This window comes from Dermacentor albipictus, chromosome 6 (genome assembly GCF_038994185.2).
Source record: "Dermacentor albipictus isolate Rhodes 1998 colony chromosome 6, USDA_Dalb.pri_finalv2, whole genome shotgun sequence".
NCBI classification, from domain to species: Eukaryota; Metazoa; Arthropoda; class Arachnida; order Ixodida; family Ixodidae; genus Dermacentor; species Dermacentor albipictus.
In genome coordinates, this window is record NC_091826.1 from 57,372,128 (window position 1) to 57,660,485 (window position 288,358).

At 45.2% G+C, this 288,358-nt stretch overlaps 6 protein-coding genes across 7 annotated transcripts in view; 2 read left to right on the top strand and 4 right to left on the bottom strand.

Moving 5' to 3' along the window:
• Nucleotides 1-8,095: 8,095 nt before the first annotated feature.
• Nucleotides 8,096-27,684, bottom strand: LOC135896126 (regulator of chromosome condensation-like). 2 transcript variants are annotated; one of them, XM_065424475.1, is made up of 8 exons: nucleotides 27,489-27,684; nucleotides 25,725-25,821; nucleotides 20,756-20,946; nucleotides 16,658-16,921; nucleotides 14,211-14,388; nucleotides 12,063-12,255; nucleotides 11,596-11,813; nucleotides 8,096-8,479 (listed from the first exon to the last, which is right to left on the bottom strand). In XM_065424475.1, exons 1-8 carry the CDS (start codon nucleotides 27,507-27,509, stop codon nucleotides 8,322-8,324), a joined length of 1,320 nt encoding a protein of 439 aa, XP_065280547.1. In that variant the 5' UTR covers nucleotides 27,510-27,684; the 3' UTR covers nucleotides 8,096-8,321. The 2 variants fall into 2 exon arrangements, with proteins under 2 accessions (XP_065280547.1, XP_065280546.1); XM_065424474.2 differs by lacking the exon at nucleotides 27,489-27,684 and adding an exon at nucleotides 27,302-27,366.
• A 3,077-nt stretch (nucleotides 27,685-30,761) lies between these two features.
• On the bottom strand, nucleotides 30,762-45,990 carry LOC135896138 (glutathione S-transferase Mu 5-like). Its single transcript, XM_065424497.1, has 7 exons — nucleotides 45,831-45,990; nucleotides 41,892-42,032; nucleotides 40,960-41,041; nucleotides 37,189-37,289; nucleotides 35,924-36,019; nucleotides 31,914-32,024; nucleotides 30,762-30,935 (listed from the first exon to the last, which is right to left on the bottom strand). The coding sequence occupies exons 1-7, from the start codon at nucleotides 45,864-45,866 to the stop codon at nucleotides 30,831-30,833; spliced, it is 672 nt and encodes a 223-aa protein (XP_065280569.1). The 5' UTR covers nucleotides 45,867-45,990; the 3' UTR covers nucleotides 30,762-30,830.
• Nucleotides 45,991-48,203: 2,213 nt separating this feature from the next.
• LOC135896117 (uncharacterized) lies at nucleotides 48,204-83,653 on the bottom strand. Its single transcript, XM_065424458.1, has 9 exons — nucleotides 83,310-83,653; nucleotides 81,936-82,175; nucleotides 81,194-81,267; nucleotides 78,460-78,684; nucleotides 76,097-76,228; nucleotides 72,795-73,062; nucleotides 71,928-72,114; nucleotides 69,904-70,088; nucleotides 48,204-55,672 (listed from the first exon to the last, which is right to left on the bottom strand). The coding sequence occupies exons 1-9, from the start codon at nucleotides 83,506-83,508 to the stop codon at nucleotides 55,371-55,373; spliced, it is 1,812 nt and encodes a 603-aa protein (XP_065280530.1). The 5' UTR covers nucleotides 83,509-83,653; the 3' UTR covers nucleotides 48,204-55,370.
• Nucleotides 83,654-83,793: 140 nt separating this feature from the next.
• caly (ubiquitin carboxyl-terminal hydrolase calypso) lies at nucleotides 83,794-93,278 on the top strand. Its single transcript, XM_065424489.1, has 9 exons — nucleotides 83,794-83,987; nucleotides 84,081-84,165; nucleotides 84,272-84,401; nucleotides 84,489-84,608; nucleotides 85,142-85,390; nucleotides 86,518-86,658; nucleotides 87,064-87,251; nucleotides 89,114-89,270; nucleotides 91,787-93,278. The coding sequence occupies exons 1-9, from the start codon at nucleotides 83,930-83,932 to the stop codon at nucleotides 91,967-91,969; spliced, it is 1,311 nt and encodes a 436-aa protein (XP_065280561.1). The 5' UTR covers nucleotides 83,794-83,929; the 3' UTR covers nucleotides 91,970-93,278.
• Nucleotides 93,279-96,608: 3,330 nt separating this feature from the next.
• stan (Protocadherin-like wing polarity protein stan) lies at nucleotides 96,609-169,082 on the bottom strand. Its single transcript, XM_065424488.1, has 33 exons — nucleotides 165,246-169,082; nucleotides 161,316-161,541; nucleotides 160,182-160,381; nucleotides 159,214-159,357; nucleotides 155,278-155,452; nucleotides 153,239-153,364; nucleotides 148,715-148,886; nucleotides 147,122-147,326; nucleotides 145,691-145,800; nucleotides 144,898-145,062; nucleotides 139,773-139,927; nucleotides 138,134-138,300; nucleotides 135,927-136,073; nucleotides 134,011-134,112; nucleotides 132,220-132,382; nucleotides 128,929-129,191; nucleotides 126,943-127,126; nucleotides 125,244-125,345; nucleotides 123,953-124,456; nucleotides 121,749-121,928; nucleotides 119,558-119,657; nucleotides 117,588-117,755; nucleotides 115,628-115,748; nucleotides 114,208-114,426; nucleotides 112,106-112,326; nucleotides 110,326-110,392; nucleotides 110,157-110,236; nucleotides 108,519-108,687; nucleotides 107,907-108,002; nucleotides 105,758-105,917; nucleotides 102,947-103,117; nucleotides 101,119-101,548; nucleotides 96,609-97,872 (listed from the first exon to the last, which is right to left on the bottom strand). Exons 1-33 carry the CDS (start codon nucleotides 168,486-168,488, stop codon nucleotides 97,848-97,850), a joined length of 8,760 nt encoding a protein of 2,919 aa, XP_065280560.1. The 5' UTR covers nucleotides 168,489-169,082; the 3' UTR covers nucleotides 96,609-97,847.
• Nucleotides 169,083-193,970: 24,888 nt separating this feature from the next.
• The window catches only part of LOC135896118 (protein tyrosine phosphatase domain-containing protein 1-like), a 117,857-nt gene continuing 23,469 nt past the window's right edge, over nucleotides 193,971-288,358 (top strand). The window contains exons 1-5 of the mRNA XM_070520963.1: nucleotides 193,971-194,170; nucleotides 257,372-257,518; nucleotides 259,316-259,396; nucleotides 268,911-269,026; nucleotides 273,120-273,141. Of these exons, the coding sequence (XP_070377064.1) occupies nucleotides 194,085-194,170; nucleotides 257,372-257,518; nucleotides 259,316-259,396; nucleotides 268,911-269,026; nucleotides 273,120-273,141 (452 nt within the window). The 5' untranslated portion in view covers nucleotides 193,971-194,084. The remainder of the gene's footprint in view (nucleotides 194,171-257,371; nucleotides 257,519-259,315; nucleotides 259,397-268,910; nucleotides 269,027-273,119; nucleotides 273,142-288,358) is intronic.

Consider the following 288,358-nt stretch of genomic DNA (forward strand, 5'->3'; position numbering starts at 1 on the left):
GCAGTTCGTCACAACACAACAGCCACCGTACTAATTACAACGCCGCACCAGTAACCGTAGAGTAGCAGAAGAAGAGGTTATAAAAGCGACACCAACGGCCAGTGGTTGAACGAGAGTGGGCGCAAGTGGCTTCATAGTCTGGAACGTGGTCGTCTAGAGTTCCAGCAGGTCGTGCTATTGAGAATGCAAAACCAAAGCCGAAACAAGCCAAGCCAAGCCGACACGCTCATTTTAAAATGGCGGCGACCATGGCAGCTGCGGACCCGCAAGCCGAACAGATAAAACAGTTCAAAGACTTTCTTGTCTCCTACAACAAGCTCTCGGAGCTTTGCTTCTCCGACTGCGTGCACGACTTCACGGTGCGACACGTGAGGGACAAGGAGGACAAGTGCGCCATGAACTGTATGGAGAAGTACATGAAGATGAACCAGCGCATATCGCAGCGCTTCCAAGAGTTCCAGATTCAGACCAACGAGGCGGCGATGGCAGCTGCGCAAAAGGGACTGCACTAGCCGTCCTCACGACTCGGGGCAAAGGGACGCGGCGAGCGAGTGCCATTCGTGACCGTGCGCCGCGCGTCCACCTGTGGATCGTGCTGTTCTCACGGTGTTCCTTCGCTGTGTTCCCAGCACGTGAGCCCGGCTTCGGAACAAGATGCGCGAGGAACGTCTGCCAAGTTCCTTGATTTCACGGTTCTCCGACATCATGTGTCATCTTTCGGCATAGGTTACTCGCTGTGGTAGTTTGTAATAAAACGTGAAGGATCGTTTCGCGGAGACGTCGTCTTTCGTTGCCGCACGTGAGATCATGCTGCTAACCACCATTTTAAGGCGCCGGCCGCTCAGCAATGTTGGATTTGCAGAGCTCATTCATTCGTCCTTGGCGGCAGGGATCTTGAAGGCTTTCGAAAAACGCGGAGGAGGAAAGACGGCCAGTGCAGATGTCCTGCGGGCAACTTCTAATCGGGGCCACACGAAATGTCCCCGAGAATGGCGTGTAGAGTTAATCCTAAACTGAAATACTTGCCCGATCGACATTCCGTCCAACTCAGCTGACAAGACGGGTAACCTAGGGGACCACACAATGATGGCATTGAGTCCTCAAGAATTGTTACTTCCTTAGGTAATTTTTAATAGCATTTACCATTTGCGATTTAATTTCGGCCAGATGCTTCATCACACCAAAACGTTAGTCTCATCAAACATCCGTACATTGAGTAAGAACTCGAAACGGCCAACACATACTATATAACCAGGCCAGTTAATCATTGATGGAGAATAGTTCTGGACAGCTTCGCTTTCAAAATACTATGGGCAAATCTTGCGATAATGTGTGCAGTGTGTGCTGTATTCCAGTTAATAATTGACGGAGAATAGTTCTGGACAGCTTTGCTTTCAAAATACTATGGGCAAATCTTGTGATAATGTTTGCAGTGTGTGCTGTATTCAGGATAGAAACATCTTACCTCTGGCAACAACCTTCCAATTTGCTATATTAAGCTTCCTCGAATAAATTTTTCATTCCACATGCTTTACATGGCAATGATACAGCTTGCCAAGCCTCTAACTTTACCGTTTGACCCTTTTAGGAATACATCTCAGAAGTGTAAAATTTGACTGCCCATGCGTACCCACACTGAACCACAAACACACACAAAAGTGTTGACACCTTTTTGCATACTGGAAATTGATACAATGAAGTCGTAAACATAACACAGTGAGACCCTGTAAAGATATATAGCAAGTCCAGGGCACAACACAACTGAACTAAAAATGTATTTGACTATGGTCGTGTGTGTATCATTTCCTTCTTTCTAGTGTCCTCGGCCATAACACGCTATGTAATCTAGCAATGACACACCAGCAGGCCCAAACAGCAATCTTGAACTAGAAGCATAAAATAAGTTGCAAGGTGCCTTTGGCAATGAGGCTGTGCCAGAGCCTATAAAAATCTAGGTACCACAATGCCAGATTTCTTGTAATTTTATTGTGAAAATTCACAAATGAAGACAACCACATCTTCTCCCACTACTTTGTTCTGTTTGAAAGTGTCATTCAAAATTATGCCTTCAAGAGCATGTTTTATGGTAAACATCCTGCACAAGAAGTTACATTGCAGTCCTTATGTTTTTTACATTCTTGTTGAATGTAGACCAGTTTTTCCTGTTGGGTGTCTGACCATTTTCGTGAGCTGATCCCAAAGGCAGTGCAATCTAACAACATCTCGGTGACCTAGGATTGCATTTGGAGTGCACAGCTGTTATCAAATGTCCAGATAGTGGTCAATGTCTGCAGACCAGGTAAAGCACCAATGAAACAATATGCAATCACTTATCGCTTGGTACGTCCACGCCCAATTCTAGGCACAGTGCACTTGGGTTCTTCTGTAACCACTTACGCATTGATATTGGCAATGACGCACATTTGGCTTGCTTCGCCCCAACTGGTGAACCTACCAGTGATGTCACCACTCAAAACACGGTCAGAACCACAATCAGTGAACCGATGGACATTCGATGGATGATCAAGATCCCAACATGCAAGTGTACATGTTTGGCTGCTGGTCTAATCTGCTCACAATTTTTTCCACAGTTGCTCACATGCTGAAAAAGCTTTTATTATTATTGGGCGACATGGAGCAAAATCTGGGCCCCCTGTCGCCTGCGCAAGAAAAACAGACGTACAATGTTATGATACCGTTTATACAGGACCAACAAGCTCTTGAACAAAAAGTAACAAATGCAAACCACAGATCAATGCTTGTGGAAGAAGCATGTCGGGTATTCTTTAATTTAAAATGGAATGCGAGCTAATGGCCAATCTGAGACACCTGTTACTACGTGAAAGAAATTCGAGACTGTTGCGATGACCTGGATAAGTGCTCTCATCGCAAGAACCTGATCTTTTGTCTCAAAAAGAAACATGGGCAGAATTCAAGGGAACTGATTTTTTTTATTCAGCTCACCTGTATAGTGCCATTGAATCTTCAGCTTTACTGCAAGCTTGCAGACTTTGCATATTCGCCTAAATGAAAACCCATCCTGTGATTGCTAAATTTCTGTCATTCAGAGATAAAGAATGTGTGCTCAAGAATGCCACGAAACTTGAACATGTGCATTTCAGTATAAGCAAAGATTACTAACCAAAAGTGTGACTTGAAATGAAACTAATATAAGTATGCTCAAGAAGAGAGAGAAAACTTGAAGTTGCATTTCACATCAGTCTCACATCAGTTGCTCACATCAGTCGTGGTTAACTGCCGAAGCTTAGAAAAGAAGAACTCACAATTCGCCTCATTATTAGGAACACCTGACCCGCATATCATTTTTGACACTGAATTGTGGGTTGAAAACACTAAAGGCAATCACGAATTTTACCAACTGACCTATTTAGTGTACTGGAAGAACCGGACGACACATGGCAGCGGTATTTTTTTCTTGTGCGCAATAGTCTCAGCAGCGTGTACATGAACACTAAGAACAATTCATGTGAGACTATGGTACAAGATTATATTGGAGAATGACGCTACTATGGCTGTTGGCTCTTTTTACAGGCCACCAGCTGGAAGCAGTACACCATTACTGCTCTTCGAATTAAATAACATTTTGCCAATTCTCAATGCAACTCGAGTGACTGTCGCGGGTGATTTCAACCTGCCCGACATTAAGCGAGCTTCCTTGAGACCAACATGCCATAGTGCATCATTGGCCCATTCTGCCCTTCAAGAAACAATGAACACCCGCAATTTGCCTGCGTTTGCGACTGCTCCTACGAGGGTAGCCTGCATTAGTGTAAACATTTTGGACCTGTTTGTTTCTGACAGCCGCAACTTTGTCAGTGCTTACAGTGCCAGCCACTAGTGAACATGTTGTTCTGTGCTGCGGCATCATGCTTCAGAACCCCACGGTTTTTATTACGAAAGAAGGGACTATAGTTACATTTCAAGCGAGCTTGATGCATACCTCTCAGAATCCTAATCGATAGATCTGTCTTCAGATGTGAACATATTGTGGGTTGTTCTTAAAATAAAACCTCTAACTTGAACTTTCATCCCATTGCAAGTCTTATCAATGAAATGCTGAGAAAGTAAACACCAGCAAAATAAAGAACTTCAAGAAAAAAATAAAAACCAACTGCTTATGCACTGTTGTTTGCTAGATGCTGACGTGCACCATAATATGAAGGAACTGAGAAAAAGAATAAAAAAAGATACGTGTGAAGTGTGAGACGTGTATTTGTGCAACCTAGGTAAACAGGTTAAAACAAACCCAGAGGTTGTACTAAAATAACTCCTGTGCCTTCGAATTAGCATTTTTTCGAATAATACAATAGTGGGACTGCTCGCGACCGTACCAGATCTGTTCTCCAGGCTTCTGTAGAAGTTCATTTTTCAATATCAATTAATTTGTTCTCATTACCAACTCTGTTTACAGCTGTATTTTGTCGCATGCTAATCTGACTTCCGTATTTGTACTTTTTTTTATATTTGCTTATTGTTGCAGTAAAACATGCCCTCTACACACAATGTTAAACCAGCCTATTTTCAGTGCCTATAATTAGTGACGAATGTCATGCGTTTGCATACCTCTGTATGACCTGTGTGAAACTATGCCGTGGACTCAGTAAAATTATTTTCCCCTACAATAATGCACTCCACAGGCAATGTAGGATACTTGCGTGTATGTATGTGCGTGTGCGTGCATATATAAGGTCAAAACTGAATTGGCTCTGTGTCTCCAGTACCTACCTGTGGTGCAATAAGTGCCAGCAACCACGTGCCCAGAGTACCACATTTCAATCGTTGAGCACTGTATGCATACGAGAATATGTACAATTATACTACCGTGCTCATTATGGACTACAATGCAAAAGCACCTGGCAAAGCAGTTATGTTGCAGCTCATACTGAGCGCAGTAGTACATACTCTAACAGTGTAAAATTGTACATAATCACTGTCATCCAACAATGCAATGCCATATGAACATTTCATCTGCACAACTTCTGATGTACATTTCAATTCAGAAAATTATCACAGTTCGCAAGTGCTCTTCTACTACCAAACAACAATGCTTCACATTTGGTAGCGCTCAAATGGAGCTGTGGCTGCCAAATTCTTTGAAGGATACTTCCACTATGGTCGTGGAATGTCAGTGTGGGGTACCTAGATGGTAAGAGCGAGATGCAGAAGTTGGGTTTCTCTGTCGTTGTGACGGTGACGGGACTACCTCCTTCCTTGCTCAAAAACCCACCCGAGTGATACCCACACAGGCATCGGGATCCATCTTGGCAGCGGCGACCATGTAATTGTGGTTTTTATTTGGGCAGTTTTTACCCAGTCCAAGCAGGCTATATGGTAAATTCCTAACACTGCAGCCATCAGTACCCATGCAGCACTTACAAGCACTTAGATGAAGTACTTGCCATAGATGTCCTATTCACTGGTGACGAAAGCAGTAGAGACTTGCCTGTACGCGCAATAGCATTTGTTCGAAACATCCTAGACACGTATGCTCTCCAGACTGAATATGCTGACCCAAATCTACACCCGAGCTGCAGAAAGCATGAGGAATAGTGGATGCAAATGCCTTGCAAGCACAGGAAGGATCTTGGTCCACCCAGAAAATACACACTTACAAATAGCAATGTTGCACTTGACGTACAGGCACCGCAGCTTCAAAGTGAGATTTGAGAGAGAAAAGTTTGGCACCTATTTTCTTCAATAATAATCTACCTTATCTCCAACAAACGTAACAAACAGTTTTCACAGATGAGTTTTTCTAGTCCAAACCAATTTAGTTGTCTATTGACCCCTTAAGAGCTTAGTGACAGTGAATTTTTTGTTACTGCTTCACTGGACAGCCGTCAACACAGTGAATATGCTGTGGAATGCCGGTTCTCCAAGAGCACAACAAATTACATGCAACCAGGTCAAAATGGATGCGAAGTGCAGCAGGCTTCTGACCTGGCACAGGAGACTCGCATCACCGAAACTTGTTGCGCTGATGAGGCAATCTCGTCGTACCGCCGCCGCTGATGCATACACACAAAATATGGATGAGCTGCCGTAAGCCAACTCCATTCGCAACATGACGTGACAAAAGGGATCAGTACGTCCTGCATTTCCATGAAACACGAACATTTGGGAGGGCGAACACGGTAGCTTTCAGCGACACTGTCATTGCATGGCCTTTAACCACCAGGCTGACTGGCAGGCTCTTAAATTGTTCGCAATATTTACGATACCACAGGGCAGCAACTTCCACTTTCGGTGATCTGAAGAATCTCTCACGTCCAGAGCCGTGCTGCACAGTTTCGAATGGGTTATATAAAGGACACTATATATTTAAACCCTTTTCACAGTCTGCCAAACGCACATCTCCGCCCTGCACATTTGCTCAACTAATGGCAGCACCGGCCATTGTTTGAATGAACACAGAGTGCTAGCTAGGTACACATGATGGTGCTTGCTTCTTGTGCATGGTTTCATCACTAGAGCCACATCTACAATTTCCAAGCCATATTACAAACTGAGCTTGTCAAGGTTGCAAAAATGGCAATGCCACCGTAAATTGGGCAAAGTGCCTCGCTGGAAGGCTAGCTTTACTATTATGAAAACAGTCTAATGAGCTGTTCACATAATTGGGGCTCCATAGCATAATTACAGTGAACTACCCCAAAAAAGTGCATGACAATATATTTGCCTCAGTATCCCTTCAAGTGTGAAAACAAACTAAATTCATCCACACAATTGCATCATTTTTAATGAAACAGCGTACTTTACTTTTTTTTTCAAGAATTGTGAAATCATTCCAATGGGTTTGCTGTTCAACGCAGCATTGAAAGCTATGTGTGGCCCAGGTACTGCTCATACGTGGTTCTCGAGTATTTCCATACAAGAGTTCCGAATCTAGTGAGCGGGAGTCGCAATAATTCAAATCGTGTTACGACAAAACTGCGTCCTACACAAATACCTTCATTACACTCCTATTAGCTGTAAGCATATATGTATTCATTACATGCCAATATTGGCGAGATACATTGTAGCTTCATTTCATTTCATGAAATAATTACGGAGGCCTGACCTGGGTTTCGAAACTGCAATACATTTTCTATCCAGGCACACACGGGGGCAAAAATAGCATTTTATGTACTCTGCCCGTTTTCCACCTTCGAAGGTGGCTCGTGCTACCACTACGGCTAGAAGCTAAAACAATGCCGAGCATATCTATCCACTTCAGGCACAGTGCGCATCAAGAGAAAAAGCACTCAAGAAAATATTTAAAACTAGTTTCAAGTGCCTTAAAACATTCCGGATTAGATCTGCACATCAAGATTCAATAATACGTGTAAAGCGTTCTAGAAAAAAAGTTGGTAGAAATCTGGGTGTTTGCTCTTCGTATCACAGCTATGTTCAACTTGACAGCAATTGAACAATTTTTTTTTCTCTGGTGTTTTCACGTTTTACACGCAGCAACATTTGAAGTAGCTGTATGAATATTTTCCAGGTGTACCATTCATGAAAGACTATGTTCCGATATCTGGCGTTCCTGTAGACCGCCAGTTCCCGAAGCCGGGTTCAACGAACGGCTTTTGGGTTCTGTGAGCAGCCTAAACGGAACCAACTCCACCCCCCCCCCCTCCCCCCCTTGGGTGGATACTTACATTAGTTCGAATTGAACAATTACAACCACCACTTCCGCACTTGGACAAAAGAAAGATTTGTTACAACAATCGTCACAAGCCCGTGGGATAAGCGCATCATTTAGAAAGTAGCAAGTGTGTGTATGGGAGGGGGGTGGAGAGGGTCCCGCCGCGGCACTCTGGTAAGGCAGGCAAGGTTCCCCAGGGCCAGAAAGCTTTGGAACCCCTGCTGTAGAGATTTCTCGCATGAAGTACACAATCTTTAAGCTCGACAAACCTTGTGGAACAATTATTAATCCTAGAAAAGATAGGGTGTCGTTGCAATATTCACCTGAATAATGTCAAGGAGCCAGATCTACCCTTCGAGCTTACTACATTGCCTAGCATCTCCTTCACCAAGAATAGAGCCCACAACCTTGTGCCGAGTAACAGAACACCACCACAGACACCAAGAAAATGGTAATCAAACAGATTTATTAAAATGTCACCACCATCCTAAAAGCACAAGCATTAACAATTTATGCAATAAAAATAACTTTAAAATGTTTAAAACTATCAATGTTGCGCTGTGTACCGTATAAAAAAACAAAAAACAATGTCAATGTGGTGTCATGTCACCTTAGAGACTCAACAAAACAATGCAATGATGAAAGAAGAAAAACATTTAGGAAACTGCGTGTATCATGTGGCGAGGATGACAGCATGTTGGCCACCTCCGGAGACGACCAGCGTCTTTTTTCCTGCGAGCTTCCCTGCGACAACCTTCGGCTCAAACAAATCGTCGTCGCCTCCATGGCCCAGTTGGCCATTTGTGCCAAAGCCCCAGGAGTGCAAGCGTCCTGCAAATTTGTACACCATCAAGAAAGCGAGAGAGTTGTGTTACAATTCTGAAGCCTCAGTATAACTGTACACTCCATTTCACATATATGGGGTGATTATATTTAAGTTTTCTGGAATTCTTAAAATTCGCCTTTGCAAATGCAGCAAAACCATGGTGACACGATCACGGCTGGTGCAAATTTCAGTGCAATATAAATTTCTAACATTCCCTGTCCGAAATACATTGCTTACAATACGAAAAACATAGGCTGTTCCAAACGCGTTGCCGCACTGCTGCAGATAATACGAACACATGGGGAACAGCAGCGGCGACCAAGCCAGCTTAGTGGCCGGCACAGACAAGCCAGCACAGCGGGATCTGGGCGGGATCCATAGTCTCCAAGCAACCGGCTACATCAAGCAGCTGCGCAATCTCTCATTAGTCCGCCGTTGAGTGGACTGGGCCATATCACAGCCCGATGTTTTGACCAGCAAGGAAAAAAGGACCACTGCAGCAACGACGACCGCCGCCGCAACCACGACAGCCAAAACGCTCCTTGCACTCTACGTGCCGAGGCGTTCAGTGGCGTGTGAGAACATTTACAAGGTCACATGCATGCACTTTTACACCTTCTAGAAGGCAACCATTGATTTGGGCAAGAAGAAAACGCACACGGATAGTAGAACCTCGTTCGTACACGTCCTTCAAAGGCCCTCAAGAAAAAAAAAAAAATGTGAGAGCCAGGAACACGTAACTGTGAGGAAGGCCACCAATCGACACAGCTTTTTTTTCTTCTTTATATCTTGGAAAACTTAAAAATTATCCCCTATATCAGGTTTCACATACAGTATATAAAAGGCAACTTTATATAAGGTCAGAGAAACCAAAGCTAGCACTGCGCTATGTACGAAAGCTTATGTGCCATGCAGTAAAGCCTGTTTTCAAGGCCTAGTGCATTAGACATACTCATAACAGAAAGTTAACCAAAATAAAGCCCTTAGTCTATTAATGAGTCTGACAAATACCGTTAGACTCGTGCAAAAGCCACTTTTTTTTTACGATTTCAATGAGGTGCAGCCGTCACATGGCACCGAACCTTTTGGTCAAAGTGGTGCCAAGCCAGCCTTTGACTTGTGCATACCCTGGCTCTTGCCATCTAGTAGCAGGCTGCCGAAGTACGCAGAGCGTAAGAATTCGTTGATGCTTGCGCGTGGCATCAGGCAACAAACGCAATTGCTTCTCCATTCAAATTCTTTTTTCTCCCCAGATTTTGGGCTGCCAAGTTGGAGGTGTGGCCCTCATTCGAGTTTATACGGTAGATAGGGAATAAAAAAAATCACGCAGGAAACGAGTTTATATTTGGGGGGTTTTAACGTGCCAAAATGACGAACTGGTGAGGAGGCATGCTTTAGCGGAGGGGCACCCGAAATAATTTTGACCACCCAGGTTTTTTTTTTTTAATCGTGCCCCTAATGCACAGTACACGAGCGTTCTTGCATCCCACCGCCATCAAAATGTGGCCTCTATAACCAGGACCAACAATCACAAGCTCAGCAGTGCAAGGCCACAACCACTTAATCACAATGCACATTATTCTGAAGACACCACCACGATAGGAATGTGAAAGCGATTAAGGCTTATCACTGCCATATGGCAAATTCTAAATGACTAGAGGTTAAAATAGAGATCTCCCAAGAAACTTCTGAGGAGTAACATTTTGCCACGAAAGGGACAGAGGGGTTGCACTTTATGTGAGAGGGATAGATGCAATCATTCCACTAGTTTGAACAACAGTACATACATTCAACAATTTTGCATTCGGGATGCACTAGGGCTCAAAGCTGATCACAATGTGTAACTGCAATTCAAATCGGCGTCGTCCAAAAGGGGTGCTTCCTATGCATGTGTGCCAGCAGTAACGAATCGTGGCACCAGTTTTTGCTCTTTTCACTCACTTCTATTTTTCATTTTTTTTGCATGGCAAAACAGGATGCCGAGGCTACTTGAATGTCTACATTACGGGGTTTTACAGGCCAAAACCACAATTTGATTATGAGGCACGCCGTAGTTGGGGGGGAGGGGGGTTCCTGAATAATTGGTACCGCTTGTAGTTCCTTTAACGTGCACCTAAACCTAAGTAAACAGGTGTTTTCACATTTTGACTCTAGTGAAATGCGGCCGCTGTGGCCAGGATTCAATCCTGCGATTTCGTGCTTAACAGCCCAACACCATAGCCACTAAGCAAGCACGGTGGGCAACCCACTTTCAGACACCTGTTTTATCGGAAAGAAAGTGCCTGTTAGATTTGCAAAAATACAGTACATCGCCAAATGATAGAACTTGTAGCGCTGCTTCGCTCAAATTTCATGTCAGGGAGCACTGCAATTGTCAATAAATTTCTTTTTTTCATTTGTCCTGACGGCACAGAAGCCATTTCATATTACGGAATGACCGGACGAGCTCATGTAGAAGCAGATCAAGCCTAGCACACCAAGCAACAAACACTAGAACAGCGAGACTCAAATGAAGCAGTTCACCAGGCCTAGCTCAAGAAAACTGACAACGCAAAGACGTGAATGCCGAGCACCAACTTCAAAGCTCAGTGGCTTGGCTTGCGGTTTGGCCATGGTAGATAGTCGATACTAGAGTGGCTAAATCGAAAACACTGCGACCGTCACATGCCACTAACAAAACATAGCCTTTGAGATCGGCTACTGTAACTTGGAGGCAACCATTGCTGCTGTGTGGATTTTGACACTACCTATTCAGCCATAGCCTTTCAGTGCTGGCAACCTAGCAAAATATAAACACCGATGTCAGCTTGTCATGTTCGATGTCGCACCTGATCAGGCAGGCGGAGACCGAAAAATTGAACAGTGTGCTGTAGGGCATGTGAACCATCGGTCATGATTATACATTACTTCAATTGGACGAGTTGCGGTGCCGTGAAGGTACCCATATTTTCAGCATCCAAATGAATGGTCGGTGACCGTATACCCATACCAGATACACAGTTGCACCCTGGCACACAGTGATACTAACGCCAGATTTCGCTTCAGAAGTTCAAGTATGAAACAGAGAGAAAAAAAAAACAAAACATTAAAACATCATGAAAAAAAAAACTAACAGACCAACCTTCGCCATCAATGGCAAATGAAACTGCCTCTCCACACGAGACCTCCACGCAGCCAGAGAGGCCAGGCACTGGGGCAGGGGTGCCCTGGTCTTCATTACCGGCAGGCATGGAGGCCCCGAGTCCAAGCCGGCCGTAGTCCTTGCGGCCGAGGGTGAAGACAGAGCCTTCCTCACTCAAGAGGAGCGTGTGGTGCTGGCCTCCGCTGACCAGTTGCCACCTGGGACAACAGAAGCACATCACATCAGGTTCGTTTGATTCACCTGCGCCATTGTAAACTGGTTCGCAGTGTCACGTGGTAGTGACTGAAGAAAGCAGCCAAACTGAGAAAGACGAAACTAGCGTTTTATTGGGCGAACTTGTGCCCTCAAAAACAGGCGACACTCAAAGAACGGAGACAGCGGCGAACCCAGTATAATAAGCTTATTCATTGTAACAATGCTTTACTGTACAGAAACAAATAACCTACCTATGCTCTTGACAGGAGGTCAGTGGTCGAGGCACAGAAATAATTTGGCCACCCTCGTTCGACCTGTGTGCCTGCACGCCCAACTGGTGGTAGTTGTTTAGACCGAACCCGTACAGCTTGCCAGTTTCACGCAGCCGTGCATATGTAGCATATGCTCCGGCCCATATCCTGTCGAAGGCTTGTGTCTTGCAACCTGGACATGATGCAACAATGAATACCAGTGGTAAACAAACACAAATGATCTAAGGGGAGAGAAAAAAAACAAAGGTTAAGAGCTCTGCTGGTGGCTAATTTATTTATTTATTTGTTTTACCTTCAACACTGCCAGTGTCTTGCAAGACATATGTCACATGTGCACAAAGAAATGATCAGTGCAAACAGAATGGAAAAGAACAGAAGAAAATTTGATGCCACTGGAGATAAAAAATGGCATACGACCTTGCATACACCATTGAAAGACTAAACACAACAATACACATGTACTTGAATAATTTGTTTCTGCTGCGAGTTTACTGTTAATATGCTCGGCACTTTTCTTGTTTTTAATATTTGCATTAGATGGCTTCGTGTGATGACAGTATTGACTTTCATTTTGTTTTACAATCATTTTGGCTTGCATAATGACTGTTATAGCTTACAATACTTTGAACATGTTTTTTTTTTTCATTTCTCCTGCTGCAATCGTACAGATATATGTGCCTTAACTAGCTTCGGCTATTGGCCCAACATATTTCTGTGCAATGGATACGTACATGAAGGAAATTATTGAAATTAAATATCAGGGCAATTAAATATAATTCAGTTCTGAATTGAATGTAATTCTGGGGTTTATGTGCCAGAACTATGATTTGATTATGAGGCACGCCATAGTAGGGGACTGGATTAATTTTCACCAAGGGATCTTTAACATGCCACCAATGCATGGAACAGGGGCATTTTTACATTTTCATCATCATCATCAGCCTGGTTACGCCCACTGCAGGGCAAAGGCCTCTCCCATACCTCAACTACCACGGTCATGTACTAATTGTGGCCATGTTGTCCCTGCAAACTTCTTAATCTCATCCACCTACCTAACTTTCTGCCAACCCCTGCTACACTTTCCTTCTCTTGGAATCCAGTCCGTAACCCTTAATGACCGAGTAACACAGGTGCCGAGTAACTTCAGATTCCAAATGCCTCACACCGTAGTCAACGGCAGATCCCTGTCGCGTGCCAGCACCAACTTCTTCGGGCCACGTTCAATAGCACGAACGACATCGAATTTTTCTTCCGTGCCGAGTACCTGGTGTTTTTTATCCAAGCTTCCGCATGACGCGAGTCCCTGCTTGCATGACATCGAAATGATGTTGACAATGTAGCTTCACGCGCAAACGAACAGGACGCTTGGAGGCCACTGTTCCGATCTCCGAGGCTTGTTCTGACGGGTCGCCCGATGGGGACGATGCACCACCGTGATTACACGATGAAAAGTGGAAACGCTATGTGTTAACCAATACATAAGCAATAAGCTGGTATGGTTTATGCGGATACAAAACGCATTATGTTAAAAGGCGGCCGAGTTGGGGATCTTACTTTAGTACTTTTAAAATGAAACTACTGTTCAAGTGGGTACGGTAGAATGAGGTTTTACGGTAGTACTTTTTGGCTTCGTACGCATTACCTTTTAGTGGAGTATTTGCGTGTAGAACAAGAGCACTGTTGAGCTTTTGCACGAGAACAGTTTATGGTGTTTTCCCTATAAACATTAGGTTACGCAAACAACCAAACCTGTTGAAACTGGTTTGAAACTTTTTTTTTAGTTTGCAGTTGAAATATAACAGCCATTTCTTTCTTTAATAGGAATGAAAAGGATATTTGGCAAAGTAATGGACATAAAGTAAGTTCAGCTCGGGTGTCTACTTACCGCTGGGTTTCGTTATGGAGACGGTGGGTGTGAGCAGCTCTAGTGAAGGTGTGCATGCTCTGTTTTCCTTATAAACATTAGGCTACGCAAACAACCAAACCTGTTGAAATCGGTTTGAAACTTTTTTTTTTAGTTTCGAGTTGAAATATAACAGCCATTTCTTTCTTGAATAGGAATGAAAAAAGAAAGATATTTGGCAAAGTAATGGACATAAAGTAAGTTCAGCTCGGGTGTCTACTTACCGCTGGGTTTCGGTATGGAGACCTTGGTGGGCGTGAGCAGCTCTAGTGAAGGCGTGCATGCTCTGCGCGAGGAGGTCCGCACAGGCACTCGTCCCAGCTGTCCCTGCTCTCCGCATCCCATAGTCAGCACATCACCCTTAGCCGTCAGCATCACCACGTGATCGCTGCCGGAGGCAATCTGCGTTCACGCAAGCAACGAATGCTTCAGATCGAGCACACAAATAACATGCTGCCTCATTCCAGTTCTACCAGTGTCACGCAAGCTTTTTCAAAAGCCTTTGAAAAAAGAATTTGGCGACTCGGCAGCGTAGTGTATGCTGATACACTGGTAGCTAGAAAAGCTGACTATCCTCTACCAATATTTCAAAGGACTTCAAACAGTGGGCACCCTTGTCGTTACCTTGTTTACACAAGAAAGTAGAGTTGATTTCTGTTAAAGGGGCCCTGAAACCCTTTAACTAATCACAGAATGACATCACTATTGCATTATGTCACCTCAAGAATCTCCTGCTGCAAAAACTTGCGAATCCTTCAAACACAAGTGAAGTCAGACGTAGTTACTGGACCAATCAGTGGCTTTCAGTCTCGTTTCATTTCCACTAACGACTAGCACGCTGAAAGCTACACAGGGGAAATGGCAAGGAGGTGCAAGGAACCAATGCCCTACTGCACCCCCCCCCCCCCCCAAAAAAAAGTTGGGTGCGAGACTGCTTATGGAGACACCCCATGACAGTCGCAGTATTTATGCTGCGCTTCTTGTCTCGGAGACCATGCACAGCAGATGTAGCAACATGCAACTGTCTTTATACCGGCAGTACGAAGACGAAATGGTTATTCTGTCAGAGATAACAGACATATATATATATGTTCCATTTATTGAACTCAAATGAGCAATAAGCATACTACTGAGCACATTCTCACAATCAAGAAATCAGCCAATAGCTGTTGTGGGTCCAGCCGCTTGCAACAGTGCTGCATGATGAGATTGCAGAAGCGAGAGCAAGGCATATTTCGTCTCTTTTGACACAGGACCTTAAAACAAACCCACAGCGTACAGTCCACTAATATTTCATGCACATGTTTACAGTAGCCTCATTAACAGATCGGCAGCCTTTTCCTACTATGTTCAATAAGTGTTTCAGGACTCCTTTAATTCGACTGACGAGACCAACAAAATTGTTCGAATGACTATTCCGGATGTTGAATTAAACAAGATGCAGAAAAACACGCCAAAACAGCACCGATTTATTTGGCAGTAATTACCCGATTCTTCAAAGGTTCTAAAAGAAATCTAACACGCACCGGATTTTTCAGCAAAAATAAGGGAAGCAAGGGTCAAATATTTGTTGCACAATGGCAGCCGGTTTTCTAGAGTCAGCTTCGCCGCACGATTTCAAAATTTAACTTCGCCGCAATACACAAATGTCATGCGGTAAAGCCTACAACCCCCCCGTGAAGGCAATTTTAGGTCCGATTCTCTTTAAAAAAGTGCGCAATAAAATCAGGTAATACCGTAGTGAGACATTGTCACGTACAGTTATCGCTTGCAAGTCTTTCTAAGGCAGCTCAAAAATAAGCATTTTCAACCAGAGATGATGTGTTCAACATATGCACTGCTCCCTAAGCTCTGCCAAGACAGACGTTGCCATAGAAGGCAGCATCTGTCATTGGAGTCAACATGGCATAGAGGTTCGTTATACCCATTGCGAGGAAATTTCAGCTTCGTTAAAACAATGTTTTCCATACATGGGCATCTACTGGAATTTCAAGGCGAATCACGACTGCTTCATTTTATGCATTAGTTTGTTATATCTTGTTTCATTATACCGAGGTTTTACTGTAGTACGGAAACCATAATTATCAAACATCTGCAGCTGCAATCTCAAAGACCTAGCTGGCATTGAAGAGATATGTACCTCCCACTTCTTGGTTGTAGGCATGTACCATTGCACCACCACTTCTCGAATCGAATTAACCGATAAATCTAATCAGACACAGTCGAATTAACAAAAGTGTACAGCAATGTTTTAAAGTGAGCTTGCGCATTGAAAGTGGCATGCCATTGTCAACAACTTGCGCAAGAACTTCTGTTGCAAACTTATATTGCCAATGGCGCTTGCTCAGCCAGCAGCCAATGCTGTGAACATGGTTTTGCTATTAAATCAAATCAAATCGAATATTAACGAAAGTCCACAGTACAACAGTGAGCTTTTGTTGTGAAAATGGCACACCGATGTTGCCAACCGGCAAAAATCTCACCCTGCAGCCATCTTGCAATGACAATGGCAACAACAATAGCTCTTATGCCAATGACATGAATACGATTTTGGTACTGCATTTAAATCAGTATACTGTGAAGTTCAGGCAATTTCCGAACCCTCCGTTTTGTGTAAAATGGGCCGCACTCCAGAAGTGGGTAAATATGGCCCCCGAGAAATAAATCTTGCCTGCACAATGTTGGAGACGACGAGCTTTGGCTCCTGTTCGGCCTTGCCCTCAGTGACAAGCCCCATCTGTCCTCGGGAATCTCTGAAGTTGCCCCACAGGTAGACTTTCCCAGAGACAGTGAGCGCGGCCGAGTGGGAGTCGCCTGCTGTCAGTTGCGCAACTGGCTCTGGGAGTGCCACGGTTCCTGGTGTCGTCTCGGTGCCATCCAGGCTTGATGTCTGGCGTCCTAGGGCGCCCTCATCGTTGCACCCGAACGACCACACCTGCGTCAAATGAGGAAAAAGCCAGTGGTCGCATTATTTAGGGTTTCTTTTCTTGTTAGATATTTCTTGCATTTCCTCACCGACTCGAACGCTGCTCGGATGGCGTGCTTCGAGCGTGCCACCTCAGCATTGACGTGCAAGCCAGAAAGAAGATGTGAAAACAATTCTTACATAATATGGCTCCAGTGTACTGAAAGCTTCCACTTTTCTTCAATTATCATGCATAGTCATCTATTTATTAAACCTTAAAGCTCAATGCATGGAATTTAGTAAGGGGAGGTTCGTGGATTAGTACAAGCAACAGGAGCGAAAAAGTAAGTGAATCCGAAAATTGGGAAGGAAAGGAAACCGACACACGCTAAGGAAACAGTCTCGAGCAATGTCAGAAGACAGTGAGAAGGTTTCAATGCAAGGGTGCCCTTTATTACCGTTTTTACTTGAGCGTCATTCGCAAATGTTCAGACGAGTACTTCTCTTGTGCCTTTTTGTACATTTCTCATCTGCTTTCACCAAGGAACTGCAGAAATGCTATGCATACACGCAGAAAAGGCAACGTACGAGTTTATTTGCAATTTTTTTTCATTTGTGTGTGTATACATTTTTGTTTTTGATTGCTGTCTAATTGAGGCGCCAAGTGCCCGAGTTTCTAACAGCAGCACAGTCTGCGCACGCTGCCTTGCCGGGTCCGAACTGTCGCGGACCTCCACCTCTAGCGCATCCACGTATGGAAGCTAGCTGTTGAATGATTACCAAGTGCCTCGCCAGATTGCACTATGCAAGGAGAAAAGTCGGCCAGGTACAGAAGGGGAGCAGAGGGAGAGAGAGAGGAAGTTGACTATGAATGCCTAGTATCCACATTTGACAAGTTCTGCCAAGCAAATGGTGGAGTTGGCACTACTGTCCATCTTATCCTGTGGTCAGCACACACTAAAGGCAAACATTGACTCAATCTATATTGTTGGTTATAATGTTTGAGGAACCCTGCTATATGTGCATTACGCCAAAAGACAATTTAGCTGCAGATAAAATTTTAACTAATGGCATACATGAAGGAACACTACCAAAGATGATCACATTCAAAAGGCTTCTCTTGCACAAGAGCTTGTCCAGATTTCACAGCACTCTGGGGCCCACTCCCGCTTGACAAGAAATGACGCTAATGAGAGACCACAACAGCACTGACCAATCACGGACATATCTGGTGCAACAGAAGTTTGGATAGTGCAGGCCCTGGTTTCACTAAGGTACATTATGAAATGTGCCACACTCCACACTATGTGCTGGCTACTTGGCAGAGTGTTTTTGGATAGGGCTAGAGAAGATAATATACCTAAGTGCTAACTGGTAAATGTGATGTCTATTCGTAGTGAAAGACTACATATATGCATTCATCACCAAGTGCACAAGAGCATGAAACATTTACACATTACAGTCAAGACAGAGTTAAACCTCGACATAATGAAGCTGGTAAATGCAACATCATTATGCTGAAATTTCATTATACAGTCGAAACATACAATATCGAAATCCTGAGGCAACAAAACATTTTTGAAACCAGCATCAATGATGTCAATGCGTTTGATATCTCATGACAACTAAATTTTGTTCGACAGCAAACCCGCATTAACCAAATCTGAAATGACGGTCCTCATTATCTACTGAACATAACACTAACAAAGTCGAAAAACTTCACAAATGCATTGGTTGTGCCCTTAAATTGCATGAACTACTGGCACAGAGTGCTAGCAGGGCAGCCACCATTTTTGTTTACAAAAAAAAAAAAAAGCAGTGCTGCGGCTGCATCTGGCAACAGCGATGATGGTTCATCCTATGCAACGGGTGCGTACTGTGCACTGTCCCAACTGGAAATGTAATACGATTTTTAAAAATGCAAACAAAGCAAAGCGGAGGTGACCTCGCAGCGGGCCCATTCATATCCTATGTGCCGTCATGGCATGGGCTAATGCAGATTTATAACTGAACCAAATCTGCACCCACACGTGAAGACGCCTATGACACTTTGTTGGGCTTTATGTACAACACACAATCGTGTGTGCAGTTGGTGCTAGGGTGCATCAGCTGCGTGTGTGGAGATCAAACCATCTGCTTTGCCAGCCTGCCAAAATGCCGCCTCCATCCTGTAGCGTCAAAATTTTTTCCGCTTTTGGGCACTACAAGATAAAGCTGCAATTATTGCCAAGGTTGAAAATGGCAGGAAGAAGAGGAGTATCACTGACTGGAATTGCGAAAAACAGGGCCTTCATTCTCGGTGCGCTCGGACATGGTGGAAGTGCAAATAACAAAATGGTGGCGGCTGCAGCGTTCCCAGATGTCGACAAGGCAGCTTTTGGTTTGTTCTGTTAACAACGTGCCAACAAAGTGTAACCATGCGACAGAGTGCTTCAACCGAAGGCGCTGGATGTTGCGTGCAGACTCTGGCATGATATCTTTAAGACAAGGGCTGGCTGTTTGAGCCGTTTCAAGCTCGCCACGACCTAGCAGCCAAAGTCAGTTCCAGGGAAGCAGCAGCCGTCAACCCGGTGACATCATGGCATCTGACCAACAGAAGTGCTGGACCAGTACAAGCCCTCTGGCATCTACAATGCAGACGAGACTGGGTTATTCTAAGAGATTCTTCTATCAAGTTCATCTGTGCGGATGAAGACGCTGTACACAAGGAGATAACTGATGAGGCCATCATAACATGCGTAGAAGCTGACAACGCAGAGGACCACCAAGGACCAAAGCATCAAGACGAACCTGCAAGATGTGCGAGACACCTTCGACACAATTTGTTCAGTTTTTGAGCAAGCACAATGACGACGTGGCAATGAACTACTCTTTGCAGTGTGAAGGCGCAGCTGTCAAGTTGCTGCAAGGTGAAGGTTGGCAAAGTAAGCTTACCGACTTTTGGCAATATATTTGTTTTCCAAGCCCCTTCCATGTCTTTTCTGTGTCATTCACACACGAAGGAAATTCCAGCGAAAGTGAAATTTTTTGCATTCCCCGGCAATATTGTCATTTGGGGTTTTGACTGTATAGAAATTTAACCTCTTATGCAAACAGGTAAAGTCAGACAGATTTTACATGGAAAGGGCAGTAAAATGTTTCAAATTATTAGGCAATAAAAAAAATTTCAATGAGAACAAGATGTTTTGTTGAAACTGAGAGTTGGCAACTAAAGATGGTTTCACGCCTTGTCAACAGTACCTTCACATCAGTGGTACAAGGTGAAGCCTGCGAAGCTTTTGCATCTACTTCATTGCCATGTCTGATAGTGTCGCCTGCAGTGGAACGACACTATCATGAAAGAGTAGGGAGAGTAGAGAAAATGTTTTGTCTGCCTCTCACTTTAATGTGTCTCCGAAATTAGAGATTAGGCGACCTCTAGCATTAAACCTACAGGAAGACAGCACATATGTAGCCTTGGCCATCTTAACCTTGCGTATTACATTCATATTACGTACAAATATAGGTGTGCAGGTCACGTCTGCACTCCTTTGGGCTGACATGCATGTGCCACCATGGCCACACTACGAGAGACGACGTGTGTACTCGCAAGTGTTAATTATGCATCAATGAAGCATCCGTACCTTTGCTAAAGAAAAAAAAAGAAAGAAGAGAGTTTCTGTATCTTGAATGTGATGTGCAAATGTGCCGTGCCCTCGTGCACATGGCGATGACATGTAGCCTCTTGCTACGAATAAACACTATGGTTGCTAGTCTGCACTCATGTAAGTCGCCCGCTCCTGTCCCCTCTAAAAGCGCAGGCTCCTCACCCAAAAAATGCCGTACCTCCACTCACTCCTGCAGCATCATCTGGACAACCCTCACCTTGCCGTCGGCTGTGAGGCACAGGGTGTGCATGCCACCGGCCACGACGTCCACCACGTCCTTCAAGTCGGCGACCAGAGCGGGCCGTGCCAACTCCATGACATCAGGCCCCAAACCGAGCTGGCCGACATCCCCTTGGCCAACGGTGTAGACGCTTCCAGGGCTACTGCGGCGTTCCACAGACAATTCCGCTACAAAAGATTTACACAATTATCTCACAAGGTTCCTGCGGTCCAGCCACAGTTTACGCTCTTAATCTTGTTCTGCATAAGCTCCACCAACCATATGAAACATTTCTGCTAACATGTTCTGCACTTGGTGAAACTTGTGCAGATCAAGCTATATCCTTGACTATGCTCTTCCTCCATTCCGCCAAGTTGAGCACAGTGCCCCCCTTTGGCTGATCAACACCCTAGGCTTCTCAAGAATGATCATGAAAGCTCAGCGACCACTTCTGTCAAGGGGTGATGCTGCTATCTACTTTGTGGAGCCAAGGTGGAGTGCTGAATGAAGGAACGTTCTAGAATACGAGGAGGGAAGCTAGCCTTATTTCTACACGTCAGCAAATACAGATCTGTGCAATGCCGCCAGATAATGACAATGATGGTAGGACTGTCGTTCCGAGGCCAATTTTAGCATAAGATGAAAAATATCTTGGGTTTACCAGCCATTAAACTTTCCAAGTGTCTTACGCATAAGAAGCCCACGGCACAGTTTCTGCAATATTGAAAGTGTGGGTCAGTATTCCTTCAAAAGCAGGTCATATGTATTACGCTTTGATGGGACGAGAAATAAAGCAATGTAAGCGCATGTCGGGAAAAAGTCACTGGCAACTACACTGTCGTAGCAGGCAGATTCACTTTTATAGAAAAGGTGCCCGCATGCACAAATGCATTGGCACATTGGGTGCAGACCACGCAGCTGAAATTGACAAAACGCATACTTATTGTTACACAAAGAATTGATGTTCAGTGCTGCAAAGAGCCACAGGTGCATCGCTGATACAAATGTGTATTTTTTTACATTATATGCATCCATTAACTTGCATGGCAAGGCATCTTTGCCTCTGCCGTATATGTGGTTGTTAGGATGACTTGACGCACATGAAGGAACCATAGTGCAGAAAAGGTATAGCTGTCTTACTCTTGACAGAAAATTCATGCTCCTGTGCCGTCATTAACCCCTTCGGGCACCAATTCTTTCCATGGAAAACTTAACCCTTTCAGGGTTACTGGCATAAATATACGGCGCCACAAACAAGTCCAAAATGGCTGATGCCATATATTTACGGCGCTGTCTGTATGTTTAAGAAGCGCGCCAATTTCGTAACTTTTTCTTTTCTGTCATGTGCTGCCACTATGTGGGAATACAGGGAATTTTTTTTTGCATGGCTCCCTCTCTCGGTTTTCGTTGCACGGTTTGTATTAGAGCTAGTTTGCTCTGGCACGTCTATATACTACCGCTGGCGCAAGGGCGGTTTTGGCTTCTTGCGCTTGCAAAACTGATGGCTGTCCCGTTACTAATCGCTCAAACAGAGACCGCTTGTTTCTCGCTTGTTTCGTGCTCACAGGGGCGCGTATAGGAAGGATGGTACCGTCCACGTCTTTTTTTTTTTTAGTCTTGCAAAAACTAACTGCCTCTGGTTGGCGATAAGATGAAGATTAGCAGAAGTTTGTCACACGTTTTACTTTCTTGACGGGAACAACCACACAGTTTTCTTGAGTGCGAGCACCTTACGCAGTTCTATTACGCTATGGACGTACACGTTAGTGTAAGAGCAGGAACATTTGAGACTTGCGAAATATTTTCCTGTGCGCATTTTCAAAGCCTTGAACTGTGTGTATAACAGTGCATCAAATGTTTAAATAAGTTTATTTCCAATTTTTATTGTTATTCATTAATGAGGAGTACATATATACCAACGTAAAATATTTTTTCTCACTTTATGGTCACCCTAGAAAAATTATGGTAATTTTTTTTTCAAAATAAATCCCCAAGAAGAATTGGAATCTGCAATAAAAAAAAGAGACCGTGGGTGCTCACACATGGCAAAAAAAAAACAATCCTTCTTTGCATTGATTCTTGCATAGTCATAACCACAAAAAGCCCACAGCTTCTGAACAGATTAGGAACCTTAAATTCTTCAGCCATATTTGTTAAGCTTACAGTGCAGGGTGTCTACCAAGTTATCACTTCCAAATTCCCCGAGTTTTGCAGGTTCTCCCCGAGTGCAAAATTCCCCGAGTGACATAGAACTTTTATATCAAGGCGGGCTGACACCATGTCACCCGATGCTGTCACTCTCTAGTAAGCATGCTAAAAAAAATTAACTGCTTAATCCAGTTTCAATGGTAAAGAGCAGCCTTCATTTTATTCAAAAAGAAATCAGGAGGGAGGGGTTAGTAAAATGCACAGCAAGTAAGATATCTTTGAAAAAGAAAAGGTAAAAATGCAAATCGAGTCGAACATTCTCGAATAAGAATAAAATGAGATGCACAAAGAAACAAATATTTTCTAATATCCCATTCAGTCACAAATTATGATCGACTGTCAATACATATGCGAAGCATAGATGGTACTTGAGACTTAACTGAAAGCAAATCAAGGTGGCAGAATGACTGAGCATTTTATGCTGAGTCATCAGAATTAGAATAATTAAACAATTTTTGAACATTGTGAAGTCAGTCGTGCTACATTTCTTTATAAAAAGGATTAAATGCCCCGCTTGAATTCAAGAAAAGGAAAAGTATATTTTAAGGTTGCTATCAACATGTCCCACGTCAAACATCACTTAAAACAAAGTAGTGCCTTCACCAAAGCAGTGCATACCACTCAGAAGTAAGATGGAATTTAGGTTATCAGAATGTTCAATCTACCGAAAGCTTAATGTCTACTCTATTCCTTGCTACCACTGGACAAAAATGGCGAAAATAGGTCGCATACAGAAATGTGGATGCTGTGACTGAAGGGGATATGAGCTGTATTTCTATCAACTGATAGCAAGCTGACTGGTATGAGGCCTGAACATTGTCACAAGCGAGATTCTGTCTCGACCGCTGGTCTGTCAACCTCAACTGTCCCGACATACTCTCAGCCCGCGCACAATGCCTCAAGGTTGCGTTTCACTAATTCAAAGAGTTTATTTTGGTTTGGATGAGGGACACGTGCATCTCGGCATCAGCCAATGCTTTGTTTTTTGAGCTCCAGCTCCTTGGAAAAAGTGACGGCACGGTTCCTATCCCAGTCATTCCGCAATGCGTAGGTGCTTTCTGTTCTCGTCCTCCTTCCACTGTGCATTCACGCCACGGACCATTTAAAGCATCCGCTTGGTCAGTTGTATAGTCAACGTCCGATTTTTCAGACTCCCCAGGGGCCGCAAAAACATCCGAAAAATCGGGCAGTTCGAAAAAAACGAATACATGCCTTTTACCGCCCTCAATGGCTCAAATCGCTGCAGGCACATCCGAAAAGGCCTGCCGGTACACTTATTATGCATATAGGTGCTTGTACTGTGACAGGAGATTGTGGGTGGGCGCGAGTATAATTAAGGAATACATACTGTGTCCCGTGACATTCGCCCCTTCCCACACTTATGCTTCACCATGATACTTTTGCCTATGCTTCACCGCATAATATTGTTGTATTGAGGCGAAGCTGACTTTTGGGAACCAGCATTATGCAATGCATCGTGCTTTCCGAGCTTTGAAGCCAATCGCGAGGACCACAAAGTCGGAGTCGACGTCATTGTTCACAGCGGCAAATTCTTTCAATAAAAACGCAGCGCCGAGCGACAAGAAGCTTAACAGCGAACGTCGAAGCAGCTAGGTTTGACACGTGGTGGCTATGACTGCCAGCAGATCTGCGTGCGAGAGCGCCGGAGGACAAAACGACGGCGGTGGTGGCATTGATTAATGCCGTCTCGGACCTGCAGACAGCAAAAAGTCCGGAAAATCGCACGGCAAAGGGTTCTTGCACCTGAAATTTCAGACGTTTTTATACATTGACTCTACGGGTTAATGTGGTGGTGCCACGAAGCCGTCCGAATTACCGGGCGTCCAGAAGGATGGTCGCTGACTGCACTGGTAACTCCTCCAGCCGACGGCACGGCATCGAAGACTATTCGTTACGATCCCTCTCTGCTGCCCGAGCCCGCATTACCGCGACTTTCATTCCCTTTCAATAAAATTACAGCTAACTTTCCCTGATAGAAGCACAAATTCCCCGAGTTTTCCCTCAATATTTCCAGACTATTCAAGATCTCCGAGTTGGTAGACACCCTCAGTGTGTGAATTCCATGGGATAACTCACTACAGGAACATCAGACATAAGGCAAATTTTGCATGCCTAGCATAGCTGCAAAGTACTTATACAGCTCCTTGAAAAGGATGCCCAATGTAAAACACTGAAAGACGATAAGAGAAGTGAATCCACTACATGAAAGCATAACAACTCCGAGAGCAGACATTCACCAGTTTACCTTCCAATATGCCTTACTAAAATGCTACACACATCCAAATTTGTAGTGCAGGCCCGATCAGAAGTGTTTCAAGATGTATTCGAGATGTTTTAAATTATCAATATTTTCATCAATGCTTTTGCTTTTGATGCAGTATTTTGGCAACACAATTGCGTGCAGAGCACCTTCAGGGATTAAAGCAGTGCCATGTATTGAAAATGTACACCCAACAGCAAGAGAGTGGAGTTTCGTACATGACACCAACACCACAGGCAAAGTTTGGCCTAGGATGTTTCTTCCCACACAGGGTGGCTTTTTCTGTGCTGAAACACATGGGTGCAAGCCAGCCAGCTTTTGCGGAGCAAAGGAAACTTGTACCTTGTACCTGTTATCACCTGGCATCCCATTACACCATATTAAGTAGGAACCAACTAACGCAGCAACACGTAGCAATGAGAGTAGTTCATTGGCCCCATAAGAAAGCAGCACACAAACAAGATTTGAACTTTTCACCTTTCACTTTCTTGATGGGAGGAGCTGAGCTTGTAGTACTTTCCTGGTCGTCTTTTTTCCTCTTGGCAGATGCCGCCTTCTGTGGAGCCCGAGACTCCTAATAAACAAAGCAAGCAAACAATACTCAAGTAAAACCAAGGAACAACCCATGCATAAAACTGAGTAGTCATTGCCTGAACACCCCTTGAAGCTTTAATTTGTTGCCAGCATTTGGGTAAGTGAACATAGGAATGGTCAATCACTTCTGAGGATTTCATGTTCAGCAGATACTACCCTTGCCACAACCAAGGTTTATGCAATTCAGGACCTGGGACATTAGGTTCCTTGATGCCATTATATCTAAAGTCACACCTAAGACTGCATTTTGAATTGTATGCCACAATCATAACTGCAGCAGTGAGTACTTTTTGCCAATTGTAACGTCAAAAAAAATTTGTAGGCGACATTTTAAGAAATGTCCCTAATAAAATTAAGGTTTTTATTCTCACATTACTTATTAGGGGGCCATATTAAGGGGCCTTGACCATATTTAGCGTGTGTCGATACCATCCTGGAGGTACCTTATCCGCCCAAATCTGGCGAGCCCGCAAGTTGGGAAGCTAGACAAGTCACATCTACAATACCGATGAAACAGTTTTTATGACTGCAGTCAAATAATGCACTAACCAAACAAGGTTCAAGGACAACTGACCGTTAACAAAAATGTTCTGTACATGAGCAAGAAATATTGTCCAACCCAAACATGCTTAAGGTGGTTAATTTTGTCGTACACGGTCGACACATGCCTGTCGGAGCTAATGCAAGGAAGAGCCAGCCCTGTGGCAGCGTTGGGTTTTGAACTGTTCCTTCTCTCCCTCTGCGGCAGATGATTATCGTTGTAGGGTAAGGTAAGTATCAAAGGATGCAAGCTTTTTTAAGAGTGCACGCAAAACGCCACGTCCAGCTTGCGTTCTTTTGTACTCATTTCGTGTTATTTCGCAAACCCAACGGCCTCCGTGCCCTAACTTTGCGTACGCAAAATCTAAAACATCTAAAATCTAAATCTAAAATCTAAATTGCAAAAGCGGTGGACGCGTTCGGTTAATGAACAGCGAGCGCGTCTATGCTCTGAACATCAGACGCGAGAGAAAACGCAGGCAAGCAAATGAAAACTAGCGCGCTTATATCAAAACCCGAGCTGTAAGTGACACCGCAATCTCGCATAAAACCGGTAATTCATTTCTGCTCACGAAAACCACGAAACCACCTCACGCTGTCATACACTGAGCCCTGGAGGCCCCCACCTCCCACGCGAAACGCGGGGAACGGCCGCCGTGCAATACCGTGAAGTTAAAAGGTACGCGCTTAGGAAACAGTAATGCTAGCAGAAAAAAAATACTGGGTTTTTACGTGCCAAAACCACGACCTCATGAGGCCCACCGTAGTGCAGACTAGCCAGCAACGTTCATAGTAATAACACCACGCTGTCGAAGCGTGGCAAAAATGTGCGATATCGCCGCGTTCCGGGCAAGACTTGCAAATTCCATTTTCGAACGACGCGCGCAAATTTTTGGACGATTCGAAAAGCAAGAACGTACGACAGCACTAACTCGACGGCCGGTGAAGTACATTTTCACAACGAATAATCCGCTTCTTTTTTGTCTCTGTACTCACAGCACCGAAAACGCTTATGCGACGCTAGCTAGCATAGATGCCGGCGTGACCACGAGAAAGCACACCACGCGCCTTTTCTTTTAGAGCGCATGGTAACAAAAAATCACTTACCGTGGGCTTTCGGCGAGGCATTTCAAAGCTTGGAAATTGAACACGTTACCCCTTATGCTCCACGCCGGTTTGCTTCTCGATATGTGTAGCCACGCAAGCACAGAACAGACACAACTTCAAGCATAGACTTCAAGCAGCTTTAAAATCTAACAGGCGGCGGGTTCCTCCCTGTGCTGGCAGGTCACGTGGCAAGCAGCGCTGACGATGACGATGCAACCATTTAAGGAATGAAAAGTTGCTTCCGATATTCTAGTTCAACTTCCGATCATGAGACCCGCATTTTAACTCTAGATGGCGCCAAGCTATAAGTTGTGGATTTGAACACCCAAAATGTTATGTCTATGAGGTGTTTCCGGCTCCAAAAATCGCTTTCACCGCATTCAACCAACAAAAGAATGGCCTTTAAGATCCGCATTCAAACTCCAGAGGACATATGAAGCATGGGTTTGGAACCTGGTGCTCAATTCACGGCTCATATTTAAAATGCTGGTCTTAAAGGCCATGCTTTTGCTGGCTGAAGATGCCGGAAGCGATTATGGGAGCTGAATACACGTCACAAACGTCGAGTTATGGGCAGCGCCGGAACGTCATAGACGCTTACCGAGAGCGCAGGTGCAGGTCACCTGCGCACACTTTCAGGACGGAGCATTTTGCTCTTGTTAGTATTACGTTAATAATTTGTATTCTTGACCACTTCTCCCCGACACTCCCCGACCTGCAGTAAACACATTCTCGTCGTATTCTAACAGGTGTCGGATGTTCATGCAAGAACGCCCAAACAAATTTAAGTTACATGAGCAAACGCACGGTCACAATTTTATGAGCAGAAATTGTGCACCGTGCTGTTAAGAGTATCTTTTACAATCATGCAGAAATACCACTGAATCCGACAGGGCTGCAAAAATTATCACCATTGAAAAACAACTTATGTGTAACAAATTGAATATATTTCTTGCCACTGAATTTAATACAAGTCTCCTTAAAATTTGACAACCTCATCCTTCACTCAATTACAGCGTCAATATCTAAGCTAGATCCCTTAATGCGCTTCTTTTTATGTAAAATTTCCTTTTGTGTAGGCTTTACGAGTTAGACTAAAGCAGAACAAATATTATCTTCTAGCTCCTCCGAGGATTGTTTGTTACTGCTTCTGTCTTTAGCTCTTCTAATATGGCTGGCCCCACAATGTCCATCATCCTTGAAGATTATCTACATGCTTCAAAGCATTTTTGAAACATTTGTGCGCAAGGTGTTGAGACAATGGTATAACGATAATGGTGTGATGACGTCTAGAGGACGGCGATACTAGAGTGACAATGATATATAATATGGTGAAGATGGTGTGATGGTGGCACATTGGCCACGGTATAATGACGCTCGGGTGACAAAGAGTCTGTGACGTCGATGGCATGACGACAGCGTGATGCCAATGGAACATTGAGTTAAAATTATTACATTGGTATAACGATAACGGCATGAGAAGAATGTTGCAGCTGCTCTTTAGTCTCCTGTGGTGTTGAAATAAACTGATTTGATGGCGACAGTATAACAATATAACAATAGTGGTGTGTCGAGGCATGGCGACAAAGGGATGGCGAAGGTGGAATCACGACGACGGCTTAACGACAGTGGGGTGACAACATTGCAATCCCTATGACAAAATTATGACAATAGAACGAGCACTACGTCATATCGGCAACTTTGTGACGACAACGATCAAACAATGTCGACTGTATGACGATGGCTCGAAGATGACGTGATGGCAATGAAGTGACAGCAACAGAGTAAAAACAGCAAAAATACGACGAGGAGATGACAACGGAAGAATGACCAGTGTCATGAAAACAATGAAACGACAGTATGTTGGTGTTGGAGTTCACATCTGCGCTCATGCGCATTCCCTGCCGCTGCGCGGTTGCCTCAATTTGTAGTGTCTGGTATGGCTTTACGGTCGCATGCGGAATGAAGCATAAAAAGTTTCCGAGTGAACTACGGTCACGCTGGAAAGTTGACTCACCGAATTGTGCTTCTGAGCATTACGTTGACTGTGATTATTCCTTCTTTTATGTGAAAGCATGCTCATTGAGTGAAAAAGCTGGCATCCAGTGTCTGTAGCAGCGAAACGGCACCTAAATTCCTATTGGCTGCAACTCATGTCACAAGCGCACTTCAATGATGTTCCGATTGGCTGCAACACCACGGCACAAGCGTGGTTCAAAGGAGCAGGGTGGGCAAAAGGGAACACCTACTGGTCGTAGTAGCGCACCAGGTGTTGCGCGAGGGGAGTGTTGCCGCGATGCCAAAAGAGAGAGGGAGAGAGAACAATTTAACGATACGAAATGCAGAGGTCAGCCCGAGGTATATTCCTCTAGCTACTCTGCGCTCGGGAAGGGGAAGAGGCGCATTATGGGTGATGAAGACGAGACGCCGATGTCAAACATATAGCAAGCAATTTAGTCTACTCAAAGCCTACAGTCCAGGCCTGTAAATTTAAAAAGTTAAGGCCTGGATGGCCATAAAATTCGATTTAACGTCTGGCAAAGGGCCCAAAATAACGTCTTCCGACAACAGTGGTCTGTCGAGGCATGTATAAGGTCATTGCTCAACTTTTGTCGCTCTTCCCAAAGCACCCTTACTCTCGCAAGCCTGTGTTATCCACATGTTCCCTGTCCATGCAAGCTCTCGCCTATGTTCTAACTGCACCTTGGCAAGGCCAAATCAAAATTAGCGAAGTGTCTTAACGCACTCGCTTGCCCACGAGGAGTTCGCAATTCGAAGGACCACTCAGCGGCATTCAATTGGACGTTGCAAAGTATTCAAACTCCATGTGATGTCACAGGATGCCCACACGGTCTGCACTTGACCAAAAAGCAGCTGCAGCGGCGAATCCACCGCTCTGTCTTGGCTCGGCGCCACCATCTGTCAGGTGCCATTTTACTCACCGACGGCAGCAAAGGGGTAGTGATGGCGTATGCAACATCACCACTCCCCCGGTCGGGTGGTGGGACACTTGAATCTCGAAAAAGCCCTTTGGACTCTTCAGACACAATTTTCTCGCAAACCAAGACCTTTCTTGGTGCAAAACGAGCTTTGCGAAGTGTTACTGCAAACGTTTCGACGTCATTACGACGCCACATTGACAGCGCTGTTCAAACCAAGAGAGATGAGGCACACTAAAAGCTCAAAGCAGCGTGACTAGCAGCGGAAGCACTACGACGAGCATTCAATACAAGATGTTCAACTGTACAGGTGAAAAAATTTAGCAAAGGCATGTAGGAGTAAAACTCGGATGCTTATTTTATTGTGCAAATTTTGTTCGAAACGCAAGAAATGAATGTTTATTCATGGCTTCTTCTGCAGCCTGCTGCCAAAGCTGGCCATGTCACCGTTGAGGGGCCATTTGATGCACTTGTCAGATTTCAGGTAGGCCGCGACGTGAGGAAGAGCCTGTCGGAAAGGAAAGCGGTTCACGAACACATTCTCTACTGCTCCTATCACAGTTCCGTGTTCTTACACTAAATATATAGCAAAAAAACTACCTTAGAGATCTTAACACATAAATGTTGCACAGTGGTCTGCAGGAACATTGTAGTGAAGTGCTATTGGCGCTATAGTTGTGGTTAATAAACTGAAAATATGTTTAGATTCCTTATCTTTAACGTGCAACTAAGTACAGTTGAACCTCAATATAGCAAACACAAATATAATGACGCAAATATAATATTTTCGTGTGCCATAATTTATTTGGCAACTATTACACTGCTTAACTAAACTGAAAATATAGCTACAATGAAGCGAATATTTATTCGCTTGCAGCTCAAAATATGTATTCTGGGAGTAAAAATATCAAACACTCAGCAAGAGCAAAGGACAACAGCGCATTCAAGATGCAATTGTGCATTTTGACCAGCAGCTTGACTCAACGATTGAGAAAAATGATTACAATTTAGTGCTCCTGTGCACACGTATCGGCACAGCAAACCGCTCCACAGGCTATCAAAATTGACAGGAGACTCCTTTCGCTAGCCCACTGGAGGCATCACATTTACATTTTTTTCACATGGATCTGTTTACATTTTTTTTAAACATCAGTGCCAAACAACACTTATGGGTGGCTTGTAACAATTATCAGGCATAATGAAGGTATTTTCGTCTCAGACACGGCTTTGCTATAGCACGGTTTGAATATGACTGCACTGTCCCCCATCAAAATGTGGCCACCACGGCCCCACCCCTGAAACCATTCAGGTCCCATTCCCAGACAGGAAATGGGCAGCTATATAATAGTACCCAGACGCCTTTCGCTGCAAGCGGCATATTTGCAATGCAAAACCACATAGTTGTTCATCTCCCCTGACATGCAAAACAGTCTCAACACATCAGCACTGTTCCACATTCTTTAGTGTTAAAGTCAATGCTTTGTACCTCAACACGATCAACGAAGGCCTTGAGGTTGGCAAAGTCCTTCAGGCAGTCGGGCGCGAAAATGAGGTGCTGGGCAAGCATCTCATAGGCAATGAAGTCAACGTAAGTGAGCTGAAAAAGCAAAAGTGGACACACACACACAGAAGTTGATGTCATCAGCTGAAGTCACTGCACTTCTCACATCCCCTTTCATTGCAATCACCCCCACTATCCGGGTGACCCATGCCCCTTGCTACTGAGAGGCTGGCTTTCCCACAAAGCTTCACTGTCCAGTAACTGAGCCTGCTTTACAGGAAAAAATTCGCCAGCAGCAGGAAATCACAAAATTCAGCACAATATTAGAAGAAACGCTATGAACAGTGCTTGCTGCCCCACAGCCAGCAATATGTTCAATTTGCATTGAATATTCATATCTAATCAAATATTAAAAAATTTTCATATAGCTAGTATTAGAAGCAAATACTAATACAGCAAAAACCTCACTATTTCGACCCTCGTTAATTCAGAAAATCTGGACTTGTCCTTTGTTCGAGACAGGACCCGTGCATTATTTAATGGCATCAAACTCATTAATTACAAGGTATTTGGCCACAGACCGGTTAATTCAAGCGACACTAAGCAAGGTGACTGCAAACAAATGTAAACAAATGTACACCCTCTGGGTCATATCTTGCCACATAATAGTCATCTGTCTTGCTCGTGTTTCCTTGAAATCGCTGCGCTCGCTACTTTCCTGTCGAGAATGCTCCGTCATGCAGATAATGGGCATGCCGTTCGCGACTTCGAACTACCGGGCGCACAGTGTTAAAAAAAAGTAAATGCAGACAGACAGACGACTTAGTGTTGAGTGGCAAGATCCGACCCAAAGGGTGTAAATTTGTTTAAGAGTGTAGCGGCCAATTGAAACAATGCGTCGCCATTCATCAACAGAAACCGTACCGGAATGACAGAAACGCCAAACACTTTGTGTCTATTTGGACATTTATGCGTTTACTACTGCACGTGACACCGCGATGACTGCACATGGCTTCAGAACTTCATAACTGCGGTTTCGTTAGCAGCGGTTATGGCAAAGAGTACCGTTGTTTTGGCCCAGTGCGAATATTGGCCGCATGCCTTCAGAACAGCGTGGTTGCCATTCATGATTGCGTTGACCGCAGTTTTCACTGTGACAGTCGCAACGAGCAGCAGTTGTTTTGAATCGGCGAGTGTGTTGGTCATGTGAATTCGGAAGCGTGCAGTTACCATGCATGATCACACTGATACCGACCGCAGTTTCGGCGAGCAGTAGTACCGTTTTGGCTCAGTGCAATGCACGCGCAAAGTCAGAAACACTTCACCGATTCTACAGAGGCTTCATCGCGATGGATCGTTCATTTGTTGCTGATCAGTTCACGGGCAAAAATATATTCGGGATGTGCACGTGGTGGTTAAAAGCACGTCTAATCAGATGAAGACGCGGGTATTGCACCATGGCCAGACAGGTCACACTGTGAAGGAAATCGTAAGGCCCTCACTGCTGAGAGTGCTATGCTAATCAGTCACGAGATGATGAGAATTGCCGCTTCTGCACTGACTGCATAAAATAAAAGCAAGGGCTGCAAACTTATTCAGTAAATGAAGGCCGATTGGCGCAGCAAGCCTTTATTATTTTCTTGATACCCTCGATAATTTGACATTAGGTTAATTCGGACACTTTCTTCGGTCCTGTGAAATCAGAATTAAGGAGGCTTTACTGTATTATAGGGGCCCTGAACCACCCCTCGAGCTTGGTGAAATAACAGTCCACAGGTAGCATATGCTGCTGTGAACATCTCGGCCAAATTTTGTTGTCGTATGCGGTGCGTGGAGCTCGCAAGCGGATCTTGGCGGTAACTCGGTACGGTAACTTGGCACTGCTAATACTATTGTGAAGACAGTTTTGTTTGTCTCATCTCACCCCACAAGCAATTTTCGGCCCAGTTTTCTCATTAAAGAATAGTGCACATTAGAATCGGGTAAATGCTGTGATCAAACATTGTGAGATATGGTTATTGCTTGAATATTTTCCTAGGGAATCTTGAGGTGCCTTTGACAAGAGATGATGTGTGCTCCACGCATTCAATGTCTCTTAAGCTCTGCTGAGATAGACGCTGCCACTAAAGAAGTCGCCTTCGAAGTCACAGTAGGGGTTAAGGTGTGCGGGTTGTGGTTAAGGTGGAAGGTGTGTAATGTAGATAAACAGATTTTAAACAGGCTCTTTCAATAATATATGCTACTTGTCTTTGGTTTTTTTAAAAGAAATACCATGCACTTTTTCTCTGTGATGTTGAGTAGGCTATTTTCTTGATTGCCAAAATTAGCCCTATCGCCCTGATACGAATACCACACATCGCACCACAGCATAAATGGTGTTGGTTTATAAATGGTTCACAATAAGCAACCGATAAGCAACAGAGCTGACACATAAATAACTATATTATGACGCATTTTCATTAACATAAACACTGCCACTTAGCTTGAAAGCTACAGCACATGCTGAATTTCAATTTTCAGCACAACACAGTGAGTTTCAGCACACACCTCTATCTACTGAAGGTTCCCAGACTTTGAAACAACAAATGGTGGTGCATTACTTATTCGTTTAAGATAATAAGAATTTTAAGGGGCCATGACATCAATATTTCAAACATGGATTTAGCATTGCATGTTAAACTGCACGCATACGACAGCAAGCTGGGAAAACTTTAGTGCATTCGGTGCGATAAAAATTTGTATCTGAATTTTTTTATACTGCAGCAGAACCGTACAGCAATTTGCCGACAATGAGTGGCGACGAATTACAATGGCGCCGCACTTCCTGACACCCCACAATTGCCGTAGTTCATCGAATATCGATTGACCTTTTCTTTTCTTTTTCAGAAATGTTACCCATAATTAGCTATCGATCTATATTCGACCTAAATTTGCAATCAAAGCAAGCAAAAGTAGTGAGCTAACGGAGTTCCAATGTACAACAGAGCCGTCGCCGGAGCCGCGAGGGCCAAGGCTGCAAACCAAGATGCCCTGCCCTGCATGCCAATACCATACGTCGCAGCCGCAGTCACGCAACAAATCACCTTATTAACCGATTCTAACGCACATTGATAGTAATGCGCACCCGTACGGTACGGTACTAACTAAACTAACAAGCAAACATGAACACATCACACTCGATGACCATGAAACTCGCTGTCAAAACCCTGGAGTGAGGAAGCGTGGCAGCAGCTGCCTCTCGCTTCAACGCGAACTATAAGCGGCGAAAACGCAGCACGCAGCGGACTCTGTCCCCGTTACAGATCGCTTTCGAGATAGGGCCGAGGCAATCATATTGCCAAAGTGGATCGTCGCAACATATCCTGCTTCGGTCCACCATGCCGCTTTGCTGGCGAAAACCATCTCCTTCTGTTCATGCTAGTCCCTCACGCAAGTTTCGGGTACTCCGAATGCCTATAATGCGGCCCGATTTCCGTCCCGTCTCCGGACACATGATCACTTTCCTTTGAAATGCGGCATCGTGATGAACTTGGCACTTCATGCTGATAAAGCAAACACAGAAAACGGGAACACAGACGGTGGACTAATGCTTAAGCCCATGTACTACAGCACATGAAGGAAGCTATGGGAGCTAGGCTCGAAGTGTGTATGAGGCAGCCATATTGAAGTGCCAATGACGATATGGTAACGCAGATTTAGGGTTGCACTGAATTCTAACGCGGCGATTCTAATACGTCGACCTATCTTTGAATTTTTTTTTTTTTACCTCTTTGGAGAGTACAATATATAGGGGTCAACCTATGCTCATGCTCGACCTATTTTCTAGTAAATACGGTAATGTGAAAACGGCAGTCGCTAGGAGGGGCTTATAGGCAGCAATTTTATATTGCCCATTTACTCTCAGTTACAATGAATAACCAAGAATTGTTACACAACTGTGTCGGGGTCCCCTTTAAGTTTCTTGAAATGTGCAACACACAATAGACCACACTTACATTGTCGCCAGCAAAGAACTTGTGGCTTCCCAAATAGTCTGAGAAAGCCTTGAGGGACGCCGGCAGGTTCTTCAGGTAGTCGCCTTTCAGCTTTTCCTGAAAGAACATCAAAACCAAAGTTGAAATTAATAGCAAGTAGCAGCAACTGTTAAGTGTGGATTTCATTCGGCTTTCATGGCTTCTATAACAGATACCCTGTCACCATGTTTCTTGACCCACGATGCCGGGACAGACAAAGAAAAGCCAGTCAGTTGTTCCAGAGAATTTGATTTTGGGTCCATGATTTGTGAGCCATCATTCTTATCTTAAGCTTGAAGTGCCTGAAGTAGATAGAGTACCATGAGCACTGACTCCTCTAGGAGGTCCCTCACTTGGGCCATGCTGGTTCGCAACAATGTGGGTTTTGCATCATGACTAGCGAGGTGTAATGTTAAGTTTCGATATCTGGAATGTATTTTTGCAGGCTTGTCACAATGCATTGACTCATTTTTTATTCTGTCAACAATTTCGTCACACTTGGCCTTTGAAATAACACGTGACCACAGAGGAAAAAAAAAAAAAAAAAACTAGACTAAGAGAAAGAAAAAGAACTGGGAAACTTTGGAACACTTGGGAAACTCTTAGTAAGCATAACTGAAATAAAGTATCCTGCAATACACATCTTACACACACATGACTCTTCCACCCATAACTTCTTCCACTCCTTTAGTTCGTTTTGTCGTGGCCTGTGATAGTGGCATTGTAAACAGCACTGTCAGCTTTCTCGGCTGCCCTCTGTCCAGCACTGGAATGTGCATCACGCCCTCCGCTGTCTTGAGGTACTCTGGGCAGCGATTCTGGCGCTTCCAATTGCCGCAGGCAATTCTGACAATTACCACCTATGACTGCATGTTCCCAGCTGCACCGTGCTGCACCCAGCTCCGTGCAAAGTTTAATCATGAAATCTTGGCTATTCTAGTTATGGCCATTAGAAGTAGCACACCTTTAGGCTACGCTACGCCGAGCAGCGTGCAATTTGCAGAAGTCCCATAATTACGACTTGCAGCATTAAAGCTACACACATGCGAAGACGTCCATGAGTACGTAGAAAATGGTCTACTCATTTAATACAACTGTAGTACAACTGTAGCCGCTACTCGAAACCACTCAAACATGTAGGAGTGTGCAAGCCTCGGATGAATGAGATGGACATGTCCTGTAATGCCGGTTACCTAATGGTGCTGCTAAATCTGTGCTAAGGACCAAAACAAAAGCGATATACTCACGAAGTCAGGGTTGTAGCAGAGACGAACCCAGTTCATGCGGAAGTCCGCAAACTGCTGCTCAACAACGTCAACTCGCTGCTTCTCGGCCTCAGTCTTGCCCTCTGCATAACACATCAATGTCAAAATTACTCTAATGAGCTGTTTTCAAAGCTAGCAATAGGCAAGACTACAGTCACATAGTGCTAGTCTGACTCCGAGTTCTATTATGGGCAGTGGGGAAAATGTCGCCTACCACTTTAAGGTGACTGCCCACCTCTTTTAAGGGTAACTAGGCATTTAGAATGGCCAACTTGAGATGCCATTGTACCACAGACTGCGCCGCTTTCTATTAATGCAGTGCCGCCATATTGTTACTGTCAAAAAACCACAGACTTGAATCTGATAGTACTTGATACCATTGTAAAGAGGAGAGATTGATAGCAGCAACACCATATTTTGTCACGCAAAAACAAAAGCGAAAGAAGCAAGAGAAAATAAAAACTAGCGTTACAATTTCATTACTGCTGTTGCATGTGCCCACACAGCCTTCCCATTGGCTGACACAGATTTGAATTAACAGCACATTTCCAAAATGTTTTGTCAGCAACACGCTGTGCATTTCTTTGTCCCATCAACATTTGGCAATCACGGTTGGTCGCATTGCTGCCTTGCACCTTTCTCATTTTTGTGTCCAAAATTCCAAACTGCTTAATGTACCATTTAAGGCAGAATAGGTGTGTAAAAAAGAAAAAGCATTACTTGCGAGTATAACCCCTTTCCTTTTAATTCATCACTTCTGGAAGGTGAAGGAGAAATTAATAGGGGTGTGCAAATACTCTAATACAGTAAAACCTTGTTAAACTGTACCCACTTACACGGTCGTTTCGTTTTAAAAGTAGTAAAGTCAAATCCCCGACTCAGCGGCCTTGAACATAATGTGCTTTGTATACACAAACCGTACCAGCTTATTGCTTATGTATTGGTTAACACGTAGTGTTTCCACTTTTTGTCATGTAAACACGGTGGTGTGTCGTCTCCATTGGGCGGCCCGGCAGAGCAAGCCTCAGAGATCAGAACAATGGCCTCCAAGCGCCCTGTGCATTTGCACGTGAAGCTACTGTATATCAACATCATTTCGGCGCCATGCCAGAGAGCATTCTGGCGTCATGGAAGCGAGAACTTGCGTCATGCCGGAACTGATAAAAAAGACGCCTGGTGCTCAGCATAGAAGAACAATTAGACATTGTTCGTGCTATCGAACGAGACAAAAAGTCGGCGCTCGCACGCGACATGGGTCTACTGTTGAATACGGTGTGTGGCATTTGGAATGCAAAGAAGTTGCTCAGCAGCGCTGCTGCGACAGCAATGAGATGTCGGCTACGAGGTGCAACTTTTCGCCATCATTACCTCTGCTGTTGCCGAAGTGTCGCCTAGCGACAGTGGCAAAAGCTGCGCGTTGCGTCAGCCTCATGAATACAATTGTTGCGACGAGAACAGCACCCCGCAATAAAAAAGGTGCCCTGCGACTTCTGCAATGCTGCCGCGCCTGTACACGGAGAATATGCAACGCCAACAAGGAATCTGCCATGCGAGTGTTTGCCGAGAGGAAAGGGCTGGCTGAAAAGCTGGCTCACAGCTTCAGCAAGTTTGAGGCCGCTGTCGTCGCTGCTAGGCCGCCGCGTCATCTAACGAAAATAACACATTTGCAGCGCGAAGTAAATAAATACTGCATATTTTTTCCCCTTTCATCGCACTCTCTCCGAGTTCTGTTTTTGACAGGTAAGTGGGCGATCTCATGCTATTTCGGTTAAGCAGTACTACCGTTTATTACATACTTTTTCCGAGCTATGAGCAGCTACGGTTTAACGAGGTTTCACTGTATTCGACTTCGAATTGAATAGCAAACATTGAAATAATTCGAATTGGGAGTCAAATATCGGATATTCGATTTTCCGAATATCGGCACCCTCACTGAATGGACTGGTCGTGGCCTGTGCCTTGACAGTGCACAGGGTTCCTATGGCACGCAATTTTCATCGGTACAAGGTTCGACCAGGTCAAACAGACCAATCGAGACAATCAATGCATGCGAACAGAGGGGACAACAAAAGCAGTTACCAAATCAATGCAGCTCTATTCACAGTGATCGCAAACCGCCTCACCAGCGATAGTGAGTGCACGGGATGACAGCTGCATGTTCACAGTCACCATCTTTGCGAAATACTGTACGGTGGCCCCTCGTTCCAAATAAGGTCCCTCCATCCATGCACCAGCGCCGCTTGAAACCGTGTGTAGAGGGGCTTTGGTTCCGAACAGCGTTCATAGGCACACAACAGTCCCTTTTCATAGCTTTGGCAACGAGCACGGTCGACGCGCAGTGCAGACCACCACACGGAGCAGTGCCGAGTGACATGATGCCCATTTCTCACTTTTTCTCTGTCACACAGATTGGCCTAAACGAGTCTACGATAACCCACAGAAACCGCTTGCCATAAAGATGGAAAAACCCTCCAGTTTTCTGGAAGAAAGAGAGGAAGAGAAGAAAACTGGAAAGCAGTACTATTTAAGCAATAAAAGACTGTCATTAAGCAGAGTAAGGTCCATTATTAAACGGAAAAACTCATTGTTATTTAGGACAACTTCACCAGTTAAATTAAATTATGGGGTTTTTTGTGCCAAAACCACCTTCTGATCATGAGGCACGCCATAGTGGGGGACTCCGGAAATTCGTACCACCTGGGGTTCTTTATCGTGGACCTAAATCTAAGTGCACAGGTGTTTTCGCATTTCATCCCCACCGAAATGCGACTGCCGTGGCCGGCATTCGATCCCGCGAGCTTGTGCTTAGCAGCCCAACACTATAGCCACTAAGCAACCACGGCGGGTAACTTTGCCAGTTCTTCAGCTTAAGAGGAAAAAGGCACTTAATTCTATTTGACAGACATTCAATCAATAAAAAACATTTTCCAGACCATATACCGAGTTATCAGTGACGGCACACTAATTTGTTGTTCCCTTTAGTTACAGTAGAACAAACTATGCATATCAATTCATAGGTACCCAAGTTATTGATAGCTAGCAAGTTTTTTGTTAAGTAATGTTATGAGTCTTCTGAGCATGTGCAGTACTAAGCTTTTTGCACAAAACTCAAAAGCTTGTCCAATATTCGATTCAATATTCGATTTGAAATCTAGTATCAGCGTTTGCACACCCCTGGATTTTAAGGTTCAGTTCAATTCTGTGGTTTTAAATGCCCAAACCACGATTTGATTACGAGGCACGCCGTAGTGGGTGACTCCAGTTTAATTTTGACCAGCTGGGGTTATTTAACGTGCACCCAATGCACAATACATGGGCATTCCTGATCCTCATGTCCATCGAAATGCGGTCGCAGTGCATGGGGTTCGAACACATGCCCTCGGCATTAGTTGTGCATTGCCATAGCCACTACACCCCCACAGAGTATTTTAAGGCTTGCACATGCCTGAAGACACCACAAAGCTATAATGCTTGTCATGTAGCTTTATACAGTCCATACAGCTTTGCGCTCTGGGACCTCCTTCTGCCTATTCCATTATATCTACGCCACTGACTAACCTGAACACACTGAAGCTGCAATTAGCTGCTTCAAAATTCAGGTGGAGCGCCGGCCTTCACTCTCATGAACGTTCTCTACGTTGTGAATTTCTGCGGAACTTGCCTTATTCGAACCGGGCAACACATCGGAGTGCTTCGTGGAATAGAAAGAATTTTGCACCAAGCGAGCAAGAAGAAGGGCTTGAGCAGTCTTACCCAAACCATGTTTCCTGGCCAGGTAGCGCAGGATGGCCATGCTCTGGGTGAGCTTGACGTCACCGTCGATGTAATAGGGCAGCTGCAATTGGAGATTGGACACAGTACAGCCTGCTGAGAATGTCGCTTCTGGGATCAAGTTCCTCAGATGCCACGTATAAAGAGACATTTAAACAATTTCGCACCTTCCCCAATTCTTGTGTTTGATACAGGAAGCAAAGACTGCGTGCTCCTGTCAATAATGCTAAGCATGCGTGTGATACCTAGGAGCAAGCACTCTACGTACAGTCTGCCAAAAAACTTACAGAACCCAAGTTTTATGACAAATGTTAATTGCTGCTCTGTCCAGGCTCTTCTAACTGCGGCTCTTCTAACTTAACAAGTCATTGTGTAGTTTGCAAGGGCTATTACACACTGGAACTTAGAATTAAAAGCCATTTGGCCAGGCTGTTTAGGAATCCACCTTTTTCAGATATATCATGTCCTGTAAGCTCTAGTGGCTAGAAGGAGGAAGAGCACACAGTTAAACCTTGATATATGAACACGAAAGAACAAATTACCTGATATAAAAAAGTAAATAAAGTTTGTCGCCGATATCAGAATATATGCGCATAACGAATATTGGATATAATGAATGTAATATCTGCGCGTTGCACGCTACCTTGGTGTAAATGAGGTAGCGACAGTTATGCGACAAAAGTACGCATAAAAAGGAATCAATCTTTTCCCCCCTCAATGTTAAACAAATTCTGAGCTTTCGCGTGTCAAAATCGCAGTCTGATAATGAGGCACACCATAGCGAGGAGACTCCGAATTCTGAATACAACAAGTATCAACATGTAGCTCAACAGTGCAACGCTTTAGCCACTAAGCTACCGCGGTGGGTTTTCCTGTACAATGTGGAACTGGCAACGAGTGAGAAGTCATCATACATTGGGGAACTCGAGGCCGAGCGTGGTCTTCTCCTTGAGCCAGGCGCTGCGGTCGAAGTCCGGCGGGGGTCCGCACGAGTAGCGCTTGTCCTCAACCTTGGAGTCCACATGTGCAAGCAGCAGCCGGATGGGCTGTGCCAACTGCGAAAGCAAAACAAAACAAAATGCTCAAATTACGCTCAACCACCTACATTGAGAGAGACTGCACTCGGCGATAACCCGAGACTTTGGTACAAGCTCTGCCCAGAAAACCACAGTGCAGTGGCCGTTGCCAAATGGCGCTACTACCCATCAGGGACACCGGTCAGCAGTCGAAATAAGCAACAAACTTTAAAGTGTTGGTGGAAAAAAAGCAGGGTAGAGATTAATGCAACTGGTTCTGTTACAGACATAGGTAGCGGCACAAGGTAGATAGAGAAGTTTGGAGGAAGATTAAGGAGATGCATGCAAAAATGCTAGAATGAAAGCATGTATTAGAAGTTATTAGGAGTAGCAAAGAGTTAGCGAGCGATCTGTCACGCCCCAGCCACAATGGCACGATACCTTGACGGTGCTTTGGGTTACTTTTGGTTTTGTTGCTTGGTTTTAGGTGGTGTTTTCATGTCACATGGTTCGCTGAGCATATAAGTAGCCTTCCGAGTCACGAAATAAACCATCAGTTGGAAGTTAGCACCCACCCTGTTCCCCGTTCCTTTTCATTACCCCTTCCACTTTTCTTTTTGCTCGTTCTGAGCTGCGCTAGAAGCCTAAAAAAAAAGACAGCCTCATGTTTCTTTTGATTTCCTACAAATTCTTCATTGACAGTACAGCATTCGGAGCAGTAATTAAAAAATTAGCTCATTCCAATTGTTAAACTGAATGGCATCAACAAAATATTACTGGTGGCTAGTCCACTCAACTGAACAATACACACTTGGTTATCTTCACGTAGAATGGCCAGTCTTTTAAAGAGACACAATGCATGACAGCAGGGACACCTTATTGTTGTGTTAGTACCGTTACATCACTATGTTTACCATGCTGTCTGAGTGTCACGTTAGTAGCGTTGTTTTTTAATATTTAATATTGTATAACACTGGTTTTGTAAATTACGTGACTGGATGGAAAATGCCTTGTGATTAATTCTTTATTATATTATCTTTTGTACTAGTGATACATGAATTAATTATTTCCTTTCCACCTCAGTTGTAGTTATGGTTATGTTATGTAAACTACTACTGTTTTATGCAGCATATAGTCTGTATTTTCTGTTACTGCCCCCCTTACTCAATACTTCAATGTGAGGCCTGTAAGGTGTATTTAAATAAATAAATAAATAAACATATATATATATAGACATACACACCGAGTGCTACAGCACAATTATGCTCCTTGAGCAGGTTTGCCCCAAACAGGCAGACATTATTTAGGAATAGAAATGCATTATCGACAAATTAGCAAAAATGACTAACTAATTAATCACTTTATGGCACATATTGCCATTTACAGATTTTAGCCAGGGATTTCATAAGGTAGATTCAATTGGAATGAGTTCTCACAATGACACCAGTTTCGAGATATTAATTCCCAAACTTGGTGAAGAAATATATTGGCGGTTCAGTTACTTTTTGTGCTTCAAGTACTAAACAGTGTCTTCTTAAAGTTAAGTGGAACAGTGCATCTTTATAGCAAGTTTGATGGTGTGCATATCTCGAAAATGATGCCACCCATAGAATTCCTTGCAAGTGGAAATGCCTTGCACTCTCACAAACTATATATGTCAATTGCAACATGTCACATAAGGTAATTAGTTACAAATTTTAATAGTGAATTTTGTTAATTTTTAGACGATGCATTTAAATTTCTCATGCAAATAATATCTGCCTCTACGAGTAGGCTAGCCAAAGGACTAGAATGGTGCTGTCTACCACGGGCAATATTTAAACATTAGTCATTGCAGAAATAGCTGGTGTGTGTGTGTGTGTATGCGTGTGTGTGTGCGTGTGTGCGCCGCACGAAAACACGGCGGGGATTGTCGATATCGACGCGATATGTCCTTCAGCTTTTATGTATTCCTACGCACACACCGACAGAGGAGGAAATTGGCAGGTGGGCAGATTCGCTCCCTCCCACAAACAAGCGCCTTCCTCCTCTCCCGCGTACATGCAGCCGTTGCCATGGTTACAGGGAGCCGTGATAGAGCAGGCGCGCACGGAGGGCACGCCGCGTTCCTCAAGTTGGAGTTACTGTATATGCTCTACTCCAGGCATAGAGTTTCTAAATAAATGTATGAAACTCTATGACTCCAGGTGCACTCAGTTCCTGAAATAAAAGATGGCCTGAAGTTGGAGTTATTGTATATGCTCTACTTCAGGTGCACTCAGTTCCGGGAATAAAAGATGGCCTGAATAGCAGCTTAAAAACCATGCAAAAGTTAATTAAATGCATATTCGATGCTGCCGAATAAATTATGCGAAGTCAGAGAATTTGGGCAACGCGGGCTAGCAAATTCGACATTTCAAGCACCGACCGGACGCATTCAGCTATTCTAGTAGCCTGCAGGGAATCTACACTCTAGTTCACTATGTATAATCACAGCTGTCGATAATGTGAGCGCGTCGAAGCGGGAAGGTGCACCTCCACGCAAATTTCGCTACAATCGCCTACGCGTCGCAGCTGGAACTGCGCAAACTTCATTACAGAAGCGACGAGGGGGGAGGGAATGTCTAGCAGCTCTTTGTTTCGCGACATTCTAAAAACCTATCGCCCGCTACCTGCAAAACAGCAAAATAAAATAAAAATAAAGACAGCCTTAAATTACACTGAATCGTTGAAAATGAACCGGCGCACGTGTGCAGCATCGTCGTTCGTGCGCTCCTGAAAACCAGCCGCCGGTATTCCCTCGATAGACTATTGCGGTACCAGCGATTTTTATAGAGGAGGCACTGGCGGTACACAATAAAATTACTCCTTCCTCAGTCGTCGTACGAGCTACTCGACAGTTTTATCTTTCCCGCGCGAACATCCTGTCCAGCTCAGTGGAACCCCGTGCCCGCCAGGGCTTATCTCGAAAAAGCGCTGCTCGAGCAAAATAGCCTTTCTCTCTCTCTCGCTATCTTTCTCTCTCGAACTACCACAAAACCGTTACACCTGGGCGCACTCAACCGGACGGCTTTTTGTCGCGATAAAGAAGCCATTTACTTTACAGCGCCCGCAAAGGCAGGCGCTTTTTTGAACTGCGACCTGTTGCTAACGTCCGACGACATGGCGAAGTGTGAATAAGGCAGAGCTTACACTTTTGAGGAGCACGCATGGGTGTGCCGCGTCGGTCGGCCGGCGGGCCGGCCTCCACCGGATATGTGTCCGGCAATGCAACGTCGCGACCCCGCCTTTAAAAACAGCTCGTGACCAGTTTTCTCATTGCCATAGAATTGATGTTTTTTGCTGTATACGTGCATGACGCGCTCACCGAAAGTACGCGGGCTAGGCTGATACAGAACCGCTTGCAGAGCGAGGCTGTCCGCGCTACAGAGATATAATGTAAATTTTATCTGAACGTTCAAACGTGGTTTGGCCGTTTATGCGCGGCACACTTTAATAACAGAAAAATGCCTCAAGATGCCACTAACGATCATCCAAAAGCAAAGCTCAGGCATGAGTAAAGTACAAAGCAAAGCGGCACAAGCGAAACTCCTCAAGGGCAGCAACGACACATAAATGTTGAACCAAGAGTGCAGATGACCCGATTTCGAGCTCCACGGCACTGCCGAGTTGAATAAAAGAAGATGGCGCGCCTCCGGCCGGCGTGCGAAACCGGCCGGCTCTGAACGGGTCTTCGGGAAAGATAAAAAAAAGTAATGACAGAAACACCGCCAAGAAGCCGGCAGACTGAAATGCAAAGGTGATAAAGCATGCACTACTTATAACGAAAGCTGATGGCACCGCGACAGTCTCACTTACCCCGCGAATGTCCCAGTAGCCGAGGACGGGAGCCATGGTTGATCAAGAAGCCACGCACGGAAAATTACCACGTCCGTTCCCAAAGCGCGCCAAGAAGCGAATGTTGCAGACAGACCGATTTTGCCGGTTGTCTGCCGTCCGCTAAAACTGCCTCAAGCCTATTGCGGAAGTTAAACACAAACCATTTGAATCAGCCCTTACGCGGCACTTGCTAAAGACGGCGTAGTTTACGAAGTTGCCGCTCCAAACAAGTTTTGTTTCGGTAACCTAAGATACTGGCGCTACACGCGCACTCCAATAACTGTCTTAAAAGTGGTTGACTTACAGCGCCATTCTTCTGCTTGGCTGAACGTCTTTGCGTGCAGCGGCAAAGTTGGTAACTAACGTAGGCATTAAAAACCTTGGTGAAACTGTGCGCAGGAAACTGCCTTTCCGATTCAGTAGGAACGGGGAGGAGGGCTACCAAAGCGTGCGCTGAAGAAGCCGAGTCTAGCGAGGTAATAGTTGCAAAACTCAACTTCAAAAACTAGCGTATTACAGACCAAACTTATAGGCACTCACTAACTGTCCTGTCCTCCTTAAGCTGTAAAAATAAAGAGATTTTGAAGAACTTTTGCTAAAGAATACGTTAACTAGTTTACTTCACTGTCAATAGATGTCGCAAACATCTGTGTGTACCTAATTGTATACAGTTTTTGTGCAAATGTTTTGGGCTACGTGTACGGCAGTTTGCTACCAGACAAGAAAAAGGCCAGGGAAAGGAGGGTTACGGCCTCGAGTGGAAGTGGGTCGTGTGGACACGAGACTCGACGAAAGAAGCACTGCACAAAAGAAAGCTGTTTCCCCGGCATAATAGCCGGTCTTGGACGGTGGGCAGTGCCGGAAAAGGCAGCTGAATCCCGTCAATGGCACGGCGTCCTTCGTAGCTCTTTGTACGCTGCTTTAATTAGGTGCTGCCTTGAGTGAAGTCTGTGAAGGCTGTCTACAAAGCTTGTCTTGCGCCTTCGTACCCTCCTCTCACTGCGGCGCGGCGGTTACAAAACGCTGGAAGAAGAATAACAATATGTAATTTTGGTCTGCGTAGGTGACTCACGTCCTTGCACGCGCGGTCTGAGCGCAGTGTGTAGACTCTTGTCCTCCGTGCACGCAGTCGTTTTTTTTTTTTTTTTGGCGTGCCGCGCCCCTGTCCGAGCGAAGCATATTAGCATACAGGGACACACGGCACGCGGTCTTTGATTATAAGCTCTGCGGTCCGTATAAGCGTGCGTGCGTCAATAGAGTACATATTCGTACTGTTTCGCTCGCACGTATGTCGGAGTGCGTCGCATCCACCGGCAATTCATGAAACATGGCATGGTACGCATACCTCTGTAGCACTGAACGGAGAGTTTATGTGGCTTCCGAATCATGTACAGTGAATTTTTTCACGCACGTGTCATACGAAAAGACTCATGAACGCGTTAATCAATGCGATGACGTTCAAGCACTAAATCAACTCAGTAAAGTAGAATTTCTTTAAGAGCGCTATCTTCACTTTCTTTCTTATTGTGCCATTGTCTTGCTTTTATTTTCTTACTGAGAAAACTTTTTTTTTTATTTGGCACATAGACGGAGCCGATATGTCAGACTCGCTCGCATAGTAGTGCGCTACTATCGCGTATCACTTTTTTTCTTGCGCATAATAACTTTGCAAAAGTTGACACGTTGGATGAGCTCACTTTTAGACCGTGTACTCCTTTTTTACTGCAGCTAGTACTGGTAAGCAATTGACTTGCGTTATGGCCTCCGAGATTGGAGACACCGCGGAAGCACGTGTTCGCAGCTGGTTTCCAGCAGAACGACCAGGCAGGTCGTTGCTGTAATCTGTGATCGCGGCGTCTTTCAGAGCTGGGAGGGTATCCTCTCAAAGCTCAATTTTTATTCGTTTGCAGGAAAAAAGGTTGATAACCAGCGGATAAACATGAACGCTAAACTTCCTCTTTTTGAACTTCCCGCCGCAAACCCGAAGCCGCTATACGTCAGTGTGACGTCACGAATTTTACAATTTTGCTTGTATGTTTGAACTCTATATCGGCACAGGGAAAATTTTACACACTTGTTAAGGTTGATTCCTTTGTTTCTTTCAAATGAAGTACACCGATAAACGATTAACCAGAACCGTGCAGACGCTGTCAAAGTGCACAATGTCGCAGCAAGCTACAGTAAGCAAGCAGGCCATGGTTGCGGCAAGCTGATGCAGGAAGTTTAGAGAAGCGTCGCCACCTGCCTTTCACTTTTGCATATTTTATGGGTCACCAAGCCTCCTCTCATGGTGGACCTTTGCTATTGCAGAAATGTAATTTAACTTAAACAACAACAAAAAAGTGCCACAACCTGAGCACGCATTACACATCCTTTATTTTTTACAATTCGCAAGTTCCTTGTGCAAGGTGTGTTTGACAAAGGTCTTGGGCCCAATTCCTTTATTTTAGCAAGTTTGAACATATAGCATGTAAATATGATATAGATCTATTGCTCTATAAGAAAGGCGGCCGTGGTATGCTGAAATGCAATTCAGCGCTTGCTTACTTCTCTCTCTCTCACACACACACACGCACATGTATAATTTCGTCTTTATTTATTTCATAGATAGAGTTATCTCCACATGGAGGCTGTTGCAGGACATCAGAACATACATTGCAGAAAAATATGAAATGACAAACTCTGTGTGTGTGTGTGTGTGCATCTGTGTATATATATATACACACCCTTAATCTGCTGTGCAGGTTCGACTACTTTTAATCCACAAGTGACAAGCACTTATACAGCGCGTATCACATACATCCAAATGTGCCCCACAAATAAACATCACAGCTGAGCATGATCCTGCCAACTTAGGAGTATGTATTATACACTTTTTTCCAGCACTGTCCTCTTTCCACAGTGGTGCTCAGACCAAATATCAAGTATAACAATAAATGATTAAAAATCTATAAAAATGTACTGCAAATGAAGAGAAAGATAAAACACAGTCTCATGAAATGAGCAATTGGAACCTAGCTAAATTCTCACATGGAGAGCTTTAGTATAAACACCAATCGTTTCATATCCAATTCAAACCAACAGCATATCCCTTGATTATAGAACAGGATCAAGGTTTACTAAGCACTTCCATTCACATTAACAATGAAAAATTTTCAATTTAAGCTGCATAGATTAACAGTATGGATGGCAAGAGAATATCCAACCACCAAGGAAGCAGACTTAATAACTGCATCCCACAGAATCTGTAGCTAACGCCGAGAGCTTAAGTAATATAACCTGCTTGGCGCTCCAAGAAACTGCATTTCTTTGCAGTTTTGTCATGCAAAGTTTAGCATTTTAAGTTTTCTATCAGTGCTAATGTTTAGATACATTGCAAGTGGAGCTTTAATACTGTGCACAGAAAATGCAATTAGCACATGTTTCGCGACTAGAACGTCATGCTATATGTGCAAAAGCAGATTGGCCTCATTATTGAAGCTGTATCAACACGAAAAAATGGTGCCTCAAGAAGGCACACGGCACAACCAGGTAAGTATATTCAGGCCCAATCCAGAGACTGCAATTTTATTGTAAGGAATATAATGCAAGCTTTTTATGTGTTTACATAATTGCAATGCTGAGAAAGTACCTCAACATTTCTTTCTTCCATCTTTGCACTTTATAAGTGGTAAGCTTAATCATATCGCAAATAATCTCTATTGCTAGTGAACGCAAAAAAAGAACGGAACTATTTAAGGCTTATGATAAGCTTCTCTGGTGAAAATAACAGACTGGACGGTAAAAACAAATTATTGCTCAAATCTGAAAACAGAACTATTTGTATCTTGCTGGTTTAGTTGCAAGCTTTAACTGCCCCACTCCCCCTAAAAAAGAAAAAGAAATGGGGAAATGATCCAGTTAGACAAGTTTACTATTTCCTTTCTCGCAAGTACACCATTGCACTATATAATAAATTACACAGCCAATGTGACAGAGGTTTCATGGCCTCTTTTGCAGTACCATTTTATGACATATGCTAGATATAATGTAGCTAGTATAAAGAACGCCAAAGCAATGGCCTTGACACTTCCGTGCAAAATGAATGCCAACTAAATTCTGATGCACGCGCATTCGGTATATGTACAGATAATCTATCTCACCGAGACATGCTAACACCAGCTATCAACCCACGCATAAAAAACGTCTGCAGTCAGTTTATGTGCCACATGCTCCATCCAGCAACGTGCACAATCGAAGATGACCACCAAATATTTGGAAAACTGTTTACAATATCACACTCGGAGAGATCTAATAGAACCGCACATTCCATACATGACTAAAAAAGAATAGGAAATCGTGAACATCAATTGAAAGTATGCAAAAGTAACCCTCCATTGAACCTATGTAAACATAACACACAAACAATGAAAACTGGCACATGTGTGTGTAAAACTAACACTAACTGTCATTTGCATCACAAAAAAAATGTGCCAGATGGGTTCACCCATGCCATCACCGATAGACTCAATCAATAGGGTTCAACAATTCAAAGTAACAGTAACAGGCTTCTGGATCGATTTTGATCGGCTGGGTGTACCTAAAAAGTGTGCAAGCGTTCCTGCGTCTGGTCCCGGTCAGAACGCGACTGCCGTGACTTGGCATCAAACATGTGTCCTCCTGTGTGGTGTGCAGAACAACAGAGCCATTGGGTTACCACGGCGAGTCTAGACAAACAGCAGAACAGCAGCACACTCCAAAAAGCCCCCAGCAAGCAGTATGCTTTGATCACAGCCGAGTCTCCGAAAGATAGGATTATACGTTAAAGTACAGTACTTTGTGTGCTTTGAAAACAAGCGCAGCAGTTCCACTGTGTGTTCAAAGTCAGTCCTAGTTGAAAAATGGCTCTTGCACTAGATTTCCACTTGCTTGACTGCCTAAGTTATCTGCAAACCTCGTGCACACCATACATTTAGGAACATGAGCCTTCAAAAGGAAGTACATTGAATGGCTTGATTTATAGCCACCACAAAAATATTTCTGGCCAGCACATTTATTAAGAATTGCCATGCCATGATGCCAACAAGCATCAAATTTATTTTTGGACATACGTGCCGTTTACACTACGATCAAGAGCGCATTACACAGAACAATGGACGGCTCCTGCATGGCAGTGTCCTCTATCTTTCCAAAAGGGATTAAGATATACAAAGCAAGACGAAAATAAAGCCATAGATATCAACAATGCTACAACCATGTGCCAAATTCAGGCAATCTAACTGCTGCATTCTAATTGACAGCTCTACACCCTGCTCCCGATTGCTACAGAAAGAATTATAGCACATGAAAATATGAAGAGCTCTTCAAAGTGCAATTTTCGTGTAAATTTTCTTAGAGGACTGTAAACTTGTAACAACATGCACGCTAGATTTAGTTGGCGCTTCACAATAGTGTTCTCGATCACCATGGCTCGGAACATGAACTCTGGTGCCCAGACTGTTCAACTACCATGGAAATGGTGGGTGGTACATAGATAGGTCTCATCTTCAGCTGAAATGTTTAGGCACTTCTGCAGTGTTATTTATTACGCCTTGACTTTCTAAATTTACAGGAAATCGCATTTTTTTAAACACATGAAGGCAAAATGTTTCTGCACCGATGCATTACCTTTGTTAATTGTACCATTTATAGAGCAAATATGTTGTTGAAAATGATCAATTTGCACAGACAGAAAAGTTCGTTGCAAACCAGAAGGACAAAGCTTAGGCAAATCTACCTATAAAACTTGTTCATTTCCATGCTGGCTGAACTACCATACTTGCAGCTCCTGCATATATATATATATATATCTATATGCTTTAAAGGGCCCCTCACCAAGTCACGAAGCAAATTTTGGTTATATGCTGGAAGTTGTTACCTGCCTTCTAAGGAGTGTTCTACCATAAGAATTTTTCAAATCAGTTCATTAATCGCAGAGACAGAAATATCTGAAGCGCCGTGAACCCACAATTTCAGGAGGTGAGCGTCACCGCCAACATAACATAAACTTGCCTCGTCTAGTTTCCGCATGCAAAATTCCTTTTCTGTGTTCTCCTATACCAGACCTGGAGGAATGCATGGCGAATACGCCACGGGCACCGCTTCCTCATTTTCTTTTCACTCTCACACGTTTTTTGCTGAGTGGCACACTTCCGGTGATGGTCTCGCGCGCGAGCTGTTGCATTTGTCTCGTTTCGCACAGCGGATGATTTTGCGCGCTCTGCATGAGAACACTTGATTAGCGGTAAAAGTTAGTGCCACAAACATGAGCCCTGAGGCAGGCATGAAAGGACGAAACAGCACAATCGCGGCGCTGGAACACGGTAAAAAATTACACAGTGCAGTTTTCTGAGCATGCGACAGAACAACATGGGAACGAGCAGACGAAATGGAAATAATCTCTCTTGCTACGGAACTAAGCAAAACAAAAACATGCAGACATTCAGTCTGTATTTGTTTTATTATTGCTCTGAACTTTGTCTCTTGTAGCTACAGATTAAGCAAATAATTGATGTTGCCTTGAATAATTCTCGAAGTCACATGTCACTATTAGGTGACTGGCATCGACTCTCCGGCTGGGTGCCCGGCGGGCACCAGGAGAAGGGCGAGCGGCATTTAGTTTGAAATTTAAGCTCTTTCTGTGGCACGTATGGATGTAACGCTTGACAGATGCAATCGTTAGCACGCATTGTATGCAGTGCAATTGTCGGCTCAAGATGACCAGACCTGGCGAGGGGCCCTTCAAGGCCCTAGAGCCAGTGGGCATAACGGCGTGCATAAATCAATCCTTTGCGATGAAATGGCATTACCATTAGCGATCACGACAGCTGTGGTTACAAAGGAGAAAAAAAATTTGCTGTGGGCAGGCTTTTTTAAAAGCACTGTGTGCTGACAAGAGTAATTAGAAAGGCCATTCCTGTGGTGCCAAACATCAACGCTTCAGACCAGCATCAAAGCACTGAGCAGCAAAGAAATGGGGCGATTCATAAAACTTCATTTAGCGTTCTGCACTAGTATTTCAGACATGACAACTCAATGAATTACATTTGCATAAAGCTTAGGACAAACAGCAAGTGAAAGCATCATGCTCTATTGCAGAACTTAACACTTTCCACAGGTTGCAGCCAACACAAATAATACAGGAGATGGCAAGATGATCAAAGATGCTTGCTGCCCTGCTCCTCTGCTGCCATTACAGAGCAATGGCAAACTAAGTATCCAAACAATATATTTTATTTTCCACAGTCTTAAGCACTGACAATGCTAGAGACAACAGAGCCTCTACAGCAGTTTTGGTAACTTAGTGAGGCAGTCGCGAGTTTTTATTCATCTTAACAACGCTACCTTTTGTGAAAAGCCTCAGCAACTTTGTTATAGTGACATTTAAGGCAAACAGGTCTCTTTGGCTCTTGTGCCCATTTTCATGGTGAGTGAGCGGACTTTGAACCCCACAATACGAAGATGCCGACACGAAGGGTGCGCGTACTTGAGCAATCGAGTTGCAGGGCATGCTAACTATTACAGCTCTTTGCTAACTATCAAATGCTAACTACTACAGCTCTTTGAAATGCACATGCTGTCTACCTATGCTACTGATACAAATGTGCCACTTAACGGCCCTGTTTCCTACGAAATTAGGCAATGGAACTACAAACACTACCTAAACATTCTCAATGCAACAAACATACATCAAGCGCACCATTCTTTTTGGTTTTTGGCTATTCGCATACATTGCAGCATAACAATATAATATATAATAATGATAGCGGCTATTCGCATACATTGGCAATCATCACTGACGGTTTCTGTGCAATTACTTATCTGGGTGACAAGTAGCCAGTAAAAATTGGCCTGGTATAAAATTATTCAAGTGACTTTGGCTAACTTCAATTCCTTGCCAGCCTCATCCTCAAAGGGGATATATATACTTATTACACTTACCTAAGAGCCTATTGGCGAGTCATTTTGGTGCATCAAAGCTGCTTTTCTAGGCAAAGCACAATCTTGAGACTTAACGCCAATTTATAAAATGGACAATTTTACTTTTTCATATTGCAAACAGTGACTCGCCACCTCAGGAGGTAATTTAGAGGTTAACATTTTTTTTTAGGAAATGTGCCCTCAAAGCCAAATTTTTTAAATTGCAGATTTAAGTTCATCTGGGCAACCTATTTCGACAAGTGAGCTAATAATATTAAAATGACGAAAATAGCAATTGAATGCTCTGTAATCTATGTATAGATTTATAAACGGTTAATTGCTGAACACATGAATGAACTAGCATAACTTTTTTAAAAATGTAATAAACTTGACACAACTTATTCTTCTGCTTTAAATATATTTGACACAACTAAGGCCCGTATTTCAGAATGTTCTATTTCACTCTCCACTTTTATCATGCGTCAAGTCGAGGGTGCCATTCCAGCCAAGATGGAAATGCAATGGCCTCCAATCCAAATTTAAAACAATGACGAAGAACCAGAAGAATGCAAAATGAAGTTGATCATTAGAGAATAAGGCCCCAGGAAATGTGCCCATATCAAAAGCGACACATGCCATGTGAGCACCTGCTAGCTATCTCAGTGGTGTGTACTGTCAGAAAAATAAAGCAAGTGAGAAACTTGCAGTTATCAATTGCTAGATCGCTAGATGAGAGTCTAATTTGCAGTTATGAATTGTTAGATTGCTAGACAAGATTCTATCAGTTCTCAAGTGGCTCACAAAAAAGGACGCACGTGCAGCAGTATCGTGGTTTGCGAACGCCCACTTCTAAACTAAGCATAATCGCCCACCTACAGCAAAGCCATGCAGGTGAACATCTCGAGGTAACACCTTGAGTGGCAAGAAACAAGATGCAATAAGCTTTTCTCGATGCCCATAACTCGAAATAAAATGCACAAAAGTACAAATTATAAAGTGCGTAAGCGCAAATGCAAGCACACGGCAGCAAACTATTTAGGTGAAGCAAAGCAAAAAAATGGGGTGTTTTGGGTTGCAACTCAATCACTTTGGTGAGTCGCAGAGGTCCTGCAAACAAGTTGGTCACAAATAGCCGCTTTGATTAAAAAGTGATTGCTACAGGTCAGACGCTTGCCACTTGATTTTTCAGCTCAGCGACTGGAGTCACAAGGCTGCTGAACCAATCAGTGGCATAGGTGTAGCACGGGAACGTGCTGACAGTAGTTTGACAGCGATAACGGTGCGATCACGCGTGAACAACAATAACTGCGAGGCATTCCAATGTGACAACAGGCAGGATGTGCTTGCTGGCGTGAAGATCAGTTCCCATCAGTCTCCCCTTAATTTATAGTCACTGTCGACTGTGTGACCTTCGTCAGTCGCCAGTGCAACTGCACACTTAAGGCTGGCTTCGTGCAATCCTACACAGAAGCATTGTAAATCCTTACAACAAAGCAACAACGTTAAACTATCAGAACAACAATAAAGTCTTTACAGCGAAGCAACAACGTTAAACTATTGGAACACTAACGATATCGAAGATCAGTGCTTGACGTTTTGCCTCAGGGCATCGCTGTGAGCGTCCCGGCCCCACACGGAGGCAAACAGATCATTTTCACGCTGCAATGCCTCCTGGAGGGGCAGGCTTCGGGCGGCCACCATGCCCAGCTTGACTGCTTGCATGATCTCGACTGGACCTTTGGTCTGCTCTCTGAGCCACTCTAGCGCCTCTTCCTTGGCGTCCCGTTCGCCGCTCAGGACATGACTTGCGAAGCCCGTCCGTACTGCTTCGTCGGGGCGCAGTGGCCGCCCCGAGGAAAACAGGTCCAACGTCAGTGTGGGACCTGCAGTGATAAGAGCCAAGGTTAAACTCGACAGCCTCAATGTTCAACAAAGTGTCTCAGCGCCAGTAGTCAGTACAGAAATTGCCAATATGTCATGGCCAAGAACCACATCACATAATATGACCATGAGCGGCAACACTTCTTTTTGCCCCAGTTAACCCTTTTCGTAAGGAGAGCAAGCTCAGCTCATCAAGGGTTTACGTGCAGATAATAGTGAAGGCAAGCCAAGCTTGTCCCAACAATCTTGGCCTCAGAATATAGTCCTGGAGACGGATACGGCTCATCCGTTGCACTGTGTTTGTAGAAAACAACACCAGATGAGGCACAATGTCCAGCAAAGATAAGATTCTTTGAGTGGGGATTTGTTGTTGCACCGGATATTCTCAACTTCAACATGGCAGCCCTCATGGGAAGCATGTGGTGTTGATACAGAAAGATGATGCGTTCTCTCCAAAACTTCATCATCCTTTATGTGGAAGCCATGTCAAAATGGCCTCGAACGACTCTGGCGAGTCATAAGCTCTATGCCCCAGCCCCAGCTCTGATGACAGCGAAGACAACAGTGTGCACGACATAAGCTGCGCATGTGTGAGAACAAAACTTGACGCCACGAAGAGTAATATTTCCTTTCCCTTTCACCTTCCCTTTCTTCCAAAATGAACCGCCAACTTGATAATGAAGCCGTTGTGGTGGGTTACTTCCTTCAAATTTTTAACGAAGAGCCAAATGATGCAAATGATTCTTGTTTGCAGTGGAGCCCACTTTCTGTAGCACCATACTATTATTTATTAAATTAGACTGTCAAATTAGGCAAGTTGGAATTGATCCACTGTTACAAATAAAACTCGGCACGAACACGAAGAACAAAGAAAAATGTTCACAAGTACATGACACTTCTTACTTTGTTCACTTTTTTCTTTTCTTTCTTTCTTCTCTCTCTCTCTCGCTCGTTTCTGTTTGCTTTTGTCTATACATATTCAGGGTAGATCCTGATACAAATCGCAGTTGTGAGACAGTGCTTGTGTCGTGCACATCTTTTTTCATCCCCTGTGTCCATGCGGAGTTTTATTTGTAACAATCTACATATTTCTTTCTCTAATAAAGTACACCCCTTTTTGCACAGATTACAAGCATGAATGTGTGTTTTAGACATATTTAAGTTATTCACACGAATAAAAAGATACCTGATGTTTTTTATGTTTGTTTCGGACTTATTACTGTCTTTAAAGGTTAAGTAGCTAACTTATTCAACTAGTATTAACCATTACACTAAACGACTTGAAAAACGCAGAGCTTTTCATTTGGAAAGCCACAACACTTTAAATCAAAGGCCAAATGAAACTATTTTTAGAGGGATACTGTTTTTCTGACAGTCTTTTTCCTCATTCTAAATGGAACGCATGGAACGCTCGAGATAAACAAGGCCACAGCTGTTCGCCCGCACAGAAACATACAGTAGCTGTAGTTATTTGAAACGCACTGTCGCAGCGACTAGCCACGAAAACTAGGCACTCATCCTCCAATGTTTTTCTTTCTTTAGCTTTAATTTATGTTACCCTCAGGGCCATTATGCATTAAAGAAGGGAGTTATTAAGATCAACAGAACACAAGAGGCACAGCAAGTTGAGGTCAACAATGGCATAAAGATTCTCCTGATTATGTAGGCTAATGCTGAATGAAAAAGTATGTTATTGGTAGTAGCTAAAACAACAAAACGGACTGAAAGAAATACTTTGTACAGCATAAATCGATTCCTCCCTTTTATGCTGATCCAACTTGGTTTGAAGATATGCCTTAGGCTACTTCCTACAATAAATTTCACAACAATAAGAACATACCTGCAAACCTGTAAACCTTAAAATTCGTAAAAATCCTGCGAACTTAATGACATGAGTAAGAAAGGGTTGAGTAGCATGCACTTTTTAAAGATGTTTATTCTGGGCACACAGCTTTTGTGGGCTACATACACACTTCACCAACAATCGTTTACCTTTAAAGGGCCCCTCACCAGGCCCCACAGCAAAGTTTGGATATACGCTGGAAGTTGTTACATGTTCTCAAGGGAGCGTTCTGCCGCAAGAATTTTTCAAATCGGTTCATTAATAGCCGAGATGGAAATATTGCAGTGCCGCGAACCCATGATTTCAGAAGGCGAGCTCCACTGCAAAGCGAGACACTCTCTCCCCTTGCCTCGTCTAGCCTCCGCAAGCGAAATTCCTTCCCTTCATTCTCCCATACTGGACCTTGAGGATGGCGTGATGCATACATCAGGGGCATGATGCATACGTGATGCATATGTGACGCATATGCCTTCATTTTTTTTCTCCTAGTTTTTTTTTGTTTTGTTTTTTAAGGCGCTGCGCGCTTTCTTTGCCGGCATAACGCGCAGGCTGCTGTGATTCTCTCACTTTGTGCAGCGCAACATTTCGCGCGCTGTGTACAAGGCAACATGACTACCGGTATAATTCAGTGCTACACAAATGCTGAGGCAGACACCAGTGGATCTCAGAGCATGATCACGCGCTGGAACACGGTAGAAAATGGCATAGTTTCGGTACCTGTGCACATGTCTGCACGATTGCGGGAACAAGCAGACGAAGCGGAAGTACATCTCGTTTGCTTCGGTGTGAAGTAAAACAAAAGACCATGCAAACATTCCGTTTGTGTGTTTTATTCACTCTCTACACTTAAACTCGTCAATTGAAGCAACAGATCACACAAATAATAGATGCTGCCTCGAATAATCCTCGAAGTCATGTGTCTTAATGAATGACATCACACTGTGGGCACGAGTACGTAGTCGCAGGGACAATGTCACCCTCCGTCTTGGAGCGTGGTCGCCGCGAGGGAAAGGGAAAACGGCGTTCAGATTGAAATTTCGAACCTTTTCCGCAGCACGTAACGATGTAATACTTTGCAAACACAATTGTTAGCGCATATTGTATGCTCTGTGCTTGTCAGCTCAACATGGCCAGACCAAAGGAGGGGCCCTTTAAGCGTAACATACAAGCAGCAGCAAACTTAGGTCATCAGATACTAACAAGCAACACATCGTCTTCAGTTACCTTTTAGCAATGTTTTTTGTTAGCAATCTCCCCTGCTTAAAAACTTTTCTCAATAAGCTTCTTCAAACCAAGTACTCTCTGGCTTACAGGGTGCCTTGTGATGCCACAAAAAAGGCGACACCGTCAAAATGTATTTTTTTTTGCATGAATCTTACAAGAGCTTTAATACACATTCACAAACGAAATTTATTTTTCATAAGACTTGACGCAGCATTCGTAGAATCGTAGAGGTAGCCCAAATTTGTAAACTGTTCGAGAAATTCGGGAAAGTTGGCGGGTATGTAAAAAACCTCTAAAATCTGTGCATGCATGTGGTGCTCAGAGTCATAAACAAATGTAGCCGTTTTTTACAGCTCCTCATCGTGCAATACCAACTACACAATAACAAACAATTGTGTGGCAGGATTGTGCACGAGGTGCAGTGCTCCATTATACCATGATATCATGTAACAGCCATTCCCACTCTGCCCTTTTTACATGCCTTTACAATCGATGTCTGTTACTTCAACCATTACAGACCAAAAAAAAAAAAAAGCACCTGATCGAATTATCTGGTGGGTCGTATGGAATGAGAAGCAGAAAAAATGCCATAACACTCCGCCGAATCATTTGGCAGTATTTGCCCGAATCTAAAAAGTCCCCAAATGCCCACTTCTTGTGTTCAAAGAAAAAATAACAATGTAGACATGACATTAAAGTTCCTAAAGAAAGCAGAAATCTAATGAGCACATGATTTTTTTAGCAAGGAAAATAGGCAAAGGCCTAATATGGGTCGCACCAATAGTGGCCAGTTCCTTAAAGGGACTCCTAAGGGCAAATATTAAGTCAAGCTAAAGTGACAGACTAATGCTCAAGAAGGTCCAAGGCGTCAGTATTATCGCAAACAAATTTTTTCGAGAATGTGAAATTGCTATAAATGCAGGACACAATTTAAGACGCGATCGGGACATTCAAGTACTAGCCCGATGACGTAGCAACACATGGCTATAATTCTGTCACCAGTACTACACCACTCTTAATAAAAAGATCGTTGTATTGCATTATAAGATGGAAGAACATGCTACTAGTCTACTTCTATATCATTTTTTAGAGAAAAAAAAAATACCTCAATGACATTATACTTGACAACAGGGAGATCTACATATTTCATTTTCATTCGACTCTGCGCTGCCTATGCTTTCGCATTTCAGCAGTCACTTTATCGCGTAGGGCTGTGCTTGTTTTTCCTGGCTCACGAAACTTATACAAACCACAAATAGTAGAGAATGAGGCCCATCACAAGTGCCGAATATTGTATTCATAATTCGGCATGCACTTTTCCTTCCTTTTTTGCACTGTCAGCTGTGTTACCTCGGTTTCTGCCAGCACTATTGCGTTTTGTGCAAGCAACCGTGTAGCACTGGCTGTCGGGCATGGTTTTACGTACGGACGGCTGTAAAGAATGGTGATGGCATAGGCAACGCCGTGACTTCCCAGGAGCTCAGGGGCGGGCTATTTGAATTGTGTTAGAGGTATGCAAACCCTTCAGACGTGATTTTTTTTTAAAACCAAGTCTTTTCTTAACACGAAGCTGCGAGATTTCTGTACTGGTACTTTAAACATCCACGTTGAGTTATTATTCACCTTAAGCGTCTCTTGAAAGTCAGCTTCGCCGCATTACAACCACTTTATGCGGTAAAGCATATAAATGCCATAGAGGTGGTTTTGGTTTTGTAACTGACTGCATTGGACTGGCAATTTTCGGAACAATTTTCTCGACAAAAAGAAAAGGCGCTCATTAGAACTGGGTAAATATCATAATCAGACATTGCGAGCTACAGTTATTGCTCGAAAATCTTCCTAGGGCAGGCCAAAAATAGGAGCTTTCTACAGGAGATGACGCGTGTTCGATGCATTCCGAGTTTCCTAAGTTCCGCCAAGACAAACACTACCACTAAACTGGGGCGCAGTCAGAGATCGTTGCTCGAAACGCGCGTTCAGTGCGTTGAGTTTCGCCTCACGTGACTGGCCTAGGCCGTGCCGAGTCGTCAGCCAAGTTGAGGCGTGTGCTTTCTGATTTATCGAATTGGAATTACTCGGTGAGGGCCGATTTTAGGATCCAAATAACGAAAGTCTGGGCTTGTTCAAATGCGCAGGCGCCAACTGGGGCCTCCGGTTGGGATCAAATCAACCGAAAAATCAAATTAACGAGAGTCGAATAAACGGAAGTCAACTTATTAACATTGTTCACAATGATGTGCCATCACAGATTTTATGAGGTAGTGCTCCACAAAATGTGCCAATTCCTTGCGTCATGACTGAAATCGATCGAAACGGGAGTGATGATGAACTTTCGGAGCATCACTTGACTCAGTAGAACTCACTCAAAGTAGGCAAATTCGTGACATAGTAGGCTGAGGCATGACAAATTCCTTAAATTTTACCTGCACAGAACAAAATTTTGCATGGGTCATTACAACGCCGAGCATGCGCTAAATGTGTCCAAAGTTCTGCCAACTACGCCAATAGCACATTTTCTAGTATCTTCTTTGTGTCGTCAAGTTTGTGCTAAATGAATATGGCTATGCACTTACTTGCCCTTCAAAGCATTAAGAGCAAGGACTTCTATCTAAATACATGGAAAAGGAGAAATTGTTTTTTTCTGCAACTACTATTTCAATGAATTTGATTAAGTTTGTTACATTTATAAGAATAAGTTAAAATCTAGTGACTGTAGGAAGCAGGTTATTGATGCAAGCCACAGATATCTTAATAAATATTGTTGAAAATTGAAAAGTTTAGAAAATCAGAACTGTCAAGTTTGCAACTTTGTAACTCAGCAATAAAAAACAATATAAAAGGCCTGTAAACTGCGTTTAATAATACAGCTACACCGGACAAAACTCATATATTACACACCCAGGTGAAATATATCACTGATTGGTAGGGGTGTGCAAATATTCAAAAATTTTGAATATTATATTTTTAATATTCGATGGGATACGAATATTCGAAATAAATCGAATGTATTTCAGGCTGTGCGGGAGAAAACATGGTTCTAAGCGTTTATTTCTATATAATTTAGGAAAATGTGTCTGATTTTGCGGTGAATTTTGCGACAATTTCATGCTGCTAACAAAATTTCACCTGTAGAACACACTTGGCCACTGGACGTCAAAGATGTGCAAGAAAGCCAGCCTCTCAGTAGCAAGGGGGCGCGGGTTTGCCAACAGTGAGGGTGCAATCTTTTGCAGGTTCCATCCCCAACCCAATACTGAGCTTATTGCTTGACAGCAAATGCGACGAATGACGACTGGTACAGGGTCAAATGCCTCTGAGCTTACGGGAAACTTATGCGGTATAATAAGGCACAGGTTGACGAGGACAGCAAACTCAGAAATGATTCAATTTTCCGAAGCTGACATGATCCAAACACAATCTTTCAGTATAACGGGTTACAAATATAATTTTTTACCAATGATAATGTCATTGCAATGTTCCAACATGCTAAAATAAACCAACTTGCTAATAAATGCATGGGCATATCATTATTCGATATTCAGTGCTAAGTATTCATATTCGATTCGTATTCGAGAATTTTGATATTCACATACCCCTACTAATTTGTGAATAGGCCTTTTGCAAGACCCTTGTAAACATTGTAACAAATCCATGTAAGCTGTAAACTAATGTACCAAATTTGTCCCCTTTGGATGTTCTAATGGCTGCAGTTTACAGAACTGTCATACCTGCTTTCTGTGTAGAGTTATGGATTTGCAAACTTTGTACCATCCCACCTCCCGCCAAGGACGATTCTTCGGCAAGTGCCCACGCTCGAGGTCTGGGAGTGTGCGGTCAAGACGGATGACCTAGAATGCCAAGTCATGCTGGCCGAGTGGGCTAACTGTGTCGAGACCACATGGCCTCCACTCTAGCTCCTCTGCCAGGGTCTCAACTACTAATTTGTGCCTCCAATAACGTTTACTTCTCTCTCTCTCGTACTTGTATTTTTTTTAACTGATGAATTTCTGGCAAATCTTTTAGAAAAAATTCAGGCTTTAAATTGACACTCTGCATTGTACAGCCACTAGAATTTAACGTTTTCTCTCAGATGCAACAAAGTTCAGTAACATCAGTCGGGATTTATCTCACAACAGCATTCCTGCATTTTACATGTCCTTGAATAGGTGGCATCGGAGATGGGCCCGAGCTAATGCTTCCTTTTAAGGACAAATAGCCCAAACTGATGTAGCCATTCATTGGCAATTTCACGGCAAGGGGAGTTACTGCTATCACAAGAACGCGTTGCCATCTTTAAAAAAACTTCACACAATAAAATAAAATAAATGCAGTGCTTTTCTTTGTTGCTGCAAATGTGAATCTACATAATTTCCTGCACTTAGAGGTGACCTCAGCTATGCTGTCTGCTCGAGTGTTTCACATACCTACTAAGTGGTGGCTTCAGAATGTGTGTAAATGCTTTGAAACAATTTTCTTCGCAACAAAAAAGCCCCACTTCTTTAAAACTTGCAGCAAGTCTATTTTATCGTGAACATGTACCGGTCCTGTAGCATGAAGACAGCAGAGGGGCAGGTGCGATACATTTGTCAGGGCTGTGCTGGGCCACTCAATGCTGACCCCTACACAACAGTATAATGACCAGTATAATGACCAGAACAGTATAATGACCATTACATTCTTTTTTTCTCAGCTGTAGATAGTCCTGGGTAATATCAAAGTAATTTATTTTGGGGGGGGGGGGGGGGGGGGATGCTTACTGGGCAGTGGGCAAGAATACATCCTACCTAAGCGCTTATGCAAATGTTACTTGAAAGAATTTTGAAATTTTTACAGAGAACATTCGCAACCATGCCTTGTGGAAGACCACATAAGTAGACCCTTCTGTCGCGCACGAAAATTTTGCCCGTGGAAGGGTTAAAGGGGGCTCTGAACCAACCATCCGGGGCTTGGTGAAAAAAACACACTTCACGTATAGCATATGCTGCTGTGCACATTTCAGCCAAATTCTCCAGGCGACTCAAGGTGACTTCGTGCTCGCAAGCGAAGCGCGCAGTCACCTATTTCTCAAACACTCTCTTTTCAACAGAGACCTTCTACTCACCCGTTTCAGGGCTGCCAATGGCTGCCCCTTGATGTCAGTGGGCAGATTTTGATAGAGTGCTGTCATTGGCCGATAGTTGACATTGATCAAGAAGCAGGTTTGCATCATTGTGCTTTTTCCTGCTGTCACAGTGTATAATAGTTGATTTAGTGAAGAGAGGTAGAAATGCCCAAAGTCATGTAGCAGCAATTTTTGGAGAAGATGAAGTTTCATTCTGGAGCAAATTGGAGAAGATGAATTCTGATTTTGAAGCAGTCTGTAGCACATACGGGGTGATCATTTTTACAGAATTTTAAAAAATCGCCTGTTGCAGATAACTAACTCTAGTTCATGAGCTGGATTATTCAGAGGGACGGACATTGCTTGCATGAGAAATTAAAACACATAACCAACTAATTAAAGAAAACCACTAATTATTTTAATTAATTTTGTTATGGAACATACTGAAATTTACTAATTGTAGCCGGTGAGTTTACAAGGCTTATCCACACGGAATTAAATTCCAGAATGACACCAGCTAACCTTTTAAACCCTATGTCTAAAGATGTGGACACCAGCTTTTGCCATTTATGAAATTAAACCACGAATGATAAGCTAAAATAATCTGGCGTAACATAAAGCTAGATGCAGGCAACCCTATGTCAAGTGTGTAATAATTTTGCTGCCACTGCTTTTCAAGAAAAATTGATCATTCATGTGAGCTACCACAATAAATTTGAGACCTGGGCCGGTATAACGTAAAACTATTCCATAATGCAAAGAAGGGGTAAGGCATGCAAACACGAACACAACAGAAGAGAAATGGACAACACGAACGTCCTTACCCCTTCTTTGCATTATTAATCCCTACCAACTAGCTCAGCTTCCTGCCGTTCTAAAACTATTCCTTCCAACTGTTTTTATTACAAATCTGCCATTAGCCCTCCATGATGGTCGAAATGACTTGGGCTGTGATGTTAAACACAGGCACCAGGTGTCTCTGTATTATGGTTTATGTTTATGCGCGTAAACAACTAGCCATCATATACTCCGGCATCATCAAATGCGACCCGATCCCAACAGAGTGGCTTTTCGGTAGAGTCACCCTAGTACCGAAGAAAGGCGGTGATGTGACCAATGTATTAGACTATCCACGATTACTGTCACCAGTGTCCTCTACCGTATCGTTGCATACATTGTCAAAGGATGGGTGGGCACACGGGCGGAGCTTGAGGGCATCTTCCCCGAACTTCAAAATGGATTCCGCCTGAACATACGGCCCGAAGACAATTTATTCGTGCTCGGCCAGTGTACTGAAGTGGCAAAGAAAGAAACATGAGGCCTCGTCGGCTGCTTCCTTGATGTTGCAAAAGCATACGACAGTGTCCCGCACAGCCACCTCTTCAGCAGCATGACTGCCCTAGGGCTACCGCCACACTGGGTAGACATGATGTGTAGACTGTATGCGGGGAACAAGGTCATAGCGCGTTTTGCTGACATCAAACAGAGCCCATTGAGGTCTGCAAAGGGCTAAAACAAGGCTGCCCTCTTTCCCCACTTTTATACATGATCAACGTATCTGGACTGGAGCGGGCATTGCTAAAGTCGGGTCTAGGCGTTGATCTCCGCAGCATGTGGGACGGAATGCCGGATACGTGGACTCTACCGGGACTCATATTTGGGGACGACATGGTTCTACTTGCCGAGGATGTAACACAGCTGCAATGTCGGCTGACAACGGCCGCGACTCAGCTAGATCACCTCGGCCTACGTTTTAACGCCAAGAAATCAGCTGTGCTGCAATTCTCGAGCCCCCAGCTAGACACAGCAGTTACCCTTCCCAACGGTGAACCGGTACCATGGGTGACGCAGTACCGATGCCGGGGAGTCACCATCAGTACATCAGAACCAGAGTTGCCAGATGCTGCCGAGCAAATAAGCAAATAACCACCCCAAAACAAGCCCAAAAAAAGCAGCACGACTTTTGCTAAGAAGCCCAAAAGAAGCGGACGTTAACAAATTTTCTGATTCTTGCAAATCGTTTAATTACAGTATCGAAAAATCGCACAAATATGAAGGGAAGGCGAACAAATCACTTAAATTATTTTCAACAGCAACAATATCCGCAAGAATGAGCGAAAACACTCATGTAGTTTTTTAACATTGTCCCCAGGGTAGTCTGCACCCTGGTCATTGCGTGTTGGCCTGTACATGAATGAAGTTACTTGTTGACTCATCCAACCTATGGTTCATTTCACGGCTCAACTACACACAGTCATCGTCGGATGTGTTCGACTCATCAGGAAAATCCTCCGCGTCCACTTCGGAACCATACATATTTTTAGAGTTGAATAGCTGCAACATTTTTAATGTCGGTTGAAAGTCCCGGCAGCAAACACCTCGAAACTTTAGGCCATAACGTACGTGCAGGATGCCGCTCAACATTGGATTCTTCATTCTGTTTCGGTGGCGCGACTTCACCAGGTTCATGTGCGAGAACACGCGCTCGACATCGGCATTGCTAAGGGGCATGGCCAACAACGACAGAGCGAACTGTGCTATTTCCTTGAAACAACTTTCGCCGCTTGCATCCTTGAAATCTAGCACTTCTACCCAGAAAGAAGCGCCGTCCTTGTTGTTTACATTTTTCCAAGGAAGGAGGCACAGCCGTCTATACTGTGTATCCAGGAGTCCTACATCTCCCTTGAACAGTTTGAGGAGAGGCACGTCCTGAAGGGGGCAGTTTTACCTGGCTCAATACGTTCTCGGGCGAGAATGATTTCATGGAATGCCATAGCTGAATGTTGGGAGGAAGCCTAAGCTGCACTTGCTTTGCAGCCTCAAAAATGAAATCCCGGCATCTCAATTTAACGTCTTTTTCTTGCTCAGCTTTAAGTTTGGATGCTGCCACTTCGATGTTGAACAGCACTCCAAGGTTCACAGCAGAAAGTGGAAGGTGGATTGCACTGTCCTCCAGGTTGACTTCCAGAAGTCTTTCTCCTGCAGCTGGGATGTACAACGGGTTGAGCACTCTGCAAATCAATGACCGGAAAATGTTCTGAAGTCAATCAACCAGTTTCAGTGGATTTCCAGTTTCAAGTTGGAACAGCTTATTGATTCTTGAGAATTCTTGCAGCAATGGGTTCAGGAACACAAGGTACAGCTTGTTGACAGGATCCCGATACATTTCGGACAGACTCTCAGCGTCATAGCAACGGTACTTGTCCTTGCAGATGGTGAAGTGAAGCTTGAGTTCCTCCCATTGTTCCAGTATACGTTTACAGCAGCCGGAGATTGACAGCCACCGCGTTCCCGACAGCTGAACCAACTTTAATGGTTCTTTGCCGTTGTTCATCAGTCGGTAAATTTTGCCGTATTCCTGAAGCCGCAGTGAACTGTGCGAAATCAACTGTACGAACGGCCAACCAGGAATTCTAGGCTCCGGGGCAGCACTTCTACTGCCTTGCTTGCACATAGTTGAATCGAGTGACACACGCACTTGACTAGCATGAGGTTCTCATTTTTTCGACACAAGTGTGTGTACACAGAGTTGATCCTCCCAACCATAACATTGCAGCCGTCGGTTCAAATTCCGATACACCTTATGAAATCCAGACCAACACTGGTCAAGAAGTCTAAGAGGCTTTGTGCAATCTGTTGGGCACTTGAACCCTCGAGCGTGAACAGTCCCAGGAACTTGGACACTACTTTTTTTAGTGAGGTGCTGAAATAGCGAACCATGACAGCGACCTGCTTTTCATTTGCTATGTCAGTACTTTCGTCAATCAATAATGAGTACTGCGAGGCACCTATATCCTTCACGAGATCCTCAAGCAGGCAACGGGCAAGAACTTTTGTTATTAGTGCTGCACATTTTGTTCGGTGCAGCTTTACCTCGCACGCTGTGGACGACTGTAACAGCTCGCCGAGATGATCCACAGAGTTGATAGTGGCATGACACGCCGAGTAACATGCCAGCTTGAGCTCCAATTCTGGTGTTGTCGTTCGAGGCGATGATTTGGTGAAGCCCATGGTTGTCAAACGTGCACTGGAAAGTGGCCGGGAGTTCTTCGCGTGTTTTTCTGTTGCCATGTGCTGAACGAGGTCGGCATGATGAGCGCGGATTTCACACTTGCAATACTTGCATGCAGCTTTTTTATCGTCTCCGGTGACTGGGCGTAACCAGTCCTTGAGCTGCGCTTCCTTTTCCCACTCTTTACAATATCGTTTGCCAGATTTCGACCACTTCGAAGCCATTTTGCACAAATAACACCGCCAACACACTACGACATAGACGACCACGAGTGCTGGCAAGGCGTCAAAACATTGATGAATGGATAGGGACTGTTTCATACTTTGTGACTCCTCCTACTATCATGTATATTTAACGACAAACGCGCGCGACGGGCATTAAAATAACAATATTTGCAGGAAAAGCGCGAGTAAGCCCCAAAAAACGCGACAAGCGACTATAAAAATTTATAAGCGACTCGGTGAAAAAAGAAGCCCACATTCGCTTATATTAAGCGGAACTGGCAACCCTGATCAGAACACACACTTGGGACGCATGAAGACCACCTTCGGCAGGCTTAAAGATGCGCTAGCAGGATCCTACGCTGTCGCTCACTATGGGGCTGCAATTGTTTTCTTCTTGTACGAGAAATGTGGAAAGCGGTGCACGTGCCGGCGTTGACATTTGCAAACGCCGTTATCACTATTTCAGCAAGTACCAAGGCATGCCTAGAACGAGCACAGCCAGATGTTGGCTGAAAAGCATTAGGCAGCCATGGCCGTGGGCCGGTGGAGGCTATTCAAGGCGACACTGGGTGGTTGTCGTTTGAAGCACGGGAAACACGCAGCAAACTGGCATGTGAGGGATGACTGCGCCTCATGAACAATGAGCGATGGGCGTGTTGGCCTATATCAATACATATCCATCAAGGGCATTCGTAACTCGATGGTGCGGGTGAGTCCAGACACTCAAGCGTAAGTTTGGCTTCATCGCTCACACGGTTCAGAAACCCCGCCAACACAAATGGTCAGTGGAAGTGTGGACGCGAGTAAGCGAAGAGGAGACCTCGCTGTGGCGGGACGCGATGGCGACTAAGTCCGGTCTAAAGGTATATTGGGCGCACAAGCAAGCTATCCCACCAGAAGGCTTCTACGACAATGGTGTCGGAAGTGCACTGTTCTTTGAGGTGCGCGTGGGAGCCCTATGCACCCTGACACACCAGCGCAGTTTCGATCTCTCCCCCGAAGTGCAAGCTGTGCTTTGCCGGATCTGCGGAGAAGAAGAGGAAACCATTGGACACTAAAGCCCCTTAAACTTCGTAAAGTAGCGCCATGCTTTGAAGAATGCCGCCTCCTCCTCGCGCGCTCTGGCCGACGCCGACGCTGCGTCGCTATTGGCCTAATAGCATCACGTGGGCCCTCGCGCCTTGCTTCAGCGCCATTTTTGCTCGAGAAGCGTGTACGGAGTGGCGAGGAGCGTATATTGGTGCCGTTGCTAAGCTCGAGCAGTGTAGGTGGCGCCACGGTCAAGGAGGGAGCGTGAAAAAAAGGAGAAACGAGGAGGAGTGAAGGTGGAGGAGGAGAGTGTTGCTACTTCACGAAGTTTAAGCAGCTTTATTGGACACCTCGTATTGCTATGCGCAGGTTTGTCTCCACGGCACACAGAGGGCACCACCATACAGCAATCGCTAGGGTTTCTTCAGCTGCTACACGCCTCGATGCAAGCATCAACATAACTAGAGACAGACTTGTGCAGTGGTGGAGCACTGTGCGACGCTGATCGGCGAATGTGGGTGTGTGTGTGTGTGCGGACACCTGTTTTGTTTGTTGTTGTTGTTTTTCTTTATTGGCTAGGGCGCAGGCATATCTGTGCCCGCCTGTTACATAGGGAACAGCCACACATCATCATCATCATGTTGCCATTTAGAGATAGCACTGCCAATACACATGCATATATGTAGGTCAGTTGAATGACACCAATCTAGGTGGGTGACTGGCTTAGAGCAAGTGTGTAATGCATGACACAATAAGTACAAGAATATAAAAAACAAGGTAGGCAGACATCTGGCACTCACCAACAATCTGTGTCAGTCGGCTCATGCCACCCCACGCAGAAGTGATCCCCATGCGCACATGAACAAACTGAACTTCGGAGTCGGGGGCCATGATTCGGAAGTCTGCTGCCGTGGTTAGTTCCGCTCCGCCGCCGATTGCACGGCCCTCGATGAGGACGGCGCTGATCATAGGGAGGTTGCTGAACCTGGTGGAAAGAGCACAGAATGAGCAGTTGGCGCCTCTGCAGCATTCGTATAAATAACAATGCGAATATATATTGGAATATTCAAGGTGAGCTCAAAACATGTGGTCACGCTTGAATAAAAACCATGTGAACCTTCAGCAAAGTCGCTATGCCAGCCAGTCTTATATGCAATACTGGAACTGCTGTGATGTGGGGCAGCAGGTAGACCTCACGGCCTGCACCTTGATGTTCTATCTGGTATTCTAGCTTGTACTCTTAGACTTCCTTCTGAGACTGTGCTGTTCTTTCTGTTGGTGGGCCAGGCATAGCTCTGCAACGCCATGTCCTGTCCAGACCAGAAGCACATTTGTGCTTTTGTGGGCACGAAATGCAGCTGAATATTGTATTGATACAGTGCTGTACTGTATGCACGTTAATCATTATCAGCTTCCATTTATGTCCACTGCAGGATGAAGGCCTCTCCCAGTGATTTCCAATTACGTTTTTCACCAGCTGATTCCTAGGTGTGCCCTGCATATTTTGTAACTTCATCATTCCCCTAATTCTCTGCCATCCTCAACTCTACTTCCGTTTCCTTTGTACCCATTCTGTAACTTTAATAGCCCATTGGTCATCTGCCCTATCCATTACATGGCCTGCACAACTCCATTTTTTTCCTCGTCATGTCAACTAAAGTATTGGCTAGCCCCGATTGCTCTCTAATCCAAATTGCCATCTTCCTGTCTGTTCACTTTGCACTTACCTACATGTATATTACATGCATATTAGCGTATGTATACACATTTGCATATATGAAGAACAATGTATGTGGGTGAATAGAGGAAGGCCCTCTCTTCATTCTCCTGAGAAAATGATGTGTTGCTTTCTTAATGAAAGAACACAGTTTTTAGTGATGCCTTTAATGATGCACACTTTCGTGCACCATGAAAAAGTTCTAGTACTGCTGGAGCCAGACAAAACATTTTATTGGTAAAAATTATTTCATGAAATGACGTTTCGTGTTATAGTGAAGCACCTAAATTTAAAACAGGATATCTCAGACAGTTGAGTGGTATGGTAGAGGCAGCTGTACATAGGCATTGAATGACCCAATTACATGCTGGCAATTTATTGCAGGTAGAAAGAAAAAAGACACAATGGCTGTATAATGCCTTGCGCAAGCTGAAAATTGGCTGGCATAGCATTTCTGTTTCCATTACAGTCCCTGTACATGATGCAATTATTTTGAAACATTCTAATGTTTCGTTTATTTTATTTATTTATTATTAATGAAGCACTTAATTGTGGCTTTTACGTAACTGCTAAACTGATCTGTTTGTTTTTTAGTTCATGAATGCACAGCTGCAAATTACAAGTCTTAATTGATGGTTGCGATAAATAATTTCAAAATTACCAGAAAATGAAAGAGAGAGATAGAGCACTACATGTGCGTGTCTGTGCTTCTTATATCACCTGAAATGGAGTACATGCAACAATAAATGAGAGCACCTAGCTCACAAGAGGTTACTATACAATTTGTGAGGTACAAACACTGCATAGAAAATGTAGAAACACTGCATAGACATTGCAACATAGAAACACTGCATAGACATTTTCTAAACATGGCATAGTTCAGGAAAACATGTGAAAGTCCCTCCAATTTCACAAATACCGCAGAACTTGAAAATGCACACCTTCAAGTTGAGTTCAAATACTACATATTTTAAGTACGCTATGCTGAGGCACCCATATGTACTGAGGCAACGCCATAAATTACAGGATGCCCAGCGCTTTGTTCTATTACGACAGATACAGCTGTTGGGGCATATTAAGGTATACGTGCAACTCAATTAAGATCACCTTGTCAACGTGTCCTGCATAAGAGCGGACATCTGGCGTCCCTCGTCGGGGCTGGGGATGCCTTTCATTGACATCAGGTTAGCCCCTGAACAAAAGAACGGGCCTTCGCCGCAGAGCAAAACTGCCTTGATATGGGGCCAGTGCTCCAATGTTCTGACGGCGTTGGCCAGCTCCAACATCATCTCTCCTGACAAAAAATAAAATAAAATAAAAAAGAAAGAAAGAAATCGTGTCAAAAATTATAAATGCAACAAGCGTGTTAAACGCAATAAGTTGAGTTCCGAGTATGCAAATGTAACGGCTGTAAAATCACGAAATGACGCTCTGTTTCGTACCCATGAGAGATTTCAGGCGTTGCAGTTTGATTCCATAACCTTTCGCGTAACGGCATCCTTTGTATTACCCGCCGTGGTTATTCAGTGGCTATGGTTAGGCTGCTCCACTCCACTCCGGCGTGCCTCATAATCAGAAAGTGGTTTTGGCACGTAAAACCCCATAATTTAATTAATTAGTTCATCCTTTGTATTTGCGAACGTACACAGCTATAAATATAAGAGAACGAGTTATAACACACATCATTAATGAGGCAAACTCGAAGATGTCGCGACCTTACGTCAAGGAACGAGGAAGCAAATGCGATGTTTTCACCCATACATATTCTCAATCAACGCGCTATACGTTCGCGAAAGGCTTCCTTCCTATCGTTTTCTTTTTTTCTTTTTCGTGGACACGTGCGGCCTCAAACGTGCAAGAGCGCTAAATAAACGAGCAATTTACACAAATAGCACAGTCCGCTGAGTGGAAATTCACCGATGTTTCGGATTCGTCGCGGACTTTCCTGCAAATTTTCGGCGTTCGATCACTCACCGGAGAGGCAGTTCCTCTTCGCCGGATCATTGATGCTTAGACGTGCGATGCCGTTGACGTCCTCGACGAGTTCGATTCTACCGCTGGACTTGAGAGAGTTTAATTTGACACGGAATTCTTCGCTGACGAGCGGCATGCCGTCGCCGCTGCAGCTGCCCGGGTTCCCCCGGCACACCTGCTGTAGCACAGTCTCCCGAGCAGCACGCGTGGACAGCCAGTCCGATTTTTCATGCGACATACATGTGCACAGCTGGCTACTGCGGCTGAGCTAAACCATAGCCTCTATGGCTAAACTCAAGATCAAACGTCGCGTAAATTAGGCGCCGAACACCCGCGACCCGCACCACAGCTTGCACTCCACAGGCCAGCAGACATGCTCGTCTGCGCGCGTCGCGTCTGCTGTTGCGACGGCAGCGCCAGGTGCGGAGTTCTGGGGATTCACGCTAGTGATAAAAAAGGGAATAAAATACGTGCGCCGACGCTGTGCGAGAATTTAAAAAAAAAAGCGCAAATGTATTTGGCAGCATGAAGGCCGGAAACTTGGAGGGACGGATATTTGCTTCACTCATAGTGTTTCTTACAAGACTGTAAGAAACTCTATTATGACCTAACCTGTGTGACAAAAATTCCGGCACAACCCACCTCTCCATGAATGTCAACGTTAAAACATTTGCATATCAACACACTGTATTGCCACCGTAGACACACAAAGTGGCATTTTCACGGCCAATCGCGGCCAATCACAAATCACATGTGCCATATGACACATGCATCCCAGTTGAAACTTCCTAGTATCCTTTTAGTATCCTGGCTGCAACTTCATTGCGATGACTCTCCATCAAGTGGCCACGTTCAGGACGAATGTGTAACTGCCACAGAACTTGTTGCTATCTGGGAGACACTTCGATTTCTCTCCGAGGCACCTTCTCACGCATGAACGATATTCTGCGATTCTAAACCAGCTCTTCAAACGATTGACTGTGTCCTCAGACGGGGCCCGTATCATTCCATGGCTACAGAAATTACAGAGCATCTCGACCACGCAAATAGAAATGGCCGCAGTGTCACCTTTCAGTGGATCCCTTCGCACTGTGGCGTGATAGGCAATGAACAGGCAGTACGCATTCCGTTCTCACAAACAGACACAAACACCCAACTTCATCGCGTAATACGCAGCCATACTTTGGATTACTGGACCCAACCAGATCCACGACACAAGCAAGTGCACAAATGGGAGCAAGAAGTAAAGTTTTGTATGCCTCACAAGCTCAAAAGAAGCTAAATGAGCATGGTGCACCGGATTCGCCTTGGTGTCGCATTCACCAACCATTATAGACATATGATAGGTGGCAGTGATAGTAGCTCAAACTGTGAATACTGTGAGGTACCGGAAGCACTCGATCGTATATTTTGCGTGTGTCCCGTGTACGCGCAAGAATGACAGCAACTGGTCTCTACTATTGCGAACGTCGATAAGAAGCTGCTATCAGATGAGTTTCTTTTAGCTCCTTGGCCTAATGCAAACAGTGCAGCCCTGATAACAAGTGCCCCTATAGCTTTTCTCCAAGCCACTGGGCTGGACGCACAGCTTTAGAGATGCTACAACCCTGTGAATTTGTATATACGAGTCTTTTCCTCGTACCATCATCCTCATTCATCAGCCTTTTTCCTCCCCGTCCCTTTTCCCCAGAGTAGAGTAGCAGGCCAGAGCAAGTTATGGCTCAGGCCGACCTCTCTGCGTTTCTGTAAATAAATCTCTCTATTGTGAATGGGGCTGTATGTTAGAGGCTGCATACCTTGCGTCACTTTGGCATGTACACCTGGGATTGGCCAAGAATGAGCACACGCCAGTATCACATGTACATACATGCACTGTCAAAGATGTCTGTCTGGGCACATTCCCAATGGCACATATACCCAGTGACCCAACTTGTCTACTAGCACAGACAACTGTCAGTAGAAGTTGTCTATTCGGCCACATACCCAGTGGGCCATGTACTTCTCTGCAAGACTACAGCCCGCACTTACCTATAGTGGCCCAAGCTAATAGACAACTTGGGTCACTGGTTACTAATGAATGCTAATATAATTTGCATGTAAAAAAGAGGGACAAGTTCAAAAACAGGCATGAAGGAATTCCTCCACACACACGCACACACACACACACATACATACATGCACGCGCGTGCACACACACACACACATATGTGTGTACGCAGTTTAGAACATATATGGCAGAACACACCGGAACATCATGCAACGTTGTGATCACAAATAACGAAATTAACACGTACATACTCATCACAGAACCTCTCTCTTTGCTCGTGATGATTATGTTGCTGCTGACTTGTTTATGTTCAGCAAATATAAGTATATAGCACTGTTGGTTATTACAATAAAAGTTGCTGAAGTGTAGTGATGAACAGAGAGCAAACGAGAGAAGCCTCAGGCTGGATCCAAAGTTTTATCAAGGTGAGATGAATTGGCTTTAGCCTGAGGCAATGTTTTTACTCAATGTCGATCACTTAAAGTCTCCATCCTCTTGCAAGCTCTTTGTTTGGGTTAATGTAGTGTAACAAGTGCCACTATACCATCTCGCTCTAGATTGCCTGGTAGTTTCATACAAAACGAAACACATTAGGTATATATAGATTCAAAACTGCAGATTACTTTTGTTTTTGCACTACAGGTACCAGCAAGTGAAATTGGGTCCCACTTTTGCCATATTTGTTACTCAATCGCATCTTCCCATTCATACTGGTATATTCTGCAAATGTCTGCTGTGATTGTACTGTCATTTACAAAAATTTAGCCAGTTCCTCCCTCTCTCTCTCACTCACTCACTCACACACACACACACACACACACACACACACGTGCGCTTGCGCACACGCGCACACTTTTCAGCTATTTTATCACATCCATCCAAGCACCCACGAGCTGTTTGGTCTAACATGCCTCACATATACTCAAAAGATTTGGTTACAAACAAGCAAAACACATAGCCACACTGATCTTCACTCGTGACTTCTTTTATTTGAAAGCTTGATTCACACACACACAAAAAAAAGCCACCAATTAAGGCGGCAAATTTGTAAAGTGCTCTGCTGAAGTAAAAGAATGGTCCATTTTATATAGACGCTAGACGCTCCCATAACCTGAAACAGTCAGTGCAATCAGCATAGACTTGGGTCTCTAATATAGAACAAACCCAGTCGGTATTCAATGCAATTATCACATTTCTTGTGCCGAAACATTTTTGATTGAAGTGCTAGGAACAGGTGGACATGAAACACCCGTCAGTGCTTTATATTCCTATTCAGGGCTTCTCGGTTGGCTGGCCCACTCCACACGGTGGAGAAGAGTCTCAGCTCTTCTCGGAGGCTATCGACTGTGGAGAGCTCTCTTGCTTTCACAATAGTTTCCTTCAGAGTCTGCAAAAAATTACAACAGTATCACACAATGACATGGCAGCCCACTAGCTACGATAAGGCACTTCTATGTTCTACCTGGTCATGTGTTTGTTGCCCACGCATTTCAGTGGGGGCTGCAAGACCACTTGTGCATTAGATTCAGGTAATTAAAAACCTACTTGATAGTTAAAATTAACCTGGAGCTCTCAACTGTACTGTCTATCATAGAGCAATGGTGTTTACTTTGAGATGTTAAACCTAATGAATCAACCAATTCAACCTAGCGAATGAGTAGTTACATTTAAGCTTCACCGGGGCATTACCTTCTTGTCTGTTCAATGCTCAGCTACTTGCTCTGGCTTGCTTGGTAGTCTGCTATACTGCTACATCGAGCCGCACAATGAATAGCAGCATAACAGACGAGCCTGATAGTGTCAAAATGTCACAATGTTCTTTTCCTGCTTGGCCATTCTCTGTATAATGACACATACCAGTCCTGGGAAACAAGATCAAAACTGGTTCACAGAAAAGTTATTATAGTAAGGTATTTAAGGTACGCTGAGGCTTGTCACTCATTTTTCTATGGTTTCAAGGCACAGGGCCTTATCTAACGTAAAAAACAAAAAGTCGACAATGTCATGTCGGTAATTCTATAATCCTTTTTTCCATGGCAATCTTCTTAATGAGTAAAAAGCAGGTGCTACTACAACATCAGTAGTTCATTCGTTATCTCCCGTTTTCTGTGACAGCTAGTTCTTTTGTGTTTTTGTAATAGGCATGGCCACAGAAACAGTCTATATGAAGCTTGACAAATCAAGGGTGATTTTGTTGTCCTCCATATGACGTGTTGTTCCCGGTGCTGCTAGGAAAATACATTGCAGAAGCGCTGGCAGCAAAGTGCTTTCATCAAATTGCTGGCCACGTGAGAGAGGCTGCCAAAAACTCGACTTCTTCTTTGCGATCGTCAATGCCAAGTTGAAGCGCTGAATAAGACGCACTAGAGCTTTCTGGATCTAATCATTTACTTTAGAAAAAGAAGCATTCCAAAAACGCTGCGATTCCTGCATCTAAAAAGACAGCCATTGTCACTTCAACTGCCTAACTCCATGTGACCATTTTTAAAGCCAAGGGAAGCCAGCGAGCATCAGAATTTTTCCACCACAGTCATCAATCACTTGTGCTAATCTTTTTTTTATGACAAGATGTACACACTACACAAATCTGTGAAAGAATATTTCTTCTGTGTTCAAACAGGAGTTCCTGCAAATGTGTAAATGAGAAACTCGCTCACTTCTATTCACTGCATAGTTTTCGCATTGCAGAATCCCGCTTCTTTATTCTCTGGCAAAGCAGGAACAAGGAAAATTACCAGCTTTAAACAGAAATCTGCTGTTCGCCTTCATATTTGTGCATTGTGTACATGAATATGAAAGGGAACGTGATTCACGCATTCTGCATATTTGTGCACCGTCAAGCCGCTTCCCTTGCTCCAGTCCAGACCATGGAAACGTAGCTGCTCCTGCCTCCTGCTCCTACTTTTTTTGTTTGGTCAGTTGCGTAGCTGCGAAGAGTTTCTGTGCCGCTCATTGTGCCATATGTCAAACACCAAATGGCTTGTTGTTTCTTTATGAACAGGTTCATCATTTCATGCATCGACGAATCTTTTGAAATAACCTTTTATCACAGTGTACTCCACTTCTTCAGTATCAGCACTTTTAAGCTCACCAACACTTTACGCATGGTCGACATGTAGGACGACTCGTCACAGAACAAGCCACACCACCAGACAACCGACTTAGCGAAAAAAAAGATTATGCAGATACAATTTACATACTGGAATTTATGTGAAGCGGCTAATCAAATGCTATAAACTTGCCCATTTCATTCCTGCGTCTTTGGTGCAAAGGAAACTGCCGCGTGTGCTTGCTACATACACATTTTCACACACGTGGCGATCATCTGAAAGAGCTAGTTGATATTAATACAATAGAACCATACAAGCGATTGTGGCTTAATGGTTAAAGCACTGGGCTGCTGTGCTAGGGGACTGGAGTAAGGTCCAATCATCAGCCACGTAATCCAAGCTTCATTTTCTTTAAGCGTGAGCTGTATGGAAAGACAGCAGCCACAATCGGGAAAATCCGGGTGGCTACACAAAGAAATTTTTGCTTCCAAAAAATTAATAAAATAACATAAAAGGGCCAGATGTAAAGCACCGCCAGTCAATGTACACTGGCTTCTAACAAACATACCCTTATGACGTGGGTGTCACAAGCAATGTACTGGCCAAGCCACTTTCTGGCTTCAGCTAGAGGACTCTCGTAGTTCTGAAGGATGTAATCCACGAGCCCGAGTTCCAGAGCCTCCTCGGCGCCAACTTTTCGGCCCGACGACAGCAGCTTGAGTGCCTCGTGAGCACCCAGAAGCCTCACCAACCTTGTGGTCCCGCCCCAGCCTGGAACAAGGCCCATCCGCACCTGCAAGCCGGGTATGAGTGTTTCACTCGCCTCTTCTTCAAACTCGGTGACAACCCAGGAATTCAGTACAAGCTCCATGCACAAAACTGTGATATATGTGATATGCACTTGCCCTGTGTGCTCCGAAACACAGTTCCCAAGAAACGCCGATACTGAAAGAAGTTCTCCTCCACAATGACGTCACGGAAATGAACAAAAATACTGCACTTACTCATGTAAGACTTGCACAGTTTTTCGGTCTCTTGACAGGGACGAATCTTACAGAAGTATGGTATATAGATAAGGACAACAGCAGATGAATACCACCTCAGGGTGCCTAGTACAGCGAAAAAGATGGGGAAGACAAACTCATGCTGATCGCAATTAGATCACCATCTCAATTGGTTGTGCTTGTATAGTACTAGGATTGTAAATGTACCTACCTGGTGTTCTTTTGTAGTGTTAACACATATTAAAAATCGCCTATGGAATATAGCACAAATCTACTCCTTGGGCAGGATTACTCAACGAGGTGGACATTACTTACATTGTAAATCAAAAATGCATAATTGACTAATTAGCAAAATTTCACTAACAAATGTTTGCCCAGTTACTTGTGCCAACATATTACAATATATGAACTGAATACAGCGACATTACAAAGCATGTCCAGTTGGAATGCATTTTGAAGCTGCCACCACTTTTGAGATAAGTGCTGTCAAACTTGTGGCAAAAATGTACTGTTGTTCCACTTACTTCTTTACGAGAATGCATTTTTATACATTGAAGCTAAAATTTACTTGAACAATGCAATTTCATTGCAAACTTTGAGAATGCATATCTTGAAACTTGTGTCATCCTCATAATTTTATTCGAAGTGGATATGAGTTTCTAATACGAATGTGACACAGCTCACTTTCGATTGTGATTAGGCCAGATCGGAATCTCCTTTCTCGGTCATGACTGGCACCTTTTTGCAAGCTGCAGGAGGGAGCTAATCACAGTCAGGAATTCAGACCTGGATCGATTGTGATATGAAGTGTGCCGTGTGAAACCGTTATAAGTCACTGGCTACGATTTGCAAATTGCAATATGTGACGTAATGTAATTGGTAAAACTTTGCTAATTAGTAAAATATTCATTTTGATTTCTCGTGCAAATAATTTTTATCTCTGAGTGCAATCCAGCTCAAGAAGTAGAATTGTACATGTCACGGGTGATTTTTAAAAATTCCGCTAATAATAAAAAAACAGACGCTATGTATATTGTCACACCTGTCATTACAGAAACACCTCCTACAACAGTGAATGACATTGCGAATGAAGTACAGAATAATGCAAACCCTGGCTATACACCAAACACATATTTGTTCAAAATTCAGCATCAGTGATCAACTTTCACTGCATCATTCATCGCGCCTACTCTTGATGTTGCTGCCTTCATCAACAGAGCTTACTATGTCATCGGCACACTCCCAAAGTATGGCTGTCCTCTTCCTGTAACCGCAGTTCAAACAGACAACACACGCCAACTAAGAATGCCACCAGACAAGCACTGTCCTGTGGCCGTCTTCATGTTATCTTTGCGAAGTTGTTACGAAATGCAGTTATACCAACTCGCACAACTTTCAATTCTATCGGTCGCCCTCGGTGTCAGCTATGCTGTCAGGTGTTCCAGCAACTTTAAAGCTTTAGGGATGGTATCAACGGATAACAAATGACATGTATTCAATATACGAGGGTAAACCAAAAAGTAAAGGCAATTTCGCGTTTTTGATGGAATAAACGAAGGCTGGGTGCGTCGACGTCACCCCGTGCCTACTTGGAGTGATGTGGAAGAGTATCAATCACTGCCTCATTCAGTCGATTGTTGCAGAGAAAAGAGGTCAAAACATATAGATGCACCAATCTCCAGTTGCGCCATTGAAGAACAGCACGCTGTAGTGCTCTCCCCGTGGTCGAAGCATGTAGAACCAGCGGATGTCCACCGTAGGCTGTTTTTGCTTCCCCATCCAAAATGCAGCGCTGACCTGGAGCCATTGAATTACCATACCTGCGGCGTTTTGATGGAAGCACTGCGTGGTCTACCAGGTCCAACAAACGGTGCAGACATGGCTTCATGAGCGACCAAACATTTCTTCATGGACGAGATAGAGAAGCTGATTGCACAATATGAAAAGTGGACTGCCATGCAGGATACATATGTGAAAAGAGTGATATGTTCTTCCTGTGTTTAAATAAAGGATGTTATGCGAAAATTGCCTTTACTTTTTGAATTACCCTTGTAAAACCTTGGTACAACTTCTTTTCTTTCACATTTTTGACCATGAAAGCGGGGGTGTGTGGGGGTTTTACATGAGGGCTGGCCTTACATGAGTAAATGTGGCAACAGGCTGGAGCATCTATAGAAATTTTCTTTGAGTTGCACAGTGGTGTATTGGCAGCCCTGGGTTGTCAGCAATTATAGTTTTGTTCCATGCTCCCATTACTTGTCACCGCAAGCTTGTTACAATGTCCTCAACAAAACTCACCTGTACAAACTGAATTTCAGCTCCAGGTACAATGATGCGAAAATCACAGGCTGTTGTCAGCTCAGCTCCTCCGCCTGAAAGGTATCAAAAGTGATTTGCACAGCGTGATGAAGAAAAAATACAAGGCTAACCATAGTCAAAGCATTTCTATGAGCTAAATATGACTAGTTCATTTATGACAAGAAATGATTCGCAATCTTGCAAAGCAATACTTCTATCCTGAGGTTTCTTCAACTGTATGGTCGATGACAACGTTCGTAATGTTGGCAAAACAATTCCTCTTAATAAATTCGCTTGTGGTTGTATAACTATAGTCTAGAGACTACAGTCACATCTGGAAACGTAGAGGGACTAGCTTGAAGGGTATGTTTCTGACTTACTACATCACACTAAGGCAAAAAGAAAATGGGAAAGGTAGGGACAAAAGAGGTAGATGATGGCAACAGGGTGAACATCATGGTAAAATGTACGCATGATGTCACACAGATGTGGTAGCAATGCTTCTGGCTAATGTAGAGTATCCAGCATAGCCTCCACATCCTGCATTACATGCGCTGCTGTTTTAGCCACTGGCATGTTCTAACCCCCAAGTAGCTCCTGCAAGGCGCTAATCATTTGCCTTGGTGTCATCTCATGACAACAGTCCAAGGCAGAAGTCTCATTATCCTGTTGTCATGTGGACGCATGCAACATTTTGTAGACTGCAAGGCTTGTGCGTGAATGGATGCATGTCCAAACATACCTAAGGCCCTGCCTTGGATCAGGGCTACGCTAATGAGAGGCAGCTCCCGGAGACCCATTAGAGCTGAATGCATGATCGTTGCCATCTGGGCGCCCAGCTCTGGTGTGTTCAGTGCCTTCATCATGTCAAGGTCACCACCGGAGCAGAAGACGCCATCGCCACCATAAAACACGAGACCCTTGCCTTCCTTCCAAGACCGCAGCTCAGTGACAATGTCGTGTAGCTGTAGCATCATGTGCCCTGAAAGCAAGCAACCAAATGTGACATGTACAAACAGCTGATACAAATTCTAGCAATTGTGTATAGTAATGCCTTTCAACTTATTATTGTCATGCTCCTATGACATCAGTTTTAATTTTCGTACACTCAAAGATGTAAGAAAACTATACATACCTAATGACTGCAACTCATCTTCTCTGCTCAACAATGTTGTGAGGTATGTAATAATTAATTCTAGAGTTTCAATGTGATATTTTTTTTGTGCTTTGTGAAATGCAGCATGCTTCTACATTAATGTCTTTTACAGCATTTTTACGAAAAAAAAAAACATGTTGTGGTAAAGGATAACATAGTATCAGCATAAATTCAAATGCAAACAAGTCGAATTTCACTTCCTTATTCGCTTGCATTTGTAAATGCGGCTCAATTTATTTAGGCCCCAAAACGTACATCTGCGACTGCAATGCTTGGAAACAAGCTACGAAGTGATTGCATGTGTCGTCCTAGTGTGTATATAATTACATGCAACGGCTGGGTGTGATTAGCATTTTCTTCACATAATAATTTGTGCTGGTAGTAAATGTATGTTGATCATTCACACAAGGGCCTGTAAACGATACAGCTGCTCATGTATAAGGACTATATGTATGATGGCTAGTGCAGCGTAGGTGTTTGAAGGACCGGACAGCCAGTGTTCAAGTTCGGTGTTGGAATTTCGCAATATAGCTATAAGTATTCCGGACAGCTATAGTGCATGAGTGCTTCTGACGCGGTGCACCGTACTCTAGAGCACATCATGTAAACCCATAAGCGGCAAAGCTATTTTTACTGCACAGGTACAGCATTGCGCATGCAATTGTGCTGCTATGTTGCTCAGGGCCGAATACCGGTTAAAATGTACGTGTGCCCAGCTAGTCTGCTGGCTTGCGGTGCTCGAACTTTGAAGATATGCGGTCTTTGGTGGCGGTTTCTAATGAAACAGTTACTGCGTGTAAGAATAATATTAAACAAAGCGCACTGCCAAATGCTGCTTTAGTGAATAGTATGAGTACGAACGAGCCGGGTACAGCTGCGAGAGCCATATGCATGGGAGACGTAGCACATTCCGATCTAGTCACGTCGTAGCCAGATGGGATTCGAAACAACTTAGCGCACCTGAAAACGAGTTTCTCTTCGTAGGATTGCTGAAGTAAACTTCAGCGATGCCCGTATGGTCATCCTTTGTCAGCTGAACGGTGCCGCCCTTGAAAGCTGAAAATCTTGATCGAAGTTCATCCGATAACGTTGCCAAACGCCTGGTACCAGGCACATTTTTAACGCCTAGCCGGGAAAACAGCAGACCAGCGAACTTCATGGTGACTGGTTGTCCATCGAATGGTTACGTTCAAACTTCAGTACTAACGTACGTTAGTTGCTAAAAGGCTAAAATCCGTGATGCGCACGTAAAACACACGGTCGAAACAGTAGCAGTTGATAGTAGCAGTCGACAGTCAGGCAGGCGACACGGATGCATGCGCCGCTGCGGCTGCTAAAGGATGAGAGAGCAACCACCCGCGTGTGCTCTGAAAATACAGACCGCTGCCGTCACATCTGGGGCGCTCACACGTTTTTGGTCTACCACAATGTGCGCTGCTCGACGGTGAAAACGCAGTTGCAGGCATGTGGCAACGACAGCCACACACCAACGGCCAAGTATTCAATCGGCTTTTATTACTCGCTGATTGTCTGTCAGCATGTTTTTGTTAGCCGTCGACAGATAACTGGTCATCGGAGCGATGCCCGTAGATCTCAATCGTCTCGCCGATGGCTGGCTTGAACTTGAAAGCGACCCAGGTAACATATGCGCGTGCGGCGACTTGCAATCGACGTAAACATTGATTGCGGTTATTGGCGTCGTCGTATTTTCCGGCTCCGTCGCATTCGCAGGCTTGTTCACGCTTCTGCTGGAAGATTTTGGCGTGAAAGGCGTACAAGTGGACGAGATATACGATCTTCAGAAATCCATAGAAGGGTGAGCGTTTTCTTGGCATCATTTGCGCGAGCAAAGCACGGGCTGCCATGTAGCAGCTGGCGCTAAAACGACATGGAACGTTTCGTTTCATACTGTTGCTCCACAGGCCTGTGTACGGCTTTATATTTCTCTTCAAATGGATCGAAGAAAGACGGTCGCGGAGGAAAGTCGTCGTCCAGGAGGAAAAGTTTGTCGAGAAAGAGGAAATCGTCAATTCCATCTTTTTCGCGCACCAGGTAAACATACGATCATGAATGTGTGCATTTGTTGCAGTAGCGTTGGCGCACATGACAGGCTTGCTTACCCGTCTCTTCTGGTTGCAGATTGTTCCCAACTCGTGTGCCACGCATTCTCTCCTAAGCATTCTGCTCAACTGTTCCAAGATATATTTGGGTTCCACTCTCACAAGGCTCAAAGAGTATACGCGAAACATGGACCCCGAGGTAAGAGGGCACTTGGTATTAAAAAAAAAAAAATAGCGCTTGCTAGGTTTCTTGTGGCGATGACACGAGAGGTGCCCCTGCTTTCAGGGCATGCATATTAACTTACGCGTTTTTTTTTTTTTCAAATGTACCTACGACAGACTTGCTTTGTTTGCAGTGTTTTGGTTCTTATATCTTCCTGCTTTCAACAATCAGCGGCTGTCGCTATGAAGCCGTTTTTTTTTTTTCGCAATGAGTGATGCGTACACACATTACTGAGATATTGTCATCAGTGCAACACTTCCCTCCATCATTATGAAACTGTTCCATTGATATTGGTGTGCACCTAATTAACCACTTCATCACGAAATCCTTGCTTGGCCAAGACAAAGCAGAAGTTGATTGTACTCCTTTTAATAACACAGTAAATTATATCATCAGAATACTTGCAAGTTCATGGCTTGATGCTCATTATGGAAGCCTTTTAACAGGAACCTGTTCATGTCATGGCATGGCATGGTACTAAAATTAAGGCCATAATGTTTTTGATGCAGAACAAAGGCTATGCCATTGGCAACACTCCCGAGCTGGCGAGGGCACACAACACGCATGCCAAGCCAGAGCCCAGGCAGCCCCAGGAGAAGCCCCACGGCGTGCCCATGGGTCGAACCATGGAAGCATTCCACTTTGTCAGCTACGTGCCCATCGATGGCCGCCTTTATGAACTGGACGGCCTGAAACCATACCCCATAGACCACGGGCCATGGCTTCCTGGGCAAGATTGGACGGACAAGTTTCGCATGGCAAGAATTTCTTTGCTCTTCTAAGTCATCAACGGTGGCCAAACAATGTACTTGCAGACGCCAAACAAGGTCTCGGGCTGAAGCCAGCGTTTCAATGAGGAGGCTTGTCTTTTCAGGGCAACAACTATTGTTCTTGATTGATTAATTGGTGTGAGCTTAAATATGAATATTTATCAAATTTTTATTCAATATTTCACAATGTCAACTGTAGGTAATCAAACATAAAATTGGGGCAGAGGTATGAGAAGTTTCATGCCCGCAGGCTTTGTACATAGCGGAGCAGGCAATGTTTTTCATGGAGCCAGGATTTTCCAACTAAAAAGCAGCAATTCGAATTCTGCGAAATGCCCTGTGTAGGAGAACAAACTGCTGATTTTTTAAAGATGCCCCCTTTGTGGTTTTTATAAATAGTGCTTCACGATGTGCATTGTCTTGACAGGTACTCGCTAACATTATGAATACTAGGATGTGAACATCATTTTACATGAATTATGAAAGTGGCTGTTTATTATTTAAAAATTATTCAATACCATATTTAATGTAAATAACGCGACCATGGATATAATGCAAGGAGACACAAGGGGACATCTCACCAAAAAAAAAAAAAATTTGTTTGTTATGATTATGACATCTTTTTATTAAGTCTTTGTCACTGTCGTTGTGAACAACATCGCCTTCCATGCTGCCAAAGTTATTTGAGAGGCATCGCATCAAAAATGCCCGCCGTACAATTAAAAAAAGCTCTGTACATGGTGGCGCCTTTATACCTATACTGGCGTATCCTACTGCAGTTTGATGCACCATAAATAAATTTTAATGAGAAAAAAAGAATTGTATATTTGTGTCAGGAGCATGAATATAACGCAAGGAATGTTTTGATGTGGGAAATTCTGGGAAAGAGCTCGCCTTATATTCGTACAAATATGGTATTTGATTCGATTTGCTTCTGGCACTGTTCTATCCGTATTTGATTTGACCTCAGAAATTACTATTTGTGTTACAGCCTGCGATGTTCTTGAAGATGCACATAGCAAATGGTCATGTTGTTCTGGCAGGTTATTTGGTTGACACAGACACGACCTAACATGCACACTGTTTTCAACAAGGCAACAAACGCGTCCTTTCAGGTCATTACTGAGAGGCTCGGCGGTGGAGACATCCGCTTTAACCTCATGGCTGTCGTTCCTGACCGGAGACAGGCTTACGAACAGAAGCTGCGAACACTGAGGACAAATCGTGGCATCGTTTTAGAAGCACTTCAGCAAATGGTAAGCACCGCTTACCCTTGTTATCTGTTTCAGTGCTATGCTGTCTATTCATCAGGTTCGCTTGGGGACAGCATTGGCTGTTCTAGTGGAGAATGCCGTCTCAGAAGAGCAAAGCAAGCTTTCAACGTGAACCCGTACCAGCTAGCTCAGTATAACCATACTCCTAGGAACTGCATTTCTTGCAACCATTCTTTGGCATTGATACTGTTATTTTTCAGTCCTGTCTAACATTGGCACTAATATGTGTCTGTTAGACTGCAACGAACTTACTTAGTGACAAATCTTATCGGTCGGAATAGTAGTAGAATAGGCCTGTGGTCAGCGAACAGTGAACCACAGTGCTTCGAGCATCACTGTTCAAGTGCCACACTCCCCTGTAAGCCTCCAGTGCCGTGAACGTTACAGGTTCGTGAGCAACCGGCGCTCGATGGCCATAACTATGCGAAGAGCCCCCTCATGGAGGCGCACTCCCCAGCCCCCAGCTCGGGTTCTTCGAGCACGGACACTGCGTCCGAGGTGGGCAGTGCGTTCAACTCCCCCGTACGAGGTTCGCCACCAGGTGCGTCACCACCGCCACAGCCAGTCACATCTCCGCAGCAACAACACACACTGCAGCAGCAGCAGTCAACAGCGCAGCAGGCGGCAGCACACCAGTCTGTAGCACCACAGTCCTCAGGCAAGTTGAGCTGTCTTTGCGGGGCCTCACTGAAGTAATGCATTCACAGGCATGAACATTGTTGTAAGGCAGCATGTAGGAGGGGATGTGTTTGAAGAGAGCAGCACTCTTGATACATGGACTACGCGTCAGTGACAGACCTGAGCAGCCTGCCGATGAAGGCCGCCATGTGCTGTGGCCTTCGTCAGCGTGAAAACTGTTGCGTGAATACCCCAGCTTCGCTGTAAAACCTTCTTGCCGATTTGAGTATGTGAACAGAAAGTCTGCATGTGCGATTTTTTGGCTAGTTGCCTCAGTTAATAATAATACTTTTAATAATAATAAAATTGGCAGATCCCACGTATATGGTACATGAAAGCAAAGCTTTCTTTGTTGTTTACTGAAATGTCTACTTCTGTGTGGCTCGGCATTCCTTGCTCAATGCATTCTGTGGTGCCATTTTACTTCCTTTACATCTTTCTCCACACTCAGCAGCCTGTGATGCTGACTTCTTGACATCTCTATAGCTGACGTCTTCAATTTTCTGTTGCCGACGTCATTTCTTGCCTCTTGTTCTGCTCGTCTGCCCATTCTGAGGGATTGGCCAAGAATGTTCACATACCTAGCTCTACATGTCCAGTGGCGTATGTTGTCTGTTCACACTCATACCCATTGGCCCATGTTCTATAACTGGCAGGACAGTAGCAGCCAGCAACTCCAAAGTGGGGGGGAAGAGGCAAAAAAATGCCTTGCTTTAATAACAATAATAATATAATGTTATTTCCATCTCTAACATTGTGATGGCGGAAGCAGGAGAAAAGAAGTGATTGTTTGGTGAGAACTGCGCACTGTTTCTCATATTTGTGTTGTCGTGCTGTATTTATGTATCGGTTTCATGAAGCGTAGGCACCTGGTATATCGACTGCCATGGCAGTTTTACTTCAGGCATTGCTAGTGGTATTGTTGTGTGTAGTAATTGAATTTGATGCTTTTATGTATGGAACACGTAGCATATATACTAATAACTTGCGCAGTATGGTTGACTTGGGCTTGTATTTAGCCTCAAGAAGAGACAGGAGTGTGTATGAAAAACAGATCAGAGTTAACAAGTGTAAATGGGTTCAAGGATTTGCACAAGACATTCCATGTAATTAAATTTCAAAATTAACTTGTTTAGTTAGACTTTTTAATGCATTCACTGCAGAAGCACTTGTTGAAGTCTTGGTTCCGATGTGTCATGACCCACCAGTGAGCCGCCTGGAAGTTGTGCTCTTTGAAACTTCCTCAAGTTGTAGAGAGATGGCGCCACGACCCGCCATACCAGAAGCAACAAGAATTTATCCTCTTCGTTGATTTCTAGCAAAGACGTCGCTTGCACACTGGAGGAAAGCCTTGCACATCCACACAGTGGGAATAACTACCGGGACCCAAGCTGCAATGAACGTGTTGTAATTTGCGTGCATTTGTTTTTTAATGTGTCAGTATTAGAACTGTCACGCAAACGAAAAAAACCGTCTGTCTGCTTGTGTACGGCAAAGAGGGGGAGAGGAAGCCGATACAGGTGTAAGGAGACGAGGCAGCATGCTGTAACGTGGCAGAGCACTGTTGGCACTCGGCCGTCAGCAGCTCCACTTCGAATTCGCGTTAGTGGCTGTGTTTGTGTTCCGTGTGCTGTATAGTTCATTGTAACGACGGACACCATGCCTGCTACGTAGGAAAACTAATGCTAATGCATTACAGTTGCAGGCATCTCATAGATCTCCATCGTTTTTCTTTTTTTCTCACCACAGGTGCAGCAAGTAGTGGAGAAATAGACCGGCTTGTTGTGGTGAGGCTAGGAGAAGAGCACCCATTTGCACCGCATGACTTGCTGGCTCTGCTGAAGACGGTCGAGGCCGAAATCAATGCATGCGAGAGTGCACTCAAGGACGAAGTCGACAAGCGGCGCAAATATGTGGTGAGCGCTCTTTTGAGCATTGACCAGACCGTTTGTATTTCCCTAGCAGCCATTCCGGCCAAAACTGTGCAGTATCTTCAGTATACTTCAAGAACGCAGAATGATCGTAGAAATGAAGTGGTGTATTGTGGCAAGGAAGGCCTGTTTGCAGTATTTATGGATGCGATTTGTAGCGCGATAGCTTGTAGCTGTAACTTAGTCGAACCTCAATATAACAAACACTGATATAATGGATAATTGGATGTAATTAAGTAAATATGTGACATTTTTTAAATAATATTACCATGTAAGGAATATATGTCTATAACAAATGTTGAATGTAATAAAATAATTTTAATGTCAGACACGACTTTGTTGTAATGTGATTTGACTGGATGAAAGCGGCAAGGGTAGTTGCTTGATTACATTCTTCTACAGCACTTCAATGCAAGGGAAATATTTTATGGCACCAACAGCATCAGCTGCTGTCATATTGTGCTGTTAATATTGAAGGCCTATTGGAAGGAAACTCTGGCTAAACTGGTCATGTATACGAGTAGCATATACCGTTTAAGCAATCTTGGTGAAGTTGCAGCGCTGGTAATTGTCTACCTTTTAAAACAGCCTTTAAATAGCACCTAAGCAGATAACAGTGAGACGTAGTGGTTAGTGGATATGATACGAAATCTCGGAGCATGGTCTGCAAGATCGTCAGCACAATGCAGACGCCACCCAATTTCGGAGTTTATGCCCGGCGTTGTTTCGCAACTTTCTGGCTTCTGCATCACTTCCAGATAGTGCGAACGACAATGTAGTCTTTCTTTCATTGTTTATTATTTATTTTTCAGTTTTGGCATGAGGAATGTTTATTTTTGCTAGTTTTTTTGTGATGCATCCACTCATGTTTCAGTTGTCACTTTTTACTGAGTGGCTACTCTATGCTGACACTATACGAAACTAGGCTTTCGACGTGGCTCAAAATTTCATTGCAGTGGGCCTCTAAATGAAGTCTGAGGCAATACTTGTGCACCTCGCTAAGTAGCATGCATGATGTCTGCAAGTGACAACTTAGTGGCCGATTCTCTCGAGTGCTTCGAGGGCACGTTGGAAAACCTTTTAGTAGCTATAATCCCCGAACCAAACTTGTGGACCGACAGCAACGTGCAGTTTAGTCACTCATGACCATTGATCTTCGGTTTGTCTTTAAATAATTAACCTGTTACCCTGAAATTAATGAAATTAGAGTTTTGAATTAATACTTTATCTAAGAAAACTGATTTAGTGTTTCCTTTTATTATCCTTTTAAGCATCAGATTATGTTAAACTGCATGATCGGCACATTAAAGAGATACTGAAGGGAAACACTGAAGTATGTTCGTTGGTTATGCAGTAATTGGTTGATTATTAGAGAAGAAAATGAAGGTCAAAGTTCAGTTTTTCAATTATTGTGCCGAAGCCTCAGCGTCTGTGTAACATAAAAAATTTCAAAGCATCTTTCCATATATGGGCCGTTGCAGCTGAGTAAAGGTTCGTAAAACTTGCCAAGTTCGGTCTTTGGCTTTGTTATATGAAGTCTATCTTTACCGATAAAGAATAAATTAGGCAGGCCCTTGTAGGCAGAAATCCATCACATCTCGGTGAGCTGATGAAGGAATTTCAAGGTGGTGTTGCCACCCGTCTTTCCTTTTTACACTTTTTCTGGTTCATCAAGCTTTTTCTCACGATGTAATAGTGGCTTTTTGGAATTTACTAACACAGCCAAAATAAATTTTTTCTCTTTAGTTTCCATTTAAAGAATCCCAGATGGTCAAAATACATACAGATCTGTGATGCCTTGCAAGTAATAACTGCCATATATTGTAACACAGTAGTACAAGATGAACTTTTGAATTGAATTACCTGATCCATGCCTATAATATCTTTCTTTAATATGTGACACGCTATTTCTCAGTAACAAATGCAAGCAGTGAGGGAAGTCCCTGTTGCCTGCTGTGTATGAAACTGAGTACAGACAAAGTATAGGCCAATCTATGCAGTAGTACCAGTGATTCCCACGCTAACGCCAGATTTTCCTCTATAATTTTTGTGGGAGACTGACTACAACTGTCGTCGCTGTGGAATGGCCACGTAGGCAGTGTACATTATAATATGGCAAACAGTGCAAGAATTATGACAAAATATTGTTAAGGAAGCAGATGACACAGTTGCCTGTGTCGTCTGTTCTCCTAACCTTTTGTCCCTTTTTTGTGCTGTTTGTCACATCATGTGGTCATAACAGCAGGCTTGGCTAACCATTCTAATTCATGTTAAAATGTTCTTGGTATAACAGGCGGATGACTGATAGTATGGCAAACAGTGCAAGAAATGTGACAAAATATTGTTAAGGAAGCAGACGACGCAGTTGCCTGTGTCGTCTGTTCACTTAACCTTTTGTCCCTTTTTTGTGCTGTTTGCCACATCATGTGGTCATAACAGAAAGCTTGGCTAACAACCATTCTGATTCACGTTAACATGTTCTCGGAACCACTTCTGCACAGGTGGATGACTGCCGGCGGACGCACAACTACGACCAGTTCATCTGCACCTTCCTGTCGATGCTGGCGGAGCAGGGAAAGCTGGCCGACCTGGTGGAGCAGCAGCTTCAGCCCAAGCGTCGTCTGCTCGCCAAGCAGCCTGACCGCAAGCGGCGCCCAGCTGCCAAGGCCAAGCGACGGCGCTGACGTGTGGTGCACGTGTCTGTTATTGTGCCCGTCATCTGTTGGACCCTTTTGCGCGGAGTTCTCTCTTTGTACAGCCACCTGGAGACGCATGCGGCCGCTGTTGCATTTCTTACACGTCTGTCTTAAGTAGCGGCACCGACAAGGCGACGTGCGTGCGTGTTGTCCGTTTTGCTTTGGCCGGATCCTGTCGTCTGTTGGTCGTGCATGGTCACCTAGAGGAAGACGCTGCGACCACCATAGCATTTACATGTCTGTCGCAATTAGTTTGCGACTGTTCTTGCAAGTCCACATGGCAGGTCTGTATGTGTTGTGACAAAACCCCACTTTGTTTTACGCAGTGTGGACTAGTGTAAAAAGGAATGGTGGATTTGTTTTCTTGACCATTATACCCCCTTGCTTCTTACAGTGAGATTAATTGCATCATAGTTTGTGATATAAAGTATAAAAGTTTTACGTTGATTACATGGCTTACAGTAAAATGAGTCAAATCATAGTTTGTGAAATAAATGCACGACATAATTTTACATTGATTACATGGCTTACAGTAAATTAATCGAATCATAGTAATTGCACCATAGTTTGCGACATACACTGAATGACATGGCACCCTACATCTTTCTTGTAAAATAAATTCTTATACTTTTACGTTGCAAACTATGATGCCGTGTCACACTTCCTTGAACACCATAACTACTTATCATGTGTCAGCGAGTCATGTTACGGCTCGTACTTCTGCAATAATTGTTTGAATATCCTATATTGGCTCTCCCTGTATAGTTGCTCGGACAGAAAGAGGCTGGCACCTCGATTGCTTGTATATGCCGTCTGTCATGAGAGTGTTCTCAAGCAGTGCGTGTGCGTGTAAGTGTGCATGTGTTTGTGTATGCACACATTGGTTGGCATTTCCGGCGAGTACCACCGTCCGTGCCAGTGCTCTTCTTTGAAGCCACATCGGATTTTATTTTGTCGGAACTGGGGCATTCAACCACCATCACGGGTTGCTGCTGGCTTGACATTAGTTCGAACAGCAGCCAACAGATGTAGCAAAACTAATAACCGTTCATTAAAAATGTGATAACTTTGCTCATATGTGGTGAAGCAAGGGGTCTCTATACCACCCTTTTTTAGCCACAGAAGGGCCACATCACCGCATTTTCGCTGTACGGTTATTAGTTGTGCTGCATCTGTAAGTCTTTTTAACTGTCTTGCATCACGAGTGTGTAAAGGAGGCGCAGCGAGTGGTTTAATTCATTTGACAACCTGACCGGACCTGTTTCTTGCTTTTGATTAAAGTTTTGCTAGCCCATGCTTTAAGTGTTCCTTTTTTTTATTGTATCCCTGAAATGGAATGTAAAATGGCAAAACGTGATCACAAGTCACTTCTGCAAAATTACACTGAATGTACATCAGAGGCATGAAAAACAAGTCATGGATTGGTCAAAAATGTGTAGATAGAAATGTGTTCATGCTTGTTGGCAGTTTTCATCTCTGCCTATTGTTACAATAGTGCTATAATGTATCTGTTATTAAAGAAATCTGCTAGGCTGGTGTAAGCTTCAATATAGTAATGAAATTAATACTGCATACATTCTCTCTAATGAGCATACTGAAGCTTACGGAAGTGTGTTGGATGGTGCATGGTCTATTTTAAAAGGACAGTAAACAGAAACACGTCACTTTAGACTGATGACGTATTCCTATGAAACTCTATTGTTCATTTCGCAGTAAAAGGTTGATAACTAGAAATTTCATTTCTCAATTTCGTGCGGAAACTCCAGCGCCAGTGTGACGTCGCGGATTGCAAGGTAATTTTTTTCCATATTTGGGTTCTTTTGTGCGGGCGAACGTGCTTGAAAGTTGCCAAGTTCAGTCGTTTGCTCTTGGAACACAATTTAGTCTTTGTTAACAAATAAAAGATAAACTACCTTAAATAAATCGGTATATAGGTTGGCCCGGAACATAGGTTGACTCCTGACCTTGACTTGGACGGATGGCGACTCGCAATGTGCTGAAGACTGCTATATAAGACTAGGAGCAGCAATAGCTGTGTTTCCTGTTTGGGGGGGTGAACCTCGACCTGTATTCCGGTTTATACGGTAGGTCGGAGCCAACCCGTCCATAGTTCTTGTCTCTTTTTCCGACTTATCAAGCCTACCCTCATAGTAAGAAAGGCTTTTCTTTTTTTGGTATTGTGGAAGAGTAATTTACCAACACAGTTGAAATAATTTTGCTCTTTGGCATCCCATTTTAGACTTGTTTCTGTTCTTGTGTCCTGTCAATCGTGGCAGAGTTAGGATCTTCTCTGGGTGACTGTACACAGCTGCATGCTATTTCTCACATTTGCTTGCTCTTTTTTGAGCAGCATGCATCAACCAAAGAAGGTATTAAAGAGCTTGCGGAGGCTTTTTCTCGGCGACTGTGATTCATACAAAGTTGGCAATAGAGAGATTTAGATTAGGGGACACAATCGGCTTGCGTCCTCTAATCTAAAGCTCTCTAATCCTCACAGCAACTGTAGCGGCCTCTTACTCGGCTATCGTGATTACAATAAAAAAGAACCACTTTTGATGGAACAAACGTTTTCACAGTCGTAGCCCACCCTTCAGTACAATCTATGACCATGAATTACACTCCTCAAAGCAAAGGTAAACATTTAACCCACACAAATAACTGCATAAAACAACAGTTAAATTTTTGTATGCATTCATACCTAGATATAGTGAATGTAGATGTAATGAATCACCGGATGAAACAAAGCGTTTTTTGCTTACATTAATGTATGGGGAATCTTCTGCTTATGAGGAATGTATTTCTGTGTCAGATCCAAATTTGTTGTGACGAACTTCTACTGCATAAGTGAAATTTCCAGCCTAAAGGAAGCTCCAAGAATAGTTTCGATTTGCTCAGTCATTGCTACTCATTCTGCTGTCCCTTGTTGAATTAACATGCTAATTTTGCCTTTGGGTGTGGCTTCACGGCAGTATGGAGTGCATTGCTGTGAAGACTTGCTTGCTGCAAAAACAATTGTGAAAGAAAAGCTTCCGGGTAACCGACACGTAATTTAAAGATGTTAGTTTTTCATTGTGGGTTATACGCATGGAAACACGGCAGGTGGCACAGCAGGGTCAGGATTTCAAAGGTTGCCGAACTGGTAAATGACCAGCAATTAAGAACAGCTTCACAAAATTTTAGCAAACTACTAATGCCCGCTCTGAATTAAGTGCTTGCTTGGTAATTATGATGACCATTACTGACAACACGGTGAGGCAGAAGTGTAATCTATAATCATAATTAAATAAAGCTGCTTTTTTTTTACACAGTGAACGGAAGTGTGCATAACAGTGAATACAGACATACGTACATCACTTGCCAGCGCCCATTCTGCAGAATGAATTTCGACAGAGCAATGACGAATCGGTGAGCAGTGAAGCTGGTTTGCATTTGAATCCTGGGCTCTGTGATGTCTATAGTTTTTTTTATTGCACTTACAGTGTTCTTTAGATCATTGAATCTGTTAGCTTTCACAATCATACTGTGAAAGGTCGGAGTTTTAGAGCTTGTTTGTAACTGTCGTAATGACAACAATTCTATTACTTTTGATTGGCACCCTGTTTAGGGCAAAACTGATTTCGAGAGAATAAAGGCACAGTTACCAATTGAATTTTGAGACTCCCGAGTCAAATTCAGAGGATGTCTCAATTGTAAGTGCTTTTTGCCACTGGCGAGCTGCCCTTACTACTATTGTGTTCATAACTTTGACTGGTTGCCATCTTGATAATTCAGATCCACCACCACCACCCACTCTAGAGAATCATTGTGTAACTGCAACCGAAATTTCAGCTGCCGTTACATAGGCATTTCAAAAATAAAACCATGGATATTCCTGTTTGTGCCATAGGTCATCCAAACTGCGACTATAGGGCCGAGTGCCTGTTCGCGGTGTTCCCACGGAACAAGCTCTGCTATATTTTTAATAAACTGTGAATGTGTTGAATAACAATTTTCAGTGCTTTCCACAAAATTTTAGTATTTGTTGGTTTTTGACTCCAGTACTTTCTAAACAAAGTTGGCATCTGTGTTAAGGTATGCAAACGGGCACAACAGATGTGGACTGGTGAATACGATTATCTCAAATTTTGCATAGTAAGGACTCGATTCAGGTCGTCTTGGAAGTAGGCTGAAGGTGCCACTTTTCCCCGCAACAGTTCTTTCAGAGCACAGCTCTTCGGCGCCCATTCCTGCGGCGAGCGTCGGCATCGTACTTGATAACCGAGTGAATGAGCACAGAAAAAAAATGGAAGCGAATGGAAAGGCGGTGATAGCAAAGAGAGCGCGAGGAGGAAAACGGAGGAGGAGGGTGCAGCGGCACCATGAGGTGGGAAGCGGAGGAGGAAGGTATGGTGAAAGCACGAGAAGTGTAGCGCCGTGCAAGACAGTCTGTGCGGTGACGACGGCTATGACACGGCACCAGAGTAGCGCGTGTCTGTACGGAAACAAAGCCCTGCACGAGTGGAGGTCTCTCCGCAGCGGCTGCTGTGAATTGCGCCCACGCGTCACCCACGCGCTGCCTCTCGCGATCTGATTAGCGAGGCAGTCGCACCACTCTGCGCTCCGTTTGCAATGTGTCACATGAGACAGATTATGTGTGCCAGCCAATATATTGCGAGATGAAAACACGTATGGAACTGCACTCAAGTTTCGTATTACAAGTATCGTAATCACGGGTGAAAAATTTTTTTTCTTCTCTCTAATGCAAGTGAACTTAGCTTTGTAAAAAATGGCTTCTGACGCTTTGCTAGAGGTGCTCCAGGTGACCAGGCACATGTAATATCTGCTTTTGCCTTTGTTCTTGTTGAGGTCAGGATTTGCAAAAAATGTCATAAAGAAACACATACATAGTATAATATATAATGAAGGTAACATCTTGCAGCATGTAACAAATATTTGGATGTAATGAAGGTACTTTCATGTTAGATGCGCCTCCATTACAGCAAGGTTCGACTAGCTTCACCTGTGTAACAGTAACTGCTAGGCTCGAGGAGCTCGGCACAAGGCTGTGCCTTTGAGTTTTTGAGACTGAGTGCAACGAAGAACAGTGGTCCAAATTCTTTAAGAGGCCATATATATGTACTTGTCTCATTCCCCATGAAATGGAGACGCACTTAGCTTGAACTTTAGTGTCTACACACTGCTGCATGGTTGTAGCTTTGACACAGGCACTAGGGGCTAGAAAAAGATAGTGAAAAAGTTTGAATCATAATAACACCTTCAAAACATGCAATGCGTGAAGTAATTAACCATTGACCGATTAAGCATTGGCAAATGTAAAACGTGTGTCAATGTACTTGGCGCCAGCTTTGTCCGTCGCCATCAACAAAGCATTCACTTCGTGGTCAACTTTAATATCAATTTCTCATTTCGAACTTCAGCTGCATTTATGCAAATATGAGTTTCAGAGAAAAGCATTCCCAGCATGCACTTGTGTGACATTTACATTTCCTTGTGAACTTTGCATATATAAATGGGGGAAGGGCAGTGGTTCTCACAACTACTTCTACTTCTACCATTTGGCTTTTATTGGCTTTTTTTTATTTGTTTCTGGGCTGTCGTACAGGGCCCTTCTTGAGTTTGTATGTGTACAATGCATGTATATCATGTGAAAGCGACGATGATTGATTGGTCCCAAAGTGGATGGAATGTGAACATTTGTTTTCTCCCCCCTTCCCGAGGTCATCGGGGTCACGAGGTCATCGTCCTGACCTTGCTAGTCTGTCGCTGCCTTGCCAGACGTTTGTTCCTGTTGTATGTACAGAGTTGGCTGTGGCGGCAGCTGGGAGAGGAGGGAGGCAAGTGAGACAGACGTTGCCCTGAGATCTTTCTACACGGACGTTTCATTGCTGTCCCTGGAAAGAAAAAAGAAGAGTGGCTTGAAAATGCGGAAATAAAGAATGCTGTCAGAACTCTTGATTTCAATTGTTCGCTTCTTGGTATTGCCTTCTACTGCGACTCTTTCATTTTCTATTTTTGTTATCACACTTCCCACCTTATTTGTTGTTGTTGCTGTTACAATACTTGGTAGCTTAGAAGAACTTCTTGCTGGGTTAGTTGGTGCATTGCTTTGAAGAACCAAGTTGCGCAACTTGGTTTTTCAAGACAATTCTTAGTGTTTTTGTATTGATCGATCTGAATTGCATTTATTTTTGTATTAGTTGAATATATTTATATCCACTTCTGCTAGGGCCTCCAGATGACCTGCAGTATTCTCTAAATAAATAAAAAAAAATATGGGAAATGTGCCGAATTTTGCTATAACACTGGTACAAGTATGGAAGAATGCTGGATGCAAGAAGCCAAATGTAAAAGGGGCTCTACAACACATAATGAAAAACCTGCTTTCCACTCAACAACGTTCCTCTAAAGCTTGATGATCTGCTATAAGAGCTTACAGAATCTGCCATAAAATTGTACAGGACAGAGGTTTCATTTTATTCCACTTCCATTGGGAAATAGGAGAGGCCTGGAGAAACCATGAAAGTCAGTTCACTTCTTTGGTAAATATAAATTTTTGCTCTGTGAAGGCGTGCTGTTTGCGATTTCATAGATCAGTGCGTTGGTCACAAAAGTCACTACACACAGAAACCCTGAATTCGAGGCTACGTGCTGAGGCTTTGTGGGAGTTTGATTTTCTCCAAAAATCTTAAGTCCTATAAACTTTTGTTGCTGACTGTACATTCAGCAGGGCCCATGAATGTTTGACCAAAAGGTTGCCTGCCTTTCCCTTAAACTTGATGAATTCCCCGCCACATTTTTTGTTTTTTGTAGCACACTTACAAAGACAATAACCATCGGTCAGGTTTCTTTAGATGTGTCTAACAAGTGCTTCTGGCATGACCATTATGGCATGACCAGTGGCGCCATCTTGTGGCAGATGACAATACTGCTACGCTGATGCAATGGCCTCCAGGATTGGGTATAGGCATGGACTGATCTTGGTGGCCATGGTGACAACTAAACAAGGGTGGAACGCCATAATGGCGTGGCATGGACAGTATTTGGTTGCCAATAAGCACGTAGCGCCGTCGTTAACATGGTGGCGATGAAGAGGAAGTTCACTTAGCACATCGAGCAGAACGAGCTTGGTGCCCAGCTAGACGGTCGCTACATTCACCGATTCCTCAGCCATGTTCAATGCACTCGCACTCATGGCCATGCCAAATCCGCCAATAAATGTGGCCACTCGTCGCATCTCAGCCGCTACATAATTGGTGACCATAGACATCCTAACCAGAGCACCAACAAGTACTGGCTCAGCACCATCAGCCACCAAGCCTCACCTGCAGCTATGGACCAGCTGGAAAAAGAGTGGTGCCCACCGATGATGCTCAACGACTCTTGGCATGCGCAATTGTGGTCGAATTGTCCACACAACCCTATCATGTGGTTTGCTCAGGTAGACGTGCAGATATACGACAATGGCACGTCATCACAGCTCTGGCAGTACCTGCTCCTCAAACGAGAGATACCCGCCCACGTCTTCTCTCGTCTTGACCTTCTGCCACCAGACGAGAACCTGTAGGAAGGCCTCAAGACCGCCTTCTTCGAATACTTCGGCATACCAATTCCTCATATACTATGCAGCCCGCGCAGTGTCCTTTGAAGGCTGATGCTCCTGAAGGAGCCGCTCAACCTGCATCGTCCTCTTTGCTACTGGCGCTTGGTGAGAGCTGCACCACTACTCGCAAATCTACCACAACACCTACACCACAGGAGCCATGACGGGGAGACCACATGATAACTGTGCCTTCTGCATCTCATCCCCATTCTACGGTGACCAACTTCCTACCCCACTGTCAGCTCTATCAAATCTACAACCAGTGAGCCCGCAACTTCTCAGTGATGACTTTCAAGTATTGCCTCCAAGTTCTGGAGACGCTACAGCCATTAGCAGTGCCTTTGCAGACAGCGGGATGCGTACCGGTGCATCTGTTCCCACCGAGATCCTGCGGCAATCCTGTGCCCGTCCCGTGGCACCCTTGCCTTCTGATCCTCACTCAAAGTGCATCAGAACTGTCTCAATTCACACGCCCCAGGTGCTGGTGTGACGGTCCATCCAAAAGTTACCTCCTTAGCTCACACAACTGGACACGGAAAGCCTCTTGTCTACTGCAGACAACAGACCCACAGGCACCCATCCCTTCGCTGTCGCCGACTGTGCCACTAAATTCCCAGGTGCCAGATTAGACACTCTTGCCGCATGCCTTAGAAGCAACCAAGCACACCATCAAGCTCTTCTTACTAAGCCCGACTAAAGTTCCAACCATGGCGACATGGTTGCATCTATCAAGCAAGCCTGATTCCGTCACCCCAAACTCGCCACCGATAGCAACCTACGGCAAGCCTACCTTTTCCGGGTTCGAGAAACAAGTCTGCATTGCCCACTCACATACAGTATCCCAATACAGCCAAGACCTCATCCGTTGCTCCACTTCCAAGCCCCACCACCGGAGTATATAGCATATACACTCTCAGCCTCTACCTTTTTGACCTCGACTCATTCCGACTAGCTCCTTGATTGTCAAACTGTACATAATAGTGTATTGTGTGTATAGCTTCCTAACGCCATTCCCTTTTGTAAATATTTTCGGTGTGCTCACATGTACATGCATATTCTTTTTTGTGACTTTATTTTTGCTCGTTCGCGCTAGGTGGTGGCCCCTGAAGGTCCACCGTTAATATAATGGCGATAAAGAGCTAGTTCGCTAGGCATGCGGAAGGGAACGAGCTAGGTGCCCGGCTAAATGGTCGCAATATTCGTTGATTGTTCGGCCGTGTTCAATGTGCCCGCATCCACGGCCATGCCGGCTCCTCCAATAAACGTGGCCGCTCATCGCATCTCAGCTACCACAAGCATAAGACTACCCGAAACGTAATACCTGATGGTCAATATTGCAATAAGATTCAAAAGCAATGACACAACTCCCAACAACATTAGCTTCAGGATGTACAGCGCTCGTATACAGTAGCAGAATGGCCACTATTTCTATGACGTGGTATGCTGGGTGACGTGTCATACAAAAGTGAAAGCGTCCCCAACAACAACAATAAATCAAGGATACAGCTCCAATAACCCTGGCTGTCGCAATTCTTACTCAGAATCAGATGCGGCTAGTGGCGGCATGTTTGGCTTGTGGCACAGGCCGTCCTTGCCCTTGGGTGTCGGCTGATCGAGGTTGTTCCTGAACTCGCCGTCCTCATCAGCCCACTGAACGTTAGACGAGGGAGAGAGCAGGCCCTGTGGGGATGACAAAGTTGGCACCAACGGCGACTGACTGTAGATAGAGGTTATCCCAGCCGCGGTGCCGTAGCTGTGGGAGGTGGTCAATGAGCCCAGGGTGGGAACAGACGTGAGCACCCCTTGCTGTGGCGAAGCCAACGACTGCTGGTGCTGCCCCAACTGTGGAGGCAACCCGCAGTCCCACAGACTGCCACCGTTGTAGACTATCGGTGACATGACTTCGGACATGGTGACTGGAGCAGTAGACACGGGTGACATAGTTGTCGTGGGAGGAAGCGGCACATCTGGAAAGGAAAACGAAATGAGTCACGATATTGTTTTTATTCGTGGTTCAAGCACAGTTTGGATAAAGCCACTGCATCTACGCGCCACTGCCGCTTTCTTGAGTAGCGACAACCTTTGTTGTGCGCCGCCTTTTCTGCTCACACCAAATCCGGTTCCGGTATTTCCGGTTCCGGCATTTCCGATTTAAAAATTTCCGGTTCTGGCGTTTCGGCTTCCTGGAGTTGCGCTGCGGGAATTTCCGCTTTGACTGCTGTTAGACGATGGCGAGATGCCCGCGCGTGCTTAGCAGGGCTGTGGCAGTCACCATAAGAAGAATGCAAAGGGGACAAGCTGTTGTATTCCGCTGAAGTAGTAGTTCGCGGTCGCTGTTGTCCAAATGCACGAAAAACGGCAGTGGTCTCCAAGCGCCCAGGCACTACATTCCACTGTACGTTATCGCTCGTGCCACAACCCATCTCAGGTTGACGCGAAGCAGCGAACACGAGCAGATCGCTGGTTACAGTAGGCGGTGGTTCTTGGATGGAGTCGCATTCACAGTTTCAACCGCAACTCGTGCAATTAAAGCCTCTTCAGCGGCGCGAAAGTAAACAACGCTAAAAAACAAAGTGTCACTTCCACTCGGAATTTCCAAGCTGCAGCTACGTAAGTTCTGCTTGCCGCCGGAAGCTAAGGGGGTGAGTGGGAGGGGAGCGTGGAGGAGGAGGGCAGGTTGGCGGTACTTAACCTGGTTGGCGGAAACGTTTATGGAGGGGCTTTAAGTTTGGATAGCCGAAACACAGAGTACTACGAGGGACTGAGAAAGTTTGTGAAATATAATTTGTGCAAAGGAAAGACTTTCTCATGGCCTGAGCGCAGAGCCTCGAAAAACCCAGATCATGACAGCTGCATGTACAAAAGGTGTCAAAACAATGAAAACATCTGACTGCGAGATTTACGCATTAGCTGCAAAGAAGTTCAGTTCTTTCGTAAGTTCAGCATTCGGTTGGGTCTTGCAAATAACGGTGCAGCACAGGCTTAATTGCTTAGACATCACGGTATGCTCAATTTGCTTGTTTGCAGCGCACAATAATTAGCGTATCTTAGGGGAAAGACTTTCCCTGCTACAATCAATAATCTGTTTCACAAATTGCTCAAAATGTATTTTGCATATGTAGCAGTGAGCCAAATTTAAGCTAGCAGCCATGTGTAGCCTAGTTGATTACACATCAGTGAAGACTGACCAGTCCAGGAAACTTGTTTCCACTAGCAGTTACTCTCTAGCTAGCTTGATGCTAACATGTGGGCTAACGTAAGTCAGGGACTCAAGTCATCTTGCAGAAGTCGCCACCACCAAAAGAACATATACTTGTAAACAAACCACACCGCTGAAAACATTCTATATTAGCATGGATCCATACCTTCCTCACGAACAGTTGGGAGGCCAGAGGTATCTCTCCAGGATGGCTTTGACTCTTCCTCATCTGAAGAGTGACTTGATGCAAGGTCAAGGGAGGCGTGGTCCAGGGACATTTCCGAGTCCGAGTCTGACGTGGTGCGGCGCTTTCGTACCACTTCGCCCGCGTCAGGATCTATCGGCAAATAATTTTGCGCACATAAGCAACACTTTGTACTTGCAGCACATCCAAACAGGTCACTGCACTGCAAATTCCCATGCAAGCTTTCTTTCCTACCGTGCACCTCCTACTGTGCACGTGTTTTGTTTCCTCATTGCAGCATCACCCTTAACCTTCTCTCTCCCCGATGTCGACGCATGTCTGCAGCATTCGACACAGCAAAGGCCACACCCCATTCAACACATGCAGTCAGCTGCAGCATGTCTCTGCCACGTGTATTGGTGTGTATGTAAAATACTGGCTTCTAAGCACACACACTGTTGTTGGTGTCACTGAGACACATTCCAGTACGCATTTCTTTGCCGGCTCTGCTCACAACTGCAACAGCTCTCACTTTGTGCACGCATCTGTGTTCGGTTATTTTTATTCTCAGTGTCTCCTTGCCTCACACTACCCTTCCTGCTAGGGTTGCCAACTCTCGAGTGGATGAAGTCGGGAGGAGGGGAAGGGAGGAGACGTAAGGGAACAGCCAGGGTCGGCTGTTGCTTACCTCTCCTCTCTCCCCCTTTTCCCTCCCATCTCAGTTCCAAGAGATGCCAGTCGGTATGTGCAACAAAGCAGAACAAATTTTGTACATTACGACTGTGTAGTGATTCACAACATGAGAAGTGCCTTATAGTTGCCTAACACAGCTATCAATAAGAATAGAGGTACTGTGAATGGTTAAACCCTGCAACAAACCTAGAACCGTGACAAAAACGAAACTGCATTTATGTTTATGCGTGTAGACAATGCAACAGAACACAAAAAAGAAGGATGTGCAAACGAGTTGTCAGGCATTATAAAAATGAAATCGCGTGCATTTATGGATATTCAGTAGAAAAAAAAGCAACAGCAAAAGTTCTGACATGTGGCCATCTCGACTGGGTCGACACAGGACATTTACAAAACAATCGCGACTGTCTCGCTAAATTCAAGACGGTCGGCAACCCTACTTCCTGCCATTTATGGCCATGCATGCCTTACCATGGTGTGCGTGTTTGTTTATTACTGAAGCATGATGGTGTCTCCTACCTGATAAGAAAATTTTTTAAAAGCTTCTTTGTGGCTTCTGACAGCCTTTTAGGTGATGTGGTCAGTGGTGGTTGATATGTATAGAGGAAGGGGAAGATAGGTTCAGGGTTGAGAGGAGGAAAGAGAGGTAGTGGTCCTTGTACTGACTGATTGCCACAAGTGATGTTGTCGCAGGGTGAGGGGAGCACCTAAAGGGGAAGCCACGGTGCCAACTGGATGACACAAGTGATGATGCCATTCATTTGTAGTGAGACTCTCGCTACACAGTTAAACCTGATTGTAACAAACATCAACATAACAAAATTCTTGATATAATGAAGTATTCAACATTTTATAACTTCTTGTTCACAGAACACCATGTATCTTGAGCTTCAATATATAAGGCAGTGTGTCAATACACAATTTCAATATAACAAAATTTCACTGCCGCCACGCATGAATAGTGTGGCAATAAATGAAAACTCCCGCTGACACAGATGGAATTACATGCAGCTACTTGTGAACGCACCTCTCAAATCATGCGCCGTGCTACAGAGAGTGGCTGCTGAAGTATAGCAGCATAGGAGCAAGACTTCCTCGCCATCATGCTCCATATAAAGTCCAAGTGCGATAAGACTCTATCAAGCCCTGCATGCCGTGTATTGTGGATGCCAGGAAAAGTGGGCAAGGATGAGCCGAGAAGGATAGTGGCTTGATGCACCAGCAAGGGAAGGGAAGGAGAGGAGGGGGCAAGCGCGTGATGGGGGAGGGGAGTGGGGGACATGTGAGCACGCATCTCCTTCTCTGGCTGTTAGCGCGGGTGAGCGCATATGCGACCCAGGTGCCCTACCTTTAAGGTAATTTGCTGCAGACGTAAAGGCTGGGCAAGCCGAGATAACTGTGGCTTCATATGTGCGCCTCCTTCCTGCGTGTTTAGTGCTGGATATCGCGTAATCTCGAGTTTCGGGGACAAGTTGAAGTGAGAGGCAGATGAAGCATTTGCTCCTTTCTGCCTGCGCTCTTGATGATAGTGTCATCCCGCTGCAGGCGACACTATCAAGCTGCAGTGGCAGAGTGAACACAAATGCATCACAGGCTTCGCATCGTGCCATCAATGTGAAGATATTGTTAACATAACATGAATCCATGTCTTTGGTCATCAACTATCAAATTCAACAAAATTAAATTCTCTTCGTCACTGAAACTTGGTTTTATGATTGCCCGATAATTCAGAAAATTTCGTGGCTGCTTCCGTGTAAGAAACATCCGGCGGTGACTGTGCTTATGTGCACAAAAGGTTGAATTTCAATACAACAAAATTATGCAATTAAGAAGTAAATTGCTGATTTTCCCGACCTGGTTATATCAAGGTCTAACCATACATGTCTTTTCCGTCGTTTGTGGCGACGAGGAGAGGCAATTGCCTGCATGCACGGCTGAGTTCTTCGCACACATCGATTGCCACAATGTGTGGCATCTGCAAGTCCCCCCTCCCCCCCCCCCCCTTTTTTCTTAAGCACGGAGGAGCAGGAATGCAGAAGTATATCTTGCATGCTTGATTTGACATCGACTATATAGACAGAAAGGCCGTAGTCTTCCTACCATTGTGCACATGGCTTCTGCGATGATGAACCCTTCCATTGCTATTCCAGGGGCTGCTCGATGTCTTAGCTGTGGAGCGGCTCGTCGTCGACGAAGTTGATATTCCAACATTGCGGTGAAGTATGTCAAAGGATGAGTTGTGGTACGCTAGCGCCGACCTCTGGGAAGTGACAGAGCAGAGAAAAAATCACCAGCCTATTTAGCACATGGATATCACATGAGCATGCTGCGCTTCACACCAGGGTGTCTACCAAGTTGACATTTCCAAATTCCCTGAGTTTTCCAGGTTTTCCCTGAGCACCTTTGCAAAATTCCCTGAATGAGCCAGAACTTTGTTTTATGTCAAGACAGGCTGACACCACGTTGCCCGATGCTGTCACTCTCTAGTAAGCATGCTAAAACAAAAAAATGACTTAATCCAGTTTGAATAGTAAGGAGTAATATCTATTTTATTTAAAAAGAAAACAGAAGGAAGGTGTTAGTAAAATGCACAGCGAAAGAAATGGTAAAGCCCATTCCAAATTGAGTCGAACGTTTTCAAATACGAATGAAAAGGAGGTGCATACATAAGTAAATATTTTTGAATATCAGCTATTTCTATCAACTGATAGCAAGCTCATCTGTATGAGGTCCTGAACTTTTTCACAACTAAGGTTCTCTCTCAGCAGCTGGGAAGTCAACCTAAACTGTTTTGACATACTCTCAGCCCGTACACAACATCTCAGTGTTGGGTTTCACGGCTTAAACAATTTATTTTGGTTTGGACGAGGGACACCTGTGTCTCAGCATCAGCCAACACTTAGTTTTTTTAGCTCAAGCTCCTTCAAAAAGGCGGCGGCACCCTTCCTTTCCCGTTAATTCCTCAGTGTGTCGGTCCTTTCTGTTCTCATCCTCCTTCTACCACGCTTTCACCACATGGATCATCTGAAGCATCCTCTTGGTCAATTGTACAGTCAACATTTGATTTTTCGGACTTCCGAGGGGCCGCAAAAAAAATTGAAAAAAAAAACGGGCAGTCTGAAAAAAATTTATGCATGTCTTTAACTGCCTTTAAGGGCTAAAATTACCACAGGCACGTCTGAAAAAGCTCTGAAGGCCTGCCAGTACGCCTATTAGGCATATCAGGGCTTGTACTGTGACAGGAGACGGGGTGCACGCATGTGTAATTAAGGAATACATACTGTGTCCCGTCACAATTGCCCCCTTCCCACGCTTGTTATGCTTCACCGCCTAACACTAATGTACTGAGGCGAAGCTAACTTTCGGAGACTGGCATTACGCAACGCGCTGTGCTCTGCGAGCTTCAAAGCAAATCGCGAGGATTACAAAGGCGGAGTCGGTGCCATTGGTGATAGCGGCGAATTCTTTCAATGAAAAACACGGCACCGCACGGCAAGAAGCTTAATAGCGAACATAGAAGCAGCTAGGCCTAACGTTGCCGCGGTGGTGGTTACGGCTGCCAGCGGATCTGCCTGCTAGAGTGCCGGTTCGAGGCGGCGGGATAATCAAAATAGCGGCGGTGGCGGCTTTGATTAATGCCATTTCAGACCTGCAGTCAGGGCAATATACATTGACTATATGCAGTACGTGGTGGTGCCGTAAAACCGTGCAAATTATCGGGCATGTCCGAAAAATCGGGCGTCTAGAAAATCGGTCGTTAACTACTCTGGCAATACATCGTGCCGATGACACGGCGTCAATGACGATTCGTTGCGATTCCTCTGTTACTGGAGCCAGCATTAACACGACTTTCGTTCCCTTTCAATAAAGTTACAGCTAATTTTCCCTGATAGAAGCACAAATTCCCTGAGTTTTCCCCGAGTTTTTCCAGACTGTTCAAATTCCCTGAGAATTCCCGGTTTTTCCGGTTGGTAGACACCCTGCACACACTAACTCAGCCTTGATAATGAGTAAACATAAGAGGAACAAAGCTATCTGTGCACTGCACAATGTACTGAATTCCTTAAGAGTCAATTATAAAATACACAATTTGGTTTCTCACACTCTGCAGTGAAATACATATGCTAAATACCTATTCGTTCTAATAATCACACCAAACTAATATATATTTGTGTTAGTGCAATGGGGTTATAGAGACACTGACTTACTATACATCAACATGACAGTACTGTACTAACTCAATACGAACCGAAATCATGGAAGCCCTGGTTCCACTGAGACTCTCGTCGTAAGGAATTTTCTTGCCCCTCATCCTAGCCCAAACATAGCACAGATGTTGACGAACCTAAACAAACAAAACAAAACAGAAGAAAAACCAACGAGGCAGTTATTTACACTGTCAGTGTTGTCGCATTGGTGACAACACTAATATAGCAACCTTTTAAAATAATTTGACAACTAAGCTGCTAGAAAACTATGTGCAAATTCTGCAGTTACTGCCACAAACACTTGTGAGTGGTTTATGTCTTATCACTAATTGCATGAAGCATCTACTTCTTGCTGCAGCATTTCATAACCATTATAGTATCGCTTATCACATAAGAGAATTGTGTGTTTTTTTCTGTATTTCCTTCTGTAATCCTAGAAGCCCATTAGTCACCAGAGTAATTGTGGAGGTTGTGTAAGGGAGTTTTGGGTTCATTCCACACAGACTATGTAATTAAGGTGGTGGCAAGTATACCATTACTGTTCAGCACTGGCAAAAATTGCATGTGACTGCATAACCAAGGGGGCTGTCACAATGTGAGACACGTGGGCTGCGACGAGGCTGCGACGAGGCTGCAAGGAACTGCACACAAACCCTTCTGTTCAGAATGCAGTAGCCGAGGAAGATGTAGATGCCAGTGATGAGACAAACTGTTGGAAAAGCGAGGCGCAGTTCTGGTGGCTCGTCGCTGACCGACAGCAGAGCAAGCGTCCAGCAACTGCCGACCAGCGGCAGAAGCAGTACGCTGACCCACAGCAGAACTCTGCAAGAAGAACACGGGCGACTGATTAATTGATTCACTGATTGATTAGGCTTAACATTACAAGCAACACACAGGCTATGAGGAGCACCAGAGCACAGGGCTCTGGATTAATTTTCACCATGGGGAAGTCTTTAGCACACACCTAAACCTAAGTACATGAATGCTTTCGCTCACTGCCCCTATTGTAATGCAGCTGCGGTTGCAGGAGATTGCTATTGCAGGATTGCTATTGCAGTTGCAGGAGATGGCGGTTGCAGCAGAATGCTATTGCTACATGTCCACCGCAGTGCGTGGGCAATATCCTAAAGCAGTGAAGCAAAAGGAGAAGACAAAGAAGTGGGATGACACGGATGCTGACACTGCCTCCGTGATGCCGCTTTTTTCCATTCTGCCGGCTGCTTTCACCGTGTAATAGTACTTCAAGATGGTGCTTGCAAGAACGACAAGACCACGTAAGTCTTTGTCACGTAAGTCTTAGTTACAGTCCTACAGGTCATTCTTAACTGCGTGTTGTTACAGTTCCCACACCGTTTATCTGTTCATTTTTACATGAGGGCAGCTATGATGTTGTATAATGCATGTCTGGAGTATTGCGTGGGATCATGGACAACTAGAGTGGTGCATAGTGGTCCTTGCAGGTGATCACTCACTGTAGCCGCGACTCTCTCCTGTTTGTTCTATGCTCTCGCTATGCTGGAAAGTTTCCTCTGGCTCCGTAATTCAGTTCTCTGTGTGTTTACAATCAATAAACAGGTATGTTTAATTACCATTGAGAGTAAAAATCATTATAATTTCATTATTACATTGTCTTCTTGTAAGAATTCTAGCAGTTTGGTGAATTAAGTTTGCTGTGAAATGATAAAGAAATAGCCCAGAAGATAAGGAAACAAGTAAGGCTTAGAAAAACAAGGTTCAACATCAGAACTTCTGGCATGTGCCACTACTTTTAACATTGGCCAGCAAAACTGGTTCCTTTGCCTTGAATCTCTCGTTTTTAAAGAGGCCCTGAAACATTTTTCGAACTTGTCATAGAATGTCCTCACTATTAGAGTATGCTGTCCCATGAATCTCATGCTGCGAAAATTTTTCAAATCCTTAAATTATAAGTATAATTATCGCACCAATACCCGGCTTTCTCCCTCTCTTGATCTCCACTAGCGCGCTGCCAGCTACACAGCGGAGAGGCCAAGTGGACAAAGCCTCGACTAAAAGTTGAGTGTCGCAGCGGCAAAATGGCTTGTCGCATCTTCCTGTGGTGGCCACGGTAGACTACACTACACAGAATGTCGCCGCCATCTCGGAGGCCATGTAAGGTACACGCACAAAAATGATTAGTCTATAATATTTTGCCATATAAGCATGACATGTTTGTCTCTTCCCCCATATGGTGTCAAAAACAGCTTTCAAGGTAAACAAATAAAAAAAATCATGAGGCCTGCATAGGTGGTTCGTTTTAGCATTTCACTAACCTCAAGTTTCCAAAGTCCATGACAGTGTCCTTGATCTGGACACTAGCTCGTATTGACAGCGAGAAGATCACAAGGGTTGCCTGCGTAAAGGCGCCAAAAAAAATGAAGAACCACCACTCCTTCCCTCAATTCAATAACCCTCGCTACAATGTCACATGACAAAGCTTACCAGAACCATGACACAGATTGGTCCCACCATGCTCCAGACAATGTTCTCATACATTGAAAGCCAGCAACTGCAAAGAAAAAGAAAATGTTTTCATAAAGTTCAGATTTCTACAGCTCACTCCTTCTAGCCATGGCATAAGAAAACACTCTACAGCAACTAAAAAAAAAAGGAGAAACTCGTATCATTTTTTAGCCAACGTTCGGGTAAACATCATCATATGTGGGAGTTCAGGTGCCATATGCATATCAATAAACAAAGCAAGACCAGTGCTTTGGACCTTTCTCCATGTTTCATATGTGCACACCACATGTTCATCACAGCACATACGCAATTTCAACCTGCGTACAAAAAAAAATTGACATGACCTTCAGGAAATATCAGGTAAAACAAAGAGTGCTCTGCAAAATATGACCAACTAAAGAGTAGTTCGGTAGAAAATTTCGCAGCTGCTGAAATGTGGCAACCTGAGTTGGACAAGCATCAGAAAGGGCATGCAGCCAAATGCCTACTGTAGCTATGTGGCACCTAGTATTATATACTACGGTAGTGAGTGTACGACGGCGAACAGCGCAGGTTAAGGTGCTTATAACTTTCAGCAGGCTTTGCTTAAGGCTTGTAATTGTCAGCAGCTTGTTCTTTAATAGAGATAAGAAGTTATTTTGAATTGCCACTCACTGATTCACCCAACCTGTCCTAACCCACAGCTGATAACACATTTGACTAACCATAGTTTCCAAGCACTCCTGTAAAGCTTCTAAAAGTAATTTAACAAAGAATATAAGCCTTATTACGATAATAAGCCTCCTCCAATAGTGTTAACATAGCCGGAATGTGCCACTAAACTAATTCGTCCTTGTAATAGAGCTCCATTGCTGCTTTGCATGAACACTATAAAGATCTTTCAGAGTGCTCCGACATAACCGGTCAAATATATGCCGCAAGAATGCTTGTATGCTAATTTGCAAACGTATCACAGTGCTTGAAGATCACGTAGGAGGGTTGATGGGGTCTGTTGGACGTGGCTTACATTTTGAGAGAGTTGCATGTTGCAATACATCTAATTCCATTCAGGTGACATAAACCTAGGTCTGCCTTCCCAAGAATCACTACGTCAAGGAAACATACTAGGTTTTATGCCTTCTCCTTCAGAGCAATGTCAAGCTTTCGAAATTTTCCGTTGTTATTACTTCAGGACATTGGCATAATTGACAAGACCTAGATATCCTATTTACAACAATACCACCACTTTTGTCCCATTTTTACATACAATGACTATATATTTTATTGCCTTCTTTTTTTCTCTCTCCTTTTTTCCACCCTCCTCCTCCTAGGGCCTTTCTGTCCCCTTCCCTATGCAGAGTAGCATGTAGGTCCTTACGTATATGCCAGCTTAATTCTCTGTGTTTCATTAAAGAGAATCATGTTACTGCAAGGAAGGTATGAAAAAACAGACACAAGAAGAAATTGAAAGGACAACACAAATAGTGCCCCCTTTCAGTAACATGAATCCCTACTAACTTCCTCAACTTTCAGTCATTACAAGTTTAATTAACACCGGACCAGGACGAATTTTTCCTCAACTGCGAAGCATTCTTTCTGGGAAACCCGTATGGGTTTCCATTGAAGCTTCGTGCTACATTTGGGTGGATGACAATTCTTCCCTTTCATGATGCTTCCTCCACCTTGCGGGATTCTGCAGAACTGATTTGCCAGGTTTTATTAAAGACCTTTCTCTCACCCGGCAAGACAGAGATATGTAATTTCATTCAGAACAACTTACAAGTTGTGGGTGGCGTAGTGGTCAGCCCGCACCCCGACGGCCAACCCGACAACCACGGCTGGTGCGCCATAGCCGAGAGAATAGTAGAAGCGCATGTGTCCGTGGTTGACGTCCTTCATCTCAGTCAGCATGCGATACAGGTGGACTGCGTCCAGCGACAGCCACGAGAAGACGCACAGGAAGCCATAGTGCAGAGAGATGGCCAGCAGCTTGCAAGGAAACTGCAGAGTAAGGGCATTCGAAATGAAAGCATCAAAATGTGAGGGTTCCGTTGGACCGTAAAGCTGCACAATGCTTTTGCCCGAGTTAAAGCAAAAAACATGCCTTGGTGAGAACACGGCGAAAAGCGAGGAAAGTGAAACACAATAAACGAACACACACACAGTTCTGACTTGTAACTTTTATTTAACCCTTTCTGTTCCTAATCTGATTACTGAAGTGAGAAACTTATATTTTGCATATCCAAATGACAAAGGCTAAATAAAAAATTATCAGTGCAGTTTCTTGCAACCTATTAAAGGCTTTTCTCATGAACTGCCAACAAATGAAGGCATTGAAGACAGTGTATGGTTCTTCGGCCACAAAATATTCGAAGAACATTTTTATGCCACCCAATGCAAGTGACATGTCTTTGGCAGCATGATCCAAAGATGCCGCACAGAGGCCCAAGTTCAGCTTGATGCGACTCTTGGACTTCTACAAAATATCAGGAAGAGCCACATTTATACGTCATTTGAAAATGACAAGTTATGTCATCATAGTTGGTGAGTCAGATTTCTAGGACTAGTGTTAGCGCTTGCTTTTTTTTTCATGTGGGATACTATTTGCTGTAAAGCATTATGATTCCTCCAGGAATCATTGGCCTAGAAAAGCCAATGATTCCAGGCCAACTTCAAAGTCATATTGGGTAAATTGGTTAGAAATGAGTAGCATATATTATCGAAGCAATCTTTAAAAACCTGCAGGGCTGTAAACATCTAATTTTCTTATTACCAGCCTTTAACTAGAACCTAAGCAGATGATGCATGCACCTTGTGACTGGTGGTTGTGACGTAAATCTCAGCATGTTGTCTCCGAGAATTTCGGACTGTTGTGGTCAGCTGCAGGCACCGCTCATGCTTGGAGGTCACGCTGTGGAGCCGTGCTGGTTTTCAACATTCTGGGTTGTACGTCAGTTCCAGCGAGTGGCAACAGAAATGTATTTTTTTTTTTTAAGTTTCGGTACGTATCAAAAACATATTCCTGTGAGGTTTTGTGACGCATCCACTCTTATTTCAAACCTAAAATTTTGCCCGGAGTGTGCTCTATATCTATACTATATCTGAAGCTAGGCTTCTTGCGAAATCCGCAATTTCGTTGTAGTTTGCCTTTAAGAACAATTATGGTTTTAGTTACTAAGTGAAAATTTCAAAAAAATAAAGCAAGAAGCAATAGCAGCAACCACACAGCCTTTGCCTGTGCAGCATCCTGTTGTCTGTTGAGCTGTTTTCAGCACATAACATTGTACAACAATTTTAATGTGAATAGGCAAGTATAATATGAAACAGCTCTTATAGGAAATATCTCAAAAATTCAATTTCAAACTGTTATGTAGCTGGATGCAAGAAATGATGCATGCCCCCAACTAAAGAGTACAAGTTCAAATCACGCAGACTGCGTACAAAGTGGCGAAACCAGAAATGAAGGAGCAGTTATACACAGGGTGGTAGAAAGTTCATGAGAGGAAAAATTGTCGTCCATTTAAATGTAGCACAAACCTACAAAGGAAACCTGTGTGTGTTTCTCAGAAAGAAAACTTCGCAGAGGAAGAAAAATGCGCCCTGGTATGGGATTTGAACCTGGGACCAACACCTTTCCGGTGTGATCACTCCACCATCTGAGCAAAACAGGAGGCTTGCAGGTCGCAAAGCAAGGGTGAATTTATCAACAACCTGAAATACTAGGACACTGAAACATGTGCATTCTAACATGCTCACATTTCATCTGTCTACAACAGAAAAAGATCACAAACATTGCAAAGCCTCAATTTTGTGTCGAAGCGTGCCACGTTTCACTTGTGGAATTTGCCAGTACCAGCAACTGCTTCGTACTGTAACACTGACCTCTTGGTACAGGAGTGTTCGACGTAACTTGAGGGCAACCAGGAAGAGAAGCAGTGAGACGAAAAGGCAGCCAACAAGGTTCCGGTGGATCGAGTTGGAGTTTGTACAGGTTCCGCGAAGAAGGCTTAGCACGAGCCAGGTCAGGAAAAGCATGACGAGTGCGCCGACCAGACCCGACCAGGCCACCGCTCCTTCTGCCGTTGAAACCTCAGCCAAATGCTGGAGAAAGAAAGAAAACGAAGTGGCACTGTGTAAACAGCGGTGGTGACAAATCAGCATAGTACAGTCAATTTCCGTTAATTAGATCGTGACAAGACCGACGAAACTGATCGAATTATCCGGAGGGTCGAATTAAAGGAAATGCAGAAATAACGCCATTACACACCGCTGATTCGTTGTGCTGTACTTGCTCAATTTAATACGCACACGAATCAAATACGCACCCACTTTCTATGTGTCCAAAGTAAAAAAACTAATGTAGAAATAGCATTAATGCTCCTAAAGAAAGTAGAAATCTAACGCTCGCCCGATTTTTTAGCAAAAAAAAAAAGAAAAATGGCCAGGAATTTAACGTGTTGCATAACGGCGGCTGGTTTTTAAAGTCGGCTTCGCTGCATAGTTTTTAGTCAGCTTTGCAGCGATACACTTGCGCTACACGGTGAAGCATACAAACGCCGCGAAGGTGGTTTATGGTATTGTGTCCGATTCACCGTGCAGGCAATTTTCATTCCAATTTTCTTGGAAAACAAGAAAGGCACATGTTAGAATCGGGTAAATATCGTAATCAGACATTGTGAGCTACAGTTATTGCTTGAAACTCTTCCTATGGCTGGCAGAAAATAGGCGTTTTTGACTGGAGGTGACGTGTGTTCAGCGTATTCCCTGTCTCGTAAGCTCCGCCGAGACGGACACTGCCACTGCCAACGGGGTCGCTTAGGGGTCACCATAGGGGCCAGGCACGTGCGTTATGACTGGTCAGGTTCCGACCATTCAGCGCAGGCCAACTTTAGAATAGAAATAACTAAAGTTTGGGTCCCATAGAAATGCTGGGCGCTGGCCAGGATCTATTTAAACGAAAAATCTAATTAACCTTTATTGAAAAACTTTATTGAAAAAAAAAGAATACAGTATGGCATTACAAACTACTGAGCACGTGCTCGCGGGCGAGTTGGTTATGTATGATTACAACGAAAGTGCCAAATAAAGCAACGGACGAAACTTCCATTGCTTTATTTGGCGCCTTCGTTGTAATCATGAAAAAACTACTGAGACACTGAGACATTTTTCGTAGCGTGTAATCAGTTTGAAGAAACCACTCTGGTAAAACTCGGTGCCCTGTGACTACTGAGTACATGCAATGAAAACCAAGTACCCTGCCCGTGAAAATAAAAATAAAAATAAATGTTGCGTAGACCCATACCTCACGGCTGACAATGTCTGTCAGAACTGCAAAGCTGCTGAGGTGGTCACAGGAGCAGTTGACATACGCAGCATCAAATCCTTCAACTTTGCAGCCTCGGCTTGACCACTTGCCACGACCACTTTGATGCAAAACACAGGACAGGAAAGAGGGAGATAACTTCAGCAAGGCCAGGCATGAATCAAGGTTGAAATTACTGTGCTATCTCGTCACCTAGTATGAATGTTTGAGATAATGGCTTTCTGTGTCAAACACCTGTACTGACAAAGGAGTCCTTGTGGCCAATGGTCACTCCAGCAAAAAATAATAATCATCATTAAAAGGAAGAAAATTTTTGAATGACCAGGGCCAACCTATCAGCCCAGGCCCATGGCATCCTGGACTAGGGATGCCAGCCACCTCTAATGATTTCAATGTCAGCTCGTTTCTATCAATAAAGTTTATCCTTCCTTCTCCTTCATTATATGCAACACTATTTCTCTGATGAAATGATGCATGTGCGAAAGTTGGTAGTGCTATTTACAGTTGTGCATTTCTTACTTCATCTTCAATAAAGAGGCTTTACTTTCTTAAAAGTTAACTGAATTTTGTTTAGCAGGTGTTAAACAGTAAGTTGAAAGCTCTTAGGTCAGCTTGACACTTTTCATTATTGTTATATCAATAAAAAAGAGAATGCTCATATCAGTTCTCTATGTTATCTTGATAACCACACATTATCATCTATATGTTAACCACCACTCACAGCTACAGCTTAACAGGTTTTCTCAACGTAAGCATTGTCTGCTTAGAATGTAGCTCTTGGAGGTTGTGAATGTTGGAAGTGAATTGCTCTTGTAATCAATTTTAAGGCACCTGTCATACAGGCTTTTGACAGAGCTTACAGCAAAATTTCGAATGCAAGTGACGCATTGATTCTAGGCACTCCAGCTCAGACCTTCTTTTTGTGAAGTTCACCACATATACACCAGGTGGCACCACTAGTCCTTAAAATATTTCTAGCTGCATTTATTTCAGATTTATTATATATTTGTTCTAAGTGAAAACGAGTAGCCGGCACCACCTTAAGGTGCCAACATCTCCTAAGAATCATCCATTAAAAAGGGTGCAATTTACACCCACATTCCCCAATCTAAAAAAATATTAAGTACCAGCATTTTATAAGATTTCAGATACTTGTTAGCTGCTCATAGAGCCCAAGGTTGGCGCTGGCCCCTTCTGATTCACCTTGTGCATTTCAGTTGCAGTTCATGAAATGCCATATGTGCCTTTAACTGCAACTGAGAGCAGCCACGTAACAGCACTCGATGTGAACGTGAACTTACTTCAATGCTCGTTTAAGCTCAATAAATAAATATAGAACCACATGAGGGACGTGCACCTAAACCTGAAGGCAATAAATCTTGGCACACTACTACACTTTCATGAACACAAGGTGACCACTGATATTTTGTGAGGAGTGACTTTTGTTGGACCGGATAGTATGAAAAGCAACATAAGTGTTATAATGAGAACTAAGAAACCATAATGTAACTGCAACGTCTAGCAAACAATTAACGTGCAATTCTCTGCAGCAAAGTGCATGGTAGCAAATTGTGTGATTCAGCCTGTATTCCCCATAGAAGGTTTCTAAAGTAAAGGACTGTACATTGACTGCTAAATTGTTGCATTAAATCGCACCGAGTCACTTTCTCACATATACACACTCCCTCTTGCAAATGTGCATCCCTATTCTCTTTGGTGTATTGCCACGTCCTCTTTTCCCCCCATCTCACTTGTCTGGTAGTCGAATTTGCTGCAATTCAAAGCCCTAAAATGGGGACAAGGTGTCCAATTATAAGCAAGGTACCAAACACAATGCGAGCTTCTTTCTCAGGCAGTTCCAGAAAGAAAAGAAAATTTGGGTGATGCTGTATTCGTGCAAATCCAGTAGTTAATCCAAACTGCTTATTGAGAGTCTCACCTGGAAGAAAACATCCAGAAAACACACTGTGGGTGCTCGCCACGAGATAAAATCCTCGGGAAACGAAAGCGGACTTTGATCTGGCCGACGGGAGTGCCAGCGTTGGCAGGTTGGACCACCAGCGTCGTTACAGGGCTTCCGAGTGCCAGTTCCACACCAAACTTTTGCCTGCAAAGTTGGACACGTTGGCAGAACCATGTCACAGCAAGACAACATGAATTAGGTGAATGCTCTGATAAAAAATATAAGGAATCTAGGTTAAATCTGTTGGCTATGCAAAAGTGCCCCTATATAGGTGTGTGCACGTACAGTAAACTTTCGTTATATTTGACTCCAAATAATTCAATCTTTTGGTCATTCTGATCCCAACTGAAGGTCCCAGCTGAACGCCCATGCATTTCTATGAGCCCAAAGTTTCATTATATTGATCCTAACACTGGCCTTCGCCAGAGCATTTGAACTTCGCCAGTCAGCATTCATGTGCCTGGCCTCTATCGTGACCTCAATAGCGACCCTTCTTGTGGCAGTGTCTGTCTTGGTGGAGCTTAGGGGACAGCGAATGCATTGAACACACGCCCTCAACCGTTGAAAATGCCTCTTTTTGGCCAGCCCTAGGAAGCGTTTCAAGCAATAACCGTAGCTCACAATGTCCGATTACGGCATTTATCCAAATCTAACACATGGCTTTTTTATTCTTTCAGAAAAACTGGGCCGGAAATTGCCTGCGCGGCACAATCGGATACAAAACCAAATCAAACTTCGCGACGTTCGTATGCTTTACCGCATAACATAAATGTTTTGCGGCAAAGCTGATTTCAAAGGTAACCCTAGAGAGAAGCTGACTTTAGAAAACTGGCCACCATTGTTCAACACATAATTTTCCTACTAAAAATTTAGGTGCACGTTAGGTTTCTACTTTGTTTGGGAGCTTTAATGTAACTTATACATTAGCTTTCTACTTCGGACACATAGAAAGTGCACGCACGTTTGATTCGGGGGGCGTGTTTAGACTCTGGCAAATACTAGCTGCCATGAATAGGCAGTGCGTAATGGAGTTATTTTCGCATTTTGTTTAATTCAACCCACCAGATAATTCAGTCAGTTTTGGCGGTACGGCCAGGGCCGAATTAACGGAAGTCGACTGTATTGTGTTACTAACAGTAAAATTCATCGTCATCATCATACCATCATCATCAGCCTATTTTATGCAAAATTCAGTGCAGGACTTAATCATAGATTTATTACATTTAATGATAACCAGATATCAAAAATACTGCTCATAGACGTAGAAATCATGCATGTTGACAGAGCAGTCAATAATAATTCCAAGGCTTGTGATGAATTCTAAATTGTGAGTACATTTTACAAATTCGAATTTTAATTTTAAATTGAGAACTTTCTACAATAGCTTAATAACAAGAAGTGTTGACAATACAGTTAATACTAATAGTTGCCAGGCTTGTGATGACTACTAAATTGTGATTTGGTTTCAAAATATTTAATAATCATTAGATTACATTTGATGATAACTGGATAAATAAAATATAGATCGTATATCCTGAAATCTTGCATGTTGGCATAGCAATCAATAATAATTGCTAGCCTCATGATGACTCCTATATTACAATCCTATTTTGCAAATTTTCATTATCTTTAAGCGTTTCTGCATCTGATATTAGTATTTAAGGTCCTGGCCACGAAACTGTAATTTCATGCTCTATGTATATATTTTTCACATATTAAGTCATATTTCTGTCTTTCATTAAGTTTTCCTTACTCAGACAGTTAATAATTTTGGCCTCAAGAATACAAAGTTAATTCAAGTTAACTGCAGCATAGAGTCATCATACTCTAGTCAAATCGTAAAGACTTTGTCATACTGTTACACTGCATTGATGGTACGACAAAATGTAAATGTGTCAATATATTGGCATGTCAATACAAAGAAAAAAATTAAGTGCTGTACGCACCTTATGGTTTGATCAAAAGCAGCTGGAAATAGGCCATCCAAGTTTGGGTAGACACTGTAGACAACAACTGCCTTCTTTGTGAAGCTACGGGAAGGTGGTTCTGAAAACAACAGATGCGCCAAAGTTACACGCTTCATTAGCACATTTTTCATTCACTCAAAAACATGAATTTTTGCTAAGGTCTCTTCGAACCACAGTGTTGATAGAACACTAGAGAAATTTATTAATTCCAGGTAAATTCACCAATTAGGCTTGTCAATTAGCCAATGGACTACTTACCCCATCAGTACACGTCTCGTTTGTTAGAACACAGGTAAAATAAGAAAAAATAAAGGTATTGAGGAAACCTCAGTATTTCTAAGGCAGCTTCAAGTGTTACAGAAAATGGCAACAACTGCTCAAGTTTAGTTAGTTAACGACGACCGCCAAAAAAAGAAAAGTATAGAATTCATAGTAAACACAAAAACACAACCTGGTAGCTTTTTCTCCAACTTTCATGTGGCTAAAAGACCTTAATCTACAAAACCACTGCGAAATCAGTCATATCAAGCAAAGATAGAGTTCAGACCTTCATTAGGAAGCAAGAAGCAGTGAGAACAAGCAGTTCTGACTTCAGCCACAATTTTCTTCACCAATACCATAACTTAGTTTTCCCAACTAGTGCATTATGAGTGATTTCCAAGAGAATAAATCTCCTGATCTGGAGTAGTTAAATCACTTTAGCACAGGCAAGTAGGCAGGGAGAGAGCTTAGATGTCAGAAAAGCACCTGAAGTTCTATCAGCCTCAATGGGACGGCCATGCTCAAACAAAGGAGCTGGGACAGAAATTACGCCTTTTGCTTGAATATGCTATTCGCTATTGGCAAGCCACCTTTGCTAATGACATGTCCAACATCACCGTTGGCTCGCACTTGCTCTTACGAACAATTCATTGTGCAAAAGCTGTTTTGTGAATATTGATCCAGGTTATAAGCAAGATAGAGAAACTCTTCCATGTATGACCTTACAAGTAACATATAACACCTTACAAAGTAAAGTCTCGGTTATGCCACTGCTTTAGCATGATCTTTAGGTTTGCTTCCTTGCATTGCTTATTTGCTTCCCTGCATCGCTTATTTGCTTCCTTGCATTGCTTATTATCCCAACTAATGGTGGGACCAGGCATGGTTCAAATGAAGACAAAGTGAAGATATGCTGGGGCTTGCCTCTTCTGCCCTCCTGTGTAATGTTCCCTTGCATTGTGCAGTCATCATGAATTAACACCGACTCGCTCAACTCCCAATGCTTCATCTAGGGGCCATATCTACGTTCCCATGTCGTAAAACAAGCAAACTGCATTCATATGTGCGAATCGCAACAAACGGTGGTGTCGCCATTAGCTTGGCACATAGCCTCACAGGAAAGCTTGCTTAACGATTATGAAAAGAGGCAATTCTTTTGGTGAATATGCGATCTATATAAAAAAAAGGTAAAGTCAAATTATGCTGTTCAATGCCTTAAAGAAACGCATGGCCTATGAGAAGCAACATATTGGGAAACTCGAGTGTCGACCAGCTGGGGTTCTTTCACACGCACCTATATCTAAGTACCAAAGTGTTTCTGTATTTTGCCACATTGAGAATGTAGCCGCCATGGCCAGGTGTTGAACCTGCAACCTTGTGCTTAGCAGCAGAATGCCAAAGCTACTAAGCCCCTGCCATCTCTGCTGTGATCAATGTGGGAGCAATTAGCAGGGTATTGAGGTGCCGACTGGTTGCCAAACAGTTGTGCGCCATTCACCATAATCAACAGCCTATTGACGTTTACTGCAGGTCAAAGAAAGACCTCTCCCCAGTATAGCCAGTTGCCCCCCGTCTTGTGCCAGCTGACCCCATCTTAGGCCTGCGAATTTCCTCCTTTCATCACACCACCTAATTCTCTACTGTTCTCCACTGCGCTTTCCTTCTCTTGAAACCCATCCTGTAACTCCAGAAGACCACCACTTATCTGTCCTATGCTTTACATGGCCAGCCAAACTCCATTAGAATATCGGATACCCCTTGTTCTTTTTAATTCACACCGCAGTCTTCCTTCCTCTACATGTTATACGTAAAATGTTTCGTTCTGCCACTCATTGGACATTCCTTAACTTTGTTAACCTCCAAGTTTCTGCACTATATGCGTGCCAATGTGCATGGCCTGCAGACACACCTGACTTTGCAGTGATGCCAAGGGATGCCAGTGAGAGGGAGATGGAAGTGATTTCGGGGTTTGGCTTTCGCAGCACATAGTTGTTGTATTTAGGTAGCCAGATCGATGGTCCGTCAGGAGCTCCGTGCTCAATGAAGGAACCTTTCGTTTCAGCTGCTGATATGGTGTCCATTCCAAGCACTGCACAGAAGACAAAAGCCATCTTAGGGCATGAAGTACCACTATGGCAGGAAGTCACAGCGTGCAGGTATGCACTGTTGGTGTTAAACGTTTATGAAACATAGGAACTGTATATTGATTTTTAGAAAATATTCTGTGCACAATGGGTATGAAGTATGCAAATAAAAAGTTTGTACACAGGCGAACCCACTTATAATGATCCCAGGTATAACAAATTATTGATTATAATGACTACATTTCACTACATTTACGATTTTCTGATATGGTTTATTGAAACTGCATTCAGATATAACAAACATTTTCAAAAGCACCGTGCTGTCACAAAGAACACTTCAAACTTAGTCATGGTAAAAGGAAGGCCACGCGACGTTTGGTCACGCACCCAAGCACGGGAGCATGACTGAACCGGGCTCACGGCAGCGCACTCCCTCGCTTCAATCCAAACGTGAAGAAGATGCAGTCGTCGTGATGAGTGAGCGCCATGTACGGATTTCTGAAGCCACAAGGAAAGTCCCTCGCTTTCAGCCATACTAGGCAAACATGATTTCAAGGCTCGACTCCAGCATGCTTTAGGGCAAGGCAGTACAGCGCAACATTACTGGTACAGCGCACGGCAGTGGTGGCCTCCGGCACTCGTGGTGCAGTTCTCCGTGTGACACCGTATGCACTGCGCCTATTAGGATGATTTGGACTAATGGCCGGACATGTTGCTATTGTATAGAAGGATTGGAACGATATAGTGAGTCGCCCTCTTCAGTGATTTTGCTCGTAAATGCCGCTCGTGCTGAGTTCGTGCCCAGCCCTAACAGTTAGTCCTAAACAACGGTAACTAATAAACGCCTTTGCAAATGGTGGAGGTTGCTTCGGCCTACAACGTTAACCCTGGAACTCTGATCCCATACCCTGCGCTCAACCATGCCTGAAGACGCATCCCAGCAAACACCTCCTACTCCATCGTTGCTGTTTATATTCACATGGTCCGAGTCGGCGTGAATGTGGCACAACATGCCGCTGCCATGCAAAGTTGCAAAGAGTTGGGGGTTACTCCGTCGTTATTGGGAGATCACAGTGTGTCGTTGCTGATAACGGTTCGCAATGGCAGTCTACCTTTTGAACTTGACACTTCTTTGGCCCAAGCAACACAGAAAATGACTCTTCACGGTTCTTTGCATGCATGTGGCTGATGCTGCAGCCCTAACAGCAAGACTTTGCAAAATGCCGCCGTACCACAGTAGTTTCTGCTTTCAGTCAATTAGAATGCTTCACTACTATGTACAGAATCCACATGCGTCCCACTGATAGTAGATTATATCACAAGCTCTGGAAGAACAAATGGCGGTGGCTGCAGTCATATTTTCGAAATGGCAGGTGATCGGAACCAGCCGGGTGCAGTTTTGAAAGAGCTATGACGCCGCATTTCATTCTTGAGATGACATTTTTTGACAGAAAGTCACAGTTAAATGTGGGAAAATGCCGGGAACAAAAATGAAGAGACTGAAAATTCGACTTTTGGACCAGAATGGTGTTGAATCGTCACTGCCGACGGCAGCTTCGGCATCATTAATTTTGCGAGTTTTGAAGGGCGTGTTCATATATAACAAACTACTGATACAACGGCCGCTTTCTTTAAGGAAATATTGAGTTTGTTATAAATGGGTTCAACTACACTTATATATGTGACATATGCAGTGTACATTCCTTTTCAAAACTTAGGAAGCTATTCAAGAATTCAAATAATGGAGTTTAATATCCTGAAGCAACACGCAGGCTATGAGAGACACTGCAGTAAGGGTCTCCATATCAGTTTTGATTGTCTTGGCTCTTTCTTTACATGCACCTACATCTAAGCACAATAGAGTTTTTGCATTGTGCCCACACAAGAATGCGGGCTGCCATGGCTGGAATTCAAACCCATGCCCTCGTGCTCAGCAGTAGAATGGCCCAGCCACTGATGCACCATGGTTGGTTTGAAAGCTCTCAAGAGTGCCCATATGCGGTAAACATTCACTAGCTTGTGCACCTACCGACGTTGGGAGCCGAGATCTCAAACGGCTCTGTGTACGTGTCCTGCCGGCTTGACGCCAGCGTGTGGCCGTACTTCTCAAACATCTTCAGCAAGTGTGCCGGTCCTTGTCCCGTGAGTGATGCCACACGCTCCCAGTGCATGGCATATCGAGTGTCCAGGATGATGCTCGCAGCGTGCACCAAATTCTTGATGAAGCTCCGGTCCTGCCGGTGAGTGAGGTTGAGCCCTGCCTGGTGGTTCTCGTACGAGAGTACATGGTGCAGGAGCCGAGACGCCAGCAGGACGTCGGTTCCGTACAGGCCAATCGGGTCCGAGTGGGTAGCGTTGGTGGCAGCCCTGAGCTGCTTGGCGACGCGGACGGCGCTGTAGGTGTTGAGAGGGAGCTTGTCACGTTCCAGGACGCGCAGCTGCTCGGAAAGTGGCACGAATGCGTCGGATACGCAGTTGAATGTGTCCGGCTCCAGCCAGCCACTCTCCTGGTCGCAGAGGCGGGTTGCCTTGCCTGTTGAAAAGGTGAGAAGAGAGAGAGAGAGGAAGAAACACACACTGAAGCAGTCATATCAAAACAGATATTTATCTGGGGCACAATGTTAAGGACAAGGTGGTATTTCCAGTTGCTGCTACAGGAAGACTGTGCCGACGGTTTCCGCAGTGCCACAACACACAGCCAAACGAGTGGCAACAGCAGCTGGGATAGGTCTCACACAACACTGCTTGTCATTGTCATGAAGATAATCAGTTGTATGGCATCGTCCTATTTTCATACATTGTGGGAGGAAGATGTCTACCAGTGATCTGCAGCTACTCCTGTCCTGCGTCACTGATCTGATCACTGATCAGATGCACTGATCTTGTGGTTCCAAATTTTCCAATCTGATCACTCCCACTTATTCCGTGCCCTCAGTGACTTTATTTTTCATCCTGTTGCACCCATCCTGCATTTCTAAAAGACAACTGGTTATACGTTTTAAGCCTTACATCTTGTGCCCAGCTCCACTCCTTCCTATTAATGGCAACTAGTAGAATATAACTTACCCATGTTTGCGCTTCAGTCCATGCATTTGCTTTCCCATTTTGCAACATTACGCCTGTCATTTTCTGTTCCATCAATAATTACATAGCCTTTAACTTTGTTTCATGTTCCTCTGTTATCCTTCATGTTCTGACCTTACAGGATAGCACTGGCAGAGTGGTACCGTCTATGTCACTAGTAATACTTAAATGGTTAAACATTTACCAAAAGACTGAAGCTGTCTATTGGCTGAAAAACCAGCCTAGTATTTACTTACCATGAGATCCCTTGGGACAGCTCCGAGACATCTCCTGGTTGAAGAGTGCTCGTTCCCACCACACTCTTTCACCAAACGATCTCGGACAGCCATCATAGATAACTGAAAGCAAAGAAAGTGAAGTTGCTTGCAGTCATCATAATCACTACAGTCTCATTAAACTGACTGCTGCACAAATGGCCTCTCTCAATTTGCTCCACCTTGCCTTGTGTCACATTGATTACACCCCCACCATAACCGCAAACTTCTTAATCTCAATTTTCCATTTCATGCTCAACTGTGTCCCTAACTACGTTTTCCTTGTCTTAGTATATTTTTCATTAACAGATTACTGGTTACCTATACTATGAGTGATGTGTTTCAGCTAAGTTCACTTTATTTTTTATCTGAGAAGCAGAGGTTGGGAATACAAGCCCGCTTCGGCTTGACTGAGCTCTGCACTCCCCGTCACATAGCAACTTGTTCCTTTTAATTTAAAGGGGCCCTGAACCACTCTTTATTGAAGTGGAGAAGGGCATTTGAAGTAAAAATAGGCTATTCCAGAAAGACTTTGCTGCAATAAATACTTCAATGCGTTCAGCAGAAGCGGAGTTATTGGCAATCAAACATGACCTCTGCGGTGCTCCCGTTCCTTCTCCAATGGTTTGCACTGCGAAGGCTACGGTGCGGTGGGGCATGCCCACAATGCTCCACCTTTTAAATGTCACTGTGGCGCGCAGTTCAAATTTCATTTTGGATGTTAAGGTAGATGCCACGACTTCCGCGTTTGGTGCCTATGACGTGCCCTAAAGCCAAACACTGTTGTCCTCAGTGAGCCACAGTGCGTTTAGCCAGTGGACTCGTGGCGGCATCCCATGGCGGCTGCGGTATTTACGCCATGTAACTGACTGCAGCTTGATGTCAGCTTTTAGCCAATAGCAGCCATTTCAGGGAATGACAAAATAGTGCATCCAATGACAAAATACAGCGTCTAGAAGAGAGTGAGGACAGGGCCTTCTGTTGAAATGAGAGCGTTTGAGAGAAAGGTGACTTTGTGATCCACTTGCGAGCTCCACGCATCGTGAATGACAGCAAAACTTGGCTGAGATGTTCACAGCAGCAGGTACTACCCGTGGACTGTGTTAATTCACCAAGCCTGATGGGTGGTCCAGGGCTCCTTTAAGCCAGAACATAATCAACTTTACTGACCTCTTAATCAATGCTACTTTATATCTCAAGGTTAGCCAAATCAAATTCCTTTCCACTCTTCAATTACCTATTATACTGAGCATTCGTTTCAGTATGTTTCATCAGCCTCCGAAGCTCAGCCTAATAACCTGAAATTTCTTCTTAAAGACAGATTTGCTGTCAAAATGACAGATGCAGGCAAAGTGACCCATGCCGTCAAAATGCTGATGACAACATGGGTCATTACCGTCGTAGTCATTCATGCTTCTTTATCTCACTTTAGTAACAAATGTGACTTTCAGCAAGTACTTGCCTAGGCTAAGAACACCTTTCCATTATACTTCGATTTCCCACCGGGGCACAATTGGAGTAAAGAGGGCCAATTGGAGGGCCTAACTGGAGTAAAGAGGCACAAATAACCCAAAAATTAAATAGCCCAAACTGTCAGATTGCTGATTTACTTTCTAGAGCATTTTGGATAACTTCTGTATAAACTGCACTTGTGCGATTTAGCCAAACAGCGGTGGCTGACCTTCACAGCCGCGAAGTGTGACCTCGGCGAAGCGATTGGAACAGGCATCACACTGGCGGCCAATGACTCCAGGTCGACACCGACACTGTCCCGTGACAGGGTGGCATCGGTTGCTGTAGGACCCGTTGGCATAGCAGTCGCATGGATAGCACACATCACTGTCCTCTGGCTGGTAGTGGTTCTCCTGCAGGAAACATAGAGGCAATGTTGTCACGATTTTATAGGAGTAGCACAGAAATACCCAGTTGACTCGGAAAGTTACAGATGATTCCCATTTATACAACACTGGGTAACTCAGTCTTTCCTTAATTTGGCTGTCTTCAAATGTATGACGGAGATCGTGCTAGTTAAATACAGTGAAACCTCGTTAAACCGTAGTTGGCCGGAGCTCGGAAAAAGTACGTGCTAAACGGTAGTACTGCTTAACCGAAACAGCATGAGATCACCCGCTTACTGGTCGTAAACGGAACCCAGAGAGAGTGCGATGAAAAGGGAAAAAACATGCAGTATTTATTCACTTCGCACAACAAAAGTGTTACTTTCGTTTGATGCCGCCGCAGCCTAGCAGCGACGACAGCGGCCTCAAACTTATTGAAGCTGCGAGCCAGTTTTTCAGCCTGCCCCCTCTTCTCGGCAAACACTCACATGGCAGAGTCCTCGTTGGCTTTGCATGTTCTCCATGCATGCGGGCAGTAGCGCTGCAGAACTGGCGGGGTGCCTTTTTCATTGCGCGGTGCTGTTCTCGTCGCGACGATTGCATTCATGACGCTGACATAACGCGCAGCCTCTGCCACTGTTGAGCCTGAATCGCCTGTGCTATCGCTTTTGGTGCCGTCCTCATTACTGTCGCTAGGTTACACTTTAGCAACAACAGAAGCAATGATGGCGAAAAGGCGAACCTTGTAGCCAACATCTCTTTGCAGTCGCAGCAGCGCTGCTGAGCAAAGTCTTAGCCTTCCAAATACCACAGACCGTAGTCAACAGTAGATCCCTGTCATGTGCCAGCGCCGACTTTTTCGTGCCTATGTTCGATAGCACGAACAATATCTCATTTTTCTTCTATGCTGAGCACCTGGCATCTTTTTTATCCAACCTTCGGTATGACGCGAGTCCTTGTTTGCACGACGCCACAATGCTTTCCAGCACGGCACCGAAATGATGTTGATGTTGATGTGGCTTCACGCGCAAACACACAGGGCACTTGGAGGCCGTTCTGATCCCTGAGGCTTGTTCAGCCGGGGCCGAGCCGCCCAATGGAGACGACGCCCTGCTGTGTTGGCGCGACGACCAGTGGAAACACTACGTGTTATGCGGATACAAAGCACATTATGTTGTATGGCCGCTGAGTTGGGGGATTTGACTTTACTACTTTTAAAACGAAACTACTGTTTAAGCGGGTACGGTTTAACAAGGTTTTACTGTATTAATTTATTTTGAACTTTCAGCTCACCATGCTTTTTCTTCTTCTTCATGAGCCTAAGTCGGTCCAATACAGGACAGAAGCCTAACCCAGAAATCTCCACTTACCCTTCTCCTGTGTTCCAGTTAATTTTCCAAGTCTTCTGACAGCCAAACTAATGGAAGTCTATCATACTGGTTTATGTAGGTGACAAGTGCAGCTTCTTATGCTTGTGTCATCAGGAGAAAAAAAAAACTCTACCACATAACACATTTGCTCGACTGTTTTATGTTGCACATACGATAATTTTGTTCTTCAGCATGCTTCCCTAGATATTAAATGGACGACGAAAACCATCTCTCTGCAGAACACCAAGTGAAATCGCTTTAGGAATGGTACAATACTTGGTCCCACAAGGCATGGTGCCATCAGACAGCCGAAATAATTTTTCATTTAGGACAAAGTACTTGACCATTCGGAACTGATTCAATCTTAGTGCGTATTCAGACACCAGAAACTGCCACCGGGATGCCTCCTGGGGTCATCTTGTTCGTCAATGATGGAATGTCCCCTAAATGCTGGCTCACCTCGCAGTAGCATTCGCCCGTGGTCTTGTTGCAGTCGGCATGGTAGCCACGTTCGACGGGGCAGTGGCAGGGTCCACACACCGGGTAGCCCCACCAGTTGAAGGGGCACGGTTGCGTGCTTGCCTCCTCACAGTAGCGACCCCAGCGGTTTTCGCCGCACTGGCAGCGGAAGCCGCCGGGGTCCTTCTCGGACACGAGGCACTTGGCGTCTGCTTCGCAAGGGTCCAGACCGCACGATTCCGTGCACTGCTCACCAACGTAACCTGCGGCATTTCAAACGAACGTTGACCTGCCTGATCAAGATATCCAGTGGAACTGAAGATGAAACACAAGCAGCAAGTAGGCCTCTGATATAAGAAGCAAATGAAAATAAGTGAGGAATGCAAGTTTGATGTCAATCGTTAACTACACAACCATCAACCACTTACTACCAGCAATGTGAGACTGGTTTTCCAGTACATCGAAAAATTTTGTATCCGCCTCACAATAGCGTTTTTCCACACAACTTAGTTATAATACGGTGCGCAAGAATTGTGCACACTGTAACTCATACTGTAGGCAAGCCGCATTTGAGATTACAGTCGAACCCGGCTATATCGAACTCGCAAAAAAACGCCTATCAGTTCGATATAGAGCATAATTCGATATAAGCCTGCTAAATAATTGGATGCCATAAAAGCACATACCATTTATGAAATCACTTTATTGATGAAACTAGCTTCGTTTCGCACGAAATAGACCTGCATTTTCTTCTGCTTGGGCAATTTCGCTGCGTGCGAGGCACGCACTTCCCCACGTTGTCTAAGGAGTCGGAGCAGCTGAGGCCGCAACATTCCGCCTTCGCGCAGAAGCACCGGACTAGTGCGAGCGCACCAATCGCTTCGGAGGATGTGGGCCAAAGACGGTCGTTGCTTTCCTCGTTGTGCCCATTTTCACTTGTGCTCGGCACGATGCCGGCAATGTAGTCTTTGTTTCCGGGCTCTCCTGTGGTCGCAACACCATCATTTGCGCTCACAAACTCGTCCACCGTTGATTTGTCAACAGCTTCCGGAAATTCTGACACCTCGCTCCAAACTTCGGCAACGACAACGGCTTCATCGCATTAATCAGAATTTACAGTCATCACCGAGCACGCGGAAGTCGGTACGGCTTAAGCAATTTCGGATGAACCACTCGTACACGGCCGCGCGTACGCGTTGGGCGCCACAGGCACCGGGTCGTGAGTTCAGCCGCTTTAGCCCTAATCTCCCCCTTATTCTTCAAGATCGTGCTGAGAGTGCTCCTCGAAATCTTGCACGCTGCGGGGACATCCGACTTGTCACCGCGTTCGACCCGGTTTATTATTTCGAGCTTCACGATGAAAGGCGAATTCTGCCGCCTCATCACGCCAACACTGCGGGAGAACGCGCACACAATGAATCAGATAAGCAGCGAGACAACTAGCACTTTCGCCACCTTGCACGACGAGGGCACAAGAGCCTCTGATTGGCTGTCGGAGCAAGCGCTGCGGGCGGACGGGCCAGGATCATTTTTTTGTAGGGTGGTGTCGGCGGCTCCGAGGTAGCGCAGTCACGTAGGGAGAGCGGTTGGATGGAGCCGCGCCGCCGGGTTTTCCCTTCACCGCGAGGGAAAGCCAACTTCCGGGGGCACTTTTCGCCGTTTGACGTTCGATATATAGGGAGTCGCTACTAGTTTTGTTCGATGTATGCGTAATTTTTGCTATATATACTCATTGTAACTATACCGTGTCCAGAAATTGTTCGATATATGGAATAATTCGATGTAAACGGGTTCGATATAGTCGGGTTCGACTGTATCTTAATTACAGTAGACTTCTATTAATTCAATTTTTCTGTTAGTTAGATCCCAATAAATAGTCTCGGCTGGCACCCATACATGTCTACGCTACCTAACTTTTTTTATTTCGATCCTGAAATTGGTCTTTGCCAGATAATTCGAACTTGGAACTTTGCTGGTAATCCCGCACGTGCCCAACCACAATAATGGAGACTCCAATAGTGGCAGCAGCTGAGATGCGGTTTGTTGTTTTCCTATTGCGTGCTTTAAGACGGTGATGAGAAACCTTGACAAAATCTACCTGGTGGGCCATGGCGAAATATGATGCCACCAGCGCGAAACATGACGATCACTTCGCTGTGGACTGTGTGGAGGATCACATTTTGTGGCTTTTCATAGAGAACAATAAAGCAGCGTCTGAGAGTGATGGTGTCGGACATGAAGCAAGGAAACCTTCATTCTGTGAACGTAAAGTTTGTTGGTTTTGTCTTTTTGTTACTGCCAGAATCGGAGGCATGCTATGCTTTGCTAAAACATTGGGTGCACATTTGATTCCTACTTTGTTTAGGAACACTAGTGTCATTTCTACGTTGGTTATCTACCTTGAACCCATTAAGAGCAGGTGCGCGTTCAATTTGGGGATCTGGACAAATTGGGACAAATACTGCTAAATGAATCAGCAGTTTGTATTGATTTTTTTTTCAGCCTCTTGTTTAATTCAACTTGCCGAATAAGGATAACTCAGCCCATTTCGTTGGTCCCCTCAGGGTCGAATTCATGAAAGCCAACTGTATATGCTTTTCTACAAGTCCACTGCTATTAGTGACCTGGTCATATTCTAGTAGAAAAATGCTATAATTTCTTTAAAAAAAAAACATTGTTGTTTTATGGCGCAACTGCAAAGCCCGCTTATGTTACAACTCCACAGGCCCGCTTCGGTCAAAATATTTCTTTCCTTTCCTTTATCTAATTTTGTCCATCAACAGTGTTTAGAATAGCAGGCTTGTCAAGAGGCTAGTTTACCACGTAACACATAACCTGAGAGATACAATTTAATGACGGGCGAGTACAAAGGTAATGCAATGAACACTGATAGTTCACACAGATGGGCTTTCAGCCTTTATAAAAACTTAGCAGTTACTTTGCAGATGTGTAATACATCATGTGCACCGACTAAAAGAGACATGTAGCATGCAATCATTAAGCATACTTTGTAATGATTCTGGGGAATGGTATGCGACACTTAAAGCACACGTAAACTTACGTAGACACGTGAACACGTATGCTGTTTGTCAACAGTGATGATTCTACTGCAAGCACGACATACACTTTGTGCATTGACATGCTGTGAAGATGTTACACAACAGGTGTTGCCTACAGAACCGCTGACTCAGAATGTGTCTAAGAAAGTCAACAGTCTATATAGAGGCCATCATTGTGACAAAAGGTAATAGTGGCCGCAGCGTTAAGATATCGAAGTAGAGATGAGGTCACCTGCATCACAGCGGCACTCAAACTCCTCCCAGGTGTCAACACACGTGCTATGTTGAGGGCAAGGGCTCGAAAGGCATGGATCTGGCACGTGACAGCCGTCTCGAACGTTTTGCTCCATCACGGGACGCAGCCATGCTTCTTTGCTTGTGCCAATGCGTACGTCCTGCATTGTTTGAGGCAAGAGTCAGTCACATTACCATTGAAAGCAATGTCCTCCAGCTCTACTAAAAAATATAAAACTTACAAGCACAATCATGTGCATTGCTCATGCTTCAAAATGAACTGTGCTTGCAGGCACACACAAGTTTTCATTTGTCAAAAAGTGGAAGGCCTTACTTGCGCAGTAAATATTTTCTGCTCAGCTAATAAAATGCAATTTCCTTGTAATAATTACAAAACAACTCGAAAAGTGGTTGTTATGACTGTGTATCATTATGTTGTGGCTGCCTTTAAATTCCTTCAATGCACATTGGTAAAAAATGGTAGACGACATACATCTCCATAAGTAGCAATACAGTCGACGTCCGATTTCATGGACGCCTTCACGGCACCGCCACATGCCCCATAGAGCCAAAGAATGTCTGAAATTTCGGACACCGAAACCCTTCTCCGTTCGATGTTTACGGACTCTTTGCCGTGACCGTAGGTCCGAGACGGCATTAGTAGAAGCCACTATCACTGTCATTTTGATTATCTCGCAGCCTCGAACCGGCGTTCTCGCACGCCGATCCGCTGGCAGCCATAGCGACCCCCCGTGGGAACGCTAGGCCTAGCTGCTTCGTTGTTCACTACCAAGCTGCCTCCTGTTCACTGCCGTGTTTTTCTTTGAAAAAGCTCGCCGCTGCCAACAACGGCACCGACTCCGCCTTTGTCATCCTCGCCAATGGCTTCGAAGCGCGGAAAGAACGGCAACGGTTAAACGTTGTACAATGCCAGTTCTCAAAAGTCAGCTTCGCTGCAATACATCAATGTTACGCAGTGAAGCATACCAAGAGTAGAAAGATGCCATTGTGATGGGACACAATACGCATTCCTTAATTATACACACTTGCCCTCGCCGCTTCCTGCCTCGATGCGAGCACCGATGCGCCTAACAAGTATCCTTCAGAGCTATTTAGGTCGTGCCTGCGGCGATTCGAGACCTCGGGGACAGTAAAAGGCATGCATTCATTTTTTTTTCGGACAGCCTGATTTTCCGGTTGCTTTTGCAGCCCCTAAGGAGTCCTAAAGATAGGAAGTTGGCTGTAATTACAAACAGCACAAGTGAACTAAGCTACACAAGTGATTAAGTGTAAGATATTTATGAAAATTTAGCAGCAGCTTCGACGCACAAGGCTTATCATTCAGGAACAGAAAACAATTACTTAACCAAGTTTACCATTATTTTCTTTGTGGTACTGGCACAAAATGTTGACAAATACTTCGAATATTCAGCCATTTTGCATGCTTGGAAAAGCCCTTGATGTGTAGTTGGAGATATTAAATTAGGCTGTAGAGCATAAAGTGCTTTTACCGTGGCCAAATGGCCCAGCAGGGCACAGGAAAAATGTGACCTTATTTAGAAAAGTGAAAAGAAAAAAAAAACATTTTGCGTGGCTTGAGGTGCTGGGCATGTTTCGAGCTACTAACTAACTTAAATAAAAAAAAAATGTGGGATGCCAGTGAGCTGGAAAGTGGAAAACAGAATAAATTAAATGCACAAAAACAGGAGGAACTTGCTGAAAAGAATGCCTGAAGTGGGCTAATCCCTGCTCTTTTCAAGGGCAAACAGATAAGGTTAGCTGCTGTTACCTGAATGCAGCCATAGAAGTTGGCACCTCCTTCCTCGAGCCCTCCAAGTGATACCTTGCCCACGTACAATCCTTGAATTGCTGCGGCAAACTCCTTGGATACCTGCACCGTGAATGGAAGAATGCCGGAGTGGATTGCCTGCTGAAACTGCTAAGTGGGCTAACCGCACCTGGCTTCCACTAAGAAGTCACGAGATACACAAGCTGTAGCTTTCATGCATAAAGTACTCAAAGGCAGCCCCACAAACGTTCTGGCCAAGTTATTTATTCATTTTATTTACTTAAAAATACCTTACAGAGCCCAAGTGGGGTATAGGGAAAAGGGGACGATGCATGAAAGCTATACATATAAATCATGAGTCAGAACAGGTAATGTAAACATTGTAAATAATGTAAGTGTAGTATCATCAATAGACATAAAAGCGAACAATTAAAATAAACAGCAAACACATTAGTAAAAATGCAATGAACATTCTTATAGCAAGTATACAATGTAGATACCATAACACTGCAATCAGGCATATCTTAAATACACATGCAAGCACGCACACACACGCACAAAGAAAATAATCTGGCGCAAAGTACCCAACAACATCTATCAGAAAGTAAGCTTGCTAAAACTCTGGCAAACAGTGAAAAGAGAAAACAAAAGCAAACAAATCATCAAGCATGTCAGCCAAAAGTAATAAGTGAGCGTGCGCTATGTGAAGGTTACCCGAGAACTATTCGAGAAAGAAAAAAAAAGAAATGGCACTACAAAGAGATTAATCTTTAGTTGAGAAATAATCATTAAGGTGATCCCGAAATTCAGAGGCATTATGCTCGGACACAATGTAGTCTGGAAGGTCAGTCCATTATCAGATAGCTCGTGGTAGGGTCGACGAGTTAAAAGCATCAGTATTTCCATAAATGCTCACAAAGCTGATATTATTGTGTAATCTGTGTGTTGACCAATTGGAAGGTTTGAAATGAACAGATGACAGCCTTCCACTGTGAACAAACTTGTGAAATAGTGATAATAGGCCAGTGTCACAGCAAATGGTTAATGAGTGACGTGAAAGATCCAGCATGTTTAATTTGTGTTATGCTTTATTGAAAACTGTAATTACTTGAAAGAAATCGACTGTAATCACACAATCCTCTGTAAGTCTTAAGCAGAATGTGCAACTAGGTAAAGCTTTCTGAGTCGGCATTATTAGAAAATACATAAGTTATGGTGCACAAAAGAGGCTGGAGACATGGTAATCTTGGCGGATAGTTGGAAAATACCAAAGAGCACATTCTTCTCATATAGCAAGTGTACTGAACGAAGCAGCATTGCATGTCATATCCTGGCAGGCGTACACATCCACTCAATTTATTATTGCATGCTTTACACCGGCCAACAGAATAACAGAACAGACGGACAAATGATACGTAGCGTCAGTCGTTAGTGAAGTTAGTAGGGTTAGAAGCACCTTCTGCACCACAGAAAGCAAAAGACCAATTTTTGGGGGAGAGCTCTTTTTGCATGCAACTGCCCAAAGGAGTCAAAGTATGTATGATATGCATAGAACATCCTTGATAAATGCAACAGAACTTCAACATAATGAAAACGGATATACCAAGTTATCAGATATAATGAAAGTAAGTATCAAATGTTGGTTGTTGATAACAGGGTGTAACAAATACTACCTATATGCTTATAAAAAATCCTAGAATATAATGAACTTATTTTCATGTTGGATGCGACTTTGTTATTGGTGAGGTTCGACTGTAACCAAAGTGGTGCAAACTAAGACCTCTGACAGGGGATCTCTTTATCTCCAAGTAGGAGACAGATACTGGGATATGATTTAAGTATCCCCCAGACAAACAAAGCGCTTTCACTTTGGTGCATGAAAAGATTGTTCCATAAGCATTTGGTCCAAAGCGTACCTCATACTGGCCGTAGTCCAGGCTGAGCCACACGTCACCCACCATCCACTTGACAGCCACGTTGTGCCACTTGCCATCATTTACTCGAATGTCCTCGAGGGAGATGCTCTCACCATCTATCGTGTACTTGAGGTGGCCCCCTTCGACCTGCAATGCATCACACAATGCACAGGTCTAGTTCAAAGTCGTAGGAAGTTAAGACAAGACAGCATTTAGGTATATATTATGCTCAGCACTTCCTGCTTCCCTCTAACTTCTGTGTGCCACGTGAATCAAGTCTTTCAATCATCTATGGCAAAATGTGGTGTACAGTGTTATTAGAAGGATCGAGAGATGGCACCAGCCTCCAGTGTGATGTTTCACGCTGGCTGAGAATTACTTCAGAATCGTCTGTCTCTCACACCTGTGTCTACCTCTGTGACTGATTTTCAAGCAGACGAAGTATCAAGTTGCATCAGACTCTCCAGCTTGTCAGCTCTTCTGTCAGCTTTTTACATTCCCGTCGCCTGTGTAACACCGAGTATCTTTTGCCTCAGTGCTTACAGGGACACTAAAAGAAAATATAAAGCCGAGTGAGATCAACAGATCATTCATCTGGAAGTCTATCATTTTCAGTGTGCCCATATGACTTTGTAGCATAGAAAGCTGCACTGAAGGTCCCGCTGCTGCTGACATGATCCCCACATGACCTCCCTTTCTGTCGCACTCTGTGAAACTGCCAGCACTGATGTCACATGAGAGGTACTGCAGTCCAAAATAACTGGCATCACTCTGATTTTTCATTTTTGTCACTTTCTCACTTACAAAAGCTCTGTTCTCACTACAAATGTTGAATTTGTTGATGCACCTGATCTTTAAATTTAGCTCAACTTAATATTTTTCTTTTGTGCACTTTTAATTAACCTAGTTAAATGCCATTTAACGAAAATGTCCAGAGTTCTATCGTCCAATAAAAAAAGACATAAGGGAACATGCTGTGTTCCATCATAGCAGTTACACATAGTGCCTGTGTTCTTTTGATTGAGGAAACCTGCGCATCTTGTCCGTCATGCTGCAGACAACTCGTACCTGCAACTTCTTGATGAAATCAGCAATTACTGCATCCAATCGTGGTATTAAAAGTCAACTGCAACAAAATTTTAGAACTGCGTAAAATGGTTAATTTTTGGCAGCATAAATACAAAGCAATGTCCATGCAAAATTTAGTCCATAAAACGGAGTGGACGTGCCACAAAAATCCAGCAAAAAGCTGCGTTTTTGCAACAATACTACCTTGATTTGGGCGAGTGGGTTAATCTCGACAGTTTTCATAAAAAGTGCTAAAGACAAAGACAATTCGTCTCCGTCTTTAACGCTTTTTATGAAAATTGCATTTTTGATAGCGAAACTAAAATATAGCCACTTCTACTATCCACTAAAAATGGTGCAGAACTCAGTATACTGAGAACTAGTGCCCACCTGGGCATTCAGGCACGACAAGCAACATCAGCACACGTACACAGTTCTGGAATCTGCATCGCATCTGCTACCACCAGATGTCCACGCCGTCTGCTGACATGCTACTTAAAGTCTGACAATAAAAAGATTAGGTACTTACCAACCCTGCTACATTGCAAAGATTATTTCGATAGTATGTACTACTCAATTATAACCAATTTGCCTTAAGTGAAATTATGTTGCAGCTGGATTTTTAATTGAACATAGTGACCACAATGAATTTTCATGCTTGTGCTGCAGCAACATGCTGAAAACTTTCCTTTCAACAAAATTAAATTCTGCGCTTTTACATGCCAAAACCACAATCTGATTATGAGGCAAGCTGTAGTTAGAGGCACTGAAATAATGTTGACACTCTGGAGTTCTTTGACGTGCACTTAAACTTAAGTATTACATGAGTATCATTGCCCCCATTGAAATGCAGCCACTGTGGCCGGAACTGAACCTGTTACCTAGAGCGCAGCAGCAGAACACTAAAAACTTTTGCACATCAGCATATGCAAGGGATAAGTGGTGTACATAGAACACAGGTAGGGGACACCCAAAGCGCAAAGCTTAAAAATGAGAACAGCTGAGCCTCACAAAACTCCGGAAGCAATTGGTAGGTATACTTGAAGATCTTGCTGGAACAGGTGGGGCTATGGTTTCCTTGGCATTGGGTGCAAGAGGCAACAACAGCCCAAAATGTGCCGAAAGAGGCATCGGCTTACGTGGAGGGACATCTCTGAGCTCTGTCCCACGTGGACGTGGATGAGGAGACCCGTGGTGGCTCTTGTGCGGAAAGTGAGCCCCAGGGACCACGGAAACTGGATTGGGCGCAGCAGGGGATTGAAAACCAGGAAGCCGTCGCCATCGAATCGACGCACAGGTTCCACACCTGCGATACAGCGCTCGCTTTTTATGCACTGGTTTGTGCAGTAGCGCACACTCTAGCAGCTTCACATTAGGAGCTATGTACGGTCGACTTCCGTTAATTCGACCCTGACGGGACGAACCAAGTTGATCGAATTACCCGGCGGGTCGAATTAAACAAGATACAGAAAAAAAAGAAAAAACAAACAAACTCACCAGTAGCTCATTTGGCAGTATCTCCCCGATTTTAACACGCTCACACAAATAAAATACACACCCACTTCATAGGCGGCCAAAGTAGAAACCTAACGTAGGAATGACATTAAAACTCCTAAACGAAGCAGAAATCTTATGCGGACCTGATGTTTTAGCATGAAAAATTGGCAAGGGGCCAATACATGCTGTACAATGGCGGCAGGTTTTCTAAAATCAGCTCCGACACACTATGTTTAATGGCAGTTTCGCCACAATACACTTGTGTTATGTGGTAAAGCATACAAACGATGCGAAGACGGTTTTGGTTTTGTATCCGACTGCACTCAGCAGGCAATTTTCAGCTCAACTTTGTTGAAAAAAAAAAAGGAAAAGAAAAGAACTGCATTAGAATTGGGTAAACACCGTAATCAGACACTAGGGGCTACGGTTATTGCTTTAAATTTTTCTAAGGCAGGCCGAAAATAGGTGTTTCTTTTTATGAAAGATGACGTGTGTTTAACGCAATCATTGTTCCCCAAGTTCTGCTGAGACAGATGCTGCCACCAAAGTGAGACAGATGCTGCCACCAAAGGGTTGTCTATTAGGGTCACCATAGGGGTCAGACGCATGTGTGCTGACTGGTCAAGTTCGAATTATCCGGCAAAGGACAATTTTAGGAACGAATTAAAGTTTGGGCATGGGTGCTGGCCGAGACCTTCAGTCAGAATTAAATTAACCGGGTGATCAAATTAACCGGAGTCCTATTAACTGTCTACTGTAGTAAGACCTCCGCATAAACTTATGTGCAGAAAAAGGCAATAAATATAGGCAGAAACTATCGAAGATGATTGTCGAAGTAAGAAGAGCTTCTTGTTTAGCTCTCTTGGTCACCTCTCGCAGTCATCGAGCTTTTCTTTTGGCTAATGCACCTTGTTGTGCTGCGTAGCTCTTCACTGATTGACATGCTGCTCCACTAGTAGCCACTGCTGTAGTGTTAGGCAACACACCAACCTAGAGTGCCAGTGTAGCACATGCCACCGAGGTGCTTGGTCAGAAATATGACAGAAAGAACATGAACGCTGTGCTGTTTTGCCACGTCTTTCACAGTGTGAGCGTGCTGTTGCTGTTTAATGTGGGTTTGTTGGAACATCACCATGAAAGCAGTCAGTGTAACGCAGACAGCATGTAGACACAGAGGAGATTTGCGTCAAATAAATGCTTTGACAAAGTGAAAGGATCTGTGCCGCAGATGTTCTGCCTGCATCAGCCCACAGTCAACACAGCCTACAACACACCGCTTACCTTCACTGCAGTCTCGTCCACCAAATCCAAGTGGACAGTTGCAGACAAAGGTGTTCCAGCCCTCCGAGCAAGTGCCCCCATTCTGGCAAGGCCTTGTATGGCAGAAACCGCGCCTCTCGTGGCAGCCGGCTGTCGTCGAGTTGTTGGCGACGAATCTGCAGGAAACATAAGACCTGGAACTTCACAGAAATTCAGCTTTGCTTTTGTACATATTGGCAGGGTGAATTAAGTGATCACGTGGCCAAAGAAAGATGAGAAAATGGGAATGGGCAGGCGCTGGCCATCAATGGAGTTTTATTACATAGTTACAGGTATGTGCGCAGATGCGTGCTTAGTGTTTTGATTTGTTACACGCCTGGTCATGAGAACATTCATCTCGTGGACATGTATTGCACACAGAATACAATAGTCTCTTTAAATGTGCAAACTGCAAGCCAGTAGAGATACATTTTTCATAGGTGCTCTCTTCCCATGGTGTTAAAATTATCTGCGTGATTTTTTGGAGCATGTTCTTGTGAACTGTTTCACAGCCTATATACACCTGGTTTGTAAAACCTTCTTGCGCTCATTAAAAGTTCGTTTCTTCCAAGTCCATACACCATTTCTGCATTAATGCTACAAAAAGGTACAGCCAATACCCACAGATTGTAGCCAGGATCTTATTCTTCTTCTAAAAGCAAGAAACCAATACACTTAATTTCAGGCAAAGTCGATTGGTCAACAACAGTCTGCCTTCTGTTCCGATGCAGAAAAAGTCTGACCACAATGAAACAAGCAACCAACTACTACTATTAACTTGCAACTAATGCTCAATACAGTTGTATCTATATTTTCTATGCACATTTATCTACCAGTTGCTCTTTATTTTGACATGATTTCCAAGGCAAATGGTTATCATATTGAGTATTACTATGGCCTGACTGAAGCAATGCTTCTAATGGCAGCCTGTGATCATCAAGCTACTGGCAAGGAATTAGCAAAAGCTGTGAGCTGCAAAGCTGAAGCCATATTATAAATTCAATGTTTTGACATATCAATAAATCAATCAATTTATTTTCTTGCAAACAAGAGAAACATTAAAACATTCTTATACAGGTGAACCCCAGAAGTCGTTGAAGTCATGAGGGGCAGTGAAAAGTAGGGAACATTGTTATCATCACAGAAAAGTGGCACAAAACATCCGATTATTTAAACTTCTATGCAAGAATTGAAGGAATATGGAAAATATGGGAACGAAGGTAATTTTTATTTGTATACCAGGCGGAGAAAAACGTACTGCTCTAAATCACTTTTAAAGGAACACAAATACAAAAACAAATAACTTATTTTTCCTTTCGTTACAAAAAGGATGGGACAGATGCTAAAAGCTACTTTTTACAAGGAGCTTAACGAGGCGACGGCCCCTATATTAGCAACAACATACCGCATATTAAAGAACCAAAGTATATACAAGATAACCGTTCACTTCATGAGGAACAGACAAACATAAAGGGTGTTTGCTCAGCACAATGAAAGGCAGTCAAGATAATCCTAACATTTAAGTCATATGGGAGATTTTTCTTCACACAACAACATCAGACAAGATGACACATTTTAACAGAAGCAAATAAAATGTTTAAGACACCTCAACAAGTAATTATGATAACAACGAATCAGTAATAATATTAAATGAGAGGAAGATGTCATATAATGTTTTCCATGGTAGCTCAGTAAGGTCAGCACTATTCCCTGAAAACTTGTTTAACAGGCGGGGGAGCATGCAAGTTAGTGATTGAAAGTGATAATTGTTCACTGGTGTAGGAATAATCCATGTTTCCGGACAGCGCATGTTGTAGATGTTGTAGACCTTTTCTTTAACATTGACAGGTTGACATAGAATGGGGTATTGTATCTATTAAATAGGGAGTATGATTGCGCCAGGTGGTAGTTACAGAGGTGATTAATTTTTATTATTCGATGGGGATCAAACATCTCTTGCCTGTGCGAATTAAAAGTGTGAGAATTAAATTAATTTTTTTGCTTGTTATTTTTGAAGGGAGTGAATTCCACAGTTTAGAAGCGCTACAAGGGAATGAAAATGCTCCGTAGTTTGTTCAGATAGCTGGGACTTTAAGCTGCCCTGAAGACAACCAAGTGATTTGCTGCAATCTTACAACCATACAGCGTCTGACGTTGCGAAGCATCTTAAATGCCAGAATGATTTTCTTATTTTAAGTGATTTCTCTTACTGGTAGGATGTTTAGTAAAGAAAAGCAAAACGGGGAGTCGCGCCTGCCTAGAAACAGGATTATTTGTAAGGCATTGCTTTTTGGGCAACCTGTAGAGAAAGCAGTGTGGAAGGATAAGGTAGCTAACATTTTTCTGTTCAAGGATTTCTAACAAAATATTCAGGTGCTACCAACCAGGCAGCATATGTCTTATTTCACACATAAAAATTTGAGCCCATGCAAATGTGCCAATTTGTTTTGATCCCAAACTCAGCAGAGCATGGGATCTGTCCATACTGCACCATTCAGGTGGACAAAAGTTGACACCACATATTGTGAAGCGTATGCCAGAAGAATTCCTTAAATTGGTGTTTGCCTGGAGTAACTGCTCCTTCCGTGTTTAAATACAACTGTAGTTTATAAAATTTGTAATATAAAGCTAATCGAAAAATTTTCATCATTTGGTTATACCTACCGAATATTTAAGCCTGTAGATAAAGCCCAGCTGGTTGAAAAACACAGCTGTGCTATTGTGCCATAAAGTACAAAGCCAATAGTCAACTTAAGAATGATAGGTTAAAAAAAAGCAAGAAAAATGAGCTTACAAAGTGGGTAATAATCTTTTTGGGTTCTGGTGCTAAGCCATCGAAAAGGGTACATGCCCCTTTATTGTTTGTTTTATAAGAGTGTCACACAGTGCACTTTCGTTCATGATCGCAATCGTCCTCGATTGCAATTGGTTCCCTTGGACAAAATGCAGATGGAAGCCATTCGCAGTCAAGAAACTTTATCTTGATCGGGCTCAATCACAATCAAAAGTGCACTGTGTGATATCGGTATATTAATTGCCCTTTTTACCTTTAACTTTTTCGTTACAATTTTCTATGCAATGTTAACCATTTCTCTTGGAATTATTCTACTAGTGACGTCATGCACTGCGATGACTGAACTCTAACTATTTGTCAGATTTTACCATTTTTGGCTAATTGGGGAGTTGGGAAAAATAAAACTTTGACTGGAGGTATTGTCGAAACTAGCCGCCAGTCCTTCTAGCACTTCCTCAATAAAACGATAAAACAATGTGAAATTTGCACTTTGGTCGACTCGGCAACATCATTTTTAAATGAAAGCAGCAGCGAAGACACAGAAGCTTCTGTTGGCTTGTCTAATTTTGCAATTTGACATCTAGGCTCTCTTAATAATTGCGTTCAACTAATATCAAGTGCAACATTATTTTACCCACTGTGAGTTGCTTTTATCCATCAGCGTTTTTACAGTGCACATATAAGTTTTTACAAGCAATCATTCACGTCGTATGGAGTTTTCACTCACACAATATCACGCAGTCGGTTTCAGACCGACCTTCGACTGAATCTCGACTAGCAGCCTAATTTCTTGCCTCTAGAATGTTGCCTATGCAAGTACCCTTATTCATTACTGTACGATGTTGTGCAACATTCCTCATTACTGTGCATCACGGTACAGAAACTGAAAAAAAAAAAGAACGCGGAGGCTCCATCGCCAGTTGAATGCACATTAGACCACCTTGCTTGCATCAAAAAACTGATCGAACACAATAATCAATTAGAAGGAGGCTTCTGCATGCTCCCTGACCAGAAAACCACTGCTTTGCAGGCCTGAAAAAGGCAGTTAAATAATTAAGCAGGTGCCTGCTCCAATGAGCAAGAACAAATGCTCCTAGGGAATGACTCATTTTCACATTTGCAAAGCTATTGCTTTCCTCCATATCATGGGCATCACTATGGCTAGTATTGATACTAACAAGTCTACGTAATATCTTTTCTTGTGCGATCCGACCTCAAAAAATTGGGAACAAGGAGCCAGGTGCATATTTTGCACATTTCAGATTTTTTTTTTTTACTCTCGGCACTTATACTAAAAATAGCAAATTATTACTTTGTCTTGTTCCTTGAAATGCTTTTTTGAAGTTTCACGTAAGAAGTCTCACAAACTGTCTGAGCAATTATTACTGCTTTGCATTCATTCAAAACACCTGTGATCAGGCTATAATTTTATGCATAGTGGACACACTACGGTGACTACGCCTTGAAATAAGACATTAAAACATAAAAGCATTGAAAATGAGCACATTTTTACTGGTAACGTTAAATGTGTCGTGATCACAATATTAACTGCAGGAGTTATTTCAGTTTCTTTTATGCTTTAGGGACCATTGTGCCTCAGGGCTCAGTGACACGATGTGGAGGTCTTTCCAAAATCACCGAGGCTTCTTAAGATGGCACACTGTCTAAGAGGTGATGGCATGACATCCCTAGAGAAGCAGGCCGAAGCTTGAGACAGAGCTCGTCACACCTGAATGCAAATGCTTTTTGAGATATTTCTTTGCATGGAACATACGATGTTCTCAACCTGATGACATACCAAACATTAGCTGGGAACATGTACCAACCTTAGCAACATGTTCAACAAAACACAGTTTTAAAAAGAGTTGATGTTTTGGGTGTATATTTTGAAACAGCCTGTTGCACCCTGTAACAGAAGGGAATAATCCATTGATATAGGCACATTTCTGAAATAACACTCCTGCTTACATAAGTGCTGTAGCTTCTAATTAGAAAAAAATTTGAGAGCTTGCACTTGAAAACTGATTACCTGCACAGTTTCAATTTTGAGCTGCCATATGTACAGGTGCGTAAAATATTCGCGTACAGCGGGACCTGAGAAAATATTTCCACAGCCTCACCTTCAAATTTCCAGCTTAGACTGGCATACGCAAACAAAATAGTGTTAAGTTCTACAGGGTACAGTCCCAAATTGCTTGGAAATGCAGCGTTTTCACAGATCCTGCAGTTCATAAACTCTTGATGCTGACTGCACCTAAATGCAAGTGTCAAAGGTAAACTTCCTTGTCTTGAAGACAAGCAAAGAAGGCTTACTTGTTGAGGTCAACAAGTTGGTGGTCAATGTAGAGGTCACGAATGCAGCCTGCAAAGTGCATCTGGGAGACGGGAAAATGTGTCGGCAGATCTGGCAGGCCGCCGATCTGCAACGGGCCAGTAAGGTCCAGGAAGCGGTAGCAAGTCTGCATCACATCAGCACACCTACAGAATAGAAGAAAAGGAAGGCTCTGAACATTGCTTCTTTGACAGTCAAATCACTGAAATATAACGCTCCAGCAAACACAAGCCGTAAAGCTCTAAAAATAATCTAAGCAAACTAGCAAAATAAACAAAATACAGACTGCTTGGAAGTGAAAAGCCACTTGCAACTTCTGGAAACTGGAAGCTTACCAGCATTTTTTTTTTAGAATTACTTCCACTGCATTCGTTTCCACTAGAGGGCACCTGACATTACATGACTTATAAGTACTTGCTGGTTATCTAGTTGTTTTTTAGAAATATGTAAACATGCTAGAAACACAAAGACAGACACATGAGGTAGATGGAATATGCACTATGCTGAGAATTGATTTATTCCAAGCAGATAAACATAGATATCTAAGCATATTTTTGAGTTGTGCATGTATGTAAATTAAAGTTGCCTCCCCATAGGTTGCTACCAACAGTAAATGCAAAACAAAAAATAAAAAAAACTACCAAGATAATTCACATATCCCGTAGTTCCTGTTCTGTCTAACTCAACCATATAATTGTGGTGTTCTAGTGCAACTATGCACTTCAAAATAAAAACATTGCCTGACAAGCAAACCACAAGCAATCAATAGTTCACCTGTCTTCTAGGTGGTGTGTTGTACTGTTAGCACAGTTGTAGTTGCCCAGGCGGTTTTGAAAACGGGTGGCCAGTACAGAGTCACAGCCATCCACAGATAATGTCACCGTCTGAAATATAAAAATACCAAGGTTTCAGAAAAGTATGGCTTAATGTAACATCTTTAATCTTTAATGTAGTGCTTACTACTGTATGTATAGGAGTCCCCCTGACAGTTTCCAACTTTGGGGCTCCCTGTGTAGTACTAATTTTGTACACACTTCTATGTAAAACTGACATTATTGATGAATAAACTTGAAACTTGAAAACTTGAAACTACTGTCTGCATCCTTTCAGAACAGCACATTTAACTTAAAAATTTAATATTAGAAACAAGCTATCGGTACAACTAGAGGTGACTGTGCTTCTTTGCTAGGTTCAATGTAGTCCTCGCCAAGGAGAGGCCGCCACTGTAGCCATTGGCACAAATCAAACAATAATTAATACACTGACTACAAAATAGGTTGAACTGCGTGCATAAAGAAAATATTAACGATGCTAAAAAATGTCTGCTCTCGCTGCAATTGCCATCGCGGGCTTGCCTATCAACTTTGGCCCCAGCAGGGTGTATGCCTCATGCATGCGTACTTGGTGCAATGGCCAAAGCAGTCTCCCCCTGGATTCATCTCGCCGCTGGCTTATGAAGCCGTGGCCAAGCTTGCTCTAAGACGTCCTGAACTTCACATGACCATTCTGGCACCACCATCAACACAGCATCGTCGTGTACATAGGGAGGTGGCTGCTGATTAATTCCGATTTCCAGTCAGCAGCATCTCGGCAGTCCCGACAAACTTAATTAAGGTAAGTGGTTCCACAACATGTTCTTTATAAAACAATCAAATGACACCGAAAACTGTGAGGCCCATAACTTTGACCTTCTGCGAGCCAGTTAGGTGCCACATTATCATGTGCAAAACTTGCTACTGCATAAAACCGCACCACCAATAACTTACGTTAGAAAAAAGGAAAGTATATGACTCGTGAAAACAACCTCAAGCAACAAAGTTAGAATCTTAATATGAACAGCCATATACAGTTGAAGGCACAGATCACAGCACCAGAAACAATCTTGTTTCGAATGTTTGGCCATTGCCACTTTCTCTACCACAGTTCAAGCATATGCGGCTGCATGGAAATGCACCCATTACCATGAAGCCACAATTGAAGCAAATTTACGTAACCTGCACGCCTACTTGTGGGCTACATTTACAAAAAATACCATCTTTCAAGCAAATGCCATAAAACATGAATAATAAAAGATGCAATCTGCTTAGTGATATTATTTTTCAACCTCTCAGCGTGCAGTTGTAATTGTAGCTGACAGATGTCACATACAGCACCACATGCAAAGGGTGAAACTGATTAACACAGAAGTGCAGTAGGTCAGCTTACTCTGTTGTAATAGCTGACTTCAACCTGGTGCCACTGTCCATTGCTGACCTCAGTGGGCACTGTGACCGACACCTGACTCATGTTGACACCTGTCGAGAATGAGAACACAATGCTGCCTTGCACGACCTCTAAGGCCACGAAGTCATGCATGTCATTGTAGCGTCCGTTGTAGAGCAGCAGGCCATCCCGCTTTTGTGTGGCAAAGCTGAATTGCAGGAAAGCCAGAAAAAGAGAAAAGAAAGGCAAGAGATAAACGTAAGCATATGCGCCTCAAAGTGGTAGTGATTCTCAAAGTGATTGTCTAGTGATAGCCACAGTTAATGCCATACTTCTTTAGTTCTTAGGAAATAAGTAGTAAAACACCTCGGTATAAAGAATACATCAAAGGCAAAGAAGGCAGGACAAATGCCGGAAACCACTGAACAAACAGCATGTTCTTTCAGTGGTTGTTCCCGCATTTATGCTACGTGTGAACAGGTCACGCAAACAAGCATACTTACACAAGCAAGGATCACTACTGATATTACTGAAGTGGAACAGTGGACTGGAATAACAGTTTGTAATTAGCCAGCACTTTACTGCTGCACACTGGTAATTGCATGAGTGCTTGCCAATAGAGCACTATTCTTTTCAGCAAACAGCTTTGTAAACTTGGCCCCCAATTTCTGACCCCTGCTCCAGCCTACAGAACAACATACAGTTTTAGTAGAGCATTACACCAGATTGTACCCATGTTGTCTTTGCCACTACTGCTTAAGCACAATGTTAGCTGCATTTATGGTTTGATGGAATGCCAAGATATTCACCCAGAAAGAAGTGTAGCGAACGTCCACCTTTCAGGGGTGCTGAGATTCAAAGCAGATAGAAGCATTATCTGGCCATCAGTGAAGATTAGCTAACCGATAGAGTCAGAGGCATTACAGGCATACATAACTGTACAATATAGAGGTAGAGGTTTCAATGAAGAAAGAAAAGATCAGGCACAGATAAGCAAAACGCTAGACTGCAGCGAACGTGCTCAAGCACGCAAAGCAACTATTTGTAACCTCATCATCATCAGTAGCAGCAGCAGCACACCACACAGTGCGCACAATTACTGAGTGAAACATTGGTAGTGTCATAGTGGAAGTAGCATGCCGACAAATTCTAGTAGAGTGATCTGGAACAGTGTAAATGTACCAGTGGAAATGTACCAGTGGGGACACATACTGAAGTACCAGAAGACGTATCTAAGTGCGTAGTGCTGGTGCTGATGTCTCGTGATGATTTGATTAAGCACGACACGCCGTAAACCATAAAGATCCTTGTCCTGCCCGACTTTCATCTTTAAAGATGATACAAAATTGCTTTCATGATGATTTTGCCGCTTACCATTGGCAAATTAGTGAAGTAAATTCAATCATTGCAAAAAAGAAAAAAGTTTTACTTAAGCACCATGTCAAAAGATCACATTACTAGCCCTGCTATTTACACCTATGTCTCCTAGAATTAAGGTGCATGTCTGCAGTAGTACACTTCGAACATGCTAAATCTAATGAGACAATCTATAGGGACAACCAACAAACAGTAATGACAGCATGAGCTTGCACACACCTGAGACGCAAGTGCATTCGGTGACGCTGTCTCAGAGATGGAAACGTGACGTACGAGCCACGGTTGAAGCTGCGCGCCCTTAATTGGCACTGGCTGTTTGTCCACAACGGGTCCTCCGTGCAGTTGGTGCACTCTTGGCCGCAGCTCTTGATCTTTATCTCACAGTTGATCCCTGGTAAAGAACAAAACATCCTTGGAGTGGTTTTGACTATGGAGACACCTTTACAATGATTAAGTCATCACACCTTAAAGCCTAAACCATCTCTGACAGTTAGAAAAACATTTGTGTGCTCCACTCCAGGATTTTCGAGTCCCTTCTTCGTACGTCATTATGCCAACAGGGTGACGTGATGTCACCGGAGTAAAAGCTGTTGATTGGTCCAGATACGTGGGACATCAGTTGCAATCTGTCTGTTAGCACGCCTTTTCCATGCTGTCGCACGCTAACTTTTCCTCCTCGTCTCGCCTACCTGTCGTGCGCAGACAACCGATTTCATCTTGTGTAGCGAGTTTTGCACTGCAGGTGAAGTGGAAACAGCGTGTAGTGCCAAAAAGCGCAGAGTCCCAATAAGGGGAAGTTTGTGGGATTTTCAAACAAGACAAGAGCACCAACGTGACATTTGGTACTCACGTGGTATCTATCATGTTTTCTAGGGGAATTGGCAGCAAGGAGAAATGAGTGCCTGTGGGGAGGGTAGCGAAGGTGTGAGAGGAAGCACCTTCTCGCCTGCAAGCTCAAAGTTGTTCAAGGGCCCTCTAAACTTCACTGAGAACTAAAGAAATCACTGCCCTCTGGTTGGCTCCCAATCAACAAAGAAACGATCCACAGCAAAAGTTTGCAAGTCTATGCCTGGCCTGCAGCAGCATTATCAAATGTAGGCGCCACATCTTTAAGCATGGGAAAGCTTTAGTATCTTTTCTTTGCATTTTGGTGCATTGCTATCCTTGCCCCATGACATGAGGACTTTTGCAGCTGCCACTATTAAGTACCATAATACATATATTCAACATAGCACCCTGTGAAGTGACTTTTTTCAGTGTCTCATCTGCAGCTGCACTTGTATGCTCCTGAACCAATAGGCCATGGTAGTATATATAATTACTTTCTTTTTTTGACATGTACTTGGTATCAAAGGTATTGCACAGTTACATCGCTATATATGAAAGGCATGATATCTCACCTTTCAGACATGCTTTATAAATATCAAATGTCATCACTCTATTTAATAAAACCTTAAAGATGTATTTTATGAACTATAGAAAAACATCTATATAATGAAGTCAGTTAAATTGGCATTTTACTTTTTTAAGTCAATGATCGATTTTTGGTCATGCCTTATAATTCGGACGCCTTCGCGGCATGTAGCCCATAGAGCCAATGTATAACGATGCCTGAAATTTTGGCCACTGAAACCTTTCGCTGTCCGATTTTTTGGGCTTATTGATATGACCGCAGGTCCGACACGGCTTTAACTGAACCAGCGCCCTCGCACCAGCCCCTCGCACGCCAGCGCCCTCGCACGCCAATCCTCGTTAGGCCTAGCTGCTTCGACGTTCGCTATGACGCTTCCCGCTGTTCGGGGCCATTTTTTCCATTGAAATGATACGCTACCGTCGGTTATGGCGCCGACTCCGCCTTCGTCATCCTCGCCGATCACTTTGAAACGTGGAAAGCACGGCAAGGGTCTAACAAATTGCATAATACCGGTTCCCGAAAGTCAGCTTCACCGCAATATATCAATGTTATACAGTCAAACATACGCAATGTATTGCGGTGAAGCATACCAAGAGTGCAAAGGGGCCGCTGTCGCGAGACACAACGTTTTTCTTAATTATACACGCGTGCACCGGACAATACATGTCACAGTACAGGCACCGATACGCCTAATAATCGCACTGGCAGGCATTTAAAGCTATTTCAGACATGGCTGTGGCAATTTGAGCCCTTGAGGGCAGTTGAAAACATGCGTTCATTTTTCGGACTGCCAGATTTTTTGGACGTTTTCGCGGTCCCTAGAGAGTCCGGGAAATCGGACTTTAACTGTATATCAAAATTTCGTTAACTGAAATTCGGATTTTCATACGAATAAGTACAGACAGATTTTTCTTAAACGAAAGGGGCCGTAATATTTTCCGAATTATCGGGAAATCGGAAAACAAGAATTTGAATGAGAAAAATATTCATTTTATTGAATTTGGGAGTCTACAACCGAAGATACGGTTTCATGCCATGTAAACAATATTTGCACATCGGCGGTACGAAGTGGAGTGTTCGCATCCACTCTGCCGCCGCGGCTGGTAGTGTCGCCCGCAGTGGGACGATGCTATCACGAAGGGCGCAGACAAAGGGGTGTTAACGATTTGGCTGCCTCTCGCTTCAACGTGTCTCGGCAACTCGAGATTAAGCAATCTCCAGCACTAAACGCATGCGAAGTCAGTGCAGATGAAGCCACAGTCACTTAGGCTCACCCAATTTTTGCGCCTGCCGCAGATTACCTCCAAGATAGGGTGTGCCGGCTGCATACGCGCCGAGCCGCGATGACTATATTGTGCTGCCCCCCTCCTCTCCCCTGCTCGTGCGGGAGGGCGGTGCACATCAATCCCCCAACTTTTCCAGCTCAACCTTGCATGTTTATTCCTCGCACCCACAGCATACAGTGTATAGGGCACAATTGGATCTTATCGCATTTGGACTTTATATGGAACATGATGGCAAGAGGCTCTTGCTGCTTTGCCGCTGCGCTTCTGCAGCCACTTTCTGTCATGACGTGCACGACTTGAAAGGTGCATTTGCAAGCAGCCGCATGTAATTCAACCATATGATGACAGACTGCGTTCGTGGCAGTTTCCATTTATTGCCTCATTGTTTTCTTGTGGTGGCAATGCAATTTTGTTATACAGAAACCATGTATAAACCCACTTTGTTATATTGAGGTTCGGTGTACATGGTGTTTTATGGAAAGAGGTTATAAATATTAGGTACTTCTCTATATCTCTAGAATTTCGTTGTTTTGAAGCTCATCATATCAAGGTTTAAATGTATTTCAATGAAGACAAAAAAGCGTCACTATGTTTACCTTGCATAGAGACAGCAGGAACATATTATAATTTGGTCAAGGAGAAACAGATCTCTCTAGATGTGTGTTGGCATAATAGTTAATTTTGGTTGATAACACTGCTCTTCAGGACTATGACACCCTCTTTCTTAGATAAATTGTGAATGTCCTAAGTGAAAATATTTATTGCTCCTTACAATATATCTGGAATCACAAAAAGACAGAGACAAGGAACATCACTTCAGAAGAACATGAACTTGCATGAAACAACATAAGCACAAGTGATAGGATGAAGTGTTTGTAAAAGCCTCTTCACCCTACTAGTGTTGTTTCCCACACCATGCCTATCATGCTAAAAATCACACACACCATACAGGTGACAAGTGCTATTGCGGTGATAGTGAAGTTATGAATGACATCATCACACAGTTTCTAACTGGCTTATTTTTTTTTTACAGTTGAAGCTCAATGTAAAAGACACAGGTTACGAATAATGACATATAATGAAGTGAATTCAAAATTTTTTTGGCCGCTATCAGCATGTAACAAATATGAGCTTATAGTAAATATTGAATATAATGAAGGTATTTCCGTGTCATATGCAACTTTCTTATGAAATTTTACTCTATTAAGTCAGTCCACTTAGTCAAATTTGTGGGAAGTGAAAAGAAAGACTGGTGCTAAAGAATGCTATAAAGTGATGTTATACAATGCACTGATACAAGTACACTTAAAAAAGGGGTATGCAATACAAGTGCTGCAAAGCGAAGCGATACAGAAAAAGAAAAGTGAGCTGTCCCATTTCAGTCATTTTCTTCTCATGCAGTCCTTAGTATCCACTCAAGTTTCTTTGTCATCCTCTGTATTCTGGCCCCATAGATCAACACTTTCAGGTCATCGTTATTATCATCATCAAATAAATTTATGTCTACAGATGATGAGGTCCTCTGCCAGCAATCTCTCTAGTTACCCCTATCTTGAATCAACTGACTCCACCTGCAAATTTCCCAATTTTATCCCGCCAACTCCATTCTCTGCTGTCCACAACTGCATATCCCTTCCCTCAACAGCCATTCTGTTATACTCTATTAAACCACCAGTTACTTGCTTTGCACACTCCAAAGCTTGCCAAACTCCAATTCTTTTTCTTAAATCTCATCTAGAATACCAGCTGCACCCGTTTTCTCTCCAATTTCACTTGCTGCTGTCTTCCTGTCTCTTAACGTTCTACTTACCATTGTAGAAAATTATGTCATATCAACTATCATGCTTATCATAACCTATCAACTGTCAAAAATTCTTCAGGTAGGAAACAACAGAGCACCTAAAAACAGTGTTCTCAGAATGGTGCCCCAAAAGTCAGGTGGTTATTGAGCAGCATTTTGTTATACCAAAGTTGTGTACAACAGGAAATGTGTTATACTACAATTTTCACAGTACAACATGGCAATTATTAATTGTGTATTACCTGTAAAACCTTCCTGACAGATACATGTGTATCCTGACTCTCGTCGAATGCATGTCCCATTCCGGCCACAAGGATTCGAATAACACAGGTTGATCTCAATGTCGCAGTCATACTTCCTTTTCATACCTGAAATGGAGCACGAACACAATCGGTGATTGCAAAACGGTAATTTAGAAACATATACAACTCAACAGATAAATGAATTACAATACCAACATATGAGGCCTGGCTAATGACTACAGGATAAGCAATGAAAACATAACCAAGGCGAAAAATCAGAAAATGCATTCAGAAAATGAATATCATTTTTATCGCACATCTGGATAGCAAAATTTCTGCAGATTCGAAATATGTATATGACATGGAGGTAGTAAATTTACAACTTGTGTCTGAAAGACAAAAATTTGGGCACTGGCAGAAGGTTTTACCAATTTAACTTTGTTCAATGCAGCGCCCTATTAGAACTATTATTGTAGTTGGCGACATCAGAATCACTAGATGTACCTATGGAAAACACGGGGAAGACGGGAGATGGAAATTCAAGACAATGAGCAAAGTGAGAAGAAGGTAAAAGCGAGATCCAACATATCGACAAGTGGATCTGTCTTTTGCAAGGCAAGAACTTGTCTGGCTTGATAAAGACAAGTCCACTTATCAAAACGTCGGGTCCCGCTTTTACCTTGTTCTCGCTTCGCTCATCGTCTAGATGTGCCTATAGCACACAAAACGCTGCCATCACTATCAATGCTTTCATGCAGAAGCTAATCATCTTCGGAGATTGACAAGTCAATCAAATTAAAGCCACACTTTCGAAAAGGGCACAGCAACATGCAACTGGCAGCCGCCATTTTTGAAATCTCTACCGGACAAACTTAGGCCCCCTAGTGGCCAAAGACAAAACTCGTACGAATGTCGAAATAGATTGTACCAGTCCTGCCTGTTACTGGCACTTGGAAAGAGCACCCAAACACGTGGACAAGCCAGACTCGATCTCAGCACTAATTGCTAAAAAAAAAGTATAAGTGAGTAAGACTTGTCAGTAGGAGACAAAAAATTAATTAGCTTTAAAGGCAGGCATTACAACAAATGTGCTTGATGACTTTTTAAGTTTAATGGCCCTAAGCTGCAGCTAAACCATGAGGGATGCTATAGTTGGGCTCCGTATTAAATTATGAGCATATGAGTGCTCTTAATGTGTGCCAAGATCTCTGTACTACCGAGGTATTTTTGCACTCCACACCTGTCATAATACACAATGAGAAATTCATACAAAGTAAATTTAAAGCAACAATGCTGTAACTGCAAGCCACATATGCACTGATAAAAGAGCATGAAACTATAATTAGAGTGAAAATAAACCATGATGACCATGGTCAAGATACTTAGCAAAACATGGAGAATACGCATTCTAAAACTACCATCCACCATTATTATAACAGAACATATTTGCCCATATTTTCATAATGCAAGCCATTTCAGCCATACAAGCACTGTGTGGTGACATTCAAAATGTCAGTGAGCATTCTCACTCACACATAAAACCAGATATATTGTGTAGTAGTATGTTTTTGTAGTACTGCTTACTCATTTCTTGGCTGTCATTCTCGTAGCTTCTAAGTGCTTTAATGTGTCACTATGCATCTTTCTCGCCTTTTGTTTATGTCCTTGTAGCATTCTCTTTCTTCTACTGCATCTTTATTATAGCTTTTTTGTCTCTTATTACTTATTATCTATACCTTCCTGCGGGACAGTTTAGATGCCTACTGAACATTGAGATGGTTACAATACGCATGCCTTTTCATTTTTCCTTTCCAACTATTACAGTAACTAGTACTAGTGCTACTGCCATTACTACTACTGATACTAGTATTACTACTGCTGCACCAGATCTCCGAGACACCAGTGAGACAACACGTCACATTTGCTCCACCAATGTCAGCAATTAACCGCCCCAGTTCTCCATTTTGTGGCATAACATAAAGTTAATTTGTTTTGATTGCTGTTCTTGTAGGACAAAACATCCTCCGATCGCCACCCACCCGTAAAGCCGACAGGGCATCGACAAGCAAAAGTGTTGACAGGATAGATGGGTCGGAAAAGGACTGTGTCTGATGCGATGAACGAGGATGCGTTCCCAAACTTGAGCACTGACAGGCATTCTTCGAAGTTGATGCAGGGCTCACGGACACACAGGTTGTCGTCGAAGGGCAGCACCTGCAATGGTGACCAACAGAACCTTACAGCAGGTCATCTTAGCTAAGGTTGGGTTATGCATTCACATTGAAAATGCGAAGCTGTTAGTAAGAAAATTTGCTTGTGATGTTTCGTTAATAATACAGTAGAACCTCGTTGATACGTTCCCGTTACGTACGTTTTCCCCGCGCCAACGTTTGCACTCGAGAACATAAAAAAATTACCTAATAGAACTACGCTCATTTTTTACCGGTTCATACGATCCCGGAAAACACGTTTTTCGCCACCAACGTTCAGTACGTCGCGAAATTGCGATCGTATCACACGTTTTCACGCCGCCAGATCCCATGTAATTAAGAAAATGCGCAAGGCGAGCCCGATCAAGAACAGTATATATAGCTGGCCGCCGCGGTAGCTTCACCGCAACACTCGCCCGCCTGTTTCATGTGTAAACGCCGGCGCGCACTAATTTTCTCATTTCGGCACTGGCAAATCTTCTCCGGGGTCGTCGCACGCGGCATTCACAGCTATTACAGCCAATACTATTTAGATAAGCATATTCGCTTATCTGTTTCACAGCGCATAGCGCCGTCCGAAGCGCACGCTTTTAATAGGCGATAACCGAAACGCGCCGCCGTTCCCTGCTGCATACTGCGATCGCACACGTTTTCCGGCCGCTAGATCTTGTGTGAACAAGAAAGTGCACGAGGCGCGCGCGATCGCGAACAGTATATAGCCAGCCGCCTGTCTCAAGTGAGAACGATGGTGCGCACAATTTCTTATTCCGATACCAGCAAATATCCGCCCACGCCGTCACACGCCGCATTCACAGCTATCGCCGCCAAACCTATCGCGATAAGCATCATCACCTATCTGTTTTACAGAACGTGGTGCGTAGTGCCATTGGTAGCGCACTGCACGCTTTTAGCAGACGGCGATAATCCAAACGCGCCGCCGTTCCCTGCTGTAGGCGGCGCGATGTGGACATTACGTTTCGCTTCCGCGGCGTCCGGCGTCGCCCACCAGCTCGATCTTTTTTTTTTCGGTTTCCCGTCACCGTCTTAAAACACTACGCAACAGGAAAACAACAAAACACGTCTCGGGCCGCCGTGGCACCACCAGATCGACGCGCATCGGCGTATCGTGCCGCAACGATCCGTGCGACGCTTTTGCATTGTGCAGATGTCAACAATAGTTGAGCCTGTCAAATTGTTTTAGTTACTTCGGATTGCACATTTTCCCGGTTAGTGCGTTTATTTTTCGCGTTTCCCCCCCAAAACATATGAACGAGGCTCTACTGTATTTCCTGTTGGGATACTTGGTGATGGATTCTTCCTAACAGTATTACAGCGCATACAATGTAGGAAAAAAAATGCAAGAAGGGATGGGACAGAGTGCTGATTCCAACTAAGTTTTAATGAGAGTGGCTCGTCAATTTATGCCAAGGGCGAATCAGTATAAGACAAGATACCACAAGGAAAGCAAGATACTTGTGCACCACCACCATTGTTCACTAACAATCACCAAAGTGGTCCCCTGTCTGTCGATAGGCACATGTTTCTTTTTTGATAATACAATGGATGTTGCACTGATACAAAAGGCACAAGCCTTCTCTCTTTCATGGGCTTCAATTATCTCCTGTGCTGTCTTTTATCTGCTTGTGATAGCACATTGTGAAAGTTCATCTAGAACCCTTTTGCTGTACGCCCATAATACCATGTTTCTGGTGATGTGGTGATGCATGGTTGACAACAGTGTGTCAACAGTTCTGATTAAGATGGCCTGTACACATCGTTGAGTGACCAAAACATTTCGTAATGTTTTTGAGTGGGGCAGCCATAAAGAACTTAAGTAAATAATCGTTCAAAGCATAAGCAACATTTTTTTAGCAGGATGCTGTAGCTCTTGCTGAATCCTGTTCAAACTTATAAGAAATGCATAAAATCTACTCACTAGATAACATTGTGACTTCATTGAAACCGCTTGCATTAAAAAAAAAACAAGAATAAAAAATATGATATACCAGAGACTGTTGGAAGCAGATCTTTATTTACGACTTCTTTTTACTAATACTAATCAAAAGTGAAAAATAAAAATGTAGAAAATAAAAAGAAGCATCTTTTAGATTAACGTAAACCCGCAACAGAATGAGACATTGCCATTCTATTAGCATCATCTGTTCGAATGTTTAAAACGCACCAAAACACGAAATTCGAATGTAGCGATTGGCTTCAGAAAAAAAGTACTTGTAAAAAAAAATTAAAACAGGAAGACTTGCAAGACTTAGCCAACAAAGTACATATTGCACATAAATATGGTGCCCGCATATGTCTGAATCTTTCTTGAAATTTAAAGATTTCCATCAATTCTCGAGAGACATTTAAGGGTCTAAGTAAAAAAAAATATTACTGGGTCTCTTAAGATCTTTCTTAAGAGGCGAACGGTGAAAGCCTACCCTTCCTCCTCTTATCATTCGCCTCTCTGTTCTTTCTTTTAGTCATTACCCCTGGCTACTAAGCATATTGAGTCATTTGTAATCAATTGTGGTCACTCATTACGAGCCATCGTTAAACATGTTGGTCTCATCATAGTCGTTAGTAGTCATCACAAGTCATTTCAGTCATTAATTATCACGGGTCATTACTAAGCAGTTTTAGTCATTTCTAATGAACTGCAGTCATTACACATCGTTAGACATAGTAGTCATTTTGTAGTCATTGCAAGTCATTATTAGTCATTACTGCTCACTACTAAGCATTTTTAATCATTTGTAATCAATTGTGGTCGTTACGATTTGTCGTTAGACATATTGGTCATTTCATAGTCATTAGTAGTCATGACAAGTCATTTCAGTCATTAATAGTCATTACTGGTCAATACTAAGCATGTTTGGTAATTTCTAACCAATTGTACTCATTGCAAGTTGCTGTTTGACATATTGGCCATTTCGTAGTCATTACTAGTCATTACAAGTCATTTCAGTCATTATTAGTAATTACTGCATTAAGCATTTGTAATCATTTGTAATCAATTATAGCCATTACAAGCCATAGTTAGACATATTCATCATTTTGGAGGCATTAGTAGTTATTACAAGTAATTATTAGTCATTACTATCATTAGTAGTCATTATGAACCTCCACCAATTTCTATTATAATGTTATCATTCACTAAGTGTCACTATCAATCATTTTTCATTCTTTAATCTGTCTTCATATGGCATGATGACGCTTCAGCGGACACTCTGGCGGTCAGGTCTGATGACAAAAACTTCACCACGAGCCTAGAAAGGCCTTCGCCTTAAATTCTGTTGCTAATAGTCAGTACAACTTTACCTTCTCTTCACAGTTAAGCAAATTTTCTTCAAGTTGATACAGTAGCTGCCTAAGAGGAGCACTTTCACATTTCAAATGACCTTGAAAAGTGAAGGTAAGAGCGAAGGCTTCTCTAAACACAAGTAGATTTCTCATGGCTTATGCTATACCATACGTAGCCGACTACAATGTTATTCTCTTCCTCAATCTGTAAAATGAGCGTAACTCTAGAGAAGCACAATGTGTTTGGCTACAAAAGTGACGAAGCCAGACGGACATATCGTCATGTTCCACTCCATTGGCTGTAATGGAATGAACTAGTGCACTGCGCGAATGCTCTTGCTTAACTTAGACAATAGACATGAATGGGTACTGCCAGATTGTTTCCCCACTGTTTTATAACACTGGTAACCTGGATCATTTCTGCCAAATAATCACAAAGGCAGCAATGGGAATAAGAAAACTTACGTGCACATTTGTGAGTTTGGCAAGTATGGCTCTGTTGAGGTAGACTCTCTCCTGGAGGTACTGCGGTTGAAAGTAGTCATCTTCAGTGCCCTTTAGTGCCGAGAAGCTCACATTCAGGACAACGGTGTCGACGTCCGTGTCGTCCTGAAATTAGGTGCATTGCTTAATGTATATGTCTGCAATCAAATTAAAAATTACCAAAAAAGGAATTATACAAATAAGTGTGACCCGTCCTTGCAAGCTGAGTGGAAAAAAAGTTGTCAGTTTGCAGTACCAACCTATTGCGATGCCTAGGCTGCTGTAGCGTGAGCACTGTTAAATAACATTGCTGAAAGCTTTGCTCTGACCTTGTGTAATAGAATTAGCCAATGTGCACTGATGTCATAAGTAGCAAAACGAATGCTGCTAGTGTGGGTGTTTTTATCGAACCTCAATCCAAACAAGCTCATGATTACTTTGGCACCCAACTGTAAATTTGGGCAAGTCCGTTAATACTTGAACTGACAGCACCAATGAGCAAGTAAAAAGGATTAATGCTGGCTGATGATCAATTTTTTGGATCATTTAAGCCCACACAATTACCAGCTGATACCACGGGCAGATTTCCTCAACTAAAGCAATTAGGCGAGCAAAGACCAGCTGCAAAGCCTTAGCATTACAACTAGAACTGCTTCAAACCAGCTCCGAAACAGTTTCTTTTTGATAGAGACCACTGAGAGCCATTTCCCTTGGTTTATGAAAGAAAGAGCACTTAAACAAACACACGGTCATTTGCATTTGTTCTCTGTGTTATGTCTCATTGTAACTGCAGTTTTGTTTTTCTTTTTCTTCTATTAACAGTGTGCACGAACTTGCTGGCCCAAATTAGCACTCTGCTGTGAACCAGTTCACATAAGTTCAAACAAGTTTCAAAGTTTTTTGAAACCTTGCTAGAAGACACTTGTACCTTGAAGCATTGCAAACCTTACCTGAACACTAAATATGAAGACATTTTCCTTGGCACAGGGCACGATTGCTGCGAGGCCACTGACAAACTGGTCGTACAGCGGCGAGAGGAACTGTTCCTTGGTGATTCCGCCCAGACGCACGGTGACGCTGTTGAACAACATGGCCTCCGACACGAGCCTCACCGAAAGGTGGCACATCGCCGACACTTCGTTGATGCCGTCTGGTGGGGAATTGGGACAAGCACTTGATGCCAAATTCACGCTAGACTCTCTAGTGTTAAAGTGCAATCCACTGCTATAGCACACATGCTAGTGCACGGCACACACTTTGGAGGCGCATCAGCTGTGGAAAAACTGCACAATGCACCGCATAGGTCCTTAGAGTTGGCCCAGTGCTACCAACCAAAAAAATTATTGACTGCAACCCAGAAGAACAAAAACAAAAACAACACAGAGTCCAATTGCATTTCTAGTAATGAGCTTTATAAATGAGGTTTGCCTGCTTGCATGCTGAAAGTGCATCAAACCAGCCCGAATGTGACAAAACATTTAAAGGGAACACTAAAAAGAAACACTAAGTCAGTTTAAACAGATAAAATATTCTTTTGTAACCCTATATTCTTTCAGCCTGTGACAATAGGATGAGTACTGCTAACAGGGAAAATGAAGGTCAAACTTTGGTTGTTCGAATTTCGTGCCAGACAACCAATGCTGGTATGTCACTGTGATGTACCGGATATCAAAGTATTTTTTCGCATTTGGAATGTTATGGCTCATTAAACATTCTTGAACCTTGCTAACTTCAGGATTTGACTCTTTTTAAATATAATATAGCCCACCTTAGCTGATAAAACGTTAACTAGGTCCGAGTAGAGGCTGTCAAAATTCATTGTGTCCCGGCTGGCTGGTGCTGGAACATCAAGGTGGCATCGCCATCTGTCTTTAATTTCTGCCTGTTTTTTGCCTCACCAAGTGTGTCCTCATAGTAAGAGTGGCTATTTTGGTATTGTATATATTTAATTTACTTATACAGCCTAACTTTTCTTTTTAGAGCCCCTTTAACGGTAAAATTTTCCAGCATCTCGACACTCTTACAAGTGGATTACACGGCACAAGTACGAATTCGGTGCTTTGGCACGTGAGACCAGGGCTCACCAAACACGCTGACTTCCATGTCGGCATTGATGTGCACGTTAGAGTTGAGGCTCGGGCTAAGCCGGACGTCTCCGGATGTTTCGTTGAGCACGAGAAGGTTGGCATTGTTGCCAGAGACAAAGCGATATCGCAGCTGATCGGCAACGTCTGCATCCCAGGCGGGGACGCGTCCAATTGAGCCCACGGGAAAGTGATGCTGGTAGTTGTTGAACACGATGCTGAAGTCCTGAAGACAACACAAAAGTGACATCATCAGAGGTCCTACACATTTTCGAAATAGAAACAAAAAACACGAATATACAAGAAAGCAAGCAAGCAAGGCTTGGTATCAGAAAAATGGAGGTCCGTTCACTTTGTAATTACAGAGCTTCTCACCACTTGTGCGTTTTATTATGACATTCCCCTGGCTTCTGTGTGTAGCTAGTAGTAGTGGCAACAATGTCAGTGGCTTTCTAAGGCACCGACAAAGCAAACAAAACAATGTTATCAACGAGCAAATTATTTTTCTCCTATTGCATACAGCGAAGAAAACTTGCATGAAAAAGGATTAGCAAGCGAACCGAACAAATGTCAACCACCTTCACCACATCGGTGCTAAATGAATTGGAATGGCTTGAACTTTGGGTTGCCCCAATTTTCTTCCAGATGTCTAAACACACTCCACAGAGGAAAGAAACTAGAAGGGTGCATGACATCATGAAGCCACACTTCATGAGCCCTTCCATAACGCTGCCCCCTTCACCTTTTCTCATTCCTCTCATTTCTCTGAAGGTCGGCTTGACATGTGACCTCTGGCTCCACTCGGCAGACTTGGCACAGTCTGCATTGTTCCACATAAATTTTAATCAATGTGCACTTGTTCAGGTGCTCTGCCAATTACTCTGTGCATATTTTCTCCCAACATGGTTGTGCAAGTATGGTTGTTTCTTGCAACATACACATTTATGTTCTTTGGTGCAGTGTGTGCTTGTGGAAGCTGCTTGCTGCATTTGTGTCTATTGCCATTTAGGAAGAGTGTTTGCAAAGCCTGACAGTGGGAGGCACTAAAACCCACTGCGACGTGATCACATACTGTAGTACAATTTTGGTTGGCTTTCAATCAATCAATCGACCACTTTATTTTCCACTTTAAGGAGCACAGGGCCAGGAAGTAAAAGCTCTAGTAAGCTTGTCAACGTTTTGTAGCACCTCTATGGTTCAGCAGCTGGGTACAGTTCATACTTCAGCACGGTATATTATCGATAGCAGCCTGCACATGAAGATTTTATTGCACGATACTCCCTTCTACTTTGTTTCGTTCCTCCATGAGAGAGAGAGGGAGAGAGCTCTTTAATGAATCCTGGATAAGTTTGACTTGCAGCCTGTCTAGCCTGCTACTCAATATGGGTATGGCGAAAAATGAGATGATATGCACAGTGAACGTCATAGATATGCAGCGTACACAAAACATACAACACTAAACAAAAGCTATCTCACCAAGATTAGCGCATCTAAGGAAAGCTAACAGTGCCTCCTCTGCATGAGGTGCACAGGTGGCATTATTCATAAATTAAGGAAATGGCAGTTTTTAATGAATATTCAGTACGGACAGTAGGGATGTTCTTCTACTAATGAAAATAGTTTGCAAGCACAGATTAAGTGGGTTATGTCTTCCCACACACTGCATGCTAGGCACAATGGCAATCTTACCTGTTTAATTTCTCCATTACACTCTCTAGTGAGCTTAGCCAAAAGCAAAATATGCACATATTTTAACACTGACTGAAATGTAAGAGATTTCAAGGATTTGAATTCTTAGTGTTCCCACACATATTGTGTGTATATTAGGATCCAATCGATGTGCTCTTTACAGGACTGCTGGAAAAAGAACATAACATTTGCAAAAATGGAAGAACGGAGAGGTCACACGTGCATGGGACTTTGTGCCGGAATTGCGCAGGAGTGGCCTAGCGACCAGGAAAATGCAACATTCAGGAATATATCAGGTGTCATTCTTACAATACAGAATTCTTAATTGCCTGCGACCGACAGTTAAATTACACGAAGGGGCGGAGGTGACTTGCATGAGAAATCTAAATACATAATTCACTTGGCATGAATTGTCAGGCCTGCTCTGAGATATTCATTCCCAACGTTACGAAAGGTACATTGGCCTTTCGGTTATTTTGACGATTCGATGCATAAACAGCACTTTGTTAGAAACATAAATGGAACAAGAATGAAGCTTTACTGCAAGTTTGATGAGCGCATATCTCGAAACTGGTGCCATCCTTGAAATTCACTCCAAGTGGATATGCCTCGCAAACCTACCAACTGCAATTCGTAAACTGTAGTATGTGCACAAATTAGAAGCGTACATTAGTGATATTTTGTTAATCAATCATTCAAGCATTTGCATTTATTGTGCAAGTAGGTCCACACTTCAACTAAAGAACAGTAATTGTGCAATCTGCCACAGGCTATTTCTAAATACCATTGAAAAAAACATGTATATTGTACATTTCCTAAAGAAGCCCATGTTGTAGATGGCACTATTCTAATTCTTGAGCTGGACTACTCGTAGAGGCATACTTTACTTACACAAGAAAATAAAATTCATAGGGAGAGAAGTGAAAGAGGAAAGGCAAGGAGAGAAATCCGGCTTGCTACTCTATACTAGGGAGAGAGGGGAAGGAGGGAGAAGTAGAAAGATAAGTAAATAAAAAAAGAGAGAGAAACAAAGCACATGCAAAGCAAAACACGTAATTGAATAGATACCAAAATTTAGCTGAACAGGCTACAACTAATTACTTTGCAGCTCATTTATTACAATTTACGAAGCCGTTGAGCTGTAGAACAAATTTTGAATCTAGCAGCAGTTTTGAGATAAGCACTATTATACTTTCAGTAATATGTACGGTTGTTCCACTTCCGTTTTAACAGTGCACCTTCTTATGTATTGAAGGACAAAAATAGGTGAAACACTAATGCATTTCATTGCACACTCTAGGAACGCGTATCCTGAAACGGTGCCCATGCTCACCATTTGTTCCATGTGGATTTGCCTTGTGAACTCACTCGATTTGTAAATTTTATAATAAAAGCAATTAGTTATAAAGATGATTAGTGGAACTTTGTTAATTAGTCAATCATGCATATTGATTTCTTGTGCAATTAATGTCCGCTTCTTCAATCAGTTCAGCTCAATGATCAGAAATGTGCTATGTGACACAGGCAATTTGTTTAAAATTCTGTACATAACTCGTTTTAAAAACCACCATATATCAACGAAGTTCTACTATAATTATTCATGCAAGAGGAAAAAAGAAAGAAGACAGCAGCAACCCATAACATTAGTTCTCTTTAGTGTGGAGAGAATTATTTTACACTGTTACTCTCAAATGTATCAAATAAATTTTGCATAATAAGTATTACTAAATTCCCACTATGGTTCATGGTTGGGCTTCACACAAAGAAGTGGCTCCACACTAAATTCACAGTAAAAAGTGACATCTGCATTTACAACAGCTGCATTCACTTGTGCATTCGTGTTCAATGTAATCACTATAGCATACTGTGTATCTGCTACAGTCAAAAGCATGGCCTGAATGAAACATGAAGCATGAAATGAAACATGAAACTTGTCATGAAGGAATAGTTAAGGGTAATGAATGGGATTCATTAACATAAACTGAAAGTAACAAATTGTATAACAGTAGCAAACACAGCCGGCAAAAACAAATACACACATGAAATCAGTCATCTTGGACTTATTTTTTCTTCTAAAAGGTTTCATACCAGATCATTTTATATAATTAGCCAAAGTAACAGGGGCATCAAAGTTGAAAAGGATGGGCCAGTTAATGGCCTTGTGTTTCTGGCACACTTATCCATAAATACTTTGGCTAAACAAACACATCTGGGCACTGAGGATGGGTTCCATAAACTTACCTTAAGAACAGGAGCATTGTCATTGACATCTGTGACCCAAACTTCAACTTCGACATCATTTCGGAGTGGTGGAGACGATGCTCGCACAATCAAGGTGTACTTCTTGTGAGGAGACTCATAATCAAGGTCTGTTCTGGTAACAATCTCAGCTGGCTCTCCTGGTCTGGCTACCAGAGAAAAAGCATCCGCATCAGGGCCACCAACAATGGCATACTGGATGACTGCATTCGGTCCCTCGTCTGGGTCGTGCGCTTCTATCTCGCCTGCAACAGAACCTATCGGGCTGTTTTCTGGAACAAACAGCCGGATTCGATCTGCCGAAAAACGGGGAGGGCTGTCGTTGACGTCCTCTATGTAAACTGTCACAGGCACAGACGCTGAAAGAGATGGCGACCCGCGGTCGACGGCGAAGACAGCGAGGTGATACACAGCCAATGTCTCACGATCAAGTACCCTGTTTGTCCGAATGATACCCGACGTCGGATCAACTCCAAAGGCACCGCTTCCGTCATTTCCTCCAAGAAAAGTGTAACGGATCTGCCCATTTAGGCCAAGATCACTGTCTGTCGCTGAGATATGAACAACGCTTGTCCCAATGAGAGCGTCTTCGCTGACCGTGCTGGTGTAGCCAGCTGTGGGAAAAGTGGGTGCATTGTCGTTGACGTCAGCAACTTCCAGTTCTACATTTGTTGTGTCAGACAGTGGTGGGTTGCCATTGTCCTGAGCCATGACAACTAATGTATAGCCGCTAGCTTTTTCTCGGTCAAGAGGTTTAGTGGTCACGATTGCACCGGTTGTCGAGTCAATTCGAAACTCTGGGACATCCTCCTCCATTGTGTAAGTGATGAGTGCGTTTCGACCGACGTCACCATCATGTGCTTCCACTACAAGGACCGTCGTTGCCACTGGTACATCCTCTGGCACCGTAGCAGTGTACGGTGTTCGCTCGAAAATTGGTCGATGCGTGTTTGCATCGCTCACATTGAGGTAGATTGTGGCTGTATCCGACCGGCCCCCAGAGTCCGTAGCACTGACTGTGAGGACAAACCGCTTCTCGAGTTTGTAGTCAAGAGGTTGTGCTATGGACACCACTGCCTGCCTGTTATGGCTAACAATGCTAAAGCGATCCCTTGTGTTTCCACTTGTGATATGATAGACGAGACGCGAATTTTCGTCCCGGTCTGTGGCCGTGACGCTCACCACTGGAGTTCCAGGAGGATCGGCCTCAGAGACTGTGCCTTCATAGATACGTGGCTCAAACACCGGATCGTTGTCATTTACATCCTGCACTCGAAGAAGAATGGTGGCTGTGGCAGATCGTGCAGGCGAGCCATGGTCACGAGCAATCACTTGGAAGTTGTAGTTGGCGCTTTCCTCTCGGTCAAGCTCTCGCGTTGTCACAATCCAACCGGTGATGTCATCAATCCTCAAGGGCAAGTCTGCATGCTCAGCAGAAGACAAGGTGTAGGAGATCTCGGCATTTGCCCCGTCGTCCGCATCATAGGCTTGGACTCTTACTATACTGTGACTGATTGGAACATTTTCGGGAACTGTTTCGTGAAAGAGGGAGGTGTAGAACTTTGGATCATTGTCATTAATATCAATAACATTCACAAGTAGCTGAGTTGTGTTGGACCGAGAGGGTGTCCCGCCATCTTGAACCCTGACTACAAGGCGATAGCTGCGTGCTGACTCGTAATCTAATGGAGACAGAACAGTCACCGACCCTGTGAAGCTGTCCATAGCAAAATGGCCCTGTGTATTGCCGCCAATAAGACTGTACCTTAAAGCTGCATTTGCACCTTCATCAGCATCTACAGCACGAATTTTTGCTATCTCGGGGTGATTTAACCAATTGATGTCTTCGGACACCTTGACAGAATAAGAACGTTCCGAGAACTGGGGGTAATTGTCATTGTCATCAAGGATAGTAATTTCAACAGTTGTTGATGCTGATTTCCGATCAGTGACAGAACCCGAGTCGCTTGCCTGAACTGTGAGTGAATAGAAGGAGATTAACTCCCTGTCAAGAGATGTCTGTGTTGTAATGATGCCACTCTTTGAGTCTATTCCAAAGGCACTATTTGTACCATCTGGGTTCACGATTGAGTAGTCAATAATGGCATTGGAACCTGAGTCTTGATCCGTTGCCCTGACTGTAACAACGGTGTAGCCTATTGGAACAGACTCTCGGATTGAGGTTTCATAGGTCGATTGCTCAAACAGAGGAGCATGATCGTTTTCATCAAGAACATTCACCTGCAAAGTGCTACTAGCAGTTGCTGGTGGGTGTGTATTTCCATCTATGGCAATAACCCTTAAATAGTGAATGTCCATAAATTCCCTGTCCAGAATAGTGGTAGTTGTCACGACACCCGACAGAGGTTCGATGTTGAACATAGCCTGGCTTCTTGCATCAAAAACAGCGTGAAGTGAATACGACAAATCGGATGATGAAGCCCCAGTAGTTGACGCTGTCATGGTTTCTACTACGTAGCCACGATCTTTCCCTTCTGGAACTGAAGCAATGTATAGGTTCTTCTCAAAATTAAGTGTGTGACGCCTGCTTCGATGGCGCCCAAAGGCCACAATTAAGTCATAGCTGGAGTTTCCACAAGGCGAAGCCAACCTTGTTGTGAGAGTGTCTGCCACAGGACCACAGAAATCCGTGTGGGCTACCAGGTCTCCCGCGACCCTTTCTATGGCACAGCACCGGCTCGGTGGTGAGTATCCGTACGTGAGGCTGCAGTTCCCAAGTCGGGGCAGGAGGCTAGCCAATCTTACGATTGGTTCGCTTTGCACGAAGCACGCCTCTTGAAGCTGATGTAGAGTCACGCGCACTGTATCCGAGGTGTCCGGCGAGACGTCGGTGATTTCGCATTCCGAGAAGCGCACCCACGTCGTCCACTCGGTCGAACAACACGGTCGTCTAGCGCGCACTGTCACCGGTACGGGGTTCTGCAAAAGTGAACCACACTGCACCGAGTCTTGCAACGTGACGGCTCCGCTATGACGGTCGACGTCGAATATACGTGCATCGGCGGCCTGGTCCGGCACGCGGAGGTCGTAAGTCCACGGCGGCGGTTCGTCGGGGCGAAGAAGCGCGGCGAGGAAGACCGCGAAGCCACGCCGGTTATCCGCGGGCCCCACGGAGGTCACAAGAGAGTCGGCGACCGTGAAGAGGCACGCCAAGCAGAGCAGCGACCGTCGCCGCAGAGGCGACGGCGCGACCCCCTCGCCCATGTCACAACAACTGCGCGTCGGGTGCCGGCGACCACGATGACAGCGCGCACGCCGAAACCACAACAAACGCGGCGTCTCCGGAGCAAGACGGCCGCACCATTGTCGTCACGTCACAGGCTAAATAATCGGGCACTTTTCGAAAGCTGCACAACACCGCCGACATGGCGCGGTATCCACAGGGGCCACGACGGCTGGCATCAATTATTGCGCTGGTTTCTACGGCCGCTCCACTGCGCGCACGCACACACCTTGCATCGATCGGCGTTGGGGTGAAGCCACACTCCGGGAAACAAAGCGCGCGTGGTGACCGCACAGAGGCATATCGCACGCGTCGGCCTTGTCGAACTCTGCTCGCATTTCAGGCAGTCCTAGCCGCTTTGAAGCGAGTCACTCGGAGCACGGAATGCAACGGCGACGACGACATCTCGAAGGATCCTTGTGGCCCCATCGGCCCTCATTGTCCGAAAACCGGTCTTTCCCATCGCCGCGCCGCGGCGACTTCTCGGAGGAGGAGGAGCACCCTCGGAGAGCGGCGGCAGCTCCGGCTTCGCAGCGAGCGAGAGAGAAAAAGGAGTCAATGAAAAAGAGCACAAGGCAGGTTCAGTGCGCCACGCACCAACAGACGCGCGGACAGCGCGACTCGAATTCGCGCGACTACCGCCAGGCGTCTGCGGGGCGCTGCGGTTGCCCTGCTTGCCTGCCCGCGTGCAGTCCGGAAACAAGTCATTACGTACGGCTCGCGGGCACTTCTATGGGCACTTCGTGCTTCTAGAATATTATGTTTTTGGCTTTCTCCACAGCGCGCCCTGCTTTTTTTTTTTTCGAGGCGAGTCTTCCCTTGTTTCTACCGCCCGCGGCGTGGCTGCGAACAAAAGGGCATTAGGCAAAAAGGCCGCTTGCTAAGAGGAATCGTTTTCTGGAGCAACTTTGCTGTACGATGTCGAACGTACTGCGCGTTTACGGCGAACACGGCACTGTTGTTTATGGTGCACGCATTGTTCTTGGCTTCCTCTTCGTTGTGTAGAGCGGCTTGTAAGAGGAGGTCAGTATGTGGCTCATGCTGAGCGCCTACCTTGAAGGCGCACTTATTTGGTCAAGGCTGCGCTTTCTCCGACGGGTGGGAGACTGCGGACTTATATGGGTGGATGCATTCCGTAACTCCCAGAGTGCTTCGATATAGGAAATGATCGGGCGTTATGACGTGCACAGCGCGCCTCGTTTTGCACAAGGACGGGCATAAATATATCACTGAGCCCGCCGAGCGCACAAACAACCAGTCGACACGGCAGTTCCGGCCGTACGCAGCATGAATTTGGTGATGAGCGCTGCCGGCAAACCAGACGTGCGGCTGACGTGACGCGTCGCAATCACACAACCGTGTCACGCTACAGCCAATGAAAAGCCCCGCGGGACAAACCCGGGTCGATCCACGTATAACGACCACCAATCACACGCTCCATAGCCGGCTCGTTTGCCGACGCCGTAAGCCCAGTTTGCGCGGCGGATCTTTTTAGATGTTCCGTATGTGTGCCACATAGTAGAGCACTGCATGGGTCGAATTTTTCGGCCCGGGATCGTTAATCCAAGCATTGGTCCCGCCCGAGCCTATGCCTGCATGACCAGGCCCGGGCCTGTTACTTTATGAACGGGCTTGGTCAGGCCCCGCCGGAGGAACATATCTACGCAGTAGAACTGTCATGGCCTCGGTGGTTTTATTCAGACATTATAATAAAAACTACATGCAGTGACAATAAAACATTGATAAACCGAGAATCCTGAAAAGGCCGACAGGAGCAAAGTCTGGGTGAATCATTTCTGGTAGTTTCTTTGTACACAAGTGCACAACAATTTGTCTTGTAGACCCCAAGAATTATGCACACTCGTAAAACGTGTAACATTTTCGCCAGAAGGCATAGCATTGACAGCGAAAGCGAGGTTTGGCGTTGCGCTCTAGCTCTTCGCACGCTGTTCTAACGATAGGTTGGGGACTCTGCATGCGAGACTATTTGCTGCTGTTGTGCAGCAGAAACAGCGCCCTGACAGATGCCTGTGGACTGCATACACTGTAGCGTGAGGAATGTTGGCAACGGAGTTACCGGCATCGCACCTCGATTGGCGCACGAGGTGAGACAGACGGAAATCTGGGAGAACTTATGGCGTTTAGCAGCGCTAGATTTAGCTTGACCTTTATACCGTTCCTTCATTCCGGACCAGTGTATGCACCACAGTGTGGTTAGCACACCACTCTGTAGAAACGCTAATGTCTGAGCTCACAATGGCAGCTGAAGCCAGAACGCTGCCCTGACTATGGCAGAGCCGATTAAGCGGACGGCGAGGGTGATTCATTTTGTTACAGATCATGGAACAGGATGGAGCACAACTTCCCGTGGCTATGAATGGAAAGCTACACTACTACGGGGGCGGAGCTTCCGCACATGTGTTACCGCGCCAAGTAGTCCGCGCGCCAGCGCTCTGACAGTGCCCATTTGGTTGCTCGGAAAGTTTTCCTTCCTCCATGCTCGGAACAGACGCTGAATCGACGCAACTTCCACGTGCGGCGGTTTCGCGTTTGCGCAGACGAGGAAGGGAGAAGCCGCAAAATAACTAAAGTTTTACATTCAGTGGTGTGTTTTGCCTTATTTGACTGTTGCTAACAATACGTTTATGTTTTCTCTTCCCCAGCTTGAACTGACGTGGATGAAAACGCGGGACTCTTTTCAGAAGCGCTCTTGTGCGCCTTTTGCCTCCGTAGCTTTCCCTTCACGAAGAGTTGTCCGCGAGTACAGCTAGCCCGCTCTCATGTACAAACCTGCGGGAGGGCGATTCGGCTTCGACGCTTTTGCAGCTGAAAGCAAGACTCCATGCGCGGGCTATACGCATGCGCGTCGTATACCGTGGCAGCACGATGAACACGGCCTGACTACACCTTCCTCCTAATTGCTATCGTAATAGAATGGTTCTTGCTAATAGTTCTGTCAGCAATCAAAAGATTATCATTTATTACGCGCAAAAGCACGTGTATGTTCAAACGCTCATGTTCTAACTTAGGTACGAAAAAGACAGGGTGGGAAATGCATTGCCATACCAACCCATCTGAGCCAACGACGAAACAGATCTCATGCATAAACTTAAGGCTCATTAAGAACACTGCGAATACGGTTAAGACGGAAGCTATCTTGCGGGACAACGAAGCTTGTTTTTTAGCAACAACTGAAGCAGCAAAAATAATTAGCAATCTTTTTATACAATGAGGTCGAACAAAAGAAATTAGAGGTCGTTTTTATTTCGTCTTTTTTAGTCTTTTTTATTGACTCTTTATTTTACTTTTATTTACTTTTACTTTTATTACTTTTTTATTTACTTAACGATCAGTTTCTCCATCATGTCACTTTAACTTTGCACTCAAGGAGCTGTAGCCACGTGACGGTGTGGCGTTCGTATACGGTGATCTTCGCCTCTCCAGGTTGACGCAAAGCGAATGCCGCGAGCCAAGCGGTGTCGTGCAGTTTTCTCACTTCGCATCATCGTGCTAAGTGGAGTCCGGCGCCAGTACACTTGGAATAATCCGGTCAGAAATGCATGCTCTGCAGTTTAGACTCGAACAAAGTGATCCTTTGAATAAAGAAATTTCGTTATAACGAAGGTTTAGTGTCTCACTCTTTGATCGCCATAAGGAGGTTCGTTGTTCTGACTGCAGCATGGTCGAGCTGCGTCACGAAGTACAAGCAAAGGAAACCCGTCACGAACACGTTTCACGTGGTTTCATCTTACGTCGTCGAGTGACAGATCCAAAATGGCGTCGGCTGGTCGGCGACGTACATAGCGAAGAGTTCGCGCTTGGAAAAGAATGCAGTGAATGCAGTCTAACGATGGTCTGTCCATCTCTCTCTGCTATATAGCCAAGAGAGAGAGAATCAACTTTTGTGCTGAGCCCTTAGTGACGGTTGGTGCGCGCTGGCACCAGATGGGGTGGAACCTTCGTCTCAGGTCCCATATGCGTCCAGCAGTTCCTGGCCCCTAGCCGCCAGCGCGAGCTGGGTCGGTAGGTCGGGGCTGGACAACAAGGTCTAGCCGTCGTATAGCCACTCGTAGCTATACAATCTTTGAAAAAAAAAATGCTGGCAACTCCTCTTGTAGGAGTAACTGCTTGTTTCACATATAACTCAATCTTAGAGTAGCCCCACTCTCCGCCCCTTCCCCCTATCTCGTTCATTAGTGCAATGTAGCCTCCCTGAGCAAGAATCAGTACTCCGTTATGGAAGTAAATATACGAGAGCTGTCATAAACGGCGCTCACTTTAGGAAGCACAGTTCTTAAAATGCGTAAGCATTTCTATGCCTACCCAACGAGGAAACCTGCCCGTCCGTATAAGACGACCGCTTTAAAAATAGGGCCCGTAGCAGCGAGTGAAATGACCTTCGTGCTGCTTCTCGCCTCAACGCGAACTACGCGGCGAGAACACAGCGCACACGAAGCTATCAGCACTCGGCGCACACTGTCCCTATCGCAGATTGCTTTCAAGATAGGGCCCGTAGCAGCGAGTGAAATGACCTTCGTGCTGCTTCTCGCTTCAACGCGAACTACGCGGCGTGAACACAGCGCACACGAAGCTATCAGCACTCGGCGCACACTGTCCCTATCGCAGATTGCTTTCAAGATAGGGCCCGTAGCAGCGAGTGAAATGACCTTCGTGCTGCTTCTCGCTTCAACGCGAACTACGCGGCGTGAACACAGCGCACACGAAGCTATCAGCACTCGGCGCACACTGTCCCTATCGCAGATTGCTTTCAAGATAGGGCCCGCAGCAGCGAGCGAATTGACCTTCGTGCTGCTTCTCGCTTCAACGCGAACTACGCGGCGTGAACACAGCGCACACGAAGCTATCAGCACTCGGCGCACACTGTCCCTATGGCAGATCGCTTTCAAGCTGGGGCCTGCGCGGCTGCGCGGGTCCCAAGAAGCGCAAGCCGGCGACATATGCGCGCAGCTGTGCATGCAACGTTTTAATGCGACACGATAACGCAGTGCGAAGAATCGGCCCTAACGAAAGGTAATGGTAACAAAACGGCGAGGTGGTATAACTGAAAAAAAAAAGTATTCTAGCGCATATAGGAAGAGGGCACCAAAAAAGACAAAGAAGACACTACACAGGGCGACTTTTTGATCTACTGCGCTTAGTCCACGACTCTTATTATGATTATTTTCTTGTATTCGTCTCATGCACTGCCCATGTAGTAATAACAAAAAAGTCCAACAGTTAGCATAAAAATAAAGAAACGAACAACAAGAAGCGCGGACGCGTGTCGCCTGTTTAGCACTGGTTGTATAGCGTGAAGGCCTTGCCCGGCGTAAAGTACACGCGAGGGACGCGACGTGGAAAAAACACGTCGGCAGTTGGTTCCATGCAGTTTCCACGTGACATTAGCCGTATATTCTAATGCTCGACTTTGCATGCTTGCCTTGCACTTTTCTTTTCCCAGAGCGTCGGCATACCTTGCCACATGTCGTCCGAGCCGCTGTATCTATGGTGCCGTGGACGCGCACGCTCACGATCCCGCTCGCGTTTTTTTTTTCTCGAACGTGCCGCGTGGCACGTTTTCCACACGTGCTTCGTTCCGTGATACGCACTGGCTCTCGGGGTGAAGGCTGTAGGAAGGCCTTGTCGACGTTGAGCGTCGCTTGCTATTCGGATATATATATATATTCTTTGAGCGAATAGTTTTCTTTCTGGCTCTATCACCCGTTTTTGTGGTAACTGTAAACTGATTTACACCCTCAAGGGTGCATCGGCCTATAATCGGCAGTGTAAACGAACTTGCTTTATACTCGGCAGTGTAAATGAACTTAATAATCGTTATAATCGGCAGTGTAAACGAACTTGTCAGTTTATACCCTGACAGGTATAAACTGATCTATAATTCACATCCTTACACTCTTATGGAGGCGTGCGTTATAAACTGCAAGATTTACACCTTTGTGCTTCCTTAAAGGTGTGACTTAGTTTGCATGTGTAGTTGGATTTTGACCGCCTGTATACAAAGGCGCCGATGCAAAGTGCGCGTGCTCCCGTGCGAGAGCTTTCGGGCGTCTGAAGGTTCAGATGCTGTGATGGAGCGCACGGGGAGGACAGCCCTGATCCTATGCCACTGCCCTCTCCCCCTTTGGGGGCGGCGGGATAGAAGGATATTGTAGCCGCTTTTCATGCCGGCGCTTGCGCCGCTGAGACAACATACATCTATTGCGAATCCGCTTATATGCAGAGCCACCTATACTACCTCTACAGATGCGCTGCCTACTGGACCGCACGTGACAGTGGACGTTACTCGGCGACTGACTCTGTGAATGACTGTCCCTTTGTTATTTTCTTCTCTCTCCTTACCTATTCACCCCTTTCCTCCACCCCAAGTGTAGGGTAGCCAATCGGGTATGTCGTTGGACAAATTTTCTACCTTTCTCTTTTCGTTTCTCTCTCTCTCTGGTTAACGGATCTGTTTGCTACGCAATTGTGCAACGGGGGGCGGGACCTAAATATTCCCACTGCAACAAATCTACGCCTCCATGCAAGCGCATCATTAATTTAATAAAAGCGAATAGCTTTCTATAAAGGCCGTTCGACTATGCGATTGAATTGGCAATAATCGCCGATGGTTTCAGCACAATCTTTTTTTTTTATTTTCCGGACAGAGCAAGGGTGGTATGCATTCTCGGATGACCACTTTCAAGTATATACTTTCACTGCATGCTTAGAAGAAGTATTGACGCTGTTAGTTAGGATGACGAAGCCTGATGCGACTGTTTCCAGGTGGTCTTATGCGTAATTCAATTTAAGCTCTGAAACTCCTATTCGCAACACTCCTTCTGTTCTGCTACTCTCGGCTCAATTAAAAGACTGCTCCAGACAAACAATGGAAATTGCTGAGATCTTTATTCTCTGTCCCGTTCTCCCCACAAAAGATAGATCCTCTCCTCAAATATCATTTCATACACAGTGTACAGCAATGTCCAATCAACTGACAGTTCTCCTTTCTCAGAAATTGTCTATTGGTCCGGACTTCAGCAGCAGTATTTCCCAGCAGTTGTTCATTGTCTTCAGACTCAGCAGCAATACTTCCCACAACACGACCGTAACGATCATTGGTTCATCTTGATGACCAATCGCTGACGCCTTCTTCCGCCCCCGTAGACAAGAACATCGTGAGAACAACTGCAATGTCGATGCTGTTGTTCGTTCTCATAACAAGTAGTCACACACAGGGTCTTCAGTTTCACACTTGGGATCCCTTGTTGGTATAAACAGTCGAACACCACCATGGCGCGCACTTCTGGGAATCGGCTTCTTCTGCATTATGTTCAAGTGAACGCCGTCGCTTGGATGTGATGAGGCCCGCAGAAATATGCCTTGCAATCGGTCGGACGGCGAACACCTTTTACATGTCCAGGCACGCTCTGCTCCTCAGAAGATTATGAATTAAGCCAAGGAATGCTCAAGTACGGTGCGTGGTCTGGCTGTTCCGCAAGCTGATCCGTCGACTCTCGTTGCAGCGTCCTCGCCGTACTCGCCCCGTACGCTCTTCAGTCTTCAGAGCACTGTTTGTGGTGGCCGCATTATTCAAGTTGACTCTCGTTGCAGCGTTCCTGCCGTCGGGGCCCACCTTCGCCAGCCCGTTCGCTTTCCAGTCTTCAGTTTACGTTGGCCGCATTGTTTTCGTACGTTCGTTTGGTGTCAATTCGCTCGACATGTTGCGTAGGGCTTGAGGCTATTTGGCTGGGAAGGCTTGCGAGTGAAGCTCAACGGCGAATATCTCAACAATCTTCAGTTTGCAGATGACATTGTTCCGTTCAGAAACACTGGGGATAGATTGCAACGAATGATTGAGGACCTTAACCGAGAAAATGTAAGAATAGGGTCGACGATTAATATGCAGGAGACAAAGGTAATGTTCAATCGTCTGGCATGGGAACAAGAATTCAAGACCACCAGTCAGCCTCTAGAGTCAGTGCAGGAGAACGTTTATCTATGTCAATTACTCACATGAGACCCTGATCACGAGAAGAAAATTACAGAATAAAAACTGGCGAGAGTGCATGCATGCAGCCGACATTACCAAATCCTGTCTTCGTATCTCCGTTGGCAGACCGGGCAGCCTAGCAAAATTGCTGCCGACATTGCCCGAGTGAGCAGGAATCGACTGAAAGATTATGTTGTTCCCTGTTTCCAGAGCATGGTGGTGTACTTCCCTGATGTCGGATATCATCTGCTCGTATATTCTGTGATGTAAGGGATACTTGATTCTGTGAAGAGCTGCCTTATAGTCACAAAATATGACCCATTTCAGTGCCGCGGCTCTTCGGTAACGAATGTAATAGAGGCATGGAGGGCTGCAAGTTCTGCCGCCATCGATGTAATGATGTGTGACCCTTTGAATTTAACTGTAACCTGCTTAGCTGGAATAACGAATGCGGCAGTTGTTCTGGTAGGTGAGATCGAATCGTCGGTATATATATATATATATATATATATATATATATATATATATATATATATATATATATATATATATATATATATATATATATATATATATATATATATATATATATATATATATATATATATATGCGGTCATTCATTGTCTGGTGCAGTAATCAGAAGCGTCAGTTGCTTCCGAGCTGGTGTCGGATGATTGACCTTCTTTGTAATTCCGGGAATAGCAAACTTCACTTGAGGCTGTCGCAGGCACCACAGGGGAGATGAAGGCTTCGCAGCCGGTGTATAAGATGACGGTAAGCACTCTTGATGAGCGCTAATCACCCTTGCAAAGGTCGCTTGGGGTCTCTCGGCTGGTAGGGAAACTAACTTATGGTCGAAGATCCCTGACAGATGTCGAATGTGCGTTCTGAGACAGTCGACAGCTACGTGTGTCTGGATCATATGGTCTCTCGCGATGGCAATTGTTGCTGACGTTGAGGTGCACCGAGGCAGCCCTAAACACGTGCGTAGGGCTTGACCTTCTATGGTCTCTAGAGAGCGAATGCCGGTCTTGCATGTATTTGGCAAAACTGGTTGACCGTAACGCCGGAGTCCCATGAACAGTACCATGTACAACTGCAGCATAGAATGGACTGGTGTAGCCCAGGTTCTCTCACAGAGAAATTTGAAGCCCTGAGCAATGGCCTTTAACTTCTTCAAATAGACACAGTGAGGGCTGCAGGAGGCTGCGGCCAATGATGACACCCAGGAAGCTATGCGTCTTAACATAAGACACAGCTTGATCGTTGATTGAAACGGGATACAATGACATCTGTTTGCGCGTAAAGCCAACCAATGCGCACTTTTCGGTAAACACTCTGAGGCCTTGTTCTCGGAGATCAGACGCTGCCATGGTTGCCGCCCGCTGAAGCCTGGCCCGCACCTGAGGGCAAGTCACCGCAGAGGCCGAGATGCAAATGCTGTCGGCGTATATGGAAACATGAACTGTCCGCGGTAACTAATCCGCAAATCCTACCAGGACAATGTTGAACAATTTGGGGCTCAACACCGCACCGTGCGGCACACCACGGCCGATGTAATGTTCCGAAGTTGGGCCGTCCTCGGTCTAAAAAAAAAGCACCTCTCAGTCAAACAGTCTCGAATCCATTGATACATCTCGCCACCAACTCCCGCAGCCTCAAGTGAGTTCAGTATGGCCTCCTGGGCAACGTTGTCGTATGCTCCTTTGACATTGAGAAAAAGTGCCACTGATAGGCGTTTGGGACTTTTGTGTTCTTGGACCCAGGTAACGAGGTCAATAACGTTGTCTATTGGTAAGCGCCCTCGACGAAAGCCCGCCATGGCGCCCGGATAGATGTTGAATAGCTCGCGGTACCATCGAGGTACCATCCCAAGCGAGCAAGAATCATTCTTTCCATCACTTTGCCGACGCAGCTCGAAAACGCAATCAGACGATATGACGATAAATCAAGCGGAGACTTTCCAGATTTCAGAAGTGGGATCAAGCGGCTCGATTTTCGTTGTTTAGGAACGCCGCCGTTGTGCCCCGACTCTTTGTAGTACTTGAGCATCTTACCACGTGCGTCATGTCCAACATGGCATAGGGTAGCGTATACGTGATGCCATCTAATCTTGGTGATGAAGAACGCCTGCAGGTCGCCAACGCAGCCTCGAGCTCTTCGAGTGAAAATTGCACGTTAATTTCTGGTACACGTGCCTCAATGACCTCAATCAGTGCTGCGTCGGTAGTGATGCCCACGGACCCAGCAACCCGCGCACAGAGCTCCTCAGCCACTTCACGCTGCGAGCGGCGTTGGTAGAGGGCCAGAGCAGCAAAGGGCTTCCTATGGTGCGGATATGAGCGAAGACCCCTAATTGCTCTCCATATGTGCAAGAGCGATCTTCGGGAATCAAGCGACCGACACAAAGATTTCCAACGCTTGTCTTCCAATTTATCCACACGACGCTTTAATTTCTTTCGTATGCGTCGTGAAGCCCACAGAACTAGAACGGACTTCCGCCTGTCGGAGGGCCGCACGTAGCCTCTCCAGTTGTACACCAAAGTCTGTTCACCTTGATAACCTTGTAAACGAGCAGATGAATGCTTTCATTTCTTCCACGATTGTATCTTATATATTATGTGGAAGGCCTTTCTGAGAAGCGCCATCCTTATGCTCTTTAAACCTTGACCAATCAACTGTACACACGACGGTAGAGGAGTATTGCTTAACTCTACTAATCTTTAGGTATGTTGGAATATGGTCCATTCCGTGTGTCTCTATGTCCGTAAACCAGTGGACGTTCGAGGCGAAGCGCCGTGACACCAAGGTAAGTTCAAGCAGTTATACTATAGGTCGTGCTTCGCAGAAATGTAGGGTTGCCATCATTCACACAGTACATATCATGGTCGGTAGCAAAGGAGGCAGGACTCCTGCCTCTGGAGTCAATTTTAGTGCTTCCCCATAGCTGGTGATGCGCGTTGAAATCACCTGTGATAGCCCTGAGCCCATTGGTCATTAGTAGCACTTCTTTAAGCCTTTTGCCGCCGAAGTGGCCCGCTGGGAATATGTAGGCTCCAAGAAGTGTAAATGACACAGATTTCTCTTTGGCATGCAGGCAGACATATCGGTTGTCGTTGTGAGGCAGTACCGCGTGAGCGACATACGTAAAATCCGTGCGGATGTAGATGATTACTTTGCTGCGCACAACGCATGTGGATGAGACGAAAGATTCGTAACCAGACAGTCTTAGTGAAGTCGATGTATTTGGTTCGCAAATGAGCGGTATGGGGAAACGATTTGTAAAAACAAATTGGGGAAAGTCTGCTATACGGGTCCTGAGACCTCTGCTATTCCACTGCAAGATCGACGCACCTCTAACTTCAGTGTGGAAGGGGACTATTGGTAGAGCCATGGTGCTTAAACTATGCTAGCAAGCACTGGATTTAGTGCATCTAGTATTTGCAGAGCCCTTCTAGCTGCTGGTGTTTGTAGCTTGTTCAGTATCATGATGATTGTATGAATTAGCGATTGCAGCATTACAGGCACTTGCATGTCGTGGTCGGACAAATCACTGACAGTTACTTCTCGCAACAACAATTCTATGCCGCGCTCACTGATTACGATAACATCCATATGGTGGCCACGCGACCCGAGGTTGCGCTTGCCCGGATTTTTTGGCCGCTTGACGCCCGCCGTTTCTTGACGCTCACCTTTGAGGTTCCTCATCCTTCCTTGACGTCTAGACATCAATAAATCACGCGACATTTGGTGGAGCTTGCGTGGGTCCCCCGCACCACCCTGAAACTTCGTTCCCGGACGCTCCCTTCTGTTCCTTCTCCCATTATGGCCAACGACACCTCGACCCAAACTGACCCTTCCGCCGCCCATGCCACTTGCGGCACCGTGTACCGTCAGCGGGATCCGCCAATCTTCAATGGCTCAGGTGATTCACATGTTGAAGATTGGTTGTCGATGTACGAGTAACAGATGGGACGATCCAACGAAATTGATTCGCGTCATGTTTTCTCTTGCTGACATCGCGCAACTGTGGTACCGCACCCACAAACAAGAACGACATCCTCACTTGGTTCGTTTTTAAGACTTCAATTACAGACGTCACTGGTCGGCCTACGGCCCGCCAGAGCAGCGCTTGCGTTAACATGCGCAGCATCCAGGCGGGAATTTCATGGGCTACATCGAGGATGTGCTCAATCAAGCTCTTTCTTTTAGCCAATCAGAGAGGCCCAGAGGGTTGCTGATACGGCCTCTGCGATTGGCTAAAAAAATGCCGCCATCAGTAAATCCAACGATATGGCGAAATTTGACAATGTTCAGGATGGGCACCCGAGGTGTGACGTCTGCAGCGCTCCTAGCTTGCTACCCATCACGCCAGCGTTGTGAGATGCCTGCTACAGCTTCCAGGGTGCTGTTCCTCCTGCCGAGCAGCAGTTGCTTTGCGTGTTGCGTCGTGCACAGTGTTAAACTTCGCTATCGCTGTTGATGTTCTGCCTTTCTGGCGAAACTGCCATATTGTTATAAATTGCACCGCAGTGCAGGTTGCTTAATAGTAACTGCGGTGCCGGTAGATGAGTCTCAACAACATTCATAGCGTTCTCCGTAGGCCTTAAATCTATACGATAGCTGTGCTTCGTCCTGGGTCTGGAATGGCCCGCGTGGCAGCTCATTCTCCGCTAGCGTGCGTCTAGATGCGTAGGTTACTAAGCTAAGAAAATTTAACTTCAAATGAAGAAAAAAAAAGTAGGAAACCATCTCAGCAGTGATAGTCTGACCATAATGTGATAGCTTGATCATACTGTAGACGATTATTGCCTCGTTTATTTTGTGCCCAAACTGGAACATTCTAGTTTGAAATTTCCTCTACTTTAGCTTGCTGTACACCTAATATAACTTTCGGCCTTTGCTTGCTGCAAGAACTAATCAGTAATAAGAATCCCCTTTATAAACCCTTATGCTAAACTTTATAGTGTTTTCAACGAAGTGTTACGCAAGAGCTTGAAGCAAAATGCTTTGCCGTAATTTTTAAACTCGGCCTTTGCATTTCTTCGGATTTTTCGTTCTAGCTTTATACTTGCTCTGTTTAGACGGGCCCAGACCAGGCCCGTGCGGTGCTGTGAATGAAGTCGCTCCTGCGACCCCTTTCAGGAGCCTCAAATTTTGTGACCAATCGTGGTGCACCAGCAATAACCAGAGTACGAGGTTACCAAACATTGATGCCAAATGCTGCACTTATTGGCTTCATCAGCAAAGTGAATGCTTCTCTACTGCGTGGAACTCTTGCTGTTTGAGTTTGATATTATTTATTTGATGATAATTGAAATGTTGGAAAATTTTTCTGCTGGCCTTTTCACAACATTCGATTGTCAAATGAACAGACAGAAAAAAAAACACGAGGAATTAAAGAGGTAAAACAGCAACAACACATAGTTACACATAATGGCGAACATTTAGTGTCGACGCCTCTGAGTTGATCAATGACCAGATTAGTAGTAGACGCGATCAGACATTTCGTACAAAGTGCAAATTAATTTACAGTCGGAAAACAACAAACCAATAAAAAAAACGATAGAATATACATTACAAACCCACGGTTGTTGCCTTGAAAGAAAGACAATCAACAGATTTTGTTCGTAAAAACATGTCACAGGTGAACGCGGTTGCCAAGAATTGCCGCTCGTATTAGTGTTGATGGTTGTGATAACCTCGTTGTAGTAGTATCTTCTGAATCTGCACCTCCGCGTTTACACTTCAAGGTTCGCAAAAGTCTAAACTAGTATTTTTCCCGTTGCCACTCGAGGTGGCTATGTAGTTATCTTGCAAACTTTATAGTGATTTTATCGAAAAACAAACTTCTACGCACTCGCAATGACCTTCAGGAGCGCCGTGTTTGTTTTGTCTGGGCGCAACGCAGCAACGACACCCTCTTCCCCCCCCCTTCCCCCTTTCTTTATTAAGTACAGTTTTTTTTCTTCTTCCTGGGACGAACTTTGCGCAAACATCGTTTGACAAAAGACTCTGTCGGCTGGAAGTGACGGTTGAGAACGATTGATTGCCACGTCCCGGGGTTTGTGCCGTCGAGTTGCGCTGCATGAAACCACAGTGCACGCCGTCAGCGTCGAAGTTGACTCGGCCGCACGCACCTACAGTGCCTTTCAATACGCCCCCCCCTCCTCCCTCCTCTACAATCCCGCCGCCCAGTCAAGGCTGTATAACTGTTCATGTACAGATTCGATCGCACCGGCTGCGCACGCATAGGCTGGATGGACGGCGCTTTGAATACCCAACAAAGCCGCTGGAAGACCGTGCATGGTGAGCGAGTCGACTGCAAACACATCGGAATCGATTCGGCTTTGTGCTCTCGTTTCAACCTGGCTAAGTTAAAGCCGCGCAGCTTTGTAGCCCCCCCCCCTCCCCCTCGAAGCGCTCGATGTTTGCCGGTCAAGGTTTCTGGCGTGCGTGGGTATGTTTACTCGGCGTTGTTCAACTACACACCGATTGCAAAAAAAAAAAAAACTTTGCTTGAATTATCCGGCGAGGAATTTTTAGCAACTATTGAATCACGCGTACACGCCCCGCATTGTCCGAACAAGAAAGAGTCAAGCGTCTCGAATTCTAATGACGTCAACAATGAGCGAGTTTCTTTGCTATTTGTAGGAACATATACTTGCCTACACACAGGAAGACGGGAGACCGTATACACTGATAGGGCAGTCGAGAAAAACACGCGCACGTCGGTTGTTCTCAATCCGCATCATCATCATCATCATCATCATCATCGTCAACAACAACAACAACAACCTGGCTACGCCCACTGTAGGGCAAAGGCCTTTCCCATACATCTCCAACGACCCCGGTCATGTGCTAACTGCGGTCATGTTGTCCCTGCAAACTTCTTAATCTCATCCGCCCACCTAACTTTCTGCCGCCCCCTGCTATACGCTTCCCTTCTATTGGAATCCAGTCCGTAACCCTTAATGACCATCGGTTATCTTCCCTCCTCATTACGTGCCCTGCCCATGCCCATTTCTTTTTCTTGATTTCAACCAAGATGTCATTAACTCGCGTTTGTTCCCTCACTCACCCAATCTGCTCTCTTCTTATCCCTTAACGTTGCACCAATCATTCTTCTTTCCATAGCTCGTTGCGTCGTCCTCAATTTAAGTAGAACCCTTTACGTAAGACTCCAGGTTTCTGCCCCCTAGGTGAGTACTGGTAAGACACAGCTGTTATACGCTTTTCTCTTGAGGGGTAATGGCAACCTGCTGTTCGTGATCTGAGAATGCCTGCCAAACGCACCCCAGCCCATTCTTATTCTTCTGATTATTTCAGTCTCATGATCCGGATCCGCGGTCACTACCTTTCACTACCGCGGTCATTCTGTATAACACGCCTGAATTGTGCCGTAATTTCCTTCTTTCCTTCCCTCCTCTCTCTCCCTGTGATCTTTGCTTTCCCCTTTCCCATTCCCCCGGTGTAGGGTAGCCAACCGGACGTTATTCTGGTTAACCTCCCTGCCTTCTTCTTTTCTCTTCCCCCCCCCCCCCCCCCCTGAATTGTGCGGTGGTACGTACGTGCGCATCATAACGACACTGTAAACACAGCGCTGCAATTATACGGAGAGAGGGAAAGCGAGGCACGACGCGTCTATTTCGTCAGTGCGCTTCACCAGACCGGTCTTCTGCGTGCTTTGACGCATCTTTCGAAAGAGGCGTATAAGTGTGCGGTGCGTTTCGCAAGCAAGTGTATAAGCCGAATTTAGGCTTGTATGTGCGCCTACCGTTATCGTAACATTCTGTACGACATTTGATTCGTTCCATCTGTTCTCGGTCATTCACTTCGATCGAAGTTTTCGGTCGAAGAAGTCTTGCATTCATTACGAGCTCCGCCGGTTATCCTAGACCGTATGCCATACTAAATATGCGCAAACAAAGCTACCGATGGAGCAAGATGGCTGGCGATTTGTGCGGGCAAAAGTGAGCTCTGTTTGACGCCAAATTACAGCAAAGCGATAACTTAACGGCGCTTCAATCAGGTAGGCAAATCCTGAACAACGCTTATATATAGAATATTCTAAAGAACAGTGCGGTTTTAACAGCGGAACACAGCAGATGATCCTCGGGCATCAAAATTGAGTGAACCTTCACATGTTCTAAAGCAATGTATGTTGGCTGCTTGCCTCATGGATCTTGTCGTTCAGCTGTTCTAGTTTGGTTGTTGTGGCTTGGTCCATAGTCTAAAATTTAGCTACATTGTACTTTGAAGAAGAAAATACGAGTACACAAAACGGCGTGACACATTTGCAGTTCAAAGCTGTTTGGCTAAATGAAACACAGTAGAATCCATTCATTATTTATGTTCCAAGGTAACTGAATGTTGAGCATTGAGCAAGGCTGCGTAAGTGTGCGGGAAAGGGAAGTTTTCTTGACGTCAGGAAGTCCATTCGAGCTTTAATAACGTCTATTATATATACATTCCTAAACAGGAGAAACAGATTCGAGCAGGCTAAAAAAACCCGCCGGAAAAAGATGTCCCCACTACTGAATACATGTAGCGAGTGCAAGGGCACGTTGGCGCCATTGAGAACATCAGCGATTCTTTCACCAGAATTGTGAGGTTGCTTCTAGTGGCCTTATCACAGCGATATCGAGAAATCAAACTCGGGGATTCTCGAACAAACCTCCCACAGAATGGTCACAGGCTTGACATTCGTATACAGGGAACTCCACAAATGTTGTCACGTACGGACAGTACAGACGATATGCAAAATTTTGTGAGCAGGCTTCGCCATTAACATAACATACCCTAACCAAAATGGCCGCATTCTCGCAAGTAGCACTGTTAAAGTTGAGGCACGTCTTTTGATAGCTTGGACAGTGCGGGGAACGTAAGGCCGCAGGAATGATGCCAGCAATTCGCATGTTGATACTTTAATGAAAATTCTAGCGTTGGTCCGCGATCTTGGTTATGTTGATGAGGTGTGTGGAGAAGCGCACTTGCAGGTCTTATATATCACTCACTCACTCACTCACTCACTCACTCACTCACTCACTCACTCACTCACTCACTCACTCACTCACTCACTCACTCACTCACTCACTCACTCACTCACTCACTCACTCACTCACTCACTCAATCAATCAATCAATCAATCAATCAATCAATCAATCAATCAATCAATCAATCAGTAAGCCATAATGTAGTGACTAAACTCTCGGCTTGAAAGCTCATACTCGTTGACGCGGATGCCAGGCATACGTGTTCTGGTATTACTTCATTTACGCCAAGTCGTGCATAGTGAAACCAAAGCGTGACAAAAGAAAGAAAGAAAGAAAGAAAGGAAGGCATGAAGAAAGAAAGAAAGAAAGAAAGAAAGAAAGAAAGGGAGAAAGAAAGAAAGAAGCGTTATTTGAAACGGCTCTTCGAAAGAGCGAGCACCTCCTGCCGGTCAATTTCATAACTCAGAACATGTTTTGTACATGCCCTGAAAGGCTTTATTCACCGACACACTTGTTCCACGAAACTGAAAATACTTTTCAGCTTCGTCGAGGGGTCTGGTACATCTATAAGCTATTTCTTTACACTACCTGTTTATAGCCACTGTGTGGTGATAATTCCCGGCCTAACGAGAATCATCTCGGATCTCGATCGTCTTCTCAGAGCTTTCTTTGTCGAAAGCTTTATTAAATTCAGAAGGACTGAATGTTGGGCTAGGTTGTCTTGCTGGGAGCCCGGGGTCATTAATTTTTTGAAGTAATACTGACATACTTTCGAAGTTGTACTGATTCTATACCACGCACTTCTCTCACGTAAAAGGCAAGTATGAATGCTTAAAGAGTACGTACGATTGAAAACAAGTTATTTCAAGTTCACACTGAAGCTGTGGTTAAATGGTGGTCCTGACGTTATGGACTTTATCGTGACGTCATGACACAACGACAAATTTGCTGATGTCGTGCAGCAATAAAGCAACGCATGACGGCGTTTTCCATAAAAATGATAAACAAGAGTGCAGCGCACGGTTCCTTCTGGATACGCTCGCGTCTGCAGCAGCCGCACTGATGGCAAGACCGTAGAAACCGTTGCTTCATTACGTCATGACGCATCCACCACCTGTGCACTGAAGCCAAAACTAGTTAGTAGACTCGGGCGTTACAGCAAGTTAATTAGGGCATTCCGGCACATGCCAGTATCCTTTAAAGACTTAGAGCGTTTGGGTTTTTCATTCAACGCAAAAGGAAATGTAAGTCGAAATGGTCACGTATACTACCGATATATTTCTAAACACTACAAGCTCAGCAGGCGCAATTCAATACGCAGAGCAAGTTCTACAATCAGCCAGACACCCCCAGGCGCATCATATGGGAGGGCGCCTACAACCCAGACGTACCACCTCGTTTCCCCTCCCCTGAGCAGTTGGAAATAGTGCTGTCCAGCTTCATACCTCAAGATCAACTCCTGCTGGTTGAGAGGGCCCGTCGAGCCAAGAAGGCACATGTCTCTCTGAAACAAGGATCCATCCTGCACACTAACCTGCTCAATAAATGTTTTACCTCTCTCGCAGCACATATTCATTTGCCAGTGCCTCGCGATAGCAACCCTACACCTTCCCTCTTGTCGTCTGCACCTATAAGACAACAATTATAAGTTGGCTCTCCGGTTCCGCACTGCTACCAGATGTTTTCCGAAAGCCGAGAAAAAAACCGCAGCAGCAGTGCGGCGCTGGATGCAGCAGTCATATTCCGAAGCGATCGCGTAGATAGATATGCCGTTCTCGCGTGACTCGGTGTCCGCTGCCCCACTTCAACGACGCCGGTGTGTCGATATCGATGCTCGCGTCGGTTGACGCTTCGAATCGAACTCGCCCTTCCTGGAGCGGTGGGTCCCGAAGAAAGGAACCGAATTCGATTTTTTTTTACCCGGCATTGGGACACGGTGCTCGCGTCATGCCAAGAGGACTCACGCAGTAACGACGAGTGGGTAATTCTCTTCGACGCGCACTCCAGCGTGAGCGCATTTGTCGCTCGCAAATGGAACGGTCCCCGTTCCGGACGAATAAGTGCGGACGGATCGAAGCTTGAAGGGACGTTAAAAACGGATGCTAAGTTAAGCCGCTTTAATAAACTTCGCTTTTGGAACAGCAAAAGTGTCGCGCTCGGCATTCACACACAGGCGAATCGCGGAGCTCGATCGCGCGACCGACCGCGAGTCGGCGACAAAGGAGCGACTCGCGGCGACCGATGCTCGCGCCGAGAAGCGCCACTTGCCCGTCGGCGCACCGAAACGTCTTCTTTTCTACCATATTTACTACGAGTTTTCTATAAGAATCACAGCACGAAACTGTGGTGCTATAGTGTCTACGAGGGCTGAAAGCACAACAATTTAGCAAGCCCGGGAATCATGGGCAATGCAAGGATTTGCCTGAACTTCTCCCTTTTGGCTTCTGATGGTTTTGCGACAAAAAAATTGGCCATTTTCAACAGCATACTGCGCTATCAATGCCACAATTCGCAGTGATTATGCATGCGCACAAAGAGCACTACATTGTTGTGTTTAGAAAACGACCCGCCGTGGTTGCTTAGTGGCTATGGTGTTGGGCTGCTGAGCACGAGGTCGCGGGATCATATCCCTGCCACGGCCCCCCCCCTCCCCCCATTTCGATGAGGGCGAAAACACCCGTATACTAAGATTTAGGTGCACGTTAAAAGAACCCCAGGCGTTCGAAATTATTCCAGAGTTCGCCAATATTTATTTATTTACAAAATACTGCAGGCCCTAACGGGCCCAAGCAGAAGTGCAAAAAAAAAAGAAAATAATCATACATGCATTCAGACCAAAACAAACAATTCGCTAATATCTCCGTTGCGAAATTACCAGATCAAAAATTAATCATATCAATTGAGTCAGTGCTGTTTAAAAATGATAGTGCGTTCCATTCTTCAACAGTACTAGGGAAAAAGGAAAATTTGAAGGCACTGGTTCTTGTTTGATAGGTAGTTCGGGATTCAGGTTGCTGTGATGTCTGGTTTGTCTTGTGGTTAATAGTCGGGCATATGGAGCAGGATGGATCGATAATTTGTTACTTTTGAGTAGATATGGCGTGCCTCATAATCAGATCGTGGTTTTGGCACGTAAAACCCAATAATTTAAGGCTGACTGATCACATTGATAACAAAAGTTACTTGATAACGCGGCCGAAGCGTCGCTCTGATCACGCACGAAACGCGAAAAGCAAGGCAATAGGCATAGATTGTTTCGAAATCCCGGCCTTGCTCGCACCGCATCGAAAGAGTGCGCGCGCAGCTACATTTCGCACCAGAACCTCGCTTCGGACCCAAGCCAAAATAAAGTGAGCACTTTATTTTTCATGAAAGTGTATACGTGGCTGCAAAAAAGGTTCGTGCGAATAAAAGAGAAATAAACAGACCGGGAAGTGACCAACGTGTAGAGAAAAGCAAAACAAATGCGTTCACGAAAGTAAATAAACCACTCCTAAATGAGCCGAATTGGCAATCAGGATGTCTGCACAAAAATAAAAAAAAAGGAAAAGAAAAACATGAGATTTCAGTGTTCCCTTATTATGTATGAATTCGTAAGCTCCAATGAACAGAAGCCTAGAGGACGTGTTCGAATAGGTCTCCTTTTGCAGCTACGCAGTACTGTGCCCGTTTTATCACATCTTCAGTGGCTTTCTTGATGACCGACGCCGGAATTCTACGGCAGACATCCGTTATCCTTGCCTCTAATAATCTGACGTCCGTCTCGATCATGTTAGGACGATCTTTCACATAACCCCAAAGAAAGAAATCGAGTAGAGAGAGGTCAGGTGGCCTAGCCGGCCAATTTACAGGTCCGTGCTTTCCGATCTATTGCGAATGAAAAGTCGCATCCAGCTAGTTTCGTGCTCGGCTGATGCTGTGTGCGGTGCTCCTTCTTGCTGATATTACAGAAGTGGAAGTCGTGACAATGGCATTTCACTGAGAAACTAATCCACCAAGCCTTCAAGGATTTCGTTCGCGTAACACTGTCCAGTCAGTGTACGTGTGATCGAAGAAGATGGAACTGATTATTGCACCGGCGTGAATTCCGAACCACGCATTGAGCGACAACTGGTACTGGTGCCGATTGCGCTTTACCCAGTGTACATTAGAGTCCCTCCAATAGAGTGCATTATGCAAATTTACCTAGGCGTTTCTGCGAAAATTGGCTTCATCTGTGCACATGGCGGCCCTCAAAAAGACCGATGACTCATCGGAATTTTGTGAGGACCCATTTCGAGAAATCTAGACGATTCTACAGGTCCTCGTCTTGTAAGCATTGGTGCTGGTTAAGGTGGTACTGGTGAAGGGCCGTCAGAATTCTCCAAACTGATGACTTGGAAATTCGTACCTGGGTGGCCACGTCCCGCACGCTAGCATGAGGGTTTGAATCCATAAATGCCAGAGCATCAGTGCGTATAGGCTAGGACTCAAAAATGGAGTCCTCCGACGCTGTTTCTTGAAGCTGCCGGTTGGTCTCAGGTTTTCATAATTTCTGATTATTGTCGATGCGTTTGGTCTACCGCCACAATTCAATAACAGACCAAAGGTCATGTTTACCTTCCGCTCATTAAAGAAAGACATGGCGACTGGGACGAAGAAAAACGCACCTTTAAACCTTTGCACTGACGTTGTCAATTCGCGTTTGTGATGATAGGTTTTGTGGGGAAAAAAATATCCGCGTACTTTATTTACGCTAAGACAACATCTATCACAGCTTGTTTCCAACTAACACCAAACGTGACGTGTTACTTTAGCCGTGGCGCGGCAGATAAGGCACCAGCTCGATCACGACGTTTTTTCTTTATTTCCATTATTTTGTTCTGGATAAGTCAGAAGGAATCTGTTCGAGGGCGTTGCTTTATGATACGGGTGGGAGCGCAGTCACGTGGTATTCTCCATATTTCGCGGGGTTTATTTATCTGTCGGAAAAAAAATTAGTACGCAATTAGTACGTCGCTGAAGATACCGCAGTTAGCTGTCCATTAATTGGCTGTGCCTTCAAATGCCTCTTTGACACTTTGATAATAAGGATAGTACGTCTAATTATATAACGATAACGATAACGTACGATAATTAATTACAATCGCCTAATTATATCTCAGTAATGAAACATTTTTGGCAGCTACTCCACTGCAATGTGCACTAGGTTTTATTCGAGTAACGTACTGCTCTCTTTTTTAAAATCTTTGTGCATGATAGTTAATTGGGACACCCTGTATATATTTATCACCTTTGCATGCAAGTGACGATGTTTCCATCCCTAATAAATGTTGTAAGTTATTGGAAATGTTTTTTTTCATGAGTCGTTAGCATTGCTTACTGGAAAGAGAAGTGATATGGGACACACAACATCCATTTGCATTTCACACGCCATTGATAAAAAACTATGCCGAAGGGGTCACTGAAGTCTATAGGTTTTTTTCATGGTCCAAAGAGCACGCAAAGCAATTTGAAGTGTGGTGAACAAACAGCAACATATTAGTTTTCTATAGCGTGGGCGATCCATACATTTAGAAATAATTTTTAATTGGCTACCTCCATCTCTTTCAAAAATATAGTAAACTTTGACCTGCGCATATATTTAAATATATTGTATACGTGCATGGTGTTTGCAGTGGAAATTTAAAACAATGTTGAAGTGAAAAAATACGGATGAAGCAGCCGCCGCTGGTGCTTCTAATGCGCTTGTCCTCGTATTGTGAGGATTCGCAGAAGTAAAGCGAAACGTATGAAGTAAAAGCCGTTTACGTCCGCGCCAACAATTATGCAGTAAGCTATTAGCCCCAGTAAAATTTCAATTCACAAGGTAGAGGAAAGTTAAAGGAAACCTCAAATGATGTGGGTGACAAAGCTCTGGTAATTGCGCTTTAGGTGTGTGCGTGGGGGGGGGGGGGGTGAAGGAGGGAGGGTGGAGGGGTGTGGAGGGGGTGTAGGCATCGCCTGGGGAGGGGGCGGGCTCAGCCCCCCCCCCCCCCCCCCTTTTTAACTTCGGAGGGGGCTCGGGCCCCGGAGTGCCGCCGCGGTCGGCACCTATGCTGCTAAGCGCAAGTGTTCCATTCGTCAAGACTTCAACAGCAGACACAGTCAGTTGCGAAGGATTCACGAAGCTGCGCTTTGAAATGAAGTGGTCACTTTGGTCTAAGCGGTGGCACTGCTGTATTGCTTTCGATGTGTCAGTGGGGGAGACTATACACTTCAGCCAGCAACGCACCCCCCGTCCCCCTCCCCCGTCCTCTAAAACAAATAGTGACGAAGAAACTCTTAAGCTTCTGCCGGTTATGTTTCCATACGATAGACGATGCTGGCGGGCTTGTTGACCGGCGCGAAGTTCTTTGTAGGCTACCCCATAACTTTGAGACACGGCCATTCATTCAAAGAGCGCAATATGCTTTGGACACCATAATGGAAACACCATTATAATACACGAACCGTATAAAGTAAAGGGAAATTATTCGTGGCAGTAACATGACCTCGCGAGGAAAAATAAAAAAAAGGCTATACGCTACAGAAAACGTTTTGCGCCGTGAATGCTTTAAGCAACCTCGCAGCCAAGCCGCGCATGGTTAACGTGGCACACAAAGCGAAAAGTGTGGTCTTATAGGCCAACGCCCGGAGAATCGCACGTTCGGCATATGTCTCAAACAAAAGTGAAGTGAGTATGTCGCGTTACCTACCTGATATGGATAGAGCCAACACACTGAGGCTAAATCGAGCCCCAGAGTAGTACGGCGACAGTTTACTTACACAGCTTGAAAAAGAAAGGCGGAGTGATGGAAGGACACGAAGAATGATGGACTCCCTTGTCGCGCAGGCTGAAATTGTGTTCAGACGATGCCTTTGGGCTCGTGAGGAGCTCGAGCAAAAGAAAACGCCAGGAAAAGTAACGTGATACCTTTTTCTTTTCTTTTTTTGGCCCTTCTCGTACCGCGCAAATATATAAACCAAGAACCAAGAGCTTTTTGTTGTTGTTGTTGTTGTTGTTGTTGTTTTCCTCCGCTACAGGGAAAGAAGGCAGGCTAGAAGCAAAGCTCGGGAGAGAAGGGTGGCGGAGGGCGAGGGCCAGGACATCGAAATCCTTTCAGGGCAAGCAGCAAAGTCAAGGTCGGCAGGCGCGCAGTGAGGGAAACGCACCGCCTATAATGAGCGCGCCGCGGAATTCCTCTGTCCCGAGGTCGCGGCTTGAAAGATCGGATAATAGAAATAGTAGAGCACGCGTATACGCTCCAGCAAAGCCAGAGCTTTTTGCACGTACATATATATACAGCGGCTGACCGCACCGCACGCCTCGCTTCGCCACATCTGAAGGCATTCGCGCCGTTCGTTCCTCGTTCACGTTAGCTAGGCGGCTCTTTAAAGAGAGGCATACGAAAAGGAGTGGAACACATGCTGTGGTGTTGAAGAATAAGAGAGCGTGTGATGCTGGCTTTAAAAAGAAAAAAAAAAGGAAAAGAAAACCAAGTAATGATGTGTAACTAGGAGGGGAAGGAGAGAGAGAGAGCATCATTCGAAAGGAAAGAGAACAGGAAAGCCCTACGCGTCGATATATACGCGTCCAAACGTTGCGGCACCCTATACAAAGGAAGGTTGCCCCTGGTAACCGCTGTGGGGCCCACCGCGCGTCGTGGCGTCAACGAACCACGTGGTTCGGTCAGTTTCACTTTCCCGTCGCCCTTGGGGAGTCGAAAGGGGAACAAAAGAAAGGTAGCCGAGGCACAGGGGCAGAAGAAGGATGAGAGAGGGCAGGAAGGGAAGAAGGGAGTAGTATAGGTGTTTGGGAGCGTGCGTTCAGCCTGAGGCACGCTGCAGTCGCGGCTGCCGTCAGAGGCGTGTGTACCGGTGTGGCGAGCGTCGTTGCGGACCTTCGTTTCATGGAGTAAAGCCCATCTGGCAGCCCTGCGGCGGCGTGTGTTATGTTGTGCTCGAAGCGGGGAGGACCGTAGCAACTGGCTTCCCGTACGTGTGTTGAAAGACAGCCACTGACAACTGTCAAGGTTCTATAGACCGAAGAAGCACATCGCGGATAGGTAGAGCCAGGTACTGGTGCTTGGACTGCCTGCGGCGCAGGATTTTATCTCGTGCTAGACGAGCTGTCACAGCGGACGTGTTTGATGTTCTCAGTTTGCCAGCGCCGCGCGTGTTCCTGACGAAAGCGCCCGTAAGATATCCGTCGGCCCATCGTACGCTGTGTCGGAGACTGGCAGACTGAGTTTCGCTCGCTCGCTCGCAGACTGTCAAGCCGCCGAAGCCATCGCCGCTCGCAAGGCGGGTCTCATTAAACGCGGTCATCTGGTTCAAGTGCGCGTTTCGTGATAACAGAAAAAAGAAGAAGAGGGGGGAGGCCTCGGCTCGCTCGATATCGTCGAGCAAGTCTCGAAGTGTCACGTGCCTTCAGTCCTGGAACTGCCGATGGTTAGCGGCGTGAATAGTCAGCGGCAGTCGACGTGCGGTGTGCGGAAGATGCCTGCGTAGGCTGCGCAGTCGTCATGCCGGCCCTGCGCGGTCGACGGTGCCGAACCGCCGAGAGTGACCGGCACAGCTCTAGTATGCCATGAGCGAGGACTTGGAGGCTGCCCTGCCGCCTACAGACGCAGAGGGACAGAACTGCATCAGCTACGGAAACCCGTTGCCGTCGCGGTGAGTCGTCTATCTATCTATCTATCTATCTATCTATCTATCTATCTATCTATCTATCTATCTATCTATCTATCTATCTATCTATCTATCTATCTATCTATCTATCTATCTATCTATCTATCTATCTATCTATCTATCTATCTATCTATCTATCTATCTATCTATCTATCTATCTATCTATCTATCTATCTATCTATCTATCTATCTATCTATCTATCTATCTATCTATCTATCTATCTATCTATCTATCTATCTATCTATCTATCTATCTATCTATCTATCTATCTATCTATCTATCTATCTATCTATCTATCTATCTATCTATCTTTCTATCTATCTATCTATCTATCTATCTATCTATCTATCTATCTATCTATCTATCTATCTATCTATCTATCTATCTATCTATCTATCTATCTATCTATCTATCTATCTATCTATCTATCTATCTATCTATCTATCTATCTATCTTTATCGATTGATTGATTGATTGTCTTATCCTCAAGGGAAGAGGACTTTACAGAGGGGAGTCGAGTACAAAAATATATACGAATAAAGTACGCCATAAACGACAACAAAGGTAGCATTTACATGTGCAAACTCATAAATGAACACGCAATTTTCAAGATCTCACACAACACAAACAAGAATTCAAATGCGACGCTTAATGTACAAGCAAACATCACAAGAAAGTTTGGCACTCATTATTAGCGTATCATTATTTAAATATCTGTAAATAAAGAAATTATGGTCTGACATTGAAACGATAGTCTGAAGGGTGGTCGTCCCGCTGTTTGGACATATCTATAACATACTGTAGGCCTCTTTAAGGAACCGTGTAGGAAAGGCGTACATAAATACAAAACCAAAAAGAGAAATCCAGCAGAACCCTTCTAACGATGAATGCCGCTGTTAATGCGATTAGCATTGAGGCAATGTAGCGACACAGCATATCGCCAACGCCGAAATGTCTACATGTATGTATGTATGTATGTATGTATGTATGTATGTATGTATGTATGTATGTATGTATGTATGTATGTATGTATGTATGTATGTATGTATGTATGTATGTATGTATGTATGTATGTATGTATGTATGTATGTATGTATGTATGTATGTATGTATGTATGTATGTATGTATGTATGTATGTATGTGCGTATGTATGTATGTATGTATGTATGTATGTATGTATGTATGTATGTATGTATGTATGTATGTATGTATGTATGTATGTATGTATGTATGTATGTATGTATGTATGTATGTATGTATGTATGTGCGTATGTATGTATGTATGTGCGTATGTATGTATGTATGTATGTATGTATGTATGTATGTATGTATGTATGTATGTATGTATGTATGTATGTATGTATGTATGTATGTATGTATGTATGTATGTATGTATGTTGCACGCATGAAAGAAGCCCACGAGTACACGCAAGGTGTCTCGGGCGGCCAGTCGGCCGATTTTGCTTGTATTCGTGGGCTTTTATCATGCTTGGATAAACACTTTTATGTAGCGCGTTTTGAGCAACCGAAAGCTGTGTTGGGAGTTCCTCACGTTTCTCTAGAATTTTGTCCTTGACACTTTCCATCTGATCGTAATATTTGAGAAGCTGATTAATTAATTAAGACTGATTACGTAATTTAGTGGAATGCAAAAAATAAAAATGAAATAAAAAGAATCCGAGTATCTCCAAACGATGGCAAACAACATTACCTTGGTTCTGTTCAGCTTGTAGGTGGCATTTGCATATCTTTAGTGTCTGGCTCAAGTTGCGTAGGACAACAACCGGTATACGCTGAAGCTCCTCGGGCCTCCTCGGTGAAGCTCCTCGGGTGTTTACATGGGTACATTGGTGTTTTCGCATTTCGGCCCCATCAATATGCGGCCGCTGCGGTCGGGATTTGATCCCACGACCGCGTGCTTAAATAGTAGCCCAAAACCATAGCCACAAAGCAACCACGGCGGGTTACTCTGCTTCAGTTCCCTAGGTCACCACCCCTTCCCGAATATGTATAAAATGCATATATTCTGTGTACCATTGAACCTATTCACCAATCGTCATTAGCATAATATGTATACAATTGCTCTAGCAAAACGTTATTAGGACCTGGTAACCATGCCCACACGCTGCTGAAAGGGTTCAATTTCTAAAAAAAGAGAAAGAATTGGCAGCACCCTTTTACTATGATTGTGTTATGCAAGAGTCATTCGAATGGTACGCGTACTTTATTCAACTTTCATTACCGCCGATTGAGTGGAGCGTGACGGTGAGTCATTTTGGCCTCGTCACTTTTTGCATCCAAACGCACTGCTGCGTTTGTGCATGGAGACCTAATCCTTCACCGTGCCCTCCACGCGTGAAACGCACATGCGCGTCGATATCATGATAGTGTGACGGCGGTGGTGCTCTTTCGCTTCACCGTCGCATGTGTTCCGCGTCCCTTTTCAACTGTCGGTGCGTTACCGGCGAAGATACGTATACTCACCTGCCGTGCTGCAACCTGTGTTTGATTCCTCGTAGGCGCTAGCTTTTGTTTATTTTTACAGCTAAGCTCTACACCTCTACCGTCCAAGGAAATTTTCGTGTCGTTGTAAGCAAAAACTCCCCATACGTGGGCCGATCCCGAAGATAGTGCAATGCCGGGCCGACTCGCGGCGGAGGTGCAGTTCACCAATAAGGGGCCCACATACACAGCTTCGCTGGTCCTCCTGCACACCTTCTCTCTCCTTTCTCCCTCTTCCCCACGTCCCATCCCCCAGCGTAGGGTAGCCAACCGGACTATTGACTGGTTAACATCCCTGCCTTCCTGTATTCATCTCTCTTTCTCTCTCCACAGAGTGGAATGGTAGTGAGTTTTTTTTACATGGTCATCATATCGAGGCCACATAGACCGAAGTGGAGTAGCCAGGGCAGTCAGAGGAATGCTCTCGCATTTATTAATTACGATACGGGCATGCTAGCTTACTCAAAAGTGGCGTTCAAAAGAAAATTTTTCACTCGTAGCAGCAGACAAGGTACAAGACTTACCAGACTTGATCGCAATGAATACAAGCAATTAATTACTTGTAATCAGTTGCGTCTTTTGGTAATTCTCAAATTGATCGATTACATTTTTTACTCGGCAACGCATCGCTGTACTTCAATCACTTTCTCAATTGCCAATTACACGTATGCTATCGCGTTCTACGCTTAAAGGCAAAGCTTAATCGTCCTCCAATTTTTTTTGCAATATTAATAAACGCTGGGAGGTAAGCAACATTAGGCTCATCGTTTACGTTTAATAACCCTGTCGCACGGGCACTCGAAAGACTTCTGAACCAAAGGACTTCTCCCGAAAAGGAGTTTCATCCGCAGACACGACAGGGAGCGATCGCTTTTCCAGAAGCGGCCTTTGCTGGAAACGGAGTTCGTCGATTTCTTTTACGGCCGAAAAGAAGTAGAAAAGAGAAAAGGAGTAGTGCATATATATATATATATATATATATATATATATATATATATATATATATATACATACATGCAAGCGCGTATTTTTTGTCGCCGACGTTCATTGCAAACAATTATTTCATGTATCGCAGAAGGTGCAGTAAACCCAGCAATGCTCATTTGCTTCTGTACTCTCGTAAGGAGGTCGAACGGGTCGCGGATGTCACGTGATGCCGCTTACAGACGCGTGCCGCGCGGACGAGAAAAAATGGCTGTGGCTTAGCTAAGGTTAAGCCCAGGATGCGAAGCATACTAGCCTTTATTTTAACGCGACAGCGTTAAGGAGCTCGTGTCGCAGAAAAGCCGGTGTCGTCGGCTCAGGCGTGCGTCGCTTGCTCAGGCGCACATTTCGTTGTCGCGCCGAACGCTGCGTTGCTCGACGCTCACCGCGTCCGATGAGTGGGGCGACGCCGCGAGCGACGGCGCGAGTTGGAGCCCCGTTTCTCCTCTGTCGTGACGTCACGGTGTCACGGGGTATTGAAGGCGACACCGCCGCGCCTGAGGAGCTGGGTTGAGCTCTAGTAATATGCTTCGCACAAAAATCGCGCGCAGCATCGATGGCCAACGCCGCTGACGAAACAGCGCCGGTCGCACGCCAAACGCCACGCAAAAAAAAAAGCACACTATGGCGGGAACGCTGCAGCCAACGCGACAGAAGAAGCTCAGTGTTGCCAGACAAACTTGTGCACTTCGCTTGTCCTTAAAACGCTCTTTAAAGTGCGGGAATAAATCTTTGCTACAACCTTTCTAAATCTGGCGTTGGTAAACTTACTTGAAAAATGTGTAATACAAGAAGTTATATTTCCACAACACTTATATACAAGAACTTGTATTTCCATACAGATCACTTTAATTTGCCTGATTTTGTTTCGAACGCCAGCGCCACGCTTTCGATAGCGTGTGCAGAAGGAAAAAATAAAAGGAGATCGTCGGTGCCCGTGTGTCTGCTGCGCAACGCCTCTTCCTTAACGAGTCTTCCAGCTTGGTAATAGACCACTTAAGAGTTTTCGTGTGACAGAGATATAAGATTACTTTTGCGGCGCAGTCATCGGTAAGTGCAACACATGACACTGTCAAGATTAATTGCTTAAGTTTACAATAACGACAATGCGCTACCAACATGTCATCCTGCGCAACCTTGAAAAATGGTCTGGCCAGGTACGGTTTTCATTACACCGATTTTATTAAATTTTGTAAAAAACCTTAAACATACAAATAAGCTACGCAGAACTTCATGAGAAGCGGGGGCCTCTTAAATTATTCAGGCTTGCGTAGACAAAACAAGAGCACGAGAAAGAAGTTAGCGCTCAATATCTGCTGGTCGTGATGAACATTGTACGCCGGGTTCCTCTATACTCTTGTAAAATAATTGGCAGTGGCTTAGCTCGGCTATGCCAGGATGTACGTAGCGAAAGCTAAGGCATAGCATGGTTAGCCTTGGTTAATCTTGATTGCAAGTCCAAGCTAGTCTGGTTGTCAAGCAATGTTGCGGCGTTTAGCCAGTCGTTCGGCGCGCTGTTCGTCTGTTTCCTGGGCGATTCGTTTCCTCTTCATCTCGTTCCGATGTCCATGCCAGGCCTCCTCCTGCTTATCAAAATTGTCGCCGTCCATATACTGCCGCCTCACCAGTGGTCGCGGCGCACGCGAGCTCTCCTTTTCAATCCTCCGACATGTCATCAGGCATGCGACGCAGCTGGCGAAGCGAGCGGAGGCGAGCGCAACGACGAGGAACGCATGCGACGTCATACCAAACGGCGGCGGTGGTTGGCGCGGCGCTGCGCAGCGGCGAAACGCCTGTGGCTCGGTGCTACTAGTGGCGCATGCGCAGTAGTGACTAGGGAGCGAGAAAGTTGGAAACGAGGAAAACTGCTTTATTTTACCCCGTTACAACATCAATATCAACTATGTACATCTGAAGTCTCATCTGAGGTACATCTGAGGTACTCAGATGCGCATCCCGTTTGGTACCGGTCCTGCGCAGAAGAAAGGGGGAAGGGAGGGCTGTGGGATGGACACAGTCCAAATACATTACAACGCTCTTGAGTTCTAGTGATGTAACGTGATGCCTAGTGGAGGGTGCCATTCGACATAGCTGGAACAGATAGATGCGGAGGAGACATTCAGCAGACTTCCTACGCTCACAATTGTCGCCGAAAGAACGTGTTTCCCCAACTTGGTCACGTGTGAGGTTGTCGAGTACGGCCGGATACGCATTATACTTATGTCAGAGCACATCTGCATGGACTGCCGTTCGCAGCAGCTGAGTTAGGAGCAATCGAGGAGTCACAGGAACGCGAGGTTTCACAGAGCCCAACCGTAACACGCAATCGCACCGTGGGACGCGACTTTGGGGAAGCGAGAGACGTAATGGTTTCTTCTTTGCCCCCGCAGCTCTCCGTGCGAGTTTCCCACGCAGCTAACGCTCTGCAAAAACAACAACAAAAAGTTTCGAAGCGTCTCCTCCGGACGACGCCACCGCAATTGCGACACTGTCGCCATCGGTCCCATCAGCGAAAGCAACATCGTTAGCGCGGCGCGCATACGTCGGCCTCAAGCTCGCAGCTCGGACAACACTGCGCAATCGAAAAAAAAAAAAGGCCACATTTAAAGCTCACTCGGCGCAGCCACGGACCGCCGTCGACGACGATAAAAGAGCGCGGCAAACGTGTGTCGCGGTACGGGACGTCCGATAGCGGAGCGCGTGCGGTATACGTGATGACAGACCCGTTCAGTTAAAACGAGCGTTCGACGTGCCTCCTCCGTGTGGCCTGCTCCCGTCTCGCTAGGCGTTGTTGTTCTTGGCGGGGACATACCGAGTGCGAGGGGCGGCACTACGTAGGTAGATACGTGCGTGGGCCGGGCACGTGTAATTGATTTCCCACGCCCGCGGAGGGGGGACAACGCCGAAACCGATGATGAAGCGCTTCGAAGGGCGTGCGAAAGAAGTCGAGATAATCATCGCGTCGATTCCACTGGCGCAATGCGCTCGATAGCGCTGCCCAGGGGGTCTGGCCCGCGCGTTCAGTTGCACAGGAGAGGAGACGAGATATATACTGGCATATCGCGAAGCTCGAGCCTGGAGCTGTCGACGCTGCAGGTCGATGGGAGGTAGACGGGCGTGTGAAAGGCGGCCAAATGACACCTCTGCCATTCCGTGTCACGTTGGCTGTAGAGTGTTAGCTAACTGCAAGCCTCTCCAGTCATCGGTATTGCATTTGTGCATTTTCGGAGGCGCTCCCGTGTTGAGAACTATGCGCGTGCACAACTATACCGGACGGTGGGGTATATAGAGAGACGGGCATTCGTTCCCGTTTCTCGCACGTCCCACGCGTAAGTTTCAGTTGTCGGTGGCAACTTTACTTTGGCTTACAGTGCGTGTGAGTACGCACTGCGTGACCGCTTCTACGATTGTGACAGTTGGTTGGACACTCGCGTTAGGAAACTTCACATATGGAATGAACATAACCGCATCGCCGCATCTATTCAGGTGTTGGATTCTTCGGCCGTACGGACGTACTACACACACATTCATTTTCTTTTCTTCTCCTTCCTTTTTTTGTGCAGCAGGTAGTAGTTTATTCGCACAAGTTTATGCGTGAGGCTAGGTTAGGTAACAATAGGTTCGGGTAGGACCGTTAAAAGAATTCACTGTTGACGCTTCTCTCGCGTCTCTGTATAGAAGCTCGTAAGCGGAATCATGTGCGCTGTTCAAAAAATCTTTCATTGAAAACTGTAAAAGAAAAAAAAAATATGTGTAGGCCAAAACTTCAGGGTCAAATTTGTGAGGATGCCGGCAGCACGCTTAAACTTTTGGCCCCAAAAATTATTCTAGATTGAAGACAAACGCCGCATTTGCGGATATTTATTACAACCCACTCACAGAGGTGTGAGGTAGCATTTGTTATCGCTCATACGCAGACCGTGAACTGTCCTTTTACTTCTTCCTGAAGTATATAAGTTGTATGCGAGCGCATGGGCCATTTTGTTTTGTTTTGTGAGCGTTCATTCTGTTATCTGAAGGAGGAGGGGGATCTTTTTTTAAAATTATGTAATATAATAAAACAACTGAACTTACAGCACATCTTGTAAGACAGCACACTGGCAAACTTATCAAGAGTTTCACCTCTCAATCGAACGCTGGAAAACATGTGCTGCTTGATTCACACTTGGCAAAAGCTATTACAAAGAACTGAAGCTCTAGACGGCTAAATGGAAATAAACTTTCATGGGAATTCAGTTAGTAGAGAGTTTCATTCTCCTTCGTGCCCCGTGCACTCGTCTAATAGTAGGTAACTGGTGGCACTAGTTCAGTTTGTATTATTATCTTATTTATTCGCACCTCGAGGATCCCAGAGCGATATTACATCAGGGGTGGGCGAAAAAAATAAAAAAATCAAGGCAGTGGTTCTCAGTTAATACATAATGTGATGACTCCTGTTTTAAACTGGCTTCAATCTGTTAACATGACGATGTGGGCGGGAAAGTCGTTCCAGTAATGTTACGTTTCGCGATTTTATTGGTGGAACATTTCTCATAAATCACATCCACGGACGTTTGAGTTGCACTCACGGTAATTGACCAGCTCTAAATATCTGAAAACGTACACTCCCGCATCTCAGCAGTTTAAAAAAAAGAGTTACTGCAGGCTGTTCAAACATCCTCCACTCATTTCGTTTTGACCGGAGACAGAATAGTTAAGACGTTTCATTAGAAGTCAGAGGCACAGGAACGCGCATAAAACACGAAGCTGCCCTCGAAAGTCACTGCCGTTACAGCTACATACCCGAAAAGAAAGTTCGATGTTGCATCATTAAAAAAAAAGAGAGAGAAGAAAGCCAGCAAAGCTCTTTCTATGGAGGAGCTGCTTGCGATTAAAGTTTACACTTATAAACGTTGCCCCTGTATGACTGGTTCATATGAAAACTTCTAGCATATAACTCGCATTCGGGCTCTTGGAAAGGAAGTTTTACATATGGAGTAATTCATCAACACGCATTTCACTTTGCGAGAATGCCGTCCATAATATTCCCCCCATTTTTCATCGGATGTCACTTAGTTGCAGTTTACAGTTCCCCCGGGCCCAGCATGCTAAATTCTGCGTTCTTCATTAAGCACAGTTATAACGCTCCGGGTGAGAGTCTGCGTATGCAATTCACTGCTAAGGCCTGTAATTTGTCCACACATTTCGAACTTCGGTTGCCCATTATTTATAACCTGCCGCTGTGCTTTTAAGCAAATATATAGACTGCGTGTTTATTGTAGTTCATTGAGGGCACCGTAGAAACCTACGAAACTCGTTTTGTGTAAAAGTAAGTGAGAAAAAAAGAGGAGATTTCAGTAATCACTTGCAACGCTTCTAAACTGGCCAGGAAAGTGAAAGATTTGGCATGCATTGTACTGAACATGATCCCCGTTTCCAGCAAACATAAACTTGGTGTAAAATATAGTTATCTTGGCTTATTGGGAAAGCACAACTGATAATGGCTGTATGGCACCTTTGAACACATGTTCAAATTTGTTAACAAGTGATGTATTTATTTAAAATGCATTTAAGTTAGCACAACGATTTGCCATAGCATTTTTCCCATTTTCGTTAAATTTGACCTTGGTTGCGTTTGCCTTTCTGCCAGGTAAACGGGCTAAATACTGCGCGTTCGTAAAACACTCATGATGCTCCGGAGTGCTTGCATAAGTAATTGATTGCAGAAGCCGCAATAAACGCACCCACTTTGAATTTCACCTACACATTACCCTTTACTCATTACCTGGACCTTAGAACGAGGTACTTCCTTTATCTCACCGAGGACAGCGAGCAAACGTCGTATCTCGTATCACGCATTGAAATGCCACAGAAACGAGGATTGATTAAGTTTTTGTAACTCTCCTAGTTAGTCCAGTAACTTTAAGATTTCAGTACACATTCCACATAAAACGCCCTTCATTACTGGTGAATGAACGCTGCGTAACGCAGAGTTCTCCCCTTGCATTGGGTAACATAGCTGATAACGGCAACGGGACGCTTGCGAATATTTGCTTAATAATTTTTTTTGCAAAAGCTGCATTGAATCCACACGCAATGAGCTTCGCGCGCAAATTCGCCATTGGAGTCTGCCCATTTTTGCTGAGTTTGATCTTCGTGGCATATGCAGCTATAGGTAATGGCAGCGGGCTAAATACAGCGCTGCTCCTTAAAAAAACACACTCATAAATCACCGGAACACCTGCATACATAATTATTTGGAAATACTACAACAAGTAACCTACACATTTCGACCTTTGTGTACACATTAGCCACAATCTGTCCCTAATTTTAAGGAATTAGGAACACGGACCCTTATCTAGTTCACCGAGTGACTAATCGAAAAAAAAATGCCCGAGGGTTCAGTAATACTGTGAAACGTTTTTATTTAACCCGAAACACAAAAACTGCGCCACACGTTACACTAAATATTTCAGCTATTTTCACCGAACGTGAAGTTGGTGTCTTGTACAGTTGCCTTAGGATTTTGGGAATTATATATGGCAAATAACGGCAATGACACTTTGGAATGCTTGAATAAGTTTTTTATGCAAAGGCTATGATTAAGCTACATAGATAAAGCATTTATCGTTCAGCGCGCACGACATGCTTCCTAGTTCAACGAAATATAAGCCCCATGCTTCAGCATGGTTCACCAAGGAGACCAGGGAACAGCAACTACATGCCGTGTATGTGTATGTGTAAAAATTTGGCGAAGGAGGGTATTCAATAATTATTTTTAAAACGCATATTTACCCTAGACACTTGAAGCTTTCGGTACACGACACCAGTAAAATGGCTCCCATTTCTTCAATACATGAAATCCCTGTAATTTATGGTTCGCCCACAAACGAGAGAGAGAGAGATAGAGAGAGAGAGAGAGAAAGAGAGAGAAACAACTTCATGTAGTCGCCTGCAGAACGACACCATGTCTCATATAACGCTTCCATACGGGCCAAAAACTAGGGTTCAGTAATTTTCATCTAACACCCTAATTGCACTTAATAATCCTCAAATATTCTGAAAATGTAGAATTCGTGAGTTAGTCAGTTTTTTTCATAAAGCACGAAAAACGTCATGTAGCACTTTTGAGCGGTTCTATAGTTGCAAAAACAGCTCTTCTGTAAAAAGCTACATGCAAAAAATAAAAAAGAAAAACACTTTTTAGCCTTGATTGTTTTCCGACGACATCAAACAGTGATGAAACGTCAAAGCAGACATTTGTTAATACAGTTGTCACAACGGGGCACTTTTGATCGCGATCGATGCCGATCGGGATGACATTTCTCGATCGCGATTGGCTCCTTTGCGCAGCTGAGTAAGGAAACCAATCGTCATCTAGAGCTTCGATTCGGATCCGGCTCGATCCCGATCGAAAGTGTCCGGTATGCATTCGAAAGTGTTTAGCTTTACGCTCCAGCTCCGGCGTGATGGTCTAGTGCACCGCCTTCCAGATGTAATAGACTCGTCAGAGAGAACCGTGGCAGCTCTTCAAAAGAAATCTGATGAGGGCAACGAACTCTGAACGTTCATAAGGAGGGCAGCGAACCCCGAACCATCGCCCGGAAGACATGTTCGTCATCTTGTCTCTCTTCACGTTACGGACACGAAATTGAAAGGAGAGAATAAAAACAAATAAAAGCTAGCATTCTCTCCGACTCTGTCGACGACGTCAGCGACAAAGTCATCAGACCCTGATCCAACGGGCGGCTCCACGGGCACAGCGACGGTACCAACGGAGCGACGACTCACCAAAGCTCGCTAAAGTGCTTTTTGCCGGTCGTTAAACACCGCGTGCCGTACACACACAGCGTGGGGACTCTATTGTTCTTCCCTTCCGCCTCATTCAGTTCGCTTTCGTTTTATACGAACTTCGCTCTTTCGAGCCTCGGGAAGGTTACTTCGTGTTTCTTTTGTGCTCGTAAGCTTTGCTTTCTTTTCTCGCTTCGCAGGTTACCGACCACGTATACGAACAAAAGCTGAGATAAAAAGGAAGAGGAGAGAAAACGTGGAAAAAACGCGTTAAGCAACTCAACAAAGGAGTCCAAAGAGAACGTCTCGAAGGAGGTGAGAAGTGTCGAGACGTTGAGACGCCTATCCCGGGACGCCCAACTCCTCGTGAAATGTTCTTTCGGTCTGTCTTATAATAGAGGTTAGACCATCAGGGAGGCGCGGGCACTACTTTCCTAAGGCCTCCGATGAAGTAAAGGAAGAAAATCTCAAGGCGAAAGAAAGAAGAGGAAAATGAAAATCAGGTTTCCAACGTTGCCTTTCGGGACTGTGTGACCGGGAAATGGCCTCGAGGCGGCGCTGGCGTCGCCGTTTTCTTCACGGTTCACCGGCCACGTCGCGCGGCGTGATTTTTTTGCTCCACATAGGGCGCACATCTGAGGACAGGTTCTCGTGGCCGAAAACGGAGGAGCCGGGAGCGGTGGGATTGGCGTTCGGTTCTTTTGCGCAGGTTCTCGCCGAAGCTGGTCGCGATTCCGCCGCGAAAACTACGGGGTTTTGTCTTTTCGCGCTTAGTCGGCGGGTTTATAGTTGTTCTAACAACTTTCGGGGCTGTCCAGAACGACAAAAAGGGGAGAGGGGGAAACAAACGAGGGGAACAGAACTGGAACGGCCGTTTTTTTTGACGTCGTTGCCCCAGTGAACGGCCCGCGCACGTTGTTGTCCTTCGGTGGGCCGTTTAAGAAAGGCGTTGTCTTCCACACGGGCTTGGCTCCGCGAGTCGTAGCACAAATCCTTGCGTGGCACTGCTTTGGGTCGTTATGGCCCGGAGTAGGTCGTCCAGACAGCGCCGGAAGCAGCGTTTGTCAGGCTTACGGAACACAATCGGCATTGTCCCTAGTAATGGCGCCGGTGAATTGACTGCAGTAAGGTATGGGACCGGGCTAGTATATTGACGGCGAGGCCGTGGTATGGTACAGGGGTGGCGCAGCTGGCGTAATCAGGGCACTTTAATTTGACTCGGGAACTCAAAATTTATCATCAAACGGCCTCGGAACTTAGAGATTATTAAAAAGGAAAGCTGAGGATGAAATTCTACAGGCACAGGTCTGAACATGCAGCTCATTCAGCCGCGCCAATAATTCTATCCGTGGAAGCAGGTACATTTTCTGGTTTGTTTTTGCAGAAGCTACGTGCAATATTTTGATGCTAACAACAAAGGCAGTTGCCGAGACTTTGTAGTAATTTACGAGGTTACCGTATTAAGGTAACCTGTATATAGGTTGTGAAGGACCCCTTTGCTGAGGTTATGGCACCTACGTGGTTCTTCAGTGCGCATCAAAGTTGAAGTGCACGAGTGTGTTTTAGCTGCGTTAAGCATTACACTTAGCGTGTCGGTGTGGTGACAGGTGTAGTCATGTCATAAATAATGGTTAACAGCGGCCGGACAGGAGGAGCTTCAACATAGAGCCAAAATAACACGTACTTTCTTCGAACACTGTTTCTGAGCAGCAGACTAGACATGCTCGTGCAAGCCATCCTATCAGGTTTTCTCACAGTAAATTTCTCTCTCGCGCGAACATCTGCGGTCATACTTCGACTCCATCATCTTTTAAACCCTTCGATTTGTTCGGATTGATATCATAACGTAAAAACGTACGGCAACTTCATTTTTCCCTGACTGATCTGTATGTCACACTAATTTTCAATGTCTCGTTTAGGTGGTGGTAAAACTTGCTCTCTCTCGGCAGCTCGCGATACTTGCTCGTGATAATAAAGAGATTCGATTGGCTGCAGTATGCAGTGCGTCATGGTGTATGCCCTAGAAACTGACGGCGTGCCGTCATTTTGACGATGAAGTGCTTGTAAATAGAGCTGCCAAGATGTTTCCCGTCATTTACTGCTGAATGTTTGATCGTGTATGCTAATAGCTCATGCGGACGAAATCCCTAATGCTTATGTGAACTAGCTTAATCAGACCGATATATATACACACACACACACACACACACACACACACACACACACACACACACACACACACACACACACACACACACACACACACACACACACACACACACACACACACACACACACACACACACACATATATATATATATATATATATATATATATATATATATATATATATATATATATATATATATATATATATATATATATATATATATATATATATATATATATATATATATATATATATATAGACATATACTGCAGCCCAATATGGGGCTACAGCACGAGTATACAAAAAGAGGAATGACTAAAAAGAAGCGTTTTACATGTTAGCGAAGTGCTTACTAGTGGAAGCTATAAAATCCTTTAGTGATAGCGAACGAATGTTACCGGGTAGAGAATTCCAAAGCTCAATTGTAGGTGAAAAAAATCTGTATTTGAATGTGTTACTACGAGCAAAAATAGGTGTTATGTTCAAGGTGTGTGAGCTACGGGAACAACTTGCGTTAGTAGCTGTGATATAGTTGCAATCAGAAACTCCAGAGGTGGGGTTATTACTTGCATATAAACGTTTTAGGGCTTCAATGTGATAACATGAATGTAATTGCTCAATGTTCAGAGATTGTTGAGCCTGTGTTGGTGAGAGGCTGCGGCTGTAATTTCGGTGAATGAAACGGATAGATTTTCGTTGAACATTATTGAGCGAGCTTATTTCACAGTGTTTGTAGAGGAATCAAACAGCAGATGCCAATTTTAGAGCAAGGTGAATTAACGTTTTATACAATAGCAATTTAACATCGCAAGGGGTAAAGTGCGACGCAAATAACCTTTTTTAGAGCCTTTCCGTTTACATATTCGATGTGTTTAGACCAAGAAAGAAACACCTTTCACATTGTTCCGCATGTACAAGACTTCATATTCTAGATTAATATTTCACGTAATTACTTCCGAGTGAACTTTAAAAAGGTAATCGAACGGCGCGATAGACAGGATGAAGTAAAAACGTCAGACACATCGCTGACTAACAACCCTTTCGTCCTCACTTCATCCTCCCTGAAGCGCCGTTCGATTATCTTCTCAGGATGCACCAAGCACCCCACTTCAGCACACTCTTGTAATTTTGTAAAGTGAATACAATGTGCATTATTGTGTATAGGTCTCAGGAGGCTAAGAGTGTCCCAAGCGCAGTGGTGACATGCACAATGTGAACCACTGCGTGAGAGCATCGTGGGTATTGCCGGGTATGGCGAAGTTGGCTATAGATCACCACTTTTCAGAGTCAGACGTTTCAGGTGTCTATTTTTCTTCAAACTGCTCACTGCGGTCACGACGACGTCATATAACGATCACTCCTTGTCGCGTATGGGACGCAGCCACACAGCTTTGGCCCGGACTGCCATAAATTAATACAGCACAAATATACGAGAGCGAATCAGTCTTTGCCCCCTATTTTTTATTAGCCAAAATAAGGTGCATACAGGTAATTACAGATATAACGTACCTTACACTATTTTTACACATAGTCCCTACACCGGTTCAAACATCTGTCCCATCGCAGCCCTAAATTTGTCCCATCGCCAGTCAGCGACGCACGCGACCTCCCCGCACGCTAATTAATGGTCATGCAAGTCTTCACCGCCTTTTGAGAGAAAGAGAGAGAGAGAGAGAGAAGGAAGGCAGGGATGTTAACCAGTCAAGAGTCTGGTTGGCTACCCTACGCTGGGAGAAGGGAGCAGGGGAAGAGAGAGAAGGGAGAGAGAGATAACTCACAACACCACCGCCGCACACTTCTCAAAGCGAGACACCTTTCCCCATAAGTGGCTGCATTTCCCTGTGGATTTCAATGGGCGTTCGTCCCTTGCTCCATAGATAACGAATCACACTTCTTTGCTCGTACGCCGTGGACGTGTGAAGCACAACTGCAATCTTCAACAACTGACAGCAGCGCCATGACGCGGAGATACGGCAGAAAAGGCCGGACGGTTTCAAGAAAGCTCCACCGCTGAGGATGGATATGGTGACTTCACATTTGCAGCCGTTATTTGGCTAAAAAAAAGGCAAGGACTTTCTGATTCGCCCTCGTATTTCAACTTGGCTATTAGCTGTCACATTTAGCCAATTATAAATCCCGCTATGAAGAGAAGTTTGACCGGAATGCGTGAAAATAACAAACCAGGGGCTCAGGAAGTGACTACTAAACACGCCAAATGAAAGAGATGGAGGAAGAGTTAACTACGTACTGAAGCACACAAACACGATAAAAGGGACACATTACACGCTAACAAAAAAGTGTGAAAAGGAGCAAGGACAGCCCGCGAACGTCTTTTCTAGGAATAAACCTTTCGTAAGCCCAGGAAAATCCGGAAGTGTTCGCCGAGAGCGGTTCTCTGATGATGAAAGCCAATTTCGCCCGAATACGAAGAATTGAAAGCGCGATAGCAGGATTCTCGGGTACCTCACAAGTTGTTGCGATACGCGGAGACGACATGTCGCGAAGCAGCGCGAGAAACAACTGCTGCTACACCCAGCAGATCAGCGCCCTGGCAGTTATAGGATCCGAGTCCGGATTTTCGTACATCCTTCGGGATGCTCCACTGCCCAGGGTTGACGAAATGAAGGATCTTGGCGTGTATATACTTCGACAAAACGCCATGCTTCTATTCACAGGCGAAATATGTGGAATAACGGGCCCTTCGCGCTCTTGGTTTGTCGTGCATCGCATGACTTCACACTCCCACGCTGCCTTTATGAATTTGTATTCTACCATGGGCCTGTGTAATTTGGGGCGGAGCGTGCAAATCCAATTCTGACCTCATTGAACGCGTCCAAAAATTGATATCTAGTTTCAGGCAGCGATTTTGCCGTTCTAACGAATGTAACCCAGCACTGTCAAACGTTGACACGTGTTCTTTTTTATCTTTCTCCGGCGGTGACCGCTGTTCACCGGCTAACAAATGTCGAACGTTATCGCTCAGCGCAAGATACGCCTGCATGATCTGGAACTCACGCGAATGTTATCGTTCATTCTATCTGTGGCGTATGTCCTCGCCGAACCTTGTATCGTCGGTCTGCATGCTCGACCCAAATTGTGCAGTAGTTTCTGAAAACCACGCGGACACCAGCTATTACACTAGAACCTTCGACGAGTGATGTATAACAGCCGACGCGCTTGACCCACTGATCAGATTCCAATGATCAACGACTGTGTTCGCCGCTATCGTTGTGCTTTGCGTGCAGCCTGTTTTTGTGGGTGCAGGTTCGCCCAATAAAAATGTTAGTTTCGTCACTCACAGTTTTGTGACTGTTTTCTTCGAACGTCGCTACGACGTAATAACATAGCTGAAATCACGTACCACTAAAATCAAGACGTATTCGATCCGGACTCTGTCCGGATCGTCAAGTGATCCGCGACATTATGCATTGCCCAAAGCTTCGTGATCATGTGCAATTTTCCATGCCGCAAAAGTGTACCAGGCAGCATTCCTGGTTTCCTGCGAGGCCTTATTGCATTAGAGACGGTCCTATGGCTCGACTACAAAGAACATGTAATACGTATTCTGTCTATATTGACACATTTCAGAGATGATTCCCTGTGTTTCGTATAACTGTAGATAATCACGCTGTATACGATTAGCTCCCTTTTACGCCACCTCCTCGTTTTCTTTGTCCCTATTTGTTTCACTTTCTCAGATTGTTTTTATGCGAAGCATATTACGAGAGCTCAACCCAGCTCCTCAGGCGCGGCGGTGTCGCCTTCAATACCACGTGACACCGTGACGTCACGACAGAGGAGAAACGGGGCTCCAACTCGCGCCGTCGCTCGCGGCGTCGCGGCGGTATATAAGCAGCTGCGCTTGCCTCTGCTAGACACTCACGAGGTGAGATGCCTCCTGGAGACACAGCTGCTCGTTGGAATGAGAAGCGAAGGTTGCGGCGTGCTACAGAGACTGAGATTTTCTAGGTGGCTTTGGCTCAACTCTTGCAAGATGGGCTGGGTGGGAATCGAACCAGGGTCTCCGGAGTGTGAGACGGAGACGCTACCACTGAGCCACGAGTACAATGCTTCAAAGCGGTACAAAAGCGCCTCTAGTGAATGCGGTGTTGCCTTAGAAACGAGCTGTTTCTAAGGCTCAGGCGTGCGTCGCTTGCTCAGGCGCACATTTCGTTGCCGCGCCGAACGCTGCGTTGCTCGACGCTCACCGCGTCCAATGCGGGGCGCGTAGTCGCTGCGCCGTAGCCCATTGTCTTACACCCCTTGGCGGGTCGACAGGAACGCTGTCGCGTTCCACTCTCGAAGGCGAAGCAGAGTAACGCATGAGTTGTTTCTTCGTCTAGCCGAACCAAATATAGCCAAGCAACAGCAGTTCACCAGGCTAAACAGTGGTTCAACAACTAAAATAAAGGCTAGTATGCTTCGCATCCTGGGCTTAACCTTAGCTAAGCCACAGCCATTTTTTCTACCACATTCGTCTTGCACATTTTGTCTTGCGCACAGTAAAAACTCGATCTAACGAAACTCGGTGTTACGAAGTTCCCGATCTAACGAAAATATTTACATTCCCCAATGGATACCCATAGGATTCAATGTTGTCATCTACATGAATTAACGAAAATAACTTGGCCGAACTCGATTTACCGTATTGCTGAAATAGATGAGTAAAAAAAAAAGCAGTGATCTCTTTCTAATTTTGACACAGATGGGGTTTTCTTTGAGCGTGTGCTCTAAAGCTAACGTATTAAAACAGCTAGGCGCCACGCTCGCATTCCTAGCTTTATTATCACGAGGCAGCGCGCCGCGCCCATGCATGGGACAGCGGACTAAACACTGCCTCGGTAGGGACGGCGGTGGTTGCTTTCGTTATTTCACGGTTTATGCGACAGATGGCTGGATTGGCGGCAAATACGGTGCCGCAGTAGCTTTTGCGTGTCGATACGTCACAATTTTTGATGTCGAAGGACCGAAATATCCCTTTCTCGATTTTACAAACTTCCCAATTTAACGAAATAATTCAAGCATGGCCATCACATCGTTAAATCGAGTTTCAACTGTATCACGTTTTGAGTGCACCAGTGCAAAGGCTCCGTAGCTGTTCCTGGGCACTATAATAAACATTTTATTGATTGATTGATTGATATTATGCATCGTATCTGAGTACAATATGGGCTTTCTTTTCGATCAGCACTCAAGCAAAACTGGCATATATAATAATTTCAGTGCCTTCCTTGAGTGAACGAAACCTTGCTGACCGTTTAGTACATGAATACGACACTGGCACGTCGGATCGCCGACCCAGCACGACACATGCATGCAAATGGACTTGTAATGTGCTATAAAAGCTGGCGCTGTGCTGTCGTCGCACTGCATTGCAAATGGTAGCTGGCACGTTGAGAGTACGTTCCTCAACTAAGGTACGTTCAAAGAAGAGTAGCAGATCGGGCTAGTTGATGGTCCATTATTTTGTTAAAAGGGCGTACAGCTCGAAGCAGTAAAATAACACTACACGGAAAAAAAAGAAACAAAAGGCCCGACAAGTCTAGGATGGACATAGAAATGCTCAAGATGTACGTGATAGGGTAGGCCAAGTTTTGTAAGACCGTATTCTAGAGATCAAAAGAAACAAAAGATCGCCAAAAACGTTTCGATTTGTCGGTTTTGTTAATGGGGGTTTCATTAAAAGTGTACATAATTCCTGCTAACGAGGAGTTGTACATAGATACGTTCGTCACATAACTTGCGAGCAGCTCTGTCATTAGGTGTTCGTGCCAGTGATTTTGTTGGTTCAAATAAAGCGTTCGTGTCCAAAAGCAGAACATTGCCTGTGTTAATCGTTTGTGAAGGTTACCAGCGAAATCCCGGATACATGGATGTAAGACAACAAAAAATCCCTATTGTCTCCTCGGTTTGCCTCTAAAAATAACACCCCATTTTTACCCCCGAATTGAAAACAGTCATTCAAACCGAGGGCAATGGAGCCTAAATATAACACACAAGACGTGCTCTGACCAGTGTGGTAACGTTCGCTCCAAAGACATAATTTGTTTTAGCACTCTTGATTACTTCAAGACGCCACTTTCCTTTTTAGGTAAGTAAATAGTCAGGAATAAAAAACGCTCATAACACATTCATGCTCTGATGCTCTGAAGACCCCCCTCCCCAACTCTTCTTTATTGAGATAAACATAACCAGAGGAGTTGTCGCCGTTTGCTGGTGACGGCTACGCCTCTTCGCTTGATGAATAATATAGGATGACACATATTGCAAATATAAATGCTTGCATACACACACCAAGAGTGAAAGTATCTTTCGAGGATTCTCATTTGCAACGATGGCCGTGGTTGTCTGGTGTACACGTGCTTTAGATGCACGAATGAGACAATTACTCACGACGCAGTAGAGTCGGCTATCATCACAAATGCCGGCGCCCGCATCCCCTCCCCCCTTCCTCTCGCAAGAAGAAAATCAGAATAAAGAAGAAAACCAACCATGGCGTGTGCCTGCAGTCAGAGCAGTGAATTGCTGCAGCTACATGAACTCATATCTGCGTCGCCGGTCAGCAAGTAAATGCACGTCAGGAGAAATGAAGGAGCTTCAAAAAAAAAAAAAAAACATGCAGACGACGCTACGTGTAAATACAGAACGACGCAGGCCCCGTAAGGAAAAACAAACAAACAAAGAAAAAAACTCTGCCCCGCTGTGAGACCTAAGCAAACACAAAGGAATGGTAAGCGCAAAATATAGTTTAAAAGTTCGAATCTACACGCTGGTCAATTTTTGGTTGCCGCATTTTATGTTACGGAAGCAAGCTACGTAACAGCGATCACGAGACTATCTGATACCACTGCAATAATTTCCGGTTTCCTTTCTCGGCGGCTAATCACGAACATACCCTTCCCTCAGATGAACTCATCCTTCCGTCTCAATAACGCGTTGACGTCATCGGCGTGTACACGGTGACTTGCCAAGGAGACGTAATGACTGCAAACCTCACAATACCTGAGCTGCAACAGACGTCGCGATAACTAACCGTACAAAGCAGCCTTTCAGAGGATCCTCCGCGATACCTTTGCGACCGCTTTCCATATACGGCTGCCACTTCACATTACGGGAAACAGGGAACGCGGCAGCGATCACGTGTCTATCCAATATCGCCACGACTATTTCCGGTTTCTATTTTCGGCGCCTAATCGCCAGACAAAGCCTTCCCTCTTATCTGCCTTCCTTCCGCCGCCGTAACGCATTGACGTCACCACCGTCTACATAGCAGTGTGAACCCCCCCCCCCCCCCCCCCCCCCCGTACATCGGAAGAGGAGTCGTTGGCTCGTCTGCTACCGACCGTGGTGCTCTCCCGCTAATTGACCTTGACACGGCACGCGGGAAGTGCGCCCACTTTCGCGGCGCTGAGCGCGACTTTGTGTGTTTTGCGCCTCCGACGTTACCGCCGGCCTATTTTCGGGTGAGTGAGCGGTAGAGGAGGAGGGTGGCTTTAATGATCACCGGAGAGGTCAGCCGTGCAATTATTTTGGGGAGGGCATCGTGTGGTGTCCGGACCGAACAAAAGCCGCCTCGGCGTCAGAGTAAAGGGTCTCTAGTTCGCTTCTTTCAGTGGCGCAGTAGCGGGATTGTCAGCGTCCCCGTGGTAAAAAAATTAAATTATGGAGTTTTACGTGCCAAAACCACTTTCTGATTAAGAGGCCCGCCGTAGTGGAGGGCTCCGGAAATTTCGACCACCTGGGGTTCTTTAACGCGCACCTAAATCTAAGTACATTCATGTTTTTCGCATTTCGCCGCCATCGAAATGCAGCCGCCGTGGCCGGGATTCGATCCCGCGACATCGTGCTCAGCAGCCCAACACCATGGCCACTGAGCAACCACGGCGGGTGTCCCTGTGGTGATACGACGGTAATTCGTACAGAAAACACATACACACACACACGCACGCACGCACGCACGAACACAAAGGAAACAAAACAATTATATCTGAATGTTGCAAGCGTCGCTCAGAGAGAGGGCTGTAAGTGGTATAGTTTTGGTTCAATTAAGGTGAGTCGCTTAATAGTTCTGACCACGTTAGGGTACATGTGAATGTGTTGATTTTATTGTTCGTAGGTTGAACCTTCCTCTACGGTTCTGTGTCGTTTACAGCTGTCCTTTAAGAGCAAGATTATTTTTTTTCATTCTTCTTTTTCACGCCTTCGCTTCTCAGTGGAAGCAAAATTATACTTTCCGGTTGAAAGTGGTTACTAATAGTGACAGTGGAGGGGCAGTGCTCTCTTAGTCACCTGTCAAGGATGCATCAGTCTTCGCTACTGAATGATTGATTGATTGATTGATGGATTGAATGAAAGAATGGGTTTTATTAGCGCTGCAGCTCTGCACTTTACCTGTCTTGAAACAAAATTGACTGATGAGGAGGTCGTGGAATAAGCAAGTTGTGGAGATTCCTTTCTGAGAATAACAAAGCACAAGTATGACTGTATAGGCTCAGAACACAATATTGTTTGTTTATGTATTTTAATATGGCTTTGCCGGATGAGTAATATGTGGTCACCGCATTGAGCGGCTGCGTCGACGAAACCAGAAACTTGAGTTGGACTTGCGCCCAGACCTCGGCGTGGTATAAAAGATGCGAGGGTCATTGTCCTACCAATAGCAGGAGGCAGACAAGGCGTCATCAGTGCGTAAAAAAAGTAGGCTCGCCGTCTTTGCATCGTGAGAGAAAAGCAGTCCGTTAACAGAAGAAGAACTGAGGATGAAAGTTGTGCGTCGCATTGTGCTTCATCTATCGTAAGGAAGGAAGGAAGGAAGGAAGGAAGGAAGGAAGGAAGGAAGGAAGGAAGGAAGGAAGGAAGGAGAAACAGGGGGCGGGGGACGGAAAGACAGGGAGCTTATAGCCAGTTCTCAGACCGACTGGCTATCCTGTGCTGGGGAAAGGGGTAAGGGGAGAATCACTAGACTGGATGCCACCGAGGTAACTATAGCGTTGCAAATTCAAGGCGTTTGCATAGGCGTCATAACAGCTGAGGACAGTACTTCGTGAAATCATTTATGTCACAACCAAGCAACAGCTTACGAAAGAGAGAGGAGAGAGAGAGAGAGAGAGAGAGAGAAGAACTGGGAAAGGCAGCGAGGTTAACCAAAACAGTAAATACAGTTTTCTACCCTGCCCTAGAAAACGGGGGAGGGGGAGGATGTAGAAATATAACAAAGTATAGAGACAGCGAGCATAGACGCACGATCACAGCCGGCCGGTATCACCACAGATAATTTCAGCGTAGTATCACTTTCAGCACAACGAGAACCAATTCATGCTATAGCCGCTTGGGCAGGTCTTAAAAAATTAAGACCATCATTGCCCTTGGCTGTGATGGCTTACGAAATCGGCATTCCAGGTGGTTTGCTGTGATAAGGGCCTTTGATCAAAGCGCGAATGCGAGCGATCGTCTGTGTACAGTGTAGCGACGACATGCACACAGAAAGTGTTGATGAGACTCCTCCCGGCCACACTCATCACACGAGGCGTCGTAGGCCCATCCGATGCGAAAAAGCAAGACTACGTAAAAAGCCACCCCCCCCCCCCCGAAAAAATTAAATTATGGGGATTTACGTGCCAAAAACTACGATGTGATTATGAGGCGCACCGCAGTGGTGGGACTCCGGAAATTTGGACCACCTGGGGTTTAACATGCACCTAAATCTATGTAGACGCGTGTTTTGGGATCTCTCCCCCATCGAAATGCGGTCGCCGTGGCCGGGTTTTGATTCCGCGACCTCGTGCTTAGCAGCTCAACACCATAGCCACTAAGCAACCACGGCGGGCAAAGCCACTCCTAGCCATAGCCGACAAAGCAGGGCAGCCTCGCTTCGGCAGTGTCCATTTGGGAAGCGAAGGTGGAGACGTGGTCCAAGTGGTGCAGCCAGTTGCTTTGAAAACTTAGGGTGCTCCACACGGAGAACGTGATAGAGAGAAAGATAGGCGGAGATGTCAACCACGCTCACTTCCGCGGTTTGCTACCCTACGCAGGGTGAAGGGAGAGCTAAGGGTTACATCGCGCCGCCACGCCTTTGCACGGACAGAGGTGCACTCGTGCGATCTCGGAGGCAACGAATAAAAAATAAAGAAAGGAGAAAAAAAAACACGGACGGTGTCGCGTCGGTCGGAGATGCACACCGAAAACTACACCCACTCACTGAAGTTTCTCGGCTTCAGGAAACTGCGGTAAATGCACGTATCCACGGTAAAGAAGACAGCGCGAAAATTCGAAAATGTTAATTTGACGTATACTTTCTGTTTGGTGCGTAGTGTAGTTGGTTGAATGACGCACTTGCGCCATCTCTCCGAGATACTGCGTTGGAAGTCCCATTAATTATGGCAATGTACTTCTGTGCACAAAGTCTCGAATTCGATTCCTTGCCGTCAATTGAACTCGTGACTACGTGACCAAGACTCGCTCAGGAGAACCATTGTCATAGGCACCGAGCCACTACGACAGGGGAATGTGTCAAGGTGAAGGTGACGCGGAATACCCGGCCGAGGCCGGGATTTGAGCCCGCGACAACGCGTCCGTGCGAGAATTGACTCGCTCAGTACAGACCAGGCACAGAATCACCACGGCAGGTGAAGGGGACTACAACGCGGTATCTCAGAGTGATGACGTCAATGCGCCAGCAAACCAAGGGCAAAGGCCGCACAAGCAGAACACACGCAAAATCACAAACGCACGAGAATCAGCCTCTGCGACGTGTGGACCTCGGGGAGGGAGGATATGAACTGGTGGTCACGTGACGGTCACGTACGAAGAGGAAAAGGTGCGCTAAGCGTGAATACAGACGGCAGCCGTGCAGCAAGATGAGGCAACACGCACAACAATGCATACGCTGCGTGTCATCTACTAATTAAATCGCTCTGCGTCGTCATTTGTTATACTGATATTTTCATGCGTCCTTAATGGCGGCTTCCATGCACTGTGGCACTTGATTCAACGGGACAGGGTAGAGGAAGAATGACCATTCATCATATGTTTGATATGTATATATATATATTTCTCTTTGCCACCAGCGTGTCGTTCTGCACAGCTACGCCGCGCGAAAGTAACACGGTACGCTGCTACTATACGGGGTGCTTAGTTTTGGCTTTTGTTGGGGTGTCATTTTACAAGGTCATGGTCACTTACGCTGCAAATAATGTTTTTCTCTGCCACAGAAAAATGTAATGCGCACGCACAGAGCACTTCAAGTTGTTGTTCGCACGCACACATTAAATCTATTCACAAGCTGCGCAAAAAAGAAAAAAAAAACCTTTGTGTTATCAGTAATCACTGCGTAATCCATCATTTTCGCCGCGCAGCTGGTGCTGGATGCCAAGCCATCTCCGGGGATAAAATATCCAGCTTCTTATTACCGTGTGCGCCTAACTAAATCTGCCTCTGTTCCTTTCCTTCTCTCTTGTTGTCCCTATATCCCCTTTCTCCGGAGCAGGGTAGCAAACCGGACGTGCGTCTGGTTGACCTCCACTGCCTTTACTCTATTCCACCTCTCTGCACCTTCTTAATAAAGCTAGCCTTTCACTCTCTTGGTCATAAGATTAACTGCACTACATGCCATTAAGGCACCGGGGACTACGAACAGCACACACTTGCGGCCTTCCGAGAGCGCGCGCGAAACGGCGCATGCGCGGAATGCAGCCCAGCGCTCCGCCCACGATCGCTGCCGACCCGCGTTTGCTGCCCCCTCGCGGCGAAACGCGGCGACTCGCTACTGTTTATCAAGATAAGCAACGCGCGCCGCGGAAGGCGAGGCCGGCAAGTGCAGCGAGGTAGGCAAGGCCCGCCGGTCGGTGATCGCGCGCAGCAAAAACCGGCTGCGGACTGCGTCGGCGCCGGGGCCGCGGCTTGGGGATGGCGGCTTTGGCGGTCATGTGTACGAAGCGCCGGGTGTGGGGGGGGGGGGGGGGGGCACGCAGCGGTGGGCAGCGCCTCGTCGAGAGCGGTCACGCTCGAGCTCCCATCTCGCGGAGCCGGAATACCAATGCGTGTGCGCGCGCTCTCAGAACATACAAACACACACACACGCACACACACACGCGCTGGCAAGCGGGCTTACTGGGCAGGAGCAGCAGACACTTTCGCACCAAAGCTCCCGTGTGTGAGACCGGCTGCTGAGCGCGGTTAGATTGAGAAGCGTCTACACGGGGGGGAGGTGTGGGTTCGAGGTGCATGCGTGCGTGCGGAGGACACCGCGGAATCGAGCGTGGCGGGCCGGCGAGGGGAGAAGAGCGGCCGTGTTTTCCGGACTATAATCCGCACGCTGTGCAATGTAGCCAGATGGAGTGAAATTGAGGCTTAAAGTAAAAACAGAAAAGAGAATGTTCTTAATTGTATGTGTAATACGCACCCTCGAATACAAATTTCTCGTTGAACATGGTTTTTAGTAAATTGAGATTGTTGACTACGTGTACTCAGTCAGCTTCATCGTGTATGTCGGTTTCGCCAGCATGCCGTACATTTCGATGTGCGATCTAGCACGATGATAAGCTGCAGATACAACCGGACCTCGTGCATATGATCTTCAGAAGAAAAAAAATCATGTAAAGAGGGCAGTCATCGCGCAACCAAACGAAATTCCTACACTTAAGTATGCGTTGTTTCGGGTCTACCGTCCGAAAAATACGGTACATATCGAGAGATGGTTTACTTCTTTTTTTTCTTCCCTGGCGTTGGGAGGGAGCGGTATACGGTTGAGTGAGAGAGGGGCGCACAGTCATTATTACTTGCTGAGATGATGATGCCAGGGAGGGGAGCTTGCGCTTGACGGGGGCAGCGGGAGCGTGGCGATTCTGGACTACTCCGACCTCGGACAGGGCGCCCCGTTTGCGCATGCGCTCTCTCTCTCTTTCACACCGAAGCAGAGTTTGGCGGCGAGGTTTCGAAGGAAACTAGATGGCGGCCGCGGTCGGTCATGGAGCGCAGCGCATCGAGTAATGCATGCATGGAGAGTGTCACTAATTAGGTTTTCCTTGTTTTGCTTTTGTTGTTCTTAGCTTATTGCGACGCTATGCGAGAAGGAGAGGGAGGAGAGTTTGAGGGCAACGGCGTGTGCAGCGGCATTGCTCGAGCACGTTTGCTCAACGGTACCCCGTGATGAACGCTGTGTTTACCGCGGGAGACACCCGGAATGAGGAAGAAAAGAGACGACGCGGTTTGTTTATCTTCGCTGTAATTTCGGTCGGCGAAGGGATTTATTACGACAAGCTATTTGCGCGGGTCGATCGGTCATTGCATTGCTTGTGTTTCGGCGAAGCTTTCCAAGTGCTTCAGAGTGGCAGTTTGGGTACGTTGGTAATCAATAAGAACGTTAAAAAGTGCGAACTGGACACGGACGCAAAAGAGGCACATATATATGAACACACAAAGACGCTTCTTCCAACCAAATAAGCACCTGTGCGTGCGTGCGTGTGTGCGTGTTCCATTTCAAAGCGGTAGCGCCTGCTAGCAGTACAGATCACCGCGAAAAGCGGCACACCTGCACTGCTATTTTATTGGGCACGCTTATACACAGAGACGCCCTGAATTAATTCAGTCGTCGGACGTGCAGGTGAAGCAAAATGCGAACAGAGTGGTGTAATACCTCGTTCTGACTCAACTATGCCTCTATGACTCAACTATGGCAATTAGTACATGACCGGGGTTGTTGGAGAAGTATGGGAGAGGCCTTTGCCCTGCAGTGGGCGTAACCAGGCTGATGACGATGATGCGAGCCCTACTGTTGCTACATCAGCCGCCATATATTTATTAAGCCACGGCGATGGAACGAATCCAGAAATAATGATGTTCCGCTAACTTTCTTGTTACCCGTATGTCGCGGCGCTAACTATTCTACGATGACAAAAAAAACAGAGAGAGAGAGAAAAGTAGATATAGATAAATCTCGATAGATAGATAGATAGATAGATAGATAGATAGATAGATAGATAGATAGATAGATAGATAGATAGATAGATAGATAGATAGATAGATAGATAGATAGATAGATAGATAGATAGAAAAGAAACGAAGCCCAGAACTACGCCAATGAGTAAGAGCTATACGATGGAGCCCGAAGTTCACGAAAGATGGCGTTGCCGTATTCTCGAAAAGCGGCACGGAGCACTTCATCTGGTTCGGCCAGTGCTTCAGTGTTGAGAGAGAGAGAGAGAGAGAGAGAGAGAGCCTGCTTGACAACATGACCAAAGAAAAGAAAATAATCCTCCTTGCACTACGCGGTCATCATTTTATTAGTATGACGCGTGATTTATTCGTGGTGCACTGAATAAACATACATGCTTGTTCACAGCCAGCGTTCCCCGAAGGGCCCTGGCTAGAATTTAGGTTCAAGTAATGAAACGCGGTTCCATGTATTTTGTGATTTTATGTCGGGCGCCGTTTCTTTGTAATTGTAAATGTTTGCAAATTATTTCTACACGCAGCAAGAACTAAGTGGAAGGACAGTAAGACTGTCTGCGGGAAGAATTGGAGGACGCCTAAGCTTCGCCTTCAAGATGGAACACGATAGCGTTATCGCACCCCGTTCGCACCGCCCACTCATTCGCTCGGCATGCTCTTGACGAGACGAAGGGGAGAAGCGGGCGAGTGGCACGCCACCTGTCGGGGTAGCGCCGTACATTGCGAGGAGGGGGTCTTCTGTGTTTGCCGCAAGAGGGCTCTGCGTGTGCGCCAAGCGCAGAAGAAATATAGCGGAAACGTACTTCGCTACTCGTTTAACTGCGACTTCTGTAATTCACATGCTCTTAATTACCAATATACACCGCAGTATAAATTTCTACGGCTCGTTTCTAAGGCAACACCGCATTCACTAGAGGCGCTCTTGTCGCGCCTTGAACCATCGAACTCACGGCTGAGTAGTAGCGTCTCCGTCTCACACTCTGGAGACCCTGGTTCGATTCCCACACAGCCCATCTTGCAAGTTGTTTTTATTTATGAATTGCCTACATCCATTTCGCGCTCACGGCCAATGCCGCCGACGCCGACGACACCGGATTTTCTGCGACACGAGCTCCTTAACGCTGTTGCGTTAAAACAGCGAACTGACACAAACAAGGTGACAAGTCTTTTGAAGCTAAGCAAGAGGGCGCTCAGCCGGAGCAGTGGCCGACCCAGGCTGTCTGGCTATCCCCTCTTGGACTACCACCACCATCACACCGGAATTAATGTTCACTTAATTAACCTATAATGAAATATTGCATTTAACACCAAGAAACTTCACAGTTGGTTATGGGCGATGCCGTAGAGGAGGGCTCCAAATAATTTTGGCACACTCGGAGTTCTTTAACGTGCCTCTCACTAGGCCTCATTGCAAGTTTTGGTTATACACTGCAAGTTGTAGGACGCCGTCTAGGGAATGTCTTATCCTAACGTTTTTTTTTCGAAGTGGCTGATTGATTATTAGAGCAGAAAATAGGCATTTCATTGTCGAGTTTTCATTCTGCCACGAAGCGAGCTTTCCTGCCAACCTAGACGTTCTCTCCTCCCGCTTCGACTACCGTACGCCAAGCGCCTTTCCTTCCCTCCCTTTTTACGTCGCGGGCCCCGCCTCCCTAGTTTCTTACGTCCTTCAGTTTTTTTTCTTGCTGAAATGACAATAATCCTCATGGTTTATATTAACATTACATTAAATGAGGCTACCGCGCGCAATAAACTGAAGCTAGAACCTATATACGAGACGAAACGGGATCGACGTGGGGGACATGATTTCAAGAGCGACGTTGCTTTCCAATAGGAAAGTGATAAAGGATATTTGTGCATGGATGCCAAGCTAACACAACTAGTAATGGATTCATTACACAAACGCTTATTTCAAACCTATGTAAAAGTCGAGAGCTGGTTATACTGTGAACCAGTACACTGAGACGAGTGCATTGTTTTGTTTCCTGGTGTCTGTTTTTCACTGGCTAACAAGTGTTACAAAGTTATCGCCTGGCGCAAGACGTGTATTCATATACCGGAACTTTCCGAATGTTGACGCCGATTATCTATAGATAGCCATATCTATGGCTATCTGATAATCGTATAGGCTATCGATACTAGATATGGCTATCGATAATCATATAGCTTGCGAGACACGAATAGTGCTGCACAGCATGCAGTGACATACCGGTTTCACATTGTTTCTGTGCAGTTAAATATTACAATGTCCCAACAATAATCAATGCCGTGCAAATCAAGTCAGTCGTACAAGTTGCAAGGGTGAATGTGGACGGACGCGAACGGCCTGCGAAATGTCTTGTCACGCAATCACGGTAACCCGGCGGTATCCGCCGCGGTAGCGCGCGATATAAGACACGCATGCGCAAAAGGATACCGAGAGAAAAGAAAGAGAGAATGCCGGTATGATACCCAGAAGTATCCGGTCGGCTACCCTACACTGGGGGAAGGGAAAAGGTAAATATAAAGGGAGATAGATAGATAGATAGATAGATAGATAGATAGATAGATAGATAGATAGATAGATAGATAGATAGATAGATAGATAGATAGAGAAAGAGAGAGAGAGAGAGAGAGGAATTCAGTGAATGTGGACCTGCGCGGACAGCACCACGCAGCCAAAGGTTCTCGTGCAAGCCAGTCGTTTTCGAAAAAAAAAAACACACAAAAGTGCCTTCCCTGCCTTCTGGTCCGACGATCGGTGAACATGGTGTTCCAGTGTAGCGTCTGTACGCTTTGTGGATGATCATCTAGTCGCCTCAACAAACTGGACATTGATCGCCTTTGTGCGTCAAATCCAGGCCAGTGGCACAAAAGGTGGCCAGTATTCTCCTCGCAGCCGCAGAGATCACGTGCAGGGCTCCCAGCCGTTCCAATTATAGTGATGAATCAGCTCTCGTTAAAGCAACTCCCAACCACAAGCGGGACTGACGAGATGCCTCGCGTCGTTGCAGCCCGGCCACGAGTCAAGAGTTTCAGTTGAAGGCCCAACTACACGTACGCGTGCCGACGCGCGATAGCTCGCTCTCGCGCGCCTACGCATGCGCAGAGGGTGCGGGACAGATCGCACACATCGAAGCGCGGCGCGAGCACGGAGATTTTCTCCGGACAAATATCGGTGCTCTCTGGCTACGTCGAAAAAGTACGAAACGATGTCTACCAAGGCGAAAACAGTGAGCTTAGTCAACACCACCTAGATAGCACACGGCCTGTTTACTCCGATCCATGACGTCACGCTACCTGGCCCGAAATTTCTATTGACAAGGCTGGCGTGATGAAAGCGGCGACGTCAAAATCACTGTTGCCTACTCTGGAGCATCCCCATTAGATTCTATGGCAGTCGGGCGAGGTAGCATGACGTCATGGATCGGAGTGAGAAGGCCTTGTGCTATCTAGGTGGTGTTGGTTTAGTGGGCGCGCGCTGACGCGCGTCTTGTAGCCTAAAGGCACGTGCTCACTTGCGAAAATGAGCGCGCGCAAGGCGGCACGCTTATTTCGGCAGCACTTGTGGTGTCTTCTCGTCTCGTGTCCCGTCTACGTCTTGCGCTGTCAACAGCCGGATGGAAAACCAGCAAGCCCAAGCTGCTATTCTAGGGAATCCTTGTCGCGAAAGCACCTTTCTCGGCGCGCCTTTTTAAGCGCGTGGTTTTGCGCGCGCTCATTTCCGCAAGTGAGGCCGTACCTTAAAATCGCGATTCGTTGCGACGCGCGCGCCAAACGTTAAAGCGCCCGGGCGCGAGTTTTCGCGCGCCGCCAAGCGTACGTGTAGTTAGGCCTAAAGGGTTTAGTCTGTGCAGTCTGGCGCGGCCTTCTATGTGCGGTATTCCACTCGGCTTACGACAGTGTGCGTGCTGCAGAAGGCAGAGGGGTATCTCGCGGTAGCCTATCGAGGTGACGTATCGCGTATCACGCAAAGCGCAAACACTATAGAGCGTCATTTGCGTTTTTCCGAATGTCCCGTGACTGCACTCCAAGTGCGAAAAAAAGCGACAGCAAGGCTCTAGACGTCGCCCGTTCTGTGGCTCATCTGAAAAGACGTCACGCAGGCCGATTGAATCGCCCCTTTGGTTTTGGCGCTCTTATCGATTCTGTAATCAACGCGATTTCGGTAGCCTGGAATTACTCCGTCACCAAGCAGGTAAAGAAAAGCCAAGCCAATCGTAGAAGTCGGAGCCATCTGTGGAATAGCCGAGAAGCCCACAGGGCCATACAGAACGCACGGATGTCGTTTTGGGCAGCAGCGGAAACGTGACCAGCAGCGAGAAATGATTGCCTATGCTTGCGCAAGGGGAGCTGTCAGTGGGTGACAATCGTTTGCGCGCTGACTAGCAGGTCCGTAGTTATCGGTTTGTTTGAGACTGACGGCGAAATATACGAATAGTTGACTTCATTATACACAGCACTCTGTGACATCCTCTCTTCCTGCCGAACAGACGGTGACGAGGAAATGAGCTGCTGCTCTGACGAAGGCATGTCGACTCGTCGAGTTGATCACGTGATTTCGTAATGACGTAGATACGACGTCATCTGGCTCTCGGCAACGTCTGCACAGACACTATAACGCTATAATCAACGTGGCCCTATCACTCGCTCACTTCGTCAGCTTCTTGGAGTCGAAATATTCCTGAAAACTAACTTGCCACCACTTTTTTCACGGCAACCTCGTCACCTAGGGTAAGCAGCCGATCGTCATTCTTATTATTGGTAGTGTACCTTTCTGATTTCCTCACTGCACGCCCAGACATTCAGGGTCTTCCTTTTTAAATGCGTAAGCATGTCTATGCCTACCCAACGAGGAAACCTGTCCGTCACGTGAGACGAATCACTATAAAGAAAATAATGTATAAAACATTGTTTTTATCAAGGTTTGTTGAAATATTTGTTGATGGTGGAATAGAAGCCTTCTCTAGAAGCACCTGTAGAACCGACTTGGTACATTGTACACACCAGGAAAATTCCGATTTTGCGAAAATGTAATGCCAAACATGCCGCATCCCCGTTGAGTTTCGGTGGTCGCGGTATGCACGTTAAGTTGGGCGTTCCTTCATCTACCAAAATGCCACCTTAAGGAGTCATGCGCATCACATCACTCAACACAGATAAGCGGTCGATGACTTGATAACGATGATAAGGAGTCATGGGGGTTACATGGGTTTCATCACGGTTGATAGTAGTTCGACGTGCGTGGCTGAGGTGCTAAAGAGCGATAAGGGCTTATAATGGTCGGACAAATTTTGATAATGTTAATAAGCACTGATAACGGTTGATAAGGGCCGGATCAAATTCGATGAGGCTGATGAGGGTTGTATAATGTCCGATAAGGTTGATAAGGACAGGTAAGGGTCGATAAGAATCGGATCGATTGCGTTAAGTTCGATACCAACTAATAAGGGCTGATAAGGGTTGATTTGAGTACGATAAGGCTGATAACAGCCGACAAGGGTTGATAAGAGTCGGATCTATTCTGATAAGGTTGATAACGATTGATAAGGATTGATAAACGTTTTACTGGTCGGATCAAGTCTCATAACATTGATAAGAACATCTGGCTGCATGGAGATGAGCTAGTGGCACAATGCTGACTGCAATTTACGGGATCTCAACGGTTTCTCGGATGTATTTTTTATGCGAGTTCTGCCTTCACTTATTCTAGTCAGCGAGCTGATTATCACCACTTAAGCGTCTCAGAATTTAGGAATGTTAATACCTGTTCGCCAGGAGCTCCTGAGTTCTATAGTAAATTTATATATCTTGGCGATGTTTCTTGAAAACTTTTCCTTTCACCTAATGTTTCCTCCTACTTTTATACTACGTTTAGCGCGAAGCAAACCACTACTATAAGCGTACAAACAGACACGGGACAAATGTACAGCCATGAGCTAAAGCACACGGACAATAGGCTAGCCGAAAAAAAAGAAAGAAAACTTATTTTACTCCTTATTCAGGCGCATGAACTGAAAATGATGAATGCACTGAAAAATTCGCAATGCCAAGCGGTTTGGAGTGTAGCCCTTTATAATTCAAGTCGCATTCACAGAAAGAGAAGAAAAGCGCTCTGCTGCGAAATCCGTGGTCGGTATACTTTCGCTCAGCAGCGTATTTCATTTTAATTTATACGTGTAGAGGTTATTTCCTTGACACTCAACTTGATAAAAAGTATGCGACAGCTAGATTAACTAAAAGTATGTCCTCATCGGCTCCCAATTTGCTTGAAACATTTAACGGGCAACTCCGGCGCTTTTTTAACCATATTAGGATATTGTCATTTTCTAAAGGCATTGACAGTACCGTCACCAGTATGGTTCAATTTGCTTAGAAATTCATCAATAATTTTGAATAACCGCTTAACGAGATACCAGAACCGAAACGGGTCGCTGCTTTATGTGACGTCACGATGAGTCGATGACGTCAAATCCTACACTACCACAATGTAGACACGCAGTACTCGTGGCGCTAACGCCAAACAAGCGAAGCTGGTGATGTCTCCTGAAGACACAGGGAGCTTTTACAGCGTTTCCGAACTAGACAGCGGCGATTTCAACGACGATTTCAGTGACAGTGGTGGTGCAGTCTCTGATGTCACAAACATAAGGTTACCAATATAAAGTCATGAGTCGGGAGCGCAACCAATCTTTAAAATTAATTTTCAGGAAAACTAAATGATTTGTTGCCGTGTAATTTCGCACAGATGATCAGAGTGCAAAAGATAGCATATATTCAAAATTTCATTAAAATCAGTGCACATCGAAAAATCACCGGAGTTGCCATAAGAGGAAGCTTTAGCTGGGGGTGCTCCTATCTAAATACGCGTAAAAGGAGGATTCGTTTTTCTCGACAACCACAGCACCAAATTTGACGAGATTTGTTGCATATAAAGAAAACTGAATATGTTGGCTTCGAATTTGTGATTTAAATTGTCATTCTTTTATTAAAATTGGCAAAAATCGAAAATTTCCAGAACACGAAACTATCAAGTTTACAACTCTGTAACGCAGCAAGGAAGACGATATCACAATTAGGTTAATTGCATATGATAGTACATCTAAAGCGGACAAAATTGATGTGTTACACATGAATCTCAAGAAATTCAGTAATATGGAAATACAGCTTTTGCAGAACCCTCGTCCAAAACGTCACAAATTCCTGTAAGATATAAACTGACATATTGAATTTGGCTACTGTGAATGATCTAACGGTTGTCGCATACAGAACTGGGATATCTGTTCTTGATGCAGAGCTATTAATTTATAAACTTCGCGCGTCTATTTTTTTCGAACTGGCGAATCCTTTAAAATTCTTCTTAAGAAAATTCAGGCCTTAAATCGAAATTCTGCTTCATCAGTCACTAGAATTTAACTTTCTCTCTCAAATGCAACAAATCTTATTAAAATCTATCCAAGGGTTATCCCAGAAAGGCGTTTTTGCGTCTTACACGTATTTGAATAGACCGCATCGGAGTTGGGCCCGAGCTAAAGCTTCATCTTAACAGTTAGTTGCACAGCGTACATCGCTGCGATGGTCTTTGTTAGCCGAAATCTCTGCACGCGGCATCAATGAATATATTTTTTTATCTCTCTCTGGACGGTTATAGTAAGAGCTAGATCGCCGTGACGGGCATATTTCTTCCGCGAGACCGCAAGCGTTCCAGTGTCAGACAACAACGCACTCGTGACCGTTATAGTTAAACACGCTTGAGCACCGACGAAAACGTAGCTCCAATAATCTGGCTAACAAACGCCCGTTTCCCGGCTACCTCTTTTTTTTTTTTTTCACTCTGCGCCAAGGTCGCCCAAGCCCGCGACAAACAGTACCCTTCCAGCGAGTGACGCATAGATGGGCAAGGCTTCCCTCCTCTTCTCCCATTCGCTCTTCGTGGTCTCTCGCCACGGTCACCGCCGCTGCGGTCGGCTTCCCCGCAGGGCATCCGGTACGCGCCTCACGTCTGCGGTTAGCGCACCACGCGCGTATGGTGTCGCACGTACAAAGAGGCGCGCGCACAAGAGCACGGACGTACAGACGCTGGCCCCGCGTAGTTAAGTACCGCGTTTACGCGGTTACAGCAGGCGATCTCCAGCTTCTGGTGCTGCCGAACCCGATCCCTTGTGTAAACTTCTCATTAGAGTAGCTTCCGCCTGACTTAAGAGCGTTGCAGTTGTTGGAGGTGGTGCCTAAACGTATCCCGGAATAGCATACTCCGGTTCCGGCTTCTTGTCGGGATATAGTAAACCAAACTGGGCATAACTTATTCGAATGAGGTTTCGTGTTGTGACTAAAATCATTCGGTGAACGTTCCCGCAGCGACCGGAGCGTGAGGCAGTGTTCAATGCATGCTGGAAAAGTTTCCCCGGCGATGAACCTACAACATGCTACTGCACTCCACGCGACAAGGGTGATACATTAAACGGCATATTCATACTCGTACACACGTGCGCATTACAAGCGCACACATTAACAGGCAATCTAGAGTGCCTGGTCGATACTAGTGTTCCACAGGAAGGCTACAAGAGCGTCTTGGGGGCGCGCAGAGCGCTATTACTGGTACTGCTTCGAGGTGAAAGCACACGCTGCAGCTCAGGGAAGCTGCAGTCTCGAGAACAGCTCTTCCCGGACGAATGAGCAATGCAAACGCTTAAGGCGTGATTTACGTCATCGTGTACACGTGGCACTCATTGCACTGTGGCGAACGCGTCAAGTGCAGTTTGAACCATCAAGAAAATTGACCTTCTTTTTTGAAAAAAATATGTCGCGCAAAATATTAATAACTCATTCTACGTGAACCTAGCGACATGTCGCTACCAGCCTTGGCTACCTGACTGCATGGTAGCAGGCTAGCTGCCTGCTACTGCTACTACTACCATTGACATCACCATCACGTCATGGCGGGGTACTTCCCGAATAAATCTGCCCGAAGGCAGATGTTTTGAGCACCTCAAAGCAAGCTATTATGCATAGTTTTGTATATTATATGTCTATTATGTATAGAAACGCAAGGAACGTAAGGAAGGCCTGGGATTCGAAGCGATTGATATGCCATTAACTTGTCAGCAGCCAAGATATGCACGATGCGTTTAAAGTTTTGGAGGAAAAGTTGTGTAGAAGTTATCGCGGATAATTGTTAACGTAAAAACATAGCCCATATGAACGAACCAACGAACGAAACAAAGAAAAAGAAAGAAAGAAAGAAAGAAACGAACTCTTTGAGAGAACCCGAGACATACAGAGAGAGAGAGAGAGAAAGAGAGAGAGAGAGAGAGAGCGAACGAACGAACGAACGAACGCTTTTCTTGCCTAGTCCGACAATCAACCACTAACCACGAAGACGGCCGAAAGAGTCAAAGAAAACTATTAGCTTTAAAAGCAAGGAAGATATTCGCACAGCCGGCGTCGTTACAGGCATAGGTAGTTGTTCAATATAGAGGTAGGCTTTAATGATGAGATCAAAGATAAAGAAGAAATAAGCAAAACTCTGGAATGGAATAAATGTAAAACGTGATTAGATCAACTAGGTTAGGTGACTATTTTTCATCGCTCATTTCAAAGGGGATGCCCATAGATATCATTATCAGACTATACGTAGCCTTCTCACAGGCACTGCTTGCATGAAATGATTTATTATTTTACCCTAGCACATCCGTGGCGTGCCTTCGCTCTCTCGCAACGTCATCGACATCGCAATATCTCGGGGCTGCTATGAACATATCGCACTTCTTGAAAATGCCATCCATCCATCCATCCATCCATCCATCCATCCATCCATCCGTCCGTCCGTCCGTCCGTCCGTCCGTCCGTCCGTCCGTCCGTCCGTCCGTCCGTCCATCCATCCATCCATCCATCCATCCATCCATCCATCCATCCATCCATCCATCCATCCATCCATCCATCCATCCATCCATCCATCCATCCATCCATCCATCCATCCATCCATGCTGTCCTCGTGGTCGATCGGGTCATTCCAGTGTCGTCACGCCTTCGTTGTCATATCACCTTCGCCGTTCCACTGACGTCATTCATTTTTGTGATACCATCGCAACAATGCTGTCGTCATTCAATCGCGATTATGCCACCGTTGCCATGCCACATCGTCTTCATTGCGTCATCGTCAGACGGTCAACGTCATGCATTTAGTGTCGTACCGTCGTTGTTATGCCGTCGCGTTCGTTCCATCGTCGTCGTTCTATAGCTTCGTCATTCGGTCGCCGTCGTACCGTTGTCTGCACACAATCGCCGTCACACAGTCTTCCTGATACATTCGTCGTCGCGGCATCGCCGACATATCCTTGTCTTCATCCCACTGTCACTCCAGGCATCGTCATCACGCTGTCACCGTTATACCCTGTTATCATTTCAGAATCATCTCATTGCCGTCGTTCCACGATCAATCGACCTCATTCCGTTCCATCGATGTCATTCCGTCGACGTCATGCCGTCGGGGTCGTGGCTAACCTTGGTAAGGAAACGCTTGGGCCAATACCGCACAGTGCCTGCAGCACGTCTCTGAACCAACGGTGCGTTGCTACATTTCTTGAATGCCAATCGCATTATCGTTGACGATCGTTGTGAGGCGAGTGCTGCATGCCGCATATTTTTTTCATCTTTTTGTAGCTGCAGAGAACGAGCTCGCGCACTCTGATGCGCATTTCACGCGATTGCCGCTGGATTTCGCCATATCGGATGGTCCGATGACGGGAACAAGTCGTGCGTTGCTGATCTTTCCGTAGATATTTGCTCACATTTAGCTCTAACGGACAGCGGAGAAATATAAATGCGAGAGAGTAACATTTCGATATTTCTCATTCCTCCGACAATTGTATTATTGCGCGTCGCAATTTTTCTAACGGTGATGGAGCCAAAATTACCCCTATTAAGCACCCTAGCATTGCCGAAAGCGTCTTGCGGATAGCGATAACGAATGAAGCACACTCAAATAGAGATTTTAATCGCAGATGTTCTTTTTTTCCCGTGTTTACTTGTGTTTTCCTGTGTCTGGGGTGCTTGTGCCCGAGGACCACCCCACTGAACTTACAGGCACTGCTCGAACACTTCCCCCATCGATCATCGGCACAAAAGGCAGTGGTCACCTTCGTGCCTTAATTTCCCTACATATGAACGTTTATATTGCGTGAGAATTCGTATCGTGTGAACGTTGATATTTTCGCGCGCGAGCTCTATATCTACAGGAACGTCCCCAAGCTTCTCTTTCTCTCTTCTTCTAAATGTCATGTCTGGTACGATCATTGTGAGCACAACTGCAAAGACGCAAAGAACAGAGGAGGCGAGCGATGGATGAGAGTGCAACACAAAACTAGGCACGTCGCATCGCCGAGACATTCGTTGGACGCACCAAACGCGCGATGACATTGACATTGTGCTCCTTCCTCCGTGCTTACACCGCAGGAACGAGGGCAGAGCACGAGCAAAGTGGCTGGGTGGTTAAAAAAAGAAAAAAGAACAAAGAGAGAACATTCCGAATCGTCACACCATAATCTTCCCAAAATTGCTCATCTACAAACAAAGCCTCACCCACTATGTTCGCCCAACTGGTTTTTTTTCCCTTTTTTTTTCGGTGCTGAGACCTGGATACGTCCTCACACGACGATTCGGTTCGTGTCTCGGAGAAGGCGTTCCACCCATCAGCTTCTCCGTTGAACACCAACGAGTAGGACTTAACACGCAGCTACACAACACCCAGCGGTGCCATGTAATGGAACCGAAAAATCTTGCCTGTCTACAACGGTCAAGACAGGCGCGAAGCGGCCGCGATTGCGGACGCTAAGTATACCCCGCGGTGTGTCAAAACGGCCGACAATTTTAAAGATGCCCGTGCTGGCCGAGGGAGCATTTGTGTGTCATTCGCCGAGCATATATTTAGCACGAGAGCCGTGCGGATATAGCGCTTCTTTTCTTCATCGCGCGGTTTTCGTCGACATTAGCGCTTTAACTTAGAAGGAAGTATAACGCAGCATTTTTGCGCACGGCGATAGTGGAACCACGTTTTTGTCTCTTTCTTTCGTTCTTTCTTCGTGCTTACTTCGTCGATAGACAAACGCCAGCTCCCGATACGGTTTCTCCCACTTTGAAGGAAAAAAAAAAGGCTGTCAACAAAGCGTAAAAGCGAAAGAAAACGAGAGAAAGAGCAGCGAGAATCGCTGTCGTTCGGCCTGCTATAGGCAAAGCAGTGGGCAGAGACAACATAAATGATAGGTTCCACGGTCTTGAGCCCCCACAGGCGAAGTATGGGTCGCGTTAGCTCGCTCTGGAGCCCCCGGGCAGGCAGAAGTAAGAAAAGCACACCACTTATCTCAGTTTCAACGCGAGCGGTCTTTCAAAACTAAGAAATAAAAAGAAAGAGAGGAGGGAACAAACACACGCACACACACGAAAAAATAAAAGAAAGGAAACGCCGCGTTGTCTGAGTAGCTGTGGCGTGGCGCTACTGCGCACAAGGTTCTGGGTTCGATTCCCGGCCGCAGAAACCGCATATCGACAAGAGGCGGAATAAATCAGTAAATAAGCAAATAGTAATAGTAAAAAAAAATCCGGCGATAACAAGCGTTTGTGTATCCTGCTTTGGGTACGCGGTTAAAAAGCCCACGGTGGTGAAAAATAATTTGGAGCTCCCAACTATGCTCCGTCAATTTCCAGACGTGAAACAGCACAGTCCATTAATAAAAAGAAAAAAAAAGTGAGGGGTGCAATCGAAATGAAGATCAGTGAACGGGCTTATCATTGAGATAATACGGCACACGACACGGTCCCACGGTGCCCGGTACACTTCCCCACTTTTCTCTTCGCTGACCTCCGGACTCGGCTTTCTCTGCGCGGGCAATTTTAATTAGAGGGCGGATTGGCGCAGCGTTCACTCTTTCTGATAATGTGCAACCTACTTACCCTCTCCGGCCATTTCAACCTCTCTTCCAACACACACACACACACACACACACACACACACACACACACACACACACACACACACACACACACACACACACACACGCACACACACACACACACACACACACACACACACACACACACACACACACTAAGTACTAAGTACACTAAGTGCACATACACACACGCACGCACACACGCGCGCACACACACACAACGCACACACACGCACACACACACACGCACGGATACTCACACACGCACGCACGCACGCACGCACACGCAAGCGAGGCGAAATAAGAGGGCGGGGTCGAGACAGCTTCGAAACGGGGCGGCAGGCCTCTCGGCGCAGTTAAAACATTCAGCGGCGGCGCGGCCGCTTATTGAACAGCGCCGTTCTCGCAACCGTCCAGGTATCGCCGCATGCATAGTGCAGCACCCGCGAGCAAACCAGGCATGGCGAGTGCACGTGTTGTTTTACGCGCGTGTTTCTTTTTTTTTCTTTTTTTTCTTTTTAGGTCGAGCTCCCACCACGCAATTTTCGCTCTCTTCCTTTCTCTTTCCGCCCCCGCACACTGCGTCGCTGGCTAAAAGAGCATGATGAGGCACAGAGGGCGCAACCCGGGGAAACTGGTCACCCGTCAACCGCGCGCTAGCATAAGAAAAAAAAACAATTAAGCGTTCAGGAACACTAATCGCGGTGACGTCACCGCCATGACCTAACAACTCGGCCACATGCATGGGAGTCGGAGACCATGCGGCTGGCTAAGCGTCGCGTCCGCGCTTCGTAAACGAAGAGCATACCCGCCGTGGTTTCTCAGTGGCTATGGTGTTGGGCTGCTGAGCACGAGGTCGCGGGATCGAATCCCGGCCACGGCGGCCGCATTTCGATGGGGGCGAAATGCGAAAACACTCGTGTCCTTAGATTTAGGTGCACGTTAAAGAACCCCAGGTGGTCAAAATTTCCGGAGTCCTCCACTACGGCATGCCTCATAATCAGAAAGTGTTTTTGACACGTAAAACCCCAAATATTATTATTATTAAACGAAGAGCACCAATACTGGTGACATCTTGCGGTGCGACTGGAAAGCAGCGCGATGCTGCAGCCACGGTGTCGGAACGGAATGTTCTTTATGCAAAAAAAAGAAGTGAGGCGTGCAGACAGGACACAAGAGTAGAGAAGTGGACAACACGGACGCCGAAAAAGAAGTGAGGCGTGCAGACAGGACACAAGAGTAGAGAAGCGGACAACACGAACACCGACGTTCGGCGCTCGTGTTGTCCACTTCTCTACTCTTGTGTCCTGTCTGCACGCCTCACTTCTTTTTTTGCATAATGAATCCTTACCAACTAGCTCAGCTGCCTGTCGTTCTAAGCGAAACGTTCTATTTTTTTTGGGGGGGGGGGCAGGGGGGAGGTGTTCCACTGGAAAAGTTCCGTTTTGGTTCTGCTCCGGAACGAAAAAAAAAAGACCCGTAACGGTACATAACAGTTTTGGTTAGCACGCAAAAATTTTGGAAGCGAAGTAACGACAAAAACATAGCACTTATTTTCCTCACTAAGTGAATTAGGAATTCTGAGACCATGCTCAATGCCTTGAGTCGAAGGCACTGAGCATGGTCTCAGAAGCACGTCATCGATTGTACTCGCCGAAATGCGAGACCGCTGTTCCGCTAAATGAACTTAAACGGACATAAACGAACGATAAAACTTCGGTAACAAAGCGCTGTACCAGTAGAAAACGAAACTATAAGCTCTTCAGCGCCGCAAGCCCTGGGTTTTGCTACGATGCCAATCTGCTACTGAACCGAGCGGCAGGCTTGGGTTAGCGGTGGGTTCGACCAGCTATCGCTCGCACCGTCCCTGCCCGAGATACGCGCTTATGCGAACACCTGAGATACGCGCTAATTCTGACGTTGCTTGACGTCGGTTGTTTCGGATTGCCGACTTTCCCCTTGATGCGAAAACTGATAAAAATATTTCGGTTTCATTCCGAAAGAAAATAATAAATAACGTTTCCGTTACGTTTTCGTTCCAATAAAAATATCGTTTTGTTTCGTTTTTCGTTTTTTTGTTTTAGTTACGTTCCGACACACTGGCTACAGCAGTCGCATTATTTAAACGTAGCTACCTATCGGACAGGGCGTTGTGAAGGCTCAGAATGCGACACCAAAGAGTGAAAGGCTTACAGCCGAGATCAACGCCAGGGTTCGACTCAAGGGTTTGGTGCCTAAAATTCATGCATATACAAAATGCACCCTCCCTCCTCTGCATTACGAAATTTCTCGCAGCTAAGATGTTGCCTTAGCAGCTTCCCCTCCCCTCTCTCCCCAGCGTAGGGTAGCAAACTAGATCTTCCCATCTGGTTAACCTACCTGCCTTTCCCCTTTCTTCTCTCTCTCTCTCTCTTTCGCAGCTAAGCTGTTGCCTTAGTATGCTAATATCAATCAATCAATCAATCAATCAATCAATCAATCAATCAATCAATCAATCAATCAATCAATCAATCAATCAATCAATCAATCAAGCAGTCAGTCAGTCAGTCAGTCAGTCAGTCAGTCAGTCAGTCAGTCAGTCAGTCAGTCAGTCAGTCAGTCAGTCAGTCAGTCAGTCAAAGTATCAATTGCATATCGATGTTGAACGAAGCCGTTGTCTGCACGATTCACAGTCTCTATTCACCCAGCACTAGTTACACTACAACAATTTACAAAATTGTAAGTGGTAAGCAGATGGCAATACGTTCTTACGAAGGATAATTTTTTTTATGAATTCGCCCCATGATGCTATAGTATTAGTGGACCCCTTACTTGGGCCACCGATCAGTTGGATTGATTAATTGCATAATACTCACCTTCCACAGGTTCTTTCAATCGGATTTGTGACGAAGAAGAGGAGAAAAGTTAAACTGACAACAAACGAATAATTCTGTGGTTAGTATGTAGCTAAAAAAAAAAGTCACGTCCATTTTCCACAAGCTCGTCTTAGATACAACGTCTCTTGACGTTACAGGGCGTAGTAATTTCGATAAAGTCGAACCACCTCAGCTCCTTTCGATTCTCCTAACACGACACACGAAAGCAAGCCAACGAAAGCGTTCACGTTTCATTCCGCTAGCGCTGCGCCCCGTTCGGTGCGCAGAACTGACCGAGTGCTCTTTATTTCGCCCACTCTTTCGGAGAGCTGGGGAGCGTAGCGAGGGGAAAGCAATTTTCTAAGTCGAGTTTCCACGCCGGTTTATCGCTTCTTTTGTGTGAAACCTAACGACCACCATTTCACTGCGAAAACAAAACGCCTCTTTTCAGATGGTTCGCTTGGGCGAAGTAATCAGCGGCCAAGCGTTTTTGTATAAAATATACAATTTCTCTCTCTCTCTATCTCTTTTTTCAGAGCTTCTTCGTAATCTACATTAAAAAGAAGGGAGCGTCGCACTTTTTTTTTTAACGATGAGAACACTGGACGAATTGTCTATGTGTTCGTTCGTAAAAACTGTCCGTCATTGGTTGGGCACACTCATTGATGCTATATATTCACTGCGGTGACTGCTTGGAACCTGCGATTCTTACAGACCTCTGTAGTCCCCGGCCACGGCGGCCGCATTTCTATGGAGGCGAAATGCGAAAACACCAGTGTACTTAGATTTAGGTGCACGTTAAAGAATTCCAGGTGGTAAAAATTTCCGGAGTCCTCCACAACGGCGTGCCTCATAATCAGAAAGTGGTTTTGGCACGTAAAACCCCATAATAATTGAAAAAAAGACCTCTGTAGTAAGTACGGATGTCTTTGTGAACTCGGCCCAGGTGCCTAATTAAAAAAAAAAAAAAACTTTTCGGTAATGGAAACTGTTTGTCGTTTTGCTACAACGCTTTTTTTCTTTTTCCTTTTGCTAACAATATTTTTCCGACAACGTTTGGCCACAGCATGTTCTTGTGATGCCGGTCGAACGTGCAAATTTGCTTCCGAATATGGTCCGAGGTTCGCCTTCTTATGGTTCGGTACATTTTATTGGTACTTAATTGCCGGTAATACCAGGCGAAAATACTGTGAATATCTTTCCAATCGCAGTAGTCACTCAGTACAACTCGTTTTTTGTCTTTTTTGCTACTTTCTTCGAACATGTACACCAACTTTTTTTTGTATCACGTATGCCCCAAAATAGTAACATCTTCCCCTTCTTCCTTGGTTGTGTAAGAGATGGGGCAGTGCGCAAACAACTGCTGTCAGAGTTCGAAACAGTGTAGCTCTGCTGTCTCCTAACTACAATTCACAGCACACGAGAACTTCGTATTCAAAATGTTCTCTCGACATTGTACGTCTCGTGAGCTCGACATATCTGTTTTAAGCCACGCTGTGCAGCCACACCTGAAAAAAAAGAAGGCTTCCAAGGGCATCACAGCACAATAATCACCGCAGACGCCTAAACCTTTTTGCCGTTCATTAGCAATAACGTTTTTCAAAGAATGCAATAACAGTGAAGCTGTGTTGTCGGTGAGCAGGACTGCACTTACCCTCTTCAGACCGTTTGTACACCCCCGTGGACAACGTCTTTGATCATTTTCGAAGTTAAACCAGCAACAATCTTCCCTCGGACATCGTCCTTCACATCACCCCTGTACAGTTCAAAGACGCCGTTGAGACACTCTTTGTAAACATAACCTAACTTTGTAAACATCAACTCCGCCCACACCTCATCTAAAACCCTGCGTACAGGGTCCTTGAGGTATTCTCAATAAATAAATAAATAAATAAATAAATAAATAAATAAATAAATAAATAAATAAATAAATAAATAAATAAATAAATAAGCTAGAATGATGTGGTATAGCGTAAGGCTAGACGCAAGTGACGCCATTACGCCAAACGCGCAATAATTTTGTTTCCACTGGTTCACGAGAGAATTGACGATTTGTATACCAGGTAATTGCAGAAATTAAAAGTTGTCCTAGGAAGGTATAGGATAAAAGCTAGGGGCCTAACTGACATGAAAAGACAGAACGCAGAATTAAACATAACGACTGCCATTGACCAACAGAAGCGGTAGCTGCTTTGAATTGATGAAGTATTTTGTTTCCATTACCCAGCACCGCGACAGGAGGGAGCCCGTAGCCACCTCAGGACTCAATGAATTCAGTCCTACTAACTTAGTAATGTTTACCCCCTGTTACATCTGCTGAGGTTGTGCAACTACTCCTTAAAGTCAAGATCAATGTCTCTGCAGGTTATGACGATCTTAAATCGGTGCCAATGAAACATATTGCAGATGTAATAGCACCTTTCGTAGTTCCCACCGTAAACCGAATATTTGAAAATGGTATCTCCCCAGATCTTCTGAAAACCGCATAGTATAGCCAATGTACAAAAGAGCTGATAAACATTTATTGTCAAACTACCGGCCGATATCAGTATTACCTGTTCTATCGGAGGTGTTCCAGAGCGCCTCGATGGTTGGATTACAGAAGTTCTTCAGTAAATATAACATAATCAGTGACATTTCAGCACGGATTCAAAAAAAGAAAAATCTTGCGAAGCAGTTTTTATTAATATCAAACATGAAATAACAAATATTGAAAAGAGATTGTATACATTATGCTTATTTGTAGACCCCAGGAAAGCATTTCATACCTTTTGTCACAGTATATTAATGGACAAACTGGAACAGTATGGTGTACGAGGTATCGTTCTGAAAGATTTACATTACGTAACAAATCGTTATCAGTATGCCAGTATAATGATTTGTCACTTTACACTGAAATCATGAAGGGTGCTCCTCGAGGATAAATTCTTGGGCCTTTTTTGTTTATAACTTATTTTAATGACTTTTGTGACACTCCGTCTTCTCCCTTAGTTATGTATGCAGACGATACTATCATATTGCGATACACGCAATATGCATGTCTCAGTATTCTTTAAAGTTACAGAAGGATGACCAGCGAAGCTGTGTATGTGGGCCCATCAATGACGAACTGCACCTCAGCGGCGGTTCGGCCCAGCATTGCGCTATCTTCGGGATCGCCTCACGTATGGGAAGTTTTGGGTGACTGCGGCTAGCCTCGCGATAATCCCCAAATCCTTCAACCACCATCATCGCCTACTCTGGTGCCCGGGTGACACGGGGGTACAGGGGAACGAAAAGGCTAACACGTTAGCTCGAGGCTTCACTAACCGAGCGACGGCGTCCTCTTCTAACCCCAACCACCCGCACTATCCCTCACGAAATTGCACCAATTTAAATGCCAAAGACATCCTTGCTAATCAGCGCGGAGTCCGCAGAAAATACCAGCCGCCTCACCCACAACTTAGCGGGGAAGAGGCCGCCGATTGACGTAAAATACAGACCGGGGTATTCCCCCATTTAAGTTTGCTAAACGCCATGTATCCCACTCGTTATAGGGCCAATTGTCCTTGGCGCGGTGGCATACCTACCCTAATGCACATAACCTGGGAGTGCACTAAGCACCCTCATAGGCCAAATGCCAATAACACAATGGAGCAGTGGGAGACACAGCTCGCCCGCTCCGACCTGGCAGGACAAAAGTCCTTAATTAGCCAGGTCAGGCAGGCGGCAGAGGCCAGTGGGGCCCTGGACTGAGAGGCTCCGACCACCCCTCCTTCAAATCTTTTCCATTGAAATAAAGTTTCTATTTGTGTCTACACACGGACACGATCCTGGGGGAATTAGCGCCTACCAGCTTCGCTGTAAAAAATCACCGCCCAAGCACTGCGTACAGATGGTTAACCAGCGAAGCTGAAACGTGTGGCCCCGGTGTTTATCACTGGGTTAATCCCGACGGTTCACTAAACGAGGGCTTGGTAGGCTGCCGGATCCTTGGTGCCCAGTTGCTGCTTGCGCTCGGCTGCACGAGCCTGTTCTTGTGCCCGGGCTGCAGCATCGGCACGGCGTAGTCGAGCTCGTTCCCGGTTCTGCTCGCGGTGCTGCTGATCGAAAGCTGACTGCTCCTTAGGAGTATGTATGACGCGTGGCCTACACATTTCGGAGCCGAAGAGAAACTGATGCGCGCGCGCGCTCGGCCGCAACGGAGAGCAACGACGTCACTACTGGTGCAGCCAGTCGCACGCCTCTCTTTAACGTTTTGTTTTTTCGCGCATGCGCATGGGGTTGCGCCGGAGGAGTTTCCGTCGTACAGGCGACAGACGGACGGACGGATGGACGAATCGGCTAGCCATATACAGCTTCGCTGTAAAATGATCTGAAACAACTCGTTGCTGGTTACAATAAAATAAGCTGCAGATGAATTCTTTATAACAAAATACACGCTATTTGATCCTACTAATAAACCACGTAATTGTAAAATAGTTCAAAAGCGTGGCAGTTTGGGCGCATTGGTATGTCATGACTTTTTTAGACGAACAAAAAGGAAGGTAGAAAGGGTGATTAAAATGGGCGCTTACTCTGTTGTCCATCCCTTTTCATTACCCCTTCCACCTTCCTTTTTTCTCGTTCTGAGTTGCGCGACTAGCCTAAAAAAAGTAAAATAGGCATTCTCTTTGAATATGCAACAAAATGCCAAAAATTTCTCGGAGTGTGGTTTCAAGAAGGTCTGGCCTGGAACACACATCGCCAAAATTTCTATGGAAGTAAGAACGGTTGGCTGATTATACAGACTCAGTTCACTCGTTCCTCCGTAACCAAAAATGTCCTCATACTAGGCATTTTTAATTCTACATTAACCTATTACATATTAATGTGTGCACCAATTCGAAAGTAGCTATAACAAATTGATAATATTACAAAAGATGGCCTTACGTGCATTCGAGTGATATGATGGCCGTGTTCAAGACTTTAGAACCAGCTAATTTTGTCATAAAATATTCTATGTTAAAGGCAAATCAGCTGACTAAAATTTAAATTGAATTCTAGGATTTTACTTGCCAAAACGATGATCTGATTATAAGGCGAGCTGTAGTGTGGGCCTCGGGGATAATTTCGTCCAGCCGGGGTTATTCAACGTGAGCCCAATGCACAGGACAAGGGGGAGTTTCTTCATTTCGCCCACATAGAAATGCAGCCGACGAGACCGCGATTTGATCCCGCGATCTCGTGCAGAGCAGCGCAGCGTGCACGTTGATACACTACATTAAAGAAGAGAAATCACGGTATATCCAGAATGCACCCGCTAATCTGCATTATAGGTTCCGTCGACACAATATGCGAATGCGAAAAGTAAGAACCAATATGGCAAAACAACTTGCCGGTTACCAGGCACCTTTACCACTATATGGCCTGCATGATTATGATGACGAAATTCTGGAGGGTTCGAATGAGTCATACAAATTTTTCTCCCTGCGAACAGCATTGAGTCTGTCCAAATGAAGCTGTAGTACACACTGTGTTTTCCCTTCTCTACTCGCCCTCTCTCTTTTCTGTTCAAGGGACAGTTTCATCTTGAACCAAGGTGCACGCACCTTGAGAGTATTCTGTCGGATTTTTAAAGCGGAGCTGTATATGGCTACGGTACCATATAATTTTTGTGTCCACACACGAAACCTATCGCCATCAGGAGTTCATAGCCCCGTAAGCACTCGCACACCTTTAAGCAAGCAGAAAATGCCATGGCTCATAGCCCTATAAGGCAGAGGCTACAATCGCTCGGCAAAGTAAAGTGAACTGTGCTTACATTCTTCTTAATTACGCATACACCACACAAAGCAGTATGTCGAAAACTGCCATCATTAATGGCTCATACACCCGTAAGCAAGCAAAAAATGCAACGGATCGCAGCCCCGTGAGGCAGAGGCTACAAGCACTCAGCAAAGTGAACAGTGCTTACATTCTTTCTAATCACGCATACGACATACAGAACAGTATGTCGAAAACTCATCGTTAATGGCTTATACCCCCGTAAGCAAGCAAAGAGTGCTACGGTTCGTAGCTTCATAAGGTTCATATGGCTACTCACTTTGCGTGGGTTATTTGCGATGACATTAACCCTGTGGTCGTTGTCAGTGATTTCGATGTGGATGCGTCGGGACCGAGAAGGGAGTGCCTTACGCGTTTCGTGTTCCAGAGATATCGCTTGCGATTTGACATTATCAAAGAATGTGTTTGCATTTGCGAGTACGCCGATTACTGTATGCAATAGCGACCACAAATATATTGTGGCCGTCACATTACTAAGTGACAATGAGTGATGCCAATGAAGTCTTTGCCACACATTTTCTTACCACGATGTTTACAGCTCCGCTGGTCATCCACCTTTGCAGAACGGAATGGCTTGAATTTTTCCGCATTATTTACTTGAATTGCTAATTTCTTAAAGCGGGAAAGCTGCTGTTCCATCCCGTCAATTATTTCAGTTTAAGGCAATGTTATTTTCTCATTTATTTTTGGTTGGCTCGGCTATTCTCTACGGTAACACTGATCTTATTTTGGCCGCCTAACAGCTGCATCAAAAGTTGTTTTTCAGACAGGCCAGGGTTAGACTCAATATCACCACATACCAGCAGATTTTTGCCAAAAGGAGGAAAACACATAATAATACGTGAAGCAAGAAATGGGCAGGGCAGCAGCAATAGAAACCGCTCATCGCTGCGGTAGGAATAAAGCAATGAGTAATCACTAACCTGTAGTCGAAAGCAGAAAGAGTTCCTCAGCACTCCACCTAGTTTGCTGCTGCCGTGTCCACTTTGCCTGAGTGCGCCTCAAGCAGCCGTGTAATTCTTATCGCTGTAACACTACTAGTATCCAACGAAGCTTTCCCAAATGTCACAAAGCAACTTGTTCAGGTGGGAGTTCCCCTTAGAAGATATAAAGGGACAGTAAATGAAAATATTAAGTCAAGCTAGGTTGATAGATTATTCGTCTAGAAGTCTATCGTCGTTTTCCGTGTGTCAATGTGTCCCTATGTAGAGTAGAAAATCACGCGGTCTGTGCCGCTACTATTGCTTAATTTGAAACGCCCGCTCCGAAACGGACGAGTTGACTCGATCTCCGCGTGGCCTCTTTCTGTGGCGCTCATTGTGAATCCACCAGTGATGACGTCACAGGAGCGGTACCATAGTGCACAACAGGTTGCGCCACTCTGATATTTTTTTCCCGTCCTTTTCTGGTTTACAAAAGCTCTGTTCACGCTACGAATTACGAATTGGTTTTTTGCAGAAACGCAGCATTTCAATCTAGGTCGACATTTCCATTCTGTGCCCATTTAATATGGCAAACATGCGAGGTGTTTCAGAAACATGAAAGAAGAGACCTGCATAAACATTAAGTGGTTCTTCAAAGAAATGCTTATGTATTGGGGGCGAGGAGTTACGGTGTCGCCATCTGTCGGAAGCGCCTCCCTATAGCGTGGTATGAGGGATCACGCGGCGCGCTCCTCATAGGCTTCGCTTACGGCGCTCAAGAAAAACGCCAGGCGGCAGCCCTCCTGGATATTTATGTAGGTACTCTCAAAACGAGGAAAGTTTTTAACTGTCGATATAGTAATATAGGGCAAACTGAAAGCACAGAACCGTTTACAGACGCTATCTCTTTACCGAATACGTACAGTGAACACCACTGCGCGCGGTCGCCGCGATGGAGTCTCCCGAACCGGCTTCTTGCGTGAAAGGTAGGCAAACGCTGAGAGTAAAGTATGTGAAATACGTTCTTATAGTGGGCTGTCTGTATAATCAAATGGAGCGTAACAGAATGGAGCCTCAATCTAGCGTTCGCACGGGTTCGCAGTGACCGACTGCGCGTCTGCATGCATGTGCGCGCATTATGTTTTGCTTTCGCTGTGAACGCGTTTTCGTACCATGCCGTGAGCTTTAGGCCGCATCATATGAGCATTTGACAGTACACTAGCAACCATTGTTGCGTCGACGATATCAAAACTGTTCAAAAATAATTCCGTTATAGAGACTTAGACGCCTAGCTACGGCGACTGTGATGCGCCGTCGCGACGATCCAATCATTTGTTGTCTTTCTTGGACATTTCAATATTATTTCTCAAGTCGCGTCGCCCTGTATGTTTATCGATCTTCTCAGCGTGCGATTTCCCTCTGCTTCTTTTTCTTAATCCAGCGCATTAATTCGTAATACAAACATTACCATATGCCACGCCTTCCTTTAATGTGCGTCTTACCGCTCCCTTTCCGTTCCAGTGAACTTCCCAGTATCTAGCATCAGCAAGTTCATGGACCAAACCGTCATGACATTAGCCGGGCAGCGGGCGCGGGCGAGCGACTGTCTCAGTGCGCGTTTTCTGATACTCACCGAACATCGCGCAGTCCCGGAGCCGTAGCAGAAATGTTCCTCGCGTCTGTGCTTGCCGCATGCCCGAGGTGTAGCCGATGGCTGTCTGCCGGTTCTAAGTTTCGTGAGCCAAGCTTCACGCAGCTTCTTGCCCTGCGGCTACATGTGAATAAGGCCGCGTCGGAGCTTCCGAAGCAGCCGACGCAGCCGCTGTGTCCACGTGATCCCTGATGTCACGTCACGCCGACGGTGGCTTCAGCTTTTCCAGTGGTGGAGCTCGCCCCCAATATAGGGGTAATCATTAAGCTTCAAGCATATTTTGCTAACCTGTTTTCAAATCTTTGAAATAAACTTCGGTGCATACTTGCAAATAAATTCTTTTGGCTGCTAACAATAAGGTATATTTGCAGTTTGGATGGCTCGGTTGAAGAAAATTTGAAAAGAAACCTTGTACCACTGTTGATGCCGAAATGAGAGAGTCCTACACTGAACTGCATTGAACGTTGGCTCCAACGAAAGTAGAAGTATGTGTTGGAAGGTCTTGCGGCTCAATGTCAAATTGTAGTGTCTTTTACAGCGAAGCTGTTCGCCTCTAGTCGTCCGAGGACGACTCCGGCTCCCTAGCTCCGGAGAGACGCTCAGCCGTCGAGCTAAGCCTCACTCGAACTCCGTCACTCCGCCGGCGACGCCAGCCGTTAACATGGAAGTAACGGTTGAAGGACACACCGTAACCGCACAAGAGCTCCAGTCAGACGATTGGACACCAGTTATATATAAAGCCTATGCCTCCCGACCGGCCAATTCGCCGAAACCACCTCAACGCTCAGACAACGCTACCTCCGAGGCAGCAAACCCGAACGCCAGGAACGCAGGGGCCGCAACTAGCAGCGGCAAGACGCCGGCCCGCCTACCACCTGCAACCAAGGAGGCTCGCCTCACAGTGCAAACCAGCAAGCAACTGCCGCCACTACCACCCAACGCTATTAGAGTGGTCGTTCGCCCGCGAGGTGAAGTGCGACTCCTAGACATCCCAACACCTCGACTCAGTAAGGTAGTGCCGACACAGCTCCAAATCACTCCACCGGACGACTTCTGCCTTCGCATCCACCCGACCAACAATACTTTCACCATGGCAACAACACATTTCCCAACAGCCGAGACTCTGAAGACGCTGACCTCCCTCACCATTCGAGACCGAACCTACCCGTGCGCAGCTAACGTGGCACCCCCACCGGGGGCTACCAGAGGAGTCATCACAAACGCCTATGACGACGAGACCCCAATGCAACTCTACCAAGACCTGGTCAGAAGAAATCAAGAGCACACCATATTAGCAGCCCGACGCATGGGAAAGACGCACTCCATCCTAATCACCTTCGACGCAAGCGCAGTCCCGAACTCCATCAAATACATGGGAGCCATCCACCGCTGCACCCAATACCGCGGCAGTCCGGAAGCCTGCACAAATTGCAGACAACCGGGTCACCGTCATGACGTATGCCCAAGCCCCAAGACCAATCTTTGCCTCCGCTGTGGGATACAACATCCGCAACAAGAACCTCCTTGCACGCCTAAGTGCATACTGTGCGAGGGCCCTCACCTTACCGGCACGGGATCCTGCAAGGGACGAAACCTTCACCAGACACGAAAACAGCCGAGCCACCCATAAACGCGGCATCAAGAATTGATCACATCCGGGGACAATTTTCCCCAGTTGTCGCCCAATCAACACAAGCAAGCATGGACAGCGCCGTTGAAGCAAGCCTGGGACACTCCCCTCTCCTCACAAGCACATGCCATCCATGACAGCGGCTCCCTATCTACAACACGCCCTTGCGAAATCCCAGGCGGAGGCAGCGGCGGCCAAAGCAGAAGTTACAGCAGCCCGGAAAGAAGCCGCCGCCCTTCATAAACATATCGCCAAACTGGAAACCCAGATAAGTGCTCTTGCCTCTGGATCTCCCATTCCACCTGCCCCCGCTCCTGTCACATCCCAGCCTCCCACCCCCAACCCACCCACCGCCCATATCTTATCCAGTCACTCCAACCGTACTTCCTCCTGATTTGCTAGCAATGGAAGCTGACACCGAACCCTCTGCAAATTCAACTCCATGCACAGCACCCACTCCCCCACCGCTACCTCACGATACGACATTCCAACCCTGCTTGAGTCCTTCGTTGCTAGCTTTGAGGCAAAATTGCAGGCCGCTATTACTCACATCAACCAGGAATGTGCAACCCTCAAAAACGCGGTAATCCACATAACACAAGACAATACTGCTTTTAACCAACGATTAGACGTGCTAACCCAAGGCTTCTCTGACCGATGTAGCTATCTTGAGTCCCAGCTCAATTCTTACTCAACCGCCCTCCCGAAGCGGGACCCCACCCCAAATAGACGCAAGAAGGCTAAAGCAACGGAGGGAAACGACAACCCTATGCCTGTCATAGATCACGACTCCCACCCCCCGTTATTCCTTCCCCTGCTATCGATTCTCATGATGGCAGCTCCAAACCATAATCTTACACTCTGGCAGTGGAACTGCCGGGGCTTTCGCCAGAAGCGTCATGTGGTCCACCAACTGCTGTCTTGCGCAACGGGGCCCGACATCCTTGCCCTGCAGGAACCCTCCAACCCACTTACCCTCCCTGGCTATACTCCTATTTTGCCCACATCCCCCCTACCCTCCCGGGTAGCGTTTCTAGTTAGTCGCTCAATCACCACCATCTCCCATACGCTACCGATTCAAGACATTGATCACCTTCTAATTGAGCTTGTGCCGCAACATGCTCGAGCGAACAGTCTCTTCATCCTAAATGTATATAGCCACCCAAAGTGCCTACAAAGCAACTTCGAACGCCTCTTTACACTTGCGAAGCGCATAGCAAACAAGTGCCCCTTACTCGTTGTAGGAGACTTTCTAAATTATGGGGTTTTAGGTGCCAAAACCACTTTCTGATTATGAGGCACGCCGTAGTGGAGGACTCCGGAAATTTCGACCACCTGGGGTTCTTTAACGTGCACCTAAATCTAAGTACACGGGTGTTTTCGCATTTCGCCCCCATCGAAATGCGGCCGCCGTGGCCGGGATACGATGTAGGAGACTTTAATGCCCCGCATACGGCTTGGGGTTACCCACATGGCACACAGAAAGGCCGTCGTGTGTGGTTAGCAGCGCAACAAGCCGATCTCTCTCTACTCACCGACCCTACCTCTCCTACACGCACGGGAACCAACGTCTGTAGAGACACTACGCCAGGCCTTACGTTCGCACATCGCCTCCCTCACGCCACATGGTGCAACACACAAGAGAATTTGGGTAGTGAACACTGCATCATCGAAATTCTCTTAAACATTAAACTACCCCGCAGACCTCCCAGAGGCTCCGCTTTCACGTAGTGGGACTCTTTCCGATCATGTAGAGCAGCCCGCACCTCCGCCCCCATCAAGGACATCACCGAATTGTCCAAACAACTACAAAGTGATGTCCGACTCGTAACTCGTCCCCTATGGGAGGACTACACCAGCGACACAGGTGAATTCCACCTCCTACATTTATGGGAAGGTAAAGCAAGCCTAGAACGACGCTGGCAAAGGCAGCGTTGGAACCTGACACTTAGACCCCGCCTCGCCCGTCTCAATAAAGAGATAGAGACACATGCAGCGGCTCTTTCACGACAAAACTGGGAGTCATTATGCAACAAGCTAGATGGCAATACGAGTTTACCTCAGACCTGGAACCTCTTTAGACACTTAATAGACTCCACACAGTCTAAGACTACACAAAGACAACCTCACCAAACTCATACATACTTCCGATACACCTCCATTGGAACTCCTTCAAAAACTTCGAAATCTGTACTTCCCCACGCACCCTCTTTTAACACACCCCGACTATGCAGGCCTCCCTAAAGACTTCCTCGACCAACCCATTACAGAAGCAGAAGTTCAGGCTGAACTCCAGAGACTTAACACATGCTCAACCCCCGGTCCGGACGGAGTACATAACAAGGCACCAGTGGCGTAGCCAGAAATTTCGTTCGGGGGGGGGCTCACTTTGCAGCGCGGCCTGCTCCTTATAAAATTAGTAGTCGAGGGATCTATATATATATATATATATATATATATATATATATATATATAATGTCTGTCATTGAATAACCTTGTTTACATGTTTGTACACATGCAACGACCAGGGGAAAATCTCAATGACGCTTTCCTTTGTTAGAATGTACTGCGCAGGAGCAGCTGTCACCGGTTGTGCATTGCGAGTAATTGCTCCGAAATTATAGTCGCAACAGAGAGCACCTATTAAAAGCAGGAGTTCTGCAACATATACAAGGGCGAGTCAAATGAAAGTGAGCCAATGCGAATATATGACAAACGGGGTACTTTATTTAAAAGTAGTCACCATGAGTATTTACACACTTGTCCTACTAACGAGTCGCGTAATTCCCGTCTCATAAAACTCCTTGGGTTACTGCCTCGAAAATCTGTAAATGACTACATGTCATCTTCCGACACGAATCTGGTTCCCTTGAGCAGTTTCTTCAAATTTTACCAAATGTGGAAGACGCAAGGCAACAGGTCTGGGCTGCATGAGGGATGTTGTAGCGTTTCCCACTTGAACTTTGCCAGTTTTGTATTAACCGCATCAGCGACGTGGGAACGGGCAATGTCGTAAAGCAAGATGTCCCCAATGCTCAATTTTCCACGTCGTTTGCTCTTAATTGCGACACGCAGCTGATCCGATCTTTCACAATATCTGAAACGATTTAGAGTCTCTCCAGGTTTAGAAAATTCGGTCAATAGTGGCCCCTGACGATCTAAAAAGAAGTCAACGCTTTTTTGGCATAAATGACGGCCTTTGTTTTCCTTGGGAGTGGTGAACTCAAATGTTTCCACTGTAAGCTTTGCCGTAGTGTTTCAGGCTAGCAGTAGTGGCACCATGAGTCATCCCCGGTCACAATTGCAGTCAAAAATTCGTCACCCTCATCTGGAGTTCTTTGACGTGCACTTAAATCTAAGTACATGGGTGTTTTCGCATTTTGCCTCCATCGAAATGCAGCCGCCGTGACCGGGATTCTATTCGCCCGACCTCGTGCTCAGCAGCCGAACACCATAGCCACTGAGCAACCACGGCCTTTTCAATAGTGTTGGGGGTGACTGCACGGTGGCTTTGGCCCGGCCATGGATCGTCTTTGTAACTTTCATGTGCTTCTTTGAACAGTTAGCTACAACGCTTCACAGTGGCCAATGACACGCAATGTTCAACGCATACGGCAGCCATACGGCGAATAATTTCTTTTTGGGAAACATCTTCATTTGTCAAAAACCTCACGACACCAAGCTGTTCGACTTTTGAAGTGTCCATTATGTCACGCAACCATGTACAACCCCGTGTATGAGCGCATTAAAGAACATTTAACCTCACCTCTGCATGTCACTTGTAAAATAGATGCGTATGTGCTACGCACATGCATCGAAAATAATGAACCGAACCATTATTGCGCGGGGCGGGTTGTCTCACTTTCATTTGACTCGCCTTGGGACATTAGAAATGCGAAGATACAATGGAACATACAAATGTGAAGATACAGCTTGATACAGGGCAAAAAATTGTCACTGGAAACAATGTTCACTGCGCATATGCACAAAACCTCGCAACAAGATATTTAAATATACGCATAAGTCACCAATAAATCTACGTACCTAAGAAAAAGTCACTATATATAATGCGTCAAACAAGGCAAATAAACAGGTTCCGCAACCACAGATTCACAGATCACAGCACCCCCCCCCCTCCCTCCACTCCCAAAATGTATCGCGTGCGACGGAAGGCAGCGCGCTTCCTCCCCAGTTTTCTCCCTTGCGCACACAAGACTCGGCCACCATCGTCGGCTCACCCCCTCCCCTTTTCCCTGCACGTTTTCACTCGCACATAGAGCATGCGGCGCGCGGTCACGTTATCGCCCTTGGTCGTTATTTATACGGAACATGAGGGCAACGACAGAAATGCGCCTGGATTCTTTATAGAGCTGCTATCGCAATAATAAAATAGTATCCGGCAACTGAAGCGTCCCGTCGCCCATTACTTTCTGCAAGAGAAGTAACAAAATCGAACTTTCACCATGCGAAAATTCGCTGCGCCGCAACAATGTCTTCTTTGTTTTTTGTGGGTGGGGGGTGGCGAAATAGAATAACGCAAAGGAAAGCATGTTGGCTACAATCGAATGCCTACTTTGGGCACCTAGTGTGGCTGCCGAAGGAATATCGAAGAAAACGTGTGACGCTTGGTCCACAGGAAACCATACGCGTACTGCTCGGTATCCTACACCGGCGAGACAAAATTTTCCGGAGAGGTTGCGCTAAAGCGAACGCGTTGCAATCCATCGAGTCCCCGCAGTGCTGGCGGCGAGCGACTCTGCATTGGTTCTTTTTCTCGTCTGTTAGCCAGAAAGCGTCCAAAACTCTGCCAGGCGAAAATGCAGTCAGCCAGAGAAAAACAAACGCGCATCCAAGTGCGGCCCGCGGTTATCGATGCAGCACGAGAAAAACGCATGCGCTCTGGCTTGATCGGCAGTTCGCGGGTTGCGAGAAAAAAAAGAAAAAGAAATGAGAAAGAGGCTCAATATATCCTCGTGAACAAAAGTCTAGGTAGCAAAATGAATAAGAACTTAGTTACAATGGTGGCTTTAGTGCCATGACATGGACGCTTTGGCGCAGGTGAAAAAAAAAATGTTTATATTCTTTTCTGTGACCTGACGGCACAAATGAACCACCACAACGCTTTGTCTCATCGGACCTCGCTGCGTGCTTTGTCAACTTGTCTGATAGTATGTTGATTTGGCTTGTCTCGTTGTATGGCCCGATGTACGACTTTAGAAAAGTCGATGCACCTTTGGCGTCAAATGTTTACAACAGCATTAAACCCAAGAAGTTCCGGAATTGAAAATCTAAAGCACGACTTTGAAAATGTCAATGAACATTCCGCATCAAAATGTTATGAGAACTTTATACCCACAACGTTTCAGAATTGAAATCCAAGCGCTCTGTAGATTCCGCGGCCTCCGCGAGATGCCGAGATGAGCCCGCTCGCCTTCAAAACGCCCTTGAAATTTTGTGCCCGGTGGGGCTCCTTGTGTTACGATATGTGACTCCCGATGCATGGGCGTTGCCCCGAAATCCAGCCCGATTTAGCAATGTTCGCGCTAAAATGTCTTTTCGAGCGTGAATTAAGGACATTCTAGACAAAATCGAGCATGAGTTCTGGCGCCGGGAGTTGTTTTGGTCGGCGGCACATGACAGCACGCAAAAATTTCGGGGGGGGGCTGAAGCCCCATAAGCCCCCCCCCCCCTGGCTACGCCCCTGCAAGGCACTCCGGAATCTCGACGCCGAATCCATTACGGCCCTTACCGAATACTTTAACGGGTGCTGGCAAAAAGGCACCCTACCATCGCAATAGAACGAGGCCAAAGTCGTCTTCATACCTAAACCCGGGAAACCTCTGCTCACCTCTAACCTCAGACCCATCTTTCTGACATCTTCGGTGGGCAAACTGATGGAACACGTACTCCAGACCAGGCTCTGCCGTTACCTAGAAAACAATGATCTGATGCCCACCTGCATGTTTGGATTTTGTCCTGGACTTTCCACACAGGACGTCTTCCTACAGCTAAAACATCACATTCTAGATTCTCAAACCAACGACACCAAAGCTTTTCTAGGTGTGGATCTTACTAAGGCATTTGACAACGTTACACACTCAGCTATCCTACAAAACCTTACAACCTTGGGAGTCGGAGCCAGGATGTACAACTACATCCGAGACTTCCTCAGCCACCGCACAGCCACACTTACTTTCGGTGACCACAGCCTCCCAGGTATCACACTCGGGGCACGAGGTACGCCCCAGGGAGCCGTCCTTTCCCCTATATTATTCAATATAGCACTCCTTCACCTACCCCAACAACTGGCTGAAATCCCCGACATCCATTTTAGCCTCTACGCCGACAACATCACTGTCTGGACAAACCGAGGCAGTAACGCCGAAATAGAACAACACCTACAATCGGCACCAACCACCATCGACACATATGTACGAGAGCGTGGCCTCACCTGCTCCCCCTCAAAATCGGAGCTCTTTCTATACCGCCACAAGCAACACGATTCAGTCGTTCCTCCCATCACCCTTACGCTAGGTACTCAACCCATCCCAATAGTATCAAAAATCCGAGTGCTAGGGCTAGTTATCCACTCTCATGGCGCGCACGGAGAAGTCATAAAAACTCTCCAAACACACGCTCAACAGACCACCCGACTGATTCGCCGCATAGCGAACCGCCGGGCTGGCTTACGCGAGGAAAAGACGCTTCGCCTCACCCAGGCTTACACAATAAGCCGCACCGCATGTGCTCTCCCTTTCCTACCCCTTCGACAGAAGGAGAGAGATCGAGTAAACGCGCTCCTACGGAGTTGCACGAAAGCAGCTCTACGCCTTCCTCCCAGCACATCCAATGACCGACTCCTCAAACTCGGTGTCCACAACACCTTTGAGGAACTCAGAGAAGCTACCTTCACGGCACAAATATCCCTTCTGTCTAACTCTGAGCCTGGCCGCACTCTGTTATACCAATTAAGCCTAACCCCAATTACACACCCTACCGAGAGGGTCCCCCTTTCTCCTATCCTGCGCTCTAACCTCAACATATCCCCTGTCCCCAAGAACATGAACCCTGAGCGAGACGGGAACCGCCGAACAGCAAGGGCTCTGGCCCTCCACAAACAGTGTGGCAAGGACCATGAGGTGGTCTACGTGGACGCAGCGGAATATACGTCAGGCTCCCGTATGGCCCTGGCGGTAGCTGACAATCGAGCAAAGCTTCTAACCTCCAGTTCAATCATGACCAATTCCACCACAGAGGCAGAAGAGGCAGCCATCGCGCTTGCTCTCATCTCTTCATCTGCCACCAAAATTATCACTGACTCCAAATCCGCCATTCTCAACTATGCCAATGGCTACATATCCCGCACCGCTGCGCGCTTACTACGCGTCTGGCAACCCCGGCGCCGCATAACCCTAATCTGGACGCCAGCACATGCTGGCGTCCCCGGCAACGAGGGGGCTCACTCCTTCGCCCGAGGTCTCACATTCCGGGCAGTGGGAGCCGAGCCCCCTGTACGGGCTGGGGAGTGCCTGCTCTCCTTCCGTGATATTCTCTCGTACTACCGGGACAAACGAAGGCAATACACACGCCCAGCCCCATCCCTCACCATAGAGCGGGCCGCACACTGGCGTCGACTACAAACTCGGACTGCTCCATACCCCATACTACTACATGCCGGATACCCAGACCAATACCCCTCAACATGCAAACTTTGCGGCAAACCAGGAGACTTCCTGCACACCCTCCTCACATGCCCCACCTTCCCTCATCCCCCATCACCTGCCGTGGCGGTGTCTTACTGGGAGACTCTTCCGACCTGCACTTCCGCTCAAGACCAGTGCCGGATCATCTCCAGTGCAATAAGAAGGATTGCGTTTCAAGGACTCCCCTTCGCTTTGTAAGGGTGCCCCCTCATAGTAAGGGAGCACTCAAGTGCCCTGTAGGGGGCTTCGCCCCCACCATTCATATCATTGGCAATAAATGTTTCTGCCACCACTACCTAGTCGTCCGAGAATTTTCCTGGCGTGCTCGTGAAGGCAGCTGGAAGAACGAGTACGTTGTGCTCGAGGTTCAGCATTGTTTCTCGCATATCTCAGGATTGTTTCCTCGCATATTCAAATTAAAATCCGATGCTAGCATGTCTGCAGGCTGTGCGTAAGTCGTACTTTACGAACTTTCTGACACATATTACTTTGAGAAATTCAATTAGTTCAATAAGGAACTTGCGCTAGGAGGACGGCCAACAATGATGAGGATGTATTCTTTGCTAACGGATCCGCCACTTTTGCGGCCACCCGGACAGACCTCAAGATGCCTCAAGTGGCAGCTGGAAAAGTGCTTTGTACTTCAGCTACCACAAAACAGGTTTTTCTCGTATATTCGAGTAACAATCCCAGGTTATCGTTCCTGCAGCTTGCGCGTAAGTCTTATGTTATGCGTTTTCTGACGCAACTTAAGTTTAAACATTACTTCAATAAGGCGCTTGGCGGACGGCGTAGAAGGACGAGGATGATGTGTGCTGCGCTCCCATCCAATAAAGCTTCGACTGGGGCTAGTTGGTATGGCAGCCTACAGTATGGCGCAGCAAGCACAACGCTGCACTTCCGCACACGTGCGTGCGCGCGTGACGTACAGTGCGGTCCACTGTTAAAGGGAACACTAATGTGCGGCGCTCACTCTGTCGGTGCTGCAGCTGCATGTACATGCTGGAGCTATGTCAATGCACTGCACCAGCATGTACAAAGGTGCCGGCTCCGCCATCGAGAAGTCTTCTGCTGCAAAGCGGGCTGATTGTACGCTTGGCCGAGGGGAAAATTCGCAAGGGATTGACATTACCGTGTTCCCTTTAACAGTGGACCGCACTGTACGTTGCTTGTGGTGGTGGTGGCGGTGGTGGTGCTCGTGTAACGTCGTGTAACGTCAGTTGGGTTGGTGGTACTTACCTAAAATCCGCACCAGCTTCACTCTGCCGCCCCTTTCACAGTGTGGAATGGGGGGCGGATTTTTGTATTTTCGTGTACGCGTTCTTTCCTTCAACGAAAATGACGCATTTCGGCATGTATGGCCTGCGTGCCGAATTGTAGGAGCAAGAGCATTTGTTCGGCCACATGACCTTTAGCTTCATCTGCTGTTTCTGTTAAAAACGGGCGAATTAAATAAATAAATAAATAAATAAATAAATTAACTGTGTGAGATGGACTTCTGCAACGTCATCGATGACGAGAAATTAATGTGTTGTATATTGCAAATGCCTACCAGGTGCCCACCAGCGCCACGTGATGTTCAACCTGCATATATATGTGTTTGGGCAAACGAACGACGCTTCTATCTGAACCTGAGAGGGCTCTAATGGTGATAATGTAGCCAGATTATGCTTTCTATGCCGCTTTCGTTCGTAATATAGCTTTAAAGCTGTCTTCGGCTATATAGCTTCGTAGCCATCTAACCATAACTACAATATAACACAATTGCAATTACTTAATTACCTACCTTTAAATTTATTTATCCCTAGAATTGTAGCTATTTAACTTGAAGCTTAATGCAGCTTTAACCTGCCTTCGGAGTATCAAAATAAGTCTTGCACTTTGTCACAAAATGCGTGCTTCCACAAATAACTGTTTTGTGCGATAGTCACTGTTTTCTTGTCAGTTTATATATCTCACCCTGTAGCAGTCCGAAAAAGACTCGCAATATCGACAGGTAAAATAATAAAAAAACGAAGTTTGTAGTATAGCTGGCGTACTCAAAAACGACAAGTCAGAAGCGCTATTAGTAAAAACGAAAAAAAAAAGAAACAGGTGGGAAATGAATCTCAATCAGAATATCTTTGGAATTATGTCGGTAGAGAAAGACACAAAAGAACGTTGTCAGTTCTTTCGGCTTGAAAGTTAACTTATGCGACCTATGATGAACGTGTATGATGCGTTACTTTGCGTGCGTAAAACGATTTTCAGCCACTGCCTGCGTGACTGTAAATTAATGCGCCTGCTAATTACCTTCCTTTTTTTGTCTGACTCACAGCTACACCAAGATCTCAGAGCGCATTCGACGCAGCGCACCAGGGGAGTTCCAGTGTCAGGTGTTTTGCGGCGGCGCCCAGTGCAAGTACGAGGCGGGTGCTGATTGGCCGGCACAGGATTGCGCCATTACTGGCCTCTACTCTCATTGGTGAGCACACGGCAAGGCCTCGCTAGGCCGTGGCCTGCTTGCAATCTTAGCTTAGGTATGACATCACGTGGCTGTGTCGCCGGTTTCGCTTTACTTTTGCCACGGTTATTGGGCGACGAGCAGCTGTGCGTAGCGCATAAAGGTTCTCGCAACGCTACCTAGGGGGGAAATATGGCGCCACTGTCTATGCGAGTTTCCCAACGGGTGCTGTAACGTCATGGAAATGACCGTACAAGGGTGTGCGAGGCTTGTGTTGACTGTTGTTGAGCGAGGCTTCGTCTAAAACGTGAATATACGGCTACACAGATATGGTTTTCATAAAATAAAATGTCGATACGAGGCTTTCATTCACCTGTGTTACATCTTTCAATGGGCAGGAAGAAGGGCAACTGAGGGGCTCAATTTTTTAATTACTGCCATATGAAGCCAAGTGATAACGAAGCCAAGGAAAACATAGACGAAGTTATTTACAGTTTTGATGAAGTATAGAAATGATAACCTAAAAGAAAGCTAAAGTGGACGAAAAAAAAAAGAAGTGGCCGCCGGTGAGCACCGAAGCCACAAACTTCGTATTAACGAGTGCGACGCGCTACCAATTGTTCTACGGCGGCGTCTGTACTAACGTCCACATTCTTGGGTAGTTATGTGTGTAACACTGCTGCCTGCTCACAAAGTTCCCGTGCCACGTGGCGCCATCCGTCAAAACGATGTTCCACATCCGTTGCGATAGCCCCCGATTCAACACTTAGAGGCGTCGAACTCGACGTAGCATATACGCTATGTTAGGCATCACAGGGCTAACTGAAAAAAAAGGAAAGCACCCCATGCATACAGATAAAGGCTAAGAAAAGACGGGGAGGTTAACCAGAATATATCTCACCCTACATATAGCAAGAAGCTCAAATTCCATCTGAGCTCAATGGAGAGAGACTAGCAACAAAAAGAAAGAAAAAGAAGAGAAAAAAACAACAACATCGTACAAAAGGACAAATGACCTGTTTTGAGACATCGATCGCGCACCACTTTCCAAGGGAGCTGCGTGAATAATGCATGAATAGTGTATGTAGCGAGCAGAAGGGCATGCAGCTGGAACACTTACGAGGCATTCGTAATCATGGTCGTCTTAAACATTACCCCAAATATACTACGCGATGAATTGGCGACGCCTTGTACGGCAATATTTATGCCGTCAATGATGAGGTTCTCATTTTTTCTTCCTCTCTTTTTTGCTTGCTCAGTGCAACACCTCGTTGCATACGGAATGGAAATTGATGACGGGATGCCTCTTCGCCAACACGACGAGAGAAGCGATTATACTTTGTATATGTTGTGAAACAGGAGCGATTAATCCGGCTTGACCAATACAAATTTCCAAGTCGTTACGAAATTGCAGGGAACGTTGCCTTGTAGATGAGATGGCGCGCGAAGCTCACGAAAATGAAGTACGATGGCGACGACCCTTGGTTTTAAGCAACCTCTGCGGCCGAATGTAGAGACAAACTTGGTTCACAAATAGTGAGGAAAGTTCTACACTATACGCTACAGAGTGTAACAGGCAATTCATCACACCTTTCGAAACCAGCCGCTCAATTGAGAGAAACAATTTATAAACTTCGGATTGCCACAGCCTCTTACTTCTTGGACAAGATTGAAAAACACCGACAATGCTGGGTCTTCTTGTGAGGAGGTTAAAGAAGACAGAACATCTGCTATTGCACTGCAAAAATGATTATACTCACTGTAAGAGGCTGATAACGAACAAGTGCGGAATCATGTTGGTTGTCTTATGCTTTGCAGGATCACCGACGATATCCTGGCGATGGCGAGGCCAAACACGGAGGCCATCTTGCGCTACAACATCATACAACAGTTCAACGAGTGAGTAGGCCACGACGGCCGCGCTTTGATGGGACAGAAATGCTAAAACACCCGAGTACTGAGATTTAGGTGCACGTTAAAAAACCAAAGCTGGTCCAAATTATTCTCGGATGGCCCTCACTACAGCGTCCCTCATAAACAGTGGTTTTGGCACTCAGAACTTCATATGTTAATAAATTTTAATTTTAATGAGTGAGTACTCCTGTTGTGGCCATGTGTGAGGTATCGGCCCCCTAAGTGCAGCGTTCGAAAAAAAAGTTTACTCCAACTTAACATAAGAAGTTTGTTATGTTAACATAACAAATTTGTTATCTTTAGTCGGAGTAAACCTTCTTTCAATCATGAATTTATCTTGCTTTTGGAACATTGTTGCGTGCAGAGTTTTGTTGGGCTCGCATACGAATGTGGCACGATAAGTGCTGCACGCAATCCAAACTGTGTTTATTCAGCCACTGAGTATCCTGATTTGTTACTAGTCGCTGCAGACGCGTTTACATATAGAAGCTAAGTGCAAAAAATCTTTTTTCCACAGCGCATCCATTGCACAAAGAAACTTGCGCAAATAATATCGAACATGGTATTTTGCTTTGTATGGGTACACAAACTATTAGATTGTAAGCAATTAAGCAACTGTAACGTAACAATCAATCAGCGATAAACGACGATCACACCGTAGGCTTCACTCACCCACTCACTCACTCACTCGCTCGCTCGCTCGCTCACTCACTCACTCACTCACTCACTCACTCACTCACTCACTCACTCACTCACTCACTCACTCACTCACTCGCTCGCTCGCTCGCTCGCTCGCTCGCTCACTCACTCACTCACTCACTCACTCACTCACTCACTCACTCACTCACTCACTCACTCACTCACTCACTCGCTCACTCGCTCACTCACTCACTCACTCACTCACTCACTCACTCACTCACTCACTCACTCACTCACTCACTCACTCACTCACTCACTCACTCACTCACTCACTCTCAGCTTCGCAAGCGAAGTGAGTCTTACATCATACCGCGCGTAACGTGCTCGCCGTTAAGAGCCGGACGCTACCTAATAGCAGCAGGAAACATGTCCGGAAAGCCTGCTTCGCTTCCGGGGACAAATGAATGGAGGCCACGAGTGCTGCGAGTGATCGATAGACCCGATCAGTGGCCAAGACGGCGCGTGGCGAGACTTGCCGGACGTACATGGCACTCCGTAATGATGTCAACTTCCAACATGCCTTGCACGAGCAACAGCCCAAATAGCAACAGGCTACTTAGCGGAAAGCTGACCCACCACTACAGCAGTCAAGTTCCCGCCGTTCTAATGCATTCCTCTGGCATCTATTCCTCGGCGGTCCTGTGGTACTTCCTTCATTGCGCACAGTGGCATGTTTGAACCGCGTTAATGTATTCCCCAAAGCACATTTTCGGCTCTTGTAGTCTCCCGGGAGCTGCTTTGCTTATGACTTTATGGCCTTATGACTTTCCTTTCAACCATATTTGGGGCATCTTTCGTCGCTTTTTTTTTTAGGGAAAACGTACCCTGTAAGTGTAGCCCTGGTACAATTGCGCCGTTTCGAAGCGTTCTTTGCAATATCAACGCCGAAGCTGCAAAACGTCAAACGTCTTCTCATTTCTGAGTCGCGAGGAGTCAGAACCGAGTCTTACCGGAAAAGCGACACAAATGTGAAAATACGAGCACGAAGAAGGACAACGAAAGTACTCACTCACTCACTCACTCACTCACTCACTCACTCACTCACTCACTCACTCACTCACTCACTCACTCACTCACTCACTCGCTCGCCCGCTCACTCGCTCGCTCGCTCGCCCACTCACTCACTCACTCACTCACTCACTCACTCACTCACTCACTCACTCACTCACTCACTCACTCACTCACTCACTCACTCACTCACTCGCTCGCCCGCTCACTCGCTCGCTCGCTCGCCCACTCACTCACTCACTCACTCACTCACTCACTCACTCACTCACTCACTCACTCACTCACTCACTCACTCACTCACTCACTCACTCACTCACTCACACACTCACTCACTCACTCACTCACTCACTCACTCACTCACTCACTCACTCACTCACTCACTCACTCACTCGCTCACTCACTCACTCGCTCACTCACTTGCTCGCTTGCTGGAATTGAAATACTCGGAAAAAGTGGGGACACGATTATTCGGGAAGTGCTTGAGGCTCATCACACTCGACGAATTGGTTCAGAATGAATTCGCGACACATAAATTAATCTAAGAAAAAGTGAATGCGATTTGATAAGAAATCCACCGTGGCTTCTGGGCATGTCAGAACGGCAAGGTAGTATACATTTGTGAGCCTTGCGGAATAGGAACTAGATTACAGCGACAGACACTGGAGCTAGTTGGTAGGGATTCATGTTAGAATAAGGAAGGCGTGGAGACACGGACGCAGGTAGACGGAAACGAACAATACAAGCGCGAACTGTCAACTAAAAGGTAACATAGTGGCGAAAAAGAAGGTAGACACCAAATTTATCTGCGCTTGCTCAAGAATGGCAGCGCGACGCATCAAACTTAACTGTGCAAGCTCAGGAGAGGCAGCACCATCCGTTTATCAAGGACAGGCGCAGGCATACGCGCAAGGTAATTGCTTAGGCATGACATTTCATCTTCACGTAACATAGCCGAAGGATGGCTTACGCATTCACTTGCACTATTATTGATATGCCTAGCCTCGACCATAAGACTCGCATCTTCTCTCCTTTGCCTGAATAATAAGGCATTGCCATCAAATTCTGGAGCGCATTTACGATCGCGGCGTTGCATCGAAAGGTTACATGGGGTTCCTCCGGTTGAAGACCTTGTATGCTCAATTAATCTCTGACTGATACGACGGCATGTTCATTCCTACATAAAACCAACTGCAACTGAAAGGAACTTTATATAACTCGTAAGTGAGTACCTGTCCTGCCCTCTTCGTTGAATTTGTTACTACTTCGTGCTCCTCTTTTCGTATTCACGAACGTGTACAAACTCGCCCAACAACTACCTTGCAGAGGTGACATTGCATAAAGCGAACACGATCGATTCACTGCACTTTCTTGCATCGCCGCCCCCTTTTCTTGCGTGTGTACCTCTGCCTCGTGCCAGGCGGTATTGTGAAAAGCATAACAATAAAGAGACAAGTAAACGGGTGACAGCCCTCGGCACCTGACGAAATTTCGGCACGAATTCGTAGGTGCGCTTCCACGAAGATATGCAGTCTTTTCTGTGCCGGCAGCCACGTGACTTCTACCACCACTCAAGTAGTATACTAACGACTGTTGCATGCCTCGCCGAGACTGTCGCAGCGGTCGGCGCATGCACAGAACTTCGAGCGCAGCACACTCAGCGGGCCATCCCGGCAGATGAATCGATAGAACACGTTCCTGAGTGCCCGCTGGCGACTGCGCCCGTGCCCGATTCAATGACGCCGAAGGGCAGCAGCACCGACGGCGTCATCGGTTTATACGACACAACGCTTGTTTCGTACGCTCTCTTCTTTGTGTTGTGTTTCGCGTGCACCCCCCAGCCCCCTCCTATTTTCAAGACGGACAGCATTGAATGGTGGTTTTTGTAAGCGAGGCGAAGAGGGGAGGAATGGTTTGCTGGTGGGGGGAGGTGTACTTGAACGCTGGTCCTGTCGCCGGAAAATTGGCAGGTAGATTGAAGGTAGGAAGGAAAGGAGGACGGGAAGAAAGGGGAAATAGAAGAAGGGGGTACTCGGGGGTTCGGAAGGGGGAGAGTTCGACGCCATCGGTTCCACGCAGGAAACACAGTAATCGGAAGTGACTTGACCCTATAGCGACTGAGGCCTGCTCGCTGGTCGATAATTTTTGCTCGAGCCATCGGTCGTGAGCTCACACCGCCGCTTCTTGGAGGAGATAAAAAAAAACCCACAACAAATGGACAAGCTTGCGCTTCGTCTTGCTCGTTTTTCCGTCGATCAATGTCGGCGGCACGGAACGAGGATGTCCGTTCCCTCCGCCCTCGACACCCTCTGTGTTTGCCACGCTGGAGCAGTCGCGGGTTTGGGTGAAGGTCAGCAGGTCGATCTTTGCAGTTGTTTTCTTTCGTTTCGTTTCGAACTTCGTTTCCAGCGCGCATTTTTCATTCCTTCGCGTTTCCTTTGCTCCTTCTTCGGGAGTTCACAGAGTGTGCCGCCAATGTTTTGAAACCGCTGTCCAATCGCCTGCGTCGAAAGGGCACGAGCGACCGGATGTGCAGACTTGTTTCGCCTGTGTTTCGACGACAATTTTATTATTTATTTCTTAAACGACTCACGGCGCGCCAGAAACGGAGGCAGGTGCAACAGCGTGAGCAGGTTACGCAGATCGAAGTTTGATTGCGTGCCGGCGGTTGTTGTGCTCAATATCTCGCCATCGTCTACGCCAGGGCGTATCTGCGTCTCAGATGTTCGTGTGCGTGCCGATCATTACGGCTCGTGATATTCTTTAAATTTTTGTTTATTGTGTCTGCGTCGGATGTCTCTCCGGGCAACCGTCTCTCTAAAGAAAGTGAACGGGTTATGGGACCGTATTCTGTGGCTGTAATTATACGAAATAATCGAACGAGTGGAAGCATAAAATTGTAGCTGCAGGCGAATCTTTTCAATGTGTTCCCCCTGGAAAGTAAACGTACCGTAAATTTTAATAGACAATTGATTTGCGCTGAACGTATATCCAGTGATCTGTTATGGACCTATTCCTCGAACCATACCCACGGTTCTCCCCGTATGCTCGGGAGAGCTGGCGAGTATAGGAGGCGCGGAGACGAAGATATGCCAATTACGCGCGTTCTCATTCGAAAAACCGAGCTACGCTTGTGCCAATATGTAAATAATCCCATAAAGCTTCGGTTGTTAGCGCTGAAGTTTTTTGTTTGTTGTTGTTTCTGTATGCCTTGTTGTTCCCACCGTTTGAAAGCGAGAGTTTCTTTGGCAACTCTTCCGTATTTCGGCGGGGATTCTGTCAGGCTGTTGGGCCTGTCGGTATCTCTGTCGGTACAACAGTCAGTCAGTCTGTCGGTATATACTACTTGTGGATATATATATATATATATATATATATATATATATATATATATATATATATATATATATATATATATATATATATATATATATATGGGTCATTCCATCTCAAGTGTACTCGGTGTTTTATCGACCATCTGCGATTCTGCTGAAAAAAATCATACTGGTTTGCCTCAAAGTGCGAAGTAATTATTCAAGCGATTTTTCTTAAAAAAAAATTTTCTAATGCCCTGAGGACGCTTTGAAGGTTGCGCACACAAGTGAAACTATGCCAGGTAGAAAAATTTCTACAAAGTTATTGCTTTGACCTGTTACTGCGAATATTTTTTTAAATAGTCGCCAGACGGTGCTCTTTCGTGACTATTGTCGTTTATTACTTTTTGTTTTAATTTACATAATTTTTAGCCGTAAGAAAAAGTCGACAATTGCCCCTTTTTTAACATTTTTTATAAAAGAAAGTAACGTTTCCATGAGGAATATATTCACAATAGGGACTTGGTATGTGTGTATACTAGATGATAAAAATATTCGTATAAGAAATAAAGCCTAAACTTTTGCTTAATGTCATGGTAAATATGAAACAAATTACGTTCTGACTCAATTTGTGGCTTCATTTTCACTATGTAGCATTCCAAGTAAAAATATGGCATAGTCGGCATTGCATAGTATGCTTTGCTGTCTATCTATGTACAAAGATTCAAAAGATTAAATTTTGTTTTAAGCGAGAAAAAAATTTTTGAACTGCACCATCACAAGGTTGCGTGGAGCATCTCTTTGCTTCGCCTTCACTGCATAGCACGTCGGTCGGTGTTTCACTCTCGCTCATATTACGTGCTTCTTCTTTTTCTTTTTGAAGACAAGGTCTTTTTTGGTGACTTCAGGTTGATTTGCGGTTCGTGGGGACTGAGTTTCTGGCCATTGTCATCTTGTAAGATTAGATACTTGCAGGCCTTCTAGTGCACGTAGGACAACAAATAGGCGTCTGAGTTAAGCTTGGAACGCAAAAGATGCAGAAAGTTAGTGTGCAACTATATACGGAGAAGTTATAACGCGTAATTCTTAAAAAATACGGCGCAATAAATTCGATCAACATGCCACCAGTCACTAAAAACGCGCCAGAACAGGAACCAGAACTGTGGCTTTATTCAACGAACAGGCGATTTGTGGCGTTCTGCTAAACCTAAAACAACGAAAAAGGCCACTGGCCGGCTTGATACCTAGAATGTCTGCGAAGCGGCTTTAAATGTGTGGTTGGAACACGTATTCGTATCGTAAACGCGTCCCGCGATGCCACGCACCGAGGCTGGGAAAGCGACGTCAAGACGACGGGAGGAGCGTGCATTACGAACAGACGATAGGTGTGTCGTCTGTTACTGCTCCTCTTTATCCCAGGCAAAGCTACAGCTGTCACAGAAGCAAACCGGCGTTCATGTTTACAGTTTCTTTCCGATGATCGAGGTGTGAAGAAAATGTATCAAGTCGACAGACTGGACGACAGTTTTGGTGCGTCTTCAGCATCTGAGAATTCAGGTACATGGATTTGCGTAATAATTCATGGCACGTTTAAACTATACGATGTCTCTAGTTCATGTATTTCCTCTCCAGGACAAGGGGTGATTTTAACGTCATTGTGTTGCCGGATGCATATAAAAATGCATCTTTTTCGTTCCAAGCTTAACTCAGACGCCTATTTCTTGTCCTACGTGCACTAGAAGGCCTGCAATTATATAATCTTACAAGATGACAATGGCCAGAAACTCAGTCCCCACGAACCGCAAATCAACCTGAAGTCGCCAAAAAAGACCTCGTCTTCAAAAAGAAAAAGAAGAAGCACGTAATACGAGCAAGAGTGAAACACCGACCGACGTGCTATGCAGTGAAGGCGAAGCAAAGAGATGCTCCACGCAACCTTGTGATTGTGCAGTTCAAAAATTTTTTTCTCGCTTAAAACAAAATTTAATCTTTTGAATCTTTGTACATAGATAGACAGCAAAGCATACTATGCAATGCCAACTATGCCATATTTTTACTTGGAACGCTACATTGTGAAAATGAAGCCACAAATTGAGTCAGAACGTAATTTTTTTCATATTTACCATGACATTAAGCAAAAGTTTAGGCTTTATTTCTTATACGAATATTTTTATCATCTAGTATACACACATACCAAGCCCCTATTCTGAATATATTCCTCATGGAAATGTCACTTTCTTTTATAAAAAATGTTAAAAAAGGGGCAATTGTCGACTTTTCCTTACGGCTAAAAATTATGTAAATTAAAACAAAAAGTAATAAACGACAATAGTCACGAAAGAGCACCGTCTGGCGACTATTTAAAAAAATATTCGCAGTAACAGGTCAAAGCAATAACTTTGTAGAAATTTTTCTACCTGGCATAGTTTCACTTGTGTGCGCAACCTTCAAAGCGTCCTCAGGGCATTAGAAATTTTTTTTTCAAGAAAAATCGCTTGAATAATTACTTCGAACTTTGAGGTAAACCAGTATGATTTTTTTCAGCAGAATCGCAGATGGTCGATAAAACACCGAGTACACTTGAGATGGAATGACCCATATATATGCGCATTCTTGGCCAACCCTCCGGAATAGATGGCACTTGGACACAATATGTGCACAATCCTTAAGTGTACGTACAGTTTTGTTGCGCTTCTCTGTACAGACAGACCTGTCATCGCCATTCTTCTTCCGACAAGCATCATGTGCCCTGTAGTTACAACTCTGCGTAGACGTCTCACATCGTGCAATTCATTTGATTTGGTGTTTGTGCTTCACGATACCTTGTGAGTGATGTAGTGTATAGACATCAAAATTACGTGACCTTTGTGGTGGATAACCATAAACATAGCTTGATATTACACGTTACATAGAATGAAAGTAATAACAACAGTACGCGTCGCATTCATTTGTATAGCACTTAACTAAGCGCCACACTAAAGATTCGCTGCGCATTGATTCCAGCATATTGTTCGGGCCTGCATACTTGCTTTTCGCTGCACATTGATTCTAACATATTGTTCGGGCCTGCATACTTGTTTTACCATGTTCCAACACCAAGTTTTCACTTCCTCTTGAATATTTTTGTCTTTTCAGCAGAAATCTACTGTAAGTAACCTTTTACAACCACTGGTTGCCTCGTTCAATTGTAGAAATATACTGCGTTTGTAAAATTCGATAGAAACATCCCATAACTCTGTCAGCAGAGCAAATTTCCCACTGACGGAGCTGATCAAGGCGTTCGAAGTTGCATGGCAACATCGGTAGCGTCAGCTCGGAGCCACCGTTTCGGCCAGCGGACATGGCAGGATTGCCAATGAAATATATTGCAGCCCTGAAAAAGATACGCTCACTTGTCCAAACGGCTTGTCGAAGGTCTCCCCACGCTCCCATTTGTTCGTCTAAAAAAATCGCGACTGCATACATTCAAAGCTCGAGGAGTGTTTCTTATGACCGTACACGTTTAGAATTAGAACTAGCGGGAAAACAACCGAAGCTGTTTTTCCTTTTGAGTACATTCAGGACATGACGCGCGAAGTTGTTTGCCGCGGCCGCCCAAACACCGTTGCCGCCGTGTAGGCCAAACTACGATGAACACAATGCCTGTCACTATTAGAAAAGTTTCATGCCTAACGAGTGAACATAAATTATACGCACGCAAGAGAAGCAATAAACAAAAGCAAACAAAAACAAACGGCGATTAAACATCAGCTTGCGCATGCGTATCCTGATATAATTACTAGCTGATGACATTTCCTTTGCGGACAGGGCGATAGATGCATGGTCGGCTTACACACATAGGCCACCATGTCGCTCTTCCATAATTTCACGTGTTTCTTGCCCTTTGTGTGTATACAAGATCTAATTAATCGTTAAAATTTGGTGTACACGTAAATGCATGAAGACATGCACACAAATGCGAATATTCACGCAACGTTTTCTTTAGTTACCATGCGCACTCACGTAACCTCACGTTAACACGGCGGTCAGTTTTGGTTCACATATGCACCACATTGCGCAGGACCGCCAAAGGCTGATTGATTGATTGATTGATTCGCGGGCTGCAGCGGTCCAAACCAGCTCCGGGGCTACGAGGGGAAACTGCAGCGGATTGCCTCCGGATTAACTCTCTGACTACTCGGGGTTTCATTAACGTGCGCCTAAAGATCCAAGTGCACGAATGTTCTTGCATTTCGCCCCCATCGGGTGAAAGCGGAAGGCCGTACACGCCGCGTTGATCGTCCATCGAACATAATTCCTCGCGTGTTTCAGGCTAGGAAGTCGAAGGCACACTAACTGCTAGGTCTCTGGAGTGCACTTGTACAGCACCGTTTTGTTATTATTATTGTTATTATGCTTATGTTTCGCTTCAACTTCTACTGCACGCATGTTCAACCTCCCCGTGCGTCGTGCTTCCGGGACGATGGACGAACTGCCGACAGCCACGGCATTCGGTCCGTCTTCAACCTGCAGCTGCCCGGGGAGCACGCCCACTGCGGCAATCCGCTCGAGAGCGGAGGCTTCTCCTACGACCCGCAGGACTTCATGGACAACGGAGGTATACGTGTGTGTATATATATAGCATGTACTATACGCGCGTGACGTCCTCGCGTGTGGAGTGATGCGCCGCGTAAGATCCCTCATCCACGAGGCGCTATAGATATACAGCGACTGCATCGCGAGAAAGCGCGCACAACGAATCCGCCTTGTTGGGTGGCGCGGGCGCCGGGTTGCGTGCAGTGCTGGCCGCGTGGTTCACTGAGGATTTGTGTAGCGATCCGGCGGCTGTCAGGGGCGGCAGTATGCCGCTACACACTCGCGCTAACGCCGTCAGGATAACGAGCGGTTCAGGTTGAGAGAACGCGTTCTTCCACTGGAACGATTAAAGACACCTATACAGAAACAGGAGGGACGGAACGAACGTTAGGCTATCAACTAGTGGTCACTTCAGTCATGCGCGCAGGTAAGAAAAAAAAAGTTGTAGAAATTCTATTTCTTGTTCAAATTCGAAAGCAATTTTTTTTTTGAGCAACACGTGTTTTTCGACGGTATCCGCAAGAGATTGAAGGAGAGGTTTCTGGGGTGTACTCCGTAGCACGAGAGCGCAATAAGCAAGTGAGCATGACATCTGTTTCCACGTCGCGAGGGCAGCGGAAATATCGAAAAATACGCTCAAATTTATAACGTCGCAATGACGTACCTTCATTATCGTACGGTCGCTAAATTGACAAAATGAAAGTTTGGCCCCTGCAAGTCAACTTTCTTTTTATTCGCCCCATTATCGCTGCTGAAGTCTTCGGCAATTAAGAGTTCCTTGACGCGTCTAAGCTGATAGTTACATAATGCATATGTGATTCATATATAAACTGTGCGAATACTACAGAAAGCGTATGAGATCACATATGATTAATGAACCCAGTGCGGAACAATTTCAGCAGGTAGATTTTATTTCGAGCTACTTCGAACCAGGCCTGTATAAATCACAGTTTAAGATAGAAGAAAACGGAGGAAGTATATATGGCATATACTGAGTCGTCACTCTGTTTTCTAAGCATACTTGCAATTGAATTGATGTAGCTTGATTTTGTAGTCATGTTTATTCCTTTACATGCGGTGAGGACAGACGGCAATATACTTGAGTCAACTTATGTAAGCTTAATTGCCAGAAATAGGTACGCTATATCAAACCGTGGCTCTAGCCATTTGAATGTGTCCTCCCTTCCCGTTAACTTAAACAGCCGATTTCCCTATTTGGCTCCCTGCTTGAAGAAGCCATGGACGTTCGTCCACATAATCTTAATGTCAGTGGCATTTTTACTCTAACAATAGAGTCAATTCATCTTTGTAAACTTCACGTTAACTTAAACAGCCGATTTCCCTATTGGCTCGCTGCTTGAAGAAGCCATGGATGTTCATCCACATAATCTTAAAGTCAGTGGCATTTTTACTCTAACAATAGAGTCAATTCATCTTTGTAAACTAGCCTCATTAACGAGGGAGACTTCGTACAGTAACCGGACAGAGAGACAAAACTAAAGACTACCCCCTCCCTCTCCTCCTCCCTTTAAAAAATGAAAATAAAAATAATACCAATCTTCTGAGCTTACCAGGGTGGCTTCAGAAACGATGCCAATGCATAACTCCGGTTATCCACTTATTCATAACAGAGATTACGGCTAGAGAAAAGGTCAACTTACAGAAGCTCAGCGTAACAGGGGGCAGACTGAGTGATGATCGCCACCAAGATCTGCGTGCTGTTCTGCCAAAAAAAAAAAAAAGCGAAGCTGGCCATCAACGCGGAACTCAAGGTACAACATAACTATACCTATTTTAGAGTGGATCGCTAAAACGTGATCGATGTACTCTTGGACGAAGCAAAGTAAACGCGGGTGTCAAGCGCGAGACGATATAATGATGTGAAAACAGAATGTGAAACAGACTGACTAGACCAGCGAGTTTAGACAGCGGCGCTTATTAGGCAGCGCAATTGCCGGCCGGTACACGCCTATATACCAAAACCATCACTATACCGCCACAGTCGAATTACGCTGGGCCCGAGGGCGGCCCCGGACATTGTTAAACTGTGGCGGCGTCGAGAAAGGTGAGCCACGCAAAACTATCAGAACTACATGGCAGACAGCCTTAGGTTAAATTAAAGTGGATGTTCAAGTCGCTCCTATGTACAGGCCGCAGGAGCGAACCTCTTTCACCGTGGTAAAGAAGACAGAAAGACAGAAAGAAAGAAAGAAAGAAAGAAAGAAAGAAGGAAAGAAAGAAAGAAAAGAAAGAAAGAAAGAAAGAAAGAAAGAAAGAAAGAAAGAAAGAAAGAAAGAAAGAAAGAAAGAAAGAAAGAAAGAAACCGTGGTACTGCCGTTCCCGTGAGTCAGCGTTATACTACCCCGAGTGAGTGAACAAGCAATCAGTGTCGGCGGACGATCGACAACAAAGGCAGCTGCTTCTGGCACGAACTCGATTCATCTCCGCTGGGGCAGCAGGCGTCCGCTTTCGGTCGTGCACGGCTTCCCAAAGCGAGGAGAGATGACTAGGGGAGAGGGAGGGGGGGAAGAGATAAGAGAAGATCTCCTGCGAGGAGGTCGTTATAAGCCAGAATGGATACGCGACCCTAATGGACTCCGCATATATAGCGTACGGGGGCTAGACGCACAATGCCGGTGCGGTTGTGTATAACGCATGCATGCACCGACCATATTGCCTCGTCTTTGCGGGTCAAGTAAGGAGCGAGTTGGGGTTCGGGAAGAATTGCTTCAGCGAGAGAGAGAGAGAGAGAGAGAGAGAGAGAGAACGCGGTTATGTGGGTTGCGAATGCACCTAGTCGTGCAGCATAGGGCTTCCGGATGCTGATTAATTTTTAGGACCGCGCTTCGCGGCGTGAGAGGTGATGAGCAGTGTGCCGACGTTATATAGGGACGAATGAGACTAGAGAATGGACCTTGGTATGACTCGGTGCTGAAAGGTATTGTTACGGAGTGATCAAGCGTCTCGCCTTCAGTATGACCCATAGCGGCGGGTTCGTCAGCGCGCCCCCGTTTGAACATCCTTGACAGACGTGCCCTGGCAGTGAGCAAAGGGCTTCGACGGCGGTTACGCTTCGACAAGAGCAGAGGCTAGAGTTACTGTATATGCTACCTGTGGTAGCATATACAGTAACTCTAGCAGAGGCGTGCTGTCAGTGCCACCTCGCGATATTTTCAGTGTATACCACTAATCTCACGAGCTGCGTACGAGTGACATTACGCGTTTTTTGTCTTCTCTACGTTTTGCTTATTTTCTCTTTCTTGTTGTCTACATGTCGCAGTCGCACTGTCCTTTCCAACCAAGGGCAGTACGACTGTGCGATATGTGCTAATACACATACATGTGCTGTAAGTATGTACATACGGGCAAGGGCTCGTGCTCGTTGCCCCACAAAAAGCGGTGTGGATGATTACTCCGCAAAAGTGATGCAATGGGTGACGGTCCCAAGTAGTGGACCATGCTTCCGTTGGGGCCTGTATGTAGTGGCACTGATTGTGTGACTGTGTTCGTGTGTCTAGTTCCGTGTTAATATGTTTCATTCGTATTTGTTTTTTCTTTATTCTTTGTCTGAGTAAGATAATTGGTGGTTTTCGTATAGCTGGCCTAAAGAGGACTGCCTGCCTGCTTTTCTCCGTTATAAAAAGAAAGAAAGAAGGAACAAACGGTCGCACCGAAGACGAAATAGTGATTATCAACAAAGAAAACCATTCGAAGAGCCCACAACTAGTTTAGCCACAACAATGTCAATAAATGTAAGACATCATAGCACTGACGTAATAATTTCGACATGGGCTCGCGGCCGCAAAACAACCCTTCTTGTTGGTGTTTCGCTCACATTTTTTTTTCTTTAAAGGCGACGTAGCAATGACGTTGCTCGAAGTGTGACTGTATATGATTGGAAGAAAGTGAAATAAAAATTCCGGTGCCTTCGGTCTTCGAAGCACCCGATTACCCGTCGTTTCGACACCGTAACTGTGGTGCACGCCCAACGTAGCACACAATTTTCGAGCTGATAACCTTTCCCTCTCATCGAGGGGTCCTTATTCGCGCACTCATCATTTGTGGTTCTCTCTTCTTCTCCCTCCCCGACACGAACTACCCGATGGACTGCGCAGTGTTCTTCTACAACTTCGGATGGTAAGCACGATTTCCGACTCGCATGCCTTCTTTTGCCGCCCTTACGAGAGTTCAAAAAATAAAAATATATATAGAGAGAGCAAAAGAATGATAATTAGGAGGCACGAAGGTTAACCAGGATTAAGCCCAATTGGCTACCCTGTACTGGGGGAAGGGAAAAGGGGATCACAATATTAATAGAAGGAGTGAAAGTCCAGTGTTAGTGTCGTCGAAGTAGTGAAACATTCTCAGCATCGTATCGCAATCGGTCACTCAGTCCAGTTGCCATGAGCAATCGCAGCAGCGCTTTTGTAGCTTTCGGTAGCTGCGATACGCGACGCCGTTATACATGAATAATGTTCAACGAGAAATAGCCTTCGTCTACTGGTTCATTGCTGTGACCTTTCATTTTGGGAAGGTTATAGTTATCACTGTTTCATTAGGATGTTGTTATTTAAGAGATTCCGAACTGTCTTGAACGCAAACAATCTTTATATACCGATGATATCGAGGAAACAATGGTGTAGCGTCATCAGGTAACGTGCTGTCAAAACGGTCAGGTCGTGACTAGAAGAACAACACATGATGCTACGGATGATATGCTAGCAATGACGTTGGAGCACAAATAAGTACAACTTGCAGCGGTTTGCAAGCGCCTCAAGATAAAGCTTTACTTCTTCAGGTTTGTGATTCCTCTATCGGAGCACGTCGGAAACGACTACCGAAACAGCGCTGTGGATAGATTTGGCATAGTCGCTAATTTGGGGTAGTCTTTATGCTCTTCGCACAATATTTGCCGGTTCACGTTGGTTACTGAAGAGCTGGTTGAAAACCGAATACTGACATCTAGCGGCTGATGGAACCCCCCTAATTTGTCCTACAGCGCTAGCGGGGAATTTCAATGAACCCTACACCGTATACTGTAAATACAGGAAAAAAAAAGACCACAGTAGAATAGTTAGTTGTTGAGCCAGTTGGTCTTTCCTGTATGTTCTTTTCTTTTTTTCGCACGACTTCTGCTCTTCCCTTTGTAAGACCACAGCAGCTTATTCTGACTATTCCATCATCTAACGAATGGAAAGAACTATGTCCCATAAATTCGTGACGCTTCTCAAGTAGGGTACAATATTCATAACCGAATTTTACAACTATTATACGGGTCAGTTCTGCCCCGTGCTACACACCGAAGTCGCACGAATGCGGTTGAAGATACGTCGCGGTCCAACCTGACGGAAATTTCTATAACTGTCCCTGCAAATTACGTACGTCCATCTTCGTGACGTCACAGCGTGGACGGACGTCAAGGCGCCGATACTGAAAATATCGGCGCGTCTCGCAAACAATGTTTTGGAGCGTGAAGGCACAGCGGTCAGAAACAGTGCGGTTTCGTGCGCGTAGCTTGTACTGAATTCTCAGGTTGTCACAAAGTATAGTTAGGTATATCGCTAATTTGAAAACGGCTAAAAGATATGTGTTGCCAGCCATTTTCCAATCGTCATTACACACACACACGCACACAAAGAGATAAAGAGGGAGAAAGAAGGAATTAAAGGCAGTTTGCTACCCTTCAGTTTGCCACCTTACACGAGGCGAGAAAGATGGGCGAATGGAAGAAAGAGAGAGAAGACTGGAATTAGATAAATCGCGTGAACCAAGCCTATATACATACAGTCGCGCATTCAAGTATGTCGCCTTCAGATTCTGTATAGAACAGCTCCTGCGGCTTCCCGGGCTCATGATCGGTATGGCCGGACTTCCAGGATCAGTGCTTCAGAGAAAGGTCTACCGTCCAAGGCACATTTCAAAGTCTGGCATCGTTTGTCGAAGAGGGAACATTAGCGCAGGGGATGAGCGATGGTCTCTTCACATCTGCACTGATCGCTGAAGAAGGAGTGAGCCATCTTAATGCGATAGCTGCATGAATTAGTGAAGCTTATACTCTGTGCCACATCAGTCACAGTATAGGGTTGCGTTGATCCGTGAGGTTTGGTGGTAACTGCCATCGCGAGTGAGGGATCGAGGCTACAGAAGCGACGATTGGAGCTGTGCGGAGTTTACCATTTAGCCAACGCGATATTAGGCGCGAAATAGCGAAGCTGTTTTGCAGCGTCCAATATTAGTAAGGTGTGCCGGCGCTCCGGCGTGGACACAACGGACATCGTTATCGGCAAGGTGGTTACAAAGATATCACAATATCCCGGGAGCCACTGAAATGTTATGTTAACTCCTCTATCAGAAGCACAATGTCAAGTTTCGATGATTTGGGACACCAGCTAGGTCAACATACCCGCGGGGTAACCTTCGCACGTGTTTAAGGGCTGCCTGATAATCGTACAATACTGATCATTTGCAAGGTGGGTCTTTTCCGAGATATTCCACCAGAGCACCGACGAACGACGACCTTAGATACTCTGAACGTTGTGTCGTCGGAATAAATGAACCTTATTCTCCTTTTAAGAGAGGGTAGGAGCTGGGTGGAGAGAGGGAGGTCTAAGTACTCCAGTCCCAGCAGGCGTCCGTCACCACATTATGTGTCTAGAAGCCCGTCTACCAGTCGTGGTAGGCCTCCGCTACCTCCTCAGCCTACCTCAGGACTCGGTCCTGTAGGGTGGGATCGGAGCTGAGCAGGGCAGTCTCCCACAGCTCCTCGCTACTAATTAATGGTTTGAGCGTGCGGGAAGGGAAGTTTTGATGGGGCGTTGCCACATGATATGGGAGAGATCTGCTATCTGGACAGGGCAAAAGCGACACTTGGGTGTCGGGTATGTGGCGGGAAAGAATAAGTGCGAAGTGCGCGGGGTAAGAAAAATGGGAGTTCGTAGTTGGCGCCACAGTATTTCTCTCTGGTGCGTTCTAGGCTCAGAGAGAGGTGTGTACATTAGGCGTTGGTGTCTGTAATGCGTGCGAATTTCATGGAATATGATGAGGGTGTATTCATTGGTGTGTTGTTGGGAGTCATTGGGTTCTAGAGTTAGGCCCATATTTGCGGCCACTCGGTCCGTGAATCCTCGAGCAGCGACATGAGCCATTTCGTTGCCGTGGAGTCTTTGATGTGCTGGAGTCCATACGAGAGCGATGTCGTTTTCTGGTGGGTGAACGACAAGTAGACAGTGCGCGAGGTTGTTAATGTAGCCGTTACTGAAGTTCCGGATAGCAGTCTTAGAGTCACTAATGACGACGTTGCAATCGGGTAGCCCCGATTCGAGTGCAATGGCGGCCTCTTCCGCTTCACCCGCCGTGATGGTCTTGACTGATGCGGAACAAACAATGTTGCGCTGGTTGTCTACGATCGCTTGAGCACAGCGCTGTTTAGGGGTGTATAGGCTGCAGCGTCCATTTAGTAGACTCCTTCAGCCTGTCCATAGCTGCGTTGTATCACCTTGGCTCGAAGTTTGCGGCGTTTGACGTGAAATTCGGGGTGCATGTTTCTGGACAGGGGCTGGATGTGGTATTGGCCGTGTATGTTCGGAGGAAGTTGATGTCGCTTGCTCTCGTTGAATGGCGGAGCATGATGAAGTTGTCTCAGGATCCCACGCCCAGCTTCAGTGGTGGTGAGTCTGTGGTATTGCGATGGTAGATGTGCTTCGGTTAATTCTTGAAGGGTATATCGCGTGGCCGTGGCCATCACCCGTTGTGTGGATGCTCTAATTGGAACACCAAGAGCCGCTTTGTGTATCTTGCGGATCAAGCAATCCACAGTATCCTCTTCCTGCCTAGAGAGTGAGAGATACGGTAGTGCGAAGGTGATTTTGCTCAAGACAAAAGTCTTGATTAGCTGAATTAGCTCCTTCTCTCGAAGCTCTCCGTGTTTGTTGGAGATCCCTCCTATCAGTCGGAGCGTACTATCTACCGTTGTTTGTGGTGCTTGCAAGGTATGCTGATTTGCTCGGTTGCGTTGGAGGTGTAATCATAAGACCCTTAACCTGTCTACTTGGGGTATAGAGTGCCCTTCAATCGTGAGTTGGATATTCGGGGGCGAAGTCCTGAAGCGTCTCGTGGAGCGCAGAAGGGGAAGCTGTGATTTGGTGGGGGAGCACCTGATATTCAACTCGTGACCTGCTTGTTCGACCTGATCGATTGCTGCTTGGAGGGTGTCTTGGATGTGCTCGTCAGAACCTCCGGTCATCCACAGCGTAATATCGTCCGCGTACAGTGTGAATGTCAGGAATCTTCTTGAGTGTAAAAGCTAAAGGTCGCATAGCCAAATTGAAGAGGAGGGGGAGAGTACTGCCCCTTGGGGCGTGCCAGTGCTTCATAAACTTATTTTGCCAGATTGTTCGCTGCCTATTTGTAGGGTCGCAGTGCGCTTCGTGAGGATGCTGCGCATATAGCGGTAGATTCGCTCCCCGCAGTTTATACTGCTAAGTTCGAGTAGTATGGCCAAGTGGGACACGTTATTCAAGGCGCCCTTGAGTTCGAGGCCGAGAAGCGCTTGTGCGTCACGTGCATCGCTCTGCTCGATAAGGTCTTCTTTGAGCCTTAGCATGACATCCTGACAAGTAAAGAGATTTGCGAAAGCCAGTCATTTCCGAAGGGAGCAAGTGATTATGTTCGATGTATTTGGAGAGGCGTAGGTGGATCACGTGCTCCAAGATCTTCCCTATGCATGAAGTGAGAGAGATTGGACGGAAGTTATCAATGTGAATTGGCTCATTCGGCTTTGGAACGAAGATCACCTTGGCTGCTTTCCATTGTTCGGGTATCTCCCCTTCTTCGAAACAGTCGTTGTTATACTCGGTGAGTTTGCGTATGGATTGCTCGTCGAGGTTGCGAAGCGTTTTATTGGTCCCAGAGTCTGGGCCTGGTGCCGTGGTGGTTCGCACTTGGTTGAGGGCATGTCGAACTTCCGCTTCTGTGATGGGACTGCAAAGCTCCTCATTGGGTTCTCCAGCATGGTCGGGCATGGGTATTTGCGCAGGAGAGGGCGTGTATTTGGACGCCAGGTTGCTGAACATGGTCAGCAGGTCGGCTGCATGTTCATGCAGCAGTTTATTCATCTGGTGGTTATTGTGCGTCCTAGACGCGTGGTGGGGTCGAGCAGGTGCCGGAGCAATTGCCGGGTCTTTTTAGTGCTGCGATTACCATGCGCTTCTTCGCAAATCTGAGTCCATTGCTGTGCTACCAATTTGATAGCGTATTGTTGGATCTGAGAGTCTAATATGGCGATTCTGATTCAGAGTTTGTGATTGTAACGTGCTGTTAGCCATTTCCTAAGTAAAGCTTGCTTCGCTTCCCACATGTGTAGGAGCTTGGAATCAATTGTGGCCAAGGGTGTGTCTAGCGGGAGAGTGGTGGTATGTGCCTCTACGTCTGCCTGCAAGGCGTTCGCCCATTGCTCAATGTCGGTAACGGTTTCTTCGTTAGTGTTGCAGCGAGATTTTTTGAATTACATCCAATTAGTAAGCCTTAGTGGTTTCGTGGCTAGCGGTCAGTGCTTAAAATCTATACGAAGTTCGAGGATGTAATGGTTGCTTCCTAAGTTGTTTTGGAGGTTTTGCCACGTCGCCTGAGTGATGCGATGAGTTAGGGTGAGGTCGGGAGATGTATCCCTATTGACGCTATTTCCTAGCCATGGGAAGTTTTAAACGCAACGAAGACAGGCCGAACTGGGCCAACAAAAGCGTCAGTGGAACTTGCTGAAACTGAATCGCCCGCGCCAACATAGATTCGGTTAGCGCATGAAGTGTATAAAAGCGCCAATATCATCTGCTTGAGAGCTGCTGAACACAGGTTATTCCCCGGCCACACGGTACACTTTCGATCGCGTTCGAGCCGTATAGGGATATAATTTCTCAACCACGATGGATTCCATTTCGTAGCTTGCGCAAACAAGTCAATCGCATACCGCGTGCTCTTGAAAGGTATCGTTATAACCTCGAACCTTGCGAGCGCGTCAAACGGACTAGTTCACAGACCAAATTCAGAGACAAATATCCTTGGACCATGTCCCCACGCGTCGCAATGCCTGAGTCACCTACGAAGTGACGCAGACATTTCTGTTGTTTATGAAGCCGACTGGCCCCAATGGCAGATTGCAAGTAGGCGTGATCGACAGCCACGTGTGTCCGCATGGTCAGTGCCTTCCTTTTTTCCGTCGCCTTTTCTGCTTTCTTTTCACCCCTTAACTCCCTTTCCCCCTGCGTAGGGTAGCCAACCTGACGCACGTCTAGTACACCTCACTACTTTACATTCCTTTCATCTTGCTCCCCCCTAAACCACCACATGTGTCCGCACGACCAGTGCCTTCCTTTTCCCGTCGCCTTTACTGCTTTCTTTTCAGTACTTAACTCCCTTTCCCTCGGCGTAGGGTAGCCAACAGGACGCGCGTCTAGTTCACCTCCCTACCTTGCATTCCTTTCATCTTACTCCCCCTTAAACTGCCACGTGTGTCCGCACGGCCAGTGTCTTCCCTTTTTACGTCGCCTTTTCTGCTTTATTTCCATCCCTTAACTCCCTTTCCCCCTGCGCAGGGTAGCCAACGGGGCGCGTCTAATACACCTCCCTATCTCGCATTTCTTTCATCTTGCTCCCTCCTAAACTGCCACGTGTGTCTGCATGGCCAGTGCCTTCTTTTTTTACGTCGCCTTTACTGCTTTCTTTTCATCCCTTAACTCCATTTCCCCCTGCGTAGGGCAGTCAACCGGACGCGCGTCTAGTTCACCTCCCTACCTTGCATTCCTTTCATCTTGCTGCCCCCTAAAATTTGATATATATGTATTTCAGCCACGGTATCCCCATTTGTAGCCACAGGAACAGCGGTGAGTCACGTGATTCGTCTGCTCATACACTTTTACACCGAATCACGTCACAGTGCAGCGTACTGCTACACATGACCGCTTTATTAGAGGCACTGGACCACGTTTGACGCGAGATTCGACGTGACGCGTTCCGTCAGTACTAGTTTATCATTCCTTATTATGATTGTCGCCAATATCTTGTACGTGATACCTTGCACATGTACAATACCTTGCATATGTGGTTTGGGGCGGTGATCCAAAATATTTCTCGTGAAAAAAATTTCACATTACCGAGCGCACACATTAAGTCAAAGTCTAAGTGCTCCGTAACGACGCTTTTATGCACTCTGTGGCAGTAGTGTGTTCGTGACCATCGAAAACTTTCGATCATGCATTTTTGATTGAAAAGTTAGTACAAAGAAACAAATGAGTATTTTGTCCGATAGCTTATTAAATACGCATGTTCTTGATGAGTTCAGATAAAAAGACAGTACTCCATGCACCGAGGTCATGCACATAAGTTTCCTGTTGTGCTCAGCAATAGAGTTAATTTGTGAAATATTATAACTGCTTAGCAAAACTAATGCCAGGCAGAGAGTCGTGTATGTTTATAGGCTAATGTAACGTGTTGAACGAGGGGACTAAAGTAAATGTGGTTAAGACTCTGCTGTCGACAGGTGTAACGTGTTATTCTAGAGGGCTAAACCAAAAGTGTTTGACTATCTGCAGGAAGTGCAAGTGATCTTCCTACCATCTTTAGTTTTTAAGCTAGTTTCCGTTGTCGCCGACCTCTTGTCGAAGCGACCTCGAGCCAAAATCCAGAGCCGTTATCCGAGCACTCAAAACGGCAGTACAATGAGAACATCCGGGCAACCAATCAAAACTTCAGAAAATGCGGTCTTTGGCATCCAACCCTTTGTACAGGACCGCATTACATATGCTAGTTAGGGCCCAAACAAGTTACCAAACATATTGCTTCCCAGTTTTTCCTAATGTTTGTTCACAATATCACTCAAGCAGTAACTTCTAGTACACTGAAGTTTTATTTGCGATTTCCAGTAGCGACGTTCATAAGGCAGATAGAGGGCACTATATATACATTGATTGTCATCTTTTGGTGCTTAGACAGGTTTGCCTGTGCTCTTTTCAACGCCAGCGGTCCGTGAGTTCCGCGGCGCGTCCGGCCCGCTGCGGATGGCTCTTTGGTCGAGACGAGCCTTGCAATGAGGTTATGTCTGTGACAGGAAACTACTGTGTCCATACGGACCCCAGTGCAAAGTACAGCGTAGTGTGACGTGGGGCGGTGTGGTGTGGCGGGGTGTACCGTTCTGAACGTGCACTACACCCATTTTAAGATTGTGGCTAGTATCATCTCCAACCAATCTGCTTTTCCGGTAGCCATTTATGCTCACACCTACTCTCAATTACGGGAGAGCCAGCATTTCTTTTTTAAGTAAGTCTGTGGTACTTTGGAATAAAATTGCGCCACTGATGCATTCATTGATAATGCATCGTTATTCCTTACTTCAGTGTATATATTATGCAGCGAACAAGCGCCCGAGTGCATCAGCAGCCATTTACGTCGTCAGCATGTGACCTCTGATGATTGCAACTGTTGCCGCGGTTCTATAGCACGCCGAGGTAGAGACACATGCACACATGCCGAAGGGCGCGGAAATTAGTTTTACCAGTGTCAAGCAACGCTAGTTTGCTATATCGCCAGTATATTCCACGAGGAGCGTTATGTTTAATTGAGAAATATGTGTAAGGGATGTGCTTCATGCGTTACTGGCCAGAAATTTGGCAATACTGGTGATAGATGCAAGGCTCTTCAAGTAAGAAAGGGGTAGGCTCCACGAAAGATCCCTGTCGATAATGCCAAGAAATCGGCGAGAGTTTGCATGTGAAATCGTTTGGTGCCTAATTGAAACGTGGTACTTTTTATGCTTGCTCTTTTAACTTAGGGTACAAAATTTACTAGCGTACCAGGTCATGTACATGTGGGTAAAAGCTGTTAATGTGCTCTCATCGGTCAAAATGTAGAGACCTCAAGCTGGGACATGCGTAGCTGTCGGGGTCGCTACTTTCTGCAGTCGTGCAGGAACCCCGGGACACGCGTTACCGCTGAGGCCTACGCGCATCTGTGGTCAACAGATAAGAAGAGCGTGACTGTCTGCGGTAAAAAACAAGGCAATGCCAATAAACGCGTTTGTACAAAGTGGTGCTGACAACCCCGCCCTGCGGGCCACCTCGGCAGGCGTAATGGTTAGCCGTTCGGAAATCCGTCCGCAGCACAAAGAGGGACGTCCTGAATAGATAGCTTTGAATCCACTGGAACAATATTCTATACCGATTCAAACATTCTCTGCGGCAATAAGAACAGCTTCGTGCCTTTACAGTATCATATGCGGCTTTCACATCGACGAAAAGCACGAATGTTATATATGCTTGGGCTGGTGCTTCATTGCGACAGCATTTATACGGACACTCCAGGCGAATCCTCACGGCTGTTGTCGTTACCGTGAGGTTCGGAATAAATTTAGGTATATCGTTATGCTATTCAACCTCGTAGTTGCCTAAACCAGGTCCTACGTTCCTGACTGAATTATTCCTCACGATTTTTGAGAACGGCAGCCCGCAAACAAATGTAGTGAAACGTAAAACGCGCAGCGCGTGGCCTTTATCTTAAATATATTCCAACTACTAAATATTAATAGTGCAAAACAATCAAAACAGCAAGTTATGTAACAGCAAGTTACGTAAAGCAAATTATGTAACAGCATGTTATGTAACAGCATGTTATGTACCAGCATGTTATGTAACAGCATGTTATGTAGTGGCGCTTGTGTAATGCCGTTAAAAGCCCTACACGGCGTGTTCAAGCTTTCAAGATTGCCAGAAATTTAGGCGCACTCGCGCATGCCGCGTCCGCTGTAATCGGACCGGCGCATAGTTAGAACACCGTCTGAGGAGTTTAAGCGCTTCGCTAAACCCTTGCTCTCGCTGCCAGAAACTGCCCAATAGTATTTGTTGTAGGGACGTCACGACGTCGATGACGTTATCATTAGAGGAATGGCCTCTTTGGAATCCAGTTATGGGCGCAGGGCATATGCTGTTGCACTCAAGATAGAGCGGGGGAAGACCATTGCTTATAATTTATCTTGCCCTCCCGACGCAGCTGGACACCGCAACGGGTCGGTAGGATGGGAAGCCGAGCGACGACTTGCTAGGCTTCAGGAGTGGCATCAAGCGGCTGGACGACGTTCGTGAACGACGCCATTATTCCGTGACTTACTCTTGTATTTAGGAAGTCTTACTTTAGACACCCTTGGACATCTTCAACTAGGGGAGATAAAGCGGCTTGTATGTGAGGCCGCCCGGCCCTGGTGACGACGAACGTGTGTAGAATAACGACGCCCATTCTGCGCTTTGGCTCTCCATCAAATGTGCTCCTAGGAAGAGTAGAAGCTTTCTGGGCAAGGAATGGTTAACGACGAGGTAACCGTCAATAACAGAATTCCGACAGAGGTCCTTGCGACATGCTTTCTGGAAATGGATGTGTCCTTCTTCCTCGAGGAATTGGAAGCTGCTATTGCTATAGCCAGAGCAGCTTTATCGCCTCTCGGCCTATGGACAAATGGTTCGAAGACGCTCAAGCTCCAAATTGAAGTTCGTACGGTGTCTGCGTGCACGTAGAGGAGTGTACGCAGCCGCTTCCATCGCACTCGTAATGAGATCCTTAAGGCAGCACGCGAGACTTTCCTTGCTTTCATATATTGATGCGAAAGCGTGAAATGTCCCATTGAGCTGCTGCGTGTGTGTATATTGCTCTGAGAGAAATGAAACAGTAAACGGAGAGCTGTCATCACATTAATAACTTCACTGGTTGCTAGCTAACGCCGAGAAGTTGCCCCGTTTGTTTCAACGCTCTTCGTTGCGTCAGCGTTGTGAGACGCCTGGTCACTAGAAATTTTTTTTTAAATGTGACAAGATCATTCATTCGGTGCAGTGATTGCCGAGAAGAACGATTTCTCTGTTTCCATGTATTAGATAGTGAAATCCGAGCTAAAAATCCCTCTTAAACGAACAATTGGGAGCGAACTCTGTCTCCTAATCTAGTTGCTGTATTATATATATATATATATATATATATATATATATATATATATATATATATATATATATATATATATATATATATATATATATATATATATATATATATATACATATATATATACACACAGAGTGTACCATAGCACAAAAGAGATTTAAAGAAATTTTTTTTCAGAGCCTCCTTGAATACCACCGCGAATTAAAAGTGGGCCTTTCCGCGACCAGGTGGTGCTGTACGTGGCTGGCATGCTTATCGGGAAGTGACGTTATATTATCGCAAAAAAAGAAAGAAGAGATTAATAAAACCGTAGTCATTACAAGTGTAGGTAAGGGTACAATATAGTGGAAGAGGTTTTAAATATGAAAGTTAAGACTGACATCGTATCGTAAGAAGGCTAGATGACGATATGTGTAGCAAAACCTGGTTAAGCTGGATGGGTTACTGTTTGTCGCTGTCCTGTTTTGAAGGGGATGTCAATTGACATCGCCACCATCACGGCCATCACCATCATCGTACTTAGAATACGTCGTCGACAGATAACATCCTGTACGTCTGAATGCCGAGCATCGATACAAATTTAAGTTTGACTGATAGATGGGATAGATGCGGACATCCCTTCTTCTCGTTTATCGTTCCATTCGTATCCTACGTTTGCTCGAAACTTTGTCGGTTAGTGATGCTGCGAGGTTCTGCAGCGTCGAGCAGACCCCACTTCGCAAGCGTGGCAAGGTATGCAGGCTAGACGAAGAAATCGGGGTTGCTAACAGAACTGACATTTAGGCGAGTTGGTATAGCTTCATCTTATGTAACAGCGCAAAATAGACACGAGAAAAAAAAAACGAAGGAAATAACGGGAATGGCGCGGAACTCGCATTTCAGAGGCTCATTGAAAGGGAAACAATTCACAATTAAGTAATGTGAACTTTGGGAACGCGCTATGAGATGAAAAAAAAAATGTGATACCATTTTCGGACGCATGCCCACATAAGCCGGACTCCAAGACCGTGATCTTTGCACGCCTTTCCTTTGCGTGCTGGTTGTGTGATTGAATTGCCTTAAAGTGGGATCAAGGTCCATTGAAATGGGTCGCGAAGCTTCGGACGAAAAGCGGTTTAGAACCAATTGTCATAGACACCAGAAAGGGTGGTTACGAGAGCAGCGATTGAAACTCCATTAGGTGAGGAGAGAAGAAACACTGTTAAAGAAAGACCGTCTTTCATTCAAAAATAATACGCGACTTGCATAAAACTATAAATAAAATTTCTAGTCTAGAAATTGACAAGAAATAAAATTTCTAGTCAATTTTATGTAGTAGTGGTGAGGAAAGAAAAGGATTCCTTCACATCTAAAATTAAGAACCAATAACTCTTCTTCAGCGCCCGCTAAGACAAAGGCTTTTCAAGCCACTATCAGTTGCAATGCAATGCAGCTCTTGTAGTATGAAGAAAGGCGTGGTCGTAAGGCTCACGTGCTACTATACGCCCCATTCACATGTTGCGTTGTTTTGCTGGTCACCGCTTGTCTGACTTCAGGCGGCTTTGTGCTTGAGAGGTGCGTTTCATCGTGCGTGGCGTGTTCAGTCGAAAGTAGTGAGTTACGACGGCCAGATAATTTTTCTTTCAGCTACCTTCGTGCGGCTACTCTGGGCGATCGATTTGGCGTCCAACTATGCCACCAGCATTAAGCACCTAAAGCTTTCTTTAGCCCGCAAATAAACAATGCTCCGTGCAAGGGTGCGACGGCGACGCCAATAAGGCTGGCGTTTCGCTACATCGCATTGCCCGCTAAAAGCCCGAAACAGCCATCGCACTGGCGGCGGAATAACGAAGGAATGATAGCGACTGAAGGACAAATGCGTATGACTACGATGGCACGACGAGAGTGAGACGTCGATTCTTAAATTAGGACGATGGTGTAAAGACGACAACATGACGGTGACGACATGAGGACAATGCGATCGAGACCACGTGACAACGGCGCTGTGACGACAACCGAAAGAAGAAGCGGGAATGACGGCGATGCCCGACCAAGACGGCACGACGACGGTTTCGACAACGGATTCATGGTAGCGTCCGCGTGACGACGACGCAATGACAACGATGCCATGACAACGCTGGCATGACCCCGTCTGAATGATGACAGCATGATCGCGATACAATGATCAACAAGGAATGGCTTCGATGAATCGACGAAAGTGGTATGACGGCGACGACATGATGACAATCGGATGATGTTACTCGAAGTGATCACAATGATGTAATGACAGCGTAACGACGATGGGCATGGGCAGGACATGTAATGAGGAGGGAAGATAACCGATGGTCATTAAGGGTTACGGACTGGATCCCAAGGTAAGGGAAGCGTAGCAGGGGGCGGCAGAGAGTTAGGTGGGCGGATGAGATTAAGAAGTTTGCAGGGAAAGCATGGCCACAATTAGTACATGACCGGGGTTGTTGGAGAAATATGGGAGAGGCCTTTGCCCTGCAGTGGGCGTAACCAGGCTGATGATGATGATGATGATGATGATGATGATGATGAACGACGACGGCTCGATGACGACTCTGTGAGGACGACGGCCTGATGACGCCTGTGTGACGACGATGACGTGATGACGACTGTATGACGGGAGTCGGACGAGAAAGCTAGAACAACGATGATGCAACGACCAAAGACGACACCATGACTCCGACCACGTGCCTATTGGCACAAGGTATCAGGCAGATTGGACCCATGGGTCGGAGTAGCAGGGGGGACGACTACAGCATGACGAGTCAAATCACGAAGCTGGAATGACGACGATTTAAGGGCAGGGATATGACAACACGACGGCGATGTGAGAACGAATGCATGAAGACTGTACGACGACGTGACGTTGACGGCACGACGAGAATCGGATAACAGAGCTGGAGTGACGAGTACGCAACGACGGCATCACGACCACGAGCCCGTACCTAGTGGCCCAGGCTGTTAGGAAACTTGGGCCACTGAGTCAGGGTAGAAGGCGTGATGACGACAGCATGACGAAAGTAAGATATCACGAAGCTGAAATGACAATGGAACGACCACGACGGCATCACGACCAAAAACACATACCTTGTGTGCCAAGCAGGAGGACATTGGATCACTTGGCAGGCGTTAGAGGCCAGATAGATAGATAGATAGATAGATAGATAGATAGATAGATAGATAGATAGATAGATAGATAGATAGATAGCTGGATAGATAGATAGATAGATAGATAGATAGATAGATAGATAGATAGATAGATAGATAGATAGAATTCGAAACGGCTGAAGTAGGCAAAGAATGCTGTTCGCAGTAAAAAAGAAAGAGACACGTGAAACACTCCGCAAAAGAAACGTCATCAACCTTCAAAGTTATCAACCTTAAGTACAGAAGGCAAGAGCCGTGAAGCTTTATGTGGATCTAGTGTGTTGACGTTGATTTCTTCAGTCGGGGCAGATACCGACAGGGTATTGACCATAAACCAACAATTGTAATCAGAGGCTATACATAATAGAATTCCGGAAAGACGCGCGTCAAGGAAGATCTTTCATGACGCACTCATTTTACGTATGGCGGTGTTCTCTTCCTTCAGAACACTGCGCATCGCAGCGCTGGCACCTCCGACACTCAATTCAGACGCAACCGTCACCACAGTACCAGCAAGAGAGAGAGAGAGAGAGAGAGAGATGCAAAGGAAAGACAGGGAGGTTAACCAGAGATTATCTCCGGTTGGCTACCCTGTACAGGGGGAGGGGCAAGGGGATGCGATAGGTGAGATAGAGAAGGATAAAAAAAAAGAAACCTACACACACACATGCACGTACACACGAACGGTTTCTAGCTAGCTCACAGACATATACGCTGAGAGCCACACAGCTTAACAGTATATTCGTGCCCCCCCCCCCTCCCTGCCAACTTGTTCGTTTGTTAAACTAACAAACGATTACTGTTAATGCGATTGGCAGCGATCGCAATGTGGGTCTCTAGAGCGTTCTGGAAGCAACGCGAGCTGAGCGGGACGACAGTCGAGTGGAACCTCGCGATTCACACCCCAACCTTCGATCGCGTCTCCTCAGCCTCCAGATGCCAGAAATAAAAGGAAGGCATCGTATCCCTTCCCTAGAATTTTAACACAGGCATGTTTTCTGTTTATGGGCTCTTTATTTAAAAGTTATTCAAAACAAAAATGTCAGTGCGCACCGATTTGTGGAACGCTGGCACTCCCGTCTGTTCTGTCTGCTTCGCGAAAAAGGTTAGACGCAAGGCAAGTAAACTTGTCTGATAATGCCAAGGGGCTATTCGCATCAATAAACGTCGCCATCATTATATACCAACAAGTGCAATCTACAAGAACCTTTCGCAAAAATGTGACGCAAAA

Bases quoted from the DNA above. Each gene is read 5' to 3' on its own strand.
- caly (XM_065424489.1), top strand. From the start codon at position 83,930: ATGCCCGTAGATCTCAATCGTCTCGCCGATGGCTGGCTTGAACTTGAA. The intron at 83,988-84,080 runs GTAACATATGCG...TCGCATTCGCAG, and splicing joins TGAACTTGAAAGCGACCCAG to GCTTGTTCACGCTTCTGCTG. The intron at 86,659-87,063 runs GTAAGCACCGCT...TGAACGTTACAG, and splicing joins TAGAAGCACTTCAGCAAATG to GTTCGTGAGCAACCGGCGCT.
- stan (XM_065424488.1), bottom strand. From the start codon at position 168,488: ATGGGCGAGGGGGTCGCGCCGTCGCCTCTGCGGCGACGGTCGCTGCTC. The intron at 160,382-161,315 runs GTGAGCCCTGGT...ATTCCCCACCAG, and splicing joins CATGGAAGTCAGCGTGTTTG to ACGGCATCAACGAAGTGTCG. The intron at 139,928-144,897 runs GTAAGCCTTCTT...TGTTTCCTGCAG, and splicing joins CAACTTGTTGACCTCAACAA to ATTCGTCGCCAACAACTCGA.
- LOC135896138 (XM_065424497.1), bottom strand. From the start codon at position 45,866: ATGGCTCCCGTCCTCGGCTACTGGGACATTCGCGGG. The intron at 42,033-45,830 runs GTAAGTGAGACT...TTGCTTTCGCAG, and splicing joins GCTACTGGGACATTCGCGGG to TTGGCACAGCCCATCCGGCT. The intron at 36,020-37,188 runs GTGAGTATATCG...ATGTTCTTTCAG, and splicing joins TCTGCTACAACCCTGACTTC to GAAAAGCTGAAAGGCGACTA.
- LOC135896117 (XM_065424458.1), bottom strand. From the start codon at position 83,508: ATGAAGTTCGCTGGTCTGCTGTTTTCCCGGCTAGGCGTTAAAAATGTG. The intron at 78,685-81,193 runs GTGAGTTTTGTT...CCCGGCTTGCAG, and splicing joins CTGAAATTCAGTTTGTACAG to GTGCGGATGGGCCTTGTTCC. The intron at 70,089-71,927 runs GTGATCTTAATT...TCTTTCCACCAG, and splicing joins ATGCAGGACACGTTGACAAG to GTTCAGCAACCTCCCTATGA.
- LOC135896126 (XM_065424474.2), bottom strand. From the start codon at position 27,334: ATGTACTTCACCGGCCGTCGAGTTAGTGCTGTC. The intron at 16,922-20,755 runs GTGAGGGTTGTC...CATTTGACGCAG, and splicing joins GCCTCACAGCCGACGGCAAG to GTGTGGTCGTTCGGGTGCAA. The intron at 12,256-14,210 runs GTAAGTAGACAC...CATCATGTCCAG, and splicing joins CTCCATACCGAAACCCAGCG to GTTGCAAGACACAAGCCTTC.